The sequence below is a fragment of the Phymastichus coffea genome, unplaced genomic scaffold (genome assembly GCF_024137745.1).
Source record: "Phymastichus coffea isolate CEN01 unplaced genomic scaffold, Cenicafe_Pcof_1.1 PCOF00207, whole genome shotgun sequence".
In the NCBI taxonomy this organism is placed as follows: Eukaryota; Metazoa; Arthropoda; class Insecta; order Hymenoptera; family Eulophidae; genus Phymastichus; species Phymastichus coffea.
The window spans coordinates 1-225,111 of NW_026707018.1; the positions used below are offsets into that span (position 1 = coordinate 1).

The 225,111-nt window shown below is 35.3% G+C and overlaps 19 protein-coding genes and 1 long non-coding RNA gene across 28 annotated transcripts; 12 read left to right on the forward strand and 8 right to left on the reverse strand.

Annotated features, from left to right (window-relative positions):
* Window positions 1-4,767: 4,767 nt before the first annotated feature.
* On the reverse strand, window positions 4,768-10,779 carry LOC131673964 (mucin-5AC-like). Its single transcript, XM_058952371.1, has 2 exons — window positions 10,672-10,779; window positions 4,768-8,084 (listed from the first exon to the last, which is right to left on the reverse strand). Exon 2 carries the CDS (start codon window positions 8,082-8,084, stop codon window positions 5,265-5,267), a length of 2,820 nt encoding a protein of 939 aa, XP_058808354.1. The 5' UTR covers window positions 10,672-10,779; the 3' UTR covers window positions 4,768-5,264.
* Window positions 10,780-47,062: 36,283 nt separating this feature from the next.
* LOC131673983 (complexin) lies at window positions 47,063-81,230 on the forward strand. Its single transcript, XM_058952394.1, has 4 exons — window positions 47,063-47,195; window positions 61,064-61,227; window positions 73,508-73,640; window positions 73,917-81,230. The coding sequence occupies exons 1-4, from the start codon at window positions 47,183-47,185 to the stop codon at window positions 73,988-73,990; spliced, it is 384 nt and encodes a 127-aa protein (XP_058808377.1). The 5' UTR covers window positions 47,063-47,182; the 3' UTR covers window positions 73,991-81,230.
* Window positions 81,231-86,246: 5,016 nt separating this feature from the next.
* On the forward strand, window positions 86,247-97,330 carry LOC131673974 (uncharacterized). The gene is made up of 14 exons (XM_058952384.1): window positions 86,247-86,428; window positions 86,723-86,865; window positions 87,716-87,889; window positions 89,118-89,328; window positions 89,405-89,529; window positions 89,613-89,752; window positions 89,857-90,122; window positions 90,200-90,347; window positions 90,431-90,763; window positions 90,831-91,058; window positions 91,140-91,431; window positions 91,497-92,006; window positions 92,076-96,359; window positions 96,446-97,330. Exons 1-14 carry the CDS (start codon window positions 86,247-86,249, stop codon window positions 97,282-97,284), a joined length of 7,875 nt encoding a protein of 2,624 aa, XP_058808367.1. The 3' UTR covers window positions 97,285-97,330.
* An 880-nt stretch (window positions 97,331-98,210) lies between these two features.
* On the forward strand, window positions 98,211-102,932 carry LOC131673975 (protein PF3D7_1417600-like). Its single transcript, XM_058952385.1, has 5 exons — window positions 98,211-98,334; window positions 98,854-102,008; window positions 102,063-102,248; window positions 102,320-102,355; window positions 102,443-102,932. Exons 1-5 carry the CDS (start codon window positions 98,243-98,245, stop codon window positions 102,676-102,678), a joined length of 3,705 nt encoding a protein of 1,234 aa, XP_058808368.1. The 5' UTR covers window positions 98,211-98,242; the 3' UTR covers window positions 102,679-102,932.
* Window positions 102,933-103,594: 662 nt separating this feature from the next.
* Window positions 103,595-105,550, forward strand: LOC131673970 (charged multivesicular body protein 3). Its single transcript, XM_058952376.1, has 4 exons — window positions 103,595-103,806; window positions 103,876-103,936; window positions 104,131-104,525; window positions 104,607-105,550. Exons 1-4 carry the CDS (start codon window positions 103,762-103,764, stop codon window positions 104,766-104,768), a joined length of 663 nt encoding a protein of 220 aa, XP_058808359.1. The 5' UTR covers window positions 103,595-103,761; the 3' UTR covers window positions 104,769-105,550.
* A 263-nt stretch (window positions 105,551-105,813) lies between these two features.
* LOC131673969 (uncharacterized) lies at window positions 105,814-108,426 on the reverse strand. Its single transcript, XM_058952375.1, has 2 exons — window positions 108,139-108,426; window positions 105,814-107,947 (listed from the first exon to the last, which is right to left on the reverse strand). The coding sequence occupies exon 2, from the start codon at window positions 107,908-107,910 to the stop codon at window positions 106,075-106,077; it is 1,836 nt and encodes a 611-aa protein (XP_058808358.1). The 5' UTR covers window positions 107,911-107,947; window positions 108,139-108,426; the 3' UTR covers window positions 105,814-106,074.
* A 304-nt stretch (window positions 108,427-108,730) lies between these two features.
* Window positions 108,731-111,337, reverse strand: LOC131673966 (lipid scramblase CLPTM1L). Its single transcript, XM_058952372.1, has 8 exons — window positions 110,731-111,337; window positions 110,541-110,655; window positions 110,250-110,476; window positions 109,881-110,166; window positions 109,623-109,811; window positions 109,344-109,552; window positions 109,027-109,278; window positions 108,731-108,949 (listed from the first exon to the last, which is right to left on the reverse strand). Exons 1-8 carry the CDS (start codon window positions 110,982-110,984, stop codon window positions 108,856-108,858), a joined length of 1,626 nt encoding a protein of 541 aa, XP_058808355.1. The 5' UTR covers window positions 110,985-111,337; the 3' UTR covers window positions 108,731-108,855.
* Window positions 111,338-111,379: 42 nt separating this feature from the next.
* LOC131673976 (leucine-rich PPR motif-containing protein, mitochondrial-like) lies at window positions 111,380-116,927 on the reverse strand. Its single transcript, XM_058952386.1, has 21 exons — window positions 116,788-116,927; window positions 116,560-116,714; window positions 116,327-116,449; window positions 115,984-116,251; window positions 115,683-115,914; window positions 115,441-115,617; window positions 115,153-115,363; window positions 114,879-115,091; window positions 114,540-114,814; window positions 114,284-114,472; window positions 114,078-114,212; window positions 113,816-114,011; window positions 113,547-113,748; window positions 113,246-113,477; window positions 113,018-113,174; window positions 112,750-112,942; window positions 112,468-112,681; window positions 112,177-112,366; window positions 111,823-112,101; window positions 111,595-111,751; window positions 111,380-111,508 (listed from the first exon to the last, which is right to left on the reverse strand). The coding sequence occupies exons 1-21, from the start codon at window positions 116,925-116,927 to the stop codon at window positions 111,451-111,453; spliced, it is 3,996 nt and encodes a 1,331-aa protein (XP_058808369.1). The 3' UTR covers window positions 111,380-111,450.
* Window positions 116,928-117,425: 498 nt separating this feature from the next.
* On the forward strand, window positions 117,426-145,297 carry LOC131673984 (uncharacterized). Of its 2 annotated transcripts, none has more exons than XM_058952395.1 (13): window positions 117,426-118,939; window positions 127,156-127,786; window positions 128,219-128,697; window positions 129,167-129,628; window positions 129,841-130,211; window positions 130,560-131,106; window positions 131,595-132,014; window positions 132,983-137,081; window positions 137,922-138,574; window positions 138,978-139,485; window positions 139,565-139,982; window positions 140,336-140,575; window positions 140,786-145,297. In XM_058952395.1, exons 2-13 carry the CDS (start codon window positions 127,278-127,280, stop codon window positions 140,852-140,854), a joined length of 8,775 nt encoding a protein of 2,924 aa, XP_058808378.1. In that variant the 5' UTR covers window positions 117,426-118,939; window positions 127,156-127,277; the 3' UTR covers window positions 140,855-145,297. The 2 variants fall into 2 exon arrangements, with proteins under 2 accessions (XP_058808378.1, XP_058808379.1); XM_058952396.1 differs by lacking the exon at window positions 117,426-118,939 and adding an exon at window positions 123,121-123,627.
* A 713-nt stretch (window positions 145,298-146,010) lies between these two features.
* LOC131673973 (exocyst complex component 2) lies at window positions 146,011-149,880 on the forward strand. The gene is made up of 11 exons (XM_058952383.1): window positions 146,011-146,195; window positions 146,584-146,884; window positions 146,971-147,166; window positions 147,248-147,746; window positions 147,815-148,122; window positions 148,194-148,378; window positions 148,468-148,582; window positions 148,659-148,937; window positions 149,018-149,344; window positions 149,418-149,605; window positions 149,679-149,880. The coding sequence occupies exons 1-11, from the start codon at window positions 146,087-146,089 to the stop codon at window positions 149,863-149,865; spliced, it is 2,694 nt and encodes an 897-aa protein (XP_058808366.1). The 5' UTR covers window positions 146,011-146,086; the 3' UTR covers window positions 149,866-149,880.
* A 606-nt stretch (window positions 149,881-150,486) lies between these two features.
* LOC131673972 (uncharacterized) lies at window positions 150,487-157,649 on the reverse strand. The gene is made up of 19 exons (XM_058952382.1): window positions 156,528-157,649; window positions 155,698-155,831; window positions 155,486-155,624; window positions 155,236-155,422; window positions 155,048-155,158; window positions 154,765-154,989; window positions 154,569-154,696; window positions 154,371-154,499; window positions 154,101-154,309; window positions 153,884-154,029; window positions 153,569-153,817; window positions 153,187-153,337; window positions 152,773-153,124; window positions 152,504-152,712; window positions 151,967-152,427; window positions 151,663-151,903; window positions 151,188-151,601; window positions 150,774-151,071; window positions 150,487-150,709 (listed from the first exon to the last, which is right to left on the reverse strand). Exons 1-19 carry the CDS (start codon window positions 156,619-156,621, stop codon window positions 150,636-150,638), a joined length of 3,951 nt encoding a protein of 1,316 aa, XP_058808365.1. The 5' UTR covers window positions 156,622-157,649; the 3' UTR covers window positions 150,487-150,635.
* A 283-nt stretch (window positions 157,650-157,932) lies between these two features.
* Window positions 157,933-163,157, forward strand: LOC131673977 (uncharacterized). Its single transcript, XM_058952387.1, has 7 exons — window positions 157,933-158,762; window positions 159,086-159,719; window positions 159,810-160,459; window positions 160,770-161,025; window positions 161,113-161,484; window positions 161,572-162,067; window positions 162,167-163,157. The coding sequence occupies exons 1-7, from the start codon at window positions 158,446-158,448 to the stop codon at window positions 163,153-163,155; spliced, it is 3,714 nt and encodes a 1,237-aa protein (XP_058808370.1). The 5' UTR covers window positions 157,933-158,445; the 3' UTR covers window positions 163,156-163,157.
* Window positions 163,158-164,751: 1,594 nt separating this feature from the next.
* Window positions 164,752-165,828, reverse strand: LOC131673981 (cyclin-dependent kinase 2-interacting protein-like). The gene is made up of 4 exons (XM_058952393.1): window positions 165,704-165,828; window positions 165,374-165,603; window positions 165,191-165,299; window positions 164,752-165,100 (listed from the first exon to the last, which is right to left on the reverse strand). Exons 1-4 carry the CDS (start codon window positions 165,750-165,752, stop codon window positions 164,886-164,888), a joined length of 603 nt encoding a protein of 200 aa, XP_058808376.1. The 5' UTR covers window positions 165,753-165,828; the 3' UTR covers window positions 164,752-164,885.
* Window positions 165,829-167,461: 1,633 nt separating this feature from the next.
* Window positions 167,462-180,047, forward strand: LOC131673979 (uncharacterized). Its single transcript, XM_058952389.1, has 5 exons — window positions 167,462-167,668; window positions 175,289-175,426; window positions 178,064-178,497; window positions 178,804-178,969; window positions 179,049-180,047. The coding sequence occupies exons 1-5, from the start codon at window positions 167,654-167,656 to the stop codon at window positions 179,151-179,153; spliced, it is 858 nt and encodes a 285-aa protein (XP_058808372.1). The 5' UTR covers window positions 167,462-167,653; the 3' UTR covers window positions 179,154-180,047.
* LOC131673982 (uncharacterized) lies at window positions 167,718-182,188 on the reverse strand. 2 transcript variants are annotated; one of them, XR_009302765.1, is made up of 3 exons: window positions 182,064-182,188; window positions 181,967-181,983; window positions 167,718-167,847 (listed from the first exon to the last, which is right to left on the reverse strand). It is a non-coding gene; the product is annotated as an uncharacterized LOC131673982 (long non-coding RNA). The 2 variants fall into 2 exon arrangements; XR_009302766.1 differs by lacking the exon at window positions 167,718-167,847 and adding an exon at window positions 181,034-181,758.
* On the forward strand, window positions 182,139-183,519 carry LOC131673980 (3-oxoacyl-[acyl-carrier-protein] reductase FabG-like). Of its 3 annotated transcripts, none has more exons than XM_058952391.1 (4): window positions 182,139-182,261; window positions 182,347-182,677; window positions 182,760-182,961; window positions 183,054-183,519. In XM_058952391.1, exons 2-4 carry the CDS (start codon window positions 182,361-182,363, stop codon window positions 183,294-183,296), a joined length of 762 nt encoding a protein of 253 aa, XP_058808374.1. In that variant the 5' UTR covers window positions 182,139-182,261; window positions 182,347-182,360; the 3' UTR covers window positions 183,297-183,519. The 3 variants fall into 3 exon arrangements, with proteins under 3 accessions (XP_058808374.1, XP_058808373.1, XP_058808375.1); XM_058952392.1 differs by having other exon boundaries at window positions 182,216-182,234; XM_058952390.1 differs by having other exon boundaries at window positions 182,209-182,677; window positions 183,054-183,517.
* Window positions 183,520-183,646: 127 nt separating this feature from the next.
* Window positions 183,647-186,821, forward strand: LOC131673978 (tetratricopeptide repeat protein 27). Its single transcript, XM_058952388.1, has 9 exons — window positions 183,647-183,945; window positions 184,008-184,860; window positions 184,920-184,986; window positions 185,060-185,392; window positions 185,472-185,645; window positions 185,718-185,870; window positions 185,943-186,104; window positions 186,172-186,470; window positions 186,544-186,821. Exons 1-9 carry the CDS (start codon window positions 183,885-183,887, stop codon window positions 186,806-186,808), a joined length of 2,367 nt encoding a protein of 788 aa, XP_058808371.1. The 5' UTR covers window positions 183,647-183,884; the 3' UTR covers window positions 186,809-186,821.
* A 4,762-nt stretch (window positions 186,822-191,583) lies between these two features.
* LOC131673967 (KIF-binding protein) lies at window positions 191,584-194,303 on the forward strand. The gene is made up of 3 exons (XM_058952373.1): window positions 191,584-191,999; window positions 192,095-192,939; window positions 193,014-194,303. Exons 2-3 carry the CDS (start codon window positions 192,131-192,133, stop codon window positions 194,023-194,025), a joined length of 1,821 nt encoding a protein of 606 aa, XP_058808356.1. The 5' UTR covers window positions 191,584-191,999; window positions 192,095-192,130; the 3' UTR covers window positions 194,026-194,303.
* A 102-nt stretch (window positions 194,304-194,405) lies between these two features.
* On the reverse strand, window positions 194,406-196,549 carry LOC131673968 (tax1-binding protein 3 homolog). The gene is made up of 3 exons (XM_058952374.1): window positions 196,316-196,549; window positions 195,752-195,880; window positions 194,406-195,659 (listed from the first exon to the last, which is right to left on the reverse strand). The coding sequence occupies exons 1-3, from the start codon at window positions 196,370-196,372 to the stop codon at window positions 195,471-195,473; spliced, it is 375 nt and encodes a 124-aa protein (XP_058808357.1). The 5' UTR covers window positions 196,373-196,549; the 3' UTR covers window positions 194,406-195,470.
* Window positions 196,550-197,076: 527 nt separating this feature from the next.
* On the forward strand, window positions 197,077-217,097 carry LOC131673971 (membralin-like). 5 transcript variants are annotated; one of them, XM_058952381.1, is made up of 10 exons: window positions 197,077-197,394; window positions 198,431-198,838; window positions 198,915-199,150; window positions 199,463-199,664; window positions 199,737-199,869; window positions 199,965-200,196; window positions 200,282-200,372; window positions 204,709-204,766; window positions 210,668-210,751; window positions 216,956-217,097. In XM_058952381.1, the coding sequence occupies exons 2-10, from the start codon at window positions 198,569-198,571 to the stop codon at window positions 217,090-217,092; spliced, it is 1,443 nt and encodes a 480-aa protein (XP_058808364.1). In that variant the 5' UTR covers window positions 197,077-197,394; window positions 198,431-198,568; the 3' UTR covers window positions 217,093-217,097. The 5 variants fall into 5 exon arrangements, with proteins under 5 accessions (XP_058808364.1, XP_058808361.1, XP_058808360.1 ...); XM_058952378.1 differs by having other exon boundaries at window positions 197,078-197,407; window positions 199,953-200,196; XM_058952377.1 differs by having other exon boundaries at window positions 197,078-197,394; window positions 199,953-200,196.
* Window positions 217,098-225,111: the final 8,014 nt, after the last annotated feature.

Here is a 225,111-nt window from a genome sequence, read left to right on the forward strand (position 1 = left end):
TTAGAAAGAGATATTTGTCTGCATGAAAATTAATTTTATTATATATATATATATTAAATCCGGTTAGCACATTTGATTGTTCTAAATCGAATGTGTTTGATGAACGACGTACCTACTAGATGAATGAGGAGAGTCGGTGCATCAAGAATCAGAAGGCATTTCACAAGCCATTTTAGCGATCAGTCAAATAAATAGGAGGCTCGCTGGATTGTGACTGACCTGCACACAAACCATTGCGATTGTATGTATTATAGAATATTATGTTATTAATGCTAAAAACCGTTTTGATTCTTGCGCTTTTCTATAGACAGTACTTGATTGCACGCATGTCTCGCAACGATAACAAGCCGTATAGCTCTATACTAGCAGAGAACCATCAATTACGCACCACGTGAGAGGAGGAAGTTTGCGTCGAGCCTCTACTGAGCCTCGTGATTGATGCCTTTTGTCCATGTCGTTTCACAAACATGCATTTACTTTACGTTGAGATTTGGATTTTACTAAAACTTGCAATTGATTTTTGATGAACGATATTTTTGCTGAAAAAGTATAAAAAATTAAACCTTCGTGTTCGAACTACTTTTTGAGGACGAATATCAATAGTTTGATTATGGAGACAAAAATTCATATTAGGACCATCTAACACTTAGCAATTATATAATCAACAATATTATTAGTCAACAATCAAGCAATGAAAATTCCGTTAGCTTAATAGCCCACTGAAAATAATTTATGTTGCAATATTTTGCAGGTTCTGTACACATTGATCATGAACAAAAGCACTGTTTTCTCAATAGCCGTCTTGCAGCTATTCTGTGTCAGAGCAGCAGCATCTCTCATCATCAAACTCCGCATGACCGTCTTGCATGCATGCACAAATTTATTGCGTAATAAGTACGTGTTTATCTAAACGCTCTAGTATGAATTCGCGTAACTCAAGCCTGTTTATTACGCGTAGAGGAGGAAAGGGTGGGTTCTCGGATTTATATACTTTATCGAGTTCCTGTCATGTGCACCAAGTTCCGATGCAATAAATTCTGTTGCCGTTCAAGTGTGAGAGAGAAATTTTCTTCGTTTATCGCCATCTTCTTCTTCCCTTTTTCTATACCTGCGTTTCGTTTTCTGTAGCCATTTTCCACACGATGCCACACGCTTTTCGTTTCGTGCTTTCTGTTGTTGGTTTTTTCTCTTTCATTTGCACTCTAGCTACAAACGTTTACTTTTTTTTTTCTTTCTTTTTGTTTCGTTTGTAGAGAGTTGATGGCTTGGTAGGTGGGAACTGAGTGATTTTCAGTTACGCGATGGAGTCAATCTTTAAGAAATAAAATTTATTATCATTTTCATAGCTGAATAAATGTGTAAACATCGCTTCAATTCGTATGAACCAATTTTCTCAACCATACACATCCAATGAAACAATGCTGAATCTAAAAAACAAAGGAGCTCGGCGTAACACTTCGTATCTGTCTGAGGGAAACAAACGCTTTTAATCATGAGCTACGTTGCGTTGTTTGGGAATCGTGCACGAGTTGGTTCGACGTGGATAAAGCTCCGGCGGTGCCAGCCTGCGCCACCACTGTGAGTTTCGAATCCGCAGCTGTCCGTCACAGTGGCTATATACAGACGCAGCATCTACAACGCAGATGTATCCAATGCGTGCGCTCTGAACCTTATAGATACATACGTGCGTCTTAACAAGCAAAACGCCGCTACACGCCGTAAGGGAAAAACAGCTCGTTTGCGTGTACGATATATATGGGAGTTTGTTTATTTTTGTCTTGGGATTGATCGCGTATCCTTATAAAGAGCGGTTTTTTTCTGGTGATCATGGATTTTGGATTTCGCTAATGCTTAAATTAATAGGGCTTTGTAATTAAATTACCGTAGTCAAATAGTTAATTACTATTTTATTTATTGCAATTCAGTTGAACATTTTATGAAATTTTCAAACTTCTATTTCTACATTGTACCACTAAATAATCAAATATATACGAAAGCGAAAACCAATACTTATAAGAGCTTTCATACTGAATGAAATATTTTTATAGCCTCGTTTATAGGTTGACCTGCTTATTATGAAACAGAATTTAATACCCGCGCGCGCCTCGAGGCGAAGTTTCTAATTACCGACGATTAACCGACTTTATTTTTTTTTTATTTAGATAAAGTGCGTGAGATAAAAGAGTGGAAATGAGAGGCTATTATGAAATTTGATTGTATATAATATATCATTAACCGAATAAAAAAGCTATTTTCGTTAGTTTTAAGGACAACTAAATCCCGCAAGATGTTCAGACTACACAACGCTAAAGCTAAGTCGCATATGCACATGGCATCGAGTCAACAAAACTGCGCGTTGGCCGTGGCTTTCGGTTCTTATGTTAGTCAAATCTCTCGCAAGCCACTATAGCGTAAGAATAAGCCAATTAACCTGCTTCTTTTTTTCCTCGCGTCGGCTGCACCAAGCTGCTGTTACATAGATTTCAATAATCATTTAGACTCACACACTCACTCGCACGAGTTCTTTGATTTCATCGCATATTTTTGTTTTTCAATGTCAAAATAATAACAAAACATGTTTGAATAATACACTCGGTAAATGCATCATTGGTCCAATTTAGCACACAATTGAAAAGTGTGTTAAACAGCCTGGAGGTCCGATGGAAGAAAGACGCATTCTACGAGCAAGTATAAAGTAGTACCCTTAATGTTTTTGAAAGTTTCCTGAAGAGCTTCATCACCTCGGACTACAAAAGCTCCTGCTCACACCCTACGGATCTGATCTTCTCTTTGTGCTTTAGCGCGTGACGGCCAAAAAAGCTCAATATTTTTCTTCTCTCACAGTCATATCGTTTCGCAGACTATTTGCTCAGGCTTATTGTTCATTATATAAAATAATAATGTGAATTGTATACATACATATTACGCGATTTGTGAAACAGATAAAAAATTTATTTATAAAATGGCGCGAAGTGTTTCTCATGTTCGTCTAAAATGTCTACTATTTAAGAGAGATTAGCGATTTCCAAAAAATTGTAGATCAAGTCGAATAAAGTGAAATAATAAAATAACTAAAAAACATACAGACGCGTTAATGTGCTATGTTCTTGATAAGGCAATTTCGCTAGAATCCTATTCTCTTCCTCTCCTTTTCATGTTCTTGAGCCTAAGCTCGGCAAACGTATCGAGCCATTGGGTGATTCTCTCTCTCTCTCTCTACTTGTCCGAAATTGCGCCTTGCATTGAACCACGAGCGGGTTGGGGGCACGGCCTAATTACTAGATAGTGGCAACAAGCGCTCGTTTCGCGCACGCGACCAATAGCTACATGCATAATGCCTACTTGCATGGAAAGGGTGTATGTGAAAGTGAGATCTTACTTTAATTGTTGTGTTCATATGGTTGTGCGGTTGTTACGATGGTGCATGTATTGATTTATGCGGATCTATTTCGCATTTGTGTTATCGTTAGAATAATATCTGCCCGAAAAAGTTTTCTAATCCTAATGTTTAAGCTTATAGTCTCTATAAGCGAGAAAAATCGATAAAACTGCATGAGAATAAAAGAACTCAGCTGAAATAGAAGGCAGACGAAAATTGAATCAGAATAAAGTTTTCGCTCCATTTAATTACGACGCGCAGCGCCTTAGAAATACATACAAGCATTCAAGTGCCCACTGTTCTCTCTCTCGCAATGTAATTTCTTTCTTAGTCTGTCTCTCTCTCTCTCTCTCTCTCTCTCTCTCTCTCTCTCTCTCACTCGCATTGTCGTGCATCGATAGCAATTTCCGCAGGTCCTTTAGATATAATGTCTACGACAGCGTCCAATATCTAATTCGATTACAACTGATATGCCAATTACGCTGAGAGAGAGAGAGAGAGAGAGAGAGAGAGCGAGAAAGAGTGAGAAAGAATGAGAGATTCCATTGAATTCTTTGATCGATCAATTTGAAGATGCATTGAGATAATGGAAGAATTATTTTAAGTTCTAGTTAGATGATTATTCAAAATGGCTAAAAGATCAAATTAATAAAGAGGCCGAAATTTCACGAAGATAGTCGAGAAATTCAAATTTCAAAGATCATTGTTAAATCATTGAACTTTGCACTCCAACCCTCCTTATCCCAATCCTTTCCAAGAGAGATCGAACTCGGCTTCGAAAGCCACTCACTAGCAATGTTAATTATCACCAAGCGCCGCGAAGGTCTCTCGATCGTAATTGGATCTTGGCTCGAACGAGGAGAAGTCATTTGGGAAGGAAAACAGCTTGAACATTGTCACCGTGACAAAAGAAAGCGTCACCGCCGTTGCTGCGCAAAGAACTTGAAGTTTTTCACTTCTTATTGAGAGCGAACGTTTAATTTGTTCGACGCGTACAGGTCAATGCTTCTCTCTCTCTCTCTCTCTCTCTCTCTCTCTCTCTTCCCCTCTCTCTCTCTCCCTCCCTAACTCTTGTTGCTATCGACAGAGGCGCTAGATAAAAGGTGTTAGCTCAGTTACTCCATTGAGGAAGTAACTTTTTAGTCGTGTTTCGATTAGCTCCATTGAATCATTACTTTTCTCTCCAGCTTTTTTAGCACGTTTTCCGAGATGCTTATAGAGAATCGAATTGTTCACAGATTATTTTTCTCGAAATTGATAGGCTCCTTTTGGAATCGGAAAAACTAAGGCGATCACGCCCGTTTAAATGCTACAGAAAATACACTTATTTCATATGAAAATTCAAATCTATCTGTAGTTGTAGATATGGAAATTAAATCGGCTATTGATAACTTATATAACAGATGTATTCGTCTAAGGAAATAACGTTGTAATATTTATTTACACAGTAGAGTTATTCCTCCTAAATTTTTCATCCTAAGATCGCTTTTTACAAACTTTTGATATTTAAATTTCCTACCGAAACTTATAAAAAAGTAAATTTCAAGGAAAGAAGATTATGAAATATTTGGCGACGAAAATGATTCAAACAAGAAGCCAAAGTGTGAAAGTAAGTTTCCACGATGTCAGAATCGAAAAATTGGACAAGCAAGACGGATGATGGAACTAGGTGAAGATGAAAATAAAGCCATGGCTATCCAACGCCCTATTCGTGGTGATCGTATTCATACGACTGAGGACAACCATGTCGCCAACGCAACCGCTGCTCCCATTTACAGGCGACGTAGCGGTCCACGTTGAGTCGCCAACAATGCAGTTGTCATAGCCATTCCTGCTGATGCCCGAGACCGAAATATCATTATTCATGGAGATGTAGATCGTACAGTCACGGCTGAGAAATATCATCAGAAGGGCTGTAATAAGAAGTTGTATCTGACAACACTGTTGACGCGACTACTCCAGCTCCTACTAGTATCATGGTCGTCGCTGCTCGATGAATCGCTGGCGACGATGTTAGAGCAGCTATTCCATCTCCTGCTTGGGGCCGTGTTGTCGTTGCTGAAGGCTCCACTGACATCATTCTTGACGCTACTGCTTCAGCCCCCACAAGGAGCAGCGTTGTCGCTGATTGACGTATGGCTAGCGACGATGTTGCTGCGGCTGCTTCGGCGCCTACAAGGGACAGTCTCGTCCTTGCTCGACCTCCTGTTGGCGATGCTGTTGTCGTAGTTGCTCCTGCTGCTGCTGAGGATCGCGTCGTAGGTGCTAAACGTGCTGCTGATGACGTTGTCGCCGCTGCTGCTCCGGCTCCTACTGAGGACCGCGTCGTCAGTGCTACACGTCCTGTTGATGATGCTGTTGCCCTGGCTGCTACGGCTACTGCAGAGGGCCGTTTTGTCAGTGATAGACGTGCTGCTGATGACGTTGTTGGCGCTGCTGCTCCGGCTTCTGCTGATGAACGCGTTATCGATGCTAGACGTGCTGCTGATGACGTTACCGCGGCTGCTCCTGCTACTGCTGGGAGCCGCGTTGTCGCTGCTAGAAATGCTGCTGATGGCACTGGTGGTGTGGCTACTTCGGCATCTGTTGAGGTCCGCGTCATCGGCGACGTGATGCTGATGACGCTATTAAGGCGGTTGCTCCTAATCTTATTCGGGGCTACGTCATCGTTACTCGAAGTATCGCTAGCAACGCTGTTGCCTCGTCGTCGTAGACGTGTTGCTGATAAAGTTGTTAACGCAGTCGCTCCGGTTACCAGTGAGAGTCGCGCCGTCGATGCCTGACGTGCTGCTGATATCGCTATTCCCGCGGCTGTTCTATTTTCTGCTGAGGGCCGCATTGTCGGTGGTAGAAGTACTGCTGATGGCGTTGTTGCTGCGGCTGCTCTGGCTATTGCTGAGGGCCGCATTGTCGATGCTACACGCACTGCTGATACCGCTGTTGCCGAGGTTGCCCCGGCTACTGAGGGTCGCGTCGTCGATGCCAGACGTGCTACTGATGGCATTGTTATCGTCGCTGTTCTGGCCACTGCTGAGGGACGTATTGTTGGAGACGTAATGCTGATAACGCTGTTGACACGGTCACTCCGGATCCTGGTCGGGACAGCATCATCGTTGCTTGATATATCGCTAGCGACGCTATTGCCTCGTTGACCTAAACATGCTGCTGATGATGATGATGGCACGGTTACTCCGGCTCCTGCTGAGGGTCGCATCGTCGATGCTAGACGTACTGTTGATGACTCTGTTGCCGTGGCTGCTTCTTTTCTTGTTGAGGGACGTATTGTCGGAGACGCGATGGCGAAGACGCTTTTGTCATTGTCGCTCCAGATCCAGGTCGGAGCTGTGTTATCGTTGCTCGACGTATCGCTGGCGACACTATTGCCTCGTCGTCCTAAACGTGCTGCTGATGATGGTGATGAGATCGTTGCTCCGGTTCCTGCTGAGAGTCGCGTCGTCGATGCTAGACGTACTGCTGATGACTCTGTTGTCGCAGCTGCACTAGTTCTTACTGAGGGCAGCATTGTCGGAGACGTGATCGTGATGTCGCTTTTGACATGGTCGTTCCGGATCCTGTTCAGTGCAGTGTCATCGTTGCTCAACGGACCGCTGGCGTCACTATTGTCTCGTTGTCGTAAAGATGCCGCTGATAACTCTGTTGCCGCGGCTGGTCCGGCTCTTGCTGAGGGCCGTATTTTCGGAGACGTGATGGCGAAGACGCTTTTGTCATTGTCGCTCCAGATCCAGGTCGGAGCTGTGTTATCGTTGCTCGACGTATCGCTGGCGACACTATTACCTCGTCGTCCTAAACGTGCTGATGATGATGGTGATGGCACGGTTACTCCGGCTACTGCTGAGGGTCGCGTCGCCGATGCTAGACGTACTGTTGATGACTCTGTTGTCGCGGCTGCACTAGTTCTTACTGAGGGCAGCATTGTCGGAGACGTGATCGTGATGACGCTTTTGACATGGTCGTTCCGGGACCTGTTCAGTGCAGTGTCATCATTGCTCAACGGACCGCTGGCGTCACTATTGTCTCGTTGTCGTAAAGATGCTGCTGATGAATCTGTTGCCGCGGCTGGTCCGGTTCTTGCTGAGGGCCGTATTATCGGAGCCCCGATGATTATTACACTTTTGACATCGTTGCTCGACGTATTGCTGTCGAGGATGTTACGTCGTCGTCGTTGTAAGCGTTCTGTTGTTGACGGTGATAACACGAATGATTTGACTACTGCTGAGGGTCGCGTAGGCGATGTTAGACCTACTGCTGACGACGCTGTTGCCGTGGCTGCTCCGCCTCCGGCTGTGGGATGCATCGTCGATGCTGATGACGGTGTTGGCACGGTTGCTTCGGCCACTTCTGAGGGTCGCGACGTCGATGCTAGACATACTGCTGATGACGCTGTTGCCGTGGCTGCTCCTGCGCCTGTTCGAGGTTGCATCGTTGTTTCTAGACTTGCTGCTGATAATGCTTTTGTCACGATTACTTCAGATGCCGCTCGGGGTCGCATCGTCTCTCCTACATGTGCTGTTGTTGACACTGTTGATACATTCGCTCTGATTCTTGGTCCGGGCCACGTCGCTGTTGTTGCTGCAGCTCGTACACAGTGCCACTCATGCCCCCATCTTATTGCGGTTGCTCTCACAGCTCCCAAATCATCATAACTTAATACGTCACTGTGCGATGAATTGTCGGATGAGGACATCTAGAGGAATAAAAAGATTAATTCGACTATTTTAACGACGTTTACAGTACAGTACTTCAGGATAAAATTAGGCTAAATTTGACCCACTCAAAATTCTATCCTTTCTTGTAACTCATTGACAATCACGGAAAGTTCACCCTTTTTTAGCAAAATATCAACAGCTAAATCATTGTCAACATTCAAAGATCTATTTAAATGTTTCAGATTTAAAAATTCTTTTAAAATGTTAGCCATAACATGAAACTTTTCTGACAAAAAAAATCTGTTGCATTTTTTTTAAGTATTAAAAGACAAAGCCTACGATGACAGCCTAAAAAATCGTTATTTTTGTTATATCAGAATTAAAAATATTTTATACAAACTCTGGAAATGAGATTCGGTAATTCTTAATTATCATTAAAATTATCTTCGGAAATAATACTCCAAACTTGATCGAGGATGAGTCTCGAATAGTATAAATTGCGACAAATTTGAAAAATACTTTTTCTGCCATAAAAATTGTGGATCATAGTTTTGGCAATTTACATAATTCTAATTTAATAGATCATTTAAATGGTAAAATTTTTCATTCAATTCTTGCTTTTTATACAAAATGTAGTTCTTCAGCGAGCAAAAGCAAAAACTAATTTAAAAAAACTAACGCAATTCATATTCTGAGAAGCGAACTTAAGAATTAACGCTTGATTGATTCCAATAAAAATATCTGACTTACAAAATCAAGATATTCCAAAAGATGCTCGCGAGCGTCCGAAGGATGTTCTGATTTTAGAAACGAACGATAATAATACAAACAATCAACCACAAGCAAAAAAATTAAAGTCAAACTTTTATTCCTTCCGTTGCTAATCAAAAAATCACTCGCTTCCAAATTGTCGTGAATTTCCAAAAGTTGAATTGCTGTATAAAGGGTGTAGTCACATGTATTTTGAGTTCCCGATGGAAGAATTAGAATAGTCATATTACGCACTGAAAATGGTACGGTTACATGGCCAAGTAATAAGTTAATGAAAATATTATTAACAATAATATCATACAGTTATAATGAAACTGCGATGAGGTTGCGACATGAAAGGTTTACCTTTGTGGCGTAGAATTCTATCTATAATGATACGAATAATCGATAAAAGATGAGACCACAAGGTAATTCAAGTATAGAGACTTGATTGTGGACGGTTTGGCTGGTAGTACTGATATAATTAATTTAATTGCTATGAAATTTGAGTATTTTATTTGAATTGATAATAATTAGTAATTTTAATGAAAGAAATGTTACATATACTTATATTAACTTATGCATTATGTCTTTTTACTGATTAATATATTCTGTATTAATGTGTACTAGTGTTATTTAGCGCGCTTCATGGGCTCATTTTTTTGATGTTTTTTTCTGTTATTTATTAACATTATTTGCACCTTTTAAATGAAAACATAGGAATTGTAATGAACACAAATACATCATGCTGTTTAAAATAGACTACATCTATCAATATTCATTGATGAATAAAAATAGAATTTGTACCTATATTTTCACAGAAACCGATGAACTTTTACTCATTTTAGGATATATCGGAAAAATTATCCAAAAAATTAATTCAACCTACGATCGATAAAGCTTTACATTTTTATACAATACTAAACTTTACATACTCAATAGTAGTGATCATGGCTCCAATCTTATATTCGAATGATAGTAATACATTTAATATAATGTGCTGTTAGTTGCCTTTATGGAAACAATAATGAATATTCTTCAAATTTAACGAGTTTAACATTCTACTAATCAATTTCCGTTAATCACGTACTTTTTAATATGAAAGTGTACTCTCCTTTATTCTATTCCATTCATTTTTTTCTCTTTCTGCCAAATTTTAACACGACAATATTAATTTCAGTATCACAGGTGGTTATAAAATTAACGATTTGCACTGATAATTTCAAAACAACGTCTTATGTTCTCAAAATAATTTATTAATGGCATATTTCCATTCTTACAAATTATTATTCAAGTTAATTATTTATAAATTAAATTTACTGCTGAAATATAAATCTCACACTTCTTGATATATAATAAAAATTTTTCTAAGTATACAAAAATCCAAAATTTTGTACTCTTTTTTAACATCAATCAATCACAGGGCTGGATGTCGGCGACTCATCATTTTTCAAGATAAGAGAGTAGGAGAATCAGGAGAATATAAATACAAAATTGAAATTTTCTAGATAAGAAGAATGTTATGAAACTAAATAATATTTATTTCAATCTATTTGTAGCGATCGTTAAAAAAAAGACAAGCTCATTGCTTAACAAGCGAATTTCAATTTGACTGATTTTCCTTTGTTACCAAATTCGTTGTTACCTTGGTTACCAACCACTATAAAAGACTCAGACAATAGTTTCTTCGCTTTTTTTTTGTTCCTTTATTTTATTCACATGCAAATGAGGTTACTTTAACGAAGATTGTACCTCTCAATATAAAGTTAGTCAGTTTAAATAAAATCTCGAGATTTTCACCAATAACGTCATTTTTTACTAACTTTCGACGCTTACAAATTTTTAGCACAATGATTGAATGTACGAAAAACTTACTTTGACAAAACTGTAGTCAATTGATCGCCAAAGTTCACAAATAATCTAGGTCAGAAGACTGATGCTAAGGCTCAAATTTGGAAATATTTACTGATGAAGTGAATTGACTTCGTATCCTTTATATCCTGACGTTTGTCAGACGGGACTAGATTAAACGTTAATCCGTTTAAGTAATCCATTGTTAAATTAGCACAATCCCGTTAACGTGCTCTATATTTAACTCATTAAAATGTAGATAGTTTACAGAATTTTGTTTTTCGTTATCATAATCTTATTATAAGATTAGAGAATTACGGCATAGGCAATAACACGTGCAACTTAATTTGTAATTACTTTCATGCTAATTAAAACTAAATTTCTTAATGAAATTTTAGGATAATCTAAAAATAAGAAAATAACCATAAAGAGTTATAGCTGGAAGGTCGCACTATGGAGCAAATGAAAAATAACGACAACAAAAATTAGTCAACCATTCATCGAGTGCAAGCCCACCATGCCGAGAAGACAGAGATAGCGAGCAGAGAGAGAGAGAGAGAGAGAGAGAGAGAGAGAGAGAGAGAGAGAGAGAGAGAGAGAGAGAGAGAGAGAGAGAGAGAGAGAGAGAGAGAGAGATGAGATGAAAAAAAGAGAAAGAGAAGGACAAAGGCTCGGCGGGAGCACAAAACATTTTCAATCAAACGGCAATAATGCGTCCAATTTTCCAATGCGGAGGAAAACCGACCGACCAACGCAGCGCGCGAGACTGTGCGGTCGTCGTACACAGCGGAGCTTTTAGCCTCTGGCTCCTTTTATCTACCTCGCTATTTTTCTTTTGCAAAGTGTATAGATGATGCAACGCAGCTACTGGACTGAAGAGAGTTTTTTTTTCTTATTCTGGTTTCACTATTTTCCTTTGTTATTCAGTGTCCCAGTCGAATTGGATATTTTCCGAAAATTTACTGTATATGTCTGGTTTTCCAATTTGACTACGGTATTTTACTAAATAAAATTCGGTTTTTCTTCGTTGATGTTTATTATAATTAACTTTCATCATGACAAAATTGAACGATGTTGAGATAATATGTATTTTCATTCTTAATGTTTACAGAAAAGACGCACACTTTATTTCGACGATAAATAAAATTTGTCGCAATAGTTTTGAATGATGTTAGCGACGTCGTCCATTTTTGGAGCTTGAGATTTATAAGAGCATAAGAATTGAATTAATTAATATTTTTTATAACGACTATAATTATGTATTGAAGAATGACCGATAAAACAAAGAAAATGCAAGACTTACTGAGTAATCTACGCGAACTTTAATTACAGCTAAATCGAGTAATAAAAAACAAAGTAGCTGACAATGCGAAAGGAGTCGAAGACGCGATGACAACGGCAAATAACAACACCAGCAAGTTTCCGAAACAATAAAGACGAAGAGTCGACCCGGAAACACCGTTGCTGCTACTGATGAAAACGCAGTGTCGTTGAATAAGAATACTCGCCAGGGAAAAGATACTGTTGTCGAGATGATGAAAAAGCAGGAAAGAAGGCGTAAGAATGAACAACAACGCTCTGCCGAACCCAAAAGTTCAACTGCATTAATTGTTTCTTCGCGAAACTTTTTGCAGCTTTCATTTATTAGCGTGACACGAAAGAAAAGTACCGTAATAATTGTCGTAAACGTAGCGTTTACACAGAAACTCACTTAGGAAACTTCGTTGGCACGATAATAATAGTCAGAGCCGTTGTCCAAAAAGGAAGTAACACAGCATTGTTATGCGTTGCGAAAAGAATGCCGAGGAAATGCACTCTGAGATTTCCACCCTCCTCCCTTTCTTTCTTTCCCTTTCTAGCGCAAGGTGACGTCGAACTTTGTTGAAAAAAAGTTGCTGCGAGTTCTCTGTCTGCTTGCCTGCATGCCTGCCTGCCTGCCTGCTGACGAGAACAATTTTCTTAGTTAATTCTTCGTTCCTCTGACTCTCACAGTGCTCTCGCGGGTAATTGTGTAAGTGAGTAGAGACAGAAGTTTACGCATTCTACTTTTTTAATTTTCATTCAATTTTTCCTTCTATATTTCCGAGATTACGGAGTTGCAATGACATTTATCTCGTAAATTTCGCTATTCGCTTTGTCAATTTTAGTAAAGAATATTATTACTAGTGTGAAGTGCACCAGTTGATTGATGCCAACTTAATTTCTTTTTGATTATATCGTATTTTAACGTTATTAGGCAACGCAAATAAACAAAAATGAAAAATAGATATTCATCTTGTAAAAAAACAACTATTCACAAAGAAAAATTAAAAAAATTGAAATAATGATGAAACGAAGCTCGTACTTAAAATTCATCTATTCTCTCTGTTAGTCTGTGTCCACGCAATTCGCCGCAGTAATACCGAACACGTACACTCGATGAGTATTCACAGAGCGTGCAATCATCAAAATTTCATGGACTATAATCGCAATGGCCTAGTGAATGGGCGCACGAGTAAGAGAGAGTGAGAGAGGAGAGATAAGCTCTTGGCCATATCGAAAGGTAGCGGGGCTCTCTCTCATCGCAGCCGTTCTATCTTCGACGCTTCGCCCCTTCAACACAGGTGCACAATATAAAGCGTGCGTGTAGCGGCTATTATAAGTTTGGCGTTTGGTTAACTGGAGCTATGGAGGAGAAGAGCTTTAATGTGAATTCGCGACAAATTAAGGCTCTAGTTAGATGATCTTAGTTGAATCGGTGGAGGCAATGCTGGCTAGAATAAATGCATGTAGTCGACTACCGATCGAGCACGGCTTCAACTAAAATAAAACTATGATATATGAGAATAACGATAAAGAAAAATCCAGTTGGATGATTCTTAATTCGTGATATTGTCGGTGAGTATAAAACATTAGCTTTGATGATTATGAAGTACACATTCATTCAGATTTGAGCCGCGATAAATTTGGTGGCGACAAAACAGGGAGAAGAATCGATTGATTCAATTTTAGAACTATCTTTAATTTCTGTGCATTCCAAAAATAAAAGTAGATGATAAGTAATATATAAGTATCGGGGTTCTCAAGCCATCTTTTGCTTTTGCAGTAGGAACTGACAGAGTCAAATGTATATTTTACATGTCTACAGTGTATTGCGATGAACGAAGATTCAATATCGACATTTAAAGCTAACGTTTCTAGACTTTCAAATATATTTACATTTGTGACAAAAATACTTCGTAATACATTCGGATCATCTAGATAGAATAAAGGTTATAAAAACTGTCGACTATACCGTTCGAATGTGATGCTGCCGCCTAGTGAATTACAAATGCAATGATAACATTGTTTTATAAACTTAAAAAAGTCAAAACTTCACCATCAGTGCCTAAAATACGAGAACAATAAAGTTCTCTCGATTAATTTAAAAAAGAAGTACTCGCTAGCATTCCCGTATCCTTTTGACATAAAGTTTTTGATAATGTGATTAGATTTTCCATGCTATTTCTGGATTAAAGAAAATAGTGTGCAGATTGTAAAATCTCAGCTAACAGTTGTACTCGTTCAGTCGGGCGTTTAATAGCTGTTGCAAAACAATGACAAAAGAACAGTTTCGCTCAAGGCAATACGTCATTAATGAACTCCGAATGTTTACAGAAAAGCCGAACAAAATCCCGCGCAGGTGACTTATACAATTCTTCTCAGCGCGGAAAAACAGAGAGTAAAATTGGAAAGTTTCGACGACCTTATTGACTGTCCGTTAATCGAAATCGCTTGTAAAGGGCACACAGCAATGATCAAGGAGTGGGAGCTTCATTGTGAACGAATGATTGTCGGTAAATCTCGTAGATGTGTATTTATTTTGGAAACGTAAAACGAATGCGCACTACACGATTGAACGTATTGTCATCAGTCTCAGAAGTTCGAATTTGAAGTTTTTATTAGTTTTTATTACAATATAACAATCAGTTGTTGAAATTTAAATAGAATTTACGCGTTTTTGAGATACAAATTTATCGTTATGAGATAGCATGTAATCTTAGCGAAATATTAATACGATTTTCAAATGTCCAAATTCAATTTTAAGAGCGTTATTTCACATAGGTGAATATGAGAAGTAGAAATTAGTGAAATTAAGTATGCTAATTAGAACAATTTCGTAGTTTCTTTCACGCACATACATCCACGTATTCACATGAAAGACACAGCAAAAACCTCATGCATCGCTAGCCCCGAAAAGCCTCTGGAGCGTATGTGCATTTTTTTTGGCAAAGTCGAGCGTGCGCGTACTCGACGTTAAATCGGCTGCCAGTTGGCAGCGTTCCAAGTTTGCACACACACATACACGGATTTTCGAGGACGTGAGCGTTCCAGATCTGCCATGCGTTGCGCGGCCTCGTCTCTTTGTCTCGCGAACCTCTAGGTCGTGGGAAATCGATGATTTTTTTTGCTGATAGAATGTGTCTCCCACTACTGCTTTTTTGGTTATTTGACTTCTCTTTGTCAAAAGGAAAGTTAGGTTATCGGTGGCTGAAGGGAGCTTAATAGCGAGTCGGAGGAATGATTGAGGTTTAGACGTGTGACTGAAGACTGTAACATTAGGATTTTGTTTAATGAATCTTTTTTGTCCGACGAAAGTGGGTCCTTTAAAACGTACTCGAAGAACGTTGATTCCCAATTTCAACAAAATCGATGTTATTTTGTACTTTGTGGTCAGCTTTTGCAACGCTGCGTTGCACCGCTTAGTCACAACTATTTTTATTCCTGGAACTTCAGCAAAACTTATAACATATGATACCGTTTGCTTCAGCTGCAAAATAATCCGTTATCTTTCATTATTTCAATTCAGCGAAAGAAGAACTTTTGCAGTTAAGTCAGATAATGACAATAATGATTTCTTTATAGACTGTAATTCGTTCACAGCGTAAAAGTTACGGCTCCAATTAATTATAAGTTGAAATTAAACGGTTATATTCTCGTTAATTTCCGACATTTGGCTTACTTTGTAACTTTTTTTTTATAACAAATAAGATAATGAAAAAAATTAATGCAAATTAGTTAAAATTGAGGTTTTAAAATATAATGTTGGTAATACGCTATGAGTCAGTATATTTTATATTACTACTATACTTTTCAAAAAACAGGTTAAAATGAACAAATAAAACTTTGACATAATAATCCAGAAATGAATGAGGGATAATATAATTCGCTCAAAATATAAATTATTACTCTTTTCATAAATGTTTTTTTGTTCTGTTATAGGTAAGCCCCTATAATACGAGATTTCTTCATAAACAAATACTGTGAAAAGAGCGGAAGTAAGTAAACTAAAAGCTTTCTCGTTAAACTAGTCGATCATTGAGCTTGCTAATCTTATTTTCAATTTAAATATGCACGCGAGTGATCTACAGTGACTTGCGCTAGAATGCAATCGAGCTTCAAAGTCACTTCGTAAAGTTCGGTTCAACGTGAACTACGAAGGGTTTTGAAATTTCAATTTCATGTTACTCACTTGCTTCGGAATACAGATGGTAATTTATTCGTTGCAAAGTCCCTACAGAGTCGGAGAATAAATACGTCTTCGAAGTAATAAAGCGCCATCTTTAGTAGATTTTGGAAAGTTTTACGATGACTTCAATTAGTAGTTTCCGTTACTGTACTCGACACAAGTACAAACGCTACGTCGCGTTTGTCTCGCACGTGACTAATACCTGTATCGACAAATGCGAATTTCCAACGGTTAGCGTCAGATTTGCATTTCATGATACTCCAGTACCTCGATCAAACGCGTTGTGCGGTAAGAAAAAATCAATCTTGTCAACTTGATATTCAGCGTTGTGCCAGGCTCCGGCACTCCAATGCAAAAATTAGCAGCTGCAACAAGGCTCCGCAAGCTGCTGATTCATTACGCCTCATTCATAATTCATGGCAGGCCTTTAAACTCGTGCGCACCAATAGGTGGCTCCGGCATGTATACTCTCTCCTAAATCCCAAAGCAACTCTCTACGAAAGGAGGAGGAGGAAAACTATTAAGTAGCTGCTAGCGGCAGCGATAAATCCGAGCTCTTCGTGTTTTGCGCATTCGGTTTGCGACCATAAATTTCCACCTTTCCTGCCCGCGAGTTGCTTGAGGTGAAAAAGCTTCGCAGCCCCTCTTCCTTTTTTGAATGCAGTATGCGCCAAACGCTCGCTTCTCCTACTTTTGCTTTCTTTTAGTCGTCGAGTGCTCCCCTTTTTCCTTCTCTTTCCACGAGCTTGTTACTTTCAGTATATTTACGAGACTTTCTTCGTAATTTCTTTGGATTTCCCTCATTGCGCTTGTTTCGTGGAATGTTAATTTGTGAGAAGCAAGTTTTAGCCGGAGCACAGATTTCTTGGTTTTGTCGCGAGTTTTAAATAGAAGAATATTTTAGTCAAAATTAAAAATTTATTTATTGTCTAGATAATCCTATTTTTTGGATCTTATTGTCTTAAACTTTTTTAAACTCACTCAATTTTCGTTACTAAAGTACTATTTAAATAACAGCAAAATTCCGAAATTCCGATGTCATGGTGACCGTGTGCAAAAGAAGCTTGCCCTTTAAGTTTGTATAGCCCATTGAGGTCAAACTTTGCAACAATGAAGAAGTTATACGACAGCTCCATGACTTGCATGCACTTAGCAAAGAGCTGACAGTATTAAATAATTACTTATGTCGTAATATTCATGCTCTGCTCATTAATGCGTTGCCGCCATTGATGAGTTCCCCTCAAAAACACTTGACATGACCGATAATTTTCACCACGTATACAAAGGAATACGAATTTATAAGGCTAACAAGCAAAAAAACAGTTCTATTTGAGTATTAAATTAAATTAAATGAGAACTTTTTTTAAATATCAAAATTCCATACAAAAAAATAATAACTGTCACGGTTATACAATTGGATTATCTCAAAAGTTCTTCATAGCCTTCTGTTTCAGAATCAGAATAAAAAAAGGAGAGTTACATGACAATAGTATTTTCAAATACGAAACTCAAAAAAAGCATGAAAGCCCAGCACAAAGTACGCGTCTCTTGTTTTCTCCGGCATTGTTTTGGTACACCTCAATCGGTTGGCCAGACGGAAATAGCTCTTTCTTCGAGATTCTCTATCTCATTCCTTTTTTCTTTCTATGTTCTGCCCTAGAAATCATTATACCCGCGGATCTTACTTCTCTCAAGCTAGCCGCAAAAGTGTCAAGGTCATCTTATTAAAAGCTCGCGACTCCTACGTTTTTTCTTGCTCGCCTCTATATACATACATACATACATACACTCTTGCTCTTCGAGCTTGCAGTGCACTTTTTCTCATTTTCGCTTCCTCTTCTTTTTCTTTTGCCCATTTCGCACGTCCTTCCTGTTTTTTTATGATTTCCTTTTCTCTTTATCTACATTCGATAACGATAACTGTGCGAACTGAGGAAATGTTTTTTTGCAACTTTATCCTTGAATGATTCGAAGTAAACAAAATTTTTTTATTGAGCTTAACTTTTTTCTATTTCCCATGAGTATTGCTGATGTTGAAAGTTCCTTACGAAAGGTAAAATAACCAGATTGTAAGTCCATTAGTAAGTTAATGAAAATCAATCACTTATCGTAAAAAGGCAATTTTTCGCAGCAATAAACTTCCGCATGGGAGCAGTAGCCGCGCGAATTAACCAAATCAAAGTGTTACATACGACATAAGATTCAACTCATCGAATTCAGCTCTTCTCTTTCCAGACCGTTTAATCCGTCAGATGGTATACGCACACGGTGTCACCTTTTCCTCTTTCTTTCTCTTTGCGGAAATTGCATTTGAAATTGTAATTCTTTTTTACGTATCGTAGTATGTGTTACTTGCTGAAACGTCGCGCGCTCGTTCAACTCGTATAAATTTGTACTTTGCCACTGACACTATTTTGCGGATTCGAGCACTTCACTCGAATGAGATTGGAGTTTGTTATTAGTTCGATGCAATAAAATCCGACGAGAGAAAAGAAAAAAGGAGTACTTACTTTGAAATTTAAATGTCCGTAAACACTTTCAATTTGATTTTCATTGACTTTACTTTGTTGCGAAGTTATAATGACTAAGAGTTTCAGTTCTGCAAAAAAATAAACAAGGACGCGTGCTGGTGGCAAAAAGCGAAAAAATTATAAACTTTGAAAAAATAATCAATTCGTTTGAACGCCCAACGTAACCATCAATATCAATAAAATTACAAAAGTAGCTGAAAGTCAGAGTTTGACTCATCTTTCTTTTCAAGTTGTCAATTAATTTCATGTTAATATAAAAAAACAATTCATGAATAATATTACGCAGTATGCAACTATAAAAAATAGTCTTCAAACTGAGTAACCCAAAATCAGAATCAACGATCCTCGTAAAATTCTCGTAAGAGGGCGCGTCAGGCACAAGTGGCGTATTGCTACAAATCGCTATAGCATCGTTATTCGTTGGTGCGAGAAAGGGGGTACTCAAGTATTCTATGTTGACCTCGTGCAACAGAGAGAGAAAGAGAGAGAGAGAGAGAGAGTCACGCAGCAGCAAACAGACACACAACTCTGTCTGTGTGTGTATTATGCATTGGTGTGCGCGTTTACATGCAGATTTTCCGTCGCCTTTCCCGCATGCAGATGTAGGAGAGAGACGCAGAGCGAACACACGAAGCTTAACCGCGCGTAAGCGAGAGATGACTCGCGCATATTTTTATTCCTCCGTCTCCCTTTCTGTCGTTGTAGTCGACTTTTCTCACTGATATCTAGAATAGTTAGATAAGTCGACGCACTCTTACAATTAATTAACTATTTCGAGTTAGTGTGATCGTCCAGCAAACGAGTAATTGTTTACACAATCAATTTGCTAACAGCCCGTAACTAAAATACAAATTTGACAGCAATTCCAATGCGCTCACCATCCGCAGTTTCACAAGTACGCATTCGATAATCAGACGGCAGCAGTGTTAATTCCACGATTGCTGGCCGACCGGCTGCTCGTGCGTGGGGAAGCTTACCGACGATAACCTATAGATTCGCAGTTTGCGAGCGACAAAGCGACTAGCAGCAGCATTTCTCGATCTATCCAGAGGATCGCTTGTTATTTCACACCGTTAGCGGTACAATGCGCGCGCTTCGCTGCAGGGCATGACTGTGCGTTTGCTGCAGCATTCGCAGAATCAGTAGTATTGCTCAACGTTCGCTCCGTCGTGCTCGCTTGAATTATGACAAACGCGCGAGTGCCTCTTTTGCTGCTTTTTATTTTAATTGAACAACAAACAGAATATTCTTTGTAACCTTGACGATATTATTTCTTAATAATGGAATAGAAAGGTACAGAGAACATAAGAAAAAGCAATAAGGTACCAGGAGAATGTCGATATTGAGATTCACGTATACCCTGCGAAAATTCAAATGCAATAACACACGGTGAATTTCAGCTTAACCACGTGATAATCAAACGGCATACCATTCCGCGAGACAGGAAGGAGCTGTTTTTATAGTAATCCTAAGTTGCGCTATATGAACATTGTAGACCATTAGAAATTGTTGATATTTCAACTACCGTAAAAAGATTTGTTCAATACACAAATATAGCTTGATTGATAATGCACAGCATTCGAGTAACCTAAGTAGACTCAGTTTCGTGATAAAACAGTTATTTAGGTGAATTATTAATAAACCGCATCATATTCAATGTAAAATGATTGACCAACGATTGATGAGCTCTTTATTAAATCATCGGTATCGATGTTGTTTTCACATAAAACAATAATTTTTTGCTCATAGTGATTTGATTATTATGAAATAATACGATTAAATCAACGAGAGTACAATGATCCATCTACCGATAAAAATAAATAATTCAATGGGTGTAACAAGGGATAAAAAAAGAGATAGGCTGTCGAACATTGGCGCACGATTAATGAATTACCTCGTTCGCCTGCAAATCTCTCGCCCTAATCCGGCGGCGCGATCGTCGCATCCGTTGGTTTTCGGATATCTCGAATGGAATATCAATCAGACTTCACGCTCCTTTTAACCCTCCTCGTTTCGTCTCATGTTTGCATTTATATTGCTTCGATTCAAGAACCCAGGCGCTTTCGAGTCCTCTTTTCTTCTTTCTATTCAATGTTGCTCTCATCGCTTTCCCTTTTTTATACCCGTGACAATTAGAATTGTCGATTTTTTTATTGGGAAACAATTGTATAAAGGTTGTTTTACTTTTGTTTCTTATGCGGATTGTCGAAGAAAATTGTTTCCGATGTTGAATGCGTCGTTGAAAAGAAGTGAAGATATGGATTTTCCATTCATATATTATATCGCGAAGACGAAGAGTAAAACTTGTTCAATCCAGCTTAGTGCTTGTCAATAATTTCCTATACGAAGGTAGTACACATTCGAGAAAGTTTCATCTCTCAATAAAAAGTGAAGCTACCCCCAGCCCCCCCCCCCCCCCCTCTCTCTCTCTCTCTCTCTCTCTACGCGAATTTTCAACAGTCGCCTGACATACCTTGAACTTTACTACTGTAAGATTCCTACTTTGATTTCTTGCGGTTTATCGATAATCTTTCGGCAATATAAATGGATCGTATCGATTCTAAGCACGAAGAAACAAACTCTCGTTCGACAAGTTTGATATGCTTCTTTTTTCTTAAAACAAACCGAAACAACGTCAGCAAAGTTTCAGGTATCAAAACTACTTTTATAGTTTGTGGTGGAACCTGCGTAGCTGACAATCTGGACATAAATACATAAAAATTTTTTTTAAAGAAAAAAACCATGAAAGTCGTTCGATGAAAATGAAAAATCCTATAAAAGTCTGAAAGTTTTTTGCAAACTTGTTTATTCCATAGTGACCCTGAGGGAAAGGGAGGGAGAGGATGAAATTTTACGAGGGTGCCAGAGTGGCACTCACGTGTAAAGTAAACTGTTATTGTTATACCATTTTTTTTTTGTTTTTTGTTTCAAAGTAGGTGTTTCTAGCTTTCCCAATTAGTAAATGGTTGTAGAGCGAAGTGTTATTGCACATCGGTGGACAATATTCTTTAGTTAAAATATCAGCTGTTGTTTTTTGTCGAGGTAGAAATTATGTTTTTAGACGAATAAGTAATAGAAATAGGTTGATTACAATTCGAAAAAATGTATTTTAAAGAAATGATCGATTTTTCAATAAAAGAAATATAATTTATCGTTAGTCAAAATGTCGGTCAAGAAAACAATTTACAATCATTTAAAATTCTTTCTTTCGACCTATCTAACTTCTAAGTATTAGATCAACGTCACTAAACAATCTAAAAAAAGTCAGATTTTGCAGCTATAAAGCATAATTGTAATGCATTATTTTCCTCAAATCTCGACTTTTTTTGCTCCTTTTTTTATTACGCATAAACTTCCCATTGACCTGGTGTATAAATCATCCGCTCTTATCGGTCCAAAAGAAAAAAAAAGAGTAATGACAACAGCCTGACCGTGGCAAAGAGCCATTCGCACCCTTCGGGAGGCGATCAAGCCAAGCTTATAGGCTATTTTTCTTTTTCTCGCGCGAGTGTCCACCCAGCTTGGTGACCTTTTCTTTTTTTATAGGTGGCTTTTGCGGCGTACGGCCTAATGATCCACTGTGAAATGAATAAATGTTCGCTCGCGGGAAAATTAATCGATCTGATTTCTTATTCGGTGAATAACCTCTCATCTTAATGTATTTTCCGTGTTTTTTGCATAAAAATAACAACTCATATGGCCAATGACTATGGCAAAATCATGTAACCGTGAGTTGCGATATTTTATCTTTTCTACCTATGATTTGTATAATATTTATCAATTGCAAGTTTTAAATACAGTGAAACGTGTATGTAAGGGCGTAGCGATCTTCGCAAACCATGTCGAAGATTACGCGTATTATTGAAATGTACGTCAAGACGCGAGCACACACTCGTGTGGATTTATTCTCCCGCTTGATACAGTTCGTGATGCAGGAGGTTTCTAGTATTTACTGTCACTTCACGAGCTTTGACGCCTACACGATTAAGTCCACCGAGCTTCTTGGGTTTTAGTGTTGATTTGTTCTATTTCGATGTATACGCATTCTATTTTGATTTTGATGCATTCATTTGCGAATCGAGGTATGAGTGAAGTTTGACAAACTGTAGAAAAACGAATTAATTACCACAAAATAGTTGAGCTTTTTGATCGGATGAGGTTAACCTGTTTGACGGGAGGGAAAGCTTATTTGAATGAGTAAAGAGGAGAGTGTAAAACATGATCTTACGTATGACGACTGATTAATCATTTTCAATAATGTTCGTTACATAATTATTCATTTAATTTTCCGAGCTTTTCCCATTATATAAAAGTAACCATACATTTTTCAGAGTCGTAGTCTTGTAATAAGACTCGCAATGAAACTTTTTAATGCGAGCAAGAAAATTTCGAAGAACGCATATTCGTGTACAATGACAAATTATTCCGGTACGTCAGCTTGTACATACGAATGTACGCGGCGTATTTTTGCAGCGTAATCACAATTATTAAGTACGCCGCTGTCAGCAGGAAGTTGAAAGTAATTGATTTTTAATGCACCATTGATCGATAACTTTTAAGTGCATACATCCATGTTTCTGAAGATGCAATTGACATCAGCCTAAAAATTATTTTGCTTTTAATAACCTTTTATGAGCCGTTTGTAATTTATCAAGCTCCAACATTGTATATAAAAATATTCTTCACACGGAAAATGAACGAGCAACGAGTGCTTTTGTCCATGAGAAAAAAATCTCCGAGGACGAACGGCGTACTGTTACGCTCGACTTGATTTTCAAGACGGGAAAGTTGGCGATAAGAGCTGGCACAAGGCCGCTCACTTCTTTGTATCGATACCAGATGTCGGCCATTTGTTAGATATTTAAGCGGCTCGTCCAACAATTTTGAACAATCGACGACGATGGCTGTCGTGCCAACTAACTCGATCTGTTTTTGAAGTATTGAAAAGTCAATGTCAGCAGCAGTTTCTCTGTCCGATGAACTAACTAAAAAATAAATCGAATGTGAAAAAATAACGCTTCAATTATTCAATGGCGCTTTGTGTATGTCTTTTGTCTTTTTGTTTGTATATGCCACTGATTAAAAAAAAGAAAATTCTTTCATACAAGATCCTCAGCTTAAGTTTGTTTTCGTATGAACGATATCGAAAGAGTTTGTTTGCGCTTGGGTCGGGCGATTGGGCAGTGGCCTGATTTTCACAACTGACCGACCCTAAAGCCTCGGTATAAGTGTAATTTCCTTTTTTTATTGTCTTTCCCTCTCTATTCTCATTGCATACCAACGTATGCCGCTAACAAGCGAAACTCGTACAAGTGCCTTGAAAATTGATCTTATCAAACTTTCGGTAATTTAACTTTTATAAAATTGAGAAAATCGGGCTCTATTTGATTCCATAACTTCAGTTATTTTATGTTCAAAACGTGTTTGAACTTTTCATTATCTAATCTGTGTCTGCATTGAATACAAATTTAAGTACTAAACGAATAATTTTTTGATATCTTAACGATGGCTATTGCATCCGTTTTGCACACAATGATAATCGTTTCGAAATTCATTTCACATTATTCTTGGTTGCATCTAAAAATTAAATATTCTTTCACCCAAACATTTGTATATTCATTTCAGATGTTTTCGCATAGTATCAGCTTAAAATAGATCTCAAAATATCACCATTAGGCAATATATTGTAAGTGCTCTCGATAAAATTGTTGTTGATATGCTGTGAATCGCTCTTTTTCAAATAATTTTACAAAATTCGCATTCTTGTTATGAATATTTTATTTCTATAATGCAAGCATATCAACATGAAATGAAATGCAATTTTCGTGATTGACACTTGATCTATTTTTTGAAGAACAAATATCTTAATATATTTTTGAAGCAGAGCAACAACTGCAACGAATTAAAATGGTAATAACGCATAAGCACAAATTCGTCAACACTTTAACTCTGATAAATTGCAATAATGGAGGGTTTAGAGGCTTGTATTACGTTTAAAAAGTATTTTGATTTTCATATATATAATCAAGGTCACACGTGTGCTCATTACTTATAATTAAACACACACACACACACACACACACACACACACACACATACACAGACGCGCACACACACACATACAGTCAAGCCTCGTTGTCGACACTCAAGTATGAAAACGGCCAAGGCTCATCGGGATTGGTATGCTCACATAGACATTGTTTCACGTGCAACTTGCTACAAAAAGATTTTTTCATCATTGGCATTAACTAAAAATTCGTTATCGAATCCTTGTTAAGAGTCACCGTCTCGAGAATAATAAGCCATAAAGATTCTGAAATGTGCAAACAAAAAAAATTAATGTTTCTCGTGGTAAAGGAGCAACAAGCTTCGATGGGATTTCGCAAGCTCAGCAAAAAGGCGATTTTTCTTCACCAGCAAATGTGCATTTCGTGTCGAGCTAGTGACGGTATATATACGGCGAGGGATTGCGCTGATATCATTTGAGCACGTTTTTGTTTGTGGAAAAAGATATTGTGCGGCCGGTTTACTCAGCTAAAACTTTTTGCACGTTGTCTCCAGGACATCTTTTGCCGTTCGAAGCACGAAGCGTAACTATGCCAATCTAGAAAGCGGTTCGTTGAACGGTGCCTCCGAGGGATAGCAGGATTATAATTGGGAATAGTGGAATATTCATCGCAGAATCGACGCTCTCAGCGATAAATGAATCTCGAATAGAGAAAAAGCAATAATAACTCAGTGATTTGTTGGATCGCTCTCTAGATATAGCCAGAAACCTAATGTACGAGAATTGCTACTCAGAGAAGTAGGTGTCAACGAACCACATGACACGCGTAGCAGGGAAGCCGGTATAAAGCTTTCCATTCGTATTATATACTGGTGTTGCTGACGTGCGCGACGCTGCCGAGAAGCTTCCCTCATTGCGCATTATGCGTGCACGGCTCCCGTTCCGTCTATTCGGTTCTCCAACTTTTTTCTTGCTATATATACGTCCGTCAATGGATTTTAACGCGCTCCAGAGTAGTCTATTAATTATATTCTTCGATGCCTGTGGTGTAGCTGCTGCCTCGTTTCTCATCATCAACGTCTTTTGGTCTCTACGGAGGAAAGAAACATCCATTCGCCGCGAAAAAATAACCTATATGTCATTGATTTTTTTACTTGGACAACCAAATTTTTTCATTTATCAATTTCTCGTTAGAAAATCGAACTATTGGGGTTTACTTTAATTACCAGGTACCATGGTGTCAATAATTTACCAACCTGCGCTTCGCTTCCATCTTGTGGGATATAAATTTGTAATTAGTTAAAACTCATTTTGTAGATATTTCGAAAAGATATTCGAACTTTTATAATTATAAGTATCGATTTAATTGAAATATATATTTACATATAGAATGTTCAAATTTGTTTTTGTTGCAAATAATATAGATGTTTTATTTTATTTCAGCTGTTACGTTAAAAACTATTTAACAGATTTGAAATACATCTATGACGATTTTTGAGCATTAGAAAAACAAAGAAAGTTCAACTAACTTTAGCATCACGGAACTTGAAATTCAATCCTCCTCAAACGAATGAAAAGCTCGCTCCAGAGGACGACTAACGTACACAAGTGAATCTCAATAAACCCCCTCTCTTGCGCAGTGAATGAGCTCGCTAGCAACCGTAAGGTCTCAAGGTCGCGAGTCATAGCCAAATAGAAAGTGGATATAGGACCGAACTTATAACTATAAGAAAATTTTCGTGATTCTTTTGGAAATTTTTCATTCCTGATAAAGTAAATTAGCCTGAGTAAGATTGGATGCTCGACTGCTTAATATGTTATGCAACAGCAAGATCTACAATACTAATCTGCTATCCTCTTTAGATTACACGCGCAGATCAATTTTAACTAATGAACCTTTTTCATAACTTAACAATTTTTTTTATTTATAAGAATTTGCGTTTTCATTACAAAATAACAAGTAACAGAAGACTGATTTTCTGAAACTTAACATTTTTTATTAATTTTAATTGTGGAAAGTTTTTTTAGAGAATGTAAAATATTTAAGAAAAATATAAATACACAAAATTATATTTGTTTTTAATAAAAATGTTGAAAATTATTATAATACTAATGTTACTTACCTCAATATATAAGTTATAGCATTGAGTACATGATCATCTGAGTGTACCATAGTACCGTAAATTTCCTGAAAATATTCAAAATCATTTTTATTAGAATTTCATTCAAATACAGACGTACATAGTTATTTATTGTCTTAGATTTTATTTATTTACATGAAAATATACTGTTAAATAGATATTTTCCACACATTCCGAAATAAGTTAATCAACAGTCGTCTATAAATTGCATTTAAAATAATTGTGGAACCACAGATTTTTGTACAAAAAATTCACCAGAACATCACGCATATCATATTTATCCAATCAAAGCAAACTCCTAAACCATTTTCTCTAAAAAAATATACGTTATGGACATACCATTCATTATATTCAAAACCAATAGTAATTAGTTAGGCACAAGAATATAGTCATCAAAGACCCGTCACCGTGGGGGTGGAAGTCTTTATACGAGAGAAAATGAGTTTGCCAATGAGTTTGCATTTTAAGTAAAACAGCCAATATCGAATGTCAAGCTCGATATTCATTCATTAATCATGACTTCTATTTCCACGTACTTAAAAAATTTTACCGTTGTTTGTTTTGCAAGTGTGTTCATGATATATACGAAGGAATCAATTTTCAACAAATATTTGAATATTGTGACATATTTTGCATCTGATTAAATAATGTAAAAATGTTGGTAAAAGTATCGTTTGTGTCACATTTTTGTAAAAAATGACTCATTGGACTTTTATGTGCGCGAAAAGAAACCTCAAACACTTAATGCTCTTATTATGAAACCATACAGTAATCTCTTGTTGGAAGACCTATCGCTGAGTCTCTATACGTTGAAAACTTCGAAAACCAATACAGCAGCAAAAAGTAGTTGAACATTATATTCCACGAAATTCTTTTTACCACTCACATTTATCGAGAAAAATCTAATTGAAATTCTGGTAAACTAAAACCTACGGACAAGAGCTATAATTAACTCAACTTTATACGTGAGCGCAGAGCAGTATAAGCAATTAGCCATTAACAATCTGCACTGGAGAAAAAAATCGCAGATTTTAAGTCACTACTACTTCCACCTACTTACAATAAAAGGCGCGCGCGGGATATTACGAGCTTGCGGATAAAAATCAAATTAGCCTCGACGCGCAGCAACTAAGCCGAAAATGTCGGGTTGCAAGGCTATACGTATACATATCACGGCTGAGATTGCTATTTCGAGGGCCCTTTTCTTCCAGTACGCATATTTCTTTTGACCCTTGAAAAAAATATACCGCTTGCTTCCTAAAAAAGAGAATGCTTGAAAAATGCCACTTTCCGACGTCACGCCTAAATGAAACATACGAGAACACGTGACAAGTAGTGTAGTTAGCAGCGTTGAGAACATAGCTGAAATACAATCCGCGCTTGCAACTGTCGCGGTAGCAGGAACTTAGAATTTAGATATTGTCATGGTAATTGCCACAGGTGCTTTGGTAAACTTCGCGCGCCTCGCAGAGATAAGCATGTATTAGTGTCGGCAGTTTGTATATATACGCTACGTGCGCCTCACACGTGTACACACATACAATGAAGCACGCAAATTATTACTGGCCCCTTCTCTGAGATACAGCAAACTTAGTTAGCACTTCTCTTGCCGGGTATATTCCTTACAATCAAACAAATATCTTGCCTATTCAATTTTCTTGACAACTGATGCTATGATGAAGTTTCTTGATTGCCAGTTATTGTCCACTACGAAAATAATCAAGCATTTTTTCAATCTTACAATTTCTCTCTCTAATCGTTCTTTTAGGAATGAGTATCAAATCATTCAACGATTAGCAATGCATCTTCTAAGTTTAATAAATACCACCATGATTATCGCCACACCCCTCCCCCCTTTCCCTCATATCGACTCTGTATCGATTCATGATATAGCGGACGTTATCGCTGGAAAGTCACCCCATACTTATGCGTTTCACCCTCGCACGCAATTACTTTCCAACTGAATGCACGTCTAATCCATACATACACCCAAATGCTGTAAGCCACAGCGTTTTCATATAATCTATGACGTCTATGCAACGCGCCTTTTATCGTTGCGGGAATAAAAGGACTGGCATATATATTGTAGCTAAACATTGCCTATTTGGTTGGAAAACGGGGACGCGAGGATTTTATGGAAGGTTCAGTGGTATTGTGTGATATGCAATTTCTACATGTTTGAAATTCAATTGAAAGTGTTTCCTTCTTTATTATTGCTGTTTGTATAGCGTTACGTGTGGCCACCGATAGTAGTTTATTCGTTTAAAAATTTCTCAAGTTTCAAACTTGTGCAAAAAATAACGACGCGGACACGTTTGAAATTCTGTACTCTGCATTTATTTTTTTTTGTTTTCGTCGCCGATTATTGACTCGAAGAATAGCCTTTTGAAAGACAAATATTGCGAGGCATTATATACTTTATATAAAATTAAGTGTGCCCATCGCCAAACTGAATGCCCGCATCGTTAAAATATACATACATCATCACTAAAGCTATCGGTAAAGAGCATTTCTGATAATTTTTGTATATGGTATATTTAACGATTGCTTGATCTTGTGAAAAATCGAGACATGGTGCTTCACAGCATTACCGAAACCAATCATTGATGATGAATGAAGAGCAACATAGCCCGGTGAACCTATGATTGGCCAGAACAGTCAGAAAAGGCAAAGCCTATGGTCCTTGGACCTCGAGAGAAAAAAGGTGTAGGAGAGGGAAATTCGAGAGTTCGACTAGCTCAATAGCGGTTAGTCAGAGCGTTGTTAACTCTTCTTAAGGCAAGTTACTTGTACGATAATCAGAAACACGCGTGCGCATAACTTTTTGTACAGACATTTCATTCGATATTTTATTAAACCGTGTACTAAATTAGCTGATTTAGTAATATTTCCTTTCTTTCCTGTAAATTTCCATTTGATAACTCTACTGTGATACTTTTATAGTTATTCAACATTTTTACATTAATTTACCAACTACATCCTGATTCATGATTTCCGTGTAAGTTTTTGTCATCGCGATAATTTTAAAATATTTTCCGCGTTATTAATAAAACGATATATCTGATTTCATTATTCACACTCTTCCTTAACCCGAAAATATGAAGATCGTAAATTCATAAAGTAGTTTCTTGTCAGTATATCGTATGTAATGAATATTTTTGAATCAAGTGAAAACTTAAATTTGAAATAAGAAAATGTGGAGTATTATATTGTGATTAGTATATTCTATGTATCCGCATTCTTGAAAAAAATGCTCACACTTATATATTACCACCCCAACGCAAATATATAAGGGAAAAAAATGGATGAAGAATGAGAGAGGAAGAAGAATAAAAGGTCGCTGTTATGAGGGTAAGAATGAAGTTTTTTGAATAGCCGACCTATATCGCAGTCATTCCCATTGTCCAAGTCAAGCATTATGTTGTGTGGTTGAGTTGACCGACGACTCGTTATAACCCTTCCCCCCGTCCTTTCTAACGACAATGTGTCATTATGATATGTTGCTGCGTGGATTTTTTTCTGTTTTCTGGAAAAATTAATGACGGTGCGACAATTGCTCCACGTTTGCATGCAGCACTATGCCGAGACATTGATAACAGCAATTTCCATGGTACGGCGCGGGAAGTATTTTATTAGCGCTTCTGTAGAACGAGCTTATAACAGATTTTAATATGTGTGTTTCTATTTGAATTTTGATCATTGAAAATTTATGACACATTGTGCAGAAGAAATATCTCATTGCCGTCGTGAACAAGGTCATAATACTTGAAATCTTTTCGAAAACAATCGGGAAAATGTAATTTAAGTAAAAATTAGAAGCATCTGATTCAATAAAGGGTAAAAATATCTTCAATGGATTTAATAAGTACAACATATACATCTGCAGACCATGCAAGCCAAATAAGACTAAGTGTTAGGGGCTTTACGACACTAGTATGCCACACAGCCAAGCGGCTTTATATTGCTTATAAATTTTAGAAAAGAAGTCAAAGTACCCTCAAAACTACTTGATATTTACAATTTGAAATTGGTAAATTTGAATTTTAAGATATACTGCAGATTGATAGTAAAATTTCTGGGCAAAACAGAAATATGATAAATATGATAAATACGGCAATCTCCTTATACAAACTATCGACTCATACCTGAAGTAAATAAACAAATAGTTGTTTAGACAAATTTTTCGTGTGATACCCGCTAGTAGGCGCATCCTGTGTAAAAAAAATAAACCTACGATTTACAAAATGGATTTAAAGTTTATTTTCCCCAACGAGCGCAAAATACAACAGATAAGAAGTAAAGAGAACAGAAAGAAAAAAAAAACAACTTTCAATACATTTTTCACTTGGCCTTTGCACGTATAAATTTGAGGGAATTACGACGGATTCACGAAGCTGCCTTCTAAGCTTCGAGTTATACGACGAGAGAGAGAGAGAGAGAGAGAGAGAGAGAGAGAGAGAGAGAGAGAGAGAGAGAGAGAAAGTCAAGGAGAAAACTGGGACGCGAACGATCTGGCTGAAACTTTTTGCTCGGAGTATACGCCGCACCGCCTCCTTCGAGTTTTTCTGCTGCGCTTCGAAAGCTTCAAAACTTTTTCTGTCGGTCTCCACACTTGTTTAATTTTTCGGGATTACTTCACTTTTTTTTGACGTTTCACATCATTGTGAGGGAAAATATTTGAACTGCTTCTATCGGATTGTAACTTTCAGCTAACTTTTTTTTATTTGTTGCACAACTTGACGTTTATGAGAGTTACAAGTTTTAATACGTAACTAATTAGACAATCAAAAAAATCCAAAGATAAATAGTAATTGTCTTGCAAAGCTCTTATCTCTACAACCTCGTCAATCGGTAGTAAACATGGCCTTCTCACAACGATAAAAAAGAAGAAATCCAATGTCTTTGTATTCTGCAACATATACGTTCCTATCTCCATTTTTCCAATCCATATCGTTTTATCCGGTCACTCGAATGTTATACACCCATGCTGCGTTCGATACTAGAAGCGTTTTCCTTGCCGCCTTTTACTTGCTTTCGTACTCTCAGTAGCTGCTGCGCGAGAGAAGCTTATAAAAGGAAAGAGATAAAGGCACCGACAAAGAAATAAAAATAAAGAGCAGTTACAAAACCTTTGGCAGCTGGCCAACATTTTTTGGGTTGGGTTTCAGCAAAGAAAATCGAAACAGGAAAACGAGCTTTCCTCGACTCTTTGAATTGGTATGTTCGAACGGTCGATTATAGGTACAATAAATTTTCACTCGTACACTTAATTTCATAACTGAAAAAGTCCTTGATTCAAGGAAGGGGAATAAGAATGATCTCATAAGTACACACAAACACACACGATGGTGAGAGTTTGGTTTGATAAATTAAGCCGGATTAAAATTCAACGACCACGCGCCCGTTTTATTTCGGTATTAAGAATGCAATAGAAGCAGTGACTGACCTTAATCCGACTTAGAGGCCGTCTATTGATCATTCTCTCTTTCCCTTTATGATATCTCACTCGCCATGTCTAAAGCAAGTTTTTTTCTTGCATCAACTCAACTTTGTACATTTTTTCCGCTCGGTCCATTTTTTTCTGTTTTTAATAGATTTAAATAAGTTTAGTAGCTCTACAACTGTGCTATTATTCTCACACTCATTCTCAGCTTTGTGATGAACTTTTTCAAAATTCTTATTTAAATTAAAAAAAAAGTGTTTCGCACAATACTCGCAGAAGCCCATTTATCAGCATCGACAACTAGAAGTTTGGTCGCGCGTCCCCGCGAATGGCCAATTCACGAGAGTTGCATTAATCGCATTGTTCAAACCGCATAATAGTCCCTCGAAATCGCCTTGATTTCGCGCTGGCTCTTGCCAAAATCGCCTCCTATCCGCTTGGCTATCTCAGAAATTCGTTGGTTAGGTACAATCGACAAACATTAATAGGAATGATCATATTGAATGTGAACTGTATTATTGTAAATTTCAATCTCATTGTTCGCATAACATAAAATGTAAAACTAATGTTATAAATAAATATTACTTAAAATTTGTGAAAATCCAATTTAAAACCAAAGCATTCGTTAATTGGAATGAAAACTGAATCGAACGGAAGAACTACATTCATAACAGTTCAAATATCCATCCCGTATACCTCTTTCCGAAGTCTATACTCGTATACAGTCTGTAAATTTATCAATCCATTTACATTCAGCTGATCATGTTTTGTCGATATATATATATACATATACACACACACACACACACACACACACACACACACATATATATATATATATATATATATCTGGTCGTCGATGCACGAATAACGTAGCTGGGGACGGATGCAAAGAGTGACGTATATCAAAGGAACGGATTTATTCAAGTGAAAAAGCCTCGCCTAGAAAAGCTGCCTCGTGGGAATTGTAGTTCTATGGAGTAAGAAGCCAGCTTTCGCTCTGCGTGCTTCGTTTGAGTAATCATTCGTAATTAGGTGTACTTTCTAGAAAAGTTTAAACCTAGTTTTTGGACGAGGAACTACAAAAGTCCGCCTAGTGCACCATAGGCGTACGAGTCGGCGCATAGTTCTATTGCAAGGTATTGATTTTAATTAAGTTATTCCGCTGACAGATGAATTGAAAGATTTTTTAGAGCTATGAAATGGGAGTAGATCCATGAGAATGATCGAATGGCGAATTCGACATTTCCAATTGTTCATTTCATTCTTATCAAAGTCAACATTTAATCAGATGTGTGATTAGTCAAATTCTAAGTATATTTCGGCTCAACAATGACACTTGAACGAATCGTCCGTCAAAGTCTAATTAGACGTATTTTGTCATTGATTCTGCAGAACATGCAAAGGTATGAAAAAAGAATGCGCTTCGTTCTATATAAAACGACGAACACATTGTCGTCGTCAGTGTGCGACGCTTGAAGCGTTAAATGAAAATGGAAGGTAGAAGGAGGAGGACCAGAACGACGCCAACTATGGTCGATCATAGCGATAGCAGCTAAACTCGTAATAATCCCAGGCGTTCTGGTGCAATTTAGCGGCAGCACACGCGCGAGGCTGCAAACTGCGTACCGAGCATTCCGTGTATGCCAAAGATATTCCTGACGATCTTCTTGCGATGCCGACTTAATTTGATCCACTCCCGGCCGACCGAGTTTATTGGAATTTTCCGACATATACTGTCGTTTTTGATATTGAGTTGCAATCGTTTTAAAGAAAGGTTCTTTATAAATCACCTTTCTTAACTTTAACGCTGTAATAACGTTTTTTTCTAAAAATGTCAACAATGTAGTTTGTGGTTACAGCAATTTACTTTGTGGTAAATGGGCACTGCAATAATGAGGAACTACAACACCGGCAACTTCAAGCTTATACACTTTGTAATTACTTTTCATTATGGACTATTAATGGCTAGCTGTGTGGTAGACAGCTTGAATATTTAGCAACATACTGTTCAATACATAGTGAAAGAAGGTGTATCACATAATATTGTGTATATAAGTCTACTCACAGAGCGTTTCAAATAAAAAACTATGAAACATTAAGTTGATAGTCACGTACTTTTAGAAATGTGCCATACATACACATACACACACACACCACATACAACAAGTCTGAAAACGGATCGTCGTCATCAGTGTCCTCCTAGCGCGTTGGTGTGCAATTACGGAACTTTATACCCGAAAAGTCGAGTGTCGGAGAGAGACAGCCTTTTCGAGCTTTGCCCAATTAAGGGCTTGAGAGAATGTACTCTATACGTGCCAAAGTGTAAATACCAGATGTCTGAAGCTTGTGAGAAAGGACCTTGCGCTCACGATAGTTTTGGCTTGCTCGTCTTTCTTGCTAAAGTTTGTCGTGCTTATGAGAGAGAAAGAGAGGGAGGGAGAGAGAGAGAGACGGAGTGAGATAGAGATAAGAAACACTAATAGTACTTGGAACTTTAAATTGAGGTGAAATTTTGAACCCGGTCTATTTAAAAAAATATGTTTTATTCTTTTTTTAAACATTTTTTAACAAAACATATTTAACAACTGATTGTCAATCAAGTTTTTAGTTTTAGATGTGAGCCTAAGTATATGAAATACAACTATTTTCTGCCTATGCTAGATTAAATATTAGATCTATCTATCACGACTGAAAAATCTATCACAACTAAATTTAATTGGTGTAAAATAATAATTAATAGTTTACTGAGTTGTTTATCCAAAGTGATACGAGATCTCGTTTTCATAATATCGCGGTTCCCTTTCATTTAAAAGTTTTTGGGGTACGTCTGTGCACATATACATGCGTGGAAGAAAGCGACATTAAATGAATTATTTTACAGTGTGCAAAAGCGCTTTGAAATTCTATTATGCGTCTCCTGTGTGGAATCTTCTTAAGAGCGCAGCATTACGTTAGTTTATGACTAATTAAATTTATTTCTTTTTTTGTGCGGTAATGGCTAAGTATTATTGATGGATCTTTACTGGCCGAAAAATGTACAGCTAGAAATAAAGTAAAAATTAGTAGCGAATAAATTTAATGTAATAAAACGCGCATATCGAGTGCGTTTGCCACCAGCGAATGTACAATATAATTACACGCACACTTTTGTCAACTGGCACGCATCCGAAATCAACGAGGCAATTTGTAAGCAGCGAGGACATTTAATTACATGAAGTTTGCCACGTTGCCGTGACGGCAACGCCATTAAATGTATACGCGTGCACATTCTTCCGAGTTTTAGTGAATATTCATAAAGTCGCGCACGATAACATTGTAATTAAAGCATAATTAAAATAATGTAAGTCTGCAGCCTTCTTCATTCCACGATCATAATCAAATAACGCATTCGACAATGTGTTCGATAATAATTTGCTAATTCTTTTATTTTCTCGTTCATTTCAAACCCATGTCCGTAGGCTAGATTCAATTTTCCATTGCGTTAAATAATTGTGCAACATCGCGCTCAGTCGAGTAGAAAATTCCGTTGCTTGGCGCATTATTTAATATTTTTATTTACTTATTTTTCGCGCGCGTTATCAAGCAGAGTCATCTGATGAAGTGATAATGTTAAAAGTAAAGAATCAATCGTTAAACAATGGAATTCACTCTGCAGCTTTATCGCGACTCTCGTCACACTACTGTACCGTATTAATTTTTCGATCGATTGCCGTTCGATCCTCAGCAGTCTTGTCGGGACGAAGTAAAAATGAAAAATCGACAACACCTCAGCGTTCGCGACGGCAAGTGAATAGCACAGCACGCGTATCTCGTTTCCGCAGAAGTGGCTCTTATAACTCTCTCCTTTTCGTTTCGCAGGTGAGTTGATCGGATTATCTGTCCCTCCATAAACGATTCTGTTCATTGTATACGTCCAACGCGTGGCTACTGGACCGACGATAAAAAAAAGCACCTCAACCCCTTCGCGTCACTTATGCTCGTTTTTCGGTTTACTGACTCGCGCAATGTTCTTTATATATATTCTGATGAGAAAATATAACGGGCTTACACTTTCTCATCAGAACACTGCCTCGTAAACTAAGCTCACTTGTTAATACGAATAAATTGCATTTTGATTTAAAGACGACAGAATAACGAGTATTGTTGCACAATAATGGAGTTTGACATTTTTTGCCAAAGATGAATAATGTTGTGCTTTGGGAAAATTTTCGACCTCAGAGAAAGATTTTCCGCAAGCCAAATGTCGCTCCACGTACATACACATGCTAGCGTCGATGGCTATACATGGAGTGTCGCGAAGCGATGTGCCCTCAAGTGAAAAATTGAAAATCGCCGAATGCTCTTAAGCCCTCACGCTACTACTGGTGCTGCCGGCTAAGTGACTTCAATCGGGCCGCTAGAACGCCCATTTATCTTGCTCTTCGGACCAGATAGTCACTCTGATCGTTGCTCCCTCTTCCTTATTCTTCTTCTCTTCTTCTTCTTCTTCTTCTTCTTCATCTTCATCTTCTTGTTCTTGTTCTTGTCACGCTAAATACCAATTTGAGCGTAATAAGTGCAATTGATTCGCGGCTTTCTGGCATATTCTAGCCACTCAACCGAGAATTCGATCTTTAATTTTTTACATTTCTTGGAAATGGATATGTTCAATTTAATTGGATTTAAGGCATATTGAGTGCGTTTTAATAATGGCTACCTTGACGAATAATTATTAAAATATTCATTAGAATTTTGTGCATTTTTCCTTTATTTTTTACGCGTTTACGCGAGTTTCTTGCTTCTTTGTTTCATTGCGATCATTGAAGTATTCTCGAAGCAGCAGTGGAGCTTGATGCGTATAAAACTGATAAAACATTCACATTTCATATTCGACCTCAATTCAAAATTGTGCCATAAATTCTCGCAGCAGCCTCGTGAGTTTTTTCTCAGATATTGAAACCGCTTATTCCGGAACTCGTAAATCCAATTCGCTAAAAATCGGAATTTTCCTCGCGCAAGCACCCATTATATCGATATTGACCGCCTATTCGAGTTGTGAATATTCGATGTATTTCGCGTGAACGGTATTCTAATTTCTTTGCTGACAAGCACGTAAATTATACCGCTATGAACTGAGTTACGAAAAAATGTTGCGCTACAAAATAAGAAAAATTTACATGTCTGCGCGTACGAACTTTGTACTACTTAAAACACAGCCCAACATATAAAAGCATCATAAATTAATGAGGTCATATAGAGACGAAAATTACATTCCTTGTATACACACCTACAATCTCATTACCAAAGAAATGGAAGAAAAAACACCATACATGGTGCAATGAAATCAAACTAAAGCTGACATGCACTCGTACATTTGCCCCTTCCCAACACTATACGTTGCACATCCGCATAGAGTGCCGCACTTGGCTGGTTGCCAAAATTTTCCCGGTAAACGTGTATGTAGGATGCTACCACCACCACCAAGGCTTAATTAAGTCACGTTCTCGCGGCATCTTTTCCCTTCCCGCGCACGTTTTGTTCGACGTTACGCAGTCCTACTGGGATCTCTTCAGGTTCATTCGTAGACCCGAGGAAAAATCCTTTCACCCTAGTGAATGCTTGATGGGTTTCCAGAGATCAAAAGTATTTTTTGTTGAGTAATGATAGCGGATTTATTCACAAATCAAGAAAGTACAATCGATCGGTAATAAGCTCGCAAGCGGATTAAATGAATTCTATCTGTCTTATATCGCAATCCGATCAACCGTCTTTTATCCATCTTACTCTGCTAGAGAATTCCCAATGAGATTTTTCAATCGCAGATATGCTACATCAGGAATTTTGAGTATTTTTTTATAACATTGTTTTTATACGCTTTGTAGTTTCGTTGTGTTTCGTTTCACAAAAGAATTCAATATTTTCCAACCCGTATCCGTTTAAAATAATCAATATTTTTCAATCTCCAATCCACGTGCAAAATATATAAATAACTTTTGTGTGGTACGAAACAATCAAAAATAAATAAAAAATCGTCAACTTAACAAATTGCAAAATTCGTTCCGAATATCGTTCTATTATAAGAATTTCAAATCCTCTTTTATCTCCGTTAAAGTTAAAAAATGTTTGATTTGTGATGAGCAATCGACAGCGAATATTCCACACGTGTTAATAAGAAATGTCCCTCCCCCATTGTTTGGCATTATTTACATAATTTTGTATTATGGCTTCGAGGCTTAATTGTATACACGTGTAATTAACTCTTAATTAACAATTGTTTATTCTTTTGTTTCAGGTGAGTTTCTATTACTAGTTGGACATTTACTATTTCTCTCATCGTAAGTAGCACAACGAATGAGTATTTTTTAGTTACTTATACATTATATTTACCACGTACATTCGATTCGATGCTATGCAGTCATATTGGGATCTTCAGGCTTATTCGTATATTCGAGGAAAAATCTTTTACAGCTAACTAAAGCTTTATTGATAATAATTGTTAATCATTCAGAACATTAAAGTTTGTTACGACTTGTATACCAAATTTTGCAAAACGTCAAAATCCATCTTACACTTTTTATAGCATAAAAACAATTTGATCTGCACAAAACAGTAACCTACTTTTATAACCTTCGTGGCAAGATAAAATTCTTTTTTATCGACATTGCTGTTCTCTCGTGTAACGATTCCGAAACTCCATAAAAAAAGAGAAAGCCCAATAAATTGAAAGACTGTCCTGTCTCATTTTTGGCTGATTTATGAATAACACAGTAACCGCATCAAGCATAACTTTCTACTGAGGGTGAATTTATGGGTTTGAGTAGGTTTGATTGTAAGCCACCTGCCGCGGGTGGCAGTGTGTCCGCGCGATTTACGGCACGCAAGAATATATATAATAACGCGTGTACGCGTGAGTGGACTTGCTGGCTAAGAAAGTAAGAGAGCCGCAGTGCCATTAGGCCGACTACAATACTCCTCTACGTGAGCAGACTCGTAGCAGTTTTCTCTCTCGCGCTAAGTGCTTCGCGTCTCGCGAAAATCTTGATGGACTCCGCAGCGACTTACCTCTTTTTGCTTTTTAGCCTGGACCAGGGATTTATTTTTTATATGGGATATTTTCCCTTCTCACATTCTTTCATGCACATACAGAATTAAAGTTAAGTCTGTTAACATTACGGGCTTTTTCCTTGATTTAATAATTTCCTTTGCTGAAGAATGCTAATAATTAGTAGTCATTATCTGTGTTTGATCAGTTAAAAAGATTTCGTAAATTATTGTAGGTTAAATTACAGCCAGTTCATTCTCCCCAATTATCTTAACATGATCAATCGAGCAATTTCTAACGTCCTAAAATTTATGTAGTAAACTGCAGATGTCTCTTAATCAGAGTAAAGCAAAAGAAAATTTCTCGAAATAAAGTCCAAAATCGGATCACAAATACTTTCAATTTCAGTATCTCAAGAGAAGAGTAAACTCTGACAACAACAATAAAAAAGAAAAAAATTAGAAAACCAAAGCAATGATTGAGAAAACGAGATTAACGGGAAGAGAGCAAATAATTTCTAAAAGGTCAAAAAGGTAAAAGATAAAAGAAAGTCGGTCAGAAATAGAGAGAGAGAGAGAGAGAGAGAGAGAGAGAAAGAGAGAAACTAACTGTCAAAGTACGCTAGCCAGTCTCTCCTAAAAATCGATTGATCCGAGGAAAAGGTCGTCTATAATTCCTTCGGGCACACTAACCGCAGAGCGATGGACTAACTGCAATTAGTCGGACAATTGAGTTCCCTTCTCTCTCTTTCTCTCTCTCTCTATCTCTCTCTCTCTCTCTCTCTCTCTCTCTCTCTCTCTCTCTCTCTCTCTCTCTCTCTCTCTTTCTCTCTTCTCTCCGTTAAAAGGATCTCGCGAAGAAATTCCACACCGAGACAAAAGAGAGAGAAAAAGAGAGAGAAAGAGAGAGAAAGTTCGCTACAGAGAAGTTCGATCAGCTCTTGCGCAATTATAGAAGAACCAACGACGAACAAAAATGCTTTCGCGCACGGTTCATTCTTAGTGTAGATGAAAGCTCGTGACCGACCGAGGTAGTAGTCGATTAAAGTTCGCGACGCGAGTCGCATGGTTAGAAGAACTTTATCCCCTCAGAATTAGCTTACTTGGAAGGCTTTAAAGGGTTTTTGTTTAATTAGTTACTACGATGAATGATATAAGGATTAATCTGACAGCGACAGCGTGTCTTAAAATTTGGCTCTCTGAACGATCAATATTGAATGTACACTTTGAATTTAAATTAGAACTTTACAGAAAAAAATAAAATACAATTTTATCGAGTGCCAATATTTTTCTCCCTTTCACTTCCAAAAAAATATCAGAAAATAAAATCAATCCACAAACGAAAAAAAAGTGAGTGAGGAAAAAGGGAGGAACAAGATATAAAGAAAACTAGCTGAACCTGAACGCCGCACAATCGCATTGCCGCGCTCTGCGCGTGAAAATCAGGACAGATTCGCTTTCAGGCTTTATCAAAGTCTTCGGCAGCGAGATTCATCCAAATCGATTTACGAGTAGCCGTCTTTGAAATAAACGCATCGCGAAATAAATTCTGCTCTCCTTTTATATCTAGTTCTTTAATATATAAAAGAAGCTCGCGTGGCAATAGTTTTTTTCTATTGTCGACACGATTTGAATGATCTCGTTTACCGCTGCCAGCTTGACGCTGCTTTTATATTTGTTTCCTAGCCGCATTTCGATTTTTATTTCGCTTGCTGCTACTCTAGCAATCGTTCGATAAAGGTTGTCACGAAAGCAGAATGGGTGAGTTGCTCTCTATGTCTTATTAAATATCAACAGATTGCTAAAATTCAATTCCAAATACAATAAATTTAATGTGCAAGCCCTTGCATGTCTTGAAAAGTAATAGAATCGAGCAGTCTACCGTAATGGCCGGAAAGGTAGCTTTCATCCAATCGATAGAAACACGCCTATTCCAAAGTGGTATTGTATCGCCCTCATAGCCCTTTATCACAATCACAAATCGTTACAATTTACATTCGTTTCATTAGTCGAAAGAAAAAAGAACAATAAAACACTAGCAACTTTTACGAGCTGCAAAACTCGTAAAGTCACATAGAGCCTTGTACATATAGGGAAAGGAAGAGACATTAATATCGGCCAAGTTAGCATTGAACGACGATGTATACGCGAGGGTCGCGCAAGCAACTTTAGAAAGTATATTCGAACGTAAGACGGACAAATAAGACTTGGTATTAGGCTTTACTTTGCTTTACATACAACACACGCGATAAGACGACGACGGTGAACAAGGGTTGACGACGTGTTTAACATTTGTTTTCTTTTTCGATGTTATTGGATTCGACGAGTTTCGATAGCTACTGTAAAATTGATATCAAGAATAATACAATTTTCATTGAATGAAAACTGGATAAATTTCCGAAAGATCAAGAAATAAATACTCAAAGCTTCTATGAAATGGAAAAAAGTAGACAGGAAATGTCGATTAGATTTCCAGGGTGAAATCCAATCTAGTACAAGAGGGAGAAAACGACTTATTGAAATCATGAGGTAAAATATTGCGTGGTTCTATATCCTTTATAAGGAAAATTCCAGGGATGGCCTCTTGCAGCTATGAAACCCAGTCTATATACGCACTGGCTGATAGCGATGCTATATTGATTCATGAGTATTTAAAGAAATGCGATTGCGATATCTGTCACTTGCCGTTTCATTGCTTGTATTCGTATAAATGAACTACGGCATCAATGAGTCCAGCTGCTGATTATAAATTCCTGAAAGTTATTAAGTTAAAATTCTAATAAATATTGGTAATTTCATTTCAGCTTCCCGTACGTTTTCGTAAAAATGAGAATTATCAGAAATAATTCTGCTAAAAGCATGCAATTCAAGAATAAAAAAATTCCAAAGAAGATGATTGACTTTAGCCGGAGTAAAACAAAAAAGTAGATGAATGTAATGCAGCAAGAAAATTGCTTCATTAAACAAGATAGCTGTGGACGTCACCTACATTTTTCGTTAAATATAGAAGAAGAAGGATAAGAAGAGAAAAAAAAGTCTATACCGCGTATCCCCGCAGTGAATTCTCCAGCTCGTACAAAAGGCCAAGGCAATTGAATCGCAATTAAGGGCTGGTAGTGGTTGCGCGTCGCGTTGGCGTCGCGCCGTCGCCGATCTCAATAGAGTCTCGTTCACGCGCCACGTTACGACACGTCTTTTCTATAGAGCCGTCGTCGTCGCTCCTTAAAGTATTCCTATATATAGACTTCTGCCTCGCTCTCTCGCGCTCGACCGGTATGCCAATATAACGGCCGCCAGCGCCGCATTCTGCCATTCCAATCTTCGCTGGATGCGCGAGCGCCTCATACCCGCCTTTTCATTTCAAGCGCCAGAAGCTCCATCTTTTCTTCCATTATTTTAAACGGTTTCGCCGGCGCAAGCGTCTCTTTCAGCTTTCGATATTGCACGCGTCGCGGCAAGAAAGAAAATTACGTAAGGACGTTTTGAGATGTAGGAACTTCAAATGCGCACCGCGCTGCGATTTTTATTTATCCGCTTGTGTGTAATACATGCTTAAGTATAAATTCTATAACGCATTTGACGCACTTAATCGAAAATTCAATAATTGTATTTATCATTTATACTATTTTATTGTATTTCGTCAGTCGTTCAATCGAATGCTATATTTTCCAAAATGACTTTCCAGTAGCACATAACGACCAAATTCCATTACCTCGCAAAGCTACTCGAGGAAGTATATATATATTCCATTTAGCGCTTGGGCAAAAGTGTCCATTACAGGCACAGAGACTTGAATAATGGCGTCGTAGCCTCGAAGACTCGACGAGCGCTCTTTTAATGAAATGCAACCGAGAGAGAGAGAGAGAGAGAGAGAGAGAGAGAGAGAGAGAGAAAGAGAGAGAGAGAAGACCATCGCGAATCCATAATCATCGGCAAGCCAGTTAATTGATTGGCAACCTACCTCACTATCTATTTCGTTTAATCAGTCTCCCGGTTACGGCTAATTTTTGCACCCCCTGCGGCCACATTTATTATTATTCGCTTACTTACCAAATTACCCTCTGCTGTTTATTTCGAGTGATAAGATGAGATGCCCGAGAGCCCTTTGATCTAATTCTGCTAACGTTGATTGAAAATCATTTCTCGATTATAGACACATTTCAGTTTCTTTAGAGAAAGATTTTTTTATTACATTTTTTCAACCGTTTACATTTGATGTTTACATTTTGTTTTCGTTCATCCTTTTTCCGATAACAATGTCTCGTTCAAATATTTACGAATTGCTTCAATTTTTCATTACTAAATCACTGAATCGATACTGTCGGTGAATAGAGTTTAAAAACTTCACTGTTTTCTAATAATTCCGAGTAGCAGCCACAAATAATGAAATAGAATCTCTTCTTCTTAGTTTAAAAAATACATCAACGTAACATTCGAAATTCAAACGCTGCTATCAGCTCTCAGCTTTCCATCAGACGAGGGACTCTCGCCTATAATTTTCATTGCAAATTTACCAACACTCAAAAGAAAAAAAGAAGATAAGAAAGAGAGAGAGAGAGAGAGAGAAAGAGAGAGAGAGAGAGAGAGAGCTAGAATTAGAGATAGAATAAAATTCGTAGTTTATACAAGAGGTAGAGTAAATTAGGTTTGGTTACTTGTTTACTCTACGTTACACACACACACACACACACACACACACACACACACACACACACACACACACACACACACACACACACACACACAGATAGGTGTACGTCGCGCTGCATTATTCAATGAACACTTGTATTTATCAAGTAGATAGTTGCACCTTTTACGTTCATCTTAGTCGAGACGTCCTTGCTACTTTATCTTTCAGCATGTACCGATTTCTTTTTACTTAGAAGACTTGAACATGTAAATTTGTATTCAAATAAGAAATAACTAGCGTATTCAAGTTCAATTCATATGCGTAACGCAAGTCAATTTTCATCAGCAGCGCATTGATATTAAAAAATATCTCGATAGATAATGAAAAAGGTAGGCGAAGAATCGACAAGTCGGTTGAGTTGGGAGAGGCACTTATATAATTTAATTATCTGCCCGCGGCATTTTCTCTCAACGACTGCTCATGCCACGTAATCACAGCCATATCTTTCACAGACTTTTCTCTCTCCACGGTTTCTTTCGTATAAATATTTAATAAAGTAAATTTGAATTAAATTCTTCGTATCGACATTCTTGTGAAATTTTTCTTATCTTTGATTACGACTAATGCAATATAACATCTTTATGTTTTTGATCGATCAAGATCTCATTTGTTTATTTTCTTTTGCATAAGCATCGTGTCGTCCTTGCAAGCATATTATTTGCTCAAGTAGTACAATGTAAATTTAGTCAGCTGGAAAGAGAACAATTCTTCCTTCGACTTTGATGAATTTAATTTCAGAATGAGTTAAAAGCAATTACATGCAGAACAAAACAGTGTTTGTCATTATCCCATCGTCGAACAAACGAAATACCAGGACAACCGTAGTAGTTTCCTCGCCGAGTCCCTGAAGAGAGGGAGAGTCGCAAGCACTTGACGTTCCAATTAAAGGGCTATCCACAAGAGTAGTTCTCGCTCTCTCCTTCGTCATTGTACTGATAAGTCATGTCACATTTATTAAACGGCTCTCGAGGCTCGTGAGGATATTCGCTTAATCGCTTGCCTTTAATTCCTCGCGAGCATTTGCTGCTGCTCTAGACTCGCGTGCAAGCGAATTCCCCGGCGTATTCTAATCTCGATCGGCAGCAATTTAATTATCCATTCGTCGGCCGACTGGAAAGTCTTCGCGACGAGCTATTGAATAATTGATTCATTCCTTTGATTATTTATTGTTATTTGGTGGCATGACATTGATTGCGTTTTTTTATTTAAAAAATGCCGAATTGTAAGATGCACTGGTCGTTTCAAGTTTTATAAAGTATGATAAAAGACTCTTTTTTAGCCAAAATATAGTCGAAAAAGATATTTCTCTAACAATACAACAAACATTCTTCAGACTAAAAATACGGAAAAGCAAAGTCAAGTTCCTACTTCCTAATCCAAATTAATAATACTCACTTTTTTTAATAAAACATCGCCAGAGAGCCGACGCCTTGTACACCTACGGTAATCATTACCATGACTTAACGTATGAGAAATCACTACTCATCAATTCCCTTCATCACAAAAGTTTCCCCTCCTATGATCAATTTAAGAATCCTTAATTCATAAACAGTGTAGGTAGAGTGCATCTTCGCCGCGCTACCCTAGTCACCCGCACGATAATCAGCTCTTAGTTCGAATGAGCGAAAACGAAAGACAAGAGACCGACCAATCCAACTAATGCACTCGACGTGAAAGAATAAATGCGTAGAGGCGCATCTAGTGTTTTCTGGCTGAGAAATTGACACTCGGCATACGTGTGTGCTGGTCTTTTGATCCTCTCTAGTGTCATGCATTATTCGTTGAGTGTTACTATTGACTTCTATTTATTTCAAGTCTCGGATTTATTGCGTACTTTGACGTTTCCTTTATTAAATTGATCGAGTATTCATGCAGGTATTTCAATCTATATTTGGAAAAAGTCATGCGTATATTTTATAAATATCCAAATTGGCCAATGCTAGACATGAAAAAACAAGAAATTCGAATATTATATGAATTATTAAAAATATAGCCTTAACACATGCACTTATTTGTTGAATGATCCATGATATGAACAGAAAAAGCTCACGACGTCAACAACAATTACCCAGAAGCATTTCGCATTAATATTCCCGAGGAGAAGTAAAAGAAAGAGGATTCCTGATGTGCTACATGCTTCTCTCAAAACGCTGATAAAAATTCATCCAATAACTCAACGTTGGCTCTAGCATCATAGTTCATCCCCGCGCACCCTTTTAGCTTGTTCTCCGTAAATCACTCATATCCTCAAAGATCGCAGCGGTGCAGTATGACGCCAGACACCGTTGATAAATTATGTAAGGCGAGAAATTGGGTCGGCTAATTTGACTGAACGCGATCGCATCTTACATCGCTAGAGCGCAAAAGAGAGGAAAAAAAAGATAAATGTTCCGTTTTTTTTCATTTAGTGTGAGACAAGTTATCGTTTCAAATCTCGCTGAACCGACTTGTAAATATTTCTAATTGATTATTATCCTCCATCATAATTTGAAAAATTTACAGAACGACTGAAACTTCATTCTCGCTATGTGTTTCTGAGTTGATATCAGATGGCGATCTCGCACCATTATCACCAAGAGTAAGTTAGGAAATTATAATCAATGAGACAGTCAAAAGTTTTTCCCAACTGTCACGAACACACCGAAAACTTCCGTATTCGCCTCTCAACCCCGGTGTGTCATAATTCAAAAGTACATTTCAATCCTTACAATTAAGAATGAATAATTTCTAACCTCTATCGTTCTATAAAACTATAAAGTAAAGGAAAAAAATTTTTATATAAAGTTTTTCGACGGAAAGATCTCCCATCATCATAGGTCCATTAGCGCAAATGTAGAAATAGAAAAAAGAAGCCGCGGCAGTAGCCCAGGAAAGAATGAGAGAGAGAGAGAGAGAGAGAGAAAAGAATACCGGCGTGAAACGGTAAGAAAATAGTTGTTATATATAGGAGATATCGTAGGCAGCGGTGACTCCTCCCATTATCTTGGGGGATCCCGCCCCTTGGTCGTCAATGCGCACGCGTCAAAGCGAGTTGGCGCGGGTGGTGAGCAGCAGCCTCGTCGCGGGGTAGATGCTAGTTCGAGAAGCTCGTGCTTGGAAGAGTTGGTGAGTCGCCAGTACGAGGTTTGCCAGCAGCACGAGCGCTGCTCGCAACCCACACTAGAGACTGAACTCTCTTCCGGAATATAAAACTTTGACAACACACTAAGACCATGGACATACTGGGTATGTCCGCAAACTCACTTTGCCTCGCATGCACTACTACTACTGCTCCTACCACTACTACTGCTACCACCACCACCACGCGCGCGCATCTTACTAGGAACCACGTGGCAAGCCTTCGGGACTTTAGAATGGTCAGTGGATATTCAAATGGTTAATCTGTGTATTCCTCTCTTTCTCTCTCTCTCTCTCTCTCTCTCTCTCTCTCTCTCTCTCTCTCTCTCTCCTGTCTCTCTCTCTCTCAATTATTCTTCTCTTTGTCACTCTCCATCTATCTCTATAATTAAACTTTTTTTAACGGAAACTTTATTGTTATTCTCGATATTTGTCACTATCGATCGAGTGTTCATTGCCTCTCCCTCTCTTTGTCTTTCAGTTATCTCTAATTCTTTCTGTGTGGTTCTCTATATGTATATCCTGCTTTATTTGGAACGTGAAACTGATTTTTTATCAACTTCTTACGTTCATTTACGAAAAAATATATTCATATTTATTGCACGAAATAAAATAAAAGATTCTACGAGGTATTTTTCACTCTGACACAGCCTTCGTTGTTATTTTGAATTGAGTAACACGAACAAGGCATTGAAGCTCTATAATATCGATTGTTTCCGTCTCCTTGAATGCAATTATACTAACACTACTTCTTAGATAACTCATTCACAATTTCACGACAATATTTTCTCCTACCATACTATTTATTTAAGGAATAAAGAACACAATATTTCTCACCTTTGTTTTTCAAAGCCTTGAGAAAGAAAAAATCAATAATTATTTACTTCCACTTCATCTGTCTAAGCGTCCTCTAAAAAATTGATCCGACGAGACGCTGACTTCAAAGTTGCGCGCGCGTGGGCATATTTCGCAAGCCCTCTAGCGTGAAAGCGAGCATTTGAGAAAAACATTGTGTGATACATTTTCTTACTCCTTGAACTTGATTAGTCTATTTCTAAGTTACTTTTAAATCCACAAAATATCTGGCTTGGCAACGATTTTTGAGTTCGTGTGAAGCAATTACGTAATTCACCAAATTCTTCAAAAGGGGGAAGTCGCGTGTATGTGTTAGTCAGAAATCCTAGCCTCTTCATATGTGGTGAAGGTGCCTTGTTATAAACTCGCATGCCATCTTTTACGACATATGCGCTAATTTGATTGAACATACGTGTACGACAGTTACTCTGATGCATTGACGTAAAATTTTAACCGTTCAAATAAACTGTAAAATTTGTCTTTTTTTCGACATTTGGGATATAATAGAGATAAAGCTCTTCATGTTTCTTGAACTGCTGCCAAAAAAGTTCAATCTTGATAGGTGTAGAACATTTTTGCTGCATGATCAGCTTTCATGTTGTACCTCATGGGTATTCGTCAATATTCTTGAAAGCCTTACAAAACTTGGCGTTTTGCAGAATGTTTTTCGAAATCTTATCACCAAAGTAAAAGTTGAATAACAATTTCAAGAGATCGTCGAAAAGCATTAAAATATCGAATCGGTCAAGCGAATAGCAAACATCAATATATTGACAGATAAACTCTTCTTCGTTCGCTCCACCGCTTTATTTACCCTGCTGGCAAAGCCGTGTGTGTGTCTGCGTACAAACCTTCGTGGTAAATTCTCGCGTTTGCGCAGAGATCGACCTTGGCATCTTTTGGCTTTTTCACTTGTGTCGTAAAGAAGGATAGTACCCACACAGCTAGAAAAGCGATCTTTCTCTTCTAAGCACGTGAACGAACATTCACCAAGCTTTACGCTAGATTTACTTCATGAGTTAACGATTTCTCTTTTTTTTTTAATTTTACACTTACAAAATAACTGCTGGTGCTGTTATTGATCGTGGATATAACTGGTGAAAGTAAATTGCTTTTTTCCTTTGCAAAATATGTCAGTTAAAATTTAAAATATTTAGCAATTGAAATTTTCGTTAAAATTTATTTCTAATATGTTGTTACTTTATAAATTAATGGACTCGAATAAGTACTTTAATTAATTATCGAGCATCAAATAAATTCAATGGTACATATAGAATATTGAAATTCGTTTGCTCGATAATGAACTGTTATTATCAGTAACTATATTAACACACATTACGTATCCGTATTTAAATTATTACATTATATATTATTAGTGACAAAATGATGATAATAAAAGTGAGTGCAATCATAATCAGATATATAGACATTAACTCCAAAACATAACAAATACAACATACAAGAGTACATTTAGTCTATACTCATTTCCAAAATCAACCTTCTCGGAGAAAGCAAACTCGACGAAGAAAAAAAAAAAACAATACTGAAGCTTGAAACCCCAGCGTAAAATTGGCCGAACAAAAGCGTGCTAAACGCAGTCGGTAGCGTCTCTTGAATCACGGGTGCGCCGTACAATAGGTTACCACTGCTCTCTCCCCCTCTCTCTATCCTTCGGAACCCCTTATCAGCTCACGACAAAAAAGTCGGATTTCCCCCAACTGTGTTTACACCCGCCACTTTCCACTCGCCAAACCGAACGACGACGACGACGCTTTTTTCTATTCTACGCTTTTTTTTGCGCTTCCCTCGATGTCGCGTCAAAAGGCTAATGCTGGATAAACAATGCGCTCTTTTACATTTTATGCAGGATACATTTTTGTCGTTGTATAAAAAAGGATTTTATTGGAGGAAATTAAATGGTACGTATATATATAACAATTTTTGAATTTTTTTATCGGGGGATGGAGTGATAATCCTTTTGAAAAAAGAGTATAGTGAATATAGTTGGATGCATTTATTAAAAATTGCCAATAAATCGAGCTGAAAAAGGCGAAAAGTTTTTTCAACTACAAAGATATTTTTTGCAAAGTTGAGGTGCAAAATTACCATAAAATCTTTAGAAGCTTGATACTATTTTACTTATTTTGACTCTTTAATAGTTTTTCGTTACATTAAAATGACTCTGAATGCATTGCAGCAATCGATAGACAAAAAATGCGTGTGTATGTGTGTGTGTGTGTGTGTGTGTGTATATATATATATACATACATATAAAACATATATAACGATCCGTGAACAAAAACACTTCACATATATACTAACGATATTCTATATTTGCAAAAAAATAATACAAGCATATATCATATCTCCTCTCAGCATACCATACGACCGGCATGGGCGCGCACGAAGTCGAAAGTGCTGAACAATCTGAACATTCTTATCCAAGCGTTGAAAACAGGAGTATCACGTTCGCCGACGTAGCACTATTCGCGCGCGCAGGAATCAAAGAGAGCACCAATATATTCCGTGTCTCGGTAAATCATTCTCTTTCTTCTCATTTTGTCTTCTGTCTCCAAATCGAAAATTCCTTGTATCCTTGGCCAGACGTAATATTTCAAAAGATTGCTTATAATAATCTTAAATTGTCCTAATAATTGATAAAAATAATAAGATGAAAGTGGATAATTAGATAATTCACTTTGATGTCTGGATTTAACCGGTTTGCGGTGTACATCAATATCTGACTGCGAAATGCGCGTTCAATTTCCATGGCATTCAAAAATTCAATAAATTGTTATGTCAATTACACGTTTTATTAGCTTGGCTTCGTCGATCTTTTTGCCGTAATCACTCTATATTTTTTCAGTCTATCGAAGATTCTCTATAAAAAATTCCATTTACTTTTAATTAAAACATTTGTAATATTAGTTTATGTAAATCACACAAGCATCCCCTCCTTTTGTAAAATTTGGTAGCAGCAAACTAGCATGAAACATTCGCACACGATGAGCAAAAAAGAGACAAAAGCGTTTTCTTTGTTTATTGTTTTAATAAAGCGGGTCCTTGCCTGCAATAACGCTGAATTTAATAATGCTCTCTCACCGAAAACGAGTAGAATTATAGTAGCCACGCAGCTATTGCACGTAGGGCTTTAGAGTTATGACACAGCGAGTAAAATTTAAACGTGTACGCACGCTCGCGCACAGACACTAATGATATCAAATGAGTCATACGCACTTCATCGCCTACATTGAGATACGACAGAATTGTATACGACACGTGAGAATTATTTTCTCTCACTTATCGTAACGCCTTTTCGATCATGATTTGTAAATCAGGATGTTCAAGAAAGTAAATGTTGAGGCCTTGTTAAGAAAGTTATTTACCTTGAAGCAGTAATCACTTTAAAAATTAGGATCATTTAGAAAATTATAAAAATATCAGCGTTTGATTCTAAACTACATGTTAATTTAAAAAATGCAGTGTCAGAGTATGTTCCAGTTTACAAATTTACGCATCTAAGTAAAAACTGCTGTAACTGAAACCAACTTGGATGGTTAACATTGTTCATTACTGAGATATACTGATAAACAAGCCGACACTAACTCTCATTATGGTACGTGCGCTGTGCATACAAAGTCGAACGACAAGATTTACATTAGTACAGTGTAAACTCATTTCAGTGGCAATCTACATTGTCAGCTTGGACAAAATTATGAAATTAATTATATTGCTTTACTTCTCTCACGACTTGTATTCAAGTGTCCACATATGTCTTGCTATGTAGCAAAGTAATTTCTCCAAGTATCTTCGTACATTCAAACTATCTATCTAATTTTGGAGTGAATGGAGTTTCTATGAAAACTGTTCGCTTAGATAGTTGTTTTGTGAAGAATGAATATTCGCTAGATTTTTAAGCTCGTAGAATAAAATCGCGGCCAATGTTAGTTTATGATTCAAGGTTCTAAAGAAACCCACTAACACACAGTTCACTTGACATTCATGAAACAAGTACACACAAGTGCATCAATCACGGTCGGTCGAAAACCCAGTGATATCTAATAGACTAAAAATAAAAAAAGCAGTCTCGCACACGTGGCTACTTGTAGTTGACCCGTTTCTTTCTCTCATCTCACCTTGCTAGCGTCCTTTTTACGACGACGATCAAAGCTTTCATTACGTGTCCTCTTTTCTTTTGCCACTCGACGACGACACAACTGTAAAGGGTCTTGTTTTCTGTTTATTGGGTTGAGTGAATGTTATTAAGTCCCTGAAAATTCACATGTGGAAAACGAATGTCTTTTCTTGCCTGTAAGCAAGGAATTAGTCACTGAAAAAACTGCGCAATTATTCATGAAGTAAGATCTTTTCTTTTACTAGTTTAATTTCTCATTCTGCCAAGTGTTTCTACGTTTTGCCTCGGTGATACCATTCGTCTAATTACAAAGTATTCCAAAGAAACACATGAAGTTGAGAGCGAGAGAGAGAAACAGAGAGATACAGAGAAAGAAGCTCGCGTTTCTTTGTTAATGAAAATATTACTCGAGTAGAGTTTAAATCGTCATATGAAGCGCTCCAACAAATAACGAAGGAAACTCCGTTTGCAAATCGAAAAACAGATTAATTAACGACGCGCGCGTGTATTTATGTGTGTATGTACTTATTTATTTTCGCCTAAACAAGTGAATTTATGCGAAAAAGGAAATATTGAACAGATTTTTAAGGTCCATTGTAAAAATTTGTTGGTAAAATGTGACTGATAATAAATAATACACGTTATTTCGGCACGTAACAAAGGAAATTAGAAACGAACAAAAGTTATAGCACAAATCCGCATACTTAACAAACTTATATTCATGGATACACTCTAGTAGAATTTTCCAGGTTCTTAGCGATAACGTCTGACCATTCATCTTTCTGTTGTCTTGAGTATCGACAATTAACGCACTGCCGCCAGACAGAAATGTACAAACTGATCTCTATATCACGTTCTTCTCTCACTCACTGCATTAGACCGTCATATATCAAAGTCATCGACGTGTTTAACCGTTATCCTGTTTTTGCAGGACTATTATTTATTTTATAGCTATCTCTGCCGTTTGATTTTCATTAACACTTGGATTACCCATTTTACAATGAAGTATGAGTATTTTCCAGATTTGAATGATGCTTTATTTACAGTATGTTTTACTTGGATAATAACGTAAAAATTATCCACAGAAAAGTATTCACTTCTTAAATTACAACAGTCGAGCAGATAAAGACATCTCGTTGACGATCGATTTAATTGCGCTTTTGCTATTATTAAATGCAATTGTGTAAGAGCGTATAAGGAAATATTGGGAAAATTTTATGCGTATGCCGATGCGCATATAGTTCGTAAAAGAATTTCATCCGAGTTTATGGATCAATAAAATGTCACACCGCCTATAAATCGGCCCCATAGGTGCATGCATCTTTGACATTTTTCGAGTAACTATAGTCATTTGTAAGAGAAAAAGATGACATGTTCCCTTTCAAATACGCTAAATCAAAGCAACGTGCCGAATGTATAGCTAACAAGATTGATGCCCCAGCGGCGTAAAGCTGACAAGCCGAAAGGCGGAAACGATAAGAGAAGGGCGCCGACTTGCATTACCGCCCGCGCCTTGTCATTTTTTATGTATGAGAAGTGGGCAAATAAAAGAGGGAAAAATGAAAGAGAAAAGGTTCTTAGGCTAATCGTCATCGTCGAAGACCCTACGTGTTAATGTACTTCTTTTCTTGAGTGGCTATGCGACAATTGTTTTCCATTTCCTGAATAGTTGCGAATAAGAAGCTCCACTTATCGCACCGGAGAATTCATCACGACAAATTTAAACTTCGTACAATCGTGCGTAGGATCGAAATATCGCCGAATCTCACTTCAGTACCTGGCGCATCTAAATCTCGCTTTGACGATCTCAAGAGTACATCTCAAAGCTCGCGCGCGCATGCTGCTACTACTTACCCTTATAAATTTTCTAGTCGACGCTGCGTTTTTTTTGTTAATACCTATCAGACTTGACAATCTTGCAATCAAGCCACAAAGCCTAAAGCTTCTCATAATGGGCTCGCCAAAGTGATTACAACGCAAAACTTAGTTTGCTACTAGAGGACGGTTGAGAGAGAATCGTGTTTTCTTTGTTTTTCTTTTTTCTAATAGTAACATGTGTTTTTATAAAGTTTACGAGTACAATTGCTTCACGAATACAAATACAGAACTTGCGAATTTAGCTTTTAATTGACGATAAAACACACTACTGATAAAAGGTAGTCCATAACTGACCATTCTGTCGTAAATTAAACGACAGAAAAGACTTTTTTTAATGATTAATTTTGTACACAATATTTATGATACGTCTTTTATTTATTTCAGGTGAGTTGAACAAAAGTGACCTTGCATAAATAAAAAATAATTACAGCGACCTACGTGAGTACAAGAATCAACTTTGTAAAAGCCGTTAGTTTTGTTAAAATAGACTGCAAAATCAATATTCACGGTCAAAATATCATGTAAAACACAATAAAGTAGCTCCTAACAATGAGCGTTCAATCGTGAAATCATCCGGCAATGAACTATACTCAACTATATTAAATTCTTCAGCAGGACGTCAAGTTCCGCTCATCATAACTGAAACTAGCATGAAATATTGAGAACTACAAGTCGAACAAATTATTTTTGAACTTGCAAAAACTTCTTTTTTAGATTCAACTTTTTCGAAATCACTATTTTACTAGTAAAAATACACTAATCAAATTTCATTTCAATCTTTCTCCAATGAACGGACTATATTCAATAGCCAAAGTTCAGTTTTCGTTATTTGTAAAGCAATCGTAATCAAAAAGTGGCCTTTGAGCGTGTACTGCATGTTACCTCTAAGCTATGCGTCCTTTACATCGTCCTTTAATTCGTTAATGAACAATTAAATGTCGATTACGAAATTCTCAGATCATCTTTTCGGTTCAGTTTTTGTAGTAATAAATCGTATAAATTAAACCAGTAGGGAAATAATAAAAAAAAAGAGTGGCGAATCGGAACTATATCTTTCAAATAACTCTATTTTTTGTCTATTATTAGAAGCTTTTAGCTTGTCCGAAGCAGAAAACATTTCTGAGCTTTCGAATCTCATCTGCATTTCACGCACAGACAATTTCAATCTACGACGCACAAACGTGGAACAAAAAGCCTTCTCTTGAAAAGAAAAAAAACGTAAAGCGACAGACTAGGATGGGGGATACGTGCTGGTAGAGTCATTCAGACGGGAAATTGAAATAAAGTCTGCGGGCGAGAAGAATTTAGTTAGGTGCAGCATCTGGTGCGACGCGATTGGACTGGTGGTCAGCGGACTTTTACATTTCTTTGAGAGCTAGATAAAAAAAGAGGGTTGGATAGTGTTGACTTCGTTTTTGTATAATTAAGTAAACGGGAATAGAGCGAGTAAAGAGATTGTTCGACTATGCCTTTATTTAATTTTAAAAGTTCTAGTAGGGGAAAAGGGTTAGAGAGTGTCGGAAAATCTGTTTGGGGATTGACTAGACTTTTCAATTACCCGAGAGCCGATCGAATTAAAGAGTAAATTGGACTCTCACAGAAGAAAAATATTTTTATGTTATACCTTGAAATTTCGCCAATAAAGAATAGCAATCCGATACCCAAAAAATTTTACACCAAGTTTACGAGCTCTTGCAAACAACGAAATTTCCTGAAAAGAAAAATCTCAGGGAGGAATAGCGTCGATTGGAAAGACAGTAAAAGCGCGCACGGGCGTTGTCCTTTGATTTATATCGATGCTTTAACGCTTTTACGACACGGTAAATCCTCGGCACTTTAATTTTTGTTTCGCCAGCGCGCGTGTGTAGGCGATGTTATTAATCTAGGCATGTGAATCGAGGTCGTCTTAATTTTACCACCTAACAATACTACAAAATCCTCGTTCGTTATAAAGTCAGCTCTTTTTTTGCTGGATGTACAGTGGGTGTCAAGGATAACATAACGAGTTAACTTGTTAGTGCTTTGAAATATAAATTGAATGAAATTCATGAGTTTGAAGAGAAAGCTTGAGTTATGCAAGTAATATTGTCGAAATGCAGTTTTAAGGTGAATGATGGTTGATTACGACAGATACATTTTTAGTACGTGAATTTATAACCAATTTTCTTATCATTACAATCTTCTCCGGCATTTTTACCATTGGAAAAAGGGAAGAAATTAGCGATGGCTTGATCATCATCTCGAGCTTCTATCAATGCTGTGTATTCCCGACTCGCAATTTCGCCAAGTACGCTGAATCTTCACAGAAAAGAAGATATAAGCTCTTGTACTTCGAAATTTCAAAGACTCGCGAGTCTCTGAAGACAACGCTTGCAATTCAACTCGCGTTTAGCCTGGTTCCGCAGCTTCAACTTTTTTTTCAACTACGGTTTTACCTCAACGTAAGGGAGTAGACAACTCAGTGGTGATTGGCTGTGTTCTCTTTTTTCTCTTCTACTCTTTTGTTTTTATCGAACGTCAGCGGAGGATAAGAATACCGAGGAGAGATAGAGAGAGAGAGAGAGAGAGAGAGAGAGAGAGAGAGAGAGAGAGAGAGAGAGAGAGAGAGAGAGATAAAGAGAGAGAAGAAACACATCTTTTATTCAAACTATCGCGTATCACGAGCGCGAGCAAAATCTTTTCCCTTACTACGAAGAACAGAAATAACGCGCGAAATATTTGGATTTGTCGAACCATCCTAAATTATATTAGATCCTTTTTAATCAGATATAATACCATAGATATTGAACATTCGACGTTTAATTGAAAATGAAATTGCAAATTACTAAAATTAAAATAATATCAGTTTGCAAGGTATTTAAATAGAAATGCACGAGCATAAATTAAATGAAGTTTCATCTTAAGCAGCGTAATTTAAATTTTCAGAAAGCACATTGCATTTACGACTTAGTTTTTATCACTAAAAAAGTTCTCAGAAGTATAACATATATTTATTATCCTATATTTTTTTAAATATTCGCATCTTTACATAAGATGTAAACACGATTGTCATCCGAAATACCCTTTCTCTGTACGAGAGTGAAAAAAAATGGGAAGGCACATCATAAAAAATCTTCATGTACGCTTATGCATAATATCCAAAGACAACACATTGTCGTGCTATGCATAGACGTATACGAAATTTCTGGTATAACATGCGTAATATTCCGAGCCAAAAGTTTGAGATTGCACGATAAACGACTGGACATATGTGTATACATAAATACTAACACTAATTTAACGGACTGAAGTTTATTACTGCTGATTTGTATTGTCGTGAGATTCGCTTCTTTTTTATAAATAAATTACAAGTTTGGATTGTGTAAACTCAAGAGATTTTCGTTTAATTACCGAATTACTGCAAATTCTCGCGCAGTAGTAATCAGAGCTCGAGAGCTTTATTAAAGTTTATTTTCAATGTCCGAAATCTTGGGAGTGAGACGCGAATTTTGAAAATACATCCATTCTACAATCTAAAACGATATCTAGATGCAGTCAAACTTTGAATTACGTTTTTTTTTCCTGAATTTCAGATAACTAATTTGCTTGAATAGAAGCCAAACAAGTTTTCAAGAACATCTTATTCGATATAACTGAAAACGACGTTAACAGTGTCAAAACGTATTTAGCGTTAACTTGTCAAATGAAATTTCCGCGCGTAAAAGTCAAGGATAGTGAAGATAACGAATTAGCGCGTGAATAGCCTGGTGACAAGAAAGGCAAACATAGAGGCCATGAAGTAAATCCTTTCTTAGAAGAAGGGAGAGCTTGCAAGCAAATTGATATAGAATGGATGCTAATGGGCGCGATGACGACGACGACGACGATGCAAACACTCCTCGGGTTCTTACGGGCTTCGTTATTCACATCGCGAACGGCTTTATTATCATAGCTTTATTATGTTTACGCGCACAGGGGAAGTTTACTTTTCTCTTAGAAAGTGCTCGCTGCTTCTCTCTCTCTCTCTCTCTCTCTCTCTCTCTCTCTCTCTCTCTCTCTCTCTCTTTCTCTCACTCATTGATCTTCCTTGTATTTTCTGTATGCGCGCTCGCTCAACTAAAACGGTCCAAAGATGTCACTGCAAAAATTTTGCCTTAGTGGAATAAAAAAACAAGAACTTAATTGGAAATCTGATTTACTTTTTTATTCAAGGTTCTCTTGGTTGAAAGATGAAATAGATATTTTAATTTTTAATTTTAAAAAGAAAATAACTATCTAATCAATAAAAATATTCTTAAAAAAATGTCGGTAAGCCACATAGCTATAACGAGAAAAAGTTTAAATGGAAAAAAAACAACGTACAAAGTTTCGATATTTCGTGATATGGTATGTAGCCGCTTAATTAAAGAGATTTTTTTCGACAAACGACGGCGGTGGTGGCTCGGCCGCTCGTCACTGAGAAATTTTAATTTAGGAAAGTAGGTCGACGATGAATCGATTGACGCAAACCCACGTTGCTTCGTCTTTAATTTTCCGCCGCTGTCTCCGTGTTCTTTCGTCACGATCTGTGAATTTAAGGACTCGCGTAACTCGACCTACTCGATTTTAATTACGAACTAAATGTCAAAAAGATCTACACTGCACTCGGACGTGACTTTCTATTAGAATAATATTCCTCTAGTAGTTCGGACTGAAAGATATTGTTCGTTAGCTAAGTAACTCGCGATAAAATTGAAAAATTAAACCCGAGAGAAAATAGCTTACACCCGTCGAGTTCGCGAACAATCACGAGTAATCAAATAGATCGAATGAATATACGTATCCCAAATGAATGCATCAATCACAGTTGTATTAAATAGCTTTCTATACCGTAAATAAGCTTATAAATCAGTTAATGATGTATGAAAGCATTGGTTATCCGATTAAATCACGCCGCAGATTAATAAGTCATTAAGAGATGATTTTTTCAAGAGCCCTTCGTTTTACTTTTTTTTCTATTCCTCGATTGATTAACTTTGAAACTATTATGTAATGGATTAATGTTTTTACGTTGCACTGATATTGAAAAAACTGGAACATGCCATAAAGATGTGAATTTTGCCATTTGTGATTATCGGTTTAATTCAATAATTCATATAGCAACGAATTATCTAATAAACTTTTATTTGCCATCATTTGATAAAAATAATAGCAAAAACGATGCGTCCATGTAGCCGTAGGAAAAGAAAAACTTAGACTTGACCATTACCGAAGCGTGCACGATGAGTCAACTAATAAAACTTGGTTAAACTAAGAAGCCCATGAGGAATGAGAGAGCGAGGTAAGTTTGTGGCAACGTAAAGCCTCGCGGGAAAACACGTGACTCGAACAGCGGCCACACGTAAACGACCAGTTAGGTAGCTACTTCATGCGCGATTGCGGCAGTTTCACTTTAATCCATACCAAAATTGCTTGACGTGTATAGCTTCTTCTAATAAAACTTGTAATAAATTTCGAATTTGCGAAGTTCAATTCTATAAAGTCAAGGACAATCATAATTTTACCAAGCGTGATTATGTCAGCAATTTCCAATATCGAATAAAACTTGATCGTTTGCCTCGTGTTAAGAACGTTTGACGTTAAGTTATTTAAAAATACGTTATAATTACTCGTTAATAGCAGTTATAACAAGCGAGATAATAAATTGGAAACTATGTTATGTTGTTCTGATTGACATAGAAAGTAAGAAGTCAATATATCAACTATAACAAGTTGCACTGGTCGCAAATACAGTTCTAACACTATGAAAAGGAAGAAGGAAAGATCGATAATCTTGACGCGTGTATTGGTTAACTCATGTAATTGATTCGATTAAGACAGCGCACGTATCGTGTCGAAGATGGCAAAACCGTCGCCAGTAGCAGAGACGCTCGATTTCGCGATGTACCTCGTTATGCCTGAAGGCGAAATCACCTAAAAGCAGATTGACTATATTACCTTGGTGATTTGTTCTGTCATTCGAGTATTTTTGATTGGCACTGTCGTTATATCAGGCACAAGCTTTTTTTCACAAATTTTTTTTATTAAAGTGCACACTTATCTTTTTAGAAAATCAGGTCTGCAGATGACATTTTTCCTTTTTACAATAAAACTTGTAAAACAATCCGAGAGAAACGGAACACGTGTAGTATCAGCAGCCAAGGTGTGTATGAAGTGGCTCCCTCGGGATGTTTAAACTCTTCGTTCAAACGCTCTGGGCGCACGATTATATCGGCTCGATCCCTCGCGGGGCCTGTCCAGACATTTCGGCTAATTTCCAATATAGGGTTGAATGTTCAAGATAAAAAAAGTCTTCTGTTTTAACAACCCGGAAGATGGTCTTTTTATCCAGCTACATTTTTGTTAATTGTAATTAAGCATATGAATTGTGAGTAGAACTCTTCATACACACGTACTCATTACATAAAGTGTAACAGTGTACTTTGCGACCTCCACAGTCGGAACTCACTTTAACCTATGACTGCAACTCGTTCACGCAAAGTGCACTCCGAGGTACCGGAAGATCGTTACGCCAGAGAGGACCCAGCCGTGTCAAATTCCCCATGGATACACACCCACAGATACGTTTACACATGAGTTCACACTCTGGTGCTCGTATACGTGAGCCAGATAGCCAACTGTTTGCGTTTTTTTCGCTCACGCGTGAACTTTCTTCCTGCGGAAGAAGATCGATTAGGAATTTAACTCTAATGAGGGTTAGATTTTGTATAGAGGCTTCACTTTACGATTGATTACTAAAGTACTTGGTTTCTAATATATCTCGGTTGACTGATACGGCAGTGTACTTTGTTTCGACAATCGACCAAAGTGTGTCTGTTGAGAACGGCGACTCACTACTTAACAAAAAGTTAATTTATTTTTTTTTGCTGAAAAACAAATTATTTCGATGCACAAAAAGTAAGAAGAAAAAGCGTCTGCCGCTTAGACAATCCTTCTCAATTAATTAATCTACGAAAGTCAAGTGTCTCGGCCTTAGCTCTGTTATAACGAGGAACAGCGTTGTGAAAGAGAAAACGCATAATTGGAGCTTGCGAGACATATAGCGTGAAGAAGTTGCTCTTACTAATGACGATTTCGTTTTGTTTCGTAGGGGCTGTCGGCGGTGAAGGTGGCGATGAGGACGACAAGGAGAAGGAGGAGGAGGCCGAGAGGGAAAGGCAAGAGGCCATCCGAGAGGCCGAGGAACGACGAAAAGAGAAACATCGCAAGATGGAAGAAGAGCGAGAAAAGATGCGTCAGGAAATCAGGGACAAGGTCAATCTGTTCATTTTTAACTTCTATATATTTTTCTTTCTTAACAACAGAAGAAAAGAAAATTGAAAGAAAGATTTTTTTAACGAACAATAATTATCTGTACTTCTCGTAAACCACTCGAACGTACATCACCCTAGTTTTTGTTTCTTGTTTTCGCCAGTAAAAAGTTCATTTTCCAAAAGAAAATTAAACTTGCAGCGTTATAAATCTCGGGCGGTAAACTCTTTATCCTCAAAAGCTGTAAGCGATCCTTGGGAGCGAACAGGGAATCCCCGACGTTTAACGTTTACGATCGGAGCTTAGGAGACTGCTGGCCAGCTTGCAACGCGATTTCACGCCACTAGGATAGAGATCGCGCTCGCGAACTTTTAGTACCTTTTCTCTTTTACCTCCCCTCTAATACACACGCACACACACCCACCCACCCACACGCACGCGCACACATATGTGCGTGGAAAACCCCTCCTGAACGCGTTCGTTTCCTTCCCTCCCATTCGCTCCCTGGCATTGATCTTTATTATAGCTATTTCGGTGCCACCCTCCTTTGCACATCGTTTTAGATTACACCTCTTCTCATTTTCTTTTCATGTATCGATTTTCTAGGTCGATTATTTCATTCGATTCGGACACGGAATCGCGAGTACTTAAAAAGTAAATTGCAGTAAATTGAAAATAAAACGATCTCTAGTGCGAGATTATCAACCTCATTCATCAGCTATAATATTACATTTTTTTAATGTACGCGAAGTTCTTCAAGATTCGTCAACTACAAAACAGAGAAAAGCGAGCGAGCCTTCATGACATCCACAACGTAATTTTTCAGGTGGGATAAGCAGGCATAAGCCAGAGGAGCTCGTCGACTAGTTTATTTATTATTTTCCCACTACAATTTACTTATAATTTATTTGTGACGTTGAGTCTACTCAGAGATCTCTTTATTTTACCACCGCTTCTCTCGAGAACTAGAAGCCTAATGCCGTTTTCGCTCGTCGCTATGAGGGCACTCCCCTGCCCTTCGGGGGCGTGGTCCGAGAGGCCCAAATCGTCTGTTTAGGTGCGCGCATTCCTCTCCCCGCTCCACTCGTGGCTTGCCGACAGCCACAAATTTTGCCCATATGTAAGCCTGCGCTGGGTGGCCTCCCTCCTGTTGGCCTAATACGGTGTCGCAGCAGACTCGGAAAAGAATCTCCATCCGTAGTAGCACACGGCCCTGATCGCCTCACGGGGCGACCGTGCACATCGTGACGAGTGAAGCTGAGTGAAAACCTAACCTGTTCGGGCTTCCTCAGCGCACGCGATCTTACATATTTTACGTCACCGCTTACTTCTACCTTATTTTCCTTTTCACAATAAGAGCACGATTCGAGCATAGTCACGACAGGTGTCCTTACATATTCCGCTGCTTCTGTGCGTATATATTTTTTGAGAGTTCGCCCGGTATCTTATGACCAATGATTATCGCGCTTTGGGTTTTCCCCAAATTCGTTTGCCCTTTGCCCACATGCAACTTATATGTCCCCCAGACACGCCCCAAACACGTGTGCCGCTCGGCTATCCGCAACAATAATAAACAACCGAATTAACACGATCCCCGACGAAAACTACAACACGTACGGACGCGTCGTAATGCACGTTATGGAAATAGATGACATTTTATTTTTACGAAGACCCTTATTGTTTTTCTCTCTTTCTCTCGGATAACTCATTTAACGCATAGCGAACTTTCTGTATGAATTTTAATTATGTGCGCTCGAATATAAAGTAAACGATGGTTTGCGTCGTTGACATGGCAGCTGTTAGTAAAAACTAAACTAACTAACTTTCTCTCGAGAGGCATTTGGCACAAATGTATAGTTTTCAAACAGCTGACATGTCTGTATATTCAAAGTGAAACGTCATATCACTCACCAAGCAAACAAATCCTCCTCCTCGCCAAATTGAAACGCATAGTACATGAAAAAAAACGCAAAACAGCCGAGGTGATGTACACCGCGAGAAATTGCGAAAGCTTCCATATCACTGAGTCAGTACAACGCTTTAAAATGACCATATATGTCCCGATAAGCCAAGCGAGGTTTATCATAACCGCGGGTTCAGGAGTTCGAGTATTCGGGACCTCACTGAATATTTAAAAAAAAATAATGTAAGATTTACAATAGCACGTTTATTATACAAAATACGAAGAATTATAAAGTCAACTTTGATTAACTTCATCAGACGGTGACTTCGAAGCGCGTTCGCGCTAATGCGTAATCGAATTTGCATCTTAAGTCATTCCATTTTCACACGACATATTCTCGGCGGATGGGTAGGTGCGTGCAAACAAACAAGACGACGCGCGGGCGTCATATAATTTTAAATGTACATGTTGTTGCGCTTGTGGGGCGACAGATGTTTTTATTCTGACGATGAGTTAAAAATATTTTCAGAAAAGAGTGTTTTCCGCGGATAATGTTTACGCGACGCCAGAACTGCTGATACCTATGATACAGCATGAGTCGAAAAAGTTGGCGATATTGATATGAATATTTGTCGTTTAATAGTGAGATTTGAAATTAAAAATTCTGGTGAGTTAGTGTTTAAAGGTATTGTGAAAAAATTCAATCCAAAAATAGCAGTTAGGTTAGACTAAATAACATGAGTATCTGTTAAGTTAAATATGCGATTGAATTAGCAGACGAAGAAAATTAATAATTAATAAATTTAAATCAAACTGAATAAATGCAGATTATGAATATTCGGAAGAAAGCGTATTAAATGTGAATCCTCCTCATCACTTCCTTTTCAAGGAAAATAATAATTTCTCCGTGAATTTTTGTCTCCTATGCCAAACGCACACAACTTTGAAGCGGAAGAGAAAAAGAGACGAAGCGTTTCTTTCATCCCTTGGCCGCGTGACACACATCCGTCTCTTCGAATGTCTCGACACTGCGTCACACAAGTGCTTTACTACTTCAAACGGAATGAAAAATAGCCCGTCGACCCGTATCTCCCCTTTCTCTCTTTTTTTCTTTTTTACAGGTAATTTATTTTCTGACAATTGCTATCCGTTGCGAGTAATTTAAATTAGCGCTAGTGAAAATCGTATGTAAACTGAAAAACACGAGCGTATCCAGCGTAATAATTACGAGTGGCGAGTGTTTGGAGAGAAAAAAGAAAAAAATAGCGACATTTCAATTAAAAGAGTAGAGTGTGCATCCCTGCAACGCTAGCGAGTTATTCGATTACCGAGCTTGCACAAAAGGGAAAAGCCGAAGTTGCTTTACCGAGCCCCAAGGAATTATGCTCGTTAAATTGTAAACGTTACATATTCGCACGCGCGCGCGTGTACACATACGCAATTCGATTGTGCGAAACCGCTGGGCCAAGCTTCCTTCCACGTAATAGAAAAACAAAAGTTTTTTCCTTGTACGGAAATTTTAATAGCAGATGGCATTGAATCGCAAGTGTAGAGACTAAAACGAACATTGGAATTAACGAAAAATGAACGGTTGCGCATTTTTTCCCGTCACAATTTTCGCAGAGTATACTCGCGCGCGTTTTAATATGTTAACAAGCTGAAATTTTATCAAAGTACTCCCCCCCTCCCCCTATTTCTGATACTGCTATTTGTTCTGTGAAATGTGCCAATATCTGATTTTTATATTCTTTAGCGTGAAATTTATATTATTTTTAAGCCAGCCTTTTGTATTCAAAGAGCGGGTTAAAAAAATATTAACGAACGACAACGTAAGAGAAGCCATTAATTAAAAGTCTTTCAATACTGCTTAATTTACTTAAAAGCTCGTAATAATGGAATAAACTCGTGTAAATACACGAGCAAAAAAGTTTCCTTTGGCGCAGACGGAAACATGAAAAATAAAGCAAACATAGAGGCGCATCGATGCCTACTGGATGGAAGATTCTCTCGTTCGTAAGAGACAAAGAGAACGAGCGATCAGAAAAATAATAAAATGGGCTGACGAGAAATTGAAGTCGTCCACACAACATTCTCGTATTAGAGCCTAAGGTCCGCCACGAGTCTAACGCTCCTAAAATCTCGTTCGTCGGAGGTTGTCAGGCAGTTTAAACAAGACATAGTTGTCACGGCTCTAGCGATGCGAACGTGCATAAGTAATAATCGTAAAAGTAATAACAAATAATGAATAACTTGAAGGAAAGTCTGAATTACTCATTCGTAGGGTCACACTGGGACAGCCGCGCAAATTCTCTCGCAGTGATAGGCAGAACTGTTTTTTCGGCTGCGAGGTTTGCTTGCGCGATTGGCGTCGTGCTTGGACCGTGCTGCCTGCTTGCGGCGAAAGCACCCGAGTTACCCCACTGGGGGCGGGGGGGGGGGGGGGGGGGGGGGGGTACCCACCCGAGCTGGCAACTGGGCGAGGGCGCCACAAGTCCTCTACAGCTCTCTTCTCTCTCGCTTGTTTCGCACGAGCTGATCTACATATGTTGGTGTGAGCGAGCGATCGAGTGGCTTTGTTGAACATGTAAAAAAATTGAAACTGAGAACGAACAAAGATAAAACAAATAGTAGAGCGATACAAGCCGATGAAATATAAGGCTTACGTCAAAGAATGCGAGAGACGCGTGTAACGAGTCGACGCTTTTCGATGCGATTGCCGTAAAAAAATAGTGAAAAAAACTATATACACGATATGTTTTGACAAACACGACTTTTGCCATTTTTAAAACAAAAGTCTTTCCTCGTACAAACCACTTTCATTCAGAACTTTGACGAACGGGTCGTTTTTCTCCTTTTCAACCAAACACATACATTCACATACGTACATGCACATACATACCACCACATGGCTCTCGTTATACGCACATGCAGATATAGAAAGTGAGCTGAGTCCTATCAAACGGAACGACTTATTGGATCGGTCGCACGCGCGACTCGAGTGACAATATTCTAAATCCCTTAACAACGTGCGAATGACAACCGATGCGCATATACGTCCTTCGCTGTATATTTTGTTTTTTATACTCTTTTCATTTCTTTTCGAGTGCACAATTCGACTGCCACGATGGTTTTGCAATAATAATTCAGAATTTCGAAAGTGATATGCTTCAAGTGGTCATTACAATGCTACACAAGTGACTTTGAAAAGCCTTCGCTGATATATTTGCAGCAGACATCGAAACATTTTTTTTTCTTACCTTTGAATTTTTATTAACGAGTTGAATTTCTACGTGATCGCGTCGCGCGATTTAAGAATACCGGACAATTGCATCCTAATAAATCATGAAAGTAAGCAAAGAGGGAGATCGCATGACTGATTATGACAAGCAGCCTTAATTCGAATCGCAAAATCTCGTTATTTAAATCCACCACAGAAATTGGTATATCTAGTTGCGAGGATATTCCATTTCCCGACGAACCAGCGCAACTATCCAATACACGAATTCACCTTTACTTTGCTTTTTCCATGTAAATTGGAGCCATTTCGTGAAACGTATTGATCCTACGGGACCAACTATTTTCATCGATGCTACTTGTATAAGTTGCTCGATGAGAATTCTCAGACGTTAAGCGAGCGTTCGAAAAGGAAAGCTTGCGAGGCTCCAAATCTCATATAAAGAGATTTTCATGTAAAATAGGATTGATGGATATAAATTTCAACTATACATTGAATTTATGTAATTTTGATCATTTATTCAACTGATTTTAATGAAAATTTGATAATTAAAAAATGAAAAAAGATTGTGTTTTACCATTCACTTTTTCCGTTTTTGTTTTATTTTTGATTGCCGATTCGGTAATATGAAAAGATTACCGGCAGAGTGAACTAAACTTTCAAAATAAATCCATGTATTAAATTGTCAAGTTGTGCTCATTATATCACTCCCCCTACTCATGTATGTTCTATTAGTATGCGCCATAGTTTCGATGCTGTAGTGACGTGAGTCATCATCCTTCAGTAAGTCGATCGTGACAGGGTGGCTGGAGGCATCATTACTCGAAACCAATACATTTAAATAAATTTTATTTCGTAGCAATTTTGCTCGTTTATTTATCTAAAAGTTCGTGCATTGCAAATGTACTTCGGCATCAGTGCTATTTCTGAAAAATTAAATATACTCCCCATTACGCAGAATGAAATATTGAATAATTACAAAGTCACAAGCCTGTAAAAATAGAATTTTAACCAAAGAGATCGTTTGATGAAGAATTTAGTCATTTTAAGCTCCTCTTGCCACCTCTCTATACTCTACTTTTTTTCCTCGACTTGTCAAGGCAAGCTAATAATAACTGCTTGTAAGCGACTTTTTTTCTTTTTGTAGAGTTCAATTTTTTTTCTCTGTTAAAAGACTTGTCGGGGTTCAATCTTTGTGAAGTTTAAGAAGGTTGTGTAAACTAAGCTGCTTTGCCATCGTCGTCTTCTTTGTCTTTCCCAAGTGCATGAATATTCGCGTTTGAACGTCGATGAATAAAAACTGCCTCATAAGACGTTTGATTGGCTAAGCGAGTTGAAAAACGGAACTATAACTCTTGTTTAATCAAGGGACGGAAAAGTTAGCTTTTTCAATTCGAAATAATATTTTTATCTGCCGAGTTTTAATGCTACTCGTACATGGCATACTTTCTTTCGATTCTAATCTCTTGACTCTTTAACCATGTGAATAGTACGTTTTATTTAGCTCGAATTACAAGCCCCCCCCCTCCCCGAATTACCATCTCAAGAAAAAAGAAACCAAATAAATCTTGATTATTCGTTGCAAAAGCAAGATCGAAAACTTCGATTCAAAGTTGAAGCTCTGTATGTATATGTACAGCTAAAGTTTATCGAGAAAGCTTCTCTCATTCCCTTGACTTACAAACTTGCAATGCATGGGTTAAGAAGTTAACAACTATTCGCGGCATGGTTAGGAGAACGCGCGTCTCACGAAAATTTCGGCTCTTTGGCAGGAAAGGCCTCTCTTTGCTCAAACGTCCAATTCCTCGAATTCCTCGGAATTCCTCTACTACACCCCCTTCTCCTCTTTGACGTGCCTGTCTTGATTAGCGCGTTTAATTTTCTCTGCGTAGAATATTTTTACCAAGAATTTTTTTACAACTAGATGTTCTCGATGCTTCAATCAAAATAAAAATTTCAAGTTGAAACAAGTGTTCAATGAAACTTTTCTTCTTTTGTCACAAACGAACTCGAGTATCAATTATTTTTTAACGGAGCGCATCTAAAATAACCGGTCAATATAAATTACTAATCTTACCAGAGTAACGATGTTGGAATAAATGATCGATCGTGCAGCATAACGCATACAAGCCTCTTTCTCTCGCTCTTTCGCATCCCATTCGAGCAATTACAAGCCACGCTGAGCCGATGGCACGAGAACGCGAAAAATAAGAGGGCATAAAATGGCTAGTGCCAGCGTGGAATTTCGTTCAATAGAATCTCTCCAAAGAGGATGAAAATTCCATCGTGACAATTAAATGGCACCAGTGTCCAGCGGTAGTAATATTGGTTTTTAATGAGTGATGTTGTTATGAAGTTTGTAAAACGTGTGCGCTCATTGATTTTTAGCGAGGTCAATTGCGCTTCGGAATTTAATCGCGAGACTAATTTTATTGGATTCCCCGGCGTAAATTACAAATACTTTTCAATAGATAACAACGACAATCTACGATTAAACGCTGTATAGGTTATACATAAAGCTAGGCTTTATTGAAAAATCGAAAGTTCAAGGCATGCATTCAACGCTTTGTCTTGACAGCGAGTGCAAATACAGGCGTGATATGAAGTTGACAGTGAGAGGGTCGATCTTAAAAAAAAGTATTTTTACAAACTTCGGATAATTCAGATAATTATTCTCAGACCCAGAAAATGCCTTAATTGAGACGCAGAGCGATTTTTCTATTCGTATGCGACGCGTCGCCTTTGATCGAGAAAAACGAAAGCACTCGATGTACGCTTCGCCAATGTTCGGTAACAATTTATGCATATCTATTTGTTTTTCCCTCCCCGTATTTCAACACAAGTATGCATGCAAAACAAGAAAGTAGGTGCAATTTCAGTAAATTGAAATTGTGTGCGTGGAGTTTGTTGTAGAAAATTAATATTTAGAGGGAGGTTTGTAAATTTGTGGATGTTATCGCAGGCAATAATTAGATTAACAAATGGTAAATTAATATATCTTTCTATAATTCCCCATTTTCGCTTCTTTTTATAGATACACACAAATTACTAGTGTAAAATATTTGCAAACTATATGATAAGAATCATGTCGTATAAATGTTGTAAGAATAACTCAACTAATATATTCAGCTGAAACTTAAAATTAATTCTAATGTCAATATCACAGTCGTAAAAAAGAGAAACTACGACAAAAGTGCACCTGAAAATCCCGCGAAAAGTAATTGAATGGCAAAAACAGAGATAATTTGCCGCGACCGGCAGTTCTAATAACAAAAGAGATATAGGCGCGTGGTCATTGGATGGATATAACATACTCTTTCCGCCTGCTAATAGCGGATAAGTATGTTTTATCCATGAAATGCTCATGCGCCTACATGATAATTTACTAATGATTATGAAAAACCATGTTTCATTGAATATACATTTCTGGGTATTTACTTTAACATCATATTTTTTAATTGTAAAAGAAGTTCTTAATTAATATATTGTTGTATTTTTGTGTTTCAGGTGAGATTTGCTTGATAAAATTCGAAGGAAGTTATACAAGGCCCAAATCGTAAGCTTAGATCAGAAATAACCATTTTATTGAAAAAAATAAAATATCTTCACCATTTTCTCATGATGTCTAGGTCCCCCCCCCCCCCCCTCGCCTTTCGCTTAACAAACAATCGCAAAAAAACCAAAGCTCGATCATCCTCGCGCAACGAGCAAAAAATATATAAAAACAAAGAAACATGAAAAATAGAAAACATTTTTACGGCAGCGCTATGAGGAAAAATTGCACTCGTTAGAAAATCATCGCGAACAATCATACAAAAGCTCTTGCTACGAGAGACAATCGACTCGAGTTGACAGCAGCAGTAGATGCATAAGTATCTCTCCCATACGCGCTGAGAGAGAGAGAGAGGGAGAGAGAGAGAGAGAGAGAGAGAAGTGAATACGTGGTAGAAGGATGAAACGCGTGGTTACGGACGTATTGACAGATGGGTCGATCTCGCACTAGTGACGCCAGCTTCCCTAGAGCTGTTCCCTTTTTTTATTATACTGTCGCTTAACCTGAACGAGAGGAATATTAAGCGCGAACAATTCTTGGGCGGAATAGTGACGAGGAAATGTGTTGGGTACACGCGCGAAAAAAGAAAAAGACAGGAAAGAAAACGCTTTAAATGTTTTTGTTACGGGTTGGAGAAATGTTCAAAGAGTAAGAGAAACCTTTTCTTACGAGAATGAAAGGCTAAACTAAATATTGAAAAATTATTTGTTGTAAAACGTTGATTATTTGCATATTTCTAAGGGCACTTAATAAGAATCAAAGCAAAAATCCGTCAATTGTCAAAAAAGATTACAGCATCAATCCCGTTTGAAGACTTGTTCCTCTTCTCGCGAAGTGGATGAGTGGAAGCTGCCAATTGATGTAAGTATAAAACGAGCATCGGCGATTCTGATCCCTATTTTTTTGAAGGTACTTTGTGCTTCAGACAGGAGAGGAAAAAAGTGGCAATTGTCAGGAATGACGAACAAGAGAAAAGAAGATTGCTCTCTAAGACATAAAAGACAATCGAAGAAGAAAGAAGACTTAACTTAACTGGGGTCAAATTGACTCTAGTAGGGAGTCCCTGCATTCAATATGGCGACTTCCTAATAGAGTCAGGCTGACTCCTTTTAAGACGCTCACCAACAACGTTTTATTAAGCTTCTTTATAATTAAGTTTTTGCACAAACTGTCTGCCTGATGTCTTACCGTTGTACCGTCGATTTTTATATCAAGTTATTTTATTAATGTACACTTTTGGCCTTTCATCCACTAAGAAAAAGCGATTTCTTTTCGAGAAGAAAAAGAGGGAAATCCAAACATAACTAATGAAATGAAATTCAAATAGATTTTTCAACTCGATGTCTACTGTAATTACGCACTTGACGCGCCGCCGCACGTGAATTTCTGATAAGACAAAGCGAACGTCTTTAGAGATTCTAAATAAAGTCCTCGATGACATCGAGCTAATTGAATAACATTCAAATGCAACTGCACGAAAACACTAATTAAAACGTCGTCGTTGTTCCTTCATTCGTTCGTTCATCTCGAGCCGTACATTCATATACAACGACAAACCTTGTATTCATGGCGAGTTTACCTCACTGACATAATTGGACATTTTCGCGTTGCTTTTGTTGGGTAAATATTCCACCTTGAAAAAAAAACACAATAGATTTTTTTGTCTGTGCTTCGTTAATTTTCGAAATATATAATTCTCACTCGCAATTGGAGAACAAACACGAGCGATTGAAGATACGATACTATCGAAAACCAAGCACTGCAAGCAATACATATAAGGAAGCAACACAGATTGGCTCTTTGTCTAGCCGTTAACAGAAATAAAGTAAGGAAGCGAAAGTTGCTGACGACGTCGCGACACGCGATGTAAGCTGATCCCGAAAACCGCAATGCGGACTTGTCGTGCCAGACAGCTTCGAAATCGCAAAACATGTACACCATAAAACTATTATTGCAGTATAGACTTTCCCAGCGTTCGAATCGCGATAAACAATTGGTTTCGATGAAGGGGTGAAAACCTAATTAGCCATTTTCTCGGCGTTTAATCGCAAGCGCAAAAATATTCATCAGCGCTACGTCTCAGTGAAGAAAACAGGATGAGTACCGCAGATATGGTTGCAAGCTCGTAAGCCGTATAACGAGCAATTTGCAAACAACAACGGGTGGCAAGAGGGAGAGAGAACTCCGCGCGACAATCAGGCTGATTGCCAGAGATTGTGCGCTCGCGCGAATACTAATGAAGATTGGCCATCGTACTACTGCTGCCTTGCCACCGGCTGTCAGCGTAAAGTTATTTCCCTCAAGGATACACGAGAAATATTACACTTGACACTCGTTGGAAAATACATCTTCTTGGTCAAGAGGCAGCTCTCTATTTGACTGTTGTTTCCTTCACGAAAGTAAGGAGTTAGTGGACTCTTACTCGCGTATGAACATTTACACGTTGCAGTCATTGAAACAAAAAGAAACCGTTAGTTAAATAAAAATACACAGTCGACCTGCAAATCCGACAACTTATACGGCCGCGAACCCACCACAAAATAAAAGCCCCAGTCACACGTACGTAACAATAAAACAATTACTTTCCCCAATTAGCAAAGAAAGCTCAATTACGCCCGTCGACAACATACTTTCGTTTTTTTTCTTGTTTTTTGGCCTCGGCGTCGTGGAATTAAACCTCGTCGCGGACGCACAGTCGCATCATCGATTTGTAGCTACTATGTGGCCGCAGCTGTTGCTGCTGCTGCTGCCGCATTGCGTGCATTTGTAACGCCGCGCGCGAGATAAATATTGTCATGCAGTTCGTTCGTATGCTGCTGCTACTCTGTCAAGCACACAACGATAAGTGAGTCTGATTGATTGACAAATAAATTAAATTCATTCGAATGCATTCGACGATTCGGCGATTTTTGCCCAGAGCTCTTATCAACCAATCGAATATAATCGCACTGACCCACTGACAAAACCTACTTGAAAGATTCTTCTCGCTCAATTTCATAGGTATGTGACGTGTGTCGAGCGGTTTCACGCGTGAAACACTCGATGTCTGTCAATCGGCTGTGCGATCCTCTCGCAGTGCCCGTACCGACAAGTGCCGATGCATAACTAGACGCGACTCGAGAGTGCCAGAAAGTTATCACGATGGATAGACGTTAATTAATACGGCATTATACATCTATATATGTAACACTTCGTCGATGCTCTCAGTTATGCCTGAATAGTTTCATCCGATATTTGTCTATAAATAATAGCAATACCTACATCACCTACAAAAAGTATGAAAGCTTCGGCATATGTTCTTAGTAAAGTTAATTTCGGTAAATGCTAAAGTGTAAAATCAAACAAGCATAATAATGACAGTGTGCCGCTCGTAAAACGCAGACAGTCAGAGCTATCTCACTCCCCCTCCCTTCCCTGGGTAACAGCTGCTGTGTATTGTCGTTAACCTCTTGTCGAATCGCGCAGAACCGTAAACGTTACATACAATGCAAAACTGCGCAATCCTCAGAACCGAATAAATCCTCCCAAATAAAAAAAAATAAGTGCACTAATAGTATTATCTTGCTCTTGTTGTCTCTTTTCTCTTTTACAGTACAACATAAAGAAGAGGGAGGAGGTACAGGAAATGATGCCTCAAGAGGAGCCTAATCCGCTGATGCGCAAGAAAAAGACGCCGGAAGAGCTCGCAGCCGAGGCTGAAGCGGAGGACGAGGATGAGCTCACGAGTTAGTATATTGCTTTATTGGTAATGTAACCGCGAGAGTAACTGATTGGCCAGTCTCGAGACATTCGGCATATATTGATCTGGAAACCAGAGAGTAGATATATACGGGTGCAGGAATGCACATCGCAATCGATAATACCTTAACGAGTCGTACGTACATACGTGAAATTCAATGAGCAGCCGCTAGAATGATACGTGGGCTTAGTCGCTGTAATCCGACGCAGCATCACGGAGAATGATTCTAACGGAAACGTGCTTTTGTGTGGCAATGTTACAGAATTGAAAAACACGATAACAACGCAGGTGGACGAGCTGAAGACGCAAATTGAGGCGAGATGTAGCCTGCAATGAGTCCACCTTGTCGAGCATACCTCCGCCGGAGCCACAACTACCACCGTTACCAAAACCTCTACCCACCCAAAGACGACAAAGAGGAATGAGAAGACGACGAAGAAAAAGGAGGACTATCATTCACTCTCATGGCCCGGCAAAAGTTACATCAGTACATGCACTTTCACGACGATCTTGGTTCCTTGGGCCTGAGACGTCACAAAAAAAGAGAGAGAGTGTGCCCCCCCCCCCCCCCCCCCCAGACGACGACGGCAAAGCATCACAAAACAATATTACACGTTCACACAAAAAATGTTAATGAAATCCTTCTCCCTTTCAAAAAAGACAACCTCCGACACAAGATATACTCCCGTTTACAGCAATAGCGTGCTTTACTTCGACGAATAATTGTCGTCGGTAGATGAGAGGTGAACAAGTGAATGGTGATGCTGATGATTACAACAACAAAAAGTATCTAATCTCTAAGTTTCTAGTGAACAAAATGAAAAAAAAAGTACGATTTAGCTAAATCTAAGCAGTAGCGGAGTTATATAGTTGCTAGTTCAACAAAAAAAACATGACGGCTGTTTCAATAATAATAATAATAAATAATATTAATACCAATCAATGATTCATAGATATCGTGTGCGGCGTGGCGCAGATTATTGTATTGTATAGAGGTTAATAGCCGACAAATCGATTTTGTGTTAAAATAACGAGCAATTATTAATGTCAACATTATTATGATGAATTAAAACGGTTGTAATTATACTTTAATGTTCACATCGGTCAACAAATTTTACACTTAAAAACCAGACTATATTCTTGAAGATTTTTGGTGTGCTGAATCCAAGTCTTTACCACGTCAGAATTTCAAGATATTCTAACTCAAAAGTCCAAAATCACTGTTTTTCCGGATTTTTAGGCTCAAATAACTTTACAATTTTTATTTTATTCAAAATCCGGAAAAATCATTTAAAAAGAGCAATTTTTGAATTTTTATATTATTGCGTCGAGATTATAGCTATACTTATATCATCTGAGTCCTATCTATGGTGGGTTCATTGCTGATGAGTTTCAGGTTATAGTTTTCAGCCTACTTGGGTATTAACACAATCTTTATATGTAAATCATTACTTTTATGAATCATTCTTAATTCATGATAATTTTAATAATAACCGAAATATTAAATGCTGTAATTGTTCTTCCATATTATGGACATAAGAAAAATTTGATTTTTCCATGTTTCAATCGGCAATATTTCGGAGTAAAAAAATTTAGAGTAATGAAATCGAAAATTCAAAAGATGCTCTTTATAATGAGTTTTCTAGATTTTAAATAAAATCAAAACTCGCAAAGTTGTTGGAGTCCAAAAACAGGAAAAATAACAGTATTTTTTAGATTTTTAGATTAAAATATCTCGAAATCCTGACGTGATTGAGCAATTTTGATGCCGGATTTAGATTCAGTGTACTAAAAGTCTTTAGGGTCGCATGTTTCCGTTTATGAGTGTGAAATTAATGGAACATTTGTTAACCTATATTATTATTATTTATGATGAGTCGACGTCAAGTTTTAAAGTTAGACGTTATACGTTATTATAAATATAAACAAAACAGACAAGCAAACCGTTGCAAGTATGTTTGTAAACAATTAGACGCGTTTGTAGTTATTAGTCGATTTTAAAAAAACTGAGAGAAAGTGATGATGTGTGAAAGAGAGATTGAGAATGAGAGAGAACAGAGGAAACTAATGGAAAAAACCATTTTTAACTTAAAAGAAAAAACTTGAAGTAAGGATTGATTGGTACAAAATCGTTGAGATTATGCGAGTGGACGGTAGTTTATTGTTCGGCCATCCGTCCGACCAACGGCCCAAATTAACCGCTCGAGACGCTCGTGGTCGTGAAAAAAAATACGCGCACGCCGCGCATTGTTATTAATTGTTGTTGTTAAATTTTTGCTATTAATCCCGATGGCGATAACCGAAACACACACACACACACACACACACACACACACACACACACACACACACACACACACACACACACACACACACACACACACACACACACACACACACACACACACACACACTTTCCCTACATTCATCAAGTTCGATTAATTTTTACTGATAAAAACAAGTGACGCTAGAATCGTTGTATATGTGTGTTTATCTGTACTTCGGTTACCGAGTGAAGAAAAAAAATCCACGGCATATGAGACAAAAGAAATCGTAGATAAATGCTATGTAGTGGTTGTTCAACAAAAAATATAAAAAGTTTGGTATTATGACCCGAAGTCGTACGACACGAAAAAAATGAGACGGTGATTTGAATCACACGGTACGTTTTTAAATTTTTTATGACACAACATAACTTGGCAAATTGGCGTGGATAAAGAGAAAGAGAGAGAGAGAGAGAGAGAGAGAGAGAGAGAGAGAGAGAGAGAGAGAGAGAGAGAGAGAGAGAGAGAGAGAGCGAGAGAAAGAGAGAGAGAGAGAGAGAGAGGAGAGAGAGAGAGAGAGAGAGAGAGAGAAAATATCGTCCGTTAGCGCCTCGAGCTTTATAAACTGTTTACTTTGGGCCGTATGCGCGAGCGCGGGCTGTTGTTGAAGTCGATTAATAAATAGATTTAACAAAATCACGTTCGATGTTGAGGATTACAAATCGCGCATGTGCGGCGGATGGTTCGCAACCAACTGCCGGCAGGTGATGCATGCCTTAATATATAATTGTACTTTTACCAAAAGGGTTCAAAACGATATGTACATGTACACTCGATAATGGAAATAAAAGAAAATTATACACATCGACACACGTAGAGATGTTGTTGAATCACTTTACATTACACAATACTCGAACACAGATAACAATAAATTGATCGTTTGCGTGCGTCAAAAACAAAAATATATGTGTGAATGTGTGCGTCGTAAACACGTGCGATTCTGCGCCATCAAGTATTAACAAAAAAAAGGTTCATAAGATCTTATAAATTGATCAAGATGGAGAAACGGCTTTTATTCAAGGATTGCTAGCACGTGAAAGTTATTTAAAAAACGTAGAATTTACGTGTGCGAGGCACATCCATATAATAGCGGAATACAAAACGATAGAAAAATTTGAGATATATATAAATGGCTTTGCGTTTATTAACAGACCAGGTTCGTAAATATGTTTTTACATGTTTATACTATCAGGTGAAAGTTTAATATAAGAGAAAATAATTAAACAAACAAACAATCTAAGGTTAATAGAAAAATTAAGTAGAAAAAAGTTATACTAATCTATCTTCTTATGGAACTGAAAATACACTAATTAACGAACAGATTTTGAAGAGGATTATATAAAAGGAGGGCGAAAGTATCGTACCGTGTTGCGACGGAAGCAAAAAAGCGACCTTAATATTTTTGCGCATGTACAGACTTTGACAAAAAATATAAAAACCTTATTGATCGAGTGGAAAACGAATGAGAGAGTTATAACATTATTGAAAGAATGTGAGAGAGAATAAGATGATACTTACCAAGTTACAACCAAAACGAAAAAAACAGAAAAAAAAATGTTTCACCGAGTTAAAAACAATGATGTGAAAAAAAATTATGATAAACAATCACGTGCGTGATGCTGTTTTTGTATTGATAAAACAATGAGCATGAATATAATGTATTTTTTTAATTTCAAAAAACGTAAAGTGTTATATAAAAACTGTGGCGACAGTCGAACGCGTGACATAGGACAAGTAAAATATATACGCGAAACGCAGTTCAGTCTATATTTTCGCTTTATAACAGCATGTTAAATTGAATGTATAACCTATAATCTTAATTTTTTTTATCTAAGGGAGTTCTCGATTTTCGCAAAGTATGAGGATTAAAACGACATAAAACAGACGTGTTTCAAAAATGCAAAAAACACGCAAATTTCAATTTCAAAAAACGAAAATACACAGAATTGCCACGAGGTTAATAAAAAAATACAGTTGATAATGTTACCACCAAGCTTTCACACCTTGTATTAACCATCGAAATCGAGTTAGCGAGTTTTCTAGCAAAAGTAAATGAGTCACAAAACCATTATATTTTAAATTGTTCATGATAAACAGAGAAGTCTCAATGATATTAGGCTTCACTAATAAACAAAAAGAATACGCTAGATTTGTACAAAAAGACAACATTGACGCTATGACAATATGATTTTCGAAGGTTCAATACAACTACAAAAAGTATGCGAGTGTGCACAAATAAATTTCGATCAAATTGTTTACTGCGCGCGTTTCATGTTAATAACTTTGATAATCAAGCAAAAAGTAAAAATACACACACAAATCGACTTGCACTTCTTTAAACTTTGCAAAAAACAAAGAAAGAATGTCGCTGCTGCACAACTCTACGCGCGATGATGACGACGCTGGAACCGAAACCAAAAAAATCTCCCAATTATAAAAAAGTTTGAAGAGTCAATGAGTTCCAGAGTCGCTTATCAAAGATTCTTGCAAACAAAAATTCACGTGCAAATTTCTTCTTTCTATGAACGCAAAAATCGTGAGGTTGACACACAAACAACAACCAGCAATCGCAAATTATTTGTTCGGTTTCTTTTCGGGAGTTTTCAATGTTCATTGAGGACTCCAATGAAGCCGAAGAAGACGCGATGTAGCGCGTTGAAACGAAGAATGAAACAAAAAAAAAAAACAATAAATCACCAAAACGAGAAACACGTCACTTCAATAAAACAAAGAAAAAATAAGAATAATAATGAACTTTTAGCCCGCAGGATCTGCTAACACAAGAAAAATAAAAAATTACAGTCTGTCTCTCTCGTGTCTCGATGTTTGCATGCCTGTTCTTCTATCTAAATGTGCTTATATATACATTACGACTGTCAATTCTTCTCTCAGAGGAGAATAAAACAAAACTTTTACTCTCTCAAAACACCTCCTGTGCTGCAGCTTTTACTCGTCGTCGGAAGCTCGGTCGGTGAGGATCTCGAAAGTTATCCGATCAATTTTTTTAGAGTATAGCCCTAGTGATTGTCATAGGCCGAAGAACTCAGTTTAAAAATAAAAATAAAAACATTATAACAAAACAAAAAGTGAGAGAAACGAAGGGTAACGAATAGCATATCAGTAATTAATAGTGATTGATGCGGCCCTATTCCTCAACTCGCGACAGCTCTCAAGGGTTATTTTACTCTTGGGAGCATATTTTTCTAACAAAATTTCCCGTAAGATCCAGGATTAGCTTTCCGTTTCGTAGTTTTGATCCGTGATGGCGACGTTGCCGCATGTCAAATTTTTTATTCTTAAACAACTTAAGCTTTATTTAAAAATTTTATGACTTTCTAAGCTCTCAATACAATTTAAAGCAATAAAAAAATCTTTTAATTCGACATTCTAGACTAAAAGAAAATAAGCAAATCTCAAAATAATTTAACAGCCCCAGTCGAACGTTCATGCCATTACGATTAATGTTGACCATATTCACAGAGAAAAATCCTGAGTTGCGCTCTAGTCGAAGCCAAGAAAAGGAAACAAATATTCTGTCGCGAGTGTGGGGCTGCGAAAAAACTCCTCATGGTACCAAAAACATTAAAAAAGATAAATAAAATCACCTAAGTGAAAGTAAAAGAATAAAAGAATAAAATTTAAAAAAATGCAGATGCATATATTTTGTTACGTGGCCGTTTGTTGACGAAAGCGTGCTGATGGAGGAGGCTCGATTGACTAAAAAATATCTACTAGGAGAAAAAAGCGTCGGCGGATAACTTGCGAGAACCCGGCTCACGCGCGCTCTTTCTCTCTTGTAAAATCATCGATTTCTCGAAAAAAATCATTAATCACAATGTTTCTAAAAAGATTTCAAACAAAAAACAAAAAATATAAATAGATGAAGACGCTTTCAACGTATGTACCTTTGTCGAGCATCTCTCCTATAAAAATAAATCTTGTTCTACTTACTTCAGAGACATTTATAGACATATATATATATATATATGTGTGTGTGTGTGTGTGTGTGTGTGTGTGTGTGTGTGTGTGTGTGTGTGTGTGCGTGTGTGTGTGTGTGTGCGCGTGTGTGTCTGTGTATGTACGCGCGCGCGCATGCATGTATATGTATATATATATGTACGTATACATATATATATGTATATGTATATGTATATTATTGTACACACACGTCTTCACTCGAGACAACGATTGACGCTACTCCTTTTTGACAGTCAGTAATGAATAGATTTGAACGATTGATATGAATTTCGTTGGGAAGCGTCGATCGCTCGTTTCTAACTCCTCTGTCCAAAATAAAAAAAAAACAATACTCTGCCGTGAAAAAATATAAGAAAACTATATATATTCAGCAACAAAAATACAAACAATATACTTGAAGTCAATTACTCCTATTATATTTATTATTAAAAATAAAAAAGAAGAAAAGTATACCGAGATCATAAGTTTACTCATATAGCGACGGACAGTTGTACGAATCAAGAGATTAGTACAATCAAGAAATAGAGAAATTTATTAATCCCCAAGATTGACAGAAAAAATAAAAAGAATGTGCAAGCAAAAAATATACGATATATTAATATTATTATAATAACCATTTACCTAAAAAATAAACGTATCATGAACACGCAAGTTGACACGAACAAACACTTTCCAACTTTTCTTTGGCCTTCTTCGTTTTCTTCACCTGCATAAGTATAAATACTAACATGCACGAAATAGGACAACAACACAAAATCCTCCTTGACTTTAAGTGCAAAAAAAATACAGAAATTCAAGCGATAACAAATTCTCTTTGTGTAAACGCAAAAAGCAACAAAAAAAGAATAATACTTCCGATATCTCTTGACTCGCGCCTTCGATGTTTCTACATGCATGTAAACTATATTTCTCTTATAGCTGAATCATGTGAACTTAGCAGCTTAATTGTACGCTCGATATCGATGAACGAGTCCAGATGAATTCACTTTGCCGTTTTTCAAATACATAAAACGCAATAAAAAGGAAAAGTTTGATTTTTTTCGTAGTAACTTTTGGATTTATCATGCTCTTTTCGACTTACACACATCAAAGGACATAAAAATACGTAAAAATTCATCTGGATCTCGATCGGAGAGATTTCTTCTCTATTTCCTCGCAACTTTCTAGCGAGACAAACTCGTAGCAGTGACATTCGTCTGTATCTATAATATACATAATTTATTGATGTTGTAAATAATAAAAAAGAAAACCAAGTAAAGAATTAAGAAAAAATATGCATCGTGCGTCTTTTATGCATGCCTCCTCTTTTTATCGTTCATATGTTTTTTTACTTTATTTCTACATATTTTCTTTATCACTATCTCTCTGTGATTTTGAATTTTTTATTGTATATATCTCACTGTCACATTTATGTTTTATACTCTATATGTTGCTGTATACACATTGGAGCCGACGCATCTGTGGCGTGTGCTAAGAGTAAATAATAAATGATAAGAAAGCAAAAAATATATACAAAGTCCAATGTTGCCGCTGTTGTTGTTCATCGCGCTAATCAGTGTCATGTGTGTATCGTTGTTGTTCTGGTTGTTGTTTTTCGTCATACTTTTCACTGTGTGTGTGTCTACTTGATATTTTTTCATTGGAAAATTCAACTCTCTCACGTTTATAGACAGTAAAAATTATGATCTCGCGCGAAAACAGGGATAGAGTTATGATAGAGCATTACAAAAAAAAACAATTAATTACCAAGAAATTTATTTTATTCAATTGTTTTAACCCTATCCTACCTTCTGATTTTATTGAAATTATATTTCAAATTACTATAATCTAGCGTTTAAAAAATTAATTTGAAAATATCCATACATTATAAACAATTATGCAAGGCGTGAGAAATGAAAGGAGAAAAATTGACGTAATGATTTTCCGTTTATGTTCATAAAACGAGTGATAAAGTATGTAATATTCTCTAGCCACCTTACACACGTGGCACGTGATAAAAAACGCTTACAATATTTTTGAGAAAAAAATAACTAAAGCAAATGCATTTAGCACGAGCTTGAAAATTCGTATTCGCGTATTACTTAGTCTATTAAGTATGTAAAGTAAAGTGGAGTAATGAATAATCTGCCGCTTCCAAAAAAAGTATTTTTATTGACAAAAATAGTGACCGTAATGGAAAAAATTAATCTTTTTCGTGTTGTTCCAAAGCAAACAGCAGAGCACTTAAATATCTATATCAGTGTTTCTAATAAATTATATAACAGATCTTAAATAAGCAGCTCATATAACCTCATTAAAATGTAATGTACAAGTGGAAGCTTTTAAAAAAGTATTCTTCGCTTCGAGTGAAAAAAACTGTTGGATCGTTAATTGTTAAATGACTAAAGGGATTATTTCAATAAGTATTAAATTTTTTATAAATTAAATTTTATATATATATATATATATATATATATATATATATATATATATATATATATATATATATATATATATAAAATTAATTAAAATGTTTTAATGGCAATTAAAATCATTATTATTAAATGAAGTACTAAAAGTGACTATTAAATTATTATTAACATTTATATTAAAAGAAAACATAATATTTAATGTTCTAAAATTATTCTACGTAAACAAAAAAAAAATTTGAATAAATTTTAGAAACTAAACATGTTATTAAAACTTTTGTGTATTGTATATAGATTTTCATAAATTAAAAAATAAAGCACTGTTTAACCAAAAAAACATATTCTTCAAGAATTTAAGTGAATCTGCTCTACATGTGACTGATTTCCGTGCAAATGCATTTAAACGTAAATCATAAATTTATGATTCGAATCGGATTATATCTTTCGTTCACTATATAAATTATTAATGGAAAAATAAAATACATAGCACGTATGTATTTTGAAGATAAACCAGAATTTGAATGTTTAATTTTAAGAAAAAATGTTGAAAAATAAATTAACGATAATTGGTTGAAAGAGCAAATATCAAACGAAAAGTGCAAATGACGAGCTTCTTTTGGTTTGAATAATTATAGGAAATTATGGAAATTACTCTCGAATTTCATTTATTTGAAAAAAAGAAAAAAACGTTTGTGTTCTTCGTTCCATTATATTAAGATTATACACACTGTTTTAAAAAAATCAAGAATCACTCAATGACTATTCCGAGACAACGACACAACGCACTATAAGAAGTAATAAAAAAGATTATTGTTAAAAAATCTTGAAGCGACGATGCTGCGGTTGCGTTCTTAAGATAACGTAGAATATATGTTTCCGAGAAAAAAATATAAATAAATAATACTCACACTAGCACGGAACGAAGAAAAGTTATAGCTATTAAGTGTGTGATGTGATGAAATCACGTTGTTAAAAATGTAGGTGCTCCACAATGCTGCTCTTGCGAAATTTTGAGGTACCAAGTGCCGATATCTTTTCTTTTCGTTAACGACAGCAAACTTTGTAATGCAATTAATGATACAATTAATATAATAATTAAAAATAGAAAGAAACATTTATTTGTCATAAATAGCTTTAACATAAAAATCTACCTCAAGGTTTTCTCGTGGAGCAGCATTAAATTCTAATATCAGTTTTCGAATCTAAGAAAGTAGAATGTATGATAACGTATATAAACAAGGTGACGATTTCCTAGAAAGAAACCTTTTGCAACCTGTTAAATTGGGATTATTGAGTTATTCTATATTTTCTCAACTGCCATTCATTCGGTATTTGAAAAAACAAATTTTAAATAAGTATTAATACTAAGGATTACAATTTAATAACGTTTATTAAGATCTTTAATAGATATTTTTGACATCACGTCTTGGTTTTCGTATGGATCTGCTACTTTTTTTTGAAATACAATCACAAAAGAAAAAACTATTTTCGTTTGATCAAGTAACCAAACAAGCTCACACTAACTATAATTTTAAGTTTAATACACGTTAACCAAGAAGCAATATTATTGATGCCTATTAATTGAACAAAATACATATAAAAGCTTTTTTACCCAAAATCAAAAATGAAAAAGCAGGAAAATAGTATAAATTTACTCTCACATGCGAAAAGTTATTGAATGCAAATAAACAAAAGAATAAACGCCAAGGGAAATCTTAATAAGCAGACGGTAGTCTTATAGTATACTCACGCATAGAAGCGTGAATAAAGTGAGCAGATGTAGAATTCATCCCTTAATTCTCTACAACATTTATTGAGTCTTTTTGTTCGTAATCCCCTCCATAAAAAGTCAATTATTTATTGACTGAAACCCCAAACTAATCCATATTTTCTCTAGTTACGTTTATTCGACTCAATCAATAAACGAGTTTGTATGAACGAGAGAGCGAAAAAGCGAGAAAGATGGAACGGGTATAGAAACTTTCTAGTGGTGAGATTAAAGCGGGTGTAAAATAATCTTATGAACGAAAGTCGTTACATGTAATAAAATAAGCGAACGAATTTGTTGTTGAACCTTATATTATGTAAAAGTGACGATAATACTAACGATGATGATAATATTACATATTTTTGTTAAAGATATATATATATATATATATATATATATATATATATATATATATATATATACATATACATATACATATATATATATACACATGATAAGTATTATATATTATATATATTGATACTTAAAAAAAAAAGAGGTGAAGTATATCTAAGAGTTATAAGCGATTCTTACACACCTATAACACACCAAATTTGATGATACTCGCACTCGCGAAAAAAATAAACCTAATGGCTGTCTTTCGACAAAGTTGAGGTTTTTATTATTTAATCTCCTAATTCTTTTTCTACGAATTTTGTTCTCTTTCTTATCTTTTATTTTCTTCATCTATATGTAGTAATATAGCTTAAAAATCCACTCATCATCTGAATAGCTTCACAAAAATAAGGCAAGTTATGCCACATTATACGCGTGAAATTCAGTGAAAAATGTTTGAAGAGCAAGTTGAATATTTTTCTCGAAGCTATTCAGCTTGTAATGGAAATAACACACATACACACATTGAAGAAAAGAAAAGCAGCGTCGAAAATGTTTTCTTTTCCAGTGCAAAAAAGGACGCTTCTTTTCATTCGCTTTCATGCTCAAATCAGTACAAAAAGGAATTTCTTCTCCTTTTGAATTTACATAGTAACCAAGCCAAGACAGCAAAAAGAATAAAACAAGAGATTTCAAGGATCGAAAAAAGGAATGGAAGATAAACACAACCATTAATATATATAAATAACGATTTGGACGAAGGCACGACTCACCCGTTATAGCTCTTATTACTATATACCTATAGTAATATTACTGATGAATAATGAATATTAAATAATAAACAAAAGTGAATTATCAAAAACAATGTATTTAAGTTATTAAGTTCCTACCACTGACAAATGAAGAAAAAAGTAATAAAAAATCAATCATATATATTACCAAAAAATAAACAATCTCAAGTGTTACGGTTCTTTTATTGTTTATCACGCATTTATTGTTGTCCTTTGCGTTTTCTTTTCCATTTCAAACTTTACTTGATTAAAAATTAGAATTTTAATGTTTGTATTTGTAATCAGTTTGCTGAATATATGATCAAATTGAAAAAAATTTTTTCTTTCAATATTATTTAAACGTATCATTTTATATGTTTAATCTTATAATTTTAAAATGATGAAAATGAACAAACTGGATGTAATAACATACATGTCATCAGTAAAATTTTGAATGAGTTCATATATACTTATTATTTACAAATTATTTTCACTCTTAAATCTAAATGCTGAATTTGTCAACAACGTATTAATAAAACAAACAGATCTTGCTTCACTCATAAAAATGCTTACACAAGATTAATGATTCAACATCAATGATAATTTCGTTTATAATTTTACTATGTTTATGCACCAAATCAAACTGATACCATATCAATGATGCAAGGTAAGATTCGAACGGACAAATATCAAACACGCACCAAACGCTGAACTTACGTATTTGAAAAAACCTCGATACCACGTTCGGAATTTTCTGATTTGCCGCCATCTCAGCAAATTCGAATCACCGCCAACCTACATTTCCCTGAAAACCTTATGCAATTCGGTGGAATGTTTCTCAGATTTCGCAAATCGCGAGCGAAAATTTGAACGGGTGAGCTCGTTCTGTCAGTATTCAAGTGGACATCGTGCCGAGTAGTTTAGTTACGCTCGTCGTGACTTGTCTTTTTTTACTTTTGTACTTTTTTTTATACTAAACCGCACTAAACTGTAGATAAGTTTTTTATAATGACGCGTATTAAGGGATTTTACAAATATGGATTGGTCATAACTTACTTACTGGTAGCTAACGTTGCTGCTGAGGAACTAACACTAAATATAAATGTAAAAAAGCCAATTTCCGTTGTTAGCGAAAAGTTTTTAAGTATTACGCTCGATCCAGTTGCTTTGTTCAATACTAATTTCTTGAGGTATGTTTCACGACAAAACTTGAATTAAATTTTTTATTTAATTAAAAATTTAATTTTAATTAAATAAAATTTTATTTTATTTAAAAATTATTAAATTTTTTATTTAATACTTCAAATTCATTAGAATAATTGTATCATTCTGGTTTTTTGAATATTAAATTAAAAACTTTTTTTAAAGAATCAATTTTACGTTCTGAATTTAAACTAAACTTGAAACATTGCAAAAAACGAATCGAAAATAAACTAATGTTTTATATATCCATTATCTCGACAATTACTTTCGTCTGGCATCAGCGATGTAGAAAAGAGCACAAACATGGCTCGAGCTTTGGCGCCAGCTTACGTACGCATCGGTGGACCACGCAGCAACTCGTACGTGTTCGAGCGTGGCTTGTACCCACAGGAGACGCACCCTGATCCGGGTTTGACGTTCACAGGTAAGTTTATGTATAATGTTGCCAACGTACATGCATACAGTTACGCAATTCTCGAAAACAATATTGAATTTAACGTACAACGTGTAATCATAGATCAAAGCGTTACTTTATGCGATTGTACTGCGATGTGTTTTCTCCAACGACTTGTGTAATATGAGTTTCTGGAATTTCGATCGATATGATATATTAGACATAGACGAAAGTGTTCAAAATACGTGACACCTACTTTTACCATTTCATTATCTTGCCTACTCACTTCACTACGTATTATCAGGTAGGAAAATCCAATCGTTTATTATATTCTGCATCGAGTAATTCCAAATGAAAAAATTATAATAATTAAGATGAAAAAAGAGGAGAACTAAGATAAAATCACAGAGCAACATGGTATATTGCAGACAGAGTACATTGTTTACGAGGCCGTTAAAATTCATCGTCCTCGCGCGCATAAGAGACACAAGAGTAGCACCGACTGAGACTCTGATTGAGGGCTGTGCGTTTTACGGGCGCGATGCCACGACAATTAATCGGCAATCTCAGGTTTTACGGGAGGCTCCAGTGCGCGCCGTTTTATTTTCTACGCGCGCGCATGTGTGTGTGTATGTGTGTTTAGACGCGCGCGCGCACGAGTATGCTGGTCGGAACCAATAATCTGTAACTCGCTTGATAATTCTTAATTTGTAGACATGGGGGTTTCTATGTTCATTTTTAGATTGAAATTATAAATTCTTGTTGTCGCGTGAATAAAACTATACCCATGCAACTTATCTATATTTTTTACCTCGGGAAATACATTGAATATATAGAGAGAATAATGTAATGTAATAAAAAATGTCCAAAAAATGCTTAGAAACACAGTGGATAAATTTGCACCTATGGGCCGAGAGATCAGGCCTCAATGTAGTAGCATGTATAGCACCACAAATGTCGGAAGGAACACGAGCTTGGGATCCCCGAAATGCTCTTGACCTCATTTCGTTTAGTGATCATATGGGCTATAATACCAGCTGGCAGCTCGGTTATGGTGAGTAGCTTCTATTTTTTTCTTTCTCTTTTTATATCGTGCAAAATAAAGAAGATATTTTAATGTTCAAAGACTTTTATTGCAAACCAAATTTGTTTCTATTGAAAATAATCGTAATTCAAAAAAATTATTCACCCGCGAAGAAGCCTTGTACGCACAGATGTGAGCAAAATCCTGCACGATAAATCGAGAAAGGGAGGGGAAGAGAGCGCGACGATAAGCGTGCCGTAGTGCGGCGCTATATACGCCGGATTAGATACCAACAGCGCTAGTGTGTACGCCAGTGCCACACACTCGGGACTGCGGATTAATAGTGGAAATTCTCTTTCCCTGCCAAACTCGCTATACGGTGGGCTTCCCCGACTGCGTGGTATTTACACGGACTTTTTTTTTATTTTTCTGGAGGTTTTTTTATCGCGATGTGGCAGGTTCTTTTTATTGAATGTATGAAGTAAATTACGCTAGCAACTCTTTATAAATCCGAGAATATCAACATTTGAATTTTCTTTAAGGCCCCGGTCCCATAGTTACGTACGGATGCGGACGGATACGGACGCGAATTGCAACTCTAGTAACATCACTAAAAATATCTAGTTCGATTATTTAGTACCAACACTACCGGTAGTGAGTAAAAGTGACTGTTGTTTAAAACTGTTGCGCCGAACGTACCACACTTAATGTTCAAATGTTTGGTCTACAATTTACTTTTCAAATTTTTATGAATATTGATTATTGATGAGTATGCTAATGTAAAAAAAGTTTTTGGGATGATTAATACATATCATTTATATTTATTTTCTTCTTCTTCTCATATATTCAAGTACTTCCATAAAATTAAGGCCTAATTCCATTAATTGTAGTTGAAAGTCTATCAATTCTCTATCATTTGCCATCTTATAGACTACAATAATGTAAAGATTAGATAGGTGATCATTAAATGTGGTACGTTCGGCGCTACAGTTTTAAACAACAGTCACTTTTGCTCACTACCGTTAGTGTTGGTACTAAATAATCGAACTACATATTTTTAGTGATGTTACTAGAATTGCGATTCGCGTCCGTATCCGTCCGCATCTGTACGTACCTATGGGACCGGGGCCTAATGGTTCTGTCTGACCCAATTGATTTCAACTACTTACCAGAAAATTTGAAATGAAACAATTATCATACTTTTAATAACACGTTGTTTTCTGGAAAAAATATTAATTGCCGCCTCATCAATGAAAAGAATGTCAAAGCAACTGCGATATAAACGGTGCTGACTTGGGTCGAGATGTGGTGCGTCTACGCAGTATGCTAGATGCATTCCCACGATTCGCAGAAGCTGGCATCATCGTTGGACCTGACATTGTTTCTTGGAGAACCAAACAAGAGCAACAATATCTACAAGAATATTTCAGTGTAGCTGCTACTGGACTTAGTGCCTTGACATGGCATCCGTAAATTTCTTTTTTACATTTTTATATATTTGTCGCGCAGTCGTTATTATTGAAAGCAAGTTTTCCTCAATTTTAGTGATTTCGCTGGAGTGACCCTCGAAGATGACGGTGTATCAATGCACTATGATAATCTTGCTACTGAAAAAGATTCACTTTATAAAGTTGTTGGACGTCAAGTCGCCAAAAAACCATTGTGGCTTGGTACGTTAAAATACTTTTTTTTACATTGATTTACATAAATATTGACAAAATGTCGAAGTATGACGTTCCTGTTTAATTAACAGCTGAGTCGAAGTCTGAAGACTGCAAACGAAATTTTTTGGGAGCACTTGTATGGGCAAGACGTTTAGGAAATTCTGCTAAACTTGGAGCTCAAGTTCTTATGAGGCAGCTCGAAAACTCGATTTTATTCAGACCGACACCAGTAACTTTATTTTCTTACAAATATTTTTTCTTTGCTCAAATAACTATATGCATTGTGATACTCCTATTGAAATTTTCAAAAACTAATTATAAATATAATTCCAGGACTTTTGGGTGTCATTATTGCACAAAATGCTAGTTGGTCGCGAAGTTCTTGATACGAAGATCTCATCGGGAAACCGTACACATATACACTTTTACGCTCAGTGTACCAAACCATCATCGAAATACGAAAAAGGATCCATCACTATTTTTGGTCTTAATCTTACGCCAACTAAAGTTGCAGCTAGCCTGAAAGGGCTTAAAATTAAAACTGTACATAAATATGTGCTACTACCTGGATATGATTCCCCAAATCGAATGTTTGCCGAGTAAGTCAATAGATTGACAAATATTACTTTATGAATACGTATTCAAATTCATACAAATTTATACTTTTTACTTACAGATCTGTACTTTTGAACAATGATTTGCTGAGCCTTATTAATGGAAGAGAAATTCCTGAAATAAAACCAATCATTTACAACATAGATAGGGACGTAAAATTAAAATTACCCTCTGGAGGTATTGGTTTTTGGGTAGTTCCTGGTCTCAAAGTAAATATTCCAATTGTTATTAAAAAAGTATACTATTTTTGTATCTATAGCTCGATTAAACAAAAAGAAAATGTCATTTATAGGCTAAATCCTGCATGGGATCTGAAGATGACATTGCCGATAGAAACGTCGTAAAAAGAGGAAATAAGCGTCACGAAGAGTTGGAAGTCGAAGACGACGTAGAACCAGGTGACGACAACACCCGCGAAGTCCCAGATGTTCCTGATTCACTTGAGGATAGAAGATCGTTTCTGAGACATCAGCTGCAAAGACGGCTAACAACTCGACGCAATATACGACACAGGGACATAGATAGGGACGACGAGAGAAATTTACGTAGAGGTGATGGAATTAAACGTGACGTTCGCAAGTACGAAAAGATCGGAATAAAAAAAGAACAGTACGATGATGACAAAGTACGTTATTGTCTTTCATTTTGCTTACTTTGAAGTTCTTATTTAGTTAAAAGATTTTATTTTACAGAGTGGTGCATATATAACAAGTGACGAAAAAGGTGAGAACTTGAAAGAGGCAGTCGAGCGAAAGATGTTGGACAGTCAACCGCTCGATTCCGGGGAGGAGATACGAGCCAAGCTACACGAGTACAAGAGACGCCTCGCTGACCACGAATATCACAAGAAGCAACGTCGAAAAATAATGGCTTTAACAAAGGAACGCGTTCACAATGAACCAAGCAGCGTATTGAACAAAGTAATATTATAGCCTTTATTATTCATTGTTATTCGAAAAAAAAATTTTTTCCTGGCATAATTTGTTCGTATTTATAAATAGAGTTTAGACACCGGAAAAGTAATTGAGGCATTAACGCTGATAACAAAAGTTGAAAGTACGATGAAAGGTCTTGAAAAAAACAATGATGCACAACAGAAGCTGTCTCTTTCGGCGATACTAGATTCTCATAATGCCAGCGATGTTAACTCTGAACTAAAAGAAAATTTCAGGAATGATGAATTATTAGACGAAGTTTTAAATACCGAAAAAGCCAAAAGAACGGCAATTCCCACAAAAATTGAAGACCAACTGAAAGCGTTATACCAATTGCTTTCCGAAGAGAAAAAAGATGGTAAACGATAAAAGATTATCACGAAAACATGTATACGGCATAAATGTAATCAAATCGATTTACAGCGTCATTATCTTCGAGACATCGACGTGATTTGGATAAGCGAATAGGAGATGATCCACTAGGCCTTCGTCGTGACAGTATCTTCTTACAGAGACGTACAGAAGCAAAGGAACGACGTAACGAGCGTAGACAACGTATTCGTGAGAGAATTGAAGAGCATCGGCGCGAAAGAGAAAATACAAAGAAAATGCAGCGAGATGATAGCGGTGAAAACAACTTTTATGGGTTCCAGTACCGCACGCCTCTTAAAAACTTCCCAGAAGGCGATTTGTACTTGAAAGATACAACGCCACTCGCTGAACATGGCAACGCCCCAACTAAATCAGTAAGAGCAGCTGATGAAAATGCGGATGTGTGGCTAATAGAAGCCGACGGTAATCACATGCCCAATGAATTCTATGAGAATGTTAATCAGCCAGGGTACAACGCCAAGGAAAAAGAGTTTGGTGAACTGTGGGAAGCTGAAGCGCTCTATAAAGATGACGATAATGAAAAGAACATTAACGGAGCTGGTAAATTGATTATTATACAAATGATATATTTCTTTTTATTGTGAAATTAATTATTTTTTCAAAATGTAGCTGAGTATGAAATCGTCACAGAGAGACAGTTAACAGAAGCAGAAGATCGCAAAGCTAAAGAAAAAGCTGTTCAACAGCTTATCAATTATTATGAAACTGCTCCTCAAGAGCAGACTTACGATTTCGAACAAGTGAGACAGAAGTATATACAAGGACAACGACAACAACCACCACAGGTGCAACAACTACAAAGCTTAACGCAGATGCAGTCACAACAATCTATATCACAAACACAGCAACCTCAACCACAGATATATTATCAACCTCAACTACCTGTAAACTATCAACAAGTTATTGCAGCAGGTAACAATCTTCACCACGGTAGTTACTACTATCCGAATCAGTATCCACAGCAAAATCGTAGAGCAAAAAGGGACACTAATGATATAGAAAATTTACTTCACCAAGAAATGATCGACGAAGACGATAATAACTTGAAAGATTGTCAATGTCGAGTTATTCGGGGGATAGAAAATTGCAAAGATTGTCAAATTCAAACAGCACAGCAGCAAATAGGAATGCCACTACTTATGCAAGGTCAAATTTATCGAAATCCTAATATTCCCGTTAATGGCCAAAAGGTTCGAACTCGAAGGGATGCTGAAGAATTCGTAATACCTAGTGTGGAGGTTAAAGAAGTCATAGTTGATAATCCAGAGATGATCGCAGTTATTCCAGAAGGTGTTCCTGAAATATCGGAAACAGTTTCTGAAACTCTTGAAATTAAACCCGGAGTCAATGTTAAAGATGAAATCGACAAAGCAATTGCGCCTACAACTCTAGATGTAGAAGTAGAGCCATCGGCTTTAGTAGAACGTAGTGCAGTTGATGTCGAATTAACTATAGGTTCTTCTAAAGAGGATATACCTGATGTAGTTTTATCTGAACCTGTCACAATTGAGATGAATTTGGAAGCAGAAGAAGACGAGCCACTTGGAAGTAGAGTGACACGCAAAACAGACTCAGCCAAGTTTTTTCGAAAGAAAAGCAAAGTCTCAACAACGACTGTGGCGCCTAAAAAGAAAACTAAGACAAATCAGGAGGAAAATACCGCAATTGGATCTACCACAGACGTCGAAGGCGCTAAACGTGCTTGTTCCGCTGGTGAGGGAGCTAATGACGCCTGTTCCACTACCCTTAAAACTACCGATCCTGCCATTGCGTCCTTTAATGCCAGTAATCAACCCTTCAATTCCACGTTCTTTGCCGCTACAAACCAACCTACTGCTACCATCGCTGCGAACCAAGCCATTACTTCCGCGGCTACAAACCAAGCAACTGCTCCCGCCGATACGAATCAAGCCACTGCTACCAGCTTCATCACTACTGCTAACCAACCACTTACAAATATCTTCACCGGATTTACCAATCAAGCCACCATTACTTCGATTACCGGAGCCACCAATCAATCCCCTACAACTGGATTCCTTAACGCCAAAAATCAGCCCTTCACAACCACATTTACTAGGGTTACCACTCAACCTGAATTCATCAACACAGCTCGACAGCCCCTTACAATTGCGTTTGCCAGCGCTGCCAACCAACCCGAACTTATCAACACAGCTAACCAGCCCTTTAAGGTTACATTTACCGGTAATATCAACCCACCCCCTATTACCGAATTTATCAGCACTGAAAACCAGACGTTTACAGTTCCATTCACCAGCGCCAACGCTGAACCCTCCATTGTTTCAGTTACCGAAAACAAAAACAGGTTTAATGCCCAGAGCTACGATTCAATTACCACCAAAACTGATAAACCTAGCGCAAAAACCGCTGAATCAATTACAAAAAATAAAGACAGATTTAATATCAAGACCGTCACTACGACTGCCACCACAGCTGATAAGCTTAACACCAAACTTGTTGGAACCAAAGCCACTGTCCCAATATCCAATGAGTCAAATCAATCTAATTTCCAAGCCACTGCTGCAGTGGCCAAAAGACAAAGTACAATCAAAACGGAAACCACAGAACCCGAAAAAATGCCGAGTAATCAAACTGCCAAATCTTCGTTTCTAAATAATTCAACTACTACGGAAAGAGATGTTGAGATTAAAAATAATACCTCACTCCAAATAAAAAAATTAACTACTTTACCGAAAACTAATAATACTGCAAAATTAGATGAGCTGATAAAAGCTAGACACGCTCGATTGACGACAAGAACGGAAGCATTGGCAGCGCTTCGTAAGGAAAACGAAAACAGACGAGCAAAAAAGATGATTGAAGCGTCTTTGAAACTGCTCGAAAGCGAAAGCGCAAGATTTGCTGAGTATGAGAAAAGACGGCGAGAGCAACTTGACAGATTAAAAGATAAACTGAGAGCCAAGCGTGAGAAAATGTTAAATCAGTACAAAGATGAATTGATTGAAGCAATCAATAACGGTGATCAGAAGCAAAGTAATTTACGAAGACGTGATTTGGTCGATGGATATACGAGAATCGATGAAGAATCTGAATTCTTCAATTATTCACCAATTATTGAGATGAGATCGCTCCATGATAATCTTGATTCTAGACAAACGAGGAACGAAGAAAAATACTTTTTCAATAGCAATAATAATGAATATGAAAAAAGTGGAAAAGCTAAGCGAAGTATGCCACTATATCATTCGGTAGAAGACGAAGAAGAGATATACCATACAAGTGCAGGCGACATCAGAGAAGCTTTCAAGAGATCACCGATGATAGTGCTTGAAATGAACAATAAGCCTCAGATTATGGAAGGAGATAGTGGTGAGTATTATACGCCAGAACAACAAAGACTACTGGAACAAAGAGTGACAGAAGCCCAAAGGAGAATCCAACAACGTCAAGAAGAAGCTAAGTTGCATCAGCACTCTGGAGCACAAGAGCAGTATCCGCAAGTACAATATCCATATTTTTCGCAAATGCAATATCCGTATCCATCGCATATGCAACAACCGTATCCATCGCATGTGCACCAATCATATCTACTACAAGCAAACCAAATTTATCCTCCACACATGCAGTCACCGTACCCAACAACATCAAGACCATATATGTCAGGACTGTATCATACTCAACATTATCCACAAAGCCATCATGATAATAAAAATTCTGTACCTCTCAATGCACAATACAATCAACCACCGCAAGCTATGCTTCAGCAAACACCTGTGTACCCTCCACCACCAATAAGTACACTAAAACTTATCATTCCACCGACGATAGTTACTCAACAGCAGACTGACTCTAAACAACACAGTCTAGAACTTTCAGATACCCAACAACAGCAACCATTTATCCAACAACCTAGTGCAGTTCTTCATAATCAACAGTCATCAGCTCTGCAACAAGCGAGTATGGATTACTACAATCAATATCCAGAAGAAATGACACAACAACCTGATACAACGTATTATAATTACACCCCAACAAATACTCAACAAGAAGAATTCGATGTTAATTATACAAATCAAGCTTATATACCTTCTCAGAAACAACTACAAAAAATCGACTATTACAATCTCTCACCAACAGGAGATCAACAATATTACTATCCATCTACGTCAATGAATTCAGATTACTACAAACAGTTTTCAACCACTTCTCAACAACAAGTTGATACAGATAATAAAAATTTAGCAAATACTCAACAGGTGACTACTGCTGGAATGCTAGAACAAACAGCTATTCCTCAAAGATCATTGAATCCTCAACCAATAGTTCTCTATCAGCAAAGTAATGTTGGAGTTAGCTATACCCAACAACCAACACGGTCAAATACTGCTACTGATCAAAGCAAACAGACCACAGCTATACAAAAAGTACCAGGTGCTCACCTTTACGAACAAATAGAAAATACTGAAAATTTGCAGGATTTGAAAGTGTACCAACCAGCTCCAGCAGCTGAGGAGTCAGTAGCACCGTATATGAATAGCTACTACCAGTATTATCAAAATTTGAATCAACAACCGCCTGATGTTAATCAATATGAAGTAAGCCCAACTACTTACAAAAGTATTCAACAAGTATCAGCATCTCAACCATACAAAAAAGCAAAGAGGTCGAATTTAAAAGTTCTGGAAATCAATCCATCGATCTATGATGACGACGACTCGGATTATAACTTGCATGAGTTGTTTATGAAACCATCGTCTAGATTCTCTTCAAGAAGTTCTCGAAGCCCTTTAAGTCTGACAGATAACAAAAGGCACAAAAGAGATGTTTCAGTAGACAAAGAGGAGGATGGGCCTTTATCGATTCCTTTGGATTTGGATCTTTTGAACATGATGCTAAGGGAAAATAATCCTGCAAGTGAGTATTTCATATTTTTCATTTAGTTATTTTTATTAATAATTATATAATTCGATATTAATCTGTGGGAAATTTTTTTATTTTAGACTCTGATATATTCATTCGAAAAAAACGACAAACTAAAAATTCGGAGATTTACCAAGGCAGATTATCAGTCAATAAGAACATCAAAAAAGTGTATAAATCGGACAATAACGAAAAACACAAAAATGCTTTAAAAAGATTAACGCGATTGAAACGAATTGACAATGTAGAAGTAACTGAAAAATTTCCTATGGTTAGAAAATTACAACTGGTTGAGGATCACGCTGATTACTTTCCATCTATTAAAGAATTTACATACAATAACCTTGACGAAAATAAAGACATAGACACTATGTTGACAAGACGAAAACGATCACCTAACCCTGCATACGATTATGGTGTAAAATATAATCACATTAATCGTAACGAAGACTCTGACATGAATGAGATTTGGAATGATATTATTGAAATGAAACACGATGAAGCACTTGATGAATACGATAAAAGCAAAGACGAACTGTTTTCTGATTTTATAAAAGATCAAAAACTTGATAATTTATCGATAGATGATAAAAAAGACTCAAAGATTCAAAAAGTTGCCGAGTCTACAACAAAGGTGAATATAGAATCGATGATAGTGGAGGCCATCCCGAAACTTGAAAATGTCATAACTGGGAGTATAGAGAAGGCACAAAATCTGACAGGCAACTTCGAGGACTTCATTGAGAATTTTGACGAGCAATTTGACGAAACCACGGCAAATATAGAAGAAACCTCGGAATTGCCGGAAGATATAAATAACGGGAGACTGTCACATGGTGTCTTCAAAAGTATGATTGGTGGTGTAAAAAAGTTTTTCAATTTCATTTCGGGTATTACTAAGATTTTTCATAATTATTGACTAATTAATATTTGCATATGACTAATTAATTTTTACATCTACTTTATGTGCGACTATTTTTTTTAATTAAAGTATAGTTGATATTGCAATATTTATTTTTCAAGTGTCATATAAATATTTGTAAAATAAAATGTTAAATATATGTAAATAACTGTGTACTTTTAATAAATCAGTAAAAATTTATATTGATTGATATTCTTTTTCACTTTCATTTCAATATTTTTATAAAACACACAGAAGATAATAGACATATCATCATTAATAAATATCTAATTAATATCAGAAAATGTTCTACATTTATTAAAGCAACAATTTTATTTCCGATAATTAATATTAATATGCTTTTTAAAACTTCAAAATTGTTTGAAAAACAAACATTTCTATTCTTGCCTAAAATACTTTATAGCAACGTTTTGAAATAACAAAATAAGGAGTTCATTTTCTTTCTTAACACGACTATTCAAAACAATTAAAAAAGTCATTGTACACTTTCAAGTTCATCGCTTTCGGATATACCTAAATAATAACAATATTTTATTTACTCACTAGTTTCAGTAGACAATGTAACTACAATAAAATCGAATTATCATAAACTTTCTGAGAAGTCAATTGTAACGACTTTTTTCCTCTTTTGTATTCTTAATTTCCTTGTTTAACATCAATCCATTGATCGAGTTATTAAGTTTACGTACACATGTTTCACCAGGGACTTTGTCTTTCGCAACAACCAAGACGCGATGCGTATCAAAGCATGACAGTCGGTTTATGCGCTCAGTCGTTAACGTGAAACAGCGTTGTTGATGTGATTGTTTGTGAAAAGTGTTGCTACCATTTAGTAAAATTTAATAATAAAGTCTACTTTGACACTGTTAAAATACAATTGGAAAGACGAACGATTTTTGACGATACCGCTATATTTTTTAGGAATTTATGTAAATTATGAATTGAACTATTTTCTATGAAGATGAGAAGAGTTCATTTACTTTGTTTGATTATCACTGGAATCACAGCTAGCAATCTTTACAATGTCAGTTCCTGTAAAACTCTTCGGTGAGTATTCGTTTATTTACGGGATCGATATTTCAGATTTTTAAAGTCAGTACAGAGAACTGCGTAGATTTACTATACATTCAACGTTCTCTGAGAAAATACCAATGCATCTATTAAATGTATTCTTCCTTCGTTTTTTCAATAACTTTTTGTTTCAATTTTTTAAATTCGAATTACATTAAGTATCAAATTAAAGCGAAACCGTACGTTGATCAATTAAACAAGGCCACGTTAAAATGTGATGCAATCTGGCATTCTGTCATTTTACAAAACGATGACATGCGTGAACGTTGTTAGTAGAAATCAGTGTTCTAAATGAGTGCGAAAAATTACGCGAAAGATAAAAATTAATATTTTAGCCTTTAAATACATACCTATATTATTTTACCTGTAATATTTTGTAAAAATAATTAATTATATACTGCAAAAATTCTCTTTAAATTTTCTTCTCTGATTTGATTTGAAAAATAATGTTTTGAAATTATCAAAATGAAAATAAATAATAAAAATTCTTTGCAGATCGCGTAGAGAGCAGAAAGCAGTAACTGCAATAACTACCTTCAATGAAAAAAATAAAATAAATGAAGAATTTTTACCATACCATAACACGAGAGTTTCTGACTGTACCATCCACAAAGCTGAGTACGTAAAAACATTGCCAGATTTCACGAATGGCATCATATTAGAGACATCTAAAAAAATTAAACGAGACACGCCAATTATTCCTCTGCATTCTTCTGAAAACGATGTGAAAGAGACTCCGCGTACTTTAATAGCGACCATTGGTGATGACACCCTCGGCACACTGTTAAACAATCAAAAAACTAAAAGAAATCTATCCGGTAATAATCCTCTCAAATCGCGTCATACACGTGACAAAAAATTCATGTGCCTATGCGAAGAAACAAAGTGTCACAATAAAAATTGCCTTCAAGCTCAATCTTCACGTGAAAAGACCGAAGAAGTTGAAAACAATGCAGCTGAAGTGTTAATTGACGACATGAACGTGATTGACAAATCATCCAATGGACCGAAAAAGTTTAACATTCCATTTGTCAACAACGTAAATTTCGATCAACGTGTGATTCTTGATGGTAAAAATGTACAATCAAAGTCACCTCCAATTTATCCCATCTACGCTAATCCGCTAGTTTATCACTACACTCCATATACATTGAATCGGCCAGAATTAATTTACACAGGCATAGCACCTTTACAACAGAATTATGCTCCTGCAGTTGCGTATAATAAATTCCCAAATCCTTCCCCCATTCCGGCACACTTGCTAAAGTTGTGGAAAAACGGCGCTCAAAATATGTTTCCTGTTGCTGACGACCCGAAACCAAAATCCACTCCAGCGTACATCCCGAAATATTCATCAGGAGAAAACGCGAAGAGGGAACCTACAATAGATTCAAGTAAAGTAACAACACCGAGGCAAGTTAATAGTAAACTATACCCGCACAATTATCTTTCTCGAGGAGGTAGTAATATCGAAGATTTGAGGCCAGCTTACAGATATTCGACCGACTTTTTATACTATAATCAACCTTATACTACTGAAATAGTCAGTGCTGATGAGTTTAATTTTATTACGGAAACATCAAATGAAATGAAACATCTGCCATTTGGCGATCCTACAACAACGAATTACGCACCGAGTTATTATAAGCCACAACGAAATTCCGGTAACAATAACAATAATAATGCAATCAACAATGAGCACTCATCTAACTTTCAAACTGCTTTACCAAATCAATATCCAAATGAAAATATTCCCATTCAGGTAAATAGCTTTGAGAATTTCAATGACGCACATTCAATTAACAATCAAAATATCCCTCGGTACGATTACAATGATATGCTTGTTTCGACTTTGTCACCTGCTGGTCACATTAACATTCCTACTGTTGTTAAAAATAGATATCCGGCTCAAGAAGATACATACGATCCAGATAATGATGACGGTCTAAACATAGAAGTCGATAAAATGATTAACGAACACAGAAATAATGATCCAACAATGAGTGTTCCAACCGATTCTGACTTGAAAGCTTACAACTCACTTCATAACCGACCTCAAAAAAAACTTGTTCCATCTCAAGCGTTCAATCAACAAAGTAATTTTGTAACACAAGCACCACCGTCATATAACATAAAAAATATGAAGCCATCTAAACAACAACAAAGCAATGCTGCATCACAACCTGTCACGACACTTGATGACGTGAATAACGGTTATACGAGTGATTACAATCCGCAAAGACTGACGACTATGAGAAATACTAACGGATACAAGCCAAATTGGAACGTTGCAGCTACTAACACTGAGTCAACTGATAGAGAAAATGAAAATCTCTTCAAAGAATTGAAAAATATAATTCTACACAACGGTGATGTTAGTGATGTACCACCAATTCAAGCAATTGACGAAAGGCCGTTGACGACTTATGAGAATACATTTCGAAATGTCGACAACACAATCGTGCAAAACGCTGTAAAAAAGGTTTTGAATAATTTGGTGCCTGGCAAAGCTGATGATTTATTGGCGAATTATGATAGTGAAAAATCACGAGAATTGGCAAGAAAGAATGGGGAACGTCTGTTGCCAGATTTAGCGAAAACTCAGATATTGAAAAACTTACTGAACGTACCAGAAGTGGAGAATATGATTGTTGATACGACGAACAATCTTATTAATCAAGTAATAGGTTCGCCAGTGTCTGAAAATATCATCAAGGATACGTTAAGAAATGTAATGCGTGAGATTCCACGACCAACAACTCCTCCAAAAAACAATTTAAAACTTAAGAACAAGACGATGAAGCGTGTGTCAAGAAATGACGAGTTAGTAAATAGAGAGGTTTTTGAAAAGATTAAGAGTATTATTGACAAGTCTGAGCTTGATGATGAAGTGGCAACTCAACCGTTGGCACAAAATGTGATTGTCAAAACTGTCAAATACTCGCTTGACAAAGAAAAAGGAGTTGCTGATGAAGCAACTATTCGACGAGCTTTCAATCAGCTCGTCAAGTCCACTGATAATAGTTTGCAGTCTGCCAATAGTAAGCCTTTGATTGTACAGCCAAAAGAAAATTATAACAGAGTTACTACACAAGATACGGGATACAAATTTGTACCAGTAGTTCCCGTTAACGAGAGACGTTTACAAGGTGGAACATGGATCGAAGGTTTAAAGAATCTGATCGAAAATAAAACTCAATCAAATTATTTGGAAAACAAGAAAAGAATAGAATTGGAAAAGCAACTTGACTTGCTACGAAAGAATAATTCTACTGTTATTGCGAATGACGAGAGAACTGATACACCGTATCGCTCTACCATGTCGCAAAATGTCGATCATAAGAGCGACGTGTCTACGAGAGAAGCACTTTCAAAATATTATGACATAATAGGCACAACAGTAAATTCTAAACTTCGTCCATTGGATAACGGGTATAATGTCTATCAAACTAGTCCAATAGTTACGACGCTTCATTATCAGAACTATCGAGATCCAAGTTACGTTACGCAGCAGCTAAATAACAATCGATTGAAACTGCCGGTTACCTCGAGTACACAGCGTTCTAATAACAATCGATTGAATCTTCTTGTCGATTCCACACCGTCGGATAAAGATTTGGTCGGAGTAACAAATGAACCTACTTATATGGGTAAGCTTATGCCGGTAACTTCTATCACAGGAAATTTGGACAATTCTAATTTAGTCTGGCTCGGCGATGGAGTAAAACTGCCACTCACGATGAGAAAAATGTCAGATGGAAGTTACGCTCTCACGTTGGCTGACGAAGTCTGCCAGATGTTTGCGCATAAGAAATGTCCGTGCTGCTTACCTGCTGACGGACAGGGTGTTATCACTAGAGATAGACGCAATGACGAGCAAGATTACTCAGGTAAATCATTGGATTCTTTGTTTTCATTAAAACATACATTTTTAATACGATATATATTATTGTTTATCCAGATGATGTAGAAAAACTGCTGTCGAAGAAAGCATCAGGTAACTACAGAGTTCGAAGAGAATCGGGTAAAGTAGCAACGATAACGTCGAACGCGAAATCATTAAAAACATTTTCAAATACATTAGGCAAGCACGAGGAGTTCAATGACAAGGACTACGAAGATTCAGAAGAAAGTAATTCCATTTCTAATGGAGGACCGTACAAGTACCAACGATACGCTAATTTGGATAAACTAATAAGTGGAAGTACGAGGGCAATTGGTCATATGTTAAGATTAGTGAAGGATGTTGTAACTGAAGCCCACGAGAAAAGTCTAAGGCGACGTCGTAATTCATCCAAGCAGCAAGTTCTTTTATTCTGATGATATCTTTTTATTTTAAACGGACATTTATTTCTAAATATAGAAACGTATTGCTGTTTTGCGGTTTATCGAATATGCCTACTAACTTATATTTATTTATTTATTTCCAGAGTACTATACATAAATTACATTATTATATTATAAAATATATATAATATATTACAAAAGTTGCAATCTAACAGAGGATAATTATTAATGTGTAATTACTAATTGCATTACTTTTTTATAATAACAGAATTTGTATTATTTTAGTTTATAATTATTGGATGTTTAAATGTATTATAAAAATTACTTATCACTAATAATATTAATATATTTTTTATTATAGTTGACTGATGGGTACACTATAGTAAAAATAAATTTAAATATATATTTTGTATTTAATAATAATTCATATAAAAATCTAGAACGCTGTATCTCTAGATCTAAAATTAATAATAAAAAATAAATTGAACTCTTTTTATATTTCAAATTCAATGACATATAATAATAATTATTATATTGATTTTTTTTTGCACAAGTAGTAAAAGTTGATTTAATCGAACATTTGAATGATGACTGACCATACGATTTTTCACTTCTTAAATATATTAAAATAAAATTTAAAATGTGTTGAACAATTTTTCAACATAATATAGATTACAAAATTAGATTTTTATAAATTTCTTGATGTAATTTTGCACCATTAACTTAAAATTAACCAAATTTATTGTTCAAGCGCACAACAAAAGCAATATATTATATTTTCATATAATATATTGCTTTTGTTTTGTGTGTGTGTGTGTGTGTGTGTATTCATGTGATATATTTAAAATAATCAAAAATATATATAGATATACGAATATATATATATATATATATATATATATATATATATATATATATATATATATATATGTTGCTGTTAATAAAAAAACTCAACCATATCTCTCATTTAAACATCCTAGTCTATTTTCTTACGAAATAAATTTTCGTATGTAAAAATTTAAGACACTCGAGACACGATATATCGCTCGCCAAAGCAAAATCGATTTGCGTTGAAAGTTTATTTTGACGAAAAGTATAGCCAATCCAGGTAACGAAATGGGTCTCTTTGGGAAATCCCAGGATAAAAATCCAAAAGATATGGTAATTTATCCCTTACCGTGAAAATGTTTGTTCAAACAACGAGTATCTATTTGTTTACTAAATTTTTAGGTTAATGAGTGGGCACATAAACTAAGAAAAGAAGGTTATCAGATTGATAGACAGGTTAGAGGTGAGTCATAAAATTCAGTTGATAAGTATAAGGTGATGTTAAGTTATTCTATTGATAAGTTTTTCTGTTATGAAGAAAATTATTATTTCTTTGGTCATGTTTGCTTTTAAAGCATTGGTGTGAATGTTTATTGCATTCTCTTGATTTTAATTGAAATTCATTGAAATTTATAATTGTATGTATGACAACTATAGCAATCCAAAGAGAAGAAGAAAAAGTCAAAAAGACATTGAAAGAAGCTGCTAAGAAAGGTGATAAAGATGTCTGCAAGATTTTAGCCAAAGAAGTCATTAGAGCAAGAAAAGCTTGTCAGAAGTTACATACCTCAAAAGCCCACCTGAATTCAGTTACCTTACAAATGAAAAATCAGTTAGCAACAATCAGAGTAGCTGGCTCTCTATCAAAATCAACAGAAGTGATGCAAGCTATGCAAGCACTTGTTAAAGTTCCAGAGGTTGCTACAACAATGCGAGATCTGTCCAAAGAAATGATGAAAGCTGGTATTATCGAGGAAATGATGGATGAAACTATGGATTCTATGGAGGATTCTGAGGAAGTAGAAGAAGCCGCTGATGAAGAAGTTGATAAAGTAACTACTTGATTTTGTTTCTTTTTGCAATATTTAAAAATCCAAATTTGATACTGAATAAATAATCTGATGCCTTGACAGATTTTGTGGGAAGTTACTGCTGGACAAATGGGAAGGGCACCAGATGTTATCACAGAAATACCTGGAGCTTCTGCTTCAAAAGAAGAAGAGCCAGCAGAAGAATTGAGTGATGACAACGAATTAGAAGAAATGAAAAATAGGTTACAAAGTCTTAGGAGTTAGACAGTCTTTCCTAAGTAGCCTAACTACTTAATTTGTCTGTCACCTTTCAAAAAGTATCTTCACAGTTTTGAGAGATTTAGAATAACTAAAGCTTTGCAATATGTTGAACGAAGTATTAAATGCTTATACAAAGATAGCTTTATGATCTTGTCTAATCGATGATTACATTTTTCATGTTTATTGTTTTTAACATTTATATTGATTTGAAGGTACTGTTGAAATATAAAATAACAAATTACCTGAATTTATAGATGATGTTTGAATATTTAACAGTTATTAATACTTGAGATCGATAAGATTTTCTAATTTTATGTATTAATTAATCAGCAAAAAGACAAATAAGTATTCATAGCTTTGATATGTGCATGAACTTTGTACACTAATGTAAAGTGCTATGCAGCAACTTGTTGAGTAACTCACAAATGTAAATATTGTATGTATACTGGCCTTTTCTGGCATAACAAAACAATTTTGAAAAATTTATTAATTTTGAAATATTTCTGATTCAATTGATTAATCATGAAAATATTCAGGTGATATTTGATTTAAAGATCATCCATTCTGTATGTACATTGTACAAATTATATAAAGTAGTTCTATCACTGAATCATAAGTCGGTAATTTATTACTATAATTGCTGTGACATGATATATTTATATATAAATGATAAGTCATAAGCAATTTAATTTTTAATAAGAATTTATTTATTTTCAAGCAATGTTTTGAATGTGTTTTACATTATACACAATAATTATAATAAATTCCAATAACGAACCTTCCAAGGCCTCCATTGCATTTAAATCTATGATACCTAAAGTATTTTAAAATATGTAGGTATAGTTTTTCGCAAAATTAACAATTTTATATTTTAATTACTTAACTGTACGATGGAAAATTTTCCTAATTACTTTTTGAAATGTTATAATTTAATAAACTTTTCTTCTACCTACAAAATGTATAAATCAACTTAACTTTAAAATAAAACAAGGATTGCAAGTTGTATTACATTTGTATCTATATATCAAATACCAATTTATTAGTTGCAATTTGTCACTGGCACTGAACAACATTTGAAAGTTTAATGAACTTACATTTTTAGTCGAATTCAAGTTTTTTTTTATAGATATTATAAATAATAATTATATAAAACACATGCATACTGAACTTTAATTTTAAAAATTTTCAAGGGATATTTATAAAATATTATATAGAATATTTATTATAAGCTAAAATGATATATACAGCTTTTAAACTTGTAAAATTTAATTACACATACAATCAATACGTATAAAATAGAATACATGTTTCACAACTGATCAATAACCATATTAACAATGGCAAGTTTTACCTTGGCTTTTGTTTTCTTGGGTAGCCTCTTAACATGAGGTTTAAGTCTATTAAGAAATTGTTTTATTTCACATTGAATAGGAATAAGAGTTCTACGACACTTTGCTGACATTTTAATTTTTGGTTTTGTCTCTTCAACATACCCATTCTTTTGTATTTTCTCTATATAATTTTCTTCACCAATCTCATTAAAATTATTAAAGCTTTCATCATTAATAAATTGTTCATCAATATCTTCAGCCATATCATTGTCAGGTACACATTCAATAATTTCACTTTGTTCATTTCCACATTTAAGTGTATTTTGCACTTCGATATACTCAAATGGAATAGTTTGTGGTTGTTGCTCAACTACTTTTCTTCTAATTTTCTTTCTTGCAGTTTTGTCAACAGTCTTTTCACTTTCAGGCAAATCAATCTTTATTAATAGTCCAGGAGGTATACTTGACAAACTATCAACTAGGATTGGAGCACCTAAATCTGAAATATTTCCTGAGAATGGTAGAATAACTTTTTTTATATTTGGAGCAACATTAGTTAAAATATTGTTGGATATTGTCATTGGTTGAAATTGATTAGATATCAATTTCCATTTATTAGCAGTAAGAATAGGAAGTTTTTTCACTGGGAAGTTATTCATTCTTGAATCAATTTTAGGTATAGTGATACGTGTAGGCCTTTTAGATTTTCCTCGCTTCTTTGCCAAAGGAGCTGGTTTATATTTTGGATCCATCTTGGGCTTCTTACTTGATACTGATGGTCTGACAATTTTATTAGCATCTCCTAAATCTACACTCACATTTGATTTTTTAATTATCTCATTATTACTCTTACAATTATAAATTGTAGGAACTGCATCACAAGGGCCATTTCCATTGTTAAAATTTTGTCCAGCCTGAAAATGTCCTGAACATAGTACTAGTCTACGAATTTGATTGGGAGACATTTTGAGAATATCTTCTCTTCCTAAAAATTGACACCATTTCAGGCATCTTCCAATTTCATAAGCAGGAAAAGGATGAAACTTATATTTTTGTGACTTATTTCTTGGATCTGCTTTTAGTCGTCCACAAGCTGCACATGCTTGACTTTCCAAAACAGCAACAGGTAATGGATTAATTCGTTTTTCACCTTTATCACAAAAATTGAACAATTCTACATCTGTCATTATACTTTCATCGTCTTTATCTTCTAGTTTCCATTGTATATTCTCATTATCAGGATTTCTTATATTTGGCACTGCAGTATCAATGAGTCTATTATGAAAACCTAGAATAAATTGATCCCTATCAAAATGCTTGGAGCATATAAAACAAAACATTATCTCTTTTCTGGTCAATCTATAGTAAGAATCAACACCGACAAAGTCCAACCATTTAAGACATCTAAATTCTTCTCCAGGAAAATGATGGAAAGTTGCACCATCATTTTCCAAGCCAGGTGGGTCTTTACGAAAGCGGCCACACAGCACGCAACTAATATTGTACAAGCTTTGTTTTGGATCATAAATACTTGGTACTGCTGTATTATTTAACCGATCATAAAAATCATTAACAAAATCTGATGACACAAAGTGTTTAGAACAAATCATACGTTGCAAAAGTTGTTTCTTTGTTAGTTTATAAAGTTCTTCGCGACAACAAAATTCTAACCATTTTTTACATCTGACCTCATCATTGACAGGAAATCCAAAAAAAATATACTCTTCTACCCTATTATTAGGATTCATACGAGAACGTCCACAAACAACACAAGGATGTGGCATCTTTATAAAATTTAAAAACAAATCAACCATACAAACAGTGCAGCCTTTTAGAATATAAATTCATTCCCTGCAAAAGAACAAATAATAAAATTTTTGAAAAAACAGTTAGATAAGTAATAGATAATCAATAGTATGTATTTTGATCTCCACTTGAAAGACAGTCACAATACATGTAAAATCGTATGTCAAATGTACGTAGGTGATGATATATATTATATTATTGTAAACAACTTAACCAATAAATTATTGTGTACTTACTCAACAATTTTATGAGTACTGACAAATTTAAAATATTTATGTTTTAAACAGCGATCGATTTCCAAATCACCGCCGTTCTTTTAATAAATAATAAACGATACATTGCACATTGCAAATTCGATAAATTTTATAAAATTGATCAAAGTATATATTCCTTAAATTTATATAGAATTAATGAATTACACTTATAACAATGAGATTAAATTTAAATTAGAGGGATGGAATTATTACCCTCAACAAACACTAATAAAGATTATACCTTTACGATATAAATTGATAATGTTGAGTTCGCGCAGTCTACATTCCTGCATGTTCGTATACATGCATACATATACACACACACACACACACACACATATATATATATATATATATATTACAAACTCAATTGGTAAAAAAACTGAATGTAAGTGAGCAATTTATTCAAAATATATGTTGATAATTGAAACATAAAAATAAAATACAAAAATAGTTAATAATAAAAACTATCTAATTGTTATAAAATATTTATAGCATAATTTAAAAGATTATTAATAGAAATCCAATAAATTGAAAGCAATAGTAATTTATTTTTTTCAATTATTACCACTTGTTTACAATAGATTATTTAGAAAAACAACATACATTAAAAATCATATAAAATTATGAATTTATAAGCAATAACACAATAATGTCTTGAAAATATTTTGAATTACGTATTTTGAATTGATTTTCATTTTAATTTTTTTTTTTGTTTTGCTCACTGTTGATTGCACTGGGAACCTCATCAATTGTTGAAGAATCTATGCGACTCTTATCAACTGGATACAACCTGTAATATGATTTAAAATAATTATAATAAAAACACCAAAACATTACATGTAATTTATTTATATTTATGGCACTTACCATCTCTGATAAAGATAAACGAGAAAAACAGCATCATCCCTAAAGCAAGCCACTCTATGTGCCACTGGCATAGTAATAATAAATGCAAACACATCATCTATAAAGGTATTAAATGCCTTATACATGAATGATCGCCAAGGTAAATGTGCAATCGATTTCAGTTTGTAATTAACAAATAACTGTGGAAGCATGAAAAGAAACCCAAATGCATATACGCCATTGGCCATAGAATGAATGCACCATGAATACCAGCTACAATTATAATGATGCTGTATAAAATAAACTTTGTTATGCAAATAAATGAAATTGTATATTACCTCTTGTGAGGCAAATATAGAAGAGAATAAATTGCACCAAGACCCACTAGAGGATAAAGTAAATAACTAAAATATTTCATACATTCAGCATCAAATTCTCTTGTTTTAGTTTCCGCTGATGTGCATTGACTCCAGTCAAATTTTATTTTAGGAACAATACTTTCAGACCAAATAAATCTAGCTCGTAAAATCTTTTTCACTTTCCAAAGCTATTGAAAAAAATATAATTAAAATTTCATTTCACAGCTATTTATTTCAATAGTAGTAATGCAGACATACTTCAATAATAGTTCCAATACCAGCAGGTATCAAAACTAACAATGAAGAATCTTCATCTAATAAATAGAGAAATATCACAGCTTGACTAAAGGCACGCCAAAGTACGGTTTGTGTACTAAGACCTGCTAAATTATTTTTCCTTCTCCAGAAACTAATATCATTTTTGAAAGCAAGGAAGTCAAACAGCAACTAAAATTACAAAAAAGTATGTAAATAAATCTTGACCCCAAACACGAAAAATAAATGTGTTATACTTACATGCATTGCTGAAATGAACACAGTTCCAGCTAAAAGATACAAATTGGTATCTGCAAAGATGCCTTTGACTTCATCAATATCTTTATCAGTAAAACCTAATTGCTTAAAACTTTGCATTGCAGCCTCAACATGCAAAATTAATCTTAATTTTCCAAATGAGATAGGAGTGTATTGTACAGTTACATTCATTTCATGGGTTTTTAGAGTAATTCTTTTTAAATCTCTATATCTTGTGTATAAAAAGTTGTAATTCAAAAGTGGTAAAAATGTCTTTTGAGGACTTATTCTGAAAAAAATTTTTGAAATATTAAATCTAAGAACTCACAAATGTTTAAGTATTACTAAATTCTATTTACAGCATTTATTTACTTTATATCGTAAAGCAGTTCAAAAGGAATATTATTTCTTGGAAGTTGAATATTATCTGTCATTATTGTAAAAGTAATTTTACTTTTCATGTGTGAAACTGGCTTAGAAGTTGGTCTCTTTTTCATTGTTTTATCATTATCTTCATCTTCACCTAATAAATTGAATGTTTTTGCTTGAGGAACTGCATACTCTGTCATTTTAATTATTTTATATACTGTATAGACATCCTGTAATTAAAAAGTTTAGACTATGAATATATGAATATATGAAATTATGAAATATTTTATTTACTTCTTTTACTGCATTGAAAGATTCATCCATTTTTAATGATTTCGGTGATAACAAAACATGTAAAAATAATGTACCATTTTGTCTTGTTTTATAAGGTACATCTATTACTAATGGACTGAAAAATGTATTAAAACATTCAAATATCTACTTTGAATTGAAACCATCCAATTTTATCATGTATAATACTCACATGTTTTGTTCATTTTTGTAATCAAAATCTTTATCCATGTAGATTTTAGAAATTTCAGACTTCAAAGGACGTCTCATTGAAGACATAAATAAGCTTAATTGTAATTTTGGCTGATCTGCCAAATATGATGTAATACAATTGTTTGATTTTAAACATTTTGGTGGAGTAAATAACAATGATACTGTATAAATAGAATAACAAATATATCCTAAAAACACTCCTGACACTATAAAACTGAATAAAGGGAACTGCATTTTCAATTTCTAACTATTTTCACAGCGAAAACGTTTCTTAGGTTTCTTTTCAATGAATTATCGAAAGAGTATTATACAAAAATACCATTTTAAAGTTAATAGTTTTAATGTGGATCTGTTACAGCTATTTTCCATAAACATTCTTTTTGTATACTATCAACTTGAATGAAAAACAATTAATATGCTGCAGAGTTAAAATTAATATCTATTTTTTTCATCTATTTGTTTAACAACTAGATGTTTACAATTTTATTACTTTGTTACTAACAGTGTTATATGCATGTGCCACATAGCCACATGTATACTTTCGATAACGGTAAAATGATACTTTTTGTCACGTCACTGACACAGTTAAAAACCGCTGTTACATAACTAGAAAAGAATTAGCGGTAAACATAAAAGTAAAATTGGCAAATGTAGATTTATTTCAAATCATACTTTGTACAAATAATTAATGACTAGATTTTCATTTATACAAGGCCGTAATAGCTTTAACTGTATTTTTCACTTGCTGTTTTTCCTCTCTAAAAAATAAATAGGTACATACAGCGTAAGAATTTTATATAAAATTATATAAAAAAATATTGGTTTTATATAAAGTAATACCCACTCTTTATTACTCCGACTGGACCATGGCCATTTTACTCCAGAATTTTCAAGACCTTTCTGAAGCCTCACAAGTAAATCGATATCGTATGATTCCATTGGCAATTTTTCTGTAGCATGTAATAAACATTGCAAGCCGATTACATATTTATTTGGATGATCTGAAAGAAACCCATTAAGATATCATCATCAAAATTGATAATATTACAAATTTATATTAAACGTATATTACCAGATTTTAAAGCACGCTCTATCAATGATGTAAAGTTATTCGACATTGTCGATTTTTTAATTTCACTGTCTTTTAAAAGTTCAGCTACTTTTACATATATTTCAGGAGTAGTCTGTTGAAAATTTTTAACTTCCATCCAAATGGAGATCTTTGATTTTTTTATAAACTGTGACCATAATTTTTCAGATTTAGATTCATTAGTGAAAAAATAGTAAATCCAAAGAACATGAATAGGGCCAGGAATATTATTTTCATTACACCTGTGAGCTACTAATTCATCTAGAAGAAATAGCTTATTATGAAAATGTTCATAAAACTCTACAATCTCTAAAAAATAAAAAACAAAACAATTACATTGTTCCAACAGCTCAGGATGTTGAAACAAACATTCTACTGTAGTCCTAACATGCATATTCAGATTCAGCCAGTTAACAGTTCCTTCATCAAGTCTTTTTTCAATATCTTTCAGATACAAATTCCACGATCCGGACATTAGATACACACGATTTAAATAGAAATTATATTTTATTTGATTTTTCAAATTCTATAAGTAAAAATAATTTTATATTAATTAAAATAAGTTATTTATATGCAAATTAAGCATAATTTCAATACTTGTTTATTAAAGATACAATACTAACTTACACGACTCATATATATTCCAATTTTCTCAACGCTATCTACATCTTTATTTTTTACCATAACATCCAATATGAATTCTGCATCAAATGAATGTATATCCAAATTGAATTGATTTTTTAGCTCCTTACAAAGTTCTATGGTTTCCGAAAAATTCTCTTTCTGACAAGCTTTTTTACACAATCTCGAATAACCATCACTTTTGTATAATATAGGTAATCTAAAAGTATTTTTCCGCGTTAAACAAAATAGATACGTAAATTATTTTTTTTATAGTAACTAACAGACTTATCTAAAAGCTCTCGATTTTTCATTTCATCGCTTCCCTCTGTGGCTTCTAAAAATTCTTGTAACATTGAATTACCATTATCTTTCGTATTCATGACTAAATTAAAATAATCAAAAAAAGTATTTGAAAACTTGATGTTATCTTTCATTTTCATCCACAGTTTATACCCTCTTTCCCATTCGTTATAATATCCTAAATTAAATTACTCAATTCAATTAGATAATGTTCTCTTAATATTCGTTGTTTCGTGTACATCACTTTACTTACCAAAAGCTTTCAATAGGACTACACAGAGTTTTTCAACATCATAATTCAAATTATTCAATATCTCAAGAAGGTTTTCCAAATAGTCAATTTGCCCATTGTTACAATAAAATACAGCTTGTTCGAAAACAATTGTCTCTAGTAAATGTGGTATATGTTTCTATAAATACATCTGATTTTAATTAATATTATAAAAATAATAAAAAATTCTCTACATTCTTCAGTAATTACCTCAATCACGTTTTTCGCTTCGGACAACTGAGAATTTTCAAGGTAAGCTAAAGCAAGATTGAAATAACACGTCAACGATCCATCGACCTCTTCACTGACGGTTATAACCTGATTTAATGAATTTTTATCTTCCGTCTTTATAAATGTTTTCATAAGCTGTATTTGACACGGAGCAAGATCGTAAACTTTGTAAACCCATTTGAATTTTTCGAGTGCAACTTCATTATTACCTCTGTTGAAAAACTAGGTATTTATTAGTAAATTCGATTAAATTTAAACCAAGATAATTTTAAAACCTTACCTGTGTAGATAAAGTAAAACTAAAGGTATAAATAGATGACTTTTTAATACAGTAATATAGCCGTTTTCATTGAGTACATCAAAAGCTTGCAGTAAATAATTTTCGTCGTCAAACTGCATGACAGCTGTTAAGAACTTTGTGCAAGTTCTAAGCGATCGAATATTAGAAGAAACTGTTGGCTGATTCAGACAATCCAATGCTCCTAAAATAATTGAAAAAAGTAATAAAATCATCCATAATTTTTATAGAAATTCTAAATGCATACATACGTTTAAAATGCCCTTGTTCGGCAATAGCTGTCGCTAATTTTAAAAGTATAATTTTGCTCACGTGAAAGTCTGGTATCATTCCTCTGGCTCTTAACAACCAAGCCTCGGCTTCATCAATTTTATTCATACGTAAAAAAGCGTCAATCGCAGTGGCGTATGTAGATGGAAAATGTTGAATACAATTTATTTCAAGTTCCTTTTGAGAATAATGTAATTATTTTATTAATGTCGATTCATTTTAACGGAAAGATTAAATAATTACCTGTAATACTTGATACATTTTGTCGTAATTCAATATACTACAATAATAGTATAACAATTGCTTTTGATATTTTAGTGAATTTATTTTATTGGACACTGATGATACTTTGGCCAATTTTTCCAATTTTCCTATGTTCTATAAAACAACAAGTTTATCAATTGTAAAGAAAGCGCTTAAAAATCAGTGTTAAATAGAAAATAATGTACTGTTAGTTTTGTTTTCAAACACATATTTTGAAGCTGCCTTAAAATAGGTTTAGGAACAAGATTTTCAGATTTCAAATTTGTTAAAGCTTTTTCAATTTGTGGCGTCATTTCATTGCTTAATTTTATTCTTATATCATCTGTCACTGCAGGTGATAAATGAATACCTTTGTCAATTAAATTTCTGAAAAGCTGATATACATTTTAAACAAAAAAACCGAAAAAACAACATTAATTAATATCATATAATAATAATCACCGAAATAATTAGATACTTGTTGATTGTTGAAGGAGCAGATTCATTTTTCGACAGTATAGTATCAACTGTCTCTGAAATGAACGAATCAATAAATTTTTGAGAATAAACTACTTTATTGATATTATCTTCGGCTATATGATTTTCATAATTGAATTTGTGCATGTATAAATGATGTAAAATACTAACGAAACTTGGAACGTCTTCTGTATTTATAAATGCATTCAGAAGATTAGATTTCACGATTTCTGCTCTATACTGCATCGAAAAATTACTCACTGAAATGATCAATCAATTGCGACTTAAACATTCTTGGTAAAACAATTTTATAAAATAACTTACTAAATTTTACTGCTTTGCGAATCTCGTTTTTTTTGAGTAAGTATATAAGAACAGAATTTGCGGCATGTACATGATTAACTTGATATCCGAATAATACAAATAATATCTCATCATCATCACATTGCATATATGGTAGAACAGAATTTATCAACATATAAACACTAGGTTGCAATTCAAACTCCGATGTCATTTTTTGCAAAACATTCATGATTTCTTAAATGAAACATTTATTAATTACTTTGTAATCGAATATTCGTCAAGAATTAATATAAACCTTTATTTTGTCCAGCCTCTCCATAAGCTTTCAAAATAGGAAAAAAATAATCCGCTCTTATTACTCCACCTAATTGTTTCCATGCCTTCAACAGTTTTATACTTGAGTGATACACATCATTTGCATTTTTTTGTACAGCTAATAGAAAAGCTTTATGATTCAATTTTTTGATTTCCATTAATCTACAATATTCTACGCTTCTTTCCAGCGGCTGAAATAGAGAATAATGTTATTTATTATATTTAACAACTAGCAATTATCAAGAAGAATAGAAATAAAGGAGCCTACGGCGTCTGAATTGATTAAGGCTTGCAAAAATATATTTCCGCCAGTAATCTTCCGGTTCTCCGGTAGTGTTTGATATATTTTGAAGGCGGGCTCGTAATGATGTTCCTCAATAAGCTTGTAGATGATTTTAGTTGCTTCACTGAGATAAACATTACCCCTACGTGTCAATGCCAAAATCTGAAAAAAATATATAGATATGAAAATTAGTCTGATATATTCAATATTAAACAAATTGTGTACACCTCATCTATATATTGTGGAAAACCATGTATGCTAAGATTATGAATTATCCTTAAAAGTGCTTTGTCAGGAACCCATACATCTTTAGCTTCGCATTCTTTTAGAGTTTTTCTTATATTGTCGATTTCTCCTCTATTTGCATAAATATATAGTAAAATAGAATAAGTTTTGACAGTGAGTTGTACACCATTTTTTTCCATATCTTTTAAATATTCAAATGCAACTTCGTCATTGCTAGAAAAAATATAATGAGTACATAATCAATTAATAGCAACGGTTTTCTAATACACACAAGAAACTCACTTGTTTACAAAATTACCATAAATTAGTGAACTTAACATGTCTTCATTTACATGAATGCCTTCACTTTTTACGTGATTTAAAATTTGAGAAGCTTCAATCACTTGTCCCTCATTACAATATTGTGCAACCAGCTTTTGATATGTTACCCTATTGGGTTTAATGCCTGCTTTAACCATTTCTTCCAAAAAATCAATAGGTGAATATAGATGATTAGTTTCAGCATATACATTCAACAATGCATTATAATGAGACACATCTAATTGAACATCTGAAATGAATATGCACAATTTAAATTATATTATTTCTTATAGGAACATTTTTATCAAGCGTTAACTTGAAATACCAAGTCCTTTCAATGTTTTCCAAATCTCATCAGCCAATAATCTTCTTGATAATGTCGATTTATTCGATATTAATTCACTGCAACATTTTAATAAGAATAGCCCTTGTAAATTTGAAACAGCACCTAAATTATGTCAACAATAAAAATTAGTCCAATAATCCTAAATTATTCATATCATATATTTCTACATCTCAGAATCAGCGAAAAAACTATAAAAAACCAAACAAAGTTACCTAATTCTTTAACATTTTCTAATAATTTATCAACGTCAATTTTACGTAACCGCCCGTAATTTTGAATCTCATGTTGAAATAAATTTATCAGTTTGTGATTCTTACTAACCTCTTCTTTCCGTTGTGCTTGAATGACAGTTATAAGTTCATTTTTTCTAAAATCATAAGAGAATTGTTATTGCAGTAAAACTATAATTCATGAATTCAAATAAAAATACAAATACTTACTGATTTGTGAAAAATAACGCTTGTGAGTGCAATAATCTTGGAAATGCTACATATTTCAATGTATTTCTGCTCGTTGACCTTGTTTTGGGAGATATATTTAGACAACGAAAAACTTTTAGTAAACGTATGAATATCATCATGATGACGTTAAGTTAATGAAATTGTTGAAAAACATTTATCAAATTAAAAGACAAGATATATTTATCATTTGAATTCTGGTATACCTAACCTATATGATTTTTAAGCACTACAGCACTGACCCGCGTAGATCATACTACAGCAGCCGAAATAATAATATGCTATTTCTTTATTAACTTATGTCTGTTATAGGGAAAAAATTGTATTTTTTACTTATCGCACTGTCTTAGTAGTTAATGAAACATTAATAAAAACTACGACATTTTTGGTAATTTTGAAAATATTTGTAAGGTTAAATTAAATTGATTTCCATGTTTCACTGTATTTTACATTTCCAAAATATGTGTGTATATATATATATATATATATATATATATTTTTTTTTTTTTTTTTTTCAAATTGTTACTGACATTTTTACTGGCGTAATAAAAATTTAATAGATTCTCAATGTATTCTTAACATAGGCCTTGCTAAAAGCGTTCAAACTAAATATTTCTTTATCTATATTTCGTCAAAGTACAAAACTTATGTAGACTGGTAAACTTTATGTTGCATACAATAAACTCACACCAATAAATACAATGAGCACCATGCGCGATAAGTAGGAAACAAAAAAAAATAATTAGACAACGGAGCTTTAGTAGGTCATCATGGATCTGAGAGTGCAATAAAAAGTTTATACTCTCTGCTTAGACACAGTTATCTTTTGAAAGCCATATTGCACCAACACACGCTAAACAAATTTTTAAACTGCCAATATATAAATACATAATTAATTTAGCAATATAAAAAAATAATACCGCACCAATACTAATGATTTAAGCATACTTGCTTCGTTTCATTAGAATTCACTCCAAGCATTGAAAAATCAAAAGCAAATAAATAAAGTAGTACATAATTATTATCATTGTCAGCCTAACAATTCCCGGTTGCTTAACTACTGAGCGCCAAATAAAGCCGTTCCCAGTCTGGAGTTACGTTCAAATAGAATCCACCCGTACCGATGCAGCGCTCGCGCTCTCGATCTTTTGCACATACGTCCCACGTGTTGCGCTCACGGCTCGCGGATCTCGAACCTATCTACTTTCAAGTAGACCGAACCTACAATTAGCGAGACATTGGTGCATTCGCGGAGGGTTGATAGGCTTTCAAGTAGTCACCCATGTGATTGATCAGATTGTCAAAATATGTTTTTAATGCTAATCGAATGTTAGAGTTATGTATTATTTGAAGCGTTTGATTGTAATTTGCGTTTGAAGCGTAGTGGTTTCATATGATTGTTGATCATATTAGCCACATGACAGTAGTTTTGATTGTGTTCATCCAAAATCACAACTAATTGACAGACATAAGAGTAGACGAGTAAGTTTGGAACTAAAAATCTCGCGAGCATATTTGATCGGAAATACATTGAATCGAATTGATCGGAAAGCCCAAAGATATCGAAACGCGGAATAAGCGTCGGCAATTCTAAAATCGAAGCGAGAGAGCATCTGCTAAAAAAGGCCAGCGAAAGAGAAAAAAATTTGTATGGAATAATAGGCGCACACAACGCAGAGTGCGGCGCCGGTATAGGCACAGACCAGAAAGCCACTTTCACCCGCACAACACGAAAAAAGCGCGTCGGGGCAATTTTCGCGCTCGGACTCGATATAACGGTCGCTCCGGTTCGCGGTTTTCCCGCTATCATCGGTCTCTCCCTCCTCCGCGCTCTTTCTTTTTCGACGCGGCGCGCGCGTGCACAATACACAACAACAACAGCCAAAGAGAGGAGAGGAAAAACAGTGTAAGTGCGCGCGCAGCCTGTTATCAGAGAGTCAGTGCACGTCGGCCAACGAAGCTATACACGCACAGCTACCTGCCCGCGCCTGTGTAAAGAAGCGGGCGCGCTGTGTGTGTGGGTGGCTGACTGGCAAAGCGGTAGCGGCCTTTAACGCCGACGTAGTAGGCTTTCCGTCGTCGTCCGTGCGCTTCGGTGCTTCAATATGGCGCACCAACTGCCCACAACACGCAGGTGAGCAGCTTTTTCTTGACCGCCGACGGGTGAGTTTTCTTGAGTGTCGCGGGCTCTCGACGATCGCTCCCGCGGCGATCCTATCCAATTTTGTGCGCGACCGTGGCTTGCCGATCGTCCTCGTCCTGGTCCTCGTCGTCGTCGTCGTCGTCGCAATCGTCGTCGCGGTACGTGCGCCGAGCAGAGCTGTCACACTACAGCGCCGTGCGCTCGAAATATGTCAGCGCGAGTGAAGCATCATACGCAATACGCGAGAGGCGAATAACGACGCGCTGCCGCGTTCCCGTGCGAGTTGCTCGATTCGTCAGTGCGTCGTCGGGCTAATCGCGCGAGCGGTTGGTTACCGATTGATTATCGGACGTTGCTATTCGCGCATCCGAAAGGGGGTGGGCGACGAGGCGGCCAAGCTTCGTCAATAAATGCCGAGCGCGCGTTTTATGGGACAGACCGCGCGAGCTCTCCACGCCAAGCTCTCTCCCGCGTGGCTATAGAGCTTTCGATGTCCACACTCGACTGCTGTCACTCGGCGCAGCAACTTCTTTTTTCGTCGCTCAGTTGAGCCGTGTGCTTTCTTCGCCACACCAGTTCCTCATTCTCCCTTCGTTTTGCCAGAGTGTGCGAACGATTTGTGTCAGACATAACGTCCAAGTGTGAGTGTACGTGTGTGGTCGCGACGCTCGCGTTTTATCGATTAACGAGAAAAATAAACATTCATATGCGAGTGTATAAGTGTTCGCGTTTCTTTCATCGCGAACTGTTGAAACTGCGGTTGTCGGTGCTTTTGGCGGGTTGACTGGACGCGCACGTGAAATACCGCCAGTAGCGATCACTCGAAAAACCCCCTGTTCATGAAGTGAGCGTGAAGCATATAATATCTTGCTTTTTTCGTGGAAGCTTGATTAAAGAAATGAAAAAAGAACTAGTAGTCATTTAACGTTGAAATTTGTGACGCTTATACACTCAGCGCAAATAACATTTCCCACACACACGTGGACCTGCAATAGGCCAATAGCGCATGAAGCTGGCTAATTACAGTTTTTTTCTTCGTCGTCGACATTCCTAATACGTAACACCAAGTGAACGAGTAAGTGACGGCAAAGAGAAACGGAAACGTCGCACGTAAAACGCGTCAGGAATTACACCGTAAAAAAATTCCTTTCCAATATTTCTTTAACCTTGATATGATTCTTCCCGCAATGGAAACGTACGATATTGAGCCCGTAAACGACTTGTTGTATTAATAACCATCCGATTCCAATACAACTAATTAATCGTTTCGCGTGCGCATGAAAATTTTCGTTGGCATGGCGCACTCGATGTCAGTATGTCGCGTTCGCGAGCAGCAGCAATATGTCAAAGTAAATAACATAAAATTTCTCATCAAGTCACTCGAATGGAAGATAAGCGATTAGATAAGCGATCGATATGAATGCAATTTGGAATAAATATGTATTAGCGAGGCCTAGATACGTAATACAGAGCGATCGTGAGTACCACTTTTGTGTGTGTGCGTGCGTGTGTACGTGGTATGCATGTGTATGTCTATAGAAAAAATCGAAAAGGATGTATGTGCTTATCGTAAAAATTACTTTTCTCTCGATGTACAATTCACTTGTGTCCAAGTGGTAGAGCTAAATTGGATTGTATAAAAAATACATCTAAGTGAAACTAAAAAGGAAGAATCGTGCAGCTGCAATGGCAAATTCAAAGTACAACGTTGATATCACAATAAAGTTGCGGTTCTTAATAATTTGATAAATAAATTCGAACAGTATGGCTTTCGTCCTTTTTCTTCAATTTTTAACTAGATATATAATTAAAGTTAATTGACTGGTATAACAGTAGGTTTGCTGAGATGGTACCCAACAAACAAATTTTGATATATCAATACATACTTGTTGATCGTAAAACGAGATTACGTGAGATCACGATGACAGTGAAAGATAGAAAGAATTAACAGATACTTCATTTTGTTTTCTCTCTTTTAAATCGATAAGCGCTAACAGGATGTTAGGAAGCAGAAGAAAAGAAAACAACGACTTTTACGCACTACTCGGAAAACACGCGGATAACATTTTAATAACTCACGCGTGAGCGGAAATTAACAATTTATGGACATATATTTTTCAATTGGGTAATAATTAATTTGCGCACAAATATAAGACAAGAAATAAAAGTAATTCAATTTTAATTAAAAAGATAAACCCACGCGCACGTAAGAAACCGATTTTTCCAGCCTATTGTCTCGTTATAAATGAATACCCAACAATCGCAATACCATTCGTCTTTACACCGAATCAATTCAGATTTTCTCTTGAGCCACTGACACTTACTCGTCATAGGCAAATGAAGAAAAATGAAGACCTGTGAAGCCTGAAAAATTGCATAGGATTACAAGTACATTTTGAATTCCGTCGTAGCGAGCGATTGCCACATAAATATCAATACTCACACGTGGGGGCTTTTCTTCTAGAAATAAAGCTAGTGAAGAAGAAAACGAAAAACGCACATGTGTGTGTGTGTGTAGCATTGCTACGCAATGATGTTTTAATGGAGATATACATATATGGCTGTTTTCAAGAAATTATTTTATTTTACAGTTACAAACTAAAGGCGACGGCAACCTTGACTCAGTCTTGAATATTCCTTAAAACAAAACTTTTTTCGCCGCATTCGCGCACTCGTATGCTAACATTACACAATTTATTTCGCTTAATCAAATCAATCTTTCGATAAGCTATTCCCATCGCCAGTTATCCAAACATACCTAAATAAAAAAAATTGACCTTGCGAAAAATCGAAAAAAGGAAAAATTGCCCAATAACTTCTCGGGGCATGCGTGTGTGTATGCAACGGTCGTTTTTTCGGATCGTACAGCGTAGCTTCATAATACAGCAAACGCCTCTACTATTGCGCTTATCTTATCGCGCAGTAGCCAGGCAATGGCGGGAGTACGTATATAGTCGTATATAATGTTGAACTTGAATACTCTAGACGCAAGTGGTCCAGATTCTAAACTGTTTGAGCGCTTTAATATATCTGGCGAATTGGATTCGTTCAGAAGAATGTTTGTCTGATTGACACTGAAAGCTACTCATTAATGTTGAGAAGGAGAGTAAAAGTATTGGATGGTAGAGCTAATTAGATTGTTAGAGAATGAGAAGAAATAGTAGGATTTGTTTTCCTGATTATGTATTTTATCCGGTAATTATTACAGATATGATGTCATTGGCAATTTTGCATTTACAACTCGAAATCGGACGTCCGACTTTTTCCAACTCAGTTAATTAATCATATCGAAGCGATATATCTTTACAAGCACAACATCATGAATTAAACTACACGATGACATTATTCACTTGGAACAACATTGGTCGCTGCAATAGAGAGACGATAACGCGAGGGAAAAGTAAAAATGATCGATGTCACAATTTTTCTCAAGCTGAGTGAAAAAAATCTTTATCTATGCACACGCACAAATGCTAAGTTTAGCATTGCAGTTTATACAAGCGTTAGCCGATCGGTATTTGTGCAATGAGAAGGAAAATTTTCATCGGAATTCAATGACTTCTCTCTCTCTCTCTCTCTCTCTCTCTGCTTGCTGCGTTACATAAACTGCACATCATGTTAAACAGTTGTAAATATCATACTCGTTTATTTTTCTCCTCGCTTTTTTCCATTCAGTGCGCGATCTACTTTTCTTTTTTGGGCATGATAATCACGCGCACTAATTTCCATAAAACACGAAATAGTCAAGCGGTAAAAGAACAGCGAAAAGCCGAAACTTCTTCGATATCTCTCATTAACCGCAATTCAGCCATCCATTGGTGGTGATATTATGTAGAAACGCTAGCAAAAAGAAAAGGAAAAAGAAATGCACGCTCCGTGATAAAAGCGAAACCGACTAGCTTTGTTTGGCGTAGTGTCGCCGCGCGCCACGTATATAGGAGCGAGCAGCAGGTGGTATGACACACAGGCAGTCACACAGTAGTGGTACTAGTCTCTGTGCTTATCAGTAAATTGTCGAGCTGAAAAAAGGAGGAAGGTAGTAAGGTGGTGGGGGGTATTCGTTCCCCCCGCTACTATACTTGCGCGCGCGACGCAAATGCTGCCAACAGCGATCGAACGATTATCGCGGAGCGGACGCTCGGAGCGTGGAGTCAGTAGTGGTCGTGCGCGCGCGACGTGACTAACAGCTCGAAAGGATAGAGACGAGCGCTCGTGTTTTTCGGAGTCGCGCTTCGTATACAGCATACACACGGTTGACAGTGAGAGATAATGAATGGGCCAGCGCTAGGCTGGCCCAACGCTTGACGTTACGCAAAGCATTACGAGCACAGTCGAGCGACTGACTCTTCGTTGAAGCTTGATGACGAGCGCACAAATTGCCATCACGGGTTTCGTCAACGTTCGCTTCCTTCTTTTCGCGTAAGACTGAAAGTGTTTCTCCGTAAACAAATGTTCTGATAGCAAGCGTATCTGCGGGCTTCTTTTTGTCTGTGTGTGCGTGTCAGTGTGTGTGTGTGTGTTCTAATTCCACAGACGCGCCAGTGCGAACAAACGACGAGTGCTTAATTGTGATACTTTAATGATTTTTATTTGTACTTAAGTACTACGGCTATTTTCGGAAGTTCGTTTAATAATTGACTGGTTTTACGGTCAATTTTTAATTGGGGTGTCTTTCTCCAGTAAGTTAATGTAATATACTAGATGGCATTTGATCTATCGGCGATCTATGTAATGAACTTACATTTCTTCTTCTTTCCTAGGGTTTTAATTGATAAGTTTTTAAAGCGCCTGGAATACTTGCACACAATTTCTCTCTCTCTCTCTCTCTCTCTCTCTCTCTCTCTCTCTCTCTCTCTCTCTCTCTCTCTCTCTCTCTCTCTCTCTCTCTCTCTCTCTCTCTTTCTCTCTTTCTCTCTCTTCTCTCTCTCTCTCTCTCTCTCTCTCTCTCTCTCTTTCTTTCTCTCTCTCTCTCTCTCTCTCTCTCTCTCTCTCTGTATTATTTATCATTAAAATTTCACTTCTCTTTTTTTATCACACCTTGAATATTACGCCTGTGCGTACACTTTGTCGAATCGATACAACAAAAAAGTGCTGTTGATTGTTTAATTAACTGCATTGTGGAGCTTGTTCCATCGATGCACACCACCAATACTGATAAATGCCTGTGTGTGCACACTGACGCACGTTTTTATATTCTAACTAATTAAAGCTTACGTGTGTGCACTTTTTTCGGGCTTATAATATAGTCCGATGGGGTGAAGTTTCTGCCGGTCAGGAATCCAACCTATACTTTGCATAACGCGAGCATTTGTTTATTTTTTTTCCTCTTCACGCTAAAAGAATCCGACGGTAATATGCTCATGGAAAATATGACACTCGGCTTCATCATTATTACCGTCTTCCTGTCAGTGAGTGCGCGCTCACGGAGGAAGAAGGAGAAGAGGCAAAAAACGCAACAGAAAAAATCACGTGCTCGTCGTCATTAAAAGGCAAATCGACTTAAATCGAATTTATTCAACTACCCGTGTCGGCATCTATTCTCAGGTCTCTCGCCTCTTTATTCAAATCAATCCCGATAGCAAGGCAATCAAAACGATGCAGCGAGTCGGCAATTAGGCTCAACGTACACATACACGTATACGCACTACAATTATCCTATAACACCGAGCATCAATGAGCTATCGCTCTGCTCATCTAGGGGAAGGGACTCAGTGACATTGTTCATTCAGAAAAATGGGTACACTGGCCCCGACTGATTTCAATCTGGCGGTTGTATAGTTCTGTTGCCACGTGTGCGAGGCGGTTTCTTTTTTGGGAAATGTGCATGAATAAGTTGGTTTCATTGTAGAAAAGTAGACGTGGCGTTACCTCGAAATAAGTTTCACCATTTACAGCTACGCCATTTGAGTTTCATCTATCACATTATGCAATTAAGTTTATTCAATTAACCGAAAATTAAAAATTCATCCAGAAAACAATTGTGTTGTTATCCTTGCGATTCGATTTACACGGCGGCGCATAGGTCAAAGTCAAACATGGTAAATTATATTGATTGTTTGTGACAAAAAAGTTTGAATGCCGTTACATGTTACGATTCTGTCGTATTAACCTTATACAAATGGAAGCACCGTTGCTGAGGTAAAATTATCATTTCGTACGCTTTCCATTCATTCACAAATCAATAGTAAACGAGAAGTCGAAACAATAGTGCACAATATGAAGTTATAATGCGAAAGATACATTATACAACCATCAGTCTGTAATTTGTTCCATTTAGTACAAGTAAATAGGTCTCGCATTGTTGATATTTTTATAGTGAATTTCCAACGTAATTCCATACATAAGCTATTAATTTTGTCACCCGTGCCGACGATATTTCTTATCCGATTACTAAAAGCAGCAAATCCATGTGTGTAGTAGAAAAAAAGTTCAATTACTAGTTGGAAAAATCAATTGGTACTGGCTTTCACACGTTAGTAAAGTAGACAGTCAAGGGTGCGCTTATAATATCGATATTCGCTATCGATCTGCATGCCTCTTGCACTTTCCGCGGATTATGTGCAGTATTAAAGAACTCGACCGACAACTTCTCTCCATCTCTCTCTCTCTCTCTCTCTCTCTCTCTCTCTCTCTGTTTTTTTGAGAAGCCGCTCGCGTGCGTGCAAGTATCGGATTTAATGAAAAAATCGAGCATATAGTATTTCCCAAGTCTGTCCTTATATACGCACTAGCACCAAATAAACAATGGGGTGTGCAAGCGTATGTCGAGTCGCATTTCCCCTTTCGCTCCCATCGACTGTCACACTTCGAATGATAATAAAAAAGAGGGGCAAGGGAAAAATGTATTCATTTATGCTTAATCGAACTCTCTCAAGCACGGTCGGATTTATAACTACTGTATCGAAGACATTGAGGTTTTGTTTATCATTCTTACTTTGTCAAAACTCAATTAAAATTTGTAATATTTAAATAAAAAAAAATTTGTAATATATTTTTAGAAGAAATTTTGCTTTCATGCCGTGCCAAACAACTTATGTCAAACAGCATTTTACTGAATAAGTCGTGCGAAACACAGCATATTGAGTAATTTTTCGATTTATCAGTCATAAACCATTGTTGTCTTTACGGTTTATCAAAATGAAAAATGGATTGTTGACACTTGAGATTAAAACTCAGTTATCTGTGTTAAATATAGGTAGCATTGAAAATCCCCGAGTACACAAAATAGCCGATGAATCCTTTTTTGGAAAAAAAATGAAAACGGTGATGTAATCATGACGTTCACAATAAAAAAAGACTCTAATCTCCTATGCCTAAGAAATCAAAAGAGCGTGCCATAGAGATTTATGTGTTGTGGGAAAATGTAGGGCTGATAAAAGACATTGTTGCGATTACAAATTCTAGAGTGCTTCTCTCCCATTGCGTTTTCTGCATTCTGTTTAACGCTTAATATGTTTCTCGTTTCTATACTATACTTTATACTTAGTATATTAGTATATACTTTTATATTAAGTATATACTTAATATAAGTATATTAAGTATATACTTTTATATTAATTACAAGTTCATTACATACCTCTCATAGTTTCTTAATGATCTTGTTGATAAAAGATAACGATTATATTTCCAATATCAAAAGAAGTTTTTATACATCTTGCATCTTAAAAAAAGTCTCAAGATGGATCACATTGTATATGCATGGGTATACTGAAACAAAATTAAAAAATGGAATAATTATAACGTGCTAACTATTGAACGGTTTACTGTGGTTACACTAATATACTATAAAATTTCAAAAATAAATAATAGCAACTATAATAAAAGTGCTTAAAGTGCGTTGTTCAATTTTAAAGTTTTCAATAAAGATTACGGGATAATCACGCGGTGAACAATTCTGAAAAAATTTACTATAATTTCATATTACGAAGTAGCTATATTTGTTTATTCGACTTGATCATAATACTGCTCAGATAATTATAATAAAAGAGATTACTGATGTACCAGGGTCATTGCTCCCATGAAAAATTAGCAAAGTTTAATGAGCAAAAAAGAAGAAAAAAAAATCTTGATATATGCAAGAATATGACCATTAAATATGCAACAAATGTAAAAACTTTTTTTCGCACCAAGTTGTATAGAATCTTTAAAAATGTAATGATCACACTATTCAGATCTCTCATTGAACACCCTTTGCCACCTGTTTGTAGGTAAATCCAAGAGAAGCGTAAGAGAGATCGAGAAGCCGCAAGAGTGATCGTCATGTAAAAGCCTATTATGAAAGTGTTCGTGCGTGCAGGCAAAAACAATGATTTGCTGAACGCAATGTACAATGAGCTACGTGGGCAACATGCCAGCCGACTGGCAACAATATAGTGCATTGCAGTCTGGCGAAACCGATCGTCAGCAGCAGCAGCAGCAGCAGCAGCAAATATCACCGAGTACAAGTAGTAGCAGCACGGGCAGTAATCTCTACAACTTAGACTGTCTGAGTAAACAACAGACGCAGTCGCAAAATGACGGTTACTACACAACCGCAAGCAGCACGCGACTGCATCATCATGTTGGGTCATATGCTATGGAAGCCACCGTAGGTGATGACTTACAGCAGCAGCAGCAACAACAACAGCAGCAACAGCGTCAAGTTCAAATGCCGATGAGTAGTCCAAGTACTGTGGGGAGAATACCGTCGACGACGATGACGGTCAACAGTGCCATGGGTAGTGTCAGTCAGATGATACCTGGTCCTATTCAACCACCTCCAGTTGCTAGTTCAGCGACTAGCTCGAGGCAAAGCTCGTATGCTTGCAAAGGACCGTGTTGCCAAGCTGTTGCGTACAGGTTAGTAGGCTTTCTTATCTTATCGAAAAAAATGATCGCGCGCACACACACGTGTTACATTCAACTAGAAGTTTCATATAGAAAAAGAAGAACGATAATAATTATTAAACGCGTGTGTGGAGAATTTTCAATAGATAAAAACTAATCATTGACGTAGCGTATATTTCTAATTAACTCTCTGCCTCGCGAAAATGAGTTGCCCCCCTCCCCTCCTCTTTCTCAGCAAGCACGAATAAAAAATTATATCAACTTATTTGAAGAATGAACGATTAAAAAAAAAAAAAAATTCACGTGTAATATGTTTCTCGTTTCCGCTGTAGATAGCGCTTTTTATTTTGATAAAGCTACATATAGTTTTTCTGTACGGTTCTTTTGTACTTCATGTTAAAGGCATGTTCAAAAAACATACAATCTTTGTTTGGCTAATTTCAGATGGGACAAAATGAGTCCGTTTGCGACGAACAACGCCTACGCACCGGCAGCAACAGCATCCCCATACACATCACGTTACCGTCCTGATTTGTACACCCAACATCCGTCAGCAGTAGCACCACCATCGATACCACCACAACAGTCACCAGCACAACGAAGGTTTCGCAGTAGCAAAGAATCAAGTCACGCGATACCACCACCACGCGCCTATCAACAACCACCTAATTATTCTGGGATGCAACCGTACAATTATCCACCCACGGATTATCATCATCAAAAATACTACGCGAGAGCAATACCAACTCAACCACAAAATCACGCAATGATCAATCCTGGTATACCTACTAACATGCAAGACAAGTACTTGGCAAGTAAACAGTCACATTATCAAGCTGCTATACAGAACGGTACGATAATGCCGAATCCTGCTGCTATGCCACCGGCAAATTTACCTAGTCCATACTACAATCATCAGATGGGTAAGTGGACACACTTTTTTCGCTGCATGCACGGTTTTTTTTTCGATGAAATATTTGATGACGTTGGCGCGAATTTATATAAAGTAGGTTAGTCGGTGTATAAAGCGTGACATTAAATTTATATGTACGTGAGATATTTACACAATGTGCTCAATGGACATGTCGTGTAAAAAAATGAGCCGCTGAATTAATTAGTCGCCACTGTTTGTTTTTAGTAATATAGAATCGCCTCAGCGGCTTTGCAGAGCTGAATAAAAATGTTTCACTTATGTATTATTTTTTCACATTACTCGTGTACCGGTCGGTTAATCGATTAAGCATGAGTAATTTTTTTCTATCCTATCGCCTCAAATGAAATACGCACAATATTACATTTTTCAGAATGATAACTAAGACATTGAAATAGTATTCAAACAAGCGTTGTTCAAATAATATTATTCTATTCACGATCAATTATATCTATTTTCAGCGCGAGACTTGCCTGGCGAATATTCTTGCAAGCCAGCAGATCCAAAGGACCAAGTGCCACCACCTCCAACGATGTCGTCTTTGCAAACGAAACACATGTTTCAGCAAAAATTACAAAGCCTAGCGATACAAAGGCTAAATCTGGAAAAACATTTACGCGAATTTTCACACATGGTCGGCTATCAAAATTACCCAAAGTATCAGGAATTGGTGATGAAGCATCGCGAAATCGTTCGAATGCAGCAAGCTGTCGAACATCAAAGTAGCTTGCAATCAGCGGCTGCAACTGCGCCAGTGCCTTCGACAATACCACCGATCAATCTGCAATTCGATCAAAATGGCGTGCTCATCAATTCCAGTCTTATACCAAGTTACAATCATAGTGTACAGACGTCGATGCCTGGAATGCCGAACCCTTTGAGTCCTGGTGCTAAAGAAACAACGAGGAGTCATCCGTACGACAGTGAGTTTTGTTTTTACCACCATTACACTCTTTTAACACTTTTTAAGCATAGCTGACATAACTTACATTTGACGGTAATTATAATTGGCCCGAGTTACTTTCTCTGAAATTTGAATTCGCTTACCTCTCTAACGACATATATATATGTTGAAATCGCGCGCAGAAAAGAATTCAAACTGACCTCCCTAAAAAAGTGTTGAACTCGTGCGCAGACAAAGCGATGCAAGCGATGGAGCATGCGCTACAGCAGCAACATCATCAACAACCGCATTCACAACCTCAACTTCCACCACCGGCGCATCAAATACAACATGCGATGATGCAACCGAGTCCTGAACAACATCATCCACATTATATACCTCAAGAGTATCATCATCAGCCGGTACATGAACATCATCCACCGCATCATCCACATCCTCCACCACAGCCTACTATCGATGAAGAAGTGGTGAATGTCGAGGCACAACAGCATCAAAAAACAAGTAAGGATTTCGCCGACAAACCCGAGCTCGATGTCAGGCAGTTCTTGGCTACTTGGGCTGAGACTGAAGAGGATGATGGTGTTAATGCTGGTTTACAAAATGTAAGTAATTTTAATTGTTAAATTTTTTTCATGAATGCATCGACTTCTTGCTATCGTTTGATCTACATTACACACGATGATCTTATAAGAAAAAAAAATATGTTTGCCTATGCTCGACCAAAATGCAATGTGAATTCATCGCGTTCGTTAATCGGTAATTTTAATCGTGTTGTAATTAAAAACAAGATAATTGTATAATCAACATTTCGTAATTACATACTCTGTTACGTCATGTGCTCATTTTTAATTTCTCGATCGTATGACAGCTCGTCTGACTCACGCGAACAAAACTACCACTATAGACAAAAATAACGCAAAAGTAAAACAATTTTCACGCAAACTCGACAGGTGATACTGACGGAAGACACGCCGATAGTGGTACTGGAGTACAACGAAAATTTGAATCTGACAACGGCCAACAATCTAACTGCCCAAGCAATTTGCGTATCAGCGCCAGCAGCAGCAGCAGAGAAGGAAGCCACAGTGTTGAGCAAAGATCAAATTTCCACGGCAAACGTGAGCACTGGTAGTTCAGAACAACAGCAGTCAGTTCCTGCGACCGTTAACATAATACATTGCATAACGAGCACGGGCGAGGTGTGCGAAGAAGTGCCAACGATACATATAGTCGATACTCTCGAGAACGAGGCTGTTGTGAAGAAAATCGAGGGAGCATTGCACAGTTTAAATCCAACGGATATCAAGAGTATCGAAGAGATTGTTAATAAGAATAATGTGAATAATGCCACGACGACAACAGCCAAGGAAGTGTCGCTTGAATTTCTAACCACTGTTAGTTCGACGCAACCGGCAACGACGATGACGGCTTCAGTAGTGCAGACGAAGATGCAACCGACACAGCAGCAACAGAAGAATGCCGACGAGGCTAATGCTGGTAATTATGACGTTTACTCATCGCTAATGAGCCGCGGACGACGCTTAGGTTCATGGGCACATGTATTCGCGTAGACCGGTTTTCTCTTTTGGCTGCAGTGCTGACTTTTAGTCGTGCGTGTTTTCTCTCAATTACGAAAAATGGCCTTATTTGCATGAACGTTTTGTTTTTCGGAGAAATCTCGTTCCGGTCCCTTTGATTATTAGTAAAGTGCGAGAGCTCAGGTCTACTTAAAAATGTGAAAAATTAAAAATTTTATGATTACCTCCATTGACTGCAAGATAACGCAGAATCTCTAAAGATATTCGGAAAAATCAGCGTATGTGTATATGTTTATGAATTGCACTATTTAATAAAACTAGTTTTCAATTTTTGTATAAAAAGCTACACTGCATCTGAACGGCTTTATCATTAAAGTGAATACGCACAGAAAAAAAAAACAAGAAAAAAATCAATATAGAATTCAATGCAATAAAATATTTTCTCAGTTGTCTTGTCGCCGAGTATGAATACCGAGCAAACTCCAGCAGCAGCGAGTGGCAAAAAAGACGAAACGCCGGAAAAGACCACAGCAAGCAGTGAAAATAATCTGACCAATTTCGTGATCGATGATACTCGCAATCAAGATGACTTGAGTCTACCGGACCTACCAACTTCGGAGTGCACGACGACACTAAATACGCCAAATCAATCGGATAATGAAGAATCATCGTCAGAGCGAGTTCGCGCGATGAATATCAGTCCGATAATAAGTTTTGCACACTCCCCTATCAAGTTCCAGAAATCCGGAGACGACTTGCATTTCGACTTTCAAAGTTCAAACGAGGCGATGGTTCTCAAGGACGCTAATACCTCAACGACCACGACAGTGCAAAGTAGCCGTGTTGATATGAAGACGCATAACAAAGGTGAGCGCGCGAAAAGTGGAAGTTTATTGATGAGCGAGATCGTAGGTGTAAAGTCGTTGCTTCTTTGTTTTCTTATTGTTACGTGACAATGAACTTAATCAGGTCCACTACAGTAGTGTAGCTGAAAAAAAAATTATTTTTTCTTCGACTTGTCAAGTATGAAAACGAGCTTTCAATGTATGGATTTTTTGTCGAATTACTCGAAAAATTGTTAATAACAAAAATAGTTGCTTGCTTACCTTATTCAAACAAGGAAAACAATGTATTAACGAGCTTACACGTACATGTCGAATGACGATTCATTCTCTATTTTTACTTTTTTAAACTATTTCGAATCGTTAACTTTTTATACGATACCTGCAAAGACTGAGCATAAAATAATTCTGCAGCAGTGACAAGTGTGCAGCGTTCACGCGGATTTTCAAACGTGAATCATTAAGAGAATCACACGCTTACAATAGATACTTTTGAACTGAAGTATGAAATGGCGAAAAGGAAAAAAAAACGAATTACTTTGTTTAAATATGTTCATGAAGAAGAACTGAGACAACACAGCTGCTAGTACCAAAAAAAATATGTTCGGCTAAAGAGTAATTTTTCTGAAGCGCACGATTCTTTGCCAAGCAAATGTTTACACAGTAAAATGTACGTTTTTGTTTTGTCGGGGTTATAAATTGGAAACACGCTTCTGACTAAAATGTTCAATGTTTGATCTGCCTGTTACAGATGCAAATAATGTTTGTACGAATTTTTCAATTGTTTTTTTTTCATATACGTTAATGATAAGAGTTATTCCATGTTCTCTGCGTAAAAAGAGGAAATTAATCTTATTTTAACGAGGAAAGCGAGAGAATAAATGTTAGTTTCGAAATACAAGATCACAATTTTGAATAAACACTTGTTCTGAAAATTTTTTGTCAATCGTAACTTTTCACAGACTTTTTAACTATACGATGCATCCTTTTCAGGTACAACCGAGCTAAAGTCGCAAGTCCTGCAAGCCGAGACCGAGAACGCAGTGTCAACACCGTCCACGCAGACGCAAGAGCAGCAAGTTGCCTCGGTCATCGACTCGTTCGAATTCGCGGAATTCTCCAACTCATCGACATTGCCACTCGGCGAAGAGCCAAAAATGCCTGTGCCTCCAATGGAAGGCAATTGTTTGACGAAGATTATTAAAGACACACCACCAATAACAAATTTACGAGTGTTGGATTCCGATGACGAGTTGACTGATAAAGTAAACGACATTTGGATGGATATTAACCTTGACAATGCACTGTGCAACAGCGTGAACAAATTGATCGAAGAGAAACAAGTGCAAACTAAGCTAAAATCAAGTTTGAGGCACGTACGCAAGAATAAAGGCGTCGTATCTATCGTCGGGAAACTTATCGACGAGAAGAGTAATGACGACAAAGCCAGCGATGATTCGAATCCGGTTCGAGAATCTAAGCAGAAAGAAAGAATTACGAGAAGATCATTAGATTCGTCGATGAAAAATAGCGGATTAGAGAGACCAAGAAAGAGAGCAAGATCTGTGGAAGTTGATTACAACAGTAGTCAGGATCAGGAAGATCTGCTGAAAGAGTTTAAGAATTTGAAAAGGAAACGAAGTATCGGACAGTTGCAGGACGACATTGAGATGCTCAAGACAAGCATTGATAAGCTTAAAAATCACAACGCGAATAATACGGTTCCAATTACGGAGAATAACGTTTGCAAAAATAATTCATTGCCAATCCTGCCTGACACGAAGGTCGCACATCCGCCTAAACGTAGATTTTCATCAATCTTCGATCCCGACACAGTTTTAAATAAACGAACCGAAGATACCAGTCTAAAGAATAACTGCGTCGATTCGAATATCAAAATCCAGCTGCCAAACGTTAATCTACAGATTCAAGATAAAAAGGAGACAAATAGCAATGCATACAACACTTCCGCCAACGAAGCAATCAAAATAGAGATCAACGTGTCGAGGGTTGAGAGCCAACGTAACTCGAACGACAACGAAATCGTTAGTAAATCAAACCAGCAATTGAATATTTCATTACCACCTGCAAATCCTATGAGTTACAAAGTCGACTGTCGCAAATCGATAACAGCATTCGAAGATGAAATAACGAGCTGCGCTTTACCTGCAAAGGAAACGATAGAGGAGAAGTCAATTGTGTTTGTGGAAGAAAAATCTATTACTAAGGAGACCGAAGAAGATGACAATATCATTACCTTCGAGAATAAAAATGCTGAGATCGAAGATAGCAAGTGCCTTATCATAGAAAACAAAGAGAATATGTTGCTAAAGAAAAAGGAAATTGACATTGAGAACGCCATGAAGAAGCTCGAGGAAGCAAAGGAAGACTGTTTCAAGAATAAAACCTTTGTCGAAGCTCCTGGGTGCTCGAAGGATTTCGATTTCGATAATTTCGATGTGGAGCCTTTTGACGACAAGTCTGATGATTATATGAAGGACCTCTTAGGTCGCAAAAGTAATAGTAATAGTGTAGGTTACCTCAATCCCCTGTTCCACCTCAACGAACTTGAAAATCTAAATAACGTTCCTGTTTACACAACCAAGGACGGCAAAATTACCTACAGTCCAAATCCTAATTACACTTACCGTGCGTTGATTATTGAGTCGAGGCAACGTGAGAGTCATGCCTTATTTCGTGAATTTCACAATAAAAAAAATAAACACTCTAGACACAAGAACAAGCGAGAACGTGAAACCATCAGCTTTGAGAATTGTCTTACGAATGATCAGAATAACCAGAGTGACAATAAGGAAAGAATAGAAAAGGTTATGAGATCGACGATACTCGATAGTACTGACAACGAGAAGAGTGGCATTCGACTATCACCAGTGCCTTCAACACCGCCGTCCATGGTGTTTGAATCCTCGAGAAGCATGCCACTATTAGACGAAGAAACTGCTTCAAATTCTAAGGGTTCGATGACTAGATGCATTGTTGATTTACAGAATCTTAAGGAGGACATTCTAAAAAAATTGAACGACCAAACGTCATCGATATTTAGCGTTCAAACAAACCTAGAAAGCAATAGTGATAAGGAGGATGATAAGTGTACTGCTGATGAGATTCTAAAAGCAAACGTAGAAGATAATGCCGTGGAAAAGAAAGATAAGTCGAAATTAGAACAGGATAATGTGGACGAGAATGTACCAGATAAGAATGGCAATTTGAGAAAGTACGAAATTGAGATTGATGAGACTGTGGATGTTGATAGAGTTGTTCGGGATAATCAAGAATCAGTGAAAGATGATTCAAATGACAAAATTACAGTTCAAGAATTTATCAAAGACAATATCGATAAAGTAGAAGCGAATGTAGCGAATAATTTTGAGTCAAATACAACTATAGAAAAGGAATCGAGTTCAAGAGATATTAAACAAGTTGAAGAATTTGCAAATTCAATTGAGGAAACTGACAATGTGAAGAGTGATAATCATGGAGAAAATAAAGAAACACCGGTAAAAATTCCTGAAAAATCAGTAGATGAGATAGATATAGTCATAGTACTAGAGAAAACATCTCTCGATTTTCAAACAAAACTAGATAAATCTAAACAAGACACTGCATCAATTGAGGACAGCGATGATAATACTACAAAAGTTATCAAATCAGTTGAGCCAGAAAAAGAACCGCAAGAATCTGTTAACGCAAATGAAGAAGTACAATCAGAATCATTGGAAAGTATCAAAGAACAAAATCCGATATTAGAGGTGACCGCACTGATAAAACCTAAAATAACACAAGAACATGTACCAGCAGTTGAAATGACAGCGAAGAAGCCTAGGACTACGCCGAAAACTAACATGGGATCAAAATCACCTAAGCATACAATGGAAGTTGAATCAATAAAAGTGAAAACACTAGAACATATATCTACTGTCGAAAGAATGCCAGAGCTCACCCCTATTGCTAAACTGATCGAAAAAATGCCAGAACTTACGAGAATCGTAAACCAATCAATAAAAACCCCAGAACATACATCGACAATCGAGTTTGGACAAGAAGAAAACTCATTCGAAATCGAACTTGTTTCAAAACTAAAAATAGTGCCAAACAAAGAAGAAATCGCCGTGCCTCCGTATAGTCAAAAATCTACGAGTCCACCAAAATCATCAAGCTTAAGTCTGCCTTGCTCGATTGACAAAAGTAGCTTTTCATCTGAACTATGCGATAGCTTCATCAATCAAGAAAAACTACACGACTCGCAAGGAAGAATTGTCCCAAAATTGGTGATAAGGAAAACCGATCCAAAGTACTTCACAAAGTCCAAGACAATTGATACAAATAATACTTCTGATGATCAAAAGAAAGATGAAAGCATGAAGAGTCTAATACACCCAAAAATTCCTAAAATGATCATTCGCAATGCAAAGTCTCGTCCCTCAACGCCTAGTATCGAGGAGATTTCTGAAAGTTCAGATAGCGAATCGAAACCTTTACTAATGAGATTAAAACGAGAAGAGCATTCGGAGGCGAAGATACCCAAAATGAAGATCAAGCTAGAGGAGAAACAGCCGAGAGTTGTAATTGAGAATATTGCGAGTGAAGTGAAAACAGTGCCTAAAATGAAAATCACCAATGTAAAGAGTTGCCAGCCTAAGATTATTGATACCGAAGATGACTCATCCGACAGTGACAGAAGATCAAGAGCAAAACGCAGTAGCTCAGCCGCTTCATCACAATCTAAAAGGACCAAACGATCCCCTAAAGAGGAAGTCAACCTCGATCCCAACCACGAAGACACTCAATTTCCACTGGAAAACGAATATCGTCGAAAGAACAGTAACAACAGTAAAGTGCCGAAAGTCATAATTAAAAGAACTTCACCGACCGCGGAATTTAAATGCGAATTAAGCAAGGATGCGATAGTCAACTCTCAACCAAAAGTCGTCCTCAACAGATCCTGGGTGCTCGATTGTATGGCTAAAGATCTAAGGCATATGAAGGTTGTTGTAAAAGTTTCAAATAACGGCAAGGAGGAGGTGAAGAAAGAAAAGAAAACGACAAATCCCAATGAGCTTCAGTGGCGCAGGTTTGTAAATAAATAAAAGAAACAACATTTTCCACTTGAACAACTACATTGCGAAACTTCATGTAATATAGTTACATAAACAAGCCTCTGTCTATTTTAATAATCGCGTTCGCGTGGAATGATTGGACGCACCGTGCGGGACTACACTACTTCGTTTGAGCGCTAAAATATTCATGGATTATAATCGATTTACCTACATTTTTGTTTTTTGAAGTTCAGATTCGAAATTTTTACTAGTTATCGACACTCGCATCGAATGGCCTGAAATATTTTAAAAGAGAACAAAATGTATTTATCACAAATATTCAATTGTTAAACAATTGAAAACTTATAACATACACACACGCGGGCGCACACAAACACACACATGCGCGCGCGCGCACAAAAAACTTATTACTTTTATAAAATTAGCATCGTTTTAAATATAAAAATGGGTAGTACATATGCCAGCATTTACTTTTTAATTGCATAGATAAAAAATAATGCTCGGGAATACTCAATTAACAGATTGTCACTATCTAATCTCGTATGTGCGCAATTAAATGTTTATATCGTATCAAATGACTATAAATTTAACTTACATTTTTATCACGTGAAACGTTGAAAATTATGAGGGAATTAAGAAATTTATATTTAAGTGCACAAAAACATATTTTTAAAAACCATGAATTTTCATTTTTAAAATAACCCGTAAGTACTTTCTTTTTCTACTTTTTTTTTATCTATACTATGAAGTATTTTCAATGTCATCGTTTATATTAAATATGATGAATTTTCATTGTGCCAAGTGGAAAAACCGTTGTACGATGCAACATATGAATAAAACTTGTTCGTTTGTAGGTTTATCTCCGGCTTAAAAAAGCGTCGCGAACTGTCAAGATCCAATAGCACGCCCGACCTTCATCAGCTCTCGCCAAAAATCAAACGTCGTCGAACTTCAGACTATTGTTTAGACAGTAATATCGAGTATTCAGATTCAGATTCTGGTACAAGATTCGCTTTCAAAAAGACGAAATTCAATACCGAAGCAAGGAAGCTTCCAACAACAGACGTTTTCGACGAGAACATGAACAGTCGAAGTAAAATGGATTTGGAAGAGATACCACCGCGATTGGAAACGATAATGGAAGCGAGTAACTCTTATAGTTCGGAATACGTACCAACGGAACTTCTCGATAGAGATGTGGATGTTCATGAAGAAGAAGTCGACTTTGAATGCTCGGTTATCAAAGTTGACTCATCCGACGAAAGTGAAACGACCATTGAGATTTTACCAGCGTCGCCGAATCTTAGTTTCGAGAAGGATGTCGTTGACGAAGAACAGATTTATAGCGAGGATGCTGTACCGATGCAGGTTGAATACGAAGTTGAAATCGGTGAACAAACTCCTGATCCGGTGAATCTGCCATTACCAAGCTCGGAAATCTGCACTGATAAGTCCAGCTCCGGGGAGGTTAAACAGATTCCCGGGATCATGATTACCGAGCAATTGGGTAAGTTTTGTTACATTAATTTTTAGTTTTTATTCTATGCCATTTTTTTTCGAGACTGTAATATTTTGTATATACATATATTTACGATAAGAACAACTATCTATATATTTATACACATGCAATATTTGTATGATAAGACTTCTAAAAAGTGCATACTTTATCAAGTGCAAACTCGGGAAAAAACACAATTGTATCAGTCGGTAAACATTTCCGTAATTGAAAAACTGTTAAGGTCAGAGCTTATCTCAAGTCGAGAGGGAAAAAATATTGGAATTTTTACAATACAATCGTAAAGACGTTTAACCATAATTACTTGGAGTGTATTCTTTTATTAGAAAGAAACAAGGATATTTGTCTATAGGTAAAGTCGATAAAGACGATAGTTTCTTTTGATTTCGAACAGTTATAGAAGACACATCAGGCAATACAAGTATCGGTGAAGAAATCATACCACCAATATCATCCGACGTAGAAGTAGTCGAGACGTGTCTATCGAAATCATCCGAATCAACACACAATCCAATAACACCAGTAACAGATGATATCGAGACCTCGTTATCCAAATTATCGGAATCTCCCACCCCGAAAGCTGCTGAAAATTTGTTGTCGAAATCGTCTAGTAATCAAGTTCTATTGAACGAGGAAGCATCGTCGACGAGTACGATAATGAACAATGAGAATGCAAATTCACGTGAAACGGAGGAAGAGGAAGACAGCGGTACTACTGCTATTGCATCGTGTTCCTCGTCTGATTTACTAGTCAAGGAAGTACTCGCCGCTAAAGAGATGCTCAAGAAATATCTTGGTTGTCTCACGAGTTCGAGTACCAAAGATACCGAGATTGATAAGTCGACTAGCTTTACGACGAAGAACGGCAGGTCCGTCAGTCATTCGTCTAACTTTAGGCATAGGTAAGAACGATTATCCATTCATTGGAAAACGAATAATATTGCAATACTAAAATGAACCACTTGTTTCTTCGTTTCACAGCGAAAAACGGAAAAAACTGAACCGAATAAAGTCACGAAACAGTAGTGAGTCGCGGAGTCTGCGTACATCTTCTTCCAATCGTCACATGTCCTCCAATAATCGTCTGCCCTCGAAACAACATCACAGGGATAACAATGAGCACAAAAACTCGAGATCTCATCAAATAAAGTACAAATCCACAATGAAATCCTGTTCGCAAACGAACAACGTCGATCCATTGACTCGAGCGGTCGAGGAAAATTTAAAACATTTGAAGCAACATGAGAAACCTGAAATTTCTGTTGATGAGACTCGAGCTAAGAGGGTGGATAATGTGATTTCGAGGCTCGATGAAGCTAATCTAAAAGCCAAGGCGCTACAACTTAGTCCCGAAATGACTATATCAAGTATCGTCAGAGAATTGGTCTTTCACGATAAGGTAAAAAAAAGGAAATATATCTACCTTGTGAAGGTGAAAGTCTTTGAAAATCAATAATTTTATTCTCAAGATCAAAATTACTACATCAGTAGTTTTACATCAGTTCTTTTTCACGTAACATCGGTAACACATATTCGCCCACGGATATCGGTATTAAAAATTTAAGCAACAATTTCGAACGAATTTAAACTGAAATATGTTACATGCGTAAAATACTCTGTGGACAGTCCATTACAATGTTTATGTTAGCCTACGTAACTTGCGAATTATCTCGGTCAATTTATGAATGAACTAACTCTTAATTTTCATAATACAGACTTTCTATTAAAAATGAAACGTTCGTTGAATTGTAGGCGACAATAAGGCATCGAAGGTACTGCATGCTTTGCGAAAGGTGGTTTCCGACGACGTTAAGGCATCGTCGGCATTTGGCTGGCTATCAGCATAGGCACACAGAATTGACGCAACGACGAGCCATACATATGCTGTTTCTCATATTCACTGGCAAATTGTGTCCGAAACTCTTGCCGCCTAATATTGTGAGGACAGATTGCGTCCCAGGTGAACTCACACCACTACAGATTGCCGTCCAGGTAAGATACATATTTTCTTGCATTTTGTGCGACTATATAGACACACACATACGCGCGGTTATTACATTGTAGATTAGTTAACCAAAAGAATACTTTAGACCCAGGAAACTAAGATAAGATTTTAAATTATCGCAAATATTATCATAGTGATAGTTTTGGCATAAATGATAACCATGAAGAAGCCTTTAATTAAATGTAGTATTTTTTCAGGATTTCGCAACAGTCTTTGATGGTATACAACAAGTCACGGAAAAGCAAGAGAACGGGAGTAAGAAATGAAACAAAAAGCTATTCGCCGTAAAAAGATACGAAAGAAAAAAAATTGAAGTAGACGCGGACTTTAGTTTCTTGAAAGTATTCGCTATTGATTTTCGCAACGTGAGAATATTGCAGGACAAGAAGGTGAAAAAATTGGTGTATGGATACAACGCTATTCGTAATATAGGACAGGGTAAGCCAATTTTATAGACCGTTGCGAATCACACTCAACGTTAGTTTCTTTAGCCAAAGACATTCTAGCATCAGAATGAGGAATTTAGCTACTGTATATGTATAGAAAAAGGATATATATTATGATAATTCGTTACATTTAGATTTTTATCTTTTATTTTCAAACGCTCCTTTGAAGGCGTTTTTTTAATTGTACAAAAAGACGAATTTTAGTAAATGAATATATGCTTTAAAGAGAAACTGAATGGGGTAAAAAAAGAAACAAATAAGCTTTTATTTATATTGTAAAAGAGACTTATACATTGTATACATAGAAAAAAGAAAAACCGAGAAATATAGATATATTTATTATATTCCAATTTTCGGAATTGTTCCACGCATATACTGTCGCAATATGTAAATACAAAAACACATATATCGTATATAGAAGCTCGGATGTATTTGTACAAAGCAAACTGAAATGAAAATATATAGAACATATCTCTGTAAAAAAATAACAGTCGGTGGTTAACAATGAATAAAAAGAAATTCGCGACGATTGATGCGTTTCCTCTTCTTATTTTTGTAACAAATCTTAATTTTTTAATTCATTGTCACTAAGAAAACAAGATAATTTTCTTTAAAAAACAGACCTATATAATTCGATGTTTTTAGATCGGCGTGTAAACATTTATTTTTACTGAGTTGTTACGTTATTGATAAGTGCAGATTTTTTCTTTTGGAAAAAGAAAGGTCTATAATACATTATAACGTTCAAAGTATTTTGCGATGAATATTTATTAAAAAATGTTTCTTTTTCAAAATACTTGAAATGATCAATCAAAATTTTCGTAACTACTGAATTTTTGTCAATACTTGTACGATCTTTATCTTGGAAGTTTTTTAACGATAAATAAGCAAACACCGATAAATGTATTTACCGCACGAGTGCCTTAAAAATACACCTAACAGTATTCATTCGACCGAGTTTGTGCATATGCATATAAATAATGATACTTGTAAATGTAAAGTTCTAAATATTTAAAAAAATGTTAACACGATTGATTAAAGCGTGCAGTGTTAGTGTACATGAAAAGGGCTAGTTGCAAAAAATGTGTAGATCAGCTCGTGATCGAAAAACATGTTTTTCGAAATTACAAATGCATAATGGAATTAAAGGTGTCAAAGTAACCAAGTCCTACCTAAAAGCAAACATACATATTGCTATAAAAGTGTTTTCTCTTTGCAAAAGGAATGCTTAAAATGAAGATTACTATATGTATATCAGTATACGAAAGTGCAGAATATGATGTGTGTTCTATGTGCCTAACATTTGAAGTGTTTTAGTATGCTTAGCAGATTTTTCATATGAAATATATATGAACATTTTATATGTACATACATACATGTGTGTGTGTGTGTGTGTGTGTGTGTGTGTGTGTGTGTGTATGTGTGTGTGTTGGAAAAATAGTTAATATGTCTGTTGTATACATTGTTATAGAAATTTAGCGACGCGCTATCCATTGGTAAATGAAAATTGTTATTTGAATTTTTCTTTAAATTACTCGATTGACTCTCTGAATTTGAAAATTTTATATAGGTATTTCGAGTAAATGATGAATTGAAAGTACTAATAATATTAGAGTGAAAGATAAAAAATCAGGGTTCAACGTGGAATTCATATCTGTAGTTTAAGTGCAAAAAATTACAACTTTGACTTCCAATATAATGTAATTGTTTAAAATGCATTTTATCTATATTATCTCTTGATTCCAATCTTAGGTGATTTCGAAAAAAATATAGCATGCGTGTATGTTTGTGTGGCACTAAATGGTTTTGTAAATGTTATGCAATTTTGGCGTGCAAAATTTTATTAATCATAGATTTTTATTGTTTCCGTACAAAAAGAAAATAGAGGAACTCTGATGAACAACGTCAATGGATGGTAATGGTTTTTATACATTTTTTAATATCTTGAGGGAGCAATTTAAATGTTTATTGATAACATGTAATTGATTCAGTAACATTTTTATATAATACAATAACGTTTTTTAATGACCATAAAATGTACCAAAATACAAACTTAAACCATGCTATTAATTATTTTAGTACACATACACACATATCAGATTTTATTATTCAAAAATTACTGTGTATCAAGCAATTGAATTTTTTTAAAAGCAATATTTTCAATCAGTATTTCCATTCCAAGCCATGAAATCATGAATATTCATTGTCGTTGTTCCTCTTATAAAAAATCAGAGCTGTGAGATCTGAATACATTTGAACAAAATTAATTACAACTGAAAATGATAACTTATAAATCGTGAAAATCGCGAATTTTACAACACATACTGTTCTAGTTTTTAACTAGATGAAATCTACGCGTTACCTATCATTTGTTAAGTTTTTTCCTTTCATTTTTTAATATTTCTTATAATTAGTATTTATTAGTCTACCGAAGCATTATCAGTTAAATTCTGGTCGTAAAAAGTCCGTTTCGTTCTCATGGCAACTTCCTTTGAAATTTCGACAAAAATTTACGCAATACAATGTTCGTGCATTACTTTTAAAAGTACTATGACTTTTTAAAAAATTGTAAATTACATTCTTTCGCAAATAATTTACACACACACACACATATATCAATAACTAATTATGAGTGACCTACCGTCAGAAAAATCAATGAATTTAAAAAACGACTGAGAATAACTAAAACGTTAAATATTTTTTGAATTAGAATTGTTTTTTCTACTTATTATGACATTGTATTTTAATCACACGTGCTTCGTTTTAAGTTATTATTGTATATTATTATATTGAATTGTACTATTATGACAATCCTGTTATGTTTTAGTCACATATTGCGTTTTATTTCCATTCAAGAGAATGATATTATGTTTTTGCCTCTAAGAAAAACAAAAAAGTTATCGATGGCATTTCAACCACAAATTATTATACATAATACCTCTATGAGAAAGAAATAACGCATATTAATACGAGTAAAGCGCGTCGCTCAAAACTTGTTGAGTATAAATAATAATACATGCGCCAAAAAAAGAAAGTAAAATTTCAATCTTCGCTCTAAGTCAGTTAAAAGTGAAGTTTGAAGATTTCCGTTATAAGTAATATTTGTTTCCCTCATGGTAATAATTTGCCGAACTGTGATTTAATCTTTGCCAAGTGCAAACGGGAAACTAAACGATTCGTTCAATGGGATAATTCAGTTTTTTTATTTTCTGTTTACTTAATGAAGCAAAATTGAAGAAAAATTTTCGTCTATTTGTACATATATTTTAGCTGAACTATATAGCTGAGATTAAATGTGCAAGAGAAAAAAATTATTACAAATGTACTTATTATCCTCAAAGCCGAACACACACACAAAGCCGCTACAGAATTGAGTTTTGTTTTTTAGTCGCTGGTAATTGTAAGCATTCATTTAAGGGCTTACAGTCTCTTTCTAAAAATCTTATTGTATCTTTGTAAACGTTATGTTATAAATTTGTTTTTGTATATTTTATGGTGGAAATATTGATAAGTATATATAAAAAAGAAATTCTTGATATAATCAAATATGTAATATACTTTAACATGCCTGCATTCTTATGTGCGTTTTCGAAAAACAACAAAATATTCTTGGCATAAATTTTCTATACATCATATCAATGATTCATTTCATATTCATGAAATCATTACTGTATACGTTACAAGAATATTTCCACTATTTGAAACATTTTTTTCCATATTCTCATTCTATATCAGTCTCAATTTTTAGCAATTATGTGTGCGATGAAAATCCAACATTCATTTTTTTCTTATAATACACGTTGAACGTTTAGTTTTAAAGTGCAATTTTTTGTCAGTCGAGAAAACAAAGAATCTGCATATTACACGTTGTGCCTATCACGTTTCGGAACATTTACAACTCGATCAACTACTAATTTTCTTTTATTCTTGGGCTATATAATAATAATTGTGTCGTTAGTTTTTAAAGAAAAGTTTTAAAAAGCGTAGTTTCAGTGTCTTCTTTTTTTTTAAAGTGCACGGTGGAAAGGTAAACGCACTCGAGGCATTTCTTGTCACATTTACTGTAATTTGTTAACATTTTTTTAATGCGAGAATAATTAGAAATAATGAAAAATAAACGTGTGATGATTTCTTCTGTATTTTAATTTGTCTTTCGATGATGTTTATCGAGATTGATGCGTTTTTTGTTCGTGTGATGAATAAGACTTGTATTTGTTAATGTCGGCTTGTCGCGTTATTAAACAAATATAAAATAAAAATATTGACGAAATGAACTTATTTTTCTTTCTTTTCTCCTGTTTTCTCATTTATGTTATATTTATTCAATAAACTTTTAAACGATCAATTATTTAAGAACATTAAATTAACAAAAGTTTTTTTCATTGTAATGTAATCAACGTAGAAAAGTAAATAGCTATCAATCATGAAAAAAAAACTAATGTAGTTATTTCATATTTTTAATCAATAAGGTAACCAACAATGAAAATACTACACGTTAATCTTTTAAATGAAACTAGAACTTCAATGAATTTTCTCTTCTAAGAGGCTTTCTACATATAAGGAGACATCGGACGTTGGATAACGGACATATCGGACATTTACTGTACATATCAAGATTATCAAGTTAAAAAACAAATGATTTGTTTTGCATCTGGATATGTCCGTGATTGCGCAGGATACGAGCACAATGATAAAAAATACAAATCTACTATATTAACATTATTAATACAATGATGTATCATTCGACTATCATTTTTCACCATGGTAAACGTTTGATGACCGATATCCAATGTCTTCTTATGTAAAAAGTCCCTTAATCCATTTTTTATGTGGTGACACAATTTCAAATGAGAGTAGTTGCTGGCAGTTACCAACGTTTGGACTTGCACGAGCCAACATGATAGAGCGAAATTCAAAACAAACGGTGTATATGCTGATGTGGGTGGAAATTGTCAGTTATATTACTGAGATGAGGACGTTATCTTCGCTAAAATTTTGATAACCCCGTGTGGTTAAGTAAAAATCGAATGTTAAAGTAGTACTTAGAAAAAAATGGCACCTCCGCCAGTTGTCACCGGGATTTCTCCGAAGGAAGGACCACCAGGTACTCGGATTACCATTCGAGGGGAGTTTCTTGGCACCAGAGCGCAGGATCTTATAGGTTAGTGCAAATTGTTATTTTTAATTTTTACAAGGATATTACGCAATTGCATTACCAAAAGTCTTTTGTAACTTTTTTAGTTCTTATCTAAGTTTTCCAGCTGATTGTAAATATATCTTTATTTATCACCTTTCTTAAAAAGTTGCTCACAGTTTTGTAAAAAAACTTTTAGAAACTTAATTAATTATCGATTTTCCTTTCAATGTTTTTGTGAAATATTATTTTGGACCTACATAAACTTTATAATACTTTAATTTAATAGTTCATTTGAATTTTCACCTCCAAATTAATTTTAACATTTCATTTTTTTATTCTATATAATTAATCAAAATATTTATTTATATTTCGCAAAAGTTTGAAAGACTTCTTATTTAAAAAATATTTGCAGGTCTGAAAATATGTGAATGCGAATGTTTACTATCAGCAGAATGGAAGTCACAAAACAAAATAATTGCAAGATCTGGGCCATGCAAAGGCAGAGGTGACATAATAGTAACAACTCAAAGTGGTGGACAAGGTACATCAACAGTTCAGTTCAGAGGATATCATGAAACTATTGGTCCTATGAAAGAATCTGCAGTATGGGTTGAAGAGGCACCTGTTTTAAGTTTTGTTTGGGGTAGGAGAGCATTATCACCAACCAATTATCAACAAGAAGATCCATTAGGTCTTAGTGTAGAGGGAAATGAGTAGGTTATCTTTTTGAAATATTTTAATATGTATAATAGTATAATTGAGAAATTTCTCTTGAAATTTTATATATATGTTTTCTTAGAAAAAAGTTTCCAGAGGATGAACTAATTGAACATTTTGGTGAAGCTAGTGGGGAACTTACTAGTGACAAATTTCATCCAGGCATGTTTCTGCTACAACACCATCACGCAACTACATTTGATGATCTCAAAGCAGGTTTGTCTTACTTACAGAGAAAAGTCAACTCTCAAAAAGAAGGTCAACTGTCATTTTTAAAGGTATAAAATATTCAAGTATTTACATATGTATAAATTATGAATCAATAAATATAGTTATAAAACAACAAAATGTATCTATAGGCAAATGTTGGATCTGTGATGGAACAATTAGAAACAATTATGCTGTTAAAAGAACAATTTGAAGCAGATTTGAAAAATTATGGTGAAAATCCAATGGAAAAATTAGAAGCTGCCATTAAACAATCTATGTTAGAAGCTAATAAATTGTTTGACGACGTTTTGGCCAGAAGAGATAGAGCAGATGCAACAAGAAATGCATTATCAGTCATGCAGAGGTATAAATTTCTGTTTTGCATGCCTGTCAACATCGAGAAAAATATGAAGAATGGAAACTATGATCTTGTGATTAATGATTATGCTCGTGTTAAAAATTTGTTTAAAAATACTGATGTAGATATTTTTAAAAAAGTGCTTAGAGAGATTGAATATAGAATAGAGACCCTACGAGAAGTTCTGAGAAAAAAATTAGAGGAGCCATGCTCTTTAGAGGAACAAAAGAAAATTATTAGACATCTCATTAATCTTGAAGCTGAAGGAGATCCAGCTTGGGATGCTATAGGTAAATTATTATTGTATTTTTATATTCAAGTTGATTGTGGATTTAAAAATACTAATATTCAATTTTAGTTTCCCATGCAAATCACTTGGAAAAAAGTATAAAAGCTTCTACGAATGAATATTTAGATAATGAAAATAGAGATGACAATTATAGAGGTGGAACAGTTATAAAATCTAATGCTTCGACTCCGATGTCTATAAAACAATTCAAGCTGACAAGGGCTGATGAAAACAATGCTCCTTTTAGAGTTCAGTGTATAGAAGAATTGTGTGAAATAGTTATGGAGCAGTTGCCTGATCTGTGGAGATTAGGTCAAAGCTACTTTACAGGACAATTACATGTTGCTGTAGATACTGAAAAACAAGGACCATTTAAAGTAAGTACACGAATTATCTAAATAACGTTTTTTTTATTTATATTATGCTTCAAAAGATTATTTCTTTATAGAGTTTGGTACTTTCAAGTATCCAACATGCTGTTGATGCCATGAACGCTACTTGTGATTCGGAGTTGGACGCTTCTTGGCTTTTGCAAAATCTTAAATGCATAAGGCATATGTACGCTTCACTCATCCATTTAGACTTACCAAGTGACGCATTAGATTTATTTGAAAATTTTATTTTTGACTTGAGGTACAGTATTAAATTTAAATTAAAGTATGTTTAATTTATAATGCAAGATAAAATGACATTAAACTCTGTTTCTGTGATTTTTTTTTCAGATTACAATGTTTACTGGGCCTTTTTAAGGAAACAGCCGATAACGTAATAATGCTGAATCGCAAAGAAACGTGGAATATTGAGTACACTGACGATGAAGAAGGAATAACTTTATTGGTTCGTATGAACCATATTTGATTAAAGTAATCACATTATAACTCATATTATTAATTTTTTTATTACTTCAAAATAGCCATCAATGTTCGAAGATATGGTAGAAGACGTAGTGAAATTAGGGCGCGAAACAGCAATGACTTGTGGACCAAGAGAATCTCCTCTACTCGCGGATTTTAATCAACAGTCTATGTACCATGAAGCCGTTAAATCATTGTTTTCTTCGTTTGCTCGATGTTTGCAGCAATTGGCCTTCAGTGGTAGTGAAGATACTTTTGACGACGAAGTCACGACGGTTTCGCAGCTCACAGGTTCACCTGCAGCTTATAGAATCAGGGATAGCAAAATGCACGGCCCAGTGAGTGTTGGGCAAAACTTTTAAGTTTGTACCTTATAGATAATTTGAATTAGCCTGATGATGGATATTTACTTTTCTAGACTTGGGAGCAGTGCCTTCTAATATCGTTGAGCAACATTCGCTATACACTAAAAGTGGTACTACCGCGAATCGAAGAAAATCTGAAAACTCATGGTTATCCTGATCTGTCGTCTGCTATTGGTTATAAGTCTGACTGGACGCAGTTAGAAACTTTGGATAATGCAGTATTAGAAGCTTATTTAGAACGTCGCTGTGATCCGCTTGTAGGGACGATTGAGCCAAATATGTATGTAGGAAATCTGGATTGGACGATCGATCTTTTGCCTACGCACGTGAAACCTTATGCTCAAGAGATTTTAGATAATTTAATAACTGTTCATGCAGAGGTAATTTTTATCATTGATTTATTGCTATCGAAAAATGAGACTAGAGAGGAATACATTTTTTTTACTACTTAAGGTCCGTCGGATCTCGCCACGCTTACTGCAGAGAGTTTTGTCGCACATGATTGAAACTATTTCCGAAGAATTAGCAAGATTGATCACTTGCGTAAACGGTCGATTCAGTTCTGCTGGTATCATACAAGCAAGAACGGATATATTTTTCTTGAAGAAGGCTTTAAATAGTTATTGCACTCCAAAAGCGAGGTAAGTTAATCAACAGAAGTTGTGAAAATAGAAATAGAATTCAAGTAATATAAAATACATTTACTTTTTTTAGAAATTTTTTTGAAGAAGCCTCAAAAGCCATACCACAGCCAGCAAGTCAAGGTGATGCTGAAAGAATCGAAATACTCTTAACCAAAGTTAATTCGCGAATGCGACTTCAATTATCTTGTTTGATAACCGATGCGGATTCCAATGTTGATAACGTAGAATACGGCTCCGACGATTCTATGACTGTGTAGTCTGGTTCTACGGCAGTCTTGCTATGTGAATTGTACAATTTCTATGAATGGCAATATGTTATTTCCAATTTATATAAATATAAGATTATTTTATATTGTTAAAATGTACTAAAAACGTGCAGGAAGGTTCATATTTATTTTATAAATAAAAGTGTTACTTTTTCTAAAATTGTAAGTATTACGTTTTATACTTTTATAGTAATCATTGTTTTTCTACGTGAACTTTTAATATATTAACGTTATAGGATGTCAATTTTTTATTTTCGTAGTTTGCTCGTTGAAATTGTAAATAAACTTTAGATGAGAAGAGATAACTTCAAGTCAATTTTACTATCGTATAAAAAAATAAACTTTTCTTAATGACTGCAGAAACTTCGTAATTTCATCTATATCGAGTTCACAAAGTCATAAATTTAACATGCGTAAGTTTTTACAAACTAATAGCAGTATTACTGCGTCTATCGAGGAAATTCTTAAGACATATTTCGATCTATCGATTGTCATACCGATCAGAAGTCTAACTGTACTGAATTGGAGATTTGGAACAGCACAGAATTGGAAGGTTATTTAAATTATCACTAACTGTAGACATAGACAAGAAGCGTTAAACGAGCTCCGAGTTGAAACAACTATTATAATATATTACGATATTGCTGGATATACCAATAGAAAAGCAAATGCAGTTTTATTTTTACAATTAAAACCATTCATCAAAACTTAACAATATTGATACTAACGATCAACAAAACAGTGCTTCATAACAATATTAATTAAGGTTTTTCACGGTGCATTGCTTCCGAAAATTCTATCGTGCCTGCATATCCGTTCAGCGTGACAGTGTCACCTGCAATGCAAAAATAACTCTTCAATAGCCATCCTTTTTTCTTAAAGGAAAAAGCTAATATTACCAGTTGTAAAGATCCTCGTGGCATTTTCAGCACTAACTATACATGGTAAGCCATATTCCCTAGCAACTACGGCACCATGGCTAATCAGACCACCAAGTTCGGTGACGACACCTGCGAGCAATGGGAAATACGGACTCCAGCCGATGTCGGTTGCCTGAGTTATAAGAATATCTCCGGATCGAATAAGTGCTGCTTCTTTAAGGCTTAAAGCCACACAAGCTCGACCTGTTGCCACACCGTTACACACCGAGGTCCCTTGAATACGGGCTCCGCCACTAAATGTTGACAGTTTCGTTAGCTGTGACCAAAATTAAATAATTTTCTAGTTAGTTGAATGGTCAAACGTCATATATAATTAATAACGATAAAATCCGGATGAAGATATGATTTCGGTACAAATAAAATTAGACCAACCTTGATAGGTTTTGGCATTCCATAACTAATTTCATTATATTTGTATTTTTGCAGCTTAGGTCTGAGCTTTCTGCGTCTCACAGCCTTTCTTATTAAGCTAGGACAAGGAGTGCGAACGATCTTGGCAAGCTCTTCGCGCGTGAGGAAAAATACGAGTTCTTGTTCGGGTAGAGTGCCTTCTTGCACGAGCATTTCCGCCAATTTACGATAACCCATACGCATTATATGCACCAATTCAATTAGAAGGCACTTGGTGTGCTCTCTCTGTGAAACTGTGCGTCGCATCCATGGTAGCAACATCGCCATCACCCACCGTGTGCTCGACTTACGAGGTGTTTTGAGAAGAGCTACTGTTTCTCTCGGGCTGAGCTCACTGGTTTTAGTGTTGTTGTCGGTAGGGGAATCTAACATCGACTGTATAAGACAGAAATATTATCACTTTCCAAGGACAACCACTTTCATCTGTATCATTTACCTGGACGATTAACAGAAACTTTTCGGGTTTCATACCCCAAGTTTCCGTGATGAGTTCGAACTCTTCGATTCCTCGATGGCCATGGATTTCGATGAATTTCTGGACTTGGTTGTGAACTTTCGGGCAGTGGGTTAGTAGCCAGGAAAGTGCTTCCGAGGGATTGACTTGTTTAAAGTCCTCGCTCAAATCGTTCTCCTTGATTGTCTGCGTTATCTGTTTGAGTGTCAATGGCACTTGCGCGCTGTGAGCCATCGCTCGAATCAGTGAATTGCATTGTTTTTTAGTCATTGCGTATACTACTCACCTAATAACGTCGCTACACGAGCCAAGCAACACAGCGATATCTGAGTAGTGCTCCATCGAAAGTTGCTCATTGCCCTCGGAGAGTATCGACAGCATTAATACTTGACTGAAGACACTGCACCTGGTGGTATGGGTATGAAGCATTGTAAGGTTAACGTGCTCAGACATTATGTCACCCAACAGTTTATGTAATTGGTTGGCTGATAGGCCTGGCATCGTTTTTGAAATCATTCTACATCGTTCGATGGTCTCGTTGGCTTGTCTGACAGCTCGCGAGTTATTCCAAAGATCGGCACCCATTTCACACAGAAGTTTTAGTCGATCTCGTTTTCCCGCAGGACCACCGTTTCGCTTTAATCCTAATTCATTGAGTTCCGGCGTAATCACAGTGTGACCGCACACCGCGATTTCCATCACTTTACTACCGAGCGTTATCCTCTCCTCAACGTATCGCAAGAAAAACTGCACAATTTTTACACGTGTGTAGAGTTTTGAGATAAAATGTTTTTTTTTCAAATAAATGAGTAATCATACTCACATTCGCATAATTAAGAAAGCATTTGGAATTAACAATAAACATGCCATGTTTATAGTTATCGCTCATAAGACGCCTTTCTATACTACTTTCTACGGAAATGTTAAGAGCGTGAATAATAGTACTAATGGTCAAGGGCGTCGCAACCATTGGTAAAACTTCGCCTACATTAGCGAGAGTCAGAATATCGCTATCACTTGGGACACCTCCACCTAGTCAAAAAACAAGGCATTCCTTATGTCGCCCCGCTACTTCAGCTCCAAAATTCGTACCTAACTCGTGTATAAGCTCAAATTCTGTCCAAGCGTCCAATGCAGTCACAGGTCTGCACTGCAACAAGTAGATCTGGCCTTTTGAGACAGCCCATTCAATATCTCGCGGTGCATTGTACAACTTATCAAGCATCACTCCGATCTCAGCCAGTTTCAAAGACAATTCGTCGTTAATCGATAGCTTGGATTTTGCACTTTCGGACACGTCTGCGTGAACTGTACCACCGATGTCGCTATTTACAGTAACCTTTCGTGATTTTTTCCCAATCGTCGATGACTTGATGGTCAGTGAATTCTTCTTGTCTCGCTGGACGATTATCGTGTCTGGATCTGCGAGGGCGGACACAACACTCTGAAAAAACAGCGTGAGAGATATTCAGATAAAGTTAAACTTATTGAAAATTGAGCGAGTACCTCTCCCAAACCGTAATTCGAGGTAATTAATATTTCTTTGGGATTTCCGGTGATTGGATGCCTCGTGAACATTACTCCGGCAGCCTCTGCATCGACCATTTGTTGCACACAAACACCCATCGACGCTTTTATCGGAAGTCCATGCTGTCGCCTGTGCTGGTACATAATATCACGGCAATAAAAAAGTTTTTAAAATAAGAACAAAAGTTTTCTTCATTCTAGATGGTCTTCATTGGTCTTCATCCGAATTTAGTGAAAGGAAAAAAAAGTGACTCGATTTCAAAACTATATCGAATTGCAAATATATTTAAAAGTATAGTCGTTCCGTATTTTTTAAATGTTTTTACTCAAAATAACAGATGCTCAAAATAAAATTGCTGACCTGTATTCGACACTTTGATGAGTATACAGACTAGCCCAGCAGTGAGTGACGTACATAATGGCTTTGTCGACACTTTCGATACCAAGATACGTCGAGTTTTGTCCAGCTGCAGACGTGTCATCACTGTCTTCACCCACCGCGCTTGATCTCACCGCGTATGTAGACTTGGAATCTAACATTTCAAATGTTCTTAAAATTTCAGCTTGGACTGCGTGCAGCATCGGAGTACTTTGCAATACAGCTATCACTCTGTAAAATGAGATATATAGTCACCTCCATAGATTTTTACAATTATTTATTTTTATTTCAACGTACTTCTGAGTGCGTTCTTTTGTATCTCCTGCTTTTTCCTCACAACAAACTTTGACGAATTCGTCAATCGTTTCCGTCAAGTTTGCGTGACATTTGATATGCGCATCTAGTGCATTTGTTGTTATGCAAAATCCTTTGGGTACTATAAACTATATATAGAATTCACGATATCGGTCGATGTATGTTGAGCAAATATATTCGTTACAGTTTTGAATGATACCTTTGTGGTTTCGATTGCAGTAAGTTCAGCAAGTGATGCTCCCTTACCACCGACCAGACATTCATTCCGACACCGTTGATCCTCGAAAAGTAGTGTATAGACTTGTTTATCAGCAGCTGGCTTGCTCGTTAGAGTTAATTTTTTGGGAGAGGGAATATTTATAGGACACGGTCCGACAAATGGCTCACATAATTGTATCATTCCGACACCTACAATAATTTTACATATAACGTAGGATATAACAGCACTATTGCATGTACGATTCTGTACCAGAAATATTATTCAGCTTTAATTCGAATCGGCAAAAAATATACTGAGAATCCCAAGGAGAGCCGCCGTAAAAAGTTTTTAGGGTTTCCCTGTGTAATTTAATGAGTGCTTCGTATTTTCTTTTGCCAGCTACAAGTAAATCAGCTTATGAAAAGTTCTATATATTTAATTGAGAGTTTGTTTATTAAAATGACCCACCTGAAAATTGAAATGAGTATTCGTCAAATCCGTTATTGTAACGATTCATGAATTCGTCAACATCAAAATTCATCGATTGGATGGGATGTAAATTATCCTCGTGATTTTTCACATGACCTAAACGTATACTAAAACAGTAGCACGTGCAATCAACATTATTAAATATCATTCAAAAATGAATTTATTACTAGTTTACTTTTTAACGTCATCCTTAAGATTGCTCAATCGCAAATGGAATGAAATTCCCAAGGTGTCAGTACCCGTGATACAAAAGTTTCTTTCAAAATAGATAGCATCAAATTTTCCCCATTGAGAAGTTCTCATTCCTCGCAAATATAGCTGCCTGATAGACGAATCTTCGAATGTTACTTGAGCCATTATCGAACCATATTGGTCGATTTGATCGACGTCCAATTTGTTGCTAAAATAAGTTTATGATAAAAAAGCATTGACAGCTAGAACTGTTAAAAAATCCTCACAGAAAATCGTTCCATTTTGATTTTTTCCAAGAACTATGTGCTAATGTTTCGGTTAATAAATTTGTACTCCAATACTCCTTCTGAAAATACGGCTTGGTATTTGCGATGAAGCTGTACAAAAATGAGTCCAAAACATCTTATAACCGCCTTTTTCGGTGACGCAGGTATGTTAAATATCATCGACTTACATGCAATTCAAACGTATGTGTTGAACGTCAACATCGATATCACAATTAATATCCTTTCGATTACCCAATCTAAGAAGCCCGTTAAATAAAATTCGCGTGCGTTTTGTCGACTGCAGCACGTGTATTTTTAAATCAGTAGCCGACCAAGTTGAGTTTTCTATGTCACTTATGACTGTATTAGGGTGATCTATAATGTTTTATTTCAGTAAGCCGGATTTGCATACATTAATGCAAAATTTTAACAGCTCACCAGGTAATTCATAAGTGCGCCCATCGTCCAGCCTTAAAAAAAGTACCAGCTCACTGGGCTTTTTTAGCCGATGATTAATTCTAATAAACAAGTGATTATGCCTCTGGTCTGTTCCGTAATAGCTTATAATGTTTGTGTCCTGGAAAATGATATTTTTGGCACCATTTAACGCAGTATACTCGAAAAGAAAACGAAAAAAATATTAAACTCACGTGTTTCAGATCAGAGACGTCATCAATAAGCGTTCTCATCATACTACTGGAAGAAGAAGTTGCTCTTGACGCGACCTTCTGCCTCATTAAAATCCATTGGAAAGCCAATTGCCGCCTCAATGCGAACAGCCAACCTTCATAGCACGAACAGCGTAACAATTCTCCGGTTATTATAATAGATATATTTATGCCAACAGCTTAATGATTTTATCTGTACGCGCATCAATTAAAATCGTATCAATCAAAAAAGCTATTGCTTACCAAAGCAATCAAGGCATAGGAAGGTGAATTTATAATTAATCTAATTAGATGATGTTTGATGAACAGGCAGTTAGATTGTAGGAAAAAAAACAAGCAAATAATAAATTATGAATCTAAGTAATTTTTAGTTTCGCGTCTCCAGCATGATTCTATTGTAGAGAGACGAAATTAAGACGATAACAAAAAGGTATTTCCGGACACTGTCGTTCATTTTGAATAATGTTATTTTCACTTTATTAAAGCAAATGAACTATATAATGAGTTTTTTCGAGTCAATTTTACACAACTGAAACATGCTATTTGGCTATATATCAATGTATAAACAGTCACCGATGATATTTATCTAGTGAATTCAAAATAAGTTTATTTTATGTGATATAATGTTCCCGAAAAAAATATCCGGTTCTTATTTGTACATATATGTTACCATCATAAATTATCATTCGAGATAAAGAATGATTAATGGCTATTGTCCTCACTGCATGACCAGGTGAATTGCAAGCGATAATCTCGGAATGATCTCGACTTGAAGCATATAATGATAAGATTAGCGCTTTATTTATCCATACCTGATCCATTGCGGCTCTCGCATAGCCATGTGAAAAACCAGAGAGTCGTTAAGAAAAGCGCGAAAATTTTAAGACTTTCGTAAATCCACTCCATAATAGCGGTCACTCGTTCATCACATTATCATTATTCTCCAAGATAAGTTATTGCCTTCTAAAGAAATTGCATCATGTTAAGTGATCAAGTATATCAATTTATCTCTTCGACCATGATTATTTTGTAAGATTCCAAAGAACGTTCGCTTGGCGCGGATATACACAACTCTGTTCTTTAACTTACAATTATACTCAATTGGAATGGAAACGCCAAGGCTATGCTACGTAATACAAAGGCTTATATTTTGCCGAGAGGTGCTGTTTTTTACACATTATCAATGAACTTATTCAAATATTACTCCCCATTTTTATCTCGGTACTCAAACACGCGCTACTTAAACATATCGTTTGTTGATAATAAAAAAATTGATAGTTTTCCTCTGCAGCGAATCCTTGTATTTGGATGAGATACAAGTTATTTTCGATGTGTGTGTGTGTGCGTGCGTGTGTGTGCGTGTGTGTGTGTGCGCGCGTGTATGTATGGGTGTGAGGGTGTGTGTATGTGTATGCGTGTGTGTGCGTGTATAATGAGACTAGTCTGACAAGTTTTTTTTATGAGCGTACTAAAGAATAGGTTGAAGATCGAAAGAAGAGCATGCAACTTGTTCTTGTGAACTCGTCATCTCGAGTTTCAATGATTTCTAAATTCATATGCATTCTTAAACATCAACAGGCAAAGTTTACCTTTATGAACGTAATTAATTTTCAGTGATCCACGAATCGCTTTGAAATTTCCCAGATGTGAAACACTAGAAAACACAAATGTTTACCCGCTTGACTTTTCCTCCACGCTGATACTTGTCGTACACGATTTGTTTTATTTCTTTTTTCTTCTCGTTGTACACAGAAATCCAAACTGCTCCAAGATTGACTATCTGACTGACTCGTGCACGCTGGACTGACGTTTATAGTTCGACTGGACGCTCGGGTTTGCGGGAGCGCGATAAAGAAGCTCCTTTCTTCGTGAATGAGAAAAAGATTGACGATTGATCGTCCTTAACTGAAACTTAGTTGATTATACGTGAGCAACAGATCGATCATGATGACAATCGCCGACCGTGTGTATATGATTGACTTAGCCATTTTCTTTGTTGGAAATTATTGATCTAGATGTTTATTTATCAAAATCGATTATGTTTGCTGAAATTTACGATGTTTATTATCAAAGTAGTCATTCTCGTTACAATATTGGATGGATAACTTAGTGCACAAGTCAGTAATAGTATATTTTGTCAATTCTACGTATACATATGAGCTCTATGCAAATATAACAGTAGCAAAAGCTTTCAATTAGTTAATATCGCGTTTTTGAAATAAGAATTGAGTCCTCTTTCAACCAAGTATCGCAATTTATTATGTTAATGATTATATAAATTCATAGTATATATTTTATATTTTACAATAGTAATATAGATAAGCTAACGCGTTCAAATTTGACTTAGTGAAATCTTAGATTCCATTATGAAAAATATTTCCGTAATGTAGAGTACTATTCTAGTTCAAAATCTTCGCGCTACCAATAATTAGCAATGATCAGCGCCAACTTCACAACTGACAACCGACTCGATCCACCGCCACTAGCCAGTTCACGTAGTAAGGAAAAAAGCGCTGTTGGCGTGACTGCATTCTGGAAGCGAGACAGAGAAAGAAAAAAGAAAAGCGATACCTATAGCGTGGCTAGAGCAACAACGCGGCCCGGGAAGAAAATTTTCGCGCGTGCCATCCCCTTTGGAGATACTGTACAATACAAAGCATGCGTCAAACTTAACCTCGTCGTCTGCCCTCCTCGTCATTGCACGACTGTGTGTGCAGAACAGAGTAAATAATGGCTAAGACAAGTGTCAGCGGCGATCTGCTGCAGCAAGCCTTTCAGCAGGTGATCGACGAGGACGAGTCACCGCCTGACCTTATGAACATCCTTGGTAATTCCGACGACGATAACCAAGTGATACAACTCAGTGCCGAACAGGCAGCAGCACTTGGTATCACATTTAAAATCGTCGACGAGCCTCAGGAAGTAGAGCAGCAGCAAAGTCTCGTTGAAAATGATTCTCAGAGGATCATCTCCGAGCTCACACAGAGCGGACTATTTAGGCCTAGCAATGAGGATGGAGTTGACTTTGAGTGGACTGTACAGGAGACGTATGTGAAGGCTTTTCATTGTTTTGACTATTATAGTGATGTGTAGCTTTATCCATTTCTATATGCTTTGATCAATGATTCAACAAAAGCTATTACATTGGTATAATTTTATTGTGTTGATCAATAAGTAGCACACCTATTCTTTTTAGTTGTGCTTCTTGTAACTTATGATTATTTGTTTAATTTACTCTCGTTCAAAGCATTTCAATTTACAAAACTGGACCTATTTTCAATGCTACCTGCCATTATTCATTTGCATAAGATAAAATTAACTTATATGTTGTTATTATTCTCATGCACTAATAATAATGTTATTTTTCCAGTGAACCACAAGATATTTATCAAGATGAAACGATTAATGCTAATAATGTATCAGTCAATGATAACCTAAATCAATGTCAGAATAATACAACTTCTCAAGATCTGAATAATATTCAAGCTCAGATTCAATCCAATGAACAGAATAATTTTGGGCAACAAGATTTTATAAGAACTACCATATCACAATGTAACGGAAACGATTTACAAAATACAGTTCAATTGAATATACCTCAAAGCACTTTGCAGACAAATGTTTCAGAAACTCAAGCACAGATTTTACAAAGGTATCCTATTATTCTTCCTTCATCCCAGTTGATTTTCAAACCAGCACAGACAGTTCTTACTCCGGTTAAAAGTATTAGGATATTATCAAATAATAGCTCTAAGACACAGACATCACAGAATTCATTATTATTACCGAAAACTAATGTAATAAATACCATATCACCACAAATAATTAAGGCTATGCCAGTTGGAACACATTTCATGAGCACAGCAAATAACATATCAATGCAAATGTTGAATACATCTAGAATAATCCCCAAAACATGTGATAGTAGTAATAGTAATAAGTTAATCAATGAGCCACACAATACAATAAACATTGGTAATATATCTACATTAGGTCACAATATGGTAAGTTTATGTTTTATTTAATGTTTGATTTATAAACCTAGTGTATTTTATTTTAAAATGTATCATGCTTATGACAATATTCAATTCCAGATTCGTCAGTCTTCTGTACAAAAGTCTGTCCCAGCACAAATACAACAAAAGACCAATCTCCAGCAGTATTTTGGCCCTATTTTGAAAACAAATTGTAATATTGTTGCATCCAAAAATACTTTGCTTCACAGTAATACAATTAAACATACTGTTTCAAATCCACTATTGAAGTCTATTCAATGTCCAGCACAGTCATTCAAAACTACAAATGTAAAAAGTCCATTAATAGCAAAGAATTCAAACACTCCAATTATATTCAGAACAACACCAGTTATGAAGCATGATAATGCTAGGTTAATAACTGAATCAAGCTCAACTACTAAATTGCAGACTGTTTCAAGCCCTGTGTCACTTTTGAAGCCACAAACCAAAGTTGCAAATAATAGTTTGACTACACAGAATATTGTAAATGTATTACAATCTACACAGAAAACTCCACTAGTAAAGCTAGTACAATCTTCTGAAGGATTGAAACCGCTAGTTACTGCAAAACTGAAACAAAATGTCAATTCTCTTATGAAAGCAATGAAAAAGAAGCCTATTTCTCAAAATCCTATTAGCTTAAAATCAGATGCACCTGATCCAAGCAAGCCTTTAGGTTCTAGTGAAAATCCCATCCAAATAGTGCAACAAGGGAATTCATATCACAGGTAATAAATTTTAATATACATCAACTTTACTTGATACTCTATCAATTCATCTTTCACATTGTTTATCCATGGAAATTGTTTATCCATGGTCACATTTTAGCAAATTTCATTGGTTTTATTCATTTATAATGTCACTTTTTTTAATGATAGAAAAGTTTTTCCAATTTTAATTAAAATATATAGAGTCTATGTTTTTTTGAGCTCAAATGGTAAGACAGAGTCATTTATTTTAAAAAAAACTGTCGATGCTATGAAGTTACACTTGAACGAATTCAAACAAAAGAAATACGAATTTGAATTTCTTTTCCAGTATGCAGCGTTTATCACAAGCTCAACTGAAACACATAGCTCAACTGCTGCAGCAACGCAAAGAAGAGACAAACAGTAGTAACGAAAAAGTTGTGTATCGACTGGTATTTCCTGACGATATTGACTCGAAAATGAAAAATTCAAATTCGTTACTCAAAAATAAAGCTGGGAAACGCGGTAGGCCTAAGAAAAGTGCAATAAAAACCTCTATTTCCCAAAACAAACTTTCGACGGAAGAGGAACACGACGATTCAAAGGTATTATCTTTTAAACAGTTTTCAATTTTTATCCGATTAAAATCAATATAAATTCAATTATAATAATATTGATTTTTTTACTTGTAGGACGAGCGAAAAAAAATAGTGGCCCGAACAAGGTCAGGCCGACTGTCCCGACCGCCTCGCCACATGGTACGTGATTACAAGCATCTGCATCACTTAGACTTTACACAGCCAGACTTGGATGATTCTGACGGAGGTTATAGCGATTACAATACAAATGGAAGTGGTAAAACCGAGGAAGAAGATGGCAGTCAGAGAACAGAATTGTTGGCCGGTCTTGAGATGCCCAAACGAAAGATTTCCGACCATTTTAGGTGCCCTACGTGCAACAAAATTTATCTGGGCAGGACGCGCATGTCCAGGCACTTTGAAATGCACCCCGATCACGGGAGTCCGGATCAGTTGCCACCGCCTACTCCCGATCCTGAGTTGAAGGTTTGTCATGATTAAAGTTGCTTACATTATTTACAAATTGTTTTGGATTCTAATTCTCAATTACAATTTTCCCGTTTTATTTTACAGACACCTGCATTGGATACACTCAAACGAAAAGGCAAAAAGCGGGGGCCTTGGGCTTACGTGACACCCGAAGCGAAATCCGAGCGTCGTCAACAAAAACTACAAGAAGCAATTTCGGTATGTGAAGGATCAGAAATAGTGAAAATTGCAGGCAAACCAGTGGCTAACTCACTCTCGCTCTATGATTTACTTCTCCTCAAATCCGATAACAATGTCCATACGTTCTTGTCCGAGATCAAAGAGTTTATCGATAGGATACGTGAAAAGTCGAGAAGTATTTTCTCTCCTGCCAATCACGAGAGCACTTTGACCAATGACGTGATAGATCTCAGCGAAGATGCACTCTGCGAAACTCTGAACATGAGATCTGGATTTTACCAAGTTAACGAAACATTGTCATTTGAAGAATCAGAGACCAATGTTGGTGAAACTTTTGACATTGATAATGGTATGGAGCCACCACTTAAAAGACAAAAGACTGATGATATTTTGGAAGAAGGTAATTGTATTAGATATTAGTGTTAATATTTCGTTGAAAACAAAAAATGTAGATATGTAATTTATATTTTATACTTTATGCTTCTTTTTGTTTTTGAAGGTAAAGAAAATATAGAAGAAAGGTTATCGAGTGGTTTCTCAGAAAGCTCAGATCTTAGCGTGTCGGAGTTCCTTAATGATCGTCGAAACGATCCATCTGCTAACTGTCCAGAAGTATTGAGCGCTCTAACTCTCGTACCAAGAAATAATTGTTCGAATTCACTTAACGATGTAACGAAGGTGAATAACGTATCGAAGGTCTTGAACAGCGGCGCTGAGGTTCAGACAACAGACAATCCTGGATTCCAAAAATTGAGTATCAACGTTGCATCAAACAATAGCTCAAGCTTCTTAAAAGAAGGCGAGTTTACAAAGTTAGGGGATAGTTTAGATTCCAGTTGCACCGACGTGTTCACGAAACTCAATGGCAGCTACGAGCAAGCAAAAATGGATAATATGCAGAACACGTTTATCAAATTAGAGCCAACAGAAGATGGGTTTATCAAGTTGGGCAATGGTATGCTCAACTCTTTCCATCAAGAGATGGAAGATTTTGGAAAGATACAGAGTAATGGTTTCCACTTTATATCTGCTAGTTCTACCGATAGTTTCAATGAAGGATTCAGAAAGTTAATCCCAAAAAAAATGGATTCTAACGAAGAAGAGCTTAAATCTGATGACAGTAATCATCACGAGAATACTATTCAGATAACGACAAACTGCAGCAACCATAGTCCGGATTCAAATATTTTCGATGGCTCACATAATTTGGATATATCGAAAATGGAAAATTACGACCACATCACACACTTGGACATTCTGAACAGTAGTTCTGGCATTGATAAGAATCTCATGATCGATGAGAAACTTGTTGAACACTTACATCTTGTTGACAGTTCTAATATCGATGATATTGTCTCGGAAAGATTAAAGAGTATTTTACCGGAGAATTTACTTGAAAGTAATTTGTTAAATGGCAATAGTCATCTGGATGCTGATCTTGACTTTGACGAGTTGAGCGAAGAATTCAATAGAAACACTAGGAGTTGATAATAGCGGTCCACAATTCTACTTTCGTTAGGAAAGGTAAAGTTCCTAGAGGTGTATTTGCTTTTTTTTTCTTTTATTAAGAGTCAATTATTTGACGTAAGAGAACGTTGATTTTTGAATTGAGCCAATTTTTTTAAGCTATCTCATATGATATTATAATGTATATATTGCTTATGGTTACGCGTTTAATGCTTTATTTTTCAGAAAAGATACCTTTTTGTTTATTTTTCCCAGCGTATCTAATTTTGAAAATGTCTAATGTAGTTATAAGAAAAATTTTTTCGTTATTCACTTTATATTGGCAATTGTTTAATCGAATATTAATAGAATCTATAAAAATTTGGCTACTGATGCAGTTTTTATTTGCAAGTATATTTTTACGCTAGTTAAAGTTGCCATTCATTATTCACCTCTGTATTTTTTATATTCTATCCAACAATTTTTTTCTAAAATACGATTGGTTATTGAAATTTGTCTTATACAACATTATTCTTACCTTTATCTTCTTCACTGAACTTTCTATACAATGTACAGTGTAAAAAAAGATTATAACTGATATTTTATTAAGAAAAAAAATATGTTCTAGTTAACAAAATATTTGTATTGATTATTTGAATAATATCAGCGTGCATATCGTATTTTATTAACTAAATGTATACATTAATAACTGACTGAAGCTCGTGCCCCAGAGCACTTATATTTTTATGTGAAATGACTAATCAATATTCAACTTGTACATACTACTTAGTGTATTCTCGTACAAAAACATTCTGGTATACTTACATTATGATTAAGAGCTAAGTAGATATAAGTATAAAAACTCTATGTAAAAAGAGTCACACTCTAGTCTGCATTAGGATTTTTATAAGCAAAGAAATCGAAAGGGTGCATTTCATTTCAAAAATTATAATATATTGGAATGCAAGCACATAGAAATAATTGAATGTAAACTATTGTTGATATGTGTAATATGTGCATATTTTTTAAAAATAAAAAAAAAACAACATATGTAAAAAAAATATTACATATGTAATATAATAACTTTGAATATTTGGATAAATGATTGTTATAATTTGAAAAACGAAAGTAGATGAATTAGGTAACTTATACCGCTGTGTTCTATAAAACAAAATCTGCGTCATTTAGAACATGTAAAAGTTGTAATTATTAGACACTATCAAGTTTTCAAAAGAATTCTCCAAGTGAACTGTGGTGTAACTTCTGCTAAACTTTGAATGTTATTATTAATATATGCTGTGTATAAAATCTATTACATTTAAGAGTAACATACAAATGGAAAATGTGATTTAAAGCATTTTTTAAGAGTAATAAAATGAAGTCAGCTTGATAATGCAGCTGACAAGATAATTTAAATTAATAACTTATACAAATGTAAGTATTTATAAAGCGATGTAACTTATATTCACTCATTGTAGATTTCTATTTTTCAATGTCGTTTTAAACAATGAAAATAAAATAATTCCAGGTGCTAAAAAATTATGAATTTTATAGCAGCATTTTTTCAATATTAATAGTTTTGAGATGATCTCAAAGGTGTAAGTGTATTATCAAATGTATATTTTTGACAAAATTTGTCATATGTTCAAAAAATTCTAATAAAAATTCTAAATTTAAATTGTATAAAATTTGTATTTCTCATTACTTGTATGTAAAAAATTTTTAAAATATGAGTGATTCAAAAATTGTTAATATGTAATTTCTTCTATACTTCAAGTTTTTCCTTGAAGTTGTCTTAACTTTGTTTCAATTAGCATCGTCTCCAAATCAATATTAATATTGTCTGGTATAAATGGTTGATAGAGCCATGCTGCTATATGTAATACTTTTAAAGATTCTGTATACTCATGAGCTACATTTTCTAGGATAATTCGTTTTACTGTAGCTTCCTTTTTGTGTACATTATAGATTTCATTAGTTATAGAAACTAAAATAATTACAATATAGTTTTATATTTTTGCTAATAACAGCTAATTTTATTAATAAATTGAAGATATTAGAATAATTTGAAACTCACCAAATTTCTTCATGTGCCATGTTGAGAATAAAATTTGATCTGTATCTGGTAATTGTGAAATCTTTTCCATTTTATCAGCAAGTATTCTTAAATTTCCAACAATAGTGTCCTAAAATTTAAATATAATAATGAAAATACATGTAGCTCTCAACTTTGGTTATTTTTATACTTTAAAATAGTTACCATTTCATCACAAATTTTTTCTAAATCCTCACAAAGGCTCACAAGTTCATTTGGATAAGTTTCATCTACTTTCGAAAGTATTATTTTATTAAGAATTTGAACACCATGATGATATAGCGTATTCCACTGCTGGATATTGGCATGTACATCAGCAACATTGTCTCGGACTAATCTTGAAAGACCAGTAAAGTTCTGTCCTAGAGTTATCTTTGATCCTGGTGATGATACAACTGAAATAAAAGAAAGATATACTTTGAAATATTACAATTTTAGTTTATATAAAAGTTTTGACTAAATTTTAAAGAAAAAGGCAGATCGTTATATTCTTACTCTTGGGTAAAGGAAATCCAGATGACTTTTTAGACTGATTATGTACCATTTTACCAAATTTGAAAAAACTACACTTTGTTGATTTGTAAGATTGCAACTTGCAATTTGCAAAATCATATTTGAGGTTAAAAGAATCATAACAGCCAATAAATACATGTGCGATATCAATTTTAGTTCGAATATTTGTTCACAGAGTGCATGATTTAAATTAAAAGCCATATAGATTTTATAATTACTTAATCATTTTACTTCAATTACGAACGTAACTATCATTCAATGCTTGAGTTATCATGATAATTATTTCGACAATATTTGATTAATTATCATAATTTAATTATGAAGCTTTTGTAATGTTTTTGTAATAATTATATTTCAATAAATATTTAATAATATCATTGGAACAAGTTTCAGCTATAGACTGTGTATATTTTTAGATGCAATAAAAAAGCGATGCTTGATCATGGAATTCATCATAACTGTTGTAATGTTATATGCAATTACATGCAATAATACAACGAGAACGACGGTATAATCATAATAAAAATATACTAAAGTGTACATATATGTATCTTGAATGTTGATATACTAATTTATATACTTACTTTTAATTTAGAAAAATGTAAATCGATTTTTATTTTCTTACTCAAGTCTTTGGTTGATAAAATTCAGTTACACAGCTACACTGTGGGTGTATCATATATGAGTTATTAACAAGCAATAAAAAAACGGAGTATTTCGTCGCAAAAATGTATTTTGAAATATAAAACTATAGTCGTAATAAACGCACAAAGGTGCGAGATTTCAAGTGTAGTTCCAAAATTTGCTTGTAGCTGATAATGTGATTTACAAATTCATATTTAGCTATATTACTATAGATTGAAGAGTAATTATGTATGTGCATAAAATTAATTGTATTATATCCCGGGTGGAAATTTAACATTGTATCACTTGAGAAAGAAGAGAATAATTACCATTTAATCAAAAGCAAAATAATATACTATAAGAGGAATCAACATAATTTTTATACAGTTTTAGTCAATACAATCGCTTCAAAAAATGTTTCACCGTAACAGAACAGCAATTTGAATGCCATGCATTAGAAGACTTGTAATAATCACTGCAGCAACAGTCTACACAATAATGGCACTACCACATCATATTATTTCCCAATTCAAAGCCTATATGTCAATTCAAAGCAGTCGAAAACGACAGTAATAATAAAAAACATAACGTCATCTAAATAACGGACACCACGACGAGAGAGAGAGAGAGAGAGAGAGAGAGAGAGAGAGAGAGAAGAAAACAATGGCGCGATATATCCCACGCGCGATGCATGCGATGCAAGTGTAGTGCAAGGAGAGAGGCACGCGGAAGAGGAGTTTTTCTGCGCCCTCGCGCAAAGCCAAGCGAGCGACCGAGCGAGCGAGCGAGTAAGCCTTTCCATAGGCAAGCAGTTGCAGTCAGCCCTCAAGACCAAGAACAAGGTCAGTGCCGTCTTGGCGCTTTGAATTCAACATACGCGTGTGCTTTGAATAGCTCGCCTATATTTTGTTAATATACCTCATTAATCAGAGCCAATCCAAGTTTAATGTGCTCGGGTACGTATTTAGTGCAGGGTGCAACTGAAAAACAGGCCCGTGTATTATTAGAGTGAGAGAAAGAGAGCTACGTGTACCGTTAAACAGTTCTCTATATACACACGTTTATTTCGACCGGTTGATATTGCACGCCAAGGATACGCGTGGCGAAGAACGCGCGAAGGATCTGCCAATTGCTTGCGGGGCAGACGACATGTGTTGTCGTGGCATAGGTAAACACGCGCAGTATCAACGACGACGGAACGGGGAGCATCAGTAAGCGCTAAGCGCGCGACCGCATAAGACAGTCACCGCAGCTACGTGTGTGCGTAACTGGCACACCTGGCGCGTCGGAAATTAACACGGAGCAGCGATGAAGACCACCGAGGTGAGTTGTTGTCCTTTGTTTTCTGATCGGATTACCTGATCTGTGTGTGGGGTTTCGAAAGTCTGCTCTTTGCAAACAATATGTGCAAAGATGGTGCGAGCTTTTCGATGGGTTATCACTGAGGTTGGACGGTATATAGCTGTATTTTTTATCTTACGCAATTGTCAACCTACACAAGTCTGCAATCAGAAAAAGAATAGTTTTATCGATAACGACAGTATGATATTTCAGATAAGATTAGTTGCCAACAGTGATAGCGTCTTTTTTTAAAACTTGAGTAAAAATTTTTAAAATACAAAAATGCAGACCATTAATTTTTTATCGCTGCGTATTTGCACTTATAAATTACTGCACATCATCTCGTTTTCACTGTAAATATACATAATTTATATTTTTTTTAATTTAGGCAAACATAATCTGCTTGAAAGTTATGCGAGAAAAATACATTGTCATTTCAAATGGCCGTGCGCAAATTATCTTATCACAATTAAAGCCAAACTGCCTTTGCAATACTGCTGCCGTTGCGTAAATCACGGCTTTTTGACTTGTAACAATAAAATCTCTTATCGCGATGTATGTTTCAAAAGTTTCTCTAACATACATCGTTTGTTCCGTTACTCATGCATGCGTCTCCGAAAAACTCGTTACGCATTCCACGCTTCATTATACAAATTTCGCCAACAATGAAAACGAAAGAAAAAATACGTCTCCCATCTGAGACTTATTAAATTGTTTGTGGTGCTTGTCCACACGTTTTCGAATTGAGCACACATGCACCCGACATATCACGATATTCCATGGGACATCGTTTCCTCCTCTCTCTCTCTCTCCCTCTCTCCCCAAGTGAAATTTCAATTGAAAACTTGTTAGTTTGGCGCATGGTTATATATATATATATATATATATATATATATATATATATATATATATATATATATATATCTTGAGAAAAAGCTTACTGCACGCTCACGGGTATCTTGCCTTTGTCTGTTTTCTTCCATTTTTTATGCAAAATTTGTTCTCGATTTCAAATGCAATGCGGATTTTTCTTGTTACCTTTTTAAATGCACTTGCATTATTCATTGCCTCTACGAAATATTTTAAGATGGTGGCTTTTGTTTGATAAGATGTACAAACGATAAATAAGAATTTTGTTTTATTTTACGAAAATCGTGTTTTATAAACAATTGTGAATGACTATTAATTTTTAGTAACCCTTTTAGAAAGTCATCATTTTTTCCTGTATTACGTATATTTTTGAAAAAAAACAACTCCAATGCCTAATATCTTTTATGGTAATATCTCGATCCGTTTTTTTTTCTACGCTCTCTTCATTATAGATAGTGCTCACAATTCTCGCTAATCGAGTCTCCATCTTGAATATTCCCCAACTTTGAAATCTAATTAGCTTGAAAAAGATTAAAAAGATAAATAATCTAATGTATCAATTAAGTTTCACTGTGGTTGGGCATCATCACGCGGACGGATGCTTGTATCATATCGGAAATGAATTTCAACAAGTACCAGACAATGTCTTGTTTTGCTAGAGATGAAGCCTTGCCGTTTGATTCGTTGGAGGTGATCGTTGCGTCTACGTGGAGATTAAGTACTCAAATGAAATATCGATTCTTCTTTATGTTATTTGCAAAGCGCAGTATAGTTTCAACAAACCACGGTAATTGGTAATTGAGTTTTGAAATGTACAATTAATTTTAATTATGGTTTGGTAACAATCTTTTGATAATCTTGGAATGTATTTTATTTTTGGAACAGAAATTTTATTGATCATAAGATCAAGTCACAGCATAAAACGATTTGATAAAAAATATAATTCATTATGTAAAATATGATAGGATTATTTGATTTTGTGTTTCTGGAGAACATCAATTGCTTTACAATGCAAGAAATATTAAGGTATTTTATTTTACTGTTACTTGTGCATTTTACAAAATACCGTTGGAATTCGAGCTTTCAAAAACAAGTTTCTTTTTTATGATCTCACTTGAAAAATTACGTGCATGTATTGAAACGAAAAAAGCCTGTGTTCTTTGACACGATCCAGATAAGTTTATGAAAAAAACATTTATAAGGTGCAGGATCAATATTTCACGACCGGAATATTATCGCCGTCAGCAAAGAGAAATCACTCGATAATTTTCCTTTCCATTATAAAATCCATTTATATTCGCGAAGTAAATGCAATTTCGGATTTGATTATTACATGTGAAATGCATAAAATGTCATTGAAATTGTACTACACATCGCACCTACTAAAGCATAAGACGAAAAGTCACTGACCGCGTAGACGTATATTGTCAAAACTATTGAACGCTTTTTTCTCTTTGCCCGTTGATTGTTTTACGATTAGACGCTGAGTATGTCAAACAAAATGCGTAGTTAAACAAGATGACGAGTACATATCCGTGTTTATAATTTCGGAAACTTATCTTTTTCTCGGTCGTCATGCCTGTTGAACTGAAGAATTTTCGGAAACATCAGCTCCGGAAAAATTTAAAGTAGTTTTATTAGTTATGAGAAATTGTAACTTTTATTTTATTTTATAAAACGCCGATCATTCAAAACGTGAGCTCCACAAATCGTTCAATTTCGTTTGAGATTAGTCTCGCAATAAACGCGGTTGATCACAAGAAGATTAATTGGGTTGGAAATCATGTTTACAGTTTACGGGCTTTAGCTTTCCATTTAATATAAGATTATATCTTTTACTGTAAATGTTCTCATGAAGCGTTAGTGAGCAGTATACGTAACTTTCTCTAATTCACCAGAGATTAACAGAAATTTTTTGTTGTACGTAGTTATTATCTATTTCTCTGAGTATACATTTTATTGTGTAAAGAATCATGCCCATAAAGTGTTCTGATTGCCATTGTTCGCTAAATAATAATTACACGCAGTGTTTTCACTTTTCCTCGACTAAAAGCCATAATTTTCCGCTCGATCCTTCCTGGCAGTTACATAAAAACTTCACTGAAATTCATTGAGCCCAATTAAAAATGAACGGCCTATCAATTCAACGACAACTATACATAAAAGGCAAAAATAGAAATCGAGCGAGAGTTCGATAATAAAAATCAATTATTATCGATATCGTGCGCGCGCGTCACGCACCGGCAAGTTATTTTTTTTGCGTGAAATTTCTCGCGCGATTAATCGCCCGTCAGTCGTAGCCTTTTTGCGAGCAAGCGCGCTCTTTATCATGGGCAACTTCCTTTTACTTTACGATTGTCTTCACGCAACTATATCGAGGAGGAAAAAATATTTTCCTCCATGATACTGATTGATTATCGTGCTAGTTTTGTGCCTGAGAGAGTAAGATCGTTTCTGTATTATAACTGCTTGCAATTTAAGATTGTCATTTCAATCTACCTTCTTATATAAATTCACTTATTCAAATACTATAAATATGCGAAGGCTAGATCATAAAGTTTATTCCTTTGATATCAATGAGAAGTGCTTGATTTACTAATTTAGTGGAAATTCTTTGCCTGATACCTACTTAGCAGATCACTCTGTTACTTAACGGAATAAAATTTTTTTTAATTTCAACTAAAAGACTACATAAATAAGTATGAAATCACATATAGAAATTTTAATAAAATAGCTTTTGGTCTTGAACTGAAGTTTAAAATGATTTCTTTTGCTTTTAATCGTCTCGATTTTGTAAAAGAGACTTTAACGCGTATACTTGCTGGGGTAAGTTGTTACTCATGAACTCGTCTCCTGCTCGTAAAACAATTTATATACGTAGTTATCCTGGTTCGAGTTGTACTTTCTGTTTTGTTGTAATAGAAGTGAAAAAAGTTTGTTAATCGTTACTTTAAACCAAGCCGATGACATTTTCGAAAGTACTCAATATCCTTTCAAATTATAACTTATGCACACGTAATTATACGCGTCATCGACATTGTAATTTTCGCATCAACTGTATCTGAATAACTATCGATTGAAAATGATCTTCTATAAACGCACATTCATAATAACAGTCATTTATTTTGCTGCCTAACGTTCAAAGGCACGAAAAGTCTTACTAAACTCGCATATAGGCCTTTTACTTTTTTTCCAAGGTCCGAAAAACACCCACATGATTATCAATGTGATAAAAAGTATCTCGGTTTTAATAGAGTAAAGAAAAGTATATGCATTATACAAATTTCGTTTTCAAAACCTAACGACAGAAACACAACTTTCTCTCTCGCATATATACACGCACCAGATGCGCAAGCGTGCAATGCTCCAATTGTTATCTTTTTCGCAGAGGAAGTCCTTTATATCCTTGGAGGGGTGTGGGGGGGGGGGGGGGAGTTTCCGTTGTGTGGTTATATGCTAGAGATACAAAAATGTTGGTGGTTTCTTTTGTTGGCATATTGAATGTTTCTTTATTCTTTTGTATCATGTGAAGTTGTAATTCGTGCTCAACAGCACCGTCACGGAATAACTATTAGCCGCAAGTCACTTTGCGAACATAGTTATGCGATGAATACATTTTCACTGAATTATTGGATTGATGAATCGCGCATGAATTGGGGATTTAAGTCAGTTCTCTTTGCTTTTAAGGGGAAATCTGTAAATTATTATCTGTGCCAAGATCTCTATAAGAACTAAAAATAACTTGTGTGCATTTTGCCCAATGAATCGATATGTCGTAATTCTTGTTTTTGCTTTCCCCGCGTGCGCGCAGTATCAGCGACTTCCACGCTGAAAATACAAGTGAAGTAAGAAGACGAAAAAAAAGGAGACATGCCGCAGGCTCAGTGAGTAACTCGAGAGAGGTAACGAAAAAAAAGAAAAAGAGAAGCTCGCGAGGCGGTCTCCTTTCGAAACGAACGTTGCCGGCGCACAGTACCAGTCCAGCCACGGAAGCGAAAACACGGCAGTGCTATAAGCGCGCAGAGTCGCCCGGAAGTGTGCGCCCGGAAGCCGCGACACAAGCGTGCGAGTAAGGCCTTTTGTTCTCCTCTGCATATATTATTATATAGCAAGCTGTTTCCCTAAAGTTTTGTGATGTGCTTTTGCGGAAAAGGATTTTTCCTGGTCGACGATATGTATAAGCATTCCGTAGGGAGAATAGTTCGGAACGTATGCTTTGCATACTGATTTTTGTTTTGAAAGGGTTTTCGGTCATAAGATTTTTATCATGGATATTTTGATATTTTTGTCCATTTTTGAACTTGTGTTGTGTATTGAACACGAGCGTGAATGCACTTTTTTTAATCGAAATCAGTGGTATGATCGTGCAGTTAATGTCAATTAAAATTGGTAAGAAATGTAGACAATTGCGATCGAATTACACGTGTAATTGAATATATCAGTTTTATAAAAGAAATCTTTTGTTTTGGTAGCATATTTATTTAAAAATTGTTCAAAACATTTCCGTTATTCCAACGTAAATCACGTGTACCCATGTTTATTATACTTTTGCGTTTAAAAAGCAGTGATTTACCGCGTCAAAGCCGCAAGTAAGTCACAAGGCATGTTTAATTTTTTTATCTACAAGATTGTGTTTCACATTGAGTAATGTTGTTCACCATCTCTCTTAAGTTGTTCTTCAGATTATGTTTTCTTTTGTGACTAGTGACTTTGGGACAATCTATCAACGAATGTTTGTCGTTAATTGGATTGTTGAATTGCACATACTAGTGGCGTTGCTCTGTTGAATACTAAAAACTACTCAATGTAGGAATATCATCGAATTTTTTGAAAAAGACAAACTTATAAACTGTACCAAATAATCTAACTACAAATCATGTATTATCACCAAATTTTTACTTGTGTAAGTATATATGTGTATGTATGTGTACATCACGACTATTGTATTAATCTCACTATACATACGAATAATCTTCTCTACTTTTAATTACTGTACAAATCAACTGTAATAGGTCGCCAATACTAAAAGCGGGTGCAACCTTAAATAAATAAATTAAAAAAATGATTACGTTATAGTGCACGTCAGAGTTAATTTCAACGAATTAAATGCACTGCAAGAATATTGTATTAACGCTAGTATTTAAGGAATGTAGGCAGTACGAAATTGTCGGACTTTCCATTCGAAAATGTCTATAGCTGATAAGAGAGCTTTCGAAATATAAATAACATAAATACGTTGTTGCGCATAAATATAGAAAATATCGGTCAGTAGGCGAGCTTGAAACCAGTCCCATCAATTATAAACCATCTTTTCTCTCTCTTCCGTCGAAATCTTCGCAAAGTGCATTTAGCCGTAAAACCAAAAGAGAACTCGTTACGCATGTAACCGTGTTCTGAAAGGCTGTATGTTATGTTGTAACAAAATAAACTTTACGCGCGTACTCTCATCGTCGATATATTGATGCATTTTGCTTGTTCCCTCGATAGTATCAAGCGAGCATAATTATATTCGACAAGTTTTGCGGAATTCGGTTCCCGTTATGAAGCGCGTGAGTTCGTTGCGCGCCATATAGTAGTCTTCTCTCCAAGTACCTACATATCCACGTTATTCACGTCCTTTTGTACATTTGACGCGCGAAGGTGTTAATGCGCACAAGTGTGGTCGATAAATCTTGTTTGCTTCGTCAGAAGGATTGAGGCATCAAAAGGGGAACAGGTTTTGTACTTTGTCAGTCTAACGCGCGCGAGCGTCTACTCAATTTGTCTGCGGTTTTTCTCGTTCTGTTCGTCTTGATTTATTGGTTATCCACGCTTTTCTTGTTTGCCTTTTGCCCGTTAATATACGAATATTCATTGTTTGAATATTACTGCTGTCGTCGGTATGTCGGCCTTCAAAAATGACATTAGACAATTATATCTCTCAGACTTCTCGATAAATCTTAATTCTAAAGAAAATTAGAGCTTCATTTTTTCTTCGCATCTTATCGTCCTCGGATATAAAATGGAGTTTATTTCCTCGAGCGCGAGCGAGTCGAGTTGGGGACAACTTTAACAGCCGCTCGTTCTACTTCCACTCGTGGAGCAAGAAAGAAAATGCCAAACTATATAACGTACAGCCTCGAAAAAGCGCTATCTTCTTTAAACCAATTTCAAATACTTCAAGTGCAAAGACAAAAAAAATAAGCAAGCGCGTGGTATTGTTCTCGCGACGCATTATTTTCACGGCCATGTACCTTGCGATGATAATTTTTCGAGATTTCTTTCCGCAACTATTGTCAAGATAGGCAACAGATTTTTCATTTGGCTCTGCGTGATGATGATTTTGATTTCTGCGAATGTTAGCTTTCTTCTGATTCTCAAGTGCATTATTAGTATCGGCAGCGCAACTTCGAATCATTTATATGCCTAATTATCGTGTGTTTTTAAGATCCATAATGTCGATCAATTCAATAACGTTGTCTTTTTAATAACGAAATTTCGATTGTTCGAAGTTCCATTTCAGTGCAAACCATCACCTTGAATACAATGCCAATAGCGTGGTTGAAGCCATAACACGTCGACTGATATGTATATTGTTTTTCTCGCCGCACTTGCGTAATAAACTACATATTTTTATATATTTTTAGGAATTCTGTCATTATACGCAGGTGATTCACGTGTACGTGCGCAGATCATCTAGATTAGATTGACAAGCAGCGATATCTACATTTTTTACCTTTCCGTCTGTCACAGGCTCGACTACGAGTGGAACAGTTGAAGAAGGCAACCGATCGGATACAACGTGAGATCGAGGAGGTAACCGAACGTGAACACGAGCTACGTAACGTCGGCAGCATCAAAACTATCTCTCACGAGACCGTTGATTCTAAGGTACGTTCATTATCGACAATTGATTCTCTTCTTTTTCAGTCATAACGGTCTCGGGTCGAAATTAGCCTCGTTCATTATGGTATGATTAACGTTGCGCGCACCAAAGCAGAGCAAAAACCAGTTACAGCGAGAGCAACGGCTTTAAAATGCATCGGCACAGCATCAACCGTTAACTATTCTCAGTATTGTTTATTTACCCTCGCGACCGTTGTGATTGATTGTTTTTTGGCGCGCCTTTCAACACGAAAGTCGCTAGTCGTTTCAGATCGGCAATTCACACGTGCAAAATGCGATTTTCGTTTCTTTCGCGGACCTTTCGCAAGTGAGATGTATTCTGCCCGGACATTGATTGGCGGCCTGCAAAGTTGTAAATGCAAATTATTTTTTACGACAGATCATCAATGGCACTAAACGAGAATAAGTCAATGGCTTATTTTATCAAGTTGTGCTCCCGCAACTTGCCGGAAAAAAATCCATTCGATGCCATCGATGCTCATTCATCGAAAATAATTTGGATTTTGAACTTCGTAGGTTGCGAATGAATGTCCGGACAGTGTATACGATAAAGCTTGTATTGGCAAAAGATTTCAATCGAAAATTATCACCGCCATCACGATTTTGAGAACAAGTAGAAAATGAAAACTCCGTCGATGGTGACCTGAGTGCATACATTATGACACAATCGTGACGACAAAATAATACTTTCAGAACCCTGAATGATGCGGGTGGCACGCACACATACGCAATCGAAAATGACTTACCAATATGAGTTACCCATCACCACAAAAAAAACTCTGCAACTTTAATTTTTTTCCTGATAATTTAGCATACCACGAAAAAGGCCTTCTATTTGAAAGCAAAGACTATCTCTTTACACTGCACCGTTATTAGAGAAAGAAAAAATTGACTTAGTCTGACCCTTGAATTGATTGGCGCTTCTTTCGTCATGTTTCTTGTAATTAAGAAAGCCGTGATGGTAAGAACGACACGCGGAAAACACCATTCACTGGCTGGTACCGTTTAATCTTTTTCTTTTCGTCGCCGGTCTGCGTTAACAATGATTCTCGAGTGCGTGAGAGATTTGTTGGTAATGAGCAGACTGCAGCTTGGCCTCCGTTTTAGCTTGAGACTTACTTCATTTACATTTAAGCACTCTGTCTCTCTCTTTCTCATTGCATACCCTAATGGCGTACGCTAATTTTCATTACTGAAAGCGTTGTAAAAGCTTTTTGTAAGAAAAAAGTGCACGCAATTAACTCACGGTGTAAACTCGATGACATTTCACACAATCAGAAAATTATTTGAAAAAATAATCAATCTTTACGTAAAAAAACATACTCTCTTGAGGAATTTTCAGTATATTCCACGGTCGTTAAACAGTAGCAGCCGTTAACAACAACGAACGATGAAATATATGATATTTCACGTGAGCGAAATGCAAAACAATCGAGCATTTCGAAAGTGTGGCCGGGCGTGAACGAGGAAGTAATAACACGACAACGAACGGATATAATCGAGAGTTCGCTTCGGCGTCTTCGTTTATTGCCTCGACCTTATATAAGTTATTACGATAAAGCTGTACGTGACGGGCTTTTCTCTGCTTTCTGAATATGAAAGAGTTGAATGTTCTTGAAGCTTACTCATCCATGGTGAAAATAAATTATCGTGCATTACACATTCAACCTATTTTCCACGGTACACTCATCAAAAGTTATTTCCATTCAATAATAAATTATTTATTTACGTAGAATCACAAGTTCAATGACCCATCGTTACCTTGCAAACGTTGCAGACTTATTCAAGGCAAAAAAAATAACGAAAAACTGCTAGTTAACCCGCAAACAAATGCTTACATCGCAAGCATTGAATTACGTAAAAGCTTGCGTTTGTAGCCGTCGTCAATGCAATTACCTACATAGCATCAGTCACCAATAACCTAATGAAGCGATGCGCGCTAAGGCGTAATTATTATGATCCACACGCGACATGCCACCGTCGCCGCCTCTAAAGGTGAAATTTTATGACTCGGGGATGAAAAATTTTTGCTCGTGCAGCGGTTCGCTCCTTTTTTTTAACGACAGAGTAAGTTTATCGCGTGCCTGTTTAGATCCGCGGGTTATAGATAGTACCACGTGCGCGCCTGTTATAAAAGTTGTTCGTGCTGGAGTTTTCCTTTCTTTAGACCTAATTGAAATGATATTTATGATAAATGATTTTGTTTCTTGTTTCATCGTTTAAGAACAACGAATCTAGATTTTAAGTTTAGGCCACAATCGTTAATTGTTGTAGTCATCGTCTTAATTACCAACGTAACGGTTCAGGCTCTTTAGACCTCGTTAAACAGTCTAGAAACTTGAAGAAATGATAATCTCGCCAAAAGACACACGGCTTTTAAAAGTTAAGCAGGTAAAATCTGCTAGTACGTGTCGATAACTCGAGCTATATTCACGGAAGAAAAAAATTCAATTTCAAAGTGTGATGACGATGACAGGGTATGTTTACTACTGCGGGCGTCAAATCGTCATTCATTCTCCCACCTTTAGCATTGAACATTGAAAAAATAAATGCATACGTTTATCATTGTTTCTGTGACTCATGCTGTTCTAAGTCGTAAAAAAACGCTATTACCTGTTACAGGTGCGTCGTATACCTCAAGCGCTGAAAGCGAGTACAGGTCGCCTCAAACGTACAACCTCTACGCCACAAATCCTCGAGCCTTTGTCGGCAACATTACTGACGGCACCCAAAATGACGAACGGTGTGATATCGACAACGCGAACGACACCAACACCACTGCGATTCGTCAACTCGCCAAGTCAAAAGGGTTTAATGCATCGTTTCTTAGCTACAAGGGGTAAAATGTTTAAAAGTGGTGAAGTTAATGGACCGACAATTATATTAAATCCGGAGAGTATTAAGGCATTGAATAGAAGTTTGTCGGAGAAAAATGGGGAGAACGGTCGTGAGGATGTTGAACCTAAGAGGCCACCGACGAGGAAAGGCTTCGTTCCGGTCGAGAAAAAGATTCAAAAGGAGCTTAGTGAGATGAAGGAACGAGAGAATGAGCTGAGGTAAGATTTTTTATCAAAATTAATTATGTAGCTGATTTGTTATGAAAAGACATCGTTTCGTCATTACGTGACATGTTTATTTGATCAAAGGATTTATTTGATACGAAGGACGATCAATAATGGAAAGTTATACAGGTTATCGGTTGCAATGGATAAAATCAATGTCGATCAAACGTACGCACGTGCCGGAAAAGGATAAATGGTTTTCAATTAAATAAAATACACGTTTTTTGAATGCAGTCTTGTTTCTTGAAAATTTTTATAAAAAAATGGAATAAAATGATTGACGATTTACAATCATTGCAGATTAATGCGGTCGCAGATGTTGGCAAAATCACAACCTAATCTGGCGGACCTGTCTAACGATAACGACTCGGATATCTATGACGGCGCGAACTCGTTAAGAAGTGGAACGTCGACTAACACTCTAAATGATGATGAACCAGAAAAAGAAAACAAAGGGAGGCACAAGGTAAATGTTACCTGTACGAAATCAATCAATTGATCTTGATCTTTTCATGCTAAAATCCATAATATTTCTTATTTTGCAGCCGCATCCACGACGACGAAGCAATCTGATTGCACAATGGGAAAGTTTGATAGCGGCAAAAAAGGAGGCCAGCGAAAATGGCAACGACAATGCCAACACCGTCTAAGTCAAACGCGCTAACTTTTATTGTTTGACAATAAAATGAATTTTGGGCAATCGCGTATGCTGCCTTAAAACGAGATAACGCACGTGGCGTGTTATATATCACAAGCGGTAGTGATCGTATTTTTTCTCGTTGCATGCAATTTTTTTATGCCGATACTCGATGATTTTTGTAAAAATATTTTGCATTTAAAAGCAGTAACTTTTTGCATCGCTCTTAAACTACAACTATGTATATTCAACGTGTTTATGCAGCCAGTACATACAAGAGAAAAATTTTATAAAAATACCAAAACATGTTGTCAGTGTGTTCTACGTGCGTCAATCAAGATAAATGCGTATTGTGAAAATAAAAAGATTTTTTTATTAAGCAGTGCAAAAACGAAAAGTCAACATAGCGATCAAATTATTTTATCAAGAAGCTTCCGCATCACAATGATTCAGTATTAACATCAAGAGTCCATGCAAAAGTTGGACTAAAGTTTATTTTGGATACTACAATAGTGTATAAAGTCTGAAGGCTAAACCTAGATGCTAAATTTCCTAACAAGTGTATTTCGTATTAAAACAAAAATGTACGTAAATACTAAATTGAGAATCGAACGTTTGTCGCTGAAGTGATAATTGTAAAACTTTAAATCTGTATATAAGTTATAAAAGGAATATCCTGATATATCAAAAAGATTATTATATAAACATATGTATAATTTTATAAGCCATAAATTATTTTTAAATGCATATTTACAACATCATTCTTTATAAATACTATTTGTGTAGATTTTGTAGTGCACGAGGTATCAATTCTTGTAATGAAATCCTAATTAAATGTGTATTGAAGCAGAGTGAATAATGTATTTTACATATTAACACGTATCATCTCTTATAATTTTAAGATAAAATAAATTTTTAAATGAATGCAATCAGTGTTTTTTATTTTTAATTGGATAAAACTAGGATTTAAAAGAAAATTGTTTTTCATAAATTATTTTTCTGCTTAAATCGCTTTGGAATGATATCTAGGTTAGGAAAAAAAATCACTGGCTTCGTGCGAGTGATAATAAATTTGTTATTAATAATTACTATACAGATTTTAGATGCGCTTTGCGCGCTTACACTTTCTTCTTCTTTTCTTGTCATATTGATTAAGATATTTAACGCAATACACCCATTTTTTCTAAATTCATGAATTATCATATCCTAAACTGATATAAACAATCTCTAAAGTTCTTTTCAACTATACGGGTCAAATTACTATTAAACTTTTATCCTTTAATAAAGATTACGATATTACAACATTTTTTTCAATAGTACACGTTTAAATATCAGATTATGAGAATAATTCCAAGCGTAATAACCTCGCGCTTTTACCTAATTTAATCACTGTTTTGGTTTCATTAGATGAATGTAAAAATAATAACATTGCGGCATGTTTTCTTTTTTTTCATTATCTTCATAATTCTCCATATCAATTATGATAAACTAAATTTTTATTACTAAAATCTCAACTTGAAACCATTTTGACACGCGTATTAGCTGCGATAACAGTATATCACATGACTACATCTCAACCAATTAGATCACGAATAAAATGGTTCTGTAAAGGTTCTTGAAAAAAGTTATAATTCAATGTTTTTACAGTTTGAAAAATTCAATTTTATAATAAATTAATAAATTATCTATAAAATAATTATAGGTAAGTATGTTTTTTCAAAATTTTATTATAACAAATATTCATATTATTTTATAATAGACGCATATTATTACAAAAATACTTTATAATCAAACTTATTTATTATTATGGTAGTCAAGTAGTAATATAATAGTAATATTTATTTCTTTTTCGATTTTTTTATTTCGTATTTGAAATAATCACAATTTGTTCAATAAGAATCGTCTGTATCGTCTACAATTAGCGCGTATGCTGGATCAGCGTAATCCGTCAGTTTTTCGCTATCTATATCGCAATCTTTTTTAAATCCTTCGCTATCCGAATCTATGTTCCGTAAATCTTTCTATGTCATTCTCCATTATATCTATTATGTTAATTTCGTCATCATGATTAACTAACGTGTTGCTATTCGAGCAATTTTTTCCTTCACAATACTTACATAACCCTGTGCAGTGAGGACCATTTTTTTCTGCACGAACAATAACTACTACAGCCTTTGATGTATTTTCAGAAAATATGTTTACTTATTGAACTAGGCAAAAAATCGTCTAAAGCGATGATTGGTAATAAACCATTTATGGTTTTTCTCCAACCTTACTTCTCAACATTTAAATTATTTTTAGAGCTTATTCATTGTTCCATTTGGTAAAATGCGCGTAGTCAATGTTGTTTATTTGCCTCAGTCATCGGCGGTAATTTGGCTATAAATTAAAGGTGCTGCTAGCTATACCTGGTTGAAAATATCCATGTGGGATCCCACATAGTTTCCCACGTGGGAATTTCCAACCGCGTATCGATATTTCTTTAAACTTCTGGTAGTGTAATTTATTCAAACCTACTTCATGTTTTGGATTAGCACCATAAAGTATGCAAATAATTTTTTGACCTAAACATGTGTGTATGTGTGTGTGTCTGTGTGAAACGTACTTACTAAAAGCCCCTGCAATAAAAAATTAATGGCACAAAAATTGCATATCTCTATCTTTTAAAATAATATAAATTAGCGATTTAAGTGAAAAAATCATTTATGAAAAAAATTTAAAAAAAAAATTTATTTTGCTCCTAGTTTTACTAGAAGTATATGATATTGAAATATATTACAAACTGAGAGCCAATAATTACAAATTGTGAAAAATCATCAAAGTTACCAAAAAGAAGGCAGAATCTGAAAATAAAAGTTGTATGATTGAGAATATAGTTCGTAATTGTAATGTCATCACGAAGTCAGCTATCAAAGCAATATACCTAGGTATCCGAAGAATAATGTTAATCACCCGTTATTCTGCATATAGAATGGAGAGGGACAAACACTGTTTACGCAACCAGTTTCCGGTCGGCATCTATCTTGCCTATATATCTATACCTACTGTGTTGAAGAAATTTTTATCCTTATCCTTCGATTCCACTTACTCATCGGTACTTACCAGTCATTAGTGTTTCCCAGTAAGATATCGCAGATTTCTTAATTTTATTCATCACCTAATTACGTACTTTTTTGTTTGCAACTACAACAAATCACAAAAATAAGTAAAGACAAAAAGTATGTCGTTCGCGGACAAGGTCGTGTTGATCACTGGAGCCAGTTCTGGTATTGGAGCAGCCACTGCTATACATTTATCCCAATTGGGTGCATTGCTTAGTCTACACGGTCGTAATGTGCAAAATTTGAACAAGGTTGCTGAACAATGCAAGAATCCTAAACCACACCTTGTTACTGGAGAAATTACCAATGAGGCTGATGTACAGAAAATATTGGAGTCTACGTTGCAAAAATACGGTAAACTTGATGTACTTGTAAATAATGCTGGTACTCTGGAATCTGGAAGTATTGAGAATACTAGTTTAGAGCAATACGATAGGTAAACTTCTTTTTATGTTTGTTATTGCAGTGATTCATAGGCGAATTGAAAGTATTGAGAAAATTTTTTTTTATTATTTCAGAGTAATGAATATCAATGTGAGATCTATTTACCACTTAACAATGTTAGCAGTACCACATCTGATAAAAACTCGAGGCAACATTGTTAATGTCTCAAGTGTAACCGGTATGAGAGCATTTCCAGGTGTTTTGTCTTACTGCATCAGTAAAGCTGCTATTGATCAGTTCACTCGATGTGTTGCTTTGGAACTAGCTCCAAAACAGGTATCACAGTCATTTTTAAATATACTTTTTTTCATATCTTTGGACTTATTTTACAAAACTACCTAAAAATTGATTCTATTTTTATTTCACAGATTCGTGTAAACGCTGTCAACCCAGGTGTCGTAGTAACAAACTTACATAGAAGTAGTGGTATGAGTGAAGACAAGCTAAAGGAATTTTTTGAACATAGCAAAGTTACTCATGCACTTGGACGTCCTGGAACACCAGAAGAAGTTGCCAAAACAATTGGCTTTTTGGCCAGTGATTATGCTAGTTTTATCACTGGTCAAACTCTCCCTGTTGATGGTGGTCGCAGTGTCATGTGTCCACGATAAAATTTGTGACAAATATTATAAATATAAATATTATTTTTGTACAATTTGTAATAGCACTATTAATATTCCTATAATTTTTTGTACTCAAATCTGTATCATTAACATTAATTTGTTTGAGTTTCATTAAAGAAAATCTTTTTGACTTTTGGAAAAAGAATATTGAAATTTATATATGAAAATATAAATATTTTATATTTTTTAGTTTCTTTTCGTGTTAGCCCTAAAGGTTTTAAATTATTAATAGTCAATTTGTTATTACGAAAAGACGTAATTTTTTTATCATACAAGAAATTGTAATAAATTTCAAACTTTAGCATTGAGTTAAATTTATAAAATTATGAATTATACTTTGTCCGATCCATATTCTCATTTTGAATGAGTTCTATGTGCACGCGGCTCTGCGTGTGCGCGTTTATATATATATTAAAAAGAGCATCTACGTTATACAAAAATAAGGTTATATCTATATTATTACAAGGCACGCACACAAAAATGGTACATATATATCGTTTACTTCCGTAAATAAAGGCTTTCTATTTTTTATATTTTCTGTTCTTGTTCTGAAAAGAGCCTACTAAAAATATAATAATGGAAAAAACAATAAAAAAAATTGAACATCACTTATTACTAAACATTCCACTGTCAGAAAGTAAGTATTTTTTGACTACTTTGTTTTCTACTTATAAACTCATATTTTAATGTTTATTGCAGGTGGTAATCAGTTGTACAAGGAAAAAGAAATAATTGATGGTGATTATGAATTGGTATTTGGAGAGTTTTTTATAGCAGTTGTTCTTCCTATGATGAACAATGATTTTCAATATTATGTGAATAATTCTATCAATTCAAATAAGAGCAGCCATAATGAGTGGTTTAATATTGGTGTTGGTTCACTTTTATATTTTATTCAAAATAATTGGACTGGCCCTTTCATAAATGAACAATTAGACAATTTATTACCACTCCAAAAATTAGCAATCACAAGTTTGTCATTACAAGATCAGTTGAATGAAAATATTACAAAAATTGAATTATTATACCTTGCTAAGATAATATTGGCCAATGAACAACTCCAAAAATCATTTCCTAGTACTTTTTGGTGGCTATTAAGATCAAATTATATTCACCAACTGATTTTAGAAGAAGCTAGTGCAGTGCTTTTCAATGATTCCGAAAATTTAATAAAACAAATTATTGAATCAAATATTGTAAAAGATGATGCTCTTAAAACACTATTCAATGTTGAAGTAGCTCAATTTTATTCATATTACACAAGAATTCAGACTTCAGAACAATATTTGGAAAATGCATTGGCAACAGCTAAATTAAATTTGAAGCTTTTGGGTGCTTTGGGCAAACGTACTAAGTATCAAGAACAAGAGAAACCACAGTTATATTTGAAACTCAAAGTAGACAAAGAATTTTTTCCATACAGAAAATGTGATAAATTACCAAAAGTGATAAATTTAAGTGATGATTTACGTTTAGAGAAAATAGAATTTTCAGAAAAAGTCAAGGAAGTTGAACTAGGCAGTATTGAAGAAACAGTAATCATGGCAAAATGGTAGTTAATTTTGATTATTAAAATAAAGTATATGCATAAAAATAATTATTCTGATCAAGCTTTCAGTTGAAAGTATCACAACCCAAGGATGAGCTTACAGATGAGGAAATCATAACATACTTAAATGTGAGTTACCATAACTTCTACTATTTACATAATGTTTTTTGTAAGTTTTTAAATTAATTAAAACATATTTCAGAGTATAATAGATAACACTAAAAATTGGTCATTAAAAGTCTCATCATTATACCAGCGCTGCTTAATAGAGTCCACCCACAAAAGAACAATTGAACGTTCTTTATCACAATTAGAATATTTGATTGAACAACTTAAATCTAAGAAAACTCCAGTTTCTTATAGGATGGATCTATTTTTTGCTAGTGGCATGAATTCGATATGGACTTTCAAACAGCAGTTGGCAAATACAATGTTCAATCTTGGCATGATCAAAGGTGCTTTAGATCTATATTTAAATCAGTCTTTATGGGAGGATGTGATTGTTTGCTATACTGTTTTGGAAATGAAACACAAAGTACGGCTTTAATTAACTTTATAATGCTGTAAGAATGCTAAGTTTTTAATTTAACTAATAAAAATATTTTACATTTAAGGCTGCCGAAGTAATTAGACAACAATTAGACAAGAAACCAACAGTTAAACTATGGTGTTTATTAGGTGATGCAACTCAGGAAGTTCAACACTATGAGACAGCCTGGAAGCTTTCAGGAGAAAAAAGTAGTCGAGTTCAAAGACATTTGGGTTTTTATTACTATGCGAAACAACAAGTAAATTTAATAAATACTGTGATTTATTATGCACATATCAGACAATAAACATGCTAATCTTTATTTCTTTAGTATACGGAAGCTATTCCACATTTGAAACTTTCTGTTGAATTGAATCACATGCAAGAAAATGTTTGGATAAGATTGGGGTTTGCTGCTCTGCAAATTGAAGACTGGAAATTAGCTGCTTCATCTTACAGGAAGTACACTAGTCTTGAACAATCAGTTATGTTTACAGAATTTTAGAATGAATATTAACTTCAATTGAAAGTATTAACTTTTTTGTGTATTTTATAGAGTTTTGAAGTTTGGAATAATCTAGCCAAAACCTATATAAAATTAGGTGATAAATCACGAGCTTGGCGAGCTTTACAGGATGCTATCAAATGCAACTTCGATAAATGGGAAATTTGGGATAATCTCATGATCGTCAGTACCGACCTTGGGTATTTTGGAGAGGTATGTTAAAGCAGAATCTTTACTTTTTATCTTGACTGTAACAAATTTTTCTTCAAATTATTTGCAGGTAATCAGATGTTACCACCGTATATTAGATATTAAAGGAGAGCACATAGACATTGAAGTCCTAACCATCCTGTCTAAAGCGATAATAAATAACTTGAACGATGCTGATAGAAATCCATCACAAAGAAATCTTCAAAAAGCTTTAGAACTTTTTGGACGAATAACTGCATCCGTTTCGTCGAATTCGGACATCTGGAGACTGTATGCAGAGCTTACTTTACAGAAAAACAATGAGATCGATAATCAAAAAGCAGCGCAATACTTCCAGCGAGCTTACCGGGCAGCAGTTGCGGATTCAAGGTAAAGAATATATTAATAATATATTTTTTTTACAAATGTTGTTATGCTATTTTAATATTTAATCCAAACTCAGGTGGTTCAAAAATGTCAAAGATGCTAACAATGTTCTGGACACTTGCGTCAGATTAGCTGAAGCAAATTTATATAATTTGCATAACGTTGCAGTTGCCCATAAACGAACAATTCTAGGAAGCGCCAAACTCTCTCTACAATCAGTCGTAAAGAAAATTAAAGACTTGAATTGGGAAGATCAGTCTGGTATTTTAGAAAATTTGGAAAAAGTTGAGAATAAGTTAAAGCTTATTGTTGACGAATTAGAAAAATTGAAAACTACCTAGAGTACAGCTCAAACCATTTTTTTTTCAATTTAATGTACTCTAATTGTAGGAATCAATGTTACAATATTGGATTATTTAAGATCAAAATTTGCTATTGAATATTGTAATATCTAAAATAAACATTTATATTATTTTTTTAATATTCTTGCAAACTTATTTTATCAAAGTTCTATAACTTTCTTTGTAGAGTAAATATGTATTTAAATAAATTTTCAATATATTTCATTATTTTATAGCATAAAACTATTTAAATTTATACAATACAGACATATTTAAAAATATTTTATTAAATTTTCAAACATCAATTAGCTGAGATAATTACTACCGCTTAATTAGCTAGTTATGAAAACTCAAAAATTAAGTGAGTTTGTGGCGGTCTTGTGGTCCACCCATTTCTCACTAGATGATGTCAGTCATCTGCAAGCGGCAGGAAAATTCGCTTATTGAATATACATTACAGCTAGCTCGCTCTCGTGCAATCTTTTTCTCGATCTCTCGTTCCGCATTAAGACTATCTATAACGAAAGTCGACTTCAACTTCTATATCGAAGCGACTCACGCCGATATCTCTTCGAATAGCCAAAAGTTTACCAGGCCCATGGAGATAGTCTCCATGGTCAGGCCGGACCATGCGCGTATGTTTGCGTTGTACACGCGTGCGCATGCGTGTTATGTATGTAGTTTAGCACAGCCATATGGATTATATGGATCCCATGGGGTATGGAGAGAGAGAGCACTAGCGATTGGATCATGGTTGGGCAATTCTGTCAAAAAGCTTCCAGCAGTTGACTTCAGACCTCACAATTATCGTAAAACGGGAGCGAAAATTATGAGGTCTGAAGTCAACTGCTGGAAGCTTTTTGACAGAATCGCCCAACCATGGAGACTGTATACAGAAGGCGAGGCAGAGACCTTTTATCTAGGCAACTTTCTCTTTTTCTTAGCCGATTTTAGCGCCGCGCGCGGTAGTTAGTGAACCACTAGAAGACTTACATAATATGAGCGTAGCTTATCGACCATGGATGGAGATATACAGTCTCCATGTTATCGACCATAATATACAGCTGTAGATGACGAAGATAACCCGCCCTTGCATATCTTTTTGTAAAAAGGAATCCATTAATTTTATAGAAAATTAATACTATTTTACGATGAAAAAGTCTTGCAATATATCGTTTTTGTTATTTTTTTGAAATGATGGAATACGCTTTTCGATCACTCGATTTTAATAATTTTATAGTTTTTTTTGTTTTTATATTTCCTTATTAAATAATATAATGTCTAATAATAAATAACATTCGATATACTTAACTTTAATGATAGTTACGATGATTAATGTGGTCATTGTCAACTATCCACGAAATTTTTACCGTGTAAAATAATTATCTTTTTAATAGAAAAATATTGTTACGAAAGCCATAATTCAATTGTATAAAAAGCATAGATTTTTAACATAAAAATTTACAATAATTATAATTATTTTTTATTTATATTAAATATAGTCTTAATTGTCTTAATAGTTTATATTAAATATATGCATCATCAATCAAACCCCACACATAATACCTCATCTAAACGTAGAATTTCTCGTTATTTCCAAATCCGGAATCAAAAATAGAGGTTCCTATTCAAAAAATCACTGGGACCTTCATATGACCTTGAAAATCATTCTAAGTGTGTGTGCGTGTGTGTAACAATCTCACTTAAACAAACTTCTAAAACTTTTTCGAAAAATTTAGTTATTATATATATATATATATATATATTTTTTTTTTCAAGATAGGAAATTCAACGTTATTCACTCAACTTTGAAAATGTACATTTACGAACAAAATAGCAAGACTTTTTTATCGTAAAACAGTATTCATTTTCTATAAAATTAATTTATCCCTTTTTATAAAAAAAGATATTCACGTGCGGGTTATATCTTCGTCACCTACAGTACCATGGTCGATAACATGGAGACTGTATATATTGTAAGTCTTCTAGTAGTTCACTAACTACCGCACGCAGCGCTAAAATCGGCTAATTACTTTGGAACTGTCGTGACCAGTGCTGGGCATCGATGGTTTATATCGAAAAAAAGAGCTCCCTAGAGCTGACTTCAAATTGTACACTGAAAGAGCTCTTTCCGATTCCACTCGTTCCACGGTTCCGTTCAGTTTTGAATTGAGAAAAAAAAGATTGTCATGCACTTGCATGTAAAAAGTATTAAATTACAATTATTTTCTAATTTTTTTTTGTATATCTTAATTTTTGTATTAATAATTTTATTTACTTTATTTGGATTATTGTTTATATTTTTGTTTTATAAATTACTGAATTGTGTAATGCAGAAAATTTATTACTAGTTATTATTATTGTTATTATAAAAATGTTCTAATTAAAAAAATAAAATGATACTATCAGTTATTATATTTTGTTATAGATTATCTAGAAGAAATTATGATAGGAGTAGTATAATTATAATTTATATAATAATTTATAATAAATACACATTTTTCTTACGTTATTTATTCAACATTGATCAAATTATATATATATATTCTGATAACAATTCCTAAATACTCTTATAAAAAATAATATATATATATATATATATATATATATATATATATATATATATATATATATAATTTATCGAATAACTTAATCTTATTGTATTTAACCGAATATCGAAAATTATGAAAAATACACATAGCTAAATTGCTTAGATGTTTAAATTTATATTTATTATTTGCTTAATTGTTTAAATATACAATATGCAAGTCGGTCCAGACGATCTCCTTGCAATGAAACAATAAAAATACATTTTCAATTATTAGCAGATCATAAATGTTGCATAAAACTAAAGAAATAGTTGATTCAACAGGTTTCCATACTTTTTTTTGAAGAAATATTCGTTTTACAATTATCCTAGAATAAACAGCTGTTGACAGTCTAATAGTCGGCCCAGATGATCTCCGTGCAAAGAGTGCATGAAAAATACATTTGCAATTGTTAGCAGATCATAAATGTTTATTAAACTACGGAAATAGTCCATTAAACAGTTTTCCATACCTTTTTCAGAAGAAATACTCATTCTACAATTTATACCAAAATAAACAGCGATTGACAGTCCAATACTCGGTCCAGATGATCTCCGTGCAAAGAGTACATAAAAAATAAATATGTCAATTTTAGCATATCATAAATGTTTTATAAAACTAAGGAAATAGTCCATTCAATCTAAGATGGAGTTTAGCTAAACATGAATATTAGAGTTATTTTTATTGAGACAAAGGTTACATTAGAAAATATTGCTAAGAAAATAGTATACTCAGCGTGGGTGTAATCACCGCAACTAAAGAAAGTATCAACTTCGAAAAGAAATAATTAAACTTCAAATGAAATTTCGTTTGTGAATGTTACTTAAAATGACAATTTGTGACTACTTTCGTATACTTGCCGAAACATATTCAGATAATGGCTTCAGTAAATGGAAAATCAAAATTAATTTATACTTCGATTGCTGATAGCGCTACCATTTTAACACACGATATAGCTTTTATAGAACGTTTATTGGTACCTAAGCTCGAAACGAACATTCATGCCCTTGATGTGAAAGACATCGCAAATAAAAAGAAACATCGTTGAAGACAAACTATTCATGTAAAATTCGACAGTTTTCATAACCCTGATTTGACAGCTAATTTGTATAACAAACTTCCTCGCTCCTCTCTTTGAAGCATCGATGTTCGATTGAATGCTACAGTGAGCAAAGATAAATTGAATTTAATAAGACGAGAAAAAAAGCTTACTATTAAAACACCATTTACATTATTGGCTTAATTTTTTAAAATTACTCACCACTGTTAGTTTACCTTAAAGTTGAATAAAAATATAAAAGTCTTAAAGAAGCCTTTATGAACGATAGATCGTTTGCAACCTGAAAAATGCATTGATAATATTTTAATATTTACCAATTAATTACGTATTCGTAAAACGCTTGAAAAAAATTTATAAATGAATCTTTCTTTGACTCTGCATTAATTGTATATATAATTATAAATATTATTAAAGAAATGTTTATTACTTACGTGTATTGCAATGTACGTATAACTTTTTAAATATCAAAAAATGGATTTACACAATAATATCAATAATGTCAATTTCTGAAATTAATACAATTTTTATGCACAATAAACACTCTTTATAACCGTTAAAAAAACAACTGATACTAATAGAAGCACGATGTTGCTCTCTAGCCGGCACAAAAGAAACAAATTCGCTCGTTCGATCGTCATTCGGCGGGAAGGCTCGGGTTGTTTTGTTTACATTGCGAATTGCGGAAGTCGTGTATATCATAATAGAATGGGAGTCTGGTATTTAAATAATTTTTATAATTTCATTTCAATATTTAATGACAAATTAAATAATACTCTGTAAATGCTAGAGAATAATTCATTTTTAATAATTATAAAATCAGAAAAGAGTGAAAACAAGGTTACTAAAAAATTACTTTTTATAATTAATTACAGTTTTTATTATTTATTATTTATTACTCTTCAACAATTTTACAATACATTGTATATATAAATAAAATTTTTTTACATGCTAATATGCGAAAAGTATTTTCTTTTAGAATTCATAATTCAGTGGAACCTTGGAACGAACGAAATCGGAAAGAGCTCTTTCAGTGTACAAACTGAAGTCAGCTCTAGGGAGCTCTTTTTTTCGATATAAACCATCGATGCCCAGCCCTGGTCGTGACTTGTATTGGGTTTGCCGAACGCTTTAACACGGGCGGTATAGGCCTGCCTCGCCTCTTGTATACAGTCTCCATGCACCCAACCCTGGATAGGATTAGCGTACATATAGTGGCGTAGCTAGCGTGGATGTTTAATAAATAAATAAAAACAATATCGATATTTCTACTGTTAACGAATCTAAGTATCTACATTTGTAGCTATTACACACAGCAAACATTGAAGAAATTTGTTTCGTTCACCTCATATCGACAATTCCAGCGAAGACAATCTGAGCAATAGTCTAAATAACGAAAACATGTTGTAGAGATTAAATATAATATTTCAAACAAAATCTATAATTAGACATCTGAATAAATACTATCAAGAACATCATTAATGAACTATGCATAATTAAACAAATATATATGTTTGTGATATATACAAAGAAATCTTTAACCAAGGTATGATACTAAAATTCAGTTATGACTATTATGCATTATTACTTGTGCTCTTAAAAAAGGATATGAATAGTTATTAATATTTATTATTAAATTAGGTCTACTTCAGATAAGTCAAAATAATTAAATTAAAAATGGGAAATAGTTATTATATTGACGAGGAAGTTATAGCAAATCTTAAAGAAGATTATTTGGAAGCTAGAAAATTATTAGATGAAGATAGCAAAAACGATCTAGAAACTGAGCCTTACAAGAGCAAATATGCAGCCATGAAGAAATTCAAAAATATGCAGAATCTTCTTTCCAATTTTGTTGACAATGCACAACAAGAAACCGAAGTAACAGCGATGCTTGCTGTTGTATATTTGAATGAGGGCATTATTGCTACTGACACTGAAGAATTGAAAAGTGGTCAAGATTATCTTATGAATTGTATTAATGTTCTAAGTAAAACTGAAATAAATGCAAAGTCCATCTTACCAATGTTGAGTGCATTAAACCAATTGGGGATTCTTTGGTCAAAACTAGATGATACATCCAAAGCAAAAGAGTACTTAGAAAGGGCAGAAAAACAGTTTAAGGATTATAAATCTCTCAAGATAAAAGAATCTCCTCCAGTCAATATGTCTACTTTATTTGGCATAGATGATTCAAATGAGCCACTAGCAACAGAAATTATGGAGAAATTATATACACTAACATTGTATTATTTAGCACAAATATATGGTAATTTAGGCGACTTGATTAAATCTTCTGTATATTGTCATATGACTTTAAGAAGGCAACTAGAAATGAATGATTTTGATAGTATTGATTGGGCATTAAATTGTGCAACACTGTCTCAGTTTTTCATGGAAAAAGAAGGATTTCAGCAAGCTAGGCATCATCTTGCTGCTGCAACACACATTGTTGGAAAGTATGAAGATACTTTAAAAGAAATGAGGTATTTATTTCAAAAATTTAAAAATTTACATCATTGAATGAAATCTATTCATTGATTTACATGTTTCATTACAGTTCTAAAGAGCTTCATAATGAAAATGAGAAAGAAATATTAGACTCAAAGTGGGAAAATTTTAGACATAGGAGTGCTGATATTTCTAGATGTTGGGCAAAGTACGGAATCTTGTTGTTATCTTCCTCAAGAGATCGTTTAATTGAAAAAAATGAAAATGTCAATGACAAGTTTATGCCTGACAGTGCAAATATGCAAGCAGATCCCAAATCAGACATCACCCAAGAATGTTTAAACAATTTAAAATTCTATTCTATAAAAAATGATATTGCACATATTGCTAATAACATTATTGACAAATATTTATTAGATTTTAATGACGCTAAAGCGGTATTTTTAAATGTACAAAAGTGGCTTGATGATGCTAAAACATTCTATACATTGGAGAATCATGCATCTGATTATATACAAATTATTCAAGACACATCTCAACTCTACAAGTACTTGTCATTCTTTGAAGAGGACGAAGATAGGCAAGCTAAAATGCATAAGAGGAGGATAGATTTGTTGGAAAGTACCATTAAAGAATTGAATGAGAGGTATTATCTGAATGCTTGTCGGCAGATTTGGATGGAACTCGGTGAAACGTATTCGGAAATTTTAGATATAAAATTAGATCGCCTAAAGGATTCTGATGAACGACCGACTCCTCATATACTATCCAAAATAAATCACTTGGCAAAATCATCTATTCATAATTTTGACAAGTTTGTGGAGTCAGTAAAGAAAGACACCAAAAATGACAAGTTTACAGATGATTTGGTCAGACCAACCCTCTGTGCATATTTCCATTTAGGTAGATTATACAATAAATTTATAACACCAGATAAAAAATTGCAAGTGGATAACTTGAAGAAAAGTTTGGATGCTTATTCATATTTGGTTAATTACTGTGAAAAGGATCAAAAAACTGCTGCGTTAATGTCAGAAGAGCTCAATATATGCAAGGACTTTGTGAAGTTATTACCTGTAAAAATGAACAAGTTGACATACGAAATTTCTCGTGCTTCATGAATTGTTGACGTTTTTGAACGTATAATATTCTTTTTACCTCAGGATATAATTTTTCATGTAAATTGTGTGTATTTGTAATTATTAAGGTTTTCCCATTATAAAGTAAATTTATGCAAGGCAATTTTGTTATATAAAGAAAATTTGTTCTATATTTATTCTAATTTTTTGCTTTTTAAATTTTACTTTGCAAATTTTTAATTATCAATCAGCACAAACTTAGAAATTATAAAAATTATATTTGTACACGAAGAATAGGTATGTCCAAAAATTTTTTTTGAAAAAAATTGTTCCTGTTAAATAGAAAATAGAATAAGTAGTTCAAGAAAGATATCAAGTATAATAGAATTGTTATGATTTTATTAAACAGTATATTTATTATCATCATGTTATGACACTAATTGAAGATGACGTTTCACATTGTTAATTATATAATTGTTTTTCTGCTTTGTTATGCAGACTCATGATTTTTGTATATCACTGTATGATATTGTATCAACATTATGAAGAGAAATAAATATCGCTACACTACATATAACATGGTATTATAAAGTTTGGAAACAAACATAATATTTAACAATAGCGAAGAGTATTTGCTGTTACTGCTTTCTCTTTTACCCATTATTTAGCTCTGATTTTAAGAGACTAGGTCAGATATTTATTTCTATTATTCACAATTTAATAATTCGACATGTGATTAAATAACATGTTCATTTAAACTGTTTCATAAAACTTTTTTAATAAATTCATGTAAAAATGTTGCTTAATCGTAAAAATATGTCTCTTTTAAAATCTTTTAAAATTATTAATATCAAGAATCATAATTAGAAGATACTTTTTTTTCAATAACCATTGCTATAAAACCTGACGACTCTTAAATTAATAGCATTAAAAATAAATTATTTGTAAATTAGCTGTGATATTTGTCAAGGCTGTTCAGATTAAATCATTCACATTGACGACATTTTTTAGCAGTTCAATTTTACAATGTAGCACTTTTTAAGTGCTGTCAATGGTTGATGCTTTGATATAATTTTTTATATATGTGCATACATTTACACACATTCCTTAATTATAATATTACAGCAGTTGTGTATAATACTTTGGGCATAGGGTTTTTCAGTTTTTGTTTATTGCTGAAAGATGTGCTGTATACTTTTGTAAAATCTATTATTATTACACAAAGTCTATTGTATCATTTTAATTATATAATATTGCATTTGATTTTTTATTTAAATATTATTAGATCTTGTTTATTTATCTAGCACATGGAATGTAAAGATTATACATTTTTAATTTAAAAATCTCAGTAACGTAGCTCTCTAAAAATGCATTATCTAGAGTTGTAGAATAACAAGTTTTTGTAAAGAGTATCAATAATCTATTTTTAGAATTCAATCTATAATAAAGAATAAAAAAAGGCAGCACATCTTTCTAACTAAATGATTTTAAGTACTTGTAACACCTTTGCGTGCAACTAAGAGATTTAGCACAGGGTGTTTTCTAATGTATGAAACTGCTTTTTTATGAGTTACCATAGTGAAGTCATAGCCATTACATTGCAATATCTTATCATGCATCCTTAAGCCACTTTTAGCTGCTGGAGATCCTTCATGTACTTCAGTCACATATATCCCCTGAGACGAAAAGACAAATTCACTCTCACTTGATTAAGAAATGCAAGAAATCATGAGCATAAGTAATACCAATGAGATCATTTTTAACTTACATTATCTGTATAGCCTTGGGGACTTTTTTTATAATCTTGATCTATTCCTCCTCCTATTTTAAAGCCACATTTCATAACTTCTTCTCCATTTGCATTTATTTCACTTTCTTTGTGTAGTGTAATAGGTATCTAGATTCAAAGTATGTAATTAAATTTTTACATTGATAAAGAATGTAAAATAATAGAAAAAGTTTTTTATTCTTGGGCGAATATTGACAGACCTGATAAGATTACTTTTTTAAATTAAGCATCAAAATTTATGACTAAGAACATTTGAAAAATTATAAAACTACATACAACACAAAACATTAGATTTTTTTATTAACATTATTAACGACACAAAAATTGTTGAATTTCACACTAGACTAAAAAATCATAATAATTATAAAATATTACTAGTCGCTACAAAATACTTTTTTCTAACACAGTAAAAATCTGAATTATCTGTATTAAAGAATCATTGTTGCGTAGAAAGTAAAAAAAATAAGATGAGCGAAAAAGATATAAAAGAAGAGCATGGAAAACCGTTAGAGTATTTTTTCGGAGATATGTAGAATAACTTACACTGAGGCACTTGATTGCCGTGCCAGCTTGGTGTTGGAAAGCCATTTTCGCGCACATCTTGACAGCCGTTGACGAGTAAACTTTTCGTGTTTGGAAGACGAATTAGGCGACGACGTCACTCTGGCCGGTGATTTCACTGATATTTATCCAAAAACTGCCCGCTCTGAATCTTAATGATGTGATATGACTAAACCAGTGGATTTTCAGTTCTTGGCTAAACATTGCTACGATCTAATCGAGATCTACACAACTACTTGAAGCAATGTTCATGACAGTGGAAATGTTCAATGGCTGAAGGCAAAGATAATTTCTGCCGGAGGGAATGTGTTTGAAAGGAAGTTTTATTTAACAATAATATAATTAGAGAAAGTTAGGTTGTTTCAAATGGCTCAATGGATATTCCATTTACAGTATTGCATTGTTTTTTCGTCATATATTATTTTTTAAAGCAGTAAAAAAGGTTTAAAAAAAGCTTATAAACATATTTTAGATTTTACAAATCTTTACAAATTATTCAAAGATTATTCTGATGCGTGCACAAATATTTTTTTTGAAAATAACAGTAACGCGATTTTTAAATAGAAACAATGAAATCAGCTGATTTAATAGATTAGACGTTATAGACTTGACCTTATAACGAGGAAATTTTAAACTTGGCGCGCCACTTTATGACGGCGCTATTACACTCGTGTGTTTGTGTGCACGTATAAATGTGTCAAAAGTGTTCTTCTACCTTGAAAAACGGTATGACATATGTATGTTTGTCGCGATCATGGTGAGACGACGACGAAACGAACGTCGACTTTCAAACAAGTGCGTGCAGTTTTTCCGTGTTACACATGCACGGTCAACGCTTAGTGGAGTGGCTGTTTCGTGTCGTTGAGTTGACGATGAAGTGACATTTTCACCGATAAGCATCAACACATTCGTGAACGTCAACGGTGAAATCGTATGCAGTTGGTGGAAAAACAAGTAGAAGAGTGGAGAGGGAGAAATAAGTGTGTGTCGTCCGCTTCGACTTTTTGCTGCTGGGGTGTACGTCGACATCGAATTAGTGAGCGATACAAAAAGCCTGCAAGGTATTACTATAACGTATGTGTGGGTATATACATATATATAGAGAAAGAGAGAGAAAATTAGTATAAGCAAAGGAAAAACACATTCGTTTCGAGTAAAGTATATAAGCGCACGCGTTTGATACTCTTGCTTACAAGAGTGTGGGTACGCAAATCAATTTGTGCTTTCTCGCGGGTGGATTAATTACGTAATGCAACGTGAGTTTTCCAAAAAAGGTAGGGATAATTTAGTGTGTAGCATTTACGAAGGGAAACGTCATGAAGAGTCGAAAGAGTGAAAGTTGATTTGTCCCCTTCCACTTACGTTTGTCTGCGTGTTTCACGCTCTCTGATGAGTAGTTGACCTTTTTCACTTTTTTTTTTATCTAGTCATACGATTCTTGAGATTTTGATCTAAATAGCTGACCGAGTTTTATCAAACAACTGTAATTTATTTCCAAGACTTGTACAGGAATAAACGTCATCCGTACGATTTTTAAGGTTATGTTATTCTTATTTTATATGCCTCTACTTATTGAGGTCTTCTTTTCTTTTCGCGGAAGGTCAGCTTTTCCTCAACATCAGGTATTTATTTATAAAAAGAAAATTTTTAATTTATTTCATTTTAATGAGTTGAATTGATAGAAATTTCAATTCTTAAGTGAGTTGTGGGTCAACTCCATTGTACAGCCACAGTGAAAAACAGCTGTCAAACAAAAGCTTACCAGTAGATTGATAAATAAAAACGTTATTGAACTTAACTTTGAATAAACCTATACCATTAGTCTTGCTACTGATATAATCAAGATTACATCCTTCGAATGTAAAGCTTGATAATAATTCTTAAATTAAACTTTTATATTAAAACTTTTATATTAAAACTTTTATAGTAAGATATATATAAGGAAATTTGTCAAATATCTTTGGATGACGGTATTCTTTCAATTTTATTTTCCAAGAAGTTTTTAAGTCATACTTAAAGATATTTTTTTATGAAAATAACTTCTTATATACATTTACTCTTCTTTTCAAGTAAAATAATTTTAATAATTGATTACAGGAACTTATTAAACAAGCTGAATGGAAATGTTGAGCCAAAAAGTTAGAGGCTCAAGTACAATAGGCATTTCCATCTACCTGCTAAATTTTTATTACTAAGTAACCTTGGCAGTGGAATTTCCATCAAATATCAACAAACATGCCACAGGTAGATAGTGCTGCTGCACAACCTCTAAGTAATAACCAGAATGTGACAGTAGCAGACAATAATCACAATCTAGCTGAAGCCATTGGCCCTGTATTAAACAACAATAATCTAAATAGAGCAAGGAACAACAATAATGAAAATCCATTGTTCAGTGTTCGTGATAGATTATTCCATGCCCTCTTCATCAAATCTGCTTTAATATATGCTAGAACGTTCCCAAGACCTGTGAGGCGAATGATAGAATTTGTTGTTTTATTGAAGGTTTACAATAGAATTGATAATCAGAATGATTTTTATTTATAATAAGCCTTTTTTCATTTATTTTGATTGATTTCAGGCAATAATAGCATTTTTTGTACTGGTGTATATACATGTAGTATTTTCACGTACACCAGCTAATTGTTTGGAGCATGTCAGGGATGATTGGCCAAGAGATGGTATACTCAGAGTAGAAATTCTTAGGAATGCTGGTGAAGATTATAGTATAGAGAAAAGCTATGCTAAAGAGGAAAAATTACGACAAGAAAAGGTTGAAGACTTGAGTAGTGTATTAGGAATATTATCTAGAGATGGGTAAATAAATTATTTATTCAATTTTTTCTATTGGAAAATTGACTGTTACAATAGAGGTGCTTTATTGAGACTCATGAGTAAAATGCATATCTATCAAGTATATTCATTTTCTTAAATTTTTATTATTTCTTTTTTAAAAGCTGCATATTATGTTATTGTTAAAGTTGAACATTCAATCGCATTGGCCTATCATTATCTATTTATAGATTATTCATAGCGCCTAAAAAAATAAAAGCTTTACCTACTTATGAATTACGTACTAATCTGTATGATACAAAAGAACTAAGTATTGATGTCTTTTAATTTCAAAAGGCTTATAAATATCGAGCCATCGGCGGTGGACGACGATCAAGGCAGTCACGCGAGAGACGAAACACTACAGAATTTAACCACGTCGGATGAGGAATTAAATTTGCAAGGTGCGACTTTGGAGAGCTTGCAAAATTTTAGTGCAGCCAACGCGAATATGAGTCCTTTTCTATCAACTCCACTGTGGAATGGACATACCCAAGGTGTAAGTTTGAATAAAATATTATATATAATAGAATAATTTTTGTTACCTTTTCATTTAATATTTTAAATGTAGGAAACAACGACTATAATAAAAAATGCACAAGGCAATGTGACGAACGAGGGCAACAGCGAAACGCCAATCAAAGTTAACATTATTCAGCCTTTGAAAGACCAAGTCTCCGAAGTTGAAAAAATTGTTAAAGCAGGTTAATATTACTCTATTTAATCGAGCTCAATATTCAAATTAGTAAATGTAAATTGGTTAGACATTAATGATCAACAAGTGTAGTTTTTCCAGAAGATGAGTATATCGTTGAGTATTCTTTGGAGTATGGTTTCCTGCGACTCTCACCGGCTGCTCGGCAGAGATTAAACATTCCAGTGAAAATTGTTACTCTTGATCCTGCAAACGACAAGTGCTTTGGTGATGCCTTCTCGAGACTTATCCTTGATGAGTTCTTGGGCTACGATGATCTTTTGATGGCTAGCATTAAGACGCTCGCAGAGCATGAAGATAACAAAGGTTTCTTACGGTAAATAATATTAAATAAATTCGATAAATAATGTAAATTTAAATCATTTAAAATAGAATTACTGATTGGGTTTTCTTTTTAAAAGAAATGTTGTCACTGGAGAGCATTACCGTTTTGTAAGTATGTGGATGTCAAGGACTGCTTACATTGCTGCATTTTTCATCATGCTTGTTTTTGTAAGTAACATTTTTATTTTTAGTATAAAAAATAGAGTTTTTATCGAGGGTAGGTAAAATAGATTTCTTGGGTATTTTCCAATGGAAGTGTATTATCGTTAATTTTTAATAGTAATAAATCGAAAAATCGTTATTTCAAATATTAAAAAAATTCATTTATTAAATGTAATAATTAAATATTTTGAGAGAGATAGTGTGTTTGTTCTCACAGTGCTACTTCTGAACAACTCTTCCTATTTCATAGAACTTAAATTAAATAAAAATAATCTTATGTTGAGGAAGATTTTTTATTCTGATTGAATTATTAATCTTGTGATAAGAAATATTCAAGATTGGTAAATCGAACAAGAAAATATATCAACATAAAATACCGTTGAAAAAGTGTTAGTTTTAAAATATTTTTCGAATCACGGCAATATTTTATATATTTTTGAAACGTTTTTTGTCACATAAATATATTACGACGACCTCTATTAATGATGCTTATTAATAATTTCTAGTTATGTATCAAGCAAAAAATGCTGTGATGTTATATGGATTATATTTACGTATTCTTTAACAAAAACATAACCAACGCTCGATTAGATACAAATCCTGATGAAATTGTCAAATTTATTTTTTACGTTCATTATTCACTGAGGACTAATAACATTCGTTCAAATCGCTGCAAGTTAAAATTAAAGAATTTCCACTCTTACGTCAAAGAACTCTCACTTTTCTCGCCACAAGGTTATAATATTTTGTTCTTCCAAACGAACATATAAAAAAAAGCAAACAAAAATTGCGCGGGTGTTAAAAAACGAAGTAAAGGGAGCAAACAGAGCCGGCTAGGCGACTACTGCGGGTTAACATCAGTAGCTTGGGCGCGTAAGACGACACGGGCAATCTATTCTAACTAAGTGCTCACACACGGCCTGCCTCTATAAATCAGCGTTATTAGGAGCGTCGTATTTAGTTCGTGCGGTGGCATCGTCGTCGTAGGCGCCCGACGGTCATTTCATATCAAATTATTACTAGCGCACGAATGTGTTGCTGAACTTGCGCCCTATCATTTTCCGTATGCACAATAAATTCCGGCAACTTTTTCTGAGCGCTGAGTGAAACTGTCGAATAATGACAAAATAAATAACACGGCTGACTTATGTCTAGCACACATACCCACGGCGATCAAAGTCTACCACCATATGGAAAGCTATAATTTTATTACGACCGTACTTCAACTGAACAGCGATATAGTAATGCCTCTTTTTATCGAAAATCTTTTTATCGATAAAGTACGTCATAAAAAAAGCACAAAACGAATATCAGCGAACAAAGCTGATAACACATTACTTTTCGAGTGCGGTTCCGGAAATTGCGCACGTGTGGTTATCTTCACAATTGATATGTGGGGTCGTAGGCTTTCCAAAGCCTGCACTTCCCATGCCCATCTTAGGTCTGTTTAGGTACACAGCAATTTTCTCTTTTCGTTGTTTTTTTGCCTATCTCTAATATTTCGGCGATGCGAGAGAGGAGAATCGAGCGAGTCGACACGCCACTTGAGACGGCAATTATCGCGCTAAGGCATATTTCGGCAATAACTCATTCATACGGGCCGTGTAAACAGGCCCACGCCCGTTTTTCCTCTCACTCTCTCCATGCAGATATAGATGAAAAACTATCCCTTGGAGAAAAGAGAAAATGCACGCAGAGTGATGCACAAGTATCCACGACCAGTTCGAGTGAACATCCTCGGCTCCTCGCCAGTCGTCAGCAAAAATTCAACTTGTGATGCGCGTGTCGGCCTGCACATTATTGCAGTACGCGTCTGCGTACAGCACATTAACTCAATTGCCCTTTAATTAAATTTACATATTTACTAGCAGACTCTGTAACTTCTCTCATAACATAACCTCCACGGGTATTTTATTATTAATCGTGATACTTTCTGGCAAATTTTCTTGATATACAAACATCTATTGTTTTCAGCTAACTGATAACTACTTCGTGTTACTAAATACAATTATATTCTATACGATGATTGCTTTTGAACCACTTATATCAATAAGTGTCGATAATTTTATTATTAAATAATACTTGTTATAATAAATTGATCATTAATGACAACGTCTCTCGATCAATCATAGAAGTGGAGTAGCTAATTTCTCACCGCTCATCGTTGGGTTGGCAATTCAAATTTAATATTTACGAGTTTTGTTTCAAAAACGAATCACTGTTGAAACTGACGAATCGAATAATACGCTCACTCTTCTAATATTTGCTAAACCACAATTATACATGCAACAATTATTAATTTTCCCTATGAGCGCACTGGTAAAGTTTGATTTAACATTTTTCAGCATTCATGTGTGCGAATGTTATAAAATGAAGTAGGTGCGCAAAAACTCATAAAACGTAGGTTGGCGAGCTTTAAAATACATTCCAAGCCTTTCACATGTTTTTCATTAAAATTAAATCCAATATTTTTACGCGTGCGAGGGGAGCGGTGGTATTAAGCAAATGTTTTTTTAGAGGAGAAATTTCACGTGATTGTAATGGAAAAATGCAGTTTTTTATTAATGGTTAAAAGCAATGTTCACTCGTATGCTGTTTGTGGACTGAAATTAATTATTAGCGGAATGCAAAACACCAAACGTGTATTCTTCCCCGTTCCGTAACATTTTTTCATTTGTAAAATCGCAACAACCAATATTGCAGGAATACGAAGACATTTTTCAGCATTACATTGGCAAATGTTAAAATAAATTACATATGAATAAGTATTATTAAATGCTCTACCTCGAGCTTTTATACAAACAGCGATATGAAAGTTTTATTTCCTAGTATATTTTTCATTCAAGTTAAATAAACGATATATTATATTGCCGCAACCGGTAATTTGCTAGAGTATTTCTCTTCCAATTAACTGCGTGAATTTTGCACTGTTCATTCAACGGTAAAAAACTGCTAACGTTCTTCCTGTTATTACTCAGTTTTTATTAAAAAGCGTATAAATACCAGCTGAATAGTAAGCTGTAAAAAAGAGAATGGCTGTATCAAAGAAACGGGTAAATGAATTGATGGACGGGCAGGGATTGTGAGGGTATCCTTGTGTTCAGGCACGTGAGTATATATAGATGCTGCGCATCACGTGTTATAGTACGCGAGCGCGCACGGCAATTGTATCGTTGCTCCTATCCTCCACAGCAACAGCTAGCTATACTTCTCGACATCTGTAGCCCAGCAGTCCTGTTATGCTGGCAACTCCATTATACCGCGTTACTGTTAGCCCTCCCAAGACACTACTACGAATGCTCAAGCTTCGTTTTTTTATTCTTTTTTATGTCTTATTAAGACGTTGTTAAATGCAGATAGATTCATTTGCAATGTTTTACAGATGGTTTCCCTGATAGATAGTATACCGTTTACGTGTCTCTTCTTTCCTTTTCACCAATGCGTAATTGACTTTGTGGACTTTCAATTTTATACTGCAATTTACATTCATATAATTCTAAGCGAAACAAAAATATTGTAAACAGTTGATGAAAAGTGCAAATAGCTTTTGATTCATCAATCAAGTTAGAAATAGTCATTTCGAGAATTATGTTCTACTCTAGATAGACATTCTTACTACTCACAAAAAATCTGTCATCAAAATTTATCAGTTGTAAATAATCAAAAGTGCATGAAATCTCATCTCGAAAATAATACAGTCCTCATGTGTATTATACACGAAATATTTGCGTGTATATGTGAGAGAAAGGGAGCCAGGTGGGAGATTCTATTCTCCATTCGGCATTCAATTGTATTATTCTCCCCCTCGAAGCGGCTAACCGATAAACGGGAGCACAGCTTGCAATTTGCCAGGCGTAATCCTGCTTCGAGTTACTGGGGCAAAGTATTACTCAAAGTCCGTAACTCGATGAAAAGGGAGAGAGGGAGAGAGAGAGAGAGAGAGAGAGAGAGAGAGAGAGAGAGAGAGAGAGAGAGAGAGAGAGAGAGAGAGAGAGAGAGAGAGAGAGAAAGAGAGATACAAAAAGAGCTTTTTTTAAAAAAATGCAAATCTTCTCTTGAATTACTCTCTTTTACTCTCTCTCTTTCTTCCTCACTTTAATTACGAGTTGTAAACTTTCTAAATGCTTTTGCAAAATAGCTTTATGCATACACTGGTAATATGGTTTCTTATTAAAAGTTTCATAGTATGTTTTGAAATGGTTTTTCAATTGAGTAGCAATTTGCGATTTTCTTGGTTTTACGTAAAGTTTCACTATAATAATCGCAATAATTGTGTATATGTCGTGATTTATATAATTTTTCAATAAAATAGTTCATTAATGTGCTTCCTTTTATATTTCAGACTGTGTCAATTTCTATGCTACTACGCTACTCTCATCACCAAATCTTCGTTTTCATTGGTAAGTTCAAACGTATTTTTACATCTATTTGATGCATAATACGATCATTTTCAAGACAAACGCATTCTCCAAAGGATCGATTTTATGAAATACTATTACCTATCTGATATTTTCACTATCTCTTATGGAACTTATCTTAAGTCCACATTCTATGGTGAAATTTCGTGAAAGTTTTTCGATTCTTTATATTTGGCACATTCTAAATTATGACGATCAGCTTATCAGGGGTAGGTTTCGGATTTTCTTGAAACTTGGTCTAAATATTGCCTATATGGTAGTTTAATTCAGTATGGATTATTAGCTCATTGTAATAATTATATTAAAAGTTATAAAAAATTAAAAATTTTCAAAAATCTATATCTCCGCAACTATTTAAGTTATCGAAACGAATTTTTTTTAGATTACGCGTACAACAGTGTATTTTGTCGATATTAAACGAACAATACTTTAATATCAATTTTTCCAAAAGTTATCAACATTTTTTAAAAACAATTAGCCATATCTCAAAAAGTGTTATTTTTATTTCAAAAATAATTTTTTTATTGAATTCCTTGACCTTTTCTCTTTAAGAATCCGTTTTAAAATTCATCGAGCGATCATTAGATACGACACAGTGAGTGATAATAGTGGACGCTCACAGGCCCTACGACGCCCGCTCGGCCTCGCGTCAGTGCTGGATCGGCGCTGCCACCGAACTTATTGACTTATCGGCGTCGTACGGCCTGTGAGCGTCCACTATTATCGCTCTCTGTGTTGCATGTAATGATAGCTCGATGAATTTTAAAACGGATTCTTAAAGAGAAAAGGTCAAGGAATTCAATAAAAAAATTATTTTTGAAATAAAAATAACACTTTTTGAGATATGGCCAATTGTTTTAAAAAAATGTTAATAACTTTTGGAAAAATTGATATTAAAGTATTTTTCGTTTAATATCGTAAAACCCTTTTACGCGTAATCTAAAAAAAATTCGTTTCGATAACTTAAATGGTTGCAGAGATATAAATTTTTGTTAACTTGTTTAAACTTTGTTAAAACTTGTAAAATTGTTTATAACTTTCTTTATAATTATTACAATGATCTAATAATCTATACTGAAGTAAACTACCATATAGGCAATATTTAGACCAAGTTTAGAGAAAATCCGAAACCTACCTGTGATAAGCTAATCGTCATAATCTAGAATGTGTCATTTATCCGTAAGTTTGTACGGATATTTCAACCGTGACGCAAACCAAATCAAGGTTAAGAATAATTAAAAATTGTGCGATAACAATGAGTGTCACTGAACTCGATTTCCCGACGATTATGTTAAACGTGAACTTCAAAACAAGGCATTTTCTTCATCTTTAAAAAAAAGCGTTTTTCAGAATCAAAAGAGGTGAACGTATTTTATGACGCTACGTTTTTAAATTAAGATCGCTGTTCCCGATTGTTTATAAGAAAGGACTTTTTTTTACTTATTTGTAACCGATTAACGCGTGGCACCTCCTAAAATAGAAATATCAATTCTAATCAATCTAAGGGCAATCGACCCATCTTTCAACTCACGAAAATGTCCTCTCTTACCGAAATCAGTGGTGTACATGGTAAACCCATGTGTTTAAATTTAAACGTTTAATATGACGTTACCCATAAGAAATACATTGTCCTCAATTTTAAACACTTCTAAACGTTTAAATTCAGCGACAATGTATTTCTTATGAGTGACGTCACAATTACACACTTAAAACGTTTAAATTTAAACACATAGGATTTTAAGGTTTTGCCGTGGTATGTACATGATCACTACAAATTGTCTTATGACGATCTATTTTTTCGCAAAAATAAAATGTCTCATATGCACAAATATCTCTCTCTTTCAAAACTGTATATCTGAATGCTGGAAGAGAAACAACGTGCGAATACAACGTGACATAATGGCAAGCAGTAGGTCGGGTTACAATAAAAGAGATGAATGATCGTCTTTTATCGATGCAGTTATTGTCAGCGCGCTAAGAAGCAAACGTGCATATTTCTTAGAGAGTTTGTATGCAGTAAAAGTTACATTCGAAAATAAAAATCCTGCGTTAAAGTTAAAGTCAGAAATAGACCATCTTAATCAAGAGAACGATGCCGTTCTTATTAGCTCTGGGTGCACTCGGCGCTGTTATTCTGTACTTCATTAAAATGGCGATTCGAGAATACACCTATTGGAGGCGTCGGAAATCAGCGTACGTCGATTGTATGCTGATTATCGGCATTTGTTCGTCAGTCTATCTACAGTGACTAGCATTTCCTAAGCACACAATAGAACTGTACTTGAAACATTCACATGCCAAATATTATGGTACTTTCGATTTTAATACGTCGATAGTTGTTCTTAAAGATCCGAACATGATATGCGAGATTTTCCTGAACAGTTTGATAACTTTTCTGATCACCGAAGTTTCGTCACAGAAGAGATGGATCCTATTGTTGGTCGCAATGTATTTTTGTTGAAGGGCCAAAGATGGAAAGAGGTGAGAAATATGTTCAATCTAAGTTTTACTGCTAACAAGATGAAATTAATGTTCGGAATTATATCAGAATGTTTCAAAGAATTCGTTTAGTGTTTGATGGACAATCCCAATTTAGCCAGCGGTTTTAAAACAAATGATGTGTTTACTAGAAACACTGATAAGGTTATTAATACAGTAGCTTTTGTAATTCAACTGCATTCGATGAAAAACTGCACGAAAATGAGTTTATTTACGTGGAAGGATGCTACTTCGTTTTTGAGTTCTTAGCGGATATCTAAATTCGTTTTGTACCGATCTTTATCAAAATTAGGGTGTATAGTGAATGAAAGGTTCTTGTGAAGAGTAACAAATAGATTCTTTCATCAATGGTTACCAACATGGTAAAGGCAAGAGAGGAAAAGGATTTCAATCAGATGTGATTCAACTGTATTGATGTAATTGAAAGATAAAGATAATGGTATCGTTACCATTGACGATATAATCGGTCAAGCTTTTATCTTCCTTCTAGCTGGCTTTAATACTGTATCCATTAAGATGTGTGTTTGCTGCTTACGAGTTAGCTGTTCGCCAGGATATTCAGGAAAAGCTTCACAAGAAAATTCAAAAGCAATTTGAACTTGAAAATGGTGAATTTATGTACGAATCTGTAGGAAGAAAACATACCTAGATATAGTAATCAGCGAAACATTAACAATGTATTCACCATCAGGTATGACCGATTGAATTTATATGAAGTTTTGTTTTAACATCCGCTAGAGATGGTTATCGAGAATATACTATAAAACTTGGTATAAATCTGATTATTCAGATCATTAGCTTACTTTAAAAAGATACCAAATAATTTCTAAATCCGGATGAATTCATACTTGGAAGGTATAGTGGTGACAATTCATCCATACACTTATATACCATATGGTTTGGATCCAAAAAAATGCATTGACAATCGATTTGCTTTGATGGAAATAAAAATATAAAACGTTATGATTTTGAAGAATTTTATTATTAAACTTACAGACAAATCCAAATATCCAATCGAATTTAATAGAAAAGACTTTTAGCATGGTGTACAAGGAGGATTTTTGATTAAATTTGAGAATAGGGAGAAAGTTGATCGAATAAAAAAAGTTTTCATTGAATGTGATTTTATATTCTACAAAATATTATTAAAATACTCACACAAGTTTTGTCAATAAACCAAATATTTATGCTACATATCAAACTATGTACCAGATTATAAAATAAACATGAAGTATTTCATAATTTTGTAACAATTTATAATTCTAATATAAATTAACAACGATAAATTAAAATTTTGTAAAACGAAACCGATCACCATAAATTCATGATTAACAATATTATTTACACAATTATCAAAAATTTGAAATTAGTCGCGTATCTAAAATTACGCGAGAGTTGTTTCCTTGTATTATAACCGCGAGCACGAGAGCGTAACTGTCAAACGCATTATAGCAACCCGCGTTATATCCACGACTGCCTCTCTCTGCAACTCACCTGTATATATACCATTCACGTGGCATTAAAACGACAAATCCACGACTGCAGCCAGATTAGCGATTCGTTAACGAAGGTAATCCGAGCTAATGAATCTCTGCGGGTGACTCGCTATATTCGATATCAATTCTCCGGGAAATTCTTTTGTTTTATTTTTTCTTTTTAATATCATAAGCAGTTCGGTTGATTGATGCGGCTTATGCTGCTGATTCGTGAAAGACAATGCTATTGCTATATTAATTGGGAGAAAGCTATTTTCACGGTTGTACTGTATTTATAATAATAGGGGCTATTACATGACTCGTTTGAATGAGAAAGTAATTAAGAATACCGTTGAAGACAGTGTCAATAGAAATGCTCGATCTATTGTTTGATGAAACTGCAGTTAAATCAATATGTTTAACAAAAACTCGATTTTATAAAAAGAACTTGCTTCATTTTTACAATTATCACAAAAGCCTCATAGTGACCCGTCACGAATAATGGAATACAATAAAAATAACGATCGCTGATTTTTTGCTAAAGATCTTTTTGTGCATTTTTTAATGTATCAGTTTTTTATGTATAATAATACTTATAATCAGAAAAATAAATTAATTTTATCTCATTATTCTCAAAATATTTTATTAGATGATAACAAGAGAAAAACTCATGCAAATCTCCAAAAATTATTTTATAAATCAATTAAAAATTTACCAAAAATCAGTTGCAGTGAAGCGTATTTAAGAATACATTTCTATATATATATATGTGTTTCGTGATTTTAAAGTGTTGTATAAGAAACCACGCTTTCTTGTACAAAAAGTAGTGTATTCTATACATGAAAAAATGCCCGACCACAGGAATATCAGTGTCAAGGCAATTATTCAATTGATTGAAATAATAAAAATAGAAAAACATATTGGAAAACAATGAACGAGTAGAAAAGTAGGTGAAAAAGTGTATCGGTGCGTTCGGGTTTATTTCCTAGCATAATTTTCCGACGTTCAGAAAGTTGTATAAGAAAATAAATATAATTTTCAATCCTCCCTGCAAGCATTTCTCTTACGTAGATAAATAGCTCTAAGCGTATGATATCTCCTGAATTTCAATACATTCTCTTTGAAGTTGCAATCTTGCAATATTTTTAAAAAATATTATTGTCACGATGAGAAAAGTAACGCTATAAGAGACAGTGAGACTAAAGACTTGATGAACATCTTACTTAAGTTTTATTTTCTATTTACTCGGGAGATGACGTTTCTTTCTTATTCGTCTGTTTTTACTTAAGCATCTGTTTTACTGTGCGGCTAATTTTTCTGACATCGTTCACTTTTTTTCATTTACTTACTTGTTTTACATTTTTATTGAGCTTAAACTCTGACTTGCAGTTTTCCATTAACCCGCTTAAGAAAGTGTATTTGCATATAATTAAAAAACAAAACAATGGATATTATTGAGGCAATGATCACGGAATTGTAGTGAAAATATATATGAAAATGTTTGACTGTAATTTATACAATGAAAAGAAACATGCTACTACTTCACCACGAATTAAAAAAAACTGTCTCTTGATTATAAAACTGTGACAAGATCATCAAAACTTGGTCTCGCGCGGGTTGCAAGCTAGTAGAAAAAAACTTTGAACTCTGTGGTAGCTTCAAAGAGACTCATATAAAAAACCTCGCTGGATATCCGTGATGCAGATGAGCAAGTGCGAAACTTTGATTTTTTTCATCTTACGAACTCACCATGCAATAAATATTGAGAGCATTAAAGTTGTGAGCTTACTTTGTATTAATCCAAGGCTTTACCGTGTAGAAGGTGCAAATTTCTGATATTTTTTTTTTCAGAATAAAATTACTTGATCTAATGAATAGTTCCTAACTGTTGATTTACTTTTTGTTCTAGTGGATCTGTTGCAAATGTTGGAGTTTAATGCCACTGTGTCGTTTCCAGCTGCTTCTCTTCTTACTGTGATTTTGGCGCTTGTCGGTAAGTTTGACACTTTTTGACTAAACACCAATTTGATTTTAAGACTCTTAACATTTTTTAGACGAAATTCCAAAGCTATCCTAATATTTGTTATCACCATCAATAATGAACTATCAAACGCTATTTTAAAATATCCTAAATAAAATTCGTCCCCTAAGAAAAAGATAAAAAAAGGAGCTGCCTCGTCGATAAGTTCAATGATCACGTAGGTGAAAAAGCGCGCGCACACATCTGCACGTGAAAAATAGCGTCGCGAAAGGAATGACAAGCAGATACACAACCCGTATGCACGTACCTGCATAATCCAGTTTCGCGCCGTCGTCGCGGCAGCTGTGGCTCGCGAGTGCGCACGAGGATAAAATTTTAAAGAGCTTTTCTTTTTTTTCTTTTTTCGTTGTGCCGAATCAGTCGCGTCTCCTTCTAAAGAGAGCCTGTTGCGCAAGCTCGCATGTGGCGTGAAAGCTCGATAATCCTATTGAGCACTTAAACTATTTGCCTGGCTGGAATAATTAGATCTGTAAGTTTTTTTTTTTTTTTTTTTTTTTTCTCCACTTTTTCGCATTTCGTTCAGTAGTTTTTTCGTAAATTGTTGTGTAGAGGATGGTTTATAATTATTTTGATAAATTTTGGAATGGAATCTTGTTCAAGAAGGTCAATGGAATTAAAACTATTTAGCTGACTAGGATATTTGGACCTCTTAGCTTTATCCGACCGCTCTTTTATAATTTATTTTCCATAATTTTTTAGTTTAATTTAATCAATGTTTCGTTACAATTATTTATTCAACATATTATCGGAATAAAATCTTGTTAAAGACAATAAAAAAATATTATTTAATTTATTCTTATTCCGTATTTTATTTGAGAAATTCAAACGATAATCATGACTTTTTTACAAAAATATTTTCAAAAGATGAAAATATTTTTGCAGAACTATTCACCTAAAAAAACAATAACAGATGTTTCCAGCGCATTATGAAAACGCGAAAAACGTCAGGTATATAACACAAGCGAAAGAACCAAGAGCTGGCTAATCCCAGAAGTGTTTTCGCCGAGCTTTCAATAGTATTGTACTGCGAATGTATTTAATAATGAAAGGCAAACATCCAAGCGAATTAGAGTAGCTTGGACGGACCAGAATGCGAGTGATAAATGGAGAGAGAACGGGTTACAGCTCTTCTCTCTGGGATTCGGGAGATTCCGCATCAATTTCTGATGAAGGCGCAACAGTTGGGCTGCTACTGTTGCTCCCTATAGCTTTTTATTTCCTTCCCGCGCGACTACCCTATCGGATTATGGCCATTATATCCATGAATACCTTCATGCTCTCAAAGCTCCTTTTTTCAAATTCGAATTTGCATTTTTTTATCCAAACAATTAGCCAACACTATAAAATTCAAGTGAAGGCATTTTCATTACACTTAAAAATTAGATGGAGCACAGCGAGAAAGATGGTCACGTACATTGATGCTCGAATTCACGCGGAATTGCTTCGTCTATCCCTTGCGGAGAGAAAGAGAAAGGGAGAGAGAGAGAGAGAGAGAGAGAGAGAGAGGAACCGGCACCCATTACTCCAGATAACAACTTCCCCAGCAACTTCCTCAGCTACTTACGAAGCTTCCTACCTCTCCGGAAATTCGACGCTTCTGTTGTGTGATCTACGTTCGCCTATCACTTAATTCATCAGTTTGTCTCTTTCTAAAAAATCAATTAGCTCCAATTTACAATTGATGCGTGATATTTTGATTTCTAAACCATAAAAATATACATATGCATTTCGAAACTGATATGCTCGTGTTAAAAGAGTCAGTGAAAAAAGTAATTAAAAGAGAGAAATCAAAAGATCGTCGAAAATTGAAACTGCCAGGAGGTAGCAACGCTGCTATATAAAAACGTAGTGGAATTCAATTCGATGCATGGGGAAGGGGGAGGGGCAGCAGTCTCGTTTCTATGATCCCTTTATCGCGAGCTCAGGTTGTTCGACCGATACGCGTATTTAAAAAAAAGTGCGTCCACACAAATGGACTTCGCCAGCCACTAGGTTTAATTTCGACGATTCTGACATGTTACATAAATATTGTTCAACGAGTTGTGAAAACATTTTGCGATGATGATGCTTGTGTTTTTTGTGATTGAACGCGACTGCACACGAGAATATGTCGCTTCAAAGTCAAGTCGACTGGAAAATACGACCGATGTCCAGAGCTGCCCTTGAGCAATCGATGTGAATTCTCACCATTAATAAATTTGTGTTTTGGAATTTGATATAGAGAAAGTTTCATGTGTAGAGAATTCAGTGTGAGTTTAAACGAAAAATAAAAAATCATTATGTGTCTAAATAATAACTACGGATCGACAATAGACAGAATAATTTTTTTTAATTTTCCAATTTCTACGCTCAATACTGTCAAAAGTTTATTTCAATCATTTTATTTCGTTGATAAAATATTATTTGACAGATTAAAGTCCTTTCAATGTAAAAACATGTTTCGCTTCAAACTTCATGGACATTTGCATAAAAAAGCAAACGAGCAGATGTCAACTAAAATAAAAAACGATATTTCAACAACAGCACATCTATTGAAAATTCACGAATTGCTAGCTTATACCCTCTGCCGAAGATAGAATGAATTTCTCGCGTAAATATCGATCGCGGCAGAGAGTGCCTAATGGGGAGAAAAGCGCTGAGACGTGTGCACAGTCGTCATAGTCGTGGGTTAAGTAGCTTGGTATCCGCTTCCGGTGTTCGCAGCGGCGCGGACAGCGCTCCCTCGTATACGGAATTTGCGCGCCCTAATTAGCTTCTCGGATTAATGCCCTCTTTTTCGCTTTTTCTATGAGTAAATGACGCTTTTTTGGTTTAGGTTAACTCAATTACTTCGATTTGATTGAAAGTTGTTTTATTCAGACGTTGAGCTTTCAACGTTATTCAGTTAGCTATCAATGTTGACATTTGAAATTGTAGTCTTGCGTATAGATAACAAAATTTTTAGAAGTCAGAGGCAGTTAAACTTTATTAGCCATTTTATCCAACATTAAATCTACTTTTGCTATCATCTTCATATATTTTTTAAGAAAGAGAGAGAAAATTGAGTTGAGTTACCTTTATTACGCCTTGGGGTAGAACCCCGTCTGGCTATTATAGTTACAAAATGTTACAGCGTGGCAGCATGACGTAATGCTGCGAAGAATTTGGAAATGCAAGTTGATACAACATAAACATGGATAGTTGTTCTCAGTAATAAGACAGACGCATAAAAATAAGCCATGGTAGTCGTCTGAGTCATAACATTCTGAACAGATAGAGCACGAACAACGAGATACGAGGTTTGATCATGGTGCAAGAAATTATAATACGAGCTAGAAGGTAACAAAGCAAAATGCAGAATTTAAAAATCAGAGGGCTACACAACGCAACTTAGACTAAACTTAAAATCTAAAACACAATTGACATTGCAATTTGAGAGAGGAAAAGAGGAAAAGAGAGAGGAAAAGAGTTGAACGAACGATAGTATTGAAAATCACCTTAGACTTCATCGAGGAAGGACGGAACGAAATCCTTTATATACGACAGCCATTCAACAAAATCTTACATACAAAGCGTGTGCACATAATATCGGCACACCGTAAATTCAAATAGCAGCAGCAGCGCGTGCGTTTCATACATCTGCATTTATTATATCTCCATCGGGTCCAAATGTAGCCTGTTTAACCAACCGGGAAAACTCGCGCTCCCTCAGTCGTGGCTGCGTGGCTGATGACACGTGAGCGACGAGTTTTCGTCGTTGTATTACTCTCGCGGAAAGCTTATACGATTTGATTAAGAGTTGGTTGTGTGTCAGTGTATATGGCTAGGACTACTGCGTTTGATTGCACTATCCTCTTTATAAAGTGATTTTAAAAATGATCGTGCAGTCGTGAATGCGCCATTGGTTTCACTCACGTCAGAAAACTGTCTAATATACCACGAAAACAAATAGTAAAAGAGAAATCGGTGAAACGTGAAATTTTACGTGAAGTCCCCGTCGTGGTATTATTGACTCTCACAGGGAATTTTAACGTCTCTATGTAAGGGTGAAGGTGAAGTGCTGCTCGTCGTCAGATATGAATAAATGCCCTGGCTAGTATGCATTTAAACTGTTGCATTATCGATGCAATTTTCTTGTCTGTATGGCTGATTTGGATATATATACATTCGATATCCGCGCATGCTTCAATTGATTTATTTGTTATGGAGCACGTGCAATTTTGGTCAATGGCATATGGGGGTTATGTGGCTTCCCTTTATTGCATATGCGCGGTCTAAATGCTTGTTAGCGATAGTAGTGAATTTTCTTATGGATTCGATGAAAGGTATTTTAGGATATTTTCCAAATTCAATTTTGTAACATGATTTCTTGTAGCTAATTGAATGTGTTATTTTTATGTAAAACACTCGAAGGAAAAAGGAGACTGAAAATGTCGAGTGAAAGACGAAGAAAGTGCGAGCAAAAATAAAAAAATAGAAACGTTTTGTCCGCGCGCCGAGTTGGCGCGGCGTATAATTGTAATGAAAACCACGAGGGACCATACGCTCGGAATAATAAGAGAACAATGTATATACCAGTTTGCATGGCACCTGTGTGTTACCAAATCAGGTTAAAAAACCAGGTTAAGTTGTATAACTCGCTCGTTGGACATTATATAGGATAAAATTTATAATGAAATTTGACTGGAAATTTGGTTTTATACTTTACGTTACTTTAAGCGGTGGATATGTTTACAATTTTTATGTTACAAGTATTTTGTAATAATAACATACAAAGAGTACTTTAGAGTTTGTGGTCTAAGACTACCCAATAAAAAGTTTCCAATAAACTATAACTCGTGTTTTTTTAAACTTGAACCTTAGAAATTGTTAAAACACTAGTAGTCGTTCATTAAGTTAAACTGCACACACCTGTCATGAAGATTGTGTCCTCCTTTTTTATATTAGCGAGGTTAGGACAATTTTTTAGTTAAATCTATAACTCCCGCATATAGGCAATAAACTTTTTATGTATTTTTTATTAGAACTTATAGAAAAACTATAGTGATGTTTTCACGGCGTCCGTCCGTAGAGATATAAGTGTTTTGTCAATCAGTATGACTGCTACTCGATTAAATGTTAAACGTTTGAGAAAAGGAACCACTCTTTTTGAGAACCAATTTCTAGTTGGTAATATCTCTCTTTTCATGCGAAATAAATAGAATAGAAAAAAATATTATTCTTTCTAATCTTCAAGAAAATGCAGTTGGTATCGCTTTTACCTATATTTCGCGTAAGAGCTTCAGCTAAATTTATTTCTAAAATCTTTCATTTAACAATTGAATTCCCAAAGATATATAACAGACTGCATCTCCTGATAATTGAATGAGAATGTACAAGCCATTTGTACTTGGCAAGATATCTCTGCCCGACGATCGGCACTTGGCTGTAATATATAGTATCGCATCCATTTCCCTAGCTCTTAATGCGCTTACGCGACACATTTTCTTAGCGCAGCAGTTCGTTTGGAAATTCAATTATCCGTAATTAATAAAAATAGATTATCGCACAGGGCGCTGCCGTGCGACATTCCGTTTTCTATCGACCCAAAGCTCTTTCGCAATTAAATGTGTAACTCGATGATCGTTAATAACCAGGAGTCTCGCGTTTCCTTTTTTGCCAATAAGAGATTTTTCCTTTGTAAAAAAACACCTTACTAACCATCTGCTGAACTTTCTAGTCATGATATTAGCTAGAGGCAAATTGGTCTTGTAAATTACGAATTTTGCGTACTCCTAATTTTTATAACTTGGATTTTGTAACTAGGGGCAATAGCGTAGCGTACTAAGGTTCGTTCATTCATATTTTATATTTCAATTTTTTATTAAAATTTGCTGTTATTTAACTTACCTACATTTTTCTGCTTCAAATATTTTTATCGGACTGACGTTCGCATGAATGCCAAACAATGCCGAACAAGTCATTTAAGCAAAACTGCCTTCACAGCAATAGAGCTAGAAAGGTATATCGAGCGAGAAAGCGCTGTCACCAGGCATTGTGAACTTCATTGCACATAAACTACTGTCAACTAATAGGATGGCTACTATGAATTTCGTCACATAAACTATATATATGCAGTCTCTTTGACAGTGTGAAGTTCGTTTAAATAAAAGTGTTGGTTTTGTATGAATTTTTTAGGAATGGAAGCCATTATGTCTGAGTTCTTCAACGATACGACTACAGCATTTTACATTATGCTTATTGTCTTTATCGCTGATCAGTATGATGCCGTTTGCTGCCATACCCCTATAACAAAGAGACACTGGTTAAGGTGAGTTTTTTTATATTTTCGTTAATTAGTTATCTGTCTTGGTTCGGTTACAATAGACAAATTTGTGAAATCAACATTTTCATGCATACTAAAAAGAGATAACATAGAGACATAAATTATTATTCAACACATTCTAAAAAATTTTCAAATCGTTGTGCAATTATTTTCATGCCGAATGAGAGGAGCAAAAAGCACATTGAATAAAACGTCTCCAAAAAAATCAGCGCTTTAACCAAGGTAATTACTAATGCACGTTTGGCCAGAAACAAAGGAGCTACCAAAGAGAGAGTGAGAGTTGGGGGGGGGGGGGGGCAGTAAAAAACAGAAAGAAAAAGATCAGAAGAGATGAGTGGAGTTCGAAGAACGTAGCTTGCTGGTAGGGCATTTAATTAAGAAGGATTAAGCGGTATTAAATACTAAACCCCGCAAGTCTCGAGGCGAACAAGCTGTGCGCGGCTCTTCTTTATTTTGAAAACGACGATGACGGCGAAGCTCTGGCTCAAACTAAAACGATCAGCGTCTCCGTCCCGCAGAAATGCTTTGGCTCTTTGTAATTTCACATTTTTTTATCTTCATCCTCGTTTGCCTTTTGTGCTTTGAATTCCACAGAAACAAAGCTGCTGCGTCGACAGTTTTTGATAGTGTTTGGTGATAGATCGAATACAATGATTTTTTTTCGCTATACCATCTTATCATTCAAAAATTCCAGTAATCCAACATTTTTTTTGTTATTAACTTTATTTTGGAGCAAGAATATAAAAGTCATTATTATCACGCGCATGTTCGTTATAAATAAAGAATTTGAAATATTTTCACACGAAAAGTTGGAAACCAAGAAGTTCTTACAGAAATTGCTGTCTAATAGAGTTTATTTCGTTAGAATGCATTTCAATTCGATGCAGACAAAAAGAGATTCTATAGATGCTTTACTTATTCTCAGATCAAGCGTGATGACTTTCTTAATACAATTTTTTCATATACAGCATTGCTGCTTGTTTACGCATCAGTGAACGCGGTGAGATTAAATTATGTAGTAATTTATAATTTTGAACACTTATAAGTATATAAAGGAATATTTGATAAAACGTAGCAATCTCAAAGTGAACAACTGCAAATCAACAACCAAATTTATTGGGAATATAAAAGTAAATTCCTCGCGTCCCAATAGTAAATCGTATGAGGTTGTAACGGCGACTGTTTGCTCGAGGTAGACTGCAATTGCAAATTATCACGCGGTTCATAAGACATCGAATCAGTCTTGGGAAGGGGGGGGGGGAATAGGTAGTGGCTTTCTAATTAAAAGCAGATGACCCATGTGCTAATGGCGTGGCGGTGGTGGTGGCGGCGTACTAGCAGTAGTAGCAACGATGAAAGCACGAAAGAGCCTAATGCTTGTAACTCTGCCAACCAAGATAATCCCTTTCTCAGCCTAGGCTTGATCGGGCGTGAAGCCAGCAGATCCTATTACCATGATGCTACTATATGTTCTCCCGCGTACATGCCTACAAATATAAACTCGATTGCCTTGATAGCTGTTTACCTTTTGATGCATGATTTTACGTTAATTTTTGCTTGGTTTTGGTTTGAAGATGAGTTTCATTGATTTATATAAATGTTAATTAACACCGAATTTGGCAGAGATATTGCAACTCACGAACATTTTTCAATTTGCCTTCGAGTGTAAAATCTTGTAGTTATTTACACAATGAAGATGACATTACTCATTGAGTTGTTTCTTAGATATTAAATTAAAATTTTCTAAATTTAGGCTTTTTTAATTGATAATTGTTAGGTTTTGATTTACTACTACTAGATTACATTTCGACTTTTCCGCTATCGTCTAATGTATATGTCTTTTATAATAATTACCTAGCTCATTCAGATAATTAAATTCTTAAAAAAAAGGTTTTAATTATTATATTTCAAAATCAGTCATACCAAACAATATTTGGATCAAAGCTCAATCCGTTCCGAGAAATTGCTGGGTGTATAGCTTTAGTGTTTCTTTCACAGCCGGCGAAAATTTGTAATGTGGGCTATAACACCCACCGCAGTAGCAGTGCATAGAGAAAAGGGTAATCCACGAACGTGTCCGACGAATATGTCAACCGTATATCCGCAATATTTCGTCCTTTCGTTTTTTTTCTCTCCTTCTCTTTTTCTCTTTCTATTCTTGTGTTTCCTCTCTTTCACATCGCTATATTATTTATATGATTCATTCTGCGTGATAGAAATCGATTTTTTCATACGTTACGTTGTAACAAACAGCCGTTCTTAGAAGCCTCCTTCACACAAAACATTTGTAAATAGTGTAAATTAATTTATTGACATGATTGTTTCAAGCCAGCTGATTGAATAATTTGCCAAAAATTTAATTAATGCGTTCTTCGCATATAAACTCACACTTCATGTTTACGACAACATTATCTACGGCTCATATCATATACTAAGAGAAGGAGCGCTTCGGAGTATCGATCGTATAGCTATCTGCCGAGGTGTAGCCATATGAGCATAGCTTTTTGAGCACGTACAACGCGCAACCAACAAACCGTCAAAGGATACAATTTTTTTTTCGAAAACTCGCTCGATTCGAATAACAGTGTAGTACACTTAGTGCCCGTCCTCCTCTTAAAAAAAGAAAGCACCAAGAATAGGTTAAAAGAAAAGAATTGCGAGCGCATTTTTAAAGAGGCGAGCTTTTGCGGGTTAAGCAAGAGAAATGGACTACAATGCTGGGGTGAAGAGAAGAGAAAGATATGAGGTTGCAACCGGCGTTCTCGTTCTCTCCCTCCCTCTCTCTTTCTGAAAAATAAAAGTGAAAAGAGCCGTGCCAGGCAGGCGTTTGGGTGGGGCCGCGCTCACGCTATGATGGATGTGTATGTGTAGCTAGTGCTGCTCGCTTTATGTTGCTTGAATTGTTTCCAACCTTCCTCTGTTTTTTTGTCAGCTACAAGGAGTTAAGCGGCCACTCTTTTCTCTTTTCTTTGGCGACCGAAGCAAACAGCGAAGGGAGTTCCTTCGGCAAGCAAATAATTATTGGAAACACCTTCGATCGATAGCTGGACTTTCAATTCATACTCCTTTTTATATAAAGTTACGATTCTTTCTTTTCTACGGTGACATTTTTATAAGTGTTTGAAAACCCGTTGCAGTGTCATCGAACCAATAATGATTCCATCGGATGTGCCTATTTTTCGTGAAGTACATCTTCCGAATAGTCCACACGAAGTCCCTCTCGATATAATTTCGAAACAAAGTGTTGACAATCGTTCAACACCATACACATAAATATAAGTAAACATTACAGGCGTGGATGTGAAATGATGCAAAAGCTATGTTTAAAATGCGACGCGCAATCGGCAACGAGCATTTGACATCAAGTATCGCGCGTGCGTAACTCGTTCGATGATCCTCGACTCTTGTTTCACTGCAATAACACACACACGCGCATTTGAAAAGAATCCAATTACGGCTCTACTTAATAAAACAACGTGGAAAAGGAAAGGGGAAGTTTCTACAATCAAGCGGGCTTGTCCACAAATAACTACCCTTCGTATGATTACGATTGAATAAGCTATGTGATTGAGGTTATTGACCAATTAGACAAATAACATGCTTGTGACTTAGAATTGGACGGTTGTTATTTTCAAAAGTACAGACTTCATTTTTAAAGTAGATTCGAGTCATTCGTATTTTTTTCTTCATGATTGCATGTATTTGCACTTTAAAAGGAATGTGCCTTCCTGGGTTTGACATAATAATTTAGTGAATTTATCTTTTCATCGCTTACTTAATTTATATTGATTGTTATATCAATATAAATTAAGTTTTCATAGTAGTGAGACATAATCGCTCCTACTTCTTTCATTGTGACCAAATTGAGACGCTATATCTCCCGATTTGATCACTATTAGTCCTCAGAAACATCTGATATGCATTTCACGCCTATGCACATGAGGCGAGTTTAAAGGACGGAACCGGCTATGCGAATTTTTGGTCGGATTTGTCCAAGCACGGGGCAGACTCACGTAATGACGAAAACCGGACGTACTCCCTTCGTATTGTGCAACATTTCCTACTAAATTCTATAATTATCTACGTATGCTGATTCGCTCTATTTGCCGCATTATATTTTATTTTGTCTTTTGTTCATTGCGTATTTAAATTTGTATTTATTAAAATTCTACATTCTTCAACGCTCGCATTCCTTACATGTTTATTCTTAATCCTAGCTTATAATTTACGTTATAAATTTTACACGCAAAGCCGAGCGCATAGTCGTCGGATTCAAAAACCTCACTTGATCTCGTAAATCAAACATCTGGACGCGGTTGATTGTTTCGCTTATCTTGCCTAGCAATCGAAGGCGCCCGGTCGTAACAATCGTTGCCGGGAAATTCCAGCCGTCGGCATATGTGCTAATTTGAAACCGAGACAAAAAATACACTCAATATCTGAGTCAGAGAGGTAAGTCGAAAAATGCAAGTCCAGGAATTATTTTAATACGTGAGAAAAATTAAAAATGGTGTGTGAACTTATTACCATCCTGAACAATATGAAAAAATTAATATAAAGTAAAGAATCATTGCTTTTTCCAAAGCTAAATATCCAAACTAAATTTGATGGCTTCGATTAACACAGTACTATCAATATTTTTAATAAATATCACACTATTTAAAAATCACATTAGTCTACGATGTATAACTTCATGCATGCGTCACATGTAAAGAAAGATGAATAAAATGAATGGGGATTTGCCATAAAACTACTGAGAGAGAGAGAGAGAGAGAGCCCAAGTTAAGGGAATTACTGTGAAAACATAACCAGCAGGCGGTTGCAACTCCCACTTGGCTAGAATGGTCAGGATGACGTCTTTTCTTAGTTTCTTGGGGAATTTTTTCTTTTTATTGCTACGCTTGCGCGAGTATATAATATTATGAGCGTATATAAAGAAATAAGTTCTATACATCGTGCGCGTGTATAGGTGTGCGTGTGGTGATCGAAATAAAATGATTCTATTCAAAATTTGGGTTAAAATTTAAAAAAAGACTTTAAATTAGAAATATAATAGATAAGAGTTTCTAACTCGGATAAATAGAAAATTAAGGTATTGCAATTGTGCTGAGCTTAATAACATTTTCTACTTAAATTAAGTAAAAAATAAAAGAAAACACAAGCCGAGAAAGTTATTTACCTCGAGAGGGTGAGTCTCATCAGCATCCGATATATGTACAAAAGAAAAAGGAGTGTCCGCGGTGGTGGTTTCGCATACATATATATATGCCTTGTAGACGCAATTTTTCGCCGTTAGCTTACGCATCGGCGAGCCCATTTCGTTTGATTATCACGAGTCTTTCACCTGTCGCGTAAGCCCGAGAGAGAGAGAGAGAGAGAGAGAGAGAGAGAGAGAGAGAGAGAGAGAGAGAGAGAGAGAGAGGAGAGAGAGAGAGAGAGAGAGAGAGAGAGAGAGAGAGAGAGAGAGAGAGAGATGAGAGAGAGAGAGAGAGAGAGAGAGAGAGAGGCTCTCCAATGTCTCGAAGCCATCCGATCTATATAGTCTCTCGTCGTTCGCAAGCGCGACTAGAGCTTTAATCAGTATCCCGTGTCTGCCACCAATGCACCACTCCCGCCCTTCGTAGCGCGAGACTGGACAGTGTCCGTCAGACAGGCGCCACTAGTTTCTCCGTATATTGAAGCTGCTGTTGCTCTTGCCGCCTGTGCATTATCAAACTTGAATGACTCTTCTCTTCTCTCTATCTTGTGTTAGTAAAACTCGAACGCTCGCGTAACGATGCTTATGCTTTTTATAATTGAGTTTTTAGCCTCGCTCTCTCTCTTTTTCTCTGTTATCGACGAATATTCGTCTGAAGGACTGACGTTTTCATTAAGTTTGCTGATTAGTTGATGAGCGTTATTAAACAAGTGATTATGTTTTTGATCTCTTTTATTCTTATAAACTTGAAAATGCAATGATTATTGTTCTTATTAATGAAGAGAAAAATGTCTTATTGTGTTATCTTTTTTTATATGAGAATATACCCGCAGAGATGTGAAAATATCACGTTTTAGCAGCATAGTCGCCTTCAGAAGAAAAAGGAAATTAATAAATAACGTGAATTTTTTATTTCAATTATAAAAAGAAAAAATGATAGTAGGTCAGGTCAATGTATGGTCGGACCCCTCCGTCGCTAGTCATTGGAATTTATTCTTGCGTGCAAGTGTACGTGACATCGCACGTGCCACGTAATTTCATAACGCGCATTTGAGTTCTCGTGTACAAATAACCTCGATTATGCAAAGTAATCTTGTCTTTTTTCAACGCGTGCGTATAAATGGAATTCAACGTTTGCCAAGCTCTAAATAATTCGTGCAAAATCGTAAAACCTGTAATTTAATGACCTGTGGCCGCTGGAAGAACTCGTGCGTATACATGCAATGATCCGTATAGATACTGTATGAAAATTTAATGGCCGAAAAAAACAAACGAAAATACTGCGACGTCCAATTAGTCGTAAAGCCAATTCTGGTCTGTCGCGATGACAAAGCCTACTGTCGTCTTTCACAAGTGAGCGAGGACACACGACTGATTATCGTAAACAACGGAAATGAAAATTGCCCTCCGAAGAATAATTAACACAAGTAATTAATTGTAAGTCGACGAACTGGCTAGCGCTGCATACTAAGTAGACTTGTTAAACAAAACAAGCATAGTTGTGCTTTTTCATCATAAGGGAAGTTTGGCTATCTATTTTTTAAAAATTTTTTTAACAATAGATAGAATTATATGAATTGTAATCCATTATATCGAGTGAGTTGTCTCTAATTTATTTGATTTTTATTATTTATTTTTGTAAACATCGTATATATCACTCATGATTGATTTTATTTGTTTGATCGAAAGCGTTGTTGAATAGTTCATATTTCGAAACGAATACGTTTGATTTATCTTTCACAGTCGAGGATAATATTTTTTTTCTCAGTCAAAACGTACTTCCCAAAGGAATATTGTGATTTTATCAAATGCAAATACTACCAACATTTTCAAATAAAGTATCAAAAATCAAAATCCTCATAAATGTATTCATACATATAATAATTTCGATTGATTTTGTAGTATAATTAAACAAACTGTTCGAACTGTTTGAAAGCATCTTTACACACGCGCGCGAGTGTCGAGCATCTGGTGCTTGAATGATCGATGAATCGTTACAAAAGCGCATAATTCCACTTTTACTTATTTGATTTCCAAAGAATGATAGATGTTTAAGAACTGGCAGTCAAGAAGAAAAAGAGAAAAAAAGGAATTACGCTGTATAAAGGCTTGCTTTTTCTTTTTGTGAAAGAAAATGTAACGATACTTTAATAGACAACCTTAAAAAAAATAAAAAAAGACAGAGAAAACTTTGTTCCACTCATCCTTTTTAGATTTCCGCTTGATATGGACACAAGTGCAATCCGATATCTGCAAGCTAATTTCACCGCCCGTTCATTATTGAATATTGAATAAGTGTTAGTAGAATTCATCGCGGCGTGATCAATATAAAATTTCGGGTTTAAAAACAGTTTAAAAGGTTGAACAGGGAATCATATCTCATCAGTGCGTGAAAATGAGCGGTTGCTGTCACACCTAGTCTGGGACCTTATGATTAAACATATCACACTCGGTCTGTACTTTGGGCCGTAAAGAAAATGAAAATTAATAAACAGAGCAATAGCGACGGCACACAGCAGCGTTGCTTTATTGCTAAGTCGTACATGGGCTAACCCCCTTGTCGGCATCTCATTACAGCATAGCTTTTCTCTCTTCAGAGTGAATTTCGCCTCGTGTTATTGGATTCAATATTTTGGCATCTTTGGAAAGGCGTACTCGAAAGTAATCATCAAAACTGCAGGTATTTTTTTGTTTTCGAAAGTAACCAGCCATGCGCATTCAATAAATGGACACGTTGAATTTTTTGAATTTCGGAACAGAGTTGTAAAAATAATGATGCAATGGTGAAGTACAAGTGCTTTCGTGGTTTTT

Coding starts and splice junctions, on each gene's coding strand:
- LOC131673964 (XM_058952371.1), bottom strand. CDS start 8,084: ATGTCCTCATCCGACAATTCATCGCACAGTGACGTATTAAGTTATGAT.
- LOC131673983 (XM_058952394.1), top strand. Junction 61,228..73,507: donor GTCAGGAAATCAGGGACAAG/GTCAATCTGTTC, acceptor TCTCTTTTACAG/TACAACATAAAGAAGAGGGA. Junction 73,641..73,916: donor GGACGAGGATGAGCTCACGA/GTTAGTATATTG, acceptor GCAATGTTACAG/AATTGAAAAACACGATAACA.
- LOC131673974 (XM_058952384.1), top strand. CDS start 86,247: ATGACGCGTATTAAGGGATTTTACAAATATGGATTGGTCATAACTTAC. Junction 89,753..89,856: donor TTTTATTCAGACCGACACCA/GTAACTTTATTT, acceptor ATATAATTCCAG/GACTTTTGGGTGTCATTATT. Junction 90,123..90,199: donor CCAAATCGAATGTTTGCCGA/GTAAGTCAATAG, acceptor TTTTACTTACAG/ATCTGTACTTTTGAACAATG.
- LOC131673975 (XM_058952385.1), top strand. CDS start 98,243: ATGAAGATGAGAAGAGTTCATTTACTTTGTTTGATTATCACTGGAATC. Junction 98,335..98,853: donor AGTTCCTGTAAAACTCTTCG/GTGAGTATTCGT, acceptor AATTCTTTGCAG/ATCGCGTAGAGAGCAGAAAG. Junction 102,249..102,319: donor TGACGAGCAAGATTACTCAG/GTAAATCATTGG, acceptor TTGTTTATCCAG/ATGATGTAGAAAAACTGCTG.
- LOC131673970 (XM_058952376.1), top strand. CDS start 103,762: ATGGGTCTCTTTGGGAAATCCCAGGATAAAAATCCAAAAGATATG. Junction 103,807..103,875: donor ATAAAAATCCAAAAGATATG/GTAATTTATCCC, acceptor CTAAATTTTTAG/GTTAATGAGTGGGCACATAA. Junction 104,526..104,606: donor CTGATGAAGAAGTTGATAAA/GTAACTACTTGA, acceptor ATGCCTTGACAG/ATTTTGTGGGAAGTTACTGC.
- LOC131673969 (XM_058952375.1), bottom strand. CDS start 107,910: ATGGTTGATTTGTTTTTAAATTTTATAAAGATGCCACATCCTTGTGTT.
- LOC131673966 (XM_058952372.1), bottom strand. CDS start 110,984: ATGCAGTTCCCTTTATTCAGTTTTATAGTGTCAGGAGTGTTTTTAGGA. Junction 110,656..110,730: donor TACAAAAATGAACAAAACAT/GTGAGTATTATA, acceptor TACATTTTTCAG/TCCATTAGTAATAGATGTAC. Junction 109,279..109,343: donor CTATATTTGCCTCACAAGAG/GTAATATACAAT, acceptor TTATAATTGTAG/CTGGTATTCATGGTGCATTC.
- LOC131673976 (XM_058952386.1), bottom strand. CDS start 116,927: ATGATGATATTCATACGTTTACTAAAAGTTTTTCGTTGTCTAAATATA. Junction 115,092..115,152: donor AGAGGCTGGACAAAATAAAG/GTTTATATTAAT, acceptor GTTTCATTTAAG/AAATCATGAATGTTTTGCAA. Junction 113,478..113,546: donor GTTTTACTTTATCTACACAG/GTAAGGTTTTAA, acceptor GTTTTTCAACAG/AGGTAATAATGAAGTTGCAC.
- LOC131673984 (XM_058952395.1), top strand. CDS start 127,278: ATGAGCTACGTGGGCAACATGCCAGCCGACTGGCAACAATATAGTGCA. Junction 138,575..138,977: donor CATGATTACCGAGCAATTGG/GTAAGTTTTGTT, acceptor GATTTCGAACAG/TTATAGAAGACACATCAGGC. Junction 139,983..140,335: donor AATTGGTCTTTCACGATAAG/GTAAAAAAAAGG, acceptor GTTGAATTGTAG/GCGACAATAAGGCATCGAAG.
- LOC131673973 (XM_058952383.1), top strand. CDS start 146,087: ATGGCACCTCCGCCAGTTGTCACCGGGATTTCTCCGAAGGAAGGACCA. Junction 147,167..147,247: donor GTCAACTGTCATTTTTAAAG/GTATAAAATATT, acceptor ATGTATCTATAG/GCAAATGTTGGATCTGTGAT. Junction 149,345..149,417: donor TAATAACTGTTCATGCAGAG/GTAATTTTTATC, acceptor TTACTACTTAAG/GTCCGTCGGATCTCGCCACG.
- LOC131673972 (XM_058952382.1), bottom strand. CDS start 156,621: ATGGAGTGGATTTACGAAAGTCTTAAAATTTTCGCGCTTTTCTTAACG. Junction 154,500..154,568: donor ATACTCATTTCAATTTTCAG/GTGGGTCATTTT, acceptor ATTTACTTGTAG/CTGGCAAAAGAAAATACGAA. Junction 153,818..153,883: donor ACAAAAGAACGCACTCAGAA/GTACGTTGAAAT, acceptor CTCATTTTACAG/AGTGATAGCTGTATTGCAAA.
- LOC131673977 (XM_058952387.1), top strand. CDS start 158,446: ATGGCTAAGACAAGTGTCAGCGGCGATCTGCTGCAGCAAGCCTTTCAG. Junction 161,026..161,112: donor AGGAACACGACGATTCAAAG/GTATTATCTTTT, acceptor TTTTACTTGTAG/GACGAGCGAAAAAAAATAGT. Junction 162,068..162,166: donor TGATGATATTTTGGAAGAAG/GTAATTGTATTA, acceptor TTGTTTTTGAAG/GTAAAGAAAATATAGAAGAA.
- LOC131673981 (XM_058952393.1), bottom strand. CDS start 165,752: ATGGTACATAATCAGTCTAAAAAGTCATCTGGATTTCCTTTACCCAAG. Junction 165,604..165,703: donor TGGATTTCCTTTACCCAAGA/GTAAGAATATAA, acceptor CTTTTATTTCAG/TTGTATCATCACCAGGATCA. Junction 165,300..165,373: donor AAAAAATTTGTGATGAAATG/GTAACTATTTTA, acceptor TTTAAATTTTAG/GACACTATTGTTGGAAATTT.
- LOC131673979 (XM_058952389.1), top strand. Junction 175,427..178,063: donor ACGAGACCGTTGATTCTAAG/GTACGTTCATTA, acceptor TACCTGTTACAG/GTGCGTCGTATACCTCAAGC. Junction 178,970..179,048: donor AAAACAAAGGGAGGCACAAG/GTAAATGTTACC, acceptor CTTATTTTGCAG/CCGCATCCACGACGACGAAG.
- LOC131673980 (XM_058952391.1), top strand. CDS start 182,361: ATGTCGTTCGCGGACAAGGTCGTGTTGATCACTGGAGCCAGTTCTGGT. Junction 182,678..182,759: donor AGTTTAGAGCAATACGATAG/GTAAACTTCTTT, acceptor TTATTATTTCAG/AGTAATGAATATCAATGTGA. Junction 182,962..183,053: donor TGGAACTAGCTCCAAAACAG/GTATCACAGTCA, acceptor TTTATTTCACAG/ATTCGTGTAAACGCTGTCAA.
- LOC131673978 (XM_058952388.1), top strand. CDS start 183,885: ATGGAAAAAACAATAAAAAAAATTGAACATCACTTATTACTAAACATT. Junction 185,646..185,717: donor ATTACTATGCGAAACAACAA/GTAAATTTAATA, acceptor TTATTTCTTTAG/TATACGGAAGCTATTCCACA. Junction 186,105..186,171: donor ACCTTGGGTATTTTGGAGAG/GTATGTTAAAGC, acceptor AATTATTTGCAG/GTAATCAGATGTTACCACCG.
- LOC131673967 (XM_058952373.1), top strand. CDS start 192,131: ATGGGAAATAGTTATTATATTGACGAGGAAGTTATAGCAAATCTTAAA. Junction 192,940..193,013: donor GATACTTTAAAAGAAATGAG/GTATTTATTTCA, acceptor GTTTCATTACAG/TTCTAAAGAGCTTCATAATG.
- LOC131673968 (XM_058952374.1), bottom strand. CDS start 196,372: ATGTGCGCGAAAATGGCTTTCCAACACCAAGCTGGCACGGCAATCAAG. Junction 195,881..196,315: donor CGGCAATCAAGTGCCTCAGT/GTAAGTTATTCT, acceptor CTTTGAATCTAG/ATACCTATTACACTACACAA. Junction 195,660..195,751: donor CCCAAGGCTATACAGATAAT/GTAAGTTAAAAA, acceptor TTTTCGTCTCAG/GGGATATATGTGACTGAAGT.
- LOC131673971 (XM_058952378.1), top strand. CDS start 198,569: ATGCCACAGGTAGATAGTGCTGCTGCACAACCTCTAAGTAATAACCAG. Junction 199,151..199,462: donor GGAATATTATCTAGAGATGG/GTAAATAAATTA, acceptor TAATTTCAAAAG/GCTTATAAATATCGAGCCAT. Junction 200,373..204,708: donor TTTTCATCATGCTTGTTTTT/GTAAGTAACATT, acceptor TTTATATTTCAG/ACTGTGTCAATTTCTATGCT.